This window comes from Sorex araneus, chromosome 10, assembly GCF_027595985.1.
Source record: "Sorex araneus isolate mSorAra2 chromosome 10, mSorAra2.pri, whole genome shotgun sequence".
Taxonomy (NCBI): Eukaryota; Metazoa; Chordata; class Mammalia; order Eulipotyphla; family Soricidae; genus Sorex; species Sorex araneus.
In genome coordinates, this window is record NC_073311.1 from 46,870,374 (window position 1) to 47,158,731 (window position 288,358).

Consider the following 288,358-nt stretch of genomic DNA (forward strand, 5'->3'; position numbering starts at 1 on the left):
GAGAATTCCAGGGTTTTCAGAGTGAGGGTGCTATGGCATGGATAAGAAATGGGGGCAGGTAGAAGGTGGTGAAAAATCTTGCAAAGGATATTGACTCACAAGCAACAGAGTCAGTTGAGGTATAGATGAAAAATTCAAGGATGTTTACTTGCTTGATAAGTCACTCAAACTGTAGTAAGGAACCCTAGGGGGAAAAGTGAGAGAAGTTATGGTGAGCCACAGAGAGATAATTCAATAGCTCAAAGAGAAGAATGAAGGAAACAGGGAGCCGCATGACAGTGATAGCAGAGAAAAGAAAATTAAGATCGAGAACCGTTTCTGAGGAAGAATCAACAAGACTCAAGCCCTGTGGGAGATGGAGTTTAAGAGAGGGAAGTCTGAGATCAAATCCAGAATAGTAAAATGGTGGAATAATTAGCCTGAATTAAAAATACTATAGGAAGACAAGATTTGGGTAGGAGGAGAAAGCTAAACAGCTCAGCTTGAATCAGCAACTGGCACTGAGGCACAAATGTTTAGGATAGGGCTGGACCGTCACAAGAATCAGTACCAACATGATCATATAATTAGCTGTTGCTGTTTTTTTAATCTTTGCATTTGTGGTGTTCCGTAAGAATACAGCTGGCTTGTAACTAGCATCATTTCACTCAACATCTTGAGTTATCAAGTCAATGGGGTTATAAAGCAATTAGAATTGATTTGGGAAAGATCATTTGAGGATCTTTCAGGTTATGTGTTTCTGCTTCAAGTTTCCATTTTCAAGAATCTATTGATAACATTAAGTGAAGACTTACCACATACCAGTCCTGTGTCTTTCAAAAGACAAGACTAGCACTTGTCCTCATTCCTGGAGCAGGGATACCTCATCTTCAAGACAATGAACTCTTCAGACAAAAGCTTGATTGAGAGAGGGTCATGATCTGCTATCTGAATAATTGAAAAGTTGTCTCCAGTGTTCAAAGGGAGATTTAGGATAGAATTAACTACCAACAGCTGGAAGCCGGCTAGGCAAGTGAGTAAAATGGAATTCTTTAAGATTTAATATTATAGAGTAGACAACAGCAGACATCTACAAAGGGTCATTACCTTCACTTGGATCAAGTTCATGTAGAGGTCACGGTGTCCTTCAGTTTAGCTTGGCAGAGGATAGCCACATCTCCTAGACTCCCATTTACTCCAAACTGCTCATTGATTTCTTCACTCATGTCATGGTTTAAACATCTCAGTTCAAAATCTCTTGGCAAGAGGTGATAACATCAACCTAACTTTTTGGTTAAACTCAAGAACTTGGGGATTAGTGAGCTCTGGCATCAAGCCTTGGCTTTGCCACTTATTGAATGAATGATCAGATTTATTTTCTGTGACTGGGTCTCATTTTCTGTAACACTGACTTGGTAATAGTGCCTATTTTAGAGATTTGTAATGATTGAGTGACTTTAATATGTGAACTCCTTAGGAGAATTCCTGGCATTGAGGAATAACCCAGTAAGTAGGAACTTTATTTCTGGATTTTGAAGTTCAGGAATTGCAAACATAGAAAATAAGTTTTCTATTTTGGAGCAGGTCCTACATAATTCAAAACCTCCAATAATTCCCCTCGTATTCACCAGTTTCTACATATTCCTTAACTTCCTTGGCTTGTATGTCTTGGAGACTATTTTCCCTCAAACAGCCCATTTTAGAAAGTGCTCTAGACCATGTCCTGCTCATGCAAGGGAAAACTATTTTTCTTAGCTTTAAAAATAATAGCAAGTTATCTCATACAAGTACAGAATAAATATTTATTACCTGGGATGATTACAACAAGCTAAAACAATTTCATTGATTCTTAAATTGAATTTCCACCATTTTTCCTTGTAGAAAATATTACATAATTTGAAGTATTTATAGAGGCAAGAATTAGTTACCAAGGCCTTCTTTGGATGTCAATGATACCTTTATGTCTAAAGATTTACCCCCTGGGGCTAGGGTCATTGTTTAGTGGTAAAACACTTGCCTTGCATGTGAAAAGCCCTGATTTTGATCTTTGGCACTGCCATCAATTAATAGAAGTATCATTTAGCAGGTACGGCATTTGCCTTGCACACGGCCAGTCTGGGTTTGATTCCTCCATCCCTCTCAGAGAGCCTGGCAGGCCACCAAGAGTATCCCGCCTGCACAGCAAAGCCTGGAAAGCTACCTATTGCGTCCTATACGATATGCCAAAAACCTAACAAAAAGTCTCACAATGGAGACACTACTGGTGCCCACTAGAGCAAATCGATGAGCAACAGGATGATAGTGTGATACAGTGTGATACAATGTGATAATTTCCTGTGATAATATAGATAAATGGATGTAAATGGGTACATATATACCCACTCTACCTTATCAACTTCCTATTTTTTGTTTGTTTGGGGGCCACACTTGCTGTACTTAGGGCTTACCCCTGACTCTGTACCCAGTGATCATTTCCATATGGGATGCCAGGGATCAAACCTACGTCAACCATGTGCAAGGCAAGAGCTCTACCTATGCTCTCTCTTCAGACTTCACCTTCCTGTTAAGCAAATAAGTGACTTTGTTTTAATAAAAGATTAAGTCTCAGTGGATTTAACAGTGGAATGTTGCACCTGATTAAAATGTTGCATTGGCATTTGAACCTGTGGGAAGGTGAATCTTGATTCCTGTCAAGTGTTGTCCTTAGATGGGCTTTTGGTGGCTGGAGATTTTACTGCAAATTGAAGGTATATTGGATGCCTTCTCACAGACGCCCTTCTCAAATCTTAAGCACCTTGTATTGTTGTGGTAGACTGCAAAAAACATAAACTGAGAGTTCATAGAAGTGACAATAGAGGCATTCACTCCTCCCACCCCACTCACCCTCTCGTTCTCTTAGAAGCCAGCATTTGTTTTCAGGAAGCAGGAGACACAGCAAAAATAAATTCATGAATGAGGATAACTGCATTCAATGGCAAAATGAGCAGCAGGCTGTTTTTAAACATTAATTCAGTTACTCAGGTCACAGCCCTGACATCAGCAACAAGAGTGCAAGCAGTTCTCTGAAAGCCACTCACAGCTGTTAGAGTTCATTCCAACCCCTCCCAGAACATTCCAATCACAGGACATAGTCCCCAGATACTGCCTGATGAGTATGGTCCTGCTATTCGTCGTCCCTGGAGGAAAGAGCTTGATTGCATTCAATGACAATGCGGTCACCGAGCTGTTTTAAGTGAAACATTTTCTCATTGAGGGACTATTTGTTGTTCATGGCTTTTTAACTTATAAATATCTCTATGGCCCATTGAAAAGAAACCTATGCATTTTTTTTTCTCTCTCACTATCATTTTATTAAAGAACTGGTATTTACAATACAATTAATCATGCTTTTCATGGATACATCTTTCCATATTTCCAATGTCATTCCAACACCAGAGAATCTGCTTTCTAGCACCAGTGTCCCAAGGACCCTTCCCACACACCCTATCCCCATGTAAATCTAGTAAACAACAAAACCTTTAGTTTTTATTGCTTTGGTAATGTTTTTTCCATATTATGTTTCTTTTTTTTTTAATTTATTTATTTTTAATTAGAGAATCACCGTGAGGGTACAGTTACAGATTTATACACTTTTGTGCTTATACTTCCCTCATACAAAGTTTGGGAACCCATCCCTTCACCAGTGCCCATTCTCCGCCACCCGTAAACCCAGTGTCCCTCCCACCCTCCCCAATCCCATCTCCCCCCCACCCCACCCTGCCACTGTGGCAAGGCATTCCTTTCTGTTTTCTCTCTCTAATTAGCTGTTGTGGTTTGCAATAAAGGTGTTGAGTGGCCGCTGTGCTCAGTCTCTAGCCCTCATTCAGCCCGCAACTCCCTTCCCCCACATGGCCTTCGACTGCAATGTAGTTGGTGATCGCTTCTCTGAGTTGACCTTTCCCCGGAACGTGAGGCTAGCCTCGAAGCCATGGAGTCAACCTCCTGGTACTTATTTCTACAGTTCTTGGGTGTTAGTCTCCCACTCTGTTATTCTATATACCATAGATGAGTGCAATCTTTCTATGTCTGTCTCTCTCTTTCTGACTCATTTCACTCAGCATGAAACTTTTCATGCCCATCCACTTAACTACAAAATTCTTGATCTCCTTTTTTCTAACAGCTGCATAGTATTCCATTGTATAGATGTACCAAAGTTTCCTCAATCAGTCATCCGTTCTGGGGCATTCGGGTTTTTTCCAGATTCTGGCTATTGTAAACAGTGCTGCGATGAACATACATGTGCAGATGTTGTTTCGATTGTACTTTTTTGCCTCTCTGGGATATATTCCCAGCAGTGGTATTGCTGGGTCAAATGGGAATTCAATATCTAATTTTTTGAGAGTCGTCCAAATTGTTTTCCAGAAGGGCTGAACCAGTCGGCATTCCCACCAGCAGTGAAGAAGGGTCCCTTTCTCCCCACATCCTCTCCAACAGCGGTTGCTTTTGTTCTTTTGGATGTGTGCTAGTCTCTGTGGTGTGAGGTGGTATCTCATGGTTGTTTTGATCTGCATCTCTCTGATGATTAGTGATGCAGAGCACTTTTTCATGTGCCTTTTGGCCATTCGTATTTCTTCCTTGGTAAAGTTTCTGTTCATTTCTTTGCCCCATTTTTTGATGGGGTTGGATGTTTTCTTCTTGTAGAGCTCAACCAGTGCTTTATATACCATTGATATCAACCCCTTATCTGATGGGTATTGTGTAAATATCCTTTCCCATTCTGTGGATAGTCTTTGTATTCTGGTCACTGTATCTCTTGCGGTGCAGAAGCTTTTTAGTTTAATGTAGTCCCATTTGTTGATCTCTGTTTTTACTAGATTGCTTAGTTCCGTGTCACCTTTGAAGATACCTTTATCTTCAATATCGTGGAGGGTTTCGCCGACCTTGTCTTCAATGTACCTTATGGTTTGTGGTCTAATGTTGAGGTCTTTAATCCATTTTGATCTGACTTTTGTGCATGGTGTCAGGTCAAGGTCTAAACCCATTTTTTTGCATGTGGTTGTCCAGTTGTGCCAGCACCATTTGTTAAAGAGGCTTTCCTTGCTCCACTTCACTTCTCTTGCTCCCTTATCAAAGATTAGATGGTCATACATTTGGGGTTGTGTGTAGGGATATTCCACCCTGTTCCATTGGTCTACGGCTCTGCCTTTGTTCCAGTACCATGCTGTTTTAATTGTTACTGCTTTGTAGTAAAGTTTGAGGTTGGGGATAAAACCTATGCATTTTTTGTTTGCCTGTTTCTTTGCTTTGCTTTGTGTGTGTGTGTGTGTGTGTGTGTGTGTGTAGGTATATACACATATTCCTGTATAATATAGAATAAATGTATACCATATATAATATATTAATACATAATATAGACATGTGTGTCTATATTATATATTTTATATATGTTTATGTCACTTGTCACTTGTCATCCTGTTGCTCATTGATTTGCTCAAGTGGGCACCAGTAATGTCTCCATTCGTCCCTGTCACGTGCTAGTGTAGCCCAGTGGTGTCTGCTCACTCCAGGAACATGAAGAGTCTTAAATCGTTTGTTCAGGGTCTTGACAAAGAAGTCTGACCATCTTGTAGGTGGGCGGCCACGCATTCTTTTGACGTCCAGTGGAATCCAGATGGTAACAGCTCTAGTCCAGCGGTCGTCTCCAAATCACATTATGTGTCTGGCCCATCTGATTTTTGATGCCTTGGCAAATGAGACATTGTCCCTGGGTCTCGATCGTTGATGGAGGTCAGAACTCCGGATTCCTTCTCTCACTTGAATGAAGCGTGATATTCCAAGCATAGCTCTTTCGATTCCTCTTTGAGACACTGAATAGCGTTCTTATCCTGCTTTCGTAAGGCCCAGGTCTCTGAGGCATATGTTAGTGCAGGAAGAACAGTGGAGTCGAAAAGATGTGCCTGGAGCCAGAGGTTCTTCATCCTCTTAACAACTTCTTTGATGCTCTTGAAGACATTCCCCACCACTCTCTTCCTCTTGCACAGATCAGGTGCAGGTCATTTTTCATGTTGAGTTCTCGACCTAGGTACATATGTATGCATATATATTATATATTTTGTTCCAGGGATAACCTGGAACAAAATTAGAAAATTGAAGGGCCAGAAATATAGTTCGGCTTGTGTGTGATAGAGTTATGTGTGAGGCCCCAGGCTCCCTCCCCAACACTGACACACGTGAAAAGAATCTGACTTGAGGCCAGAAAGATAGCACAAAGATAGGGCATGTTCCTTGCATGCAGTGGACCCAGCATCTCATATGGTCCTCCAGGAATAATTCCTGGGTGCAGAGCCAGGAATTGAGCCAAAAAGAAAATAGAAAAGAAATGAAAAAATATATGTAATTATCTATCTATAAGGAAATCGAGAAAGTACATCTTTGGAGCTTTCTCTTTTTCTTTGGTTCTTTGCCATTTTAATGGCCTAGATCTATTGTTTCTAATATCCAAGGCACTGACTGATTAACCGAGAGAATTTTAGGGCATGGCATCCTCTTCTGGAGCTATAGCAGTGTCCACACAACGAAGAGTTTCTCCTCTCTATCTCTCATGGACTATCCTGTCATTTAATCTTTTCTTTGAACTCCTTGTCTTAGAATAGTGAGTTTATGACCTCCACAAGTCACTTTTCCTTCTCTGATGCAAGGCAGACATTGCTAATCGACCAGAGATCTCCTTTTGACTAAGCAGGCTCAGCCTAGTATCTCCTTCCCAACATCATGAAGCAGCTAATGGATGTGCAGCCCAAATAGGGTATAGGGTATCCTCTGCTATATAGTTCCAAAATAGTTAATGTTTGGGGAACTATTCAACCCCACACTGACATCAAATTGAGATTATATCTGACTAGTCTTTTACTAACTTTACAATGATGATGATGCAATGATAACCAATACTTTTTATGTTTGGTGAATGCTTCCTTGTAAAGCTGATCTGGTGTTTCATTACGCAAATAAAGATATTAGTGCTAAAGTTGAGAGAGGGCTCTGGCTTCCACAGACCTTACTTTTTGGTAATTCTTCCATGTCTAAGAGCATCCCTGTGCATTATGTCCTGAGCCAAATGGACAAGAGAGGATTAACAGAATCTAGGTTCTGTTACCTGGTGTGGGGAAAATCAGGAAAGTAAATACGCAACTGTCTGAATGAAGCTTATCTCTCTGTTGCTGTTGTCAGTTTATAGTAGGTAATCTGAATGTTTGTATTGGGGAAAATATTTGAAGGAAAACAGTTGGAGATATCAAATACTATGAGATAAAAAAAAAGACCCTTAAGGTTAGTTTGTCCTATAAACAAAAGAGTAATTATAAAGGATCCTTTAAGACAAGACTCTACATAAAATAGAGAGGGAGAGAAGGGTAGAAGAGGAGAGGAGAGGAGAAGAAAGGAGAGGAGTGGAGGGGGAGAGGGGAGAAGGAAGGGGAGCATATGGGAGGGGAGAGTGAGGAAAAGAAGGAGAGGGGAGGGGAGAAAATAGTCCTCAGCAGTCTATTATTGTCAAAATGTGCTTTTAGAAATGGACTGTAAGCAGGGTGACAACATGATTTATTGTGAAAACCAGGACACATTGAAGAGTGAAAGGGCACTATTAATAATTGCAGTGGGACAACAGGTGTAATCTAGGCACATGATCACCAGAGCTGCTGCAGAAACTTCTGAGCGTGTCAATCAGAAGACAGAAAATGACCGAACTATGTTTGCGAGAGGGCAAAAGGTTATGAGCACACAACCTCTTCCTTTCTATAGAGGTACAAAAGGCATAAAGGCAAGGCTCAGATAAAGACACAATGAAGAACATTTAAAAAGAGTCATTTTGCTATTGATGTGTAATTCATAACATAATTTTGTTTCAAAGTAGGGTTGAATTGCAAGAAAACATTTTCTTCAAAAAATAAGTTTTAGGGGTTGAAAGCTAATACAGTGGATTAAACACTTGTCTGGCACATGGCCGAGCCAGGTATAATCTCCAGCACCACATATGGCCTCCTGAGCACTGCCAGGAATGATCCCTGAGCCAGAGCAGGGAGAAAGCCCTGAGTCCAGCTAGGTGTACTCCCAACACAGCAACAAAAACAAAAGTGTTTATCTGGGGGCCGGAGCGATAGCACAGCGGGTAGGGCGTTTGCCTTGCACGCGGCCGACCCGGGTTCGATCCCCGGCATCCCATATGGTCCCCCAAGCACCGCCAGGAGTAATTCCTGAGTGCAAAGCCAGGAGTAACCCCTGAGCATCGCTGGGTGTGACCCAAAAAGCAAAAAAAATAAAATAAAATAAAATAAAAATTTAATAACGTAAAAAAAAAAGTGTTTATCTTCTTAGAAGAGAGTGAGTCTTGAGGAATAGGGAATCTCACCTTCAGGGTTGTAGCCATAGTATAGCATGTTGGGGGTTTGCCTTGCACAAGGCTCACCCAGTTCTATCCCCTGAACCTTATACGGTTCCCCAAGCCCACCAGGAGTGACCCTTGAGCACAGAGACAAGAGTAAGCCCTAGGTACCAAAGGTGTGGCCACAAAAGATTAAAAAGCAACTCACTTTCATAGTTTTGCAAGACAGCATTGATGTTTTAACAATGAGGAGTTTTTGTCTGGGTCCAAGTAAGAAGTCACATTTCTACCCCATTTCTTTGACATGGCAGAATGTTGCCACAAATTTGCACCCTCTCAGATTTCCTGGAGGAAGGCACGGGCGCTTGAGCACATTATTTAATCTCACACAGTTCTGACGACTCAGCAGCTTTGCCATTTGACAAACAGAAAACAGGACTCGGGATTACTTGCCCCCTACGACCTCCTAAAGAGGGCTTGAGGTTTCCCCTAACCTGGGTGCTTTCCCCCCACATTGCCCTGGATAAAGGCATGGAGCAAAAGCAGCAAAACACACAACTCCTTTATGAGTCCTCCAGATCACTATTGGACACCTGCTTCTTGCTATGCAACGTTTCTTGTGCTCAGGGGAAAACAGTGAACCCAAGTTAGTGACCAGCATTTCAGTGGGGAAAGCAGAAAGGCAATCCTAGTAGGGGTGGAACATGGGCAAAGGTGTGAAGAGCTGAATTCTTGACACTGTTGAACATGAAGAGCAGCAATCTGACCGGGGAGATGTGACTTTTGAGAAACTGGGAAAAAGAACCAGTGGCCAAAGCACGGAAGATTCCCTGTTGGGACTTTGGCTTCCAAAATATGTTGGGCCAGGGAAGAAATGACATGATCTTATTGCCATCTGGGTGAGGCTTGGTTCAGAGAGGATGCAGAAAGGCCGGAGAGGGCCTCCCACAGTCTCCCCAGTCAGAGGTGATGGTTCAGACCCGCACACAGAGTGGAAGTGGAAAGATGGAAGAAAGAAGGAGAGGGTCTGACAGCCACAATTAAACAAGGGTTTTCCCACGTGAGGCTAGTTTTGGTGGCAGTAGAAGGACAGAAGGGCAGATGTGGCGTGAAACCAGGAATGTCAGCTTGGGAGCAAGGGGACAGGTGGCCAAGGAAGTGAGAGAGGTTGTGCTTCCCTTCCAGTGGAGGGATTTGGTATCCTTAATAAGAGACAGTTAGGTCCAAACAATCTCTCAGGGCATCCTTTGGGAAGTTTTGAATAAAAGAGAAAAGCATTCCATTTTCCTTTGGGGAAGTTCCCTGACGGTGTTTGGGATAGATTAGGGAAAGGGATGAGAAGAAACCTGGAAAGTAGCTCCACAGTTAAGATGCTGAATTAGGTAAAAGTTTATGAAGGGTTGAGGCAGAGGCAGAGGGAATAAAAGAGGAGAGGCTAGTTGAGAAAAGCTCAGAAGTAGCAGGATGATTTAAAAAAAAAAAAAAACCTTAGTAATTGCAAGAAAAGAAAGAACATGTTAACTTTTTTTTTTTGCTTTTGGGGTCACACCCAGCAATGCACAGGGGTTACTCCTGGCTCTGCACCCAGGAATTACTTCTGGAGGTGCTCAGGGGACCATATGGGATGCTGGGAATCGAACCTGGGTCGGCCACATGAAAGGCAAATGCCCTACCCGCTGTGCTATTGCTCCAGCCCCCAGAAAGAACATATTAAAATGATTGAGTTTTCCTGAAGATGCTGAAGTCTGATAGGTACAAAATTCTCACCAACTCTCATCCTTTCTGAAAGGACTAGTCTGTGCAGATTCATCAACAACTGAAATCATTTTTTCCACAGGAAAATAAACAGTTTTAAAAGAGAGATATGGGTTTGAACCCATAAGCTATCTGGCTGTAGGTGGTGATATTATATCAGGATGACCTTCCTTGTTGAATAAAATCACCAACTAGGAACTTTTGAATTAAAGAGAATCAACATTCCACTTAATTCGACGGGTGATTTTATACCTTCCTAAACATTTCTCTAACTGGGTGCTCTTCAAGTGAGGGTCCCATGGGCCCTTGTGGGCCCTCAGGATATTCCAAAGGAGGCCACAAATGAAAATTGTATAAAAGGAGGTGGGTCATAACACAAGTCCAGAGGGTCAACCAACAAGGCAGGGGGCACCACAGGAAAGAAACAAGGTCAGAAAGTTGAAAAACACTTTTTAGACAATTCTACCCACATCTTGTTTTCAGTATTTTTCAGATGATCAAGAATGTGTTTTGTGTCCAAACCAGTAAGATCTTGTTCTTGTAGGCTCCATTTGGAGAAGACACGCTAATGAGGGTGTGTGGGGGTCAATCCCAGGAAATGTTCTCCTGTTTGCCAGCTGTTTGGTCAGACTTTTTTACCTTAGGGAAATGCAGACACTTTTTTTGTCTTTTCTGACCCTCACAAATCTTTTTTTCTTTTTTTTTTTTTATTGAATCACCATGAGATAATTACAAAACTTTCATGTTTGAATTTTAGTCTTATAATGATCAAACACCCATCCCTCCACCAGTGCACATTGTCCATCACCAATGTCCCCAGTATACCCCCTGTTTTTCCAACCTTCCTCCTGCTTTCATGGCAGTTTCTCCCATACTCTCTCTATACTTTTGAGCATTATGGTTTGCAATGCAGATACTGAGAGGATATCACGTTTGGTCCTTTATCTACTTTCAGCACACATCTCCCATCCCGAATGATTCCTCCATCCATCATTGACTTAGAGATTCTCTCTCTATCCCAGCTGCCTTCTCCCCCAGCTCATGAGACAGGCTTCCAGCTATGGAGCAATCTTCCTTGCCCTCGTGTCTACTGTCCTTGGGTGTCAGTCTCATATTAGGTTGTTTTATATTCCACAAATGAATGCCGTCATTCTATGTCTGTCCCCCTCTTTCTGACCTCACAATTCTTTAAGACCAATGCAGGACTGTTAGGATTTCCAGTATTTAAGAATCAGAAGAAAACTGGAGGGTTAGCTCTGTGGGGCAGCAAAAGCTCTGACCACATTTCTTTCTTTTCTTCAGAATCAATTATATTTGAGGTCAATCTATCCTACCTGGGAGTTTGGGGGACCCATGTAATAAGTAATACCCTGGGTACCTTGGGAGAATTGGTAACCCAGGTGAATGTCTTTAATCTCTCTCTCCATATATATACATATATATTACATTATAATATATATATATTTCTTTATTGACATGTTGGGCCATCATGCTAATGTACTTTATGCACTTTACCTAGACATATCTGTCATATCTATGTGTCTATAAAAAGAAGCCCATTTAAAATAACTATCTCTTGGATTCTCTTTTAAGATATTAAGCTCAGCTGTGGCCTTGCCTTTCATCTTATGAAATTCATTCTAACTCTTAAGCGGATCATGTCATTTTGCACATCAGTGAATAAGCCTCACAACTCCCATGTCAACCCCCAGCAAAGGTCCTTGAGGTTAGAACTTGATGGTTAAACACAAAAGGGCCCAATGCCCCAAGATTCCACAGATGCCTATTGAATTACCAGGATGCCCACAGAATGCAAGTACCTTAACAAAAGAGGTTTTTCCTCCCAACATTCCCCCGCCCACCTCCCATACAACTAACAGAAAAATCCCCCAAAACTTCAAACAGTGCACCTGGTTATAATCTTTCTTGCTTGAACTAAATTGCTATCTGAAATAGCATAGAATTGGAGTTTAGGGTAGAAGAATCTTCCTGCTAATAATGAATTAAGATGCCATAAAGTGATTTTATGTTGTCTAATTTTTCCATTCCGAGCAGCCAATATCTTATACTCATCTTTGGTTGCACAAAATATGTTTCTCATACAAGAGATTTATTCCTAATTAGGTCCAGGGACTTATGGACTTATTTTCTTTTTTTTTTTCTTTCTTTTTTTTTTTTTTTTTTTTTTTGCTTTTTGGGTCACACTCAGCGATGCTCAGGGGTTACTCCTGGCTTTGCACTCATGAATTACTCCTGGCGGTGCTTGGGGGACTATATGGGATGCCGGGGATCGAACCCTGGTCGGCCGCGTGCAAGGCAAACGCCCTACCCGCTGTGCTATCGCTCTGGCCCCGAGGGACTTATTTTCATAAATGTTCTTGCTACAAAAGCAGATAAAGAAGTTTCAAGGTTTTTCGGGGTTTGTTTTTGTTTTGTTTTATAGAGCGGTTGGGCCACACCCAGCTGTGCTGAGGGTTTATACCTAACTCTGTGCTTAGGAATTACTCCTAGCGGGTTTAGTGCACCATATGTGATATCAGGGATTAAATCAAGATTGGCTGCATGCAAGGCAAGTGACCTACCCACTGTACTATTAATCTGCCCTCCCAAGCCCAGTGTTTTAATTGTCCATTATTTCGATTAAATTCTCATGTTTATGATTTTTTTTATGCAATGTCTGTCTCACTATTTAAATTGTAAAAGGGGCTCTATCTGATTTTGGTCACATCCTAGCCTCAGCAAGGGCTGACAGAGAGCAGGTGTTTCATAAATCTTTGTTCTTTATTTAATGGATAAAATACGAAGACTGTAGATGATTCTTGAAATACCGGCACTAATATCCTGCCACCAGATGGTTAAAAATGAATAAACAAAAAAAGGGTGTGTAATCATGGAGCAGCTAAGGAAATCCTGGGGGCTCTCTCGCTGCCTGCACTCAGTGGTCCTGCACCACTTCCTCGCCCTGGATGGCTGATGCCATGGGTGGGCGAAGGAGGAAACGAGGACCACCAGGCTGGTTGGCGATCTGTTGCCGTTTATTCCCTTCTCCCCAGGAGCCTGTGTCAGTCTCACTAAGCTCCCCATTCTAGTCTCACACTGCCCCTCATCTCTGTCTCCTCCTGTCCCCAATGCGAGTCTCCCTGCGCTCCCTCTCTCAGCCTGGTCTCTCTCTAGTCTCTCCCCATCTCTCCCCATTGGGGGAAGCCACCACACCTAGGTCCAGTCAACATAGGAAAGCCCTTCTGCTCCAGGGCAAAATGCCACTGAGGGGTGTTTCTCCTCTCCTTAGTCCAATAAATGAGTTAACATCTAAATTCTGCTTCTTAATATTAGTTACTTTGTATGGACACAAGAAGAGACATATTAAGCTTGCAGGGTGGCTCTCCTGGGAACATCTCGCTATAGATCTCAGACTATAGTGCTCAGGCCAGATTAATCTTTCCTAATCCTAGCAGGGTCCTAATCCAGCTGTTACCTTTTGGATCATGACAGAATTTGTCCATGACCAAGCTCTTAACTTATAGTTAAGTATTATGGCACTTTGGCCTGGCCCATTTTGATGTCAAGATAGCTCACGGCTTGCCCTGGGTCCATCCAGTCCCTCATCGGGACTCTGCTTTTGGGGTGCTAGGAAGTAAGGGCAAATGAGGCTTACGCTGAGAGAATAGAGGCCCAGGAGTGAATATTATTCGGAGTCAATTAACTCCCAAGTTACAAAAGCATAGCATTAACTGTCTTCTTGTGTCTATACAAAAAGGATACGGCTCTGAATTAATTATGCAAAAGACTTAAGGAGAAGAGAAAAGCAATATTTACAAGTTAACAGAGTGATTACGAGATAAAGGTAATTGACCAGCTGGGGAAGCAGAGCACAAGGAAAGAGGTTACAAATAAACACAGAGGAATGAGAGCACTGTGATGGGAGTAACCCAATAAGCCTAAGGTCCCCGTGGCAAGGCAGAAAGGACAAACCAATATTATCCTACATCAGGGGATTAAGATGAAAAAGTAACTTGAATAGGTGATGGTTGCTTTACTATGCAAATGAAAGAGTTTGCACCAAGGCAGGGCCATGTACTAACTCAGAGAAAACTCACAGAAACAACTTCCCAAACCAGGATGTGATAGAGGAAGACAACCGCTCTATAATCCACAACAGTTGTAGATGGTGGCCATACCACCATATCACCTGCTCTTGAGTCACAGTTGAAATAATGAAGGAAGTTCCAAGTCCAAGCCAGCCACATCTAATGAACATATGACTTTACCAGTTCCTTGTTATTAGCTGAGTAGCAAATACAACATTCTACATTTGGGTTCTGGAATATTCCTTGTTTTGGAGAAGGATCTTATAGATATTTTTTTCCTTCACAATGGATGAGAAAAAAAATTTTCCATGACAGCAAAAAAAAAAATGCCTCAAGGGTCTTTTGCAAGAGAGTTATCTCAACACTCTGTATTCTATAAAGTTTTAAATGTCAAGGATTAGATAAGATATCAGAATTGGTTATGAAATTAAACCAATGCAAACTTTCATTACTTGGAATTTAATTGATTGCCAGTGCATGATCATTTTCTTAACTATTGAAGACAGTCATTAATGATATATCATTGGTACATCTCTAATACTGCATCCAAATATTTTAAAATATCATAAATAACTATTTTTATGAAAGTTAAAACAAATAGTAAGTGCATTAGGAACTCACTGACCAGTCACTTGTATCACTTGTCATCCTTTTTATCTTCAATTTGCTCGAGTGGGCACCAGTAACGTCTCCATTCATCCCTATCACGTGCTAATGTAGCCCAATGGTTTCTGCTCGCTCCAGGAACACGAAGAGCCTCAAACAGTTTGTTCAGGGTTTTGATGAAGAAGTCTGACTATCTTGTAGGTGGGCGGCCAATATCTCTCAAAAAGTAAAAGGAAGTTTTCAACTTTGGGATTAAAAATGCTTATTAGTGACACATCCAGAACTACTAAAAATGACGTCCAAAGTACCTTCATTTAAAAAGAATAGACAAATATTTGAGTAAACACTCATATGTTTCTTGTGAATTTTTTAACAAAAATATGATATAATGTCATAACTTTTGCTCTTCAATTTCCTTTTTATTAGTCACTAATCATTTAAAGGTAACTCCACAAATCAAAATTTTGTTTAGTATATTCTAAATTTGCATATAAAATAATTAAAAGAAACTAATTAGAGGTATAACTTACATAGAGAACACTTACAAAAAGTACCCCTGTTAAGAAGACCAAACTCTATCATTAATTTTGAAATATTGCATAATAGTCATTCACTTAGAAAATGAGACAAATCTTTGATGTATATTTTGCAACATAGATAAAAATATATATGAGGATATAAGATGTATAATTTTGAGGGTCAAATGTATTTGTAAAATAATTGTCACAATCAAGATAATATACCTATCTCCTCACAAGTTCTAGTGGGGTGACTCATATAAACTATTCATGCTGTCATACCCAGTTGCACTAACATATGCCTCAGAGACCTGGGCCCTACACAAACAGGATGAGAACACTATATGTGTATCCCAAAGAGGAATTGAGAGAGCTATGCTTGGAGTATCACGTTTCACTCAAGTGAGAGAAGGAATCTGGAGTTCCGACCTCCGTCAATGATCAAGAATCAGGGACACTGTCTTGTTTGCCAAGGCATCGAAAATAAGATGGGCCGGACATGTAATGCGATTCAGAGACGGTCTCTGGACTAGAGCTATAACCGACTGGATTCCATGGGATGTCAAAAGACCATGTGGCCGCCCACCTACAAGATGGTCAGACTTCTTCATCAAAACCCTGAATGAACGGTTTGAGGCTCTTCCTGTTCCTGGATCGAGCAGATATCATTGGGCTACACTAGTACTCGACAGGGACAAAGGGAGGCGTTACTGGCGCCCGCTCGAACAAATCAAAGATCAACGGGATGACAAGTGATACAAGTGATACTCAAGGTAAGATAAGGTTGAAATCGCTTTCAAGCATTCCATTATGAAATCAATGGTCACTACGTAAGATTCACTTCTCTCCGATTGAAGGCAGAAATTCAGAGGCCAAGCCAAGACATGCAGGCTCATTGAAAAGTTCTTTATTTCTCTTGGCCACTAACAGTTCATTGACCTAAGCAGCCTGAATGGCAAAGCCTCATGTCCAAGCATGGGAAAAATTCTGTACTCGTTCTAGTGAGATGCCCTGACTAATTACACCCCTAATTACATCAAGGACATGCATGTATTCTTGTCTTAAAATTGATAAAATTAATAAATTAATATAATATTTGTGGAGTTCATGCCCAATTCAATCAGCTTAATCAATGGCTGAAAAGATAGCAGTACTCTTACATTATTTAAAAATGAATAAATAAATAATAAAATAAAAAATTTAGTGATATTTGCCCTAATTTGATCCATATATATGCTATTTTTTTTGTGAAGACCTGCAAATATTGATTAGACATGTGCAGTAAATGTTGCTTAAATAGACTTTTCTCTTTGTATGTATACAGTCCTTTCATGGATAATGTATTACATAATATAATTTCTTAAGTTGGAGGAAAAATTGAGGTATTTAATCCACAACAGTGGTAATATTAATGTTTTACATTGTAAGTGTACAAAATCCACTGCCAGAAATCCACTATTCCTTTACCACTGTCCCTAGATCCTTTCCCACATTGCCCTACCCACCCCTCTTAGCAGATTCTGTTCAGTAGGCTGAATCTCAGGGTTTGTTTTCATTGGCCATTGTCTGTTCTCTTTCCTTGTTTCTTTCTACTCGTAAGTGAGTGAGATCATCGGATATTTATCCTTCTTCTCTGACTCACTTTGCTTAACATGCCACACTTCAGTTTCATTCAACGTGCAGCAAAGGGAAAAATAATTCTGTTATAATAAGTAGGAAGCTAAAAACATAGAATTAGTATCCAGGAGGTAGGAATTCACATTAGGTAGTTGAAGACATACATGTGTCTGACAATATTAAAAAAAAAAGGGACAGGGTTGAATGAAAAGACTGAAGCAGAAATCATAGGATATGCTGCTATAGGGAGTAGGCGCAGGATAAGGAGAGGAACAAGGGTTAGGAGGCTGGAGGAGGATGAAACTGCAAAAAGAAGTGTCGGGAATCACCCCATTTGAACATCCCAAGGCCCTGAAAAAAATGTTAATGGATCTTGCCATGAGCATTTAGTGATTTATTCTCCCTACTCTCAACCATCCACTTTCTTTCTCAGATAAAGAAATTTGCTTAAAATGTCTGATTCCATTTAAGCAACAGTTTCCTATTATTAAAAAATAATATATGATAGCAGAGTGGTAGGGCATTTGCTTTGCACGAAGCTGACCCGGGTTTGATTCCTTTGCCCCTCTCGGAGAGCCTGGCAAACTACTGAGAGTATCATGCCTGCATGGCAGAACCTGGCAAGCTACCCATGGCACATTCAGTATGCCAAAAACAGTAGCAAGTCTCACAATGGAGACATTACTGGTGCCCGCTCAAGCAAATCTATGAACAACAGGATGGATGACAGTGACAATGACAGTGACAGTACCAAAGAGTACAGGTAAGGTGCTTGCTTTGCCAGAGGCTGACCCTGGTTCGAGTTTCTGGCACCATATATGGTCCTCCAGGAGTCATTCCTAAGCACCAAACCAGGAATAGGTCCTAGGCACTTCCGGTGTGCCTTGGCCCCCACCCCACAAATAATAATATAAATGGGTGAAAATAGAGTCAATTTCAGTTTTCTTTGAAGGCTTAAAAAACACATGAGAGAACTCCCAAGACCTTCTAAATACAAAAACAAGCACAAGTGTCTGCCTATATTCAATATATGCTTACTCTGAAGAGTCTTAGCTATCATGTATAAACGTATTGTAGGGTCAGTCTTATGAATTCATGCACGTGTGCTCATTTTCTGTGACTCATCATTACATGAGCTCTGGGAGGACCGGGACACAGCTGTACAGAATCCTCCACAATGAAACCATGCCATGCATGACACAAATGGCTGTTTCAATACTTGGGCTTTTCATGGCCATTGAGAATATTGAAGGAATTTCCTTGAGGTTTATCTCGGGGAACTTTTAAGTGTTATTCACCACATCTTCATCTGGGTATGGATTCTAATGGTGTCTAAACTCAGGGTTAGGTATGCTCTGTGTGTGTGTGTTTGTGTGTGTATAGTAGTAGTAGTACTGATAGTAGTAGTAGTAATACCTCTATAGGAAATTGAACATGAGAGGTTATTATTTGTGGAAAGAGCTATTTACTTCTTGAGCATCTATTGAGGAGACAAAGAAAATCTATTTAAAATTTCTGACATGGTGTACCATGCCAGTTTTCAAGACACAGCCTCTAATTTTCACTGTTCAGTCTATTAAGGGGTACCATCTTCCATGTGGATCCAGGCTGCTCCCCATATAATCTTCGTAAATAGTATGAATTCATAATAGTATGTATTAAGAATAGTAGTATTCATAATAACCTGAATATTGCTCCCCAAGACTCTTCATAAATCAACCCAAGCTCTTTCTCAGCTTTTTCTCTCATCCTTCCTCTCCTCAGAACTGACTGTTCACGACAAAGGCATCTCTCTCTTCTCATGTCTTTCCCCTCTTAATTTTCTATACCTCTTGTCAGTCAATCCCACTCATCTGTCATGTATCAGAAAGGAAATATTTCTTCTGGGAACATCATCAACTTTTACTACAGTTAGACTGAAGTTACACATGCCTTTGGCTTCTCTCCATTAATCAAGCTCCTGGAAGTTGTAGATTACTGATATCTTTCCCCAGGACAGACCTAGTCTCAAGTCAGGCTCAGACAAACACATCAGGTATGATAAATGAATACCTGATGTGTAAGCACCCATCTTTGGAGAGATTATACTTCACCACAGAGATTGGATAAACTGAAAGGTCTACACTTGAGTGAAGAGATGAGAGGAAGCTGGTGGAGAAGAGATTTAAACTAATCTCTGAAGTATTTTATGATGGAGACAAAGAAAGTAAGGTGGAAAATAACCAGGTCACTAAGAGATCTCATTTATTTTCTGAGCTTGTAAAAGAAAAGATTTTTTGAGGTCCAAGGGAGATAGATCTGGTGTTAGAACATGTGCTCAGTATGTTTAAGGCCCTGGTTTTAACTCCCCTGCTTGCACTATGAACACGTCCCAGTTGTGATGCTTTGGACCCTCCAGCATCACAAGGAGTTGGTCCTTATAAGAAACTTTAAAAACTTTTGATAGCCATCTGACTTCTGAAATGGCAGGATATGTGACAGAAATTCCAACTATGACAAGGATTCCAAATCTTGAGAAGCCTCACGATATTTGCAGGAGCAATGGTTATGTAAGTGTGGTTTCACTCTAGAGACTTGGAAAAAAATGAAATTCTCAGCCTCTGTCCTTAAGTTCCTGCTGAAGGCCAGTGTTTAGGCTAACGCTCAGCTACTAGTGTTTTCACTGGCCCTCCTGTTGATTCTGGTCTGTGCTAGAGTTTGAGAGGTCCTGTGAGATGCTTGGACTCTCCCTCTGAGCCAAAGCCATTGCTGCAGGGTTTGTTGGAAGGTGGAGCATCTTCTCTAAATCCCCTGAGGGATACTGTCCTTTGGGCTCAATTTCCCCAGATAAATAACATACTGGCTTCTGTAACAGATGTCTGATTCCAGAAAAGTCTGAACACAAAATTTAGCCCCAGTTCATAATGTTTGCTTTAACCCATTGCACCCCAAGCTTCTCACTGGAATACTCTCCCCACCACCCACTTGCAATCTCTCTGACTAGATGCTTTCAAGAGAAAAGGGTAGATGTTCTCTCAGAAATGGTTGGTTTGTTTGGGGACAGATTCACGCACCATTGCTTTTTGCCAATCATATCCCTGAGAAATCAGTAATCCCAATACTGTTGTCCACTCTTATTCAGAGAAAAGATCATCTGTCCACAACTTACACATGGATGTCAACTCTTCACCCATTCTCACGGAGACCTAATATCTGGGATTAGCAAGAAGATGCTATGCGACATCTTTTTTTTTTTTATCAAGTTGCCCATTTTCCTTAAGGGTCATCTTGATTTGCCTATGCAGTGGTCTTTCAATTCTTAAATAATCCAGGCCCATTTTCCATCTCCTGCTTCTGCCCTCTTCCTTCCATTTTATCCTTCATCATAAAACTCTTTTAAAGACATTGACTAAAATGCTTTCTTTTCAGCAGTTCGACTTTAGGGGGGAGAAACTCCAAATCAATAATAGTGAATTTTTTTTATTGAAATATTGAATGTAATCAAAGTAAAGTGAAAGTAAAGTGAAATTTACCAGTTACACATGCGGGGTGGGGGGCTGGGGAGGTAGGGGGAAGGGGGGAGGTATATTATGATTCTTGGTGGTGGAATATGTGCACTGGTGAAGGGACGGGTGTTTGAGCATTGATAACTGAGACTTAAACCTGAAAGCTTTGTAACTTTCCACATGGTGAACTAATAAAAGAAAAAAAATAATAAAAAAAATAAAGACATTGACTAGGTATATTATCCCATGAGATTGGACACCATTTCTAATTTGCTCACTACTGTATGTCTATGTTCTAGAGCAAAACCTAGTTCATATAAGCAAAGCCTAGATCAGCTATTCCATGGCTGAAGAAGGATATAGTTTTATCATGCAAGTCATAGAAATTTCCTCTTAATTAGGCACAGGGCTTGTTGTTGTTGTTAAAAACAGACACATTCAATGATTAGTTGTTGACACTGCTGCACTTACTATTTCCCTCTAACTGGACTGCCCTGACTTTACCTATCTAAAAAAAATCCATTTTTTTTAAGAGTCAAGTCACTGACACAGTGTAGAACTCCTCAAGCTGTGTGTCTCACAATGGCAGGGAATGGTACCAAAGTTAACTGTAATGTAAGTGGTGTCCCTGGAGTTATGCAGTAATAGGACCTCCTTTGCCTTACGTGTCTCCATGACAAAGAAACTTATCCGGGCATTGAATGGGATTTTTACAAGAGCAGCAACTTTAATCTCACTGAATGTCTAGAACAGTATCTGCCACCGTGGTTAAATCATTGTTTGAAAGGGTCAGGGATATACCACCATTCCCTTGCCTCGCATATGTGAGACTTGGGTTCAGCCCCCAGCATCCCCCACCCCAAAAGAATGAATACAAGAAAGAACTCTAGCCATAAATAATCATTTGTTCTTTATGTTTTCTAATGTATCCTTGCTTCTAGGTTAGCAATATTTTTGTGCAGAGTAATACTCATAAATTCACTTATGATTATGACCCAGTAATTCTGAACCTTGATTGTTCTTTTCTTTACTGGAATGTGACAGTTTTAGAAAGCCTGTAATTATAAGATTGAAAACCGTGTGCCACATCTATACACAGGTGGATCAACTCTCTACTGAAATTTTTGAAAACTGTGCACACCCCTCTTTTTATGTGGCCTGGAAATTTTGCCTTAGGGTGTGGTACATGAAGTCTATGCCACAGACTGTGGTTTTTCAGAAGTACTGATTTGTGAGTATGGTTCTGGAAACTTGGATCAGAAGCATGCATAAGCTCTAATGAAGGACAGTTATACTCCAAGTCTACTAGTCCACCCCAAACCTTAGGCACAAAACCAAGTTTTATTAGACTCGTAGGACAGGGTGGGGCCCCATGTTCTGAAGAGTTGAGGGAAAGTAAAGTCTGTGCCACAAAACTGTATAACCAGACCTTGAGAGCCACCTGGGATACATGCTTTCATATTCTGAGGTTATAGATGGGATTATAGATGTATCTGAGTCAGTAATTCTTCTTCCTATGCTGCAATGTCCAAAAATTTAGACATTTTCTGGACACGTGTCACTCTGAAATCTGTTTTCTCTTGGGCTAAAATAGTGGTCAAGCAATTGTTTACTGTAGACCTTAGAGTAGGTGTCAGTAAACTGTGACCCTTCGTCCAAATCAGGCCTGCGTTGTTTTTTATAAGTAAAGCTTTATTGGAACACAGTGATGCCCCTTTTTAACATGTTGTCAATAGTTGCTTTTGATCTATAATTATGTACTCAATCTATTTAATTTCTACAATGGCAGGGAGGCAAGTGCCTTGCTGGGCCATACTAATTAAGGAATAAAAAATGGGATACAGAACAGGAAAAATAAAATATTTCCCTGGTGAGGGTGGGTTGGTGGATTACCTGTTCTTTGACATTCACATTGGTGTCTTTGAGAACTACAAATTAGTTTTCATTGCTTAATTTTGTAAGATGAAAATACATAAAGCAAGAAGCTACACAAAAATAATTAATGTGTATACATTAATTTTTATTTTAATTTCAAGTATATATGTAGAGAAAACTTGACCCTTTACACACAATCAAAAGTATACCAAGGGATTTTCACATCTTCACATTTAGTCTATTGTATTACTTTTCTAGACAAAATGCCATGCACTGGGTGGTATATTTTATGCTTTGGTTGGTTCTGGATATGAAACCTGGGGACTCAACCATGCGAAGTATGTATTGTACCAATTAGTTACAGCCCTGACTGTATCAGATAGTTTCAACATCAGAAGCTTATTTTATTTTCTCAGTCCTAGAGACTAGAAGTCAGCAGAACTGGTTTCCCTTTTCGCTTTTCTCTGTCACTTGCAGACGACCACCTTCTCCCTATGACCTCACATGATTTCTGTGTGTCTCAACTTCCTCTTCTTGCAATAACACCATCAGCTTGAAGCGGGCCTGTCCTTATGGCTGCTTCTTTATTACCTCGTTTAGGATCCTCTCTCTAAACACAGTCAATTCTGATCTGGCTGGGAGTTAGAACTCACGTAAGACTTTAGGGCAGACATAATTCAGTTCATTCCACTCACCTATTTTTTTATCTACTTTTTTCCCCTCTGGAATCTATAGTATTCAAACTTTTACATACATGGTTACTGCCACATCACTGACCAACCTTCCCATCCTCCCACAAAAGTTAATGTGGTCCATCTTACTGGTTAGACAGAAATTCTTGTCTCCCCTGTTTTCTGCATTAGAGAAATTTAAATTCTTCCCTTGGTTAAAGGCTGACTGTTTCTTCCATTTCAAGCCTTCAACTGTGTTTTCAAGTTTTGGTTTCTTCCCAAAATCACTTTACACTTTGAATTTATTATTTACATTTTTAATGGGGATAAAGGTGAAGGGGACCACTTTATTAAATATTTAATCATAGGGCGTTATAATATGATAGGTCTAAGAAAACATAGTCCTATATAGACATATACATCTATATATACTGCATATATATCCATGCCAGTTATATATAGATTTATATGTAGATATATATCTGTATATATAATAGACATAGTCATAAGACTCCATGGAATATTAAAAATGGCTTTCTAAATAATGTTCAGTGATCCTGAAACTGTATACAATACTGTTAAAAAGAAAAAAACAAGTAACAAAATAAAATTTGTTCACTCTTTTATTAGAGTTTTTGAACATCTACTATATCCCACCATTGTCTTCGGGCTTGGAAGGTTTCTTCTGACAGGTCTGCTGTGAATCTAAGGGGTGCTCCTTTGTATATGATCTCCTTCTTTGATCTTGCTGCTTGCAGTATTGTATCTCTATCCATAGCATCCATCATTCTGACTATGATATGCCTTGAGGATTTTTTATTTGGGTCCCTTTTAGCTGGTACCCTTCGGACTCCTTGGATCTGGATGTCCATATTTTCTAGCTCTGGGAATTTCTTAGCAATGATGTCTTTAATTGTGTTTTTTTCATTAAGATTGGTCCCCTGTGGTTATGGTACTCCAATGATTCTTATGTTGTTTCTCTTGAGGTCATCCCTTAGGACTCTAATTCGATCTAGAGCCATTTTGAGGTCTTTTGCCTTTATTTGTTGTTGCCTATATGCTTTCTGTAGCTCGTCTTGAAGATCACTGATTCTTCTTAGGCAGCAGTCATTCTACTGTTAAGGGCTCCTACTGAGTTTTTTATTTCATCTAATTTCATCTACCGCTTCTTTTAATTTTGTCACTTCTGTTCATAGCTTCGAAATTTGACTCTTAACATATAGTGACTAAGATGACCAGGGTATTCTTCAGAGGGATAGATTCTATCGATTATGGCCAGAGCACAATGCATTGAGTGGGAAAAATACCACCGCTCCAGAAGGAGGCCACGCCCCCTTTTGAGGATATGCCCCCTTACGTGTAGACACGCCCCTTACAACCTGGTAGAGATGGGAAGGGTCAGGCCCGCCCCAGGGAGACTGAGAGGCGTGAGACGGAGGGGTCTGGGGACTCCGGGGCCCCAGGCCATGGCCGCGGGTGAACATCTAATAAGTGCTAGGAAGTTCAAGGTTATATTAGTTTTACTCAGTGGCAAATGAAAAAAAAATCTGCTTCCTGGGAGCTTAAATTGCAACAGAAAGCAAATAGCTATAAATACAATGTCAGGTAGCCTGGTACATTGAAGAAAAAGAAAGCAGAGTGAGAAGGAAAGATTGACAAATGAAGCAAGCTAACTTTAGCTTGTTAGCTAGTATGGTTTCTTAAAGGAAATGACATTTAAGCAGCGAGATGAAGATGAGATGGGAGCTAGTCATTGGAAAACAGAGGAAGAGCATTCCACGAAGAGAGGAGAGCAAGTGCAAAGGCCACGAGGCACAAACATGCCTGGAGTATTTGGAGAATCTCAAGGGAGCTAGTGGAATGGCTGGAGTGGAATGACATAGACTCATGTACTGGGAACATCATAATTTTAACGCTTAGAAATAAAAATCAAATGTAAGGAATAAAAGATTAGAAGAATAAATTACAGGCTTATTATATTCTGCTCATCCTCATTATATGACTTTGATTATCAACAGTATTTTTAATTTTCTATTGCATGGCATTGCATTTCAAAAAGAGAAACATTAAATTTCTTACATCAGACTTTCCATAGGCTAAGTTTCCTCTTCCCTGGAAAACTCTTGCAGAGACATGCTGGGACATCTCAACTCAGAGTGTGTATTGCTCCAGGGGAGAGAAGCCCCCTCCCTGAATCACAATGTGCCAATGCTCGAGACAACCAGATTAGCCCCTGATTTACAGTAAAGGTGTTAGTATTTCCTCTCTGTGGTATCTCTGCTGTCAGTAAGTGCTATATATACTGAGACTAATTGATAATACAGAGCGAAACCAACGTCAAATCTAATGAAATATCATTGTGCCCATGAACTCATCCTTTGGGAGCTGATATTCACATAGTTACCATGCACAGTCCCTGTAGAGAATTGCCATAATCAATCATGCTCATTGATTGTTGCTTGCTTTGTATCAAATCGATTAGATAAACCAGGGCTCACTCACCATGCTCAGGAGAGATTTTCCTGGAGCTCTGACCCAGAACTTGTCTTCTGTTACCACATTTAGTTCTCCTACAGGTTAGACAATTCACATCTCTGTCTACCCTGTGAGTCCTGGTGGATTGATAATGACCCTTTCATTACTCACATGTAAGGAAATGAAGAGATTGTTACTTAGGACTCTCTGTTTCATAAAGAGGGGTTTGTGTGTGATGTATAGTGCTCTAGAGTGAGATTTGAACACGTGGTAGAAGTAAGATGAGGGGTTGCAACAAGGAGGGAAAGAAAAAGATACCTTGAGCATGGACAGCTCCCGTTCCTCTTCCTGAGGATATACCTGACCAAGGAGCATCAAGGTGACAGATCAGCTTACACTGGCAAAGACGTTTTAACTTCAATTTTATGGTTGAATTACGTATGCTGACAATATCAGTATATGCCATTATTAAGAATGGCATCTTTGGTAAGACCAAAACAATCATCTAGCAGAAGTAAGGAGATTATTTTGAGGTTGAATACCTAAAAGAGAGTCCTTCAGAATATAAGTAGAACATTACTTTGACAACTAACCTCAAAGATTTGTATTCTGTAGTCCCAATGCCAAAATTCATAGGTGATGAATGAAAAAAGGTCAAAGAAACACTCTCTAATGACATTAATTTGGGCTTTACCAGGCAAGTCAAATTAAATCTTGTAGCTTTCCTACAGAATTTATCAAATACTGGAGCATATTATTTTCACTCAATTGCTTTTACGTGACTTGTGTCAGGTGATAATATAGACTTCTCTTTATGCAGAAAATGACATATGTTCTTTTTCAATATCAGGTATTTTATGTTTCACAGATTTTTTTTTATATAAGAAAGCTGGAATTTTCCAGACTGCTTATTAGTCTTACCAATTACTTGTTTGGTCAATGAATGAGTAGATAAGGAGATGGAATGGAGCAGAGTGGAGTGGAGTGGAGTGGGATGGGATGGGATGGGATGGGATGGGATGGGATGGGATGGGATGGGATGGGATGGGATGGGATGGGATGGTAGGAGATGGAATGGGATGGGATGGGATGGGATGGGATGGGATGGGATGGGATGGGATGGGATGGGATGGGATGGGATGGGATGGTAGGAGATGGAATGGATGGGATGGGATGGGATGGTAGGAGATGGAATGGATGGGATGGGATGGGATGGGATGGGATGGGATGGTAGGAGATGGAATGGGATGAATGGAATGGGAATGGGGTGAGATGGGGTGGGATGGGATGGGATGAAATGGAATAAAAAGTGTAGCAGTGAATTGTCCTCAAAGAGATTTTCTGTTTCCCCTTCAGATCTATTTTTATTATTGTGTGATTATGGTCCATTTCCTGTTATTATTGCACTTAATATTGTCAGAGGAAGCCAATTCACTTTAATAGTAGCCTGAGAAAAACATAATTAGGAAGAGAATCAGCTACCAAAGGAAACATGTATATGATGCTTTTCATTCCAATGTCCAGTACTCAGATAAAAACACACAGAGAAAGGAGGGTTCTCCACACCCTCTCCAAACATCCTGCCAGCCCAGGGAGAACTTCAGTCATTCCAAGGAAAAATAGTCAAGGGGAAAAAAAGAGCAAGATGATTTGCCAAGATGTTCACTGCTCCTATTTTTATATTGGAGAAGGAAAGAGAAAAGGAGATAGTGAAGGCAGAAAGACTTCTGCCTGGAAAAAGCAGTGTGGAGTGCTGGAACTGTACTCGGAGATGGGCTGGGGGAGGAATGGCTCGCTATTTTCCCTGACATCTTTCAGCACGCTCAGGACCTCTCCTGCATCATTCTCAGGTGGATGGAGAGTCTCTGAGGATTTGAAGGTCCATCATCTTCATGCCCGAGCTTGGTCTTCCTTTCTCTCTCTCCTTCTCTTTTGCCTCACTGACAAAATAATTTCCTCCTCGTTTTGTCTTATGTCCTTGATCTCACAGGATTGCTATTTTCTGGACAGACCTACAAGGTGCAGAAAGGTAGAGAAGAAAAAAAGAGGGGCAGAAAACTAGCAGATGAGGCTTCCACTTCTGGGTGAAATCTTATTTGATCTTTTCACCTACTTGATTTACGTAATAGCTACAGTGATGGTATGTAGTAGTAGGGATCGTTCTTACTCTCATTCTGTAGATCTCAAGGCTGAGAAAGGTTTAAGTACTGGTCTAAGTCTACAAGCTTGGAAAGTGATGGAAGCAAGGTTTAAGGACATAGAGTTCTGCTGACTTATATGTCAACCTGGGGCCAGAAAAACCATGCAGTGACTGAGGCACTTGCCTTATATGAAGTTGATCACAGTTTTATTCCCAATACTATATACAATCCCTTGAGCACTGCTAGGAAGCACAGAGCCAGGAGGAAGTCCTGAGTACTGCTGTGTGTGCACAACAGCCCTTGAACCACAGTTCTTGTGTTTGTCATTTTATTTATTTACATCATATACTTGCTCCTGATGGGCTGGAGCGATAGCACAGTGGTAGGGCATTTTCCTTGAATGCAGCTAACTCGGGTTTGATTCCTCAGCTCCTCTTGGAGAGCCTGGCAAGCTACTGAGAGTATCTCGCCCTCACAGCAGAGCCTGGCAAGCTCCCCGTGGCGTATTTAATATGCCAAAAACAGTAACAAATCTCACAATGGAGACGTTACTGGTACTCACTCGAGCAAATCGATGAGCAATGGGATGACAGTGATACAGTGATACTTGCTCCAGTGATTATTCCTGTTAAAACAGGATTACTTAAAAGATTATTCTTGTTCAGCCCCCTTATTCCTTATAATTTATTCTTCACATACTGTCTATAAAGATCGTATCAATAAGAACTAGGATCAATTGTCAGAAAGACTCAAAATAAATGGCTAGAGGCAGCCACTGGTGGGGGGCGGGGGTGGATCTCTACCATAAAGTCCTCATCAACCGCAACATCTTCCAACTAATGACTATGGCATTCCATAGTGCCAGGCCACTCCACGGCATCGTCCAGTGGTGCTGCTAGAGCTCTACTCATCACATCTCCATTCCAAGCAGAGAAAAGCAGGTAGGATAAAGAAGAAAAAGGCCAAAAGGAACAAATGACCTGCCGTTTGGTCTGATTTTTCAAAGATGCACTTATTTCCCACCTGATAGACTTGTTTCAATGGCTCTGCCTACCTGGAGAGGCAGGGCAGAGAGGTTAGCCACTGGCAAATGATACACAGTTTTGTCTGAATAACCCATTTGAAGCATAACTCAGATCATGTCACTGCTTAAAAGCATGGGAAGACTTCTCACCTACTCTGGCTAGAAGTCCAAGACTTTGCCATGTTACAAAAGGCCTCTATGTTGAACCTTTCCTATCTCTCTAACTGCATTTCCTTCCTCTCTCTGCTTCATTCACTCACTCTGTTACTTTCATGCTGAGCCCCTTGCTTGGCTCATCACGCAAGCACCTTTCCACCTAAAAGTTCTCTGAGCCAAAGTCTCGGGTGTCTGCTAACATTGGGTCTTGAGCTCTACAGATCTCCACTCAAATCTTCCCTCATCTGAGCCCATCCTAGAGAGAAGAGCATTTCCCCACTCTGATGATTTCCTCATCTTGATTTATTTCTGTTCTGCTTACTCCCACCTGCTATAGTCTACACTTGTTCAGATTTGCTTCTTGTCTCCTTTCTCCTGTTAGAACAGAAACTCAATGAAATCAGCTGCTTCCTCTGTTTAACTCTCTGCTTCCTAAGCACAGAACCAGGTCCAGCAGAGGCTGCCAATTAAGATGAGCTAAAGACACACCTCCTGATTAAAGAGATTCCAGCTCCCAAAATTTTGGAGATGATGAACTAAGAGGCCTCCCACCTCAGAGGGCTTTGAAAATAGCAAAAGACAAATATAAACTAGTATTGGGCTATTCTTCAACATCCTCAACTTGTCAACGCACCCTGTTCACTGTGAAGAATAATGCAAATGCTGTTGGTCATTACTATTTAGAAGTGAGGCACAGCGTGGGGTAGGATTTCCAGTCATTTCTTCCCCAGGCACTAGGACTATTTATCCCAAGTCCATGTCTTGCTTGCTTTTCATTTCCAACGAACCTGGCTTTGCTGCACATAGTTCTCTAATATATCACTTTGATGGTTTGTTTCACCATAAGTAGCATGGAATTGAAGTCGGAGACTGTATCAGGCTGATTTCAGGTCTCCATTTCTTCCTTTGTGCCAGCACAGTGGGGGAGCGTTGTCAAGCTGTGCTTGGCCAACTCAAATGAGGAGACCAGATGGCCAGAAAGAAAGGAATGTGAGTCCAGGTTTAGGAGGAGAAAGGCAGGGGAGCAAAACTCCTGCCTAGTTTTTGACCCAGAGAGATCAGAGCAGTGGGTATGGGGCCCCGCATTACTAAATGACCAGATTCTCCTGCAAAGACTTGCAAGCTTTGTGTTCCTTCTCATGTTAATCTGCTACAACTTTCTGCCAAAAGACTTCCAAGTCATTTTGCAGTGCTGGGGGTATGGATTAGACAGAGCTTTTCATTTTCAGGGGTGGAGAAATCGATTTACAACTTAAATACAACACAAAGGAAAAGTGAAACAGGAGGGAGAGAAGGCAATTTGAGTTTTTGCTTGGAAAAGGAATTTTGAGGAAGGAAAGAAAACACATTCCAAAAGCAGAGAAGAAACACTGAAAGGAAACAGAGAAGGGATGTAATTGGCCATAGTTAGGATTTCTACAAGCCCAAACTGAAAGCACAAGGGGTGCAAACACCTGGCCACCCTTGCCCCTTGAATTAAGACGTGGCATCCTGGGTTGTCTGGCACTGACGCAGGGTTAGGAGGCAAGAGAGAGAAATGCAGGCAGCTGGAGATGGCAGGGGTCCAGATAGGAAACAGACTGAGTGTGAACAAGTGTCTTCGTGGTAGGGACAGATGGAAAAAGAGACATTAGAGAAATACCGTGGGGGAAGGAAGAGCCTGGCGCCTCACTGTGCTCAGAGAAAGCATCTCATTGCCTTGGCCTTCTCTGCAGGCCTCGCTTTTAATGTGTTTCTTGCTGGGTTGGGAATAAACTGGCTGGGTCTCTGCAAAATGACCTCCAAGTTGTAACGTTTCCCCAAGGGCCTCCACTGGATATGCCATCCTGAAGTGCCCGCCTGGTGAGTCTGGCTGAACTTGTCTGCTTTTCATTGCAATTGTCTGTGGCATGCCAGCATGATTTAATAACCATGTGGCATGTCTATCACTGGGATTCTATGCCCCTTCCCTATCGGCTCTCTTGTGTGAATATGACACCGAACTTGGCATCCTGGGTATGATTCCTGTCCACCCTGTGAGGCAGCTGAGCCTCAGTGTTCAGGGTACCTCTGCCAGTAAATGGAAAACTTGGGACCAAAACCTGGATTTCTGTCTCCTGTCATGTCTTCTGTCTGTCATCTCGTTGTTTATGTGGGTTTGTTTCCATCATTGGTTGTGAGCTCTCTGCCAGCAGAAGAATGAAATGCATGCACACCAATCCCCCACTTCTTACTTGGGACCCATCCTTTCAAAAATAAGAGACAGGTCAGATAAACGAGTCTATGTAATAAGGCTCTCACAAGAGTATAAGGAACTAGAGGTTCAAACATGTTCATACATCCTCAGGGTGTTGTTGGAAGCTTCTGGAAGCAGATGTCTGGGGATTTGAAGAGACTCTGAAAACTGACTCACTGACTTGGCTCCGAGGCTATCCAGATACTAAGAGGTATATAAGTGGAGGTCTCAATTTGGGCCAAAAGATCCATTTGAGGAAAGGGATTTGCGATTGATATTTAAATGGTTTTAAGGAAGCAAAAAAATATTTTTTCAGCAGCTTTAAATAACTTTCCACAAGTGATTTCTCTGCCTAGATAAGGACATTTTTCAGACTCCTTGTAGCCAGGGTCTAGGTAAAGAGAGATGTCTGGAAAACTTTATCCTGATTCTCATTTGTTTTCCCTTTCACAACACAGTGTGGCCTGTATCAGACTTTGAATGACTTGGCTTTTGGAAATGCAAAGACCATCTGGGACAGACAAATGGCCACATGCGGGGATGCTATATAGAGAAGGAGGAAATGGAAGACTAAGACAGAGGCAAGGGGTTTTGTTTGGGGGCCACCCTATTCCTTGCCCTGAACATGTTCATATTATAGGGGCAGAAAGTATCAGTCAGTGAACAGATACCGCACAAGACCCACCTTGGCATGACCCAGTGACCTTATTATCTGGTAAAAACATTCAGAACTCTGGAAAGTTATCTCCCTCCCAAGGAGTACAGTCTTATGGGTTTGACAACCAAGTGCCTTGTGTGTTTCTGGACATGGTTAATCTCATGTCAGACAACACCAATCCCTTGTGCCTGAATCTGAGCATTGAGCAAGACCAGAGCTGGTGGCTGTTCAACCAAGAAGACAGTGGTTCTCTGAAGAGAGTGCCCAGGATTGTCCATTCTATGGCTTCTACTTTTCTGGTTTTTCTTTCAGTTCTCTCAGACGTTTCTTCCTTTTCCTCTAGTCTCCTCTTTTTATCTGGGCATTTGTCTTTGTTTCCTGCTATCAAAGAACTCCTAATGGATGCATAAGTAAAATCACGAAAACTTTCTTCAGTCAGGTTGTCTCAGCCTCTTGCCCATCTCTCAGCCCACCTGCCTCGGACATTACCTTAGAGGACACTGACTGACCCAGGAGCCAGGGTTTTCAAAAGCAGAATGGTCAGAACAGGTGATCGGAACAGTCCACTTGATATGGTGGGATACCAGCTTCTGTTTCAGAGAGTTACTAATAAGGAATTGCCTCTTGACCTCTATGATCATCCACAAATATAATGTTCATTACAAGACTGATTTGGGTCTCAGTAGTAAATGTATACACCATGTGCTCAAGACTATTTCTAGTTCTAGCACAGAACTTCTATTTCTATTTCTTCGTCTCAAAATATAGAGCAGTAAGATTATTCCAAAGGGTATATTCCATTTATATTCTACACAATTACATATCTATCCTGAAAACATAGGGCAATGAACGGTATGACAATATCTGCAAAATGAGAAAGTTCTTTACTAGAAACTTTGCTTGTTATATCTACCATGTGGAAGGAGGTTCTTTGACAGTTATTTGAAGGATTCCCATGAAGATATTGATAATGCTTTACTAGAGAATTAAAAGATAGAAATAAAGGATAATTCCACAGCTTTGGAACTGCAGAAAACTCTACTGCAATCTAGACCAAGGTTGAACCCAAGGGCAATTTCAGAAGTCAGAGGAGCTGAACATGAATGGACAGAGAAAGTCTTCAGATTCAGGTGACTTTGAGTTCACATTCATTTATCTATTTCCTTTGGGTCCAATTCCAGAATGTCTGACTTTGAAATTTGTGACTTAATCAGCATATCATGTCTCTGTTGGGCATAAGTTGGATATGATTGACATGCATAAATGTATGCATAAAGTGTAGTAGAAAGGGGGAAGATATGCAGTGAAGATAGAAAATAGTGAAAAAAAGAATCGCTATTTTTTTAATGGAGGATGGGAGAGATTCAGTCTATGCCTAGCTACTCATTTTAGTGTCAATTCAATGTCACTCTTTCCTGTTTTTCTTCATTTACCTCTACTTCTGTTCATATTGGAAGAGAGCTGCTTTTATAGTGCTAACTTTTGTAACTTCATGTAGATTATAGACTGCATCAGTGAAAGGTCAATCAAGGATAGAGAACAAAAATGGAGACTGTGAGGGGTTCGTTATGGGAATTAGACTTTCACAAGTATGAGAGAAATAGAGGAAAATGAATCTGTGAAATGAGGGATGAGGATAGAGAAAGAGACACTTAGAAGTTCCGACGGAGCATAGAGGCAGGGAAATAAGCTGGCACTGGCGAGGAGACAAATACCAAAAGGAGAACTCTTCTTAGAGCTCATGGGAGAAGAATGACCTTGTCCTTTTAAATCTCTGAGCCCTTAGCTAGGACTTACTCCACAGGTCAGCAATCAGGGATATGCATTGGCAGGCCAGAGTCATAGTACAGAGGGCAGGGCTTGCATGCCTGCACCTGACCCAGGTTCAATCCCTGGCATCCCGCATGGTCTCTTGAGCCCTCTAGAAGGGATCCCTGAGCATAGAGCCAAGAGTAAGTCCTGTGCACAGCTTGAAAACTAAAAAGGAAAAAAAACAAAAGATTGCTCGAAGCAGAGCCAAGAAGATTGAAGACAAGCTCAGATTCACTGAGGCCCTCTTCTTCTCTCTGGTACCACATCTCAACATTTGATGTGTCTCTGCCGAGAGTAATGGCCACCACCTTACCACCCTTACTCAGACTTAAACATTCCTCTTTAACTGGAACCATGTGGATTAGGAAGAAGGAGAGAATGGGATAATGAGGAAGCTGAGATAGTAGGCTTAATGAAGTTGATAGTGGAATTGTTCAAAAGTGTGCCATCCTTATCAACTCTCTCTATATTTTTTTATTTAACTGTACTTAACTTGCAAAAAGAAAGACCATGGAGGAATTGTGCATGCCCCTTATGGGATGCCACTTATCTTTCATATAAATAAAAATATATTTTTGTTCATATATACTTTGTCTTTGGACTGGAGCGATAGCACAGCGGGTAGGGCATTTGCCTTGCACGCTGCTAACCCAGATTCGATTCCTCCGTCCCTCTCAGAAAGCCCGGCAAGCTACTGAGAGAATTCTGCCCGCACAGCAGAGCCTGGCAAGCTACCTGTGGCGTATTCAATATGCCAAAAACAGTAACAACAGGTTTCACAATGGAGACGTTACTGGTGCCCGCTCGAGCAAATCGATGAACAGTACTACAGTGCTATACTTTGTCTTTGGATTAAATTCACTTTTGAAACTAGCTTAGTCATTCTACTCCCTTATATCATAGCTTAAACATCAATTATAAAATTTAACACAGTTATAACATCTCACGGTATTTAATCAAAGCATTTTCTCTTTTTCCATAAGAGGAAAAAGAAAGAAAAGGTACACATACATATGCACACCACTAACATGTCTAAGAAAGAGAGGTTTCTAACTGCTTTCATGATTACTCCTACAACAGTTCTTCCATAATTGCTTTGCTTTCAGGAAACCCCTAAGCTTGTCACATTGCACTTTAGCAAAATTGTCTAACTCTAATTATACCAGTAGAATGAGAGGTGTTGTTCCACACTGATTTTTATCTTAGGACTTGGCACATTAAGAGATCTCCCAAGATTGCCTGAATGTCCCAGACATATGCTTCCCTGCCCTCTGGGTGAAGTAGTGATTCAACTTCCCCTTGACAGACATGACCAATCAACCTGAGTAGTACAGTAATCCTCTTTTTTGCTTCTTGGCTTCTAAGCATTTAGACTTCAAAGCAAGGAGGTGGAAGACTTCGTTTATAGTTATTTGGAATTATTGTTAGTTCCAGGTAGAAATTCCACATCAGAAACATTCAAAATATGCTCATGCCTTTGCAAAGCTGCAGGTTTATTCTTAGGTCCCTCAGAGATATGAATTTGGAGTCCACTATACACACATACACACACACACAAACACACATACATGTGCCACTCAAAAACCAAAAAAAAAAAAAACTATGGAAATGGGAAAGAGGTAGAAGGCAGAGAAGAAGAAGCAGGGGAAAAGAAGCAGATGAAGGAGGAAATGCAGAGAAGAGATAATATCACTGCTGCTTCTTGTTCTTTATATATATATATATTTAATATGAGGGATCTGGTTAAGAGCAATGATATGTAACAAGCAATACAAAAACAAATTATTTTAGTTCTGCATTAGGGGCAGGGTTTGGGGTTCAGGATGGAAACATCTGAAATATGGTGGTGGGAAGGTGTAATGGTGGTGGGATTGGTGTTCAAATATTAAATGTAATCAAATATTGTGAACAACTTTATAAAAATAAAATAAAAGGATCAATGAGATAATCTAATTGTTGTGACCAAGAACTGCTTCAACTCAGAAATGGAAAATAATTATGGGAACAAAAAAAAAAAACACTAACAAAACCCCCAAATAAACCCAAAGAAAAGCCAGAGTACCTGTCTTTCAATCTGTGCATAACTTTTAAACTTTAATCATAAGTCTTAAAACAAAAAGAAATTACTTTTTGACAAAATATTGCACACTTACTTCAATGCAGAAATTAGTAAAGTGGGGCAAAAACTTGGATTGTCTGGTTTCAGCCTGTTAATCAAGGGAAACCAATAAGGAAATTTATTCAAACATATGCTACACATAATTCCTACTGGTCTTCTGTTACCAAGGATAGAATTGTGATTAGGTTTACTAGTAAGAATGGAAAACATCAATAACATCTGTCATCTGATACTTTTTCTGCTTTGCTGATAGCTACTAACGTGGCCTTGAAATTGAGACGAAAATTTCTGTGGTATGATGGGAAGTCAGAATACAGGCTGGATGATCTGTGGTAGGATTGTCCTATTTAGTGGAAAATCACTAAGATGACAGGAAAGTCTACAAAGCAATGAAAATATGATGTCTATCCCCCCCCTCCATACACTACACTACCATCATCTCATTCACTCAGTCATTCATCCAATAAATATTTACTAGATACTATAGCAGATGTTGTGCTGTCTGCCAATATGTTTTTGGTCTTACTATTTTGGTGCTCCCCTCTGCATAACTTCGTTAATAGTATCTGTATCTCTTTAAAGAGACGTCTCCAAAGTTCTCTGCCTGTGCTTACTCCCAGGTAAAGTGAGGAGGAGCTAATTCTTCCTGAGAGTAGCACTCCACCAATGATTGATGAGAGTTTGTTGCAATAAACACTTAGCTCTCCCAATCCTGTGGAATAATACCAAGGTATATTTCTGCGTGATTTACCAGGCTCTCCATAAGAAGTGAACTCCAGTGGTCCACAGTTGTTGGTTTTTTTTTTTAAAAAAAAAACTAATGCCATCCTATATCTAGGTTTCCTTCCCTGTACACTCCCTCAGACTTGTACTAGTTTTTCCTACATCTTCCTCCAAAACAAACTACTTCCACTCATATCCTGATTTTATAGTCTGCTTTCAGAAAAACCTTACACCCGCTATGTGCCAGGCATTGTGGAAAGATTCATGAGTGGGAATTTGGTAGATAAGATTCTGACATCTGCAACATGTCAATAAGAAGACATTTGACGGGCGTTTGAAAGTCCAGAATTCTAACATCTCACTTAATGGAATTAGGGTAAGATGCAAACTTGTAAAACATTTCAAATAAGGCTGTACATATAATATCAATGAAGTAACTACTAGTTAACATGCTTGTTATTTTTCTGAGCTCAAGAATTAGATATCTAGCAACCTTTATAAAGATAAGACCCCACTAGAACAGGCAGTGTGTCAAACTTTTAGTGGCTCTTAAGTCTTAGAAAGAATATAAATTTATCAGGTAAGTCTTAATAACTATTCTAGACCTTGAAGGAATGTAGGAATGAGATATTAATAAAGCAAGAAAAGTTTTAAAGGTGGCCATGAGAGAGAGAGAAAAAGAGAGAGAGAGAGAGAGAGAGAGAGAGGGAGGGAGTGAGAGAGAGAGATGATTGACAGGGCGTCAGAGTGGGGAACAGAGGAGGTGGGGCTGGAAGTGGGAGACATTGTCCATCCAGGAGAATAGGTCTGGACTCTGAACTGGGTGGTGCAACTAATTCTAGGACAGGTGAATTCAGCCTTTTGCGAGTCTAAGATCTTCATTAGAAAAGTACAGAGCTGCAATCATAACCTAGACTGTCCTCATTGCTTTATTCACTTATCATTTTGAATCATTTGTTCAATACATAATTATTTAAATTGGAATTTTGAGGGATGTCAAAGAAGTCCCAGTGGGAGTATTTATATGTGTCAATCAATGTGCTTAAAAAATATCCTTGATGCTTTGGTAGAACACGGGCATGGGTCAGAAGTCTAAAATGGTTCCTTCCACTCTGATCTAAAAGATGGACAACTGAGCTAAATTTTGACAAGTGGTTGACCTTGTGACCCAAGTTCCCCTTCTCTCCACCCCATTGCCTCCCTGGTGTCTGGAGTTTGAGCAGAACCTCACTTGGGTTTGTCCACTGTGAAGTGAGCATCATGATACCGAGCCACTGAGTACACCTGGATGGGGAACATACTCAGCAGCCATTTGAGTTCATTCCTCTAGTATGAAGAGAGCAACACGTGAACCACTTCTCAGCGTGAGGACTGACAGACTTGTTAGCAAACATCTCAGACAGCAGAGCTGCTGCTCGGGTCCCAAGGACCTCCTGACACTGGGTGGGCAGAGAACACCAACAGGAGGGCAGGGACAATGAGGAAAGAAGATAGTCCAGATCCAAATCTGAGCTTTATCTTTCATGGATTGTGTGACTCTGGGAAAATTCCTGGAATCCAAGAGCACCAGTTTCTTTATCCACCTATTACAGGTGATAATATTACTAGTTCTCACCTCCTAGCTTCGTAATAGTGAAATAGAGTGACTTAAGTTCCTGACAGGTCATAACCACTCAATAGATGCAGCTATTATTTGGAAGAGATTTATGGTAGAGGGAGAAATTATGTCAAGTTTCTGATTTCTATAGCTTCACGGCCATGATTCAGCTTTCCCCAGGAGCAACAGGATAGGGTGTGGATGTGGTTAATGCTTTTAACTTGGGGGACATTGAGTCCTGACTCACAGATTGTAGACATGTGTCTTGCCCACAAGTCCTAGAAATTTACCTCCATGAGCTAAAACTTAGTTCCTGAGCACATTTGTAACTTTTCGTCTGAGAATGTAGTCTGTTCTGCATTCCTGGCTGGCTGAGTGTACTCACAACTTATGGTAGATGAGAGTTAAATATCCAGTTCCTTTATCCACGTGTTGGGGCATGATTCTGGGGCATTTCTACAATTAATCCCATAGTCACTAGAGGGACTGGACTCTGGCAGTAACTAGCTGAACAACACACCCTTTATTCACTTTCTTTTCTTTCTCTCTCTCTCTCTCATTTCCCCCTTTTCTTAACCAGTAAGTTCTTGGATCACTTCCTAAATAAGTGGCTCAGCATGGAAATTGTTCATTTAAACTCCATTTCTGAGGGAACCCAAATGGAGACCTCCTAGACAGATACCCTTAAACAGGTTCAGCACAGGCCAAATGAAGTGCAAGGTCATACCTATGTGCAATCACAGCGGTCTAGACAGCCAGCTCAGGTCCAAGCAAACTTTTGCTTGCCTGAATTATTTGGGTTGGCTTGCCCAGGCAGCACTGGACGGCCTCCAAGATTCTTCCAGCCCCCGCTTCCCTTTCGTCTCGGAGACTTCATCTCCAAAGCTGGCAGATCTCAGATGGGAATAGCACAGAGTTCTGTGAAGACTGACTATGGAGCAATCCAATGCTCAGGCATGGGGTGGAAACATAGATTTGCTCTTTTACTGAAGCTGAAACACCCAATTCCTCCCACCTCCTCTGAGTCCAGAGATGAGGCTCCAAGTGTGTTTTCTCTAGACTCAATGCACAATGCAAAGTGAACTATTAACAAAGTCGTGGAGCTATGCAGGGAAACAGGAGCAAGTTGCATGTGTGGGAGTGTTCAGAACAGGCTCCCCCTATCTTGACAGGAGTTCATATATAATCCAGTACTTCTCCCTCACCTCTTGCCCAACTTTTCTTAAGTTGTACCCGGGTTGGTAGTGGGAAAAGCAAGGTTTAAAGAGAATAGCTTTCAGCCCAAGATCATCTGGCTACTTAACAAGGAAGATGAAACTTGATCCAGATTTCTCTGATCCCAAATATATATTTCTTACCCACTGCACTAGACAGCCTGACTTATACTAATCATGAACTGTGGTCCTACCAGCCTTCCTCATTACCGATGGGCATCGAATATTTGTAGCATGCCAGACAGATACAAAGACGAACAGAATGTGGATCTCGCACTAGGATATTTCCCTTTTGTCCCTTGAGTTGAATATAGATTTAACTGTGCTCCAAGCTTCTTTCACCAGTTTTCTTAGACCACGACTTTGTGCTGGATGTCTCCCATCATCCAAGAACTGATTCCCCTATCAAACCCCCACTGGTGGTGCCACAGTCTCTCTGCCTTCATGGATTAGAGTAGCCTTCAAAAATCTGAGCTTTGCCATGTCCCCTGAGAGGCAGAATCTGATGTTGCTTTTCTATGGGATATAGATGGAGCAAAGGGAGATAGATAGAACTGGGAGATCAGAATCTGGGCCTGGCCTTGCCACCTTCTTTGAGACACACTTCTCCTCCCCTTTGAGGTCCTCAAACTCTGCTCCGTAAATGGGAAGCCAGGAGGTTGGATTTTCGTGGGTCTTTCAGAAGAACCTTTTTATTCATGATTTATTATATTCCTGCTGTATGCCAGACACAGTGTAAGTACCAGAGAGTGGCAAACTCTAAGTTTCTGCTCAGCTATTATGTTTAATGGAGGTTGAGAGGAAACAAGGCATATGTGAAATTTCAGATGGTATCATTGAGAAAAAGGAAAGGAATTGCATAAGAATCTAGCAGACAGTAGCTATATTTCACAAGTTGGCCAAGGAAGCAATCCCATGGGGTGATAAATGAAAGGAGGCTCCTGTGAAGTCAGGCAGAGAACCATGTGGATACTGGAATGGAACACTTCAGGCAGGAGGAAGAATTGGTTCAAAGGTCCTGAGGAGGAGGTTGACTCCATGGCTTGGAGGCTGACCTCTCATTCTGGGCAACTCAGAGAAGGGAACACCAAGTAAAATGTGGTCGGAGGTCATGCGGGGGAGGGGTGACGCGTGCCGAATGTAGACTAGAAACTGAACACAATGGCCGCTCAACACCTTTATTGCAAACCACAACACCTAATCAGAGAGAGAGAACAAAAGGGAATACCCTGCCATAGTGGCAGTGTGGGGTGGGGGGAGACGGGACTGGGGAGGGTGGGAGGGATGCTGGGTTTACTGGTGGTAGAGAATGGGCACTGGTGAAGGGATGGGTTCTCGAACTTTGTATGGGGAAAACATGAGCACAAAAGTGTATAAATCTGTAACTGTACCCTCACGGTGATTCCCTAATTAAAAATAAATAAATTATATAAAAAAAGGTCCTGAGGAAAAGACAGCCTGGACTAGCTTGGAGGGCTGGGAAAGAGGTTGTCAAAAGGGGAGGCAGGAAAGGACATTTTAGCACTGAATGGACAAATGCTCTGGTCAACCCATAAAGACTACTGATAGTCACTCAGAGGTTTGTAGAAGAGGACTATAACTTGTACATTAAATTAGGGTAACTAAGCTAATAGATTGTCAAGGGGGGAAGAGGCCCCGGTGAGGAGACATGTGAAAAACCCAGGTGAGAGCCGAAGGGAAGCTAGACTGAGAGTGGAGAACAAATGAGCAATGACTCAAAGGGGGAAGTAACAATGAGTGACCTTAACTGCTGATAAATGACATGCGGGGTGTGAGAAAGCTTACATCCCAAAGAGCTAAAAAAAAATTTCTGTTATTTATGGCTGTTTAGACTCCTGTTGTGTAGGGAGGTCAGGAAACTGGTGAAAACATCTCTTCACTCCCACGCGGTGATGCAGGGTAAAGCAATTGTTTTAGGAGTCTAGAGATCAGACACGCTTCCTATGCTAGAGACGTGAATGAGTCATCAGCAAAAAGTGGGTTCGGGGGGAGCCACTGAAGGAGCAAGAGGCTGGGAGGACCCATAAACACCTGACAAGAGAAAGGATGGAGACCCCAGAGAAGGAACAAAGGAACAGCGTGGGTGCATGGGAATCTGAAGGAAACCACACAACCTAGGTTCCTTCAATTCCTCTATGATAATTTCTGTTCAGTTTCTAATCAGAAACACTGCTCATACCTTCATGTTTTGTGGGATCTATGCCTTTCCCCCACCCCACCATGGACTCTTCACTTTCTAAAGACTCAAGACTATGGTAAAATTCCCTAAATATTGCCTGGGTCAACAGGGGAATGTTCTTGGTCCCCACTGCAATCACAGAATTAAAGGTGGGAAATTTGCCTGCACTTAGGATGGATGGTGATGAATCCCAACAGAGAGATATAGATGGCATCTAATAAGAAGCTTTCTGCACAAATAATGTTTGGGAAGCCTTCTACTTCCATTCCATAGGTAAAGGGATTTAGAAGTTGACGCTCCTGCCTTTACAATAAGAAAAAAGCTAAGCCAATGAAAAAATTAGTGACTTTTTTCTTAGAGGTCAAAGAGCTGAGGTTGCTGGAAAAAACACCAGACTGAATCTAGAGAATTCTGGGGGGAAGCATGAAGACAGCAGGGAAAACAAATCAAAGACTTGGGAGGGATTTGAAGCCTATGGCACCATTAGCTGTAGAGGATATCACACAAAGACTCAAAAGGAAGCCTTGTGGCCATGCATCCGACACTGAGGGCTTACTGATCTTAGTTCTTGACACAAACATACTCAACTTCTTATGAAAGATTACAAGGCACACTTAAAGGCAAGGAAAAATATAGCCAGAAGAATCACAGAATCATCAGCATCAGAGTCCTAGAGAACAGGGATTTTTAAACTTCAGTTCAATAGCCAAGAGCAACATCAGCAATGCTAAGTCATGTAGATAGTGCAATTCCTTGATGGAACATGATGGAAATAGTACTGAGCTGTGTGTTCTTCCTCTCCAAAGCACCTAGCTCTAGCCTAACTTGAAAAGCAACACCCATTACCAGACTGAGAGACATCTACAAAAGAGCCTATCAAGTCCACTTCAGACCCATGAAGGTGATTAAAAACAAGAAAAGTCTGGGTGACTCACAGTCAGGAGGAACCTAATGAGACTTGACTGTGAAATCAATCATGCATGATGCCCCAGATGATCCTGGAACAGCAAAAGGACATGAGACTAAAAATAAGAAGATCAGAGAGCCTGGATATCACTCAAAGTGGTTAAATATATGCCTAGCATATGAGAGACCCCGAGTTTGGGATTCTATACCACATTGTATCCCTCCCCAGCCATTAGGATATAGCCCTAGTGGATTCTAGCACCATGGGGTGTGGTCTATATATAAAAAAATAAGAATATGGGACTGGAGAGATAGTAAAGTGGAGAAGGTGCTTGTCTTGCATGTTTTTGATCCAGGTTTAATCCCTGGGACCACATATGTTTCCCGGAGCAGCACCAGGAGTGATCCCAAAACACAGAGCTGGGAGTAAACCCTGAACACCAACAACTGTAGCCCCCAAACAAACAAAAAAGAGTAACAATGAAGTATTGATGTAAGTTAATAATAATTCAAAAATGAATAATGTCATGTAGATAATGGTTTGTTTTTAATTGTACCATTGTTTGTTCACTGTGTTAAGCTTCAAAACCCCAGAAAATTGTGATAATTGAAAATGTAGTCCTTACTATTTGCTTTTTTGTTTTTTAATTGACTTCTCATTGTTTTACAATATGATGGAATTTCAGGAGTTTAGCTTCAGACTTCTATTTAAGGTCTTACCTTTTACTAATTGAGTGAGTGTAAGCTAGTACTTCTTTTTATTTCTGAATCCTGGTTTTCTTATCTCTAAAATAGAGACAAAAATAAAAGTAAGAACATGTGTTCAAAGCTGTCATAAGGATCAAATGAATAGATATTTGTGTATTTCTCACAGTCTTAACAGTGTATAACAGTACCGCATTTAAAGATGCTAAGTGAATAAGTTAAAGAAATCATATAAAATGAGCAGCTTTGTGAAGATGCAGGATTTAGATATATGATAAGTTAGTTTATATACCACATGCTTTTCCATTAAAAAAGCAATCACAACGCCTCATGATTTTCCTGAGCATTTATTTAATACTGCTCAAGCAAATGTTAGGTTCCTGATTTTGTGTTTATCACTTTAAGAGCATTAAATGCACTTACTCGTTAATAGCTCACAGCTTCCATTACCTTCCCTTATATCATTATCATCATCATTCCGTTGATCGTCGATTTTCTTGAGCCATCTCAGTACCATCTCCATTCATCCTAGCCCTGAGATTTTAGAAGCCTCTCTTTACTCGTTCTTCCCAAGGATGCCACATTGGAGGCTCTTTCAGAATCAGGGGAATGAGACCCAGCATTGTTACTGGTTTTGGCATATGAATACACCACGTGGAGCTTGCCAGGCTCTCCCATGTGAGCAGGAAACTCTCAGTAGCTTGCCAGACTCTCCAAAGGGGCAGAATTAGGCTATACACCACAAGCTTTTGGAAGCTTGGTCTTATAGTCTCTGGATGTTGGCCCTCAGTGGGTGCAGTTTCCCTTATATAATCATCAATAATTTCGGCTCTCTGCCCATACCTAGCTTACTGTTCTGTCCCCTCAACATGAACTGCTCCCAAATGCTCCACCATTTCCTGGTAGAAGGGATCCCTAAAGCTGAGCTACTGAAGGAATCATATTTCAGCTTCATTCTGTTGGGAAAAAAAAAAACAGTGAAAAACTGCAGTGGCACTTTTCCGAGGAAAGTTTTTTCCAGACTCTGGAGTCTTTGTCTATCCTCTCACCCTCCAGGAATGAAGTGTCATCCCTTGGGAAGTTGTTCTCTTCACCTTGTGATGATGTGTGGGGCTCAGAAAGTCAGAGGTGAAGAAGTGGCCAGGGGGGCTGCCTCCAGCCCCAGCCCCTCTTCCTGACAAGTCTACAGCTATTGGGGAGGGTCCTTCCCACCCCCATGCTCCTGTCTGAGCCTCAGCAGACTCTCGTCTGTCCTGTGTCCTAGTTGATTGTCCTAAGTTGAAGACTTAGCTCGACGTCTGGCAAGAAGTTGAGATGTTTATGGTGGCTAAAGTTATCGAGAGGGAAAATGAAAGTTCCTACACAATAATGAGATCAGACTATTGGGTGTCTCATATCCTGGATCCAAATAAAGACGCCAAGGAAAAGATCAGAAAAAAATCCCCAACAATGGTGGCACTGTTCCGATACATGACAGTTAGCCATGGTGACTTAGAGTCAGTCAGTGTCTGTTCAAATGTGTGAGATTTTATATTTTAAAGAATCAGTCTCCTGTGTTGTCAGACCTGATACTTCCAATATAGGGAAGTTGAAAAGATTCCCATTTTCATTCATTCCCTATTACACTGTTGTTTACTTCTTTTCCTATGTCTGATTCAACAAAGAGTCAAAAATTGTAATGAACCCTATTCTACTTGAAGGAAGAACACTGCTATGCCCAGAAAAATGTGGTAGGCTAAATTAGTGGTAGGGTCATCTTAATTTTACTTTCTAATTTGTTCAATCTACCCCCATTTCAACATTCGTTATCTCAGGCTCAGCATCTACTTTTGCGATATCAATGAAATCCCTTCCTTAGCATTGTGTTTATCTCACTCCCAACAAGATGTTTTATTTTATTTTATTTTATTTTAATTTTTTCATGAAGCAAGATGATTTTGTATTTGTACCTACTTTTAGAAAAATGAAAGGGGCATATAAAAAAAACATAGTATGAGACTAACACCCAAAGACAGTAGAAATGAAGGCCAAGAAAACTGGTCCATGGTTGGAAACTTGCCACAAGCGGAGATGGGGAAGTGCAGTTAGGAGAGAGAGGGGACCACTATGACAATGATAGTTGGAAATGATCACTCTGGACAAGAACTGAGTGCTGAAAGGAGGTAAAGTGATATACATGATAACATTTCAATACCAGTATTGCAAACCACAATGCGGAGGGGGATGGGGAGGCAGAAAGGAAATTAGAGACATTGGTGGTAGGAAATGTACACTGGTAAAGGGATGGGTACTTTGTATGACTGAAACCCAATCATGAACAACTTTGTAATCGCAACTGTGTACCTTATGGCGACTCAATAAAAAAATGGGGGACAAAAGAAAGATACAATGGGAGAGAAAGAGAGCAAGTACATGTTCAAGAGAGAACACAGACTTCTCCAGAGAGGAAAAAAGCAAGAAAAGAAGACACAGGTACAACCAAGCAAGATACATATTCCAGAGAGAACATGGGCTTAGAGAGCAAGCCAGCCAACAGGACATTTTGAAGATACATAAGAAACATATACTCGTATTTTAGTTTTGCAATATGGCGTTTGAATAATATGAAAAGATTGATAGTACTGACAGGTCCTTTTCTTCTTCTGAGTGAGGCAATTGGAACAGCAAGAGGTCCTAGACCACAGCTGTCGTATGAGAACAGGAGAGATGGTGGGAAGAAGGAGGAGGAGGTGGAGGGTCTAACTCCTGAATAAAGTCCTAGGGTCAGAGTAAATAAAAACTTTTGAAGGAATAAGTTTCAGAGAAAGATATGATCAAAGGAAGGACTGGGGGCTGCACTGGTGGGAGTGGGATTCTCTGTGTCCTCTGATGTAACTTCTTTTATGTCCTCAGAACATAAAAACACAAAAAAAAACTTTGTTTCTTTAGAAATGTAGACATGACTCCATAGTTCAAATGTAAAGAAAACCTGTATTTCTTACTCACTTTTTTGTGTTTTGTGGAGAAGATTTTTCTTGGAGGGGGAGGCGGGAATATTGAAAACACTCAGTTACAGTAAAGGAATGGCATGGAGCAATCAGAAACAAAAACAAAAACAGCAAAATCAGGAAGAATATAGAGTCAAAGAAGTTAGACACAAGGCCAATCTCCTTGTCCCTGGCTGAAGTTTTCTGTGGTTGTCTTATGTCTTTCCCCCATGGGGCTATAGTCGGAGTTTGAATCATCACACACACACACACACACACACACACACACCACCACCACCACCACCACCACCACCACCACCACGACCACACCAACATAAAATCTTAATTCCAAGAAACATTGCCTTGAAGGTAGATGCTGCTTCATCTTGGTTATACTGCTCTCCCCCTGTCTGTATTCACTGGAAACTTCTCCTTTCTCCTCCTCCCAACTGATGTAGGTGTTCTTTCTATCAGCTCCCACCTTATCTCAAGTATGTGAGCTTTCGTTGTACCATAATACCACTGTATAGCTGCACATTGGTATATCTGTCTCACTGACATGACCACACATTCTTTAAAGTCGGGTATAGCTTTATTTCCAAAGTACTTCTGGGACTTAATGAAGGACTAAGAATTTAGCCTGGAATTTGATGACTACGTTTATTTCTATGACTTGTAATTCTTCTACAGAGAAACAATCCCCTTTATCCCTCCCCCCCCACACACACACAATCAAAGAAAACAAATCCGCTGCTGAGAGAAGAATAAAAATTCTCATTGACTCTCTAAAAATTCCCTAAAACAAGACTTACAGTTCCCAAGTTCTTAATATCAGTCTTTGCCACATTTTCTGGGTTTGGCCGTTTTACCTTCTATGGCCAATAGAAAAGTGGGAAACAATATTAAAATAAATACTTGAAAAGTACTTGAACATTGGATTTGTCAACTTGGGAGGAACCTGCTTGCCGTAATTTGAAGAAGCTCAAGCAAGTAGGTTGGGGAGTCAAGGGTAGAACTGAAACCCTGTAGGATACTGAGTGCCCACCACCATCAGCTGGTAGCCATGTGAATGAGACATTCATACCTCACAGCTTCTTAGTATTTCGATGACATGACCACAAGCAAACAAGCCACATGGCCCATCTGTATAATTGTGAGATGCAATAAATGGTTCTAAAACAATAATCTTTTTGTGTTTGTTACACATAAACAGAAACCAAAGCATCTCTCTGGTCACTGTTTATGGTTAAGCTGCTTCTAGCTCATCAGTCTGAGCATCTGTATTTGCATTTGTCCTCTCAACATCGTTTATAAATGTCTCTAAAAATTCACTTTCACATTGAGTTAGGTAGATATCACCTAATGAAGTCTCTGGAAGGCAGACACAAAGAGGGTATTTTGCATGTACAATTTTTTTTTAATTTGCTGTAAGGTAGACAAGAGTCACAACCGTTGGTACAATTCTAGAGTTGAAACTGATTAGATAGCAGAATTCTAATATCAAAATCAAAGGTATAAAAAATCAATTTTTTAAATATGAAAATTGTTTTCTCTCAATATGAGGTTAAGTCCTTGTCTAAGAATTTACTAAGCTGTCAGCTGCTAGTTGAGCCTTCGTGTGCTATTGTTTTTGTTTGTTGAGTTGAGTTGGTTTTTATGTTACTTCCCCATCTAATTTGGATGCTTTTATCGGAATTTCAGCATTGAGGAAGTAGGAGGTGTCATACAGCTGTAAATTATTCTTGATATCAGCATCTGAGAAAAGGAAGGAAGCAGAGGTGGACAGAGGTGGAGAAACTGAACTATGATACCGGTCCAGTGACAGGCATGGCTGTCTGCCCTGGAAGATCTCAAGATGGAACGAGACAACTTCTCGAGACAATTTCCAAGTTGTCTCGAGTTGGCTCACGATGGTCAGATCTATACCACATGGAGCAAATCCTTGGATGAAAGCCAGCTTCGGAAGGGGCTGATCTTGAGTGAAGCTGCTCTTGCCGTGGAAGCCGTCATCAACTCCAGGCTCTGTGCCAGCTGCTATAACCCATACCTATGGGAAACCAGTTCTTCAGTTAAAAGCATAATGTTCACTCTAGTAAGCAAAACAAATATTCCCACTTAAAAGATGAGGAATAGGGGCACAGACAAATCACTTTCTCAAGGATATACAGCTTGCTGGTGAGAAATTAAAGAAAAACTCCAAAGCAAACACTGACTCTGCTCTAATTATCTCTTATAGACGGATGACTCATTCTTACGTGGATTGTCTTTTGAGAGGTCTTTTAACAACTTCTCTAAAGCAGGAGTCTGAATTTTCTTTTTTTTTTCACTTTTAAGCTACTTGTCTTTTATTCTAAACTCACTATCTTCACAGTCACTCTTGACTAAACATTCCATGTCTCTCTTAAAATCTCTGCATAACAGATCCTTGATTCAAACAGGTTTGAACTATATGGACCCACTTATAGGTAAATATATTTTTTTCTATCCATGGATTCTACCTGTGGTAATTCAACCAACTACAGATGTCCATTGGTTGAATCCACAGCTGCAACCCAAGTACAAGAAGGAATAAATGTAAGTGTTACATGGTCTGAGTCCCTAATCCTTGGGTTGCTCAAAGTCAACCATAACTATGGAATGCCATAGTCCATGAGAAAATGTAAAATCTCTTTTAACAAGGAGCAAACACACATCATACTGTTTTTGTTTTCTTGGTTTTTGATTTTAGGACCACATGTGGCAGTGCTTAGGGATTATATATTATTATATAATAATATATAAATTATTATATATTTCTTGGTTTTTGATTTTAGGACCACATGTGGCAGTGCTTAGGGATTATATTATTTATATAAATAAACCTCTGGCTCTGCTCCAAAGGTTTATTTCTGACTGGCTCAGGGACCATTTGGGGTGCCAGGTATTGAAACCAGGTGGGCCACGTGTGAGGCAGGAACCCTACATGTTGTACTATAGCCCCCATATTACATATTTTTGGAAACTAGGTTATGACTTGGAAGTGTCCATGTGAAAACCAATTCAATGCATATCTACATTGAGATTACCATAAATACATTTCAAACAGTCTTCTGGGGAGAGATATAGATTCAGCTGGTGAAGAAGAGGGGATTTTTTTCTGAGAAGAGAGGCAAAGGAAGCAAACTATTCAGAAAGTGGCCCTTATGTGACTACAATTTACTCTCCTTGTTTTTCTTCTCTAGCCCAGTTTATACCAATTTGTATCATGTGTTTTTTGGGAAAAAAGAATACTGCAGAAAGCATAAGCTCAAAAATTGCATTCCAATGGGCTAGAGAGGTATTCCATTGGGTAGGGTGCTTGCTTTGCACACCGCCAATCCAGGTTTAATCCCCAGCATCCCACCCATATGGTCCCTGAACATTTCCAGGAGTGATCCCTGAGCAGAGCTAGGAGTAACCCCTGAAAATCACCAAGCATAGCACACACACACACACACACACACACACACACACACACACACACACACACACCACGCTTAAAAAAATTATGTTCCAAACACTCCTGCTTATAATGACACAAAGCAGCTACATATATTTTGATTAGCCAAAGGCCTCCAGAAAAAAGAACTAATTCTATCTCTATATAGCTATCTCTGTACCTATATTATATATGTCTATATCTATATATGCATAGCGATAGCACAGTGGGTAGGGCATTTGCTCTGCATGTGGCCGACCTGGGTTCGATTCCTCTATCCCTCTCGGAGAGCCCAGCAAGCTACCGAGAGTATCCCGCCCGCACAGCAGAGCCTGGCAAGCTACCCGTGGCATATTCGATATGCCAAAAACAGTAACAACAAGTTTCACAATGGAGACATTACTGGTGCCTACTCAAGCAAATCGATGAACAACAGTGCTACAGTGCTACCTATATATATCATATATATAGATATGATATGCATATATAACTATCCATATATAGAGAGTTATGTATGCATATCATATATCTATATATGTGATATATATAAATATATATAGATATATATCTATATATCCATATATACAGAGATGACATATCTACACAATAGTGTGGTATGGTATAGTGTAGATATATTATGAGGAATTAGCTTTTGCAATTATGAAGCTTTGAAAGTCTACAGTCTGTAAGCTTGAAACATGGAAAGCTGGTGAAATAGTTCAGTCTAAATCCAAAGGCCTGATAACCAGGGGAGATGGTTTAAATCCCAGTCCCAGGGAGGGGAGGGGACTAGATACCAGTGTTCAGCTCAAGCTTTTATTCAAAAGGCAAGGGGGATTGCCTTTCACTCTAAACAGATTTCTATCAGAATGGCTGATGGTCACTCATTTGGGGGAGGAAAATCTACTGAGAGCATTGATTAAAATTCTAATCCCATCCAGAATCATCTGCACAAGACATACCCAGGTATACTTTTAGGCGAGTATCTGGTATCTTAATGATTTAAATGATTTAAATGTACATATGCACATGAGAGGAACAATTTCCAGTTTCATCTGAGCTGAATCTGTGTTAGACTGTACGTGCATATGTACAGATATGTGTCCATGTCGCTCCGTGGAGCACATGTTTTCTTCATACTCTATTTTATGTAAGCGCTCTTCAAAAACACTCAGTGAGCAACTTCTATGATCTAAGATCTGCCTGAATCTTAGTGAACAAAGCAAATATAATGCCTGCTCAAAGTTTATGTCACACAAGTTACAAAACGTCTAAGCCCTTGTAGACAATTTAAAACAGTGAGAAAATGAATGATCAAAGCAATAAAGAGAGATATAAAAGTAATCTTTTACTGGATTTGTTTGGTTTTGTTTTGTTTTTTGGGTCACACCCAGCGATGCACAGGGGTTATCCCTGCCTCGAGCACTCAGGAATTACTCCTAGTGGTGCTCGGGGAATCATATGGGATGCTGAGAATTGAACCTGGGTTGGCCGCATGAAAGGCAAAAGCCCTACCCACTGTGCTATCACTTTAACCCCTTACTAGATTTTTTTATTCCTTACACTCTATACCTTCATTATGTAATTTTGTTCTGCTTTGATTGTTAGCTATTAGTTTTAAAATTTTAGACAGACAGTTAGCCTGCTAGGTGACTGAATGTTATAAATCTCACCACCCACAAATAAAGATCCTGATTTCCCAGTTTTCCTACAACTTCCCCAAACAACAACAAAAGCAACATTTCATATTCAGAAGAGCAGTTTAAAAAAATTTAATTCCTTTCATACGTAAAGCTATGCACATCAACTATAAATATTTAACAAGAACCAAGCTCTATCCAACTCATTAAATATTCTTTTATTTTTATTGTGAAATCTTAGATAGGCAAAAGGATATCAATAACTTTGTTTCCTGCCCTTGAGTTCTGAGTCCTTTCAACACCCTTTCAGTCTTTTTCTTTTGGAAGGTTTCTGTATCTTCCGGTGATAGGAACTTGAGCACGAGATGTAACTGGAGCAAGTCGAGTATGAATGCCGCTAGCCAGCTCGGAGCTCTTGCTCCGTGCTGGTTACTGTACAAAGGGTGACTTCATCTTGTCAATCTTTCTCGAACCTTGGATGAGGAAGGACATAGCCAGAAATGACTTGGTGTTAGTGGTTTCAGGGAGAGGCAGTGGGGAGAACCAGACTGCAGAGGTGAAAGATCAAGTGTGCAGGCAGCACATTTTTGAAATTCAACTGTGATGAAAGGAAAAACTAGGAATGTTCCATCCTTGGAATTGAGGGCTCTTAAGCATTTCTGCAGGAGCAAGACGCTGAGCGATTTCGACATGAATAACAATTGACATGAAGTGATGGGTTGGAAAAGTCAAGGAAGATATAGCTTTAGACAGGAGGTGGAGGGGGGAAATCTATTTTGTTTTGTTTTGTGTTGTTGGCTGAATGAGAAGGAGAAAGGAGTGGGTACAAATGACAATGATTTGGAGAAATATAATCAGAGCTCAAGTCCTCTTCTCAAGTTTCTGTGTTCGTTGGCTCAGAAATCCTAAAAAGATACTGGGACACAGAGGGGTCCTTCCACTACTCCTTCTTCACAATCCTCCAACCCGCAACCCGCTCCCCTCCACTCAACTGCAGCCAATTGTGTATGCAGGAGGAAGCTGAACCCTGGGCAGACTGGGGCCTTGGGCTCCAGGCAGAGTCCTAGGCAAATGACAAGGACATTGGGGTGTATGCATTGCCTTCCAGCTATAACATTCCCACCCCGTCTCAAGGAAGAGTTCTGTCTGTGCCCATAGAGTGCAGAGAGCTTTATATTTTCTGGGATTTTTAATATTTATCATAAAATATTAAAGATTTTCTAAATATTAAATATTAAAGAAATTCTAGATTTTCAGAGGTAATATGTAAACGCATCAAGATCTTTCTGACACCAGGACTCGCTCTTGTTCCTTAGTTTATTCATTAGATAAATAAATAAATTATAGATTAAGTTTCTTTTTTCTTCAGAGCCCCCAAAGCCTTTCTAATTGAAAAAAAAACCAGGAAATAGCTCATTGTTTCTTAAAAGCGAAGCCCTAACACTTACTTACAGGAAGTTTCTTCCATTCCAGTTAGCAGTACTGATTTATAAAGCCTGCTGCGGGCTTTCCTCAAAGGGACAGAAAGAAAAAAAAACCCACAGTATGTACTTGCAGCACTCTATGGCAGCCCCTTGCTGATACCAGAGGCATTTTAATAAAATCAGCATGGAAATGCAGGTTTAGTTATACTGACTCCAACTGATAATTAGGTGCAAAAGTTTGACAACCCCTGAAAAAAATGATCGGCATGACTACATGTGGTTTGGAATCTAGATTACAAATTCTGGGGCGATGAGGGGTGGAGAAATCAGTTCTTTCAAGTGAAATGAGAACCTTTGCTGGGGGGCACAGGCCACCTCTGGGGCCCCAGAAGCACGGCTTCGGAGCAGCTGGAACCACTTAGAGGGGCCTGGTGTTCCCACAAAGAGAACAATGACTTCTCCCAGGGGTCTTGATGACTCTCAAAGTGGTGCCACATAGCCCTGCCCTTAAGAAACTACACCTTTGCCTAAATTATACCCTCCACTTCTAAGACTTATATTCCCCAGGGTAGTTTGCACCCAAAGATTTGCATCCAAAGTTTGTGGTTTCTGTTGTTTCTTTTTTTTTTGCTTTTTGGGTCACACCTGGCGATGCACAGGGGTTACTCCTGGCTCCACACTCAGGAATCACTCCTGGCGGTGCTCGGGGGACCATATGGAATGCTGGGAATCGAACCGGGCCGGCTGCATGCAAGGCAAAATGCCTTACCCGCTGTGCTATCGCTCCAGCCCCCTGCTGTTGTTTTTTTTATGCTTTGTTTTTATTACAACTGATGTCCACAACTAAAACAAATGTTCATTTTGAGAGAAGGAGGCCTTTTTTGGCTACACCCACCAATGCTCTTATCATACTCCTGGCTCTGTGCTCAGGGATCACTCCTGGTGGTGCCTTGGGGACCATATGTGGTACCTGGGATGAAAGCTGGTTTGAACAGATGCAAGGCAAGTTCATTCATTATCAGTTGCACTATCTCTCTGGTCCTGAGACAGGTGACACTAATGACAGGTATTTTCTAAGGCATAGGATCATTTCTAAAATCATATAGCATATTTGGATTGGAGAAAGTTGGTTTCAAGTTTCTAGGCAACATTGTCTGAAAATTTAGCCATCTATAGGTATTGTTAAAATGTAAAAAGTTAAAAAAAATAATAAAATTAAAAGGTATAAGAACAAAGGACTAGGAGTGGCTTGAGCACCTTTGACTCCAGATTTTCCTGGTGAAGGCAGGTTTCATCTGAGCACCCAGACCTCACTCATGTCTCCTTCTCTAACCACCCAGGGTTCACTAAATTGACTCATCTCCTGGAGCACTACAGAACCCCATCCATACAGTGAGATTATGTAGAGTATGACTTTAGGGGCTATTTGGGGGTGATGTCCAAAGTGACATGGTCAAAAGCTACATAAAGGTAAATGGTTCTTTTCAAATTTTCCCAGGTCAGCATAGTTCTGCAAGTCTACATGATGACACTATGTATTTCAGAGAGAAGGATATCTTCCTGAAGACCTATATTGTCATTTGAGGAATTGTTTAATAGCTTTATGAATGACAAGATTATTATCCCTCTTTGAAGTTGTGCAATGTACTGTTGACAAAACTGGAAGCAGCGATTCTGCCTGTCATTAGGAGCATCTCATCTCCATAAAAAATTCTTAGGGCGCACCTTTCTCATCTCCATAGTCCATTCTCTCTCTCTTTCTCCCTCTCCCTATTTCCTCCCTTAATCTCCTTCAGATTCCTTCTGTTCTTGGTTTTTTAACTCCCTTTCATCTGGGGTCACTTAGACTCCAAAATAATTCTAACTTGAATATGCAGAATTATTTATTCCTTAACTATATTTTATTTGCACTAGTATTGAGTATTATGTTCTATGCTTTTGCAAAATAACATATTTTTAAGACTTTTTTTTTCTTTTTGGGTCACACCCGGCGATGCACAGGGGTCACTCCTGGCTCTGCACTCAGGAATTTCCCCTGGCGATGCTCAGGGGACCATATGGGATGCTGGGAATCGAACCCGGGTCGGCTGCATGCAAGGCAAATGCCCTACCCGCTGTGCTATCGCTCCAGCCCCACTTTTAAGACTTTTATACAGGAAAGAGAACTTTAAATGCAACTTTATTTAACATTCAATACAGAACTTTAAATACAGCTTTATTTAACATTCAATTTAGTTTCTCTTACCTACCCCATCCTCTGACTCAAGGGCTACCCCTCTACCTGAAATGGCCCACTCATTTTGCTACTCATTCTCTAGAGAGTCCAGCTTTCTGCTCTTATATTAACTTTCTTTCCTTTCTTTAACGTTAAAGTTTTAAAAAGGGAGTTGGCTAGTGTCTGTTACAAATCTCATAGCATCTCCTATCTCTACAATCAAAATCTTTATATTTGATCATGACATATAGTGGATTCCCATTAAGAATTTTCCAATGGAATATTTATGATAGAACGCAGGCAGTCTATTTCTTTTTATATATTACATAGTGGCTTACAAACAGAATTTTTGGTATGTGCTGAGCAAAGTGTTCAGCTGACAGAAATGCTTAAAAGATGGTTATTAAATGACAATCCATCAGCTAAATGGCTTGTTTTCTACCTAACCCAGCAGGAACCATGGAGTTGATCTTCCGAAGTTAAAGAGAAATTTTTCAGAAGTACAGGATCATTTTAGTTTTCTAGGTTTTCAGAACTGATTAATTTATTCATGGGATGAAATTATTCACACTAAAACCAAGTCTATAGTGTTTTCCTTCTTTGGACACATAACACTGGGAAAAGAATTTGAAGAATATTATTTTCAAGATTATTTTTATATATCTCCCCATCAGAATTCTATGAAATAGATATTTCCTGTCCCTGCCCTTCACCACTCCTACAAATAAGGAGACTAAAATTCAAAGAGATCTAGACATCCAATAAATGATGGGATAAAAATTTGATCGCAAAACTACTAATGCTAGATCTTCGACATTTTCTGCTACATTACAGGTTCTGAAACAGCACATCAGAGTCCAGAGTTCTCTTTCCAGTGTAAATGTCTTAAAAGTATGTTATTTTGCAAAAGCATAAAAAACGTTACTCACTACTGACACAAGACTTCAATTTAGAATCCAGACCATCAAGTGTGCACATGATATACTTTGAACAAGGACTCATAAAAACACAAAGTTGGAATTATCTCTAAGGACTTGAGCTAAGTAGGTGGGATCTAGAATGTTGGCTAAGAGCTTCATGGGAGTAGAAACTGAAAGATCGAGGGCTTGTAAGGAATAACACACATTTTTTTAAAATGTTGGATTAGAAATAGAAAAATGGAACTGATGCAATCGTGCAGCAGGTAGAGCATTTGCCTTGCATGCAGCTGACAGGAGTTCTATCCGTAGAGCCAGGAGTAAGCCCTGAGATCCATTGGGTGTGCTCTGTACCCCAAAAAAAGAAAATAGAAGAATGGTAGAAAGTTGTTTTTTTTTAAAAAAGAAGAAGGTAAAATTGGTAGATTATTTTTTGAACCATGGAATCTTAGACCTAAGAGGAATGAGATAAAGCAATTTTCTTTGAAAGAAAAATAAGCATTTTGAGTCACAATTAAAATCAGTTTCATAGTTTATGTGGTACAGTGCGAAATGATCATGCAGGACCCTTGCTCACTTTCAAGGTGGCAGTGACAGATCATTAAGCAACGACCCTTCAAAATGAATAGTTCCATATAAAATGCACACATATTCATGAAGTTCCTTGTCTACAATATTAGTGACACCAAAACTTTACATTTGCATGGCATTTTGCAGTTGATGCAGTATTTTCACAGATAACTAAATTGATGTGCATAGTAATTCAGTTAAGTGAATAAGAGTTGTTTTACTTTCAAAAGATTTTCCCCAGAACAAATGTAGCAACCATAGGATTCTGTTTCTTAATATCCATTTTAATTTACAAAACTATTTTCAAAGGGTAACTTTACACCTTGGGCTGGAGCCATAGCACAGCCATTGGGCGTTCACCTTTCACGCGGCCAACCCGAGTTCGATTCCTCCGCCCCTCTTGGAGAGCTCGGCAAGCTACCGAGAGTATCTAGCCCGCGCGGCAGAGCCTGGCAAGCTACCCGTGCATATTGGATATGCCAAAAACAGTAACAATAAGTCTCTCAATGAGAGAGGTTACTGGTGCCCGCTCGAACAAATCGATGAGCAACGGGATAACAGTGACAGTGACAACGTTACACCTTAACATACATGCCAGACTATACCTACCACCATAAATAGACTACTGTTCACCGAGTCCAATTTTCCTCCCATCTTCCCTGCCCTTTCCCTTGGGAAACCACTATTCTGTTTTCAGATTCTAAGGGCTGTTTTGTTGAGTTTTGTTAGTTTTTGTGATTCGTTTCTTTATAATTCACATGAGTTAAAATTATCTAATAATTTTCTGTCACTTGCTGATTTATGTCTCTTATCATAATAACCCCAAATTCCACCTGTGTTGAAGGTTGACATTCTGATTTAGTAAAATAAGTCTATGCTTTTTGCATTACTGATGTTCAACACCACAGTTTGTTACCAGTTTCTATTTAAATAGGAAACAGTTAACTACATTTGCATAAGAATATGCATCCAGCTAACTCATTGTGCCTACCCTGAGCTGAGGTGTTTTCTAAGCTTTTCAGACTTCAAATTTGAACTTCGTGATAACAGTGAAATGGAGTTTGTTATTCACAGTGTACTCATAAGCATGCTGAGAATCAGAGAAGTCATGTTAAATATTTAAGGTCACGGATCAGTTCGTGAAAGAAATGGGATTAGAATATTATTTTCCAGCCCTTTCTGTGGTGCTCCTTTGCCTAGGGAGATTGCTTACATTTCTCACGTGCTGGAGCACACGCCTAGCATGCAAGAGGATGTCCTGACTTCAATCTCTAGCACAGTAGTCCTGACTACAATCTCTTTCTCAGCACGACTGGGTGTGATGCTGGTGAGGCCCAGCACTATAGGGGCCAAGCACTGAATTGTCAGGACTGCATCGTCCGAACGAACATCACTGGGAATGGCCCCAAGCCCTCTGAGCACTGCTTGGAAGACCCCCTCAAAAATACCAAGAATGGGCTAGTCAGAGATCAGTCACGGGATAGGGAATAAGGCATTTGTTTTGCAGGAGGCTGGTCCAGAGTCCATCCCCAACTCTGCTTGGAGGTTGCTCCTGGCGATTGTTGGGGGAGCCCTTTGGTACAGGGAATCACACTTGGGACTTCAGCATGCGACCAGTGCTCCTGGCCCTCACACTTGGCTTAGTCTTCACTTAGCTCGGCAGCACTCAGCAGAGGGGAGTGAGGCTGGCCAGGAGCCTGTGGCAGGAAGGGAGGAAGGAGATCTCCACTGAGTGGGCTCCTTCCTCTGACATGATAGAGTAGCAGCCGAACAATTTTTATTTAGCTTCAAGTGTCTTTAACCTTGTTTCTATTATTACAGTGTTTCCTCAGGAGCTGTGTACGTTATGGTTTCTGTTTTTATGATGAGGAGTGTGAGTTCTTGCGCTGGAGATCGTCTTACCTATTCCATAGGTTGCCGTTCATTGTCACAGAAAGCTAAAATGATCACGTAGCAACAAGTACCACACATCACAGCTCAATTTAGTATCATGAGAATGAAACGTCAAACACACTAGAAGAAAAATTTTTGGAAGACGAATCTAATAAAGGATAGTTATTCAAAAATCTGTGGAGAGCTTGCAAAAATCAGCCTTAAGAGAAATGATTGAAAAATGAACGCAAGATATCTTCCCATATTCTTCCCCAGAGATGGCAGAGAAGCAGATGAAAAGGTGTTTGCTTTCCATTATTTCTCATCAGAGAAATGCACAGTGAACCAATGAAGTATGGTCTCACGCCTGTGGGCTTGGTCTAGATGACTTCCAGTGCTGACGGTCACTGAGGGTCCCAGCCAACAGAACTCTCGACTGCTGCAGCTGACAGTGGTGGCCACTTTGGAAGGCACTTTGGCATTGTTCTTTAAAATTAAATATACTCTTGCCTGCCTGCACAGAAAAAGCCTGGCAAACTCCCTGCAGCATATTCAATATGCCAAATGCAGTAACAATAACAGGTCTCATTCCCCTGACCCTAAAAGAATCTCCCATCATTGAGAAAAATAAGTAAGGAGAGGCTGCTAAAATCTCAGGCTGGGACAAATGGAAACGTTACTGGTGCCCACTCGAGCAAATGATGAACAACGGGATGACAGTGATACAGTGATGTACAATTAAAATGACCTGTCAAGGAAATTCAAGCCAAAGAGAAAGTAAACCATAATTCTCCCCTTTTTACATCTTTTTCTTTTCACCTTCAGCTTCTAGTTTCTAGAGTAACACTGTAGCACTGTGGTCCTGTTGGTCATCGATTTGCTCAAGAGGACACCAGTAATGTCTTCATTGTGGGACTTGTTGCTACTGATTTTTGGCATATCGAACACACCATGGGGAGCTTGCCAGGCTCTGCCGTGTGGGCGGGATACTCTCAGTAGCTTGCCAGGCTCTCTGAGAGGGGCAGAGGAACTGAACCTGGGTCAGCCGTGTGCAAGGCAAATGCCCTACCTGCTGTGCTATTGCTCCAGTGGGCTGGAGTTTCTACAGTACAAAGTAAAAATATTTAAAGATGAAAAGGGCCTACACTTGAAGAGGATTTATAGTAGGTGAGTTAAAAGTAAATTAATTAACCAGGTCCTATCCTCAGGGCAGAACACTGGATTCCTACTGGATACGCATGAGCTCTTCCATACATCAGTTTCCTTTCCTATTGGATGAACTCATGGGACCGTTTAGGCCACACCACACGTAGGCATCATGGCCATTTCAAGGACTGAAAAGTTCTCCTTGATATATATTGGTGGTAGGGATGGGAAAAAGGAGATTTAAGTCACACCCGGTGACTATTTCTGTCTCTAGGCTCAGGCCTAACCTCTGACTGCCCAAGGTACCATATGTGTTACTGGAGATTTAAACTGGAGTGAGCTGCCTGCAAGGCGTACTATCTCTTACCTCCTGTACTATCTCTCGGTTTCTGTTATGAAACTCTCAGTGACCCCAGAAGTCCCGTTTTGGTCATCAAAAGATTTTGAAAGCAAATTGACTGCTGAATCACCACTTTTGGCACAGATCTATGGCAATGCCATTAACTATATGTGAGCAAAAAGGTATTTATGTATAAATCAATGAGTTTTTTTAACACCTTTTACCTTAACGTCATTGCCCTAAAATACATTATCCACTCCTTATAATAGTATAGTTCCACACCTGATTTTCACTCTTAGTACCTGTAGTAAACAGATCAATTATATGAACACTGGCCAGTGTCTGGTAGTCTCAAAAGTGCCATGCACATGCCATTTAATTGAGCATTACAAACAAGGGTATCACAAAGAACTGACAGACTTAGAAGCAGAACTTATATAATTTCTAGGCCTTTCTATGATATATGAGTTTGGTGGGGGGGAAGTGGTTGAATACAAAAATAATAAGCAGATGACTGCCTTTGTTGTTAAGCTGGATCCTGGCTGTCAGGGATATTTAAATGGGGGTAATGTTTAGGCTGATTATCTTTAGCTAAAAATGATACAGAAAAAAAGCAGAACCCACCAGGAATAACCACAAATCTCATGTTGAAATAACAATACAAAATTTGAGAATTTTTCTGTTTGAAAATAAGACCTTAGGAGATGCGATCTTCAACCTGAGTAACAAAACTGCTTTACGTCCAAAACATGGAGGGCATGAGTTTTCCTTAGAGAAGGAGTCTGCAGAGGCACCAAGTTTTCACCAAATATATCACCCATTGTGGCATACTTGGGGTGAAAAGGATGAACTCTAGCATGGGAAGAAACACCTGTGGCAAGAACGTTCTCCAGGGTAAGAGAGCCGAACTCTGTATACCTCATTCCTCAATTATGAATTGAAGAGGATAACAGTGTCTATTCCTGCATATCTTGTGGGTGTTTTCCAGGAGTAAATGAAATAATTGTGTGAAAAAGCATCGACTTGGAAGACATGCTTATTAAGCACTTAGCTATTTGTTATTCTGGAAGACTCTCAAAAACAAAACATTAAGATGCCACCTGGAGTCAAAAGAGGGGTGAAATAGAATCAGCCAAGAAATGTCCCAAATTTAAGGCAGCTAAAGCCTATAAAGTCATCCCAATTTGCCCATTAACCCTGTGAAGGTGGTTGAAAGGGTCTGAGTTTCAGAAGCAGTTGACTCGTACTGGGAAAATAGCTGAATTTCTAAGAAGAAAAAAGATACTCCAGAAGCAGAGGGAGAGAATTGCTGGAAGCTGATAGGGGTATGTGGTAGAAAGTAACAAATCTCCCATTCCAAACTGCTTCAAACTAAAAGTGAGCTCAGAAAGTCAGAATTAATGGAGACTGGGAGTTAATATGAGTAACATCTTGAATGTTACATGTTGAAATATTTTACTTGCTTCCATTGCTGATCGGGTGGGTGTTGGGGGGAACCACTATCAGTGTATGGAGTGAGTGGGGAAAAGACCCAGTAGGGAAGTGACTGGAAGAGAAGGGGGCAAATAAAGAATTCCTAAAATATCTCAAGTGAAAGGGACGTGGCAGTGCCTGGGAGTTAGAACAGTGCAGAAGGATTCCAGGTAGGACATTCATGCCTTGGGAGCAAAGTGGATGGAATTTGCCAATGATCACCAAGTTGGAGGACTAACGCCAAGGAGAAAGATCTAGTGCCATTTCCCCAAACTGAGAAGCCAAAAGAGAAAACTTGTGTTTTTAAAAGGTGCAGAAAAGCATTAACTCAGCAACAGGCTGACCTAGGGGTCACCCCTGGTTTGTGTAAGAATGGCAATCTCCCAAGTGACCTTGGTTAAGAAGAAGACAGCACCCAGAGAGACTCAGGGTGGAGGGAAATGGAATCTGTATGTGACTAATTTCAAGAGTCTCCACTTCCACATTTAGCTAAATTTCCCTTTGGTTGGGCTCACAGTTGCACCAGTCATGATTTCTATTGAGGTTGATTCCATTTTTTTTTCTATTAAAGGATTTTCAATACTGGCAGCTGCAAATCATGTAGGCACAGTTGACCAGTTACCCCTTCATTGGCAAAAGCAGTGAAACAAATGTACTCTTCCCATGCTACATGGGCACACAATGACTAGAGACTGGAACTTTTGTATGTGTACCCAAATAAGAGAACTTATTCACTGAAAAACAAAGGAAAATCGACTAGAAAATTGATCTCGAAAGGGATGAAAATATGAAAACAGTCAATGCCACAAGCAGGAAGCTACAATTAGATTCCTGGACAAAGAGGGAAAGCGAGGAGTCAATTGACAGTGACTGAGCTCCTTTTATGTGTCAAAAGCACCACAAGTGGAGAACATAGCACCCCTCCGCCCTTGCTCTTAGTACTGTGAGAGACACATTTAGTACAGAAACAATTCCAAGAGGGTTTGCTAAGTTTTAAAGGGGAGAGGAGTATATTTTTATTTGGATGCACCACCTTGAGATTGGGCCCCCAGGCTCAGGAGTCCCATTTTGGGGTAAAAAAAAAAAAGTAAAATACCAAGAAGTCAAGTAAATTGTTGAAGGCCAGATGGTGTGATTATTAAGGCTTGATTTCCATTTCAGAATTCAAGTGGCAGAAGCCAAATTCAAATTAGTCAAAGAAAGAGACAAATCCAGTGGCTTCTATGATGCAAAAGTACATGGCTGATGGGGCTGGAGCAATAGCACAGCGGGTAGGGCATTTGCCTTGGCATGCAGACAACCCGGGTTCGATTCCCAGCATCCCATATGGTCCTCTGAGCACTGCCAGGGATAATTCCTGAGCGTAGAGCCAGGAGTAACCCCTGTGCATTGCCAGGTGTGACCCCAAATTAAAAAAAAATAGTACATGGCTGAGAGTCAGGGCTGACTCACGTAGATTCAGAGGGCCCTTCTGTTTCCTGACGTGTCTCTACTTTATTCTGTGTTGCTTCACATTCTCCTCCGTGGGGAAAGAAGGTGCCTCTCAGAAGTCTGAGTCTTTCAAAATCCTTTCACCATAGAGCCCACGCATGTTGACTCTCAGAAACGTTTTGCTTAGCCTCTAATTGGTTGACTTGAACTAATCACGGTCAGGCAAGATAGCATGTGTGGATGGCCTGGGTCTTGTTGTGGTGAGACAAGTGCTGCCATTGATCGACATCCTCACCAACATCAAGGTCAGCGTGGAGAGTCATGTCTCTGAGTGCCATTTCCCCCTAGGAAGGGAATGAACACACCCCCGAGTTCATCACAGACACTAGAAAGCTGCAGAGCTGAGCTGAAAGTCCAGACTGCATTCCAAAGTCTGCGCTTTTTCACCCTAAAGAGTGTCCTGGCTCCAGATGAATGAGAACAGGAAAAAGATAAGATGACGGGGCAACCAAGAGAAGGCAGGAATCAGGGGGGAGGCCAACACCTGAAGAACAAATGAGAAGAGGAAGCCAGAAAATTGCAGCAGTGAGTGTGTGGGAAAAATTAAAGCAAAGATAAGAGGTGGGGGGAGGGGAATACTAAAGGTCCATCCTGCGGCCTTCAGCCCTCTCCTCTGGAATCCTTACTAGAAGCTGAGTTATTTTTGTTGTTGGTGGTGTTGTTCAGAAAGCCTTTTCCTTCTCTCTTATTAAGAAGCTGAGAACCAAATGGCCTATTACTCTTTTCAGAGGCTACTTTGGCGTCTCACAACAATACACATTTGACTGGGCCTTCTCCCATTCATTTCCCTTCTCAAAGACACTGAGAGGTAGAACATTTCCTTCACCCCACTTCCCTCCTCCCCCACTACCAATTAGGACTGTAGAGACCCATAGGGATTGCCACAGTGGCTTGATTTTAACTGCAGACACCTAAGCCACCCGGTGCTGCTGATGGATTCTGCCCTATTAGACCCCGTTGGCCCTTCTTCCTATTTATCAAGCTCATTTGCAGTATGACAGATTCAGAAGTCCAAGTAGACCCAGAGCTCAATTTGCCACCACCCTGGTACGCAGCTGTTCGGAGGCTGGGATAGTGTGGGTGCAATCAGGGATAGTGGATAATCTGTTCTCACAGAGCTGACAGTTGGGATAGAGAAAGCAGAAAATAGACATGGAGGCCACAGAGTAACATGACACAATCCTGGCCAAAAGAATAACATAAGAAAGGTCACAAAAGAGATCCCTGTGTTCTGGTGTTCAGAAAAGAAGAAGAGAGGGGAAAGAGGAGGGCCAGGCCGCTGATGATCTTTCATATCCTAATTTGCCTATGAATGGTTCTCCTGAAGCCGTCATTTGCATAAGGGCAAGTAAGGTAATTTGGGCATGTGCTATCTGATCAGTCATCTCCCTATCACCCACACCCTCATTTTTACATGCAACCAAATAGGTTGTTTCGATCAAATGACCTCATAGGGTGTCACCAATCAGAGAGCAGAAACAACCAAGGGACAGGAATATATAATGTTGATAAATCTAAGATCACTGCATAAGAGGGACGGAAAGCTAAAGATAGGTGCCTATGAAAGAAGAGGTGCTGTCCAGAATACAGAGACTTCAGCCAGCAAGGTTAGACCTACCCGAGCTGTTAAATAAAAAGCAGTACTTCCCCCTTATTCCCAATGTTCCCTCCAGGGAGAAGGAATACAAATGGTAGGAAATGTCTGGCTACTCTTCCCCACTTCACCTATTCACTCTGCCTTGGAGAGGTGGGGGAATGTGGAGAGGGGCTCCACGAGAGACTATTACAGTGCATACATTTCTCAAAACCACCTTTATGACTTTCAGAAGTTTTAGTGCCAATTGAGATGTGGATGCTCTATAGGTTGAATTATTCCACCCATATCAATTCATGTATTGCAAGCACTAATGCTCGGGACCTGAAAATGTGGCTGTATTTGATTCTTTCAAGGAAGGCTGGAGTTAAATGAGGTCACTCTGTGCGAGCAGGGGAGGTGGGCCCTGAGCTGGTATTTATGGCATCTTTGTAGGAGGATGAGTCAGGACACAGGCACAAACAAAAGCAACACCATGTAACAATCCACGTAGGAGAAGATAGCCACCTATAAACCTAGGAGAGAAGCTTCAGAAGAGAGTAACCCGCTAGACACTTTGATCTTGGACTTCCAACCTTCTCTTGAAGAGAACATTTTCATGTGTTTTGAAGGCACAAGTCTGTGGTATTTGTTACAGCAGTTATAGCAAGCCCATACACTATCAGCGTTAGACCCCGTGTGCTGAGAAAGCTCAGATTGCATCCCTTCATCCCAGCCTTTATGGGGGAGATGGTTTCAATCCAGCAATTTCTTCATTGACTCAATAACAAGCTAAGGGTTGGCCTTCATTTACCTTTCTATTTTTTTTTAATTTTGTTCAGATGTAAAGGAGTAGGTCTCCTTCATATTTATTACCTCTCCTCAAAGAACTCCACAATAGGCTGTAATTATCAAGACAAGCAAAATTATACTTTGTAACAGATAATCTCTACATCTCAGTGGCTTAACCGAACCTCTAGGATTTCCAGCCTTCACATTCTGTCCTCAGCTTGCCCAGTTGGAACTTGGATCCTACATGTCCAGCACAGCTCAGCTAGGAGACAGCTTAGTCTAGTCACTCGGTCACCCAGAGATCCCATGTCATTACAAGGATCTGTGGTCACCGCGGTGGGAGGAAATGAAAGTGATGACTGCACATTGGTGCTTAAGCCTCCTGCCAGAAATAGCACACATCATCTCCAATCATATTTCATCATCCAGTGCAACATCAGAGAGGACAGGGAAGTGTAACTCTATCCTACCTCCAGAGGAAAGCAATCTGGGAATATTTGGGATCAGCTTTAATGACCACCATATGGATACTCATCTCTGCCTCTGGGGGATTCTAGTGAGGAGTCAGAGGTTGTCCTTCTACCTCTGTGTCCATGAGAAGGTCCTCAGATAAACAGGTCATGCCCAAGACATGATTCCAGACACAGGCAGTATTTGGAACTTTGTAGGATGTGAGTTATATCTGACTTCCCACCCCCTAGAAGTCATAGAAATCCCCTGCCAAGCCATTGTCAAGACATAAACATAAAAAAATTCCAGTCTCAAAATAGGGATAAATGAAGGAAGAGGTCTTCGGGTTTGAAAAATAAAAGATAAAAAAACTTTATTTTTTTTAGGTCACACCCAGCGATGGTCAGGGGTTATTCCTGGCACTGCACTCAGGAATTATTCCTGGTGGTGCTCTGGGGACCATATGGGATGCTGGGGATTGAGCCCACGTCGACCACATGCAAGGCAAACACCCTACCTGCTATACTATGGCTCTGGCCTCTCTTTTGTGTGTGGGGGGGAGGGGGAGGGCAGGGGGGGAAGCACACCCAGTGGTGCTTAGGGCCTACTCCTGGTTCTGTGTTCAGGAATCACCCTTGAGGTCACCCAGGGAACAATATGTGGTGAAGAATCAAACTTGAGTTAGCCACAAGCAATGCAAGCCTGAAGTTTTACCCCTCAGGCCCCCATAGGTTCCAATTTAAATGATCCCAAAGTGAGTCATGGCATGATCAGGGATAACGAGGGAGCTTAGAGCAAGGCAATTTCAATACATTTAGTTTAATGACAAAGAACCGGAGCCTAATGACTACAAAGATCGCTTTCTTATATCAGGACTTTTGATGGGGAAAGAAAAAGGTTCCTTTCTTCTTTACTATCCCGATCACAACTTCTTTCTTTCCTTCACAGACTAGCGACCACAGCTCTTCCAGTTTATCTGTCTTGGTTGGGGAGACGCAGAAGTATACAAAGGGAACAGAGGATTAAGAGAGAATTAGAAAAAACGAAGCTAAAAGAGCATTTACAGGTGTGATGCAATGAAGGGAAAATCAAATCTCAGAAAAGAAGGGACCCTCCCCGCCACTCCCCTAGCCCCCCACCCGGGGATTGGCCAAACCCGGCGAGACACACTCAGCCACTGGGAAGCATTCACCATTCCAGTTGGCAGGGAGGCTGATGTACATTCCGAGCCGCGTTATTATTACTGCTCATATTTATAGGACCATTTCTAAAACTAGTAGCCTCCGGGTCAGCAGACCCATTTGAGAATGAAGGCAGGAAATGAACTTGTAAGCATCATCAGAACTGTCCGCTTCCTCTTCCTCTTTCACACTGACAACATGGGTTTAGGAAGGATGGGAAAGCACTTAGCTCGGGGTGGTGATTAGGGGCTCCAGATGTTACCTCACCTGCTCCGAGTCTGCAGCTGAGACTTGAAAATTTGTTTCATCTAAATCCTTAAGCTGGTTTCAAGCATGGGTCCCAGAAGCAAAATTGCATGCCATAAAAATAACCCCTGGATGCAATTCCCGGGCTCAAAGGCCTAGGCTGCAGGACTGAGCTGTTTTCGGAGGCTGGAACTGCTTCTGCTTTGGGGCTGCCCCAGATTTTCAGAAATGGCTGGGAAGCGGTGAGAGGTTTCAGAGATTTGCTCTGGTAGCTTATCTCCTTTCTCTGCTGTGTCTTATGAGGAAGGATAGGTGGAGTGGTTTCCCACGGTTCTGGGAATTGGGGTTGTGGCAGAGCTTGGGCTTACTTCTGCTGGATAGGCTTTCGGCAGGAAGAATGACAGGCCTGCAGGGGATGCTACTACTCCTTTTCCATGTTCTAGAAGCAGACATATATGTGCAACTTAGGAAGGAAGTTGACAGGATGTTTGTTCCTTGGGGTGACAGGTGTTCATGTCCTGCACAGCTGTATTCTGCAAAGTACGTCAAGAAGGGGTGTATGTGTGTGTGTGTCTGTGTCTCTGTGTGTGTATGTGTCCTCATATGTTTTATCTGAGGACATTTTGTTGTAACTTTGACCTCACTTTGTTCCTGTGTCCAAATGGATTATCTAGACTCCCAAACCCCAGCTGCTGGAGATTCCCACATTTCCTTTAGTCTAGGAAGCAGCAAACACAGAATATCCCAAATCTATTGCAAACATTCAGACAGCCAGATGTGTGAGACAGCCAGTTTTACTGCCCTATCTCTAGGTTGCTCTCATTAGCAGGAAAAAAAAAAAGGCAGTCTTTTAGAGCAGATGTGGATTGCTTCATTCAGAACATCTCGAGTTCAAGGTCTCCCTGAAAGCCTTGCCAGCTTTCCACATTAGGAGATGTGGTTTTATCCTGCCACCATAGACTAGATTCCAAGCTCTGCCACTTCATAGGCATGTGACCTTATCTAGGTTCCATTTGCCCTTTTTCTCCCATCTGAAAATGAGAACAAAGAGTCCTGCATTTATGGCTGAGTTGCTGTAGGGCAATATAAAAAAGTTCGATACTTTGCCCTTCATTCAGTGAATGGCCTTGCTTCCGTCTGTCTTCCATATGTGAGAACCTGAGTCCTGGGCTGGGGATCAGCAGGCAAGGACGTAAGCTGAGAGTTGTATCTCTGGGACGACTGAAACACAATTCAGGACACTTGGTCTTCAATGAAGATCAAGATCAACCCCAAAGGGCCAGGAGGGAGAGAGAAGCAAGTTATTGTGCAAAGGGTTAGACAAAGGAAATCAAGTTTGAGCAAAGAGACTCCAAGTGGTCAGCAGGAAACCAGACCTGTAGACTCTACCCTAACTCTCAAAAGTATAGTAGGATGGCTTCTGCAGAGGAAGACTCCAGGAGGAAAGAACTATAGGTAGTTTGGACCGTGACATAGATTGTTGATACTGTTCCTTCCCAGGTCCATCTGTAGGAATTTAACAAAAATGCTTCAGAAAAGGTGGCCCTGAATGGAGCAAAATTTCTCTTTAGCTTGCCACAAAAATACAGGACTTCTCTTGGAGAACTCACTCAAGAAAAGAACACTTCCTGAGCTGTCATCTTTCTATTTCACCTAGCTTGCTACTTTTGCAGTATTTACAGCATCTAAGAAGACATGACAATTTGTCAGGATGCCCTCTGCTGAGTCTACAGTACCACTCTCCTTCTGGGAAATTGCACAGTAATGCTCAATCACTCATGGAAGATAAAAATTACTGTCTAGATTACAGAGGGACCCCAAAAAGCTTGGTGGACATATCTTCATCAGTTTTACAACTTGAAGATGCACTACACATGCATCTACAAACGATCATGATTGTTGTTCCCTTTCTTATCTCCTTTACTCAAATGCCTTGGTTATTGTCAGACTCCGTAGCTCTTGGTCTTTCACTTGGGCATTAACTCCAAGGACAACTACAAGAGCCCAGTGCCAGGTTCAAAGTGGATATTTGAATGTAGTCCAGCAGCTGACTTATCCCCCTACAAGAGAGCACAGCTATTTCTGAGGCAGCTAGGAGTAGATCCAACTATTTTTGAGTCTAATGATGATGTCACACTTTTGGAGGAATGGGGGTTGGGTCACAGTCAGCAGTGCTTAGGGGTCACTCCTGGAGAAGCTCAGGGCACCATATGCAGTGCTGGAGATTGAACTAGTCTCAACTATATGCCAGGTAAGCATATTATCTTCTGTCCCACCTCTCTGGATTAATATCATACTTTTAAATTTTATTTTATTAATTTATTTTTTCTTTTTGGGTCACACCTGGCGATGCTCAGGGGTTACTCCTGGCTCTGCACTCAGAAATTTCTCCTGGCGATGCTCAGGGGACCATACGAGATACTGAGAATCAAACCTGGGTTGGCTACGTGCAAGGCAAACACCCTACCCACTGTGCTATCTCTCCAGCCCCTCATATCATATCTTTAATAAAGCATAAATGAACCTCTTTGACCCTCCTTTGTGACTGGACAATTCCCAAGCCATAGTCCTCCCTTGAACAAATGAGGGATTCTCAAATTTAGTGCGTCTATGAGTACCAACTGAATAGAGAACACCATCCTTTCTCACCAGCCCTTCTTGTGGGAAACACCCCCATGCCCACCCCTGCTTTTCACTCTACTTGAGGTAGCTGTCACTAAAGGGTTTTCTTGCTACCTAGCTTTCCTGCCTTCTGGAATCCTGTTCAATTCAACCAGTAGGAAGTATCAGCAGTAGGAGGGAGGAGAGTGAGGGTGGGGAGGGTGATAATGCCTTAATTTAATCACCCCTTCTGGCCCTCCAAAGGAAAACATAGCCGTAATTTACTAGAAAAAACTGTGAGCCCCTTATAGAAAGCAGAACTTTTTTGCAGTCTCATCTTCTGCCCCTTCTCATGCTGGCCACTAACTCACTAATGCCACCCACTTGCAACCCCAGGCCACCCAGAGTCTGTTTGAGTCTTGGCCCAGGTCTAGGCAAGCCCATCAGATTCTGCCCCTGGGGCTCTACACTGAGCTGTAAGTTCACTGGACTTCCTTGGGTCAAATGGAAGAAATGCAGCCAGCAGCAAAGATGAGCTTATGGACCTGCAAAGTCAAAGTCAAAACTGGATCCACCGGGAGATGAGTCAGTAGGTGGAAGTAAAAAGCAGGATTCAAAAGATCGTGGGAGGCAAATTGAATCCAACAGAAGCCATGAAATATGAGTGTGGGGTGGGGGGTGGGGGGCGGCCAGAGGCTTCTGACTCTTGGTGGAGAGCAGCCCTAGAGGACTGAGGAACAGCGAGGAAGGGTGTGCTGCAGAGGGAGGGGTCGCATAGTAACCAGTTCCTGGGGGAAAGGGCTAAATCAGTAGTTCCCAAATGGTCCTCTGTGGGGCTTGGAACCGAGTTGTGTTCCCAGTCTCAGGAGTGGGGGCTCATGGAACATGAACACAATTACTCCTAGAGAGATACTGTGATTCTCTTGGTTTCTAAATTATCCAAGTATACTTCTCTCCTGCCAGAGTGGGGGTGGGGTGGGTTTGGAGTGTGTGTGGGGAGAGGATTTGAGGGTTTATCACTCTGATGTTCAAATCTCAGCACTTCAAATCCTTATGGGCCTCAGTCATAGGACTGCCTTCTCTTTTGTTATTATTGTTGTTGTTGTTGTTGTGTGTGTGTTTATTAGAACTCTATTTTACCCCTTCCTTTCACTGATGTTGTTATTGTGAAGAGCAGGGGGTTGTGTCATTGGTTGTCATGCACAAAAACTCTACACACTATGCTTTTTCACTAAGGATCATATTGGCATTGATGGCAGAATTTTACTCTGTGTGTGTGTGTGTGTGTGTGTGTGTGTGTGTGGTAGGGGCGGTGCCAGGGATTGAACTTAAATTGAGGCCTAATTCCTTTGAGGTAGACTTCCTTCCACTGACATTTTTTTTTTTTGGTTCCCTCAGAGCTATCTCTATCAAACCACTCACTAATCCTGAGCACGCTGTTTCCTTCCCAGCTGCCCCAACTGACCTCAGTAGCACTCTTGTCACTCCCCCCTCCCTGGGAACTGGCTTTCTGCATTAAAGCCCCCGCTGCTGGGAAGTGTCTTTCAGTATATTGCAAATGGAGAGTCCTGGAATCTCTGACTTTTGAATAAAGAACAAAGACTTACTTCAAAATGGCATCCCCTTTCTGCTGGCCATAGCCTCATCGACAGCCCGGGGATTTGCATTACATGATCATCTGCAGGTCCAGAGTCTTCCAGAAGTTGGCCTCATGAAGCGCGATGAGTCCCCTCACCCCAGACGGGATTTATGGTGGGGATTTCCCCAGTTCTCTCCATCCCCCTGTTGCAGAACATTTTGAGTGCCTTGGGCCCAAGCCCATTCAGGCGAAAGTGATTTATAGTCTGCTTCAATCAACCCCCTCTGTAAGACCCTACAAGCCTCCCGAGAGCCAGGAGAAACATTAAACATTAAACATTTTGTGGGGAGAAAAGAAGTAAAGTAGAGCTCTGTGGGCATTAGCTCTCCTAGGTGAGGCGGACAGGAAGGGTATCAATTTGGATTATATTGGAAGCTCTCTCCACATGCTTGCATCTAAAGAGTTTTCCAGAGATTGTTCTTTGCCTTAAAAACATGTAGTAGGTAGGGGATATGGTGCCGCCAGAAGGTCAATCTGTACCTGCAGGGCGAGTGCATCAGCAGCCTGATGGTGCCTTCGGTCTCCCTAATACTCCAAAATTGCCACTGTGCCTTTGGCAGGACCCCAACAACTTGCGACCAAATTTACCAAGAAATTGAATGGCCAAAAGTTAGATATGTGGAAGCCACGCCTACGAACCACCTGTATCTCAGCTTTACAAGCTCATTTTTTGGCCTTATTTCAGAGACCCGTAGATAATCTCAAAAGAGATCAAAAGCCTCACTTAATCTCAGACCCACTCATGGCTGGACATACTGGCACAAATCAGAGGGGAGCAGGTTGGCCTGGTGACCAGCCCAAGCAGAGTGACTGGCAGCCACTTGCTTCCACAATCCAAAATTGCTGCCATACTCCCGGCCTGACTCCATCTCAGGATGGATCTCACTGAGACGAAATCTGCTGAAAATTCTAATATGCAAGTTTAGTGATTGAAATCTCTAGGCTTTCTCAGGGTCGGGATGGGCTACCTCCTCCCACCTCCCTGTACTTCCAGAAGCCTTGGCAGTCATATCCACACCCCAAAGCTGCCGCCCAGTTGAAAAGCTAACCAATCTTACTGTCCCGATAAAAATACCAAATGCCCTGAACAAACACCATGACCTCTTGGCACCTGTATTGCAAACCATATTGCACAAAAGGAAAAGGAGGGAGAGAGGAATAAGGAAAGTGTCTCCCATAGAGGGAGGCTGGGGGTGGGTAGTGGGGGGTTGGGGGATGGTAGAAGGGAAACAGGAGACATTTGTGGTGTAAAATGTACACTGGTGGAGGGATGGGTGCTGGATTATTGTACGACTGAAACCCAGTTATGAACAGCTTTGTAATGGTCTATCTCACTGACATCCAATTAAAAAGAATTTTTTAAAGTGTAGTAGGCATAGATTGTCATTTACTCTTCCCATATAATATATTTGTTCACTGGTCCTGGGATTCAGTTCCTTCTGGTAATAAGAAGTTTTCCAAAGACTATTATCATATCAATCCACCCTCTGAAGGTGGAAGACATAGCAAATCATGAGTGACTTCCTGACATGACTGCCCCATAGGTATGTTCTATGGCACACAAATCCATACAGTCCACTGTGGCAGATTTGAAGGGATAGGTTCGTGGGATATCCCTGGTTTGTTACTTGCCTCTGCCCTTACTCATTCTGTTATGTAAAAATGACCTATTTAGCAACACCATTATTCAAAACATCACCCCCAATCAGGAACTATCCACAAAGAGTGGTGTGCAATTATCTTATTTTGAGCCTATTGATTCTATCTTCTCAGTAAGATGGTCTTTCTTCCTGGGCATATACATAGAATTCTATTTTTGTATATGTTGTCTAGTGACATACCTGCCCATTTCTCCAGTGCGCAGCTGCCAGGAAATTTTCTGGATGAGGAGAATGGAGTCAAACTTTGACTTTTGGTGTTGTACATTGTTCAGTGGTTGGAGCCATCAACAATGACAAAAACATTCTTTTGTCCTCAGAGCAGCCTCCCTTTCTAAAAATAGTGTTTCCCTTTTCTGGGGATAGATAACCTAATTGCTGTTGGAATGGTTGTAAGAGGGAATGAGTGGACTTTAGAGGAAGGCAGGCTGGGATAGAATTCCACTTGTCAGTGGCCCAAGTCCTATAGTCTATTACCCGTTTTTAAATTGTCTTAAGAACAGAGATTACAAACAGAAAGACATGGATCAATGAAGAGGAGATAACACAGGTAATATGGTCCCGGACGAGTCAGAAGCTTTTGTTGAATTTAAACAGAGTGAACAGAGTTAATCCTGGAACATTTCAACTCCAAGTTTTCTTCATTATTTTACTCTGATGAGTTACTACCCAGCCCAATCAAATTGACAGCAAATGGTCTTTGGTTACTTATTCCTCCAACTGTCTTTTTTTCCCCTCTCTCTTTCAAAAATGTAATAACACATCTGGGATCTATTATATGGTGGCATATATTTCGGTATATGTTTCTGCTAATGCTTTAGTAAACAGAGACCACATGAATGTTGACTGCTCAAATACAGTAGCCACTAGTCTGCCTCAAGCAAAGCTCAATATGAAGTTAAACATTGCAGGATTAAAAAAGAAAAGCGAGTCCATCAAAAGTGGGAGCGTAGGCCAAACTGTATCTGGATCCCTTTTTATAGTTATACTTCTAAGGGGAAAGCTTTCACAGTATATATGTATAAGATATATGTGTACATATCTTAAATATATATATTTATATACATAGATATTTAAGATATATATATTTGACATATATATATCTGTCACTGTCATCCTGTTGCTCATCGATTTGTTCAAGCGGGCTCCAGTAATGTCTCTCATTGTGAGACTTATTGTTACTGTTTTTGGCGTATCCAATATGCCACGGGTAGCTTGCCAGGCTCTGCCATGTGGGCGAGATACTCTCGGTAGCTTGCCGGGCTCTCTGAGAGGGGTGGAGGTCAGCCACGTGAAAGGCAAACACCTTACCCGCCTTACCGCTATCTTAAATGTGGGCTAGAGCGATAGCCCAGCAGGTAAGGTGTTTGCCTTGCACGCGGCCGACCTGGATTTGATTCCTCTGCCCCTCTTGGAGAGCCTGGCAAGCTACTGAGAATGTCTCACCCATATGTTAGAGCCTGGCAAGCTACCTGTGACATATTCGATATGCCAAAAACAGTGACAACAAGTCTCACAATGGAGACGTTACTGGTGCCCAACTGAGCAAATCGATGAGCAACAGGATGACAGTGACAGTGATACAGTGATCTTAAATGTGAGTTACCAGTTACCAGTTAAGAACACCTTTAGGCTTTTAATATCAGTACACTTAGATAATGCTGGATAAACACCCAGTATTTTGTTATTGTTTTAATATTTTCTTAAACAAAAGCCTTGGTTCACAGCAAACATCTCTGTGAGTCTCTTGGTCTTTTCCTCATGGTTAGGTGATGGTTACAGTGGCACCAGCCATCAAATCCACACCAAACTGAAGAGCAGGAAGTAAGGTGGTAGGAGTAGGCACATGTTATGTGTGTTCTTTTTATTAGAAACATAATACCTTTCCTAGAAGCACCAATGAAATTCACTATGCGTTAGTTGAAAGGAGCCTAGAAAGATATTCTTTTACTTATTCAAATATCTGTCTTGAGGCAGAAAAGAGGGGGAGAAGGCAATGGGTACTAGACTTGCCATCATTAGTACTTGTTTTCATGAGTCATTATAGGCTGAGATCTCCCCATTTGCAAGATCCTATACAGACTATGGAGGAAATAAAAACCTTAGAATCAGACACACTAAAGATCAGGTCCTGGGCCTGAGACTTTCTAAGTGGGATGTCCCTGGACATATCAAGTTCTTCCTCTGAACCTCTATTTTCTCACTCCTATTAATATTGATGTTTTGTGCTGATTGCACAGAAGCACTATTCGAGTGAACGGTGGTAGCACGCTGATAAGCTCAGGAGGAATGTAAGAGCCTGTTCTTACTTTGCGGGAATGTCAGTCTCACTGGTTCAGGATTTGTGGGTCTTTCTTCTTCTTTCCTTTCCCTTGGGCCATTATTTCATAGCATCAACCCTAGGATATGACCTCACTGCGTCATGTTCAATCTTATATCTTCAGTGCCCAGTATACCGTATTCAGGAAATGTTTAATGGAAGAATGAATTTCCCAAGAAGCCTGAATTAGTTGGGGGAAGGGAAGTTGGAGTTTTATTTACCTCTTCAACAAAGACCATTCCAGGGAATTATGGAACCTCTTTTTAAGGATCAATAAGCAGGGGCTGGAGACACAATATGGGAACCAGGGACACATTTTTTGCATCCACAGGGACTGGACCCTGACATACATGATTCCCCCAAGCACTGCTAGGGTGGCCCAGTGGCTCCAGCTCTGTTTGGCCCAAGCATTGGAACCACCCACTCTGATTGTCTGAGTATTGCCAGAAATGGTCCTTGGACCCCTAGAACGTTGCTTGGGAATCCCCATTAAAAAAAATAAATAGGCAAGAAACTCTAAAAAGTTGGTAGTTGTAAAAATAGTTTACTTTTATATTCTCAACTTCCCTCAAAGCTGCTAGATATAAGAAGCAAGAAGCCCTGGCTGCATTTTCAAAAACAATAAGGGAATATTCTCAAATCTAAAAGAAATGGTGGTGGGGAAATGGCAATAACTTACAGATTTCATTACCTCTAGCTCAGTGCCAGAAGGGCAAAGGAAGCCCGAGGACAAGGAAAGTGGTCACGTTCAGGAGCAGAACAAGAGTCCTCTGGCAAGCAGGGCAGCTACAGCTAAAACTGCATAAATGTGGCCCAGGGGAAAGGGTTCGCTTGAGGACTGAAAAGTAGAGGGCAGTCTTGTGGCTGATCACGCAATGAACAGCCAATTCTCAGCTTTCAGAAGAAGGTCCCCAGGTAAGGAAAAGACAGAATTAAATATAGTAGGTTAGAGGGTACAGGGATGAAGCCAAAGCAGGTTCGGATAATAGAAGAGGAAAAAGGAAACAATTAGGAAATTTCAGAAAGAAAACCCTAATAGCCTTCAAACTACATGAAAACCACAGAGCAATGGCTCTGCGAAGTAATAATGTTATCTGGAGAAAGCCAATTGCTTTTTAATTTTTTTTCAATTGAAGTAACGTGGTGTACAATGGTTTCCATGCTTGTGCTTTTGGCATATAAATACGTTGCACCACCACCACCACCACCAAAGTGTCCATACTCTCCACCTCTGTTCCTAAGGTCCCTTCTGAAAAAACCCATTCCTTTTCCTTTCACCCCTCCACCTCCAAACCTTGCTTAGTAACCCCAGTTCTGTTGTAAGAGGTCAAGGGTTTGTTTTCATTGGACATTTTCCTTCCCCTTGCTTTGTTTCTTTACATACTGCATACAGATGAGATCATCTGGTTTTCGTTCGTCCTTCCCTCTGACTTATTTTGCTGAACAAAACATCATTTACTTCCATCCAAGTTGTACTGCAAGGCAAGATTTCTTCTTTTCTTATAGCAAGTAGTATTCCATTATGTATATATACCACAATTTCTTTATCTGCTGTTGGGTATTTGGATTACTTCCAGAGCTTGACTATGATACTAAGGGTGCAATGAGCATTGGTGTGCCTTTATGTTTTCAAATTTGTGTTCTTATAATCTTGGTGTGTAAACCATTTTTAAGAGAAAGGAGATATGGCATGTCCTTATGGCAAATGAAAATTTGCCAGAAAGATATGGATGGGGATGAGATGAAAACTGTATAATAATGAACAGACATAGAAGAAATAATATACAAGATGAAAGAACACAAGTATTCCTCGTTAGGAAAAACGACAGAACGAGAAATAAAGAACTCAAAATAGTACAACAAATCACATCGGAAGTAAAAACTATGAGGAGGACAAAACAAATCAAGACAACAAATCATACTGTAAGGGAAATGAAAGAGGAGTAGAGAAAATTTCATTGTGTTGGCTTCACATCAGGGATAACCCCAAGCACAGGAGCATTTATTAGCACCATGCTCTAATACAGGAGCTGGAATGCAGACAAGCTATTACAAGCAGTTCTTTCCACCTTCAGACTCGGACCAAGCCCATGTACCTTCATTGTGGAACACTCTGGGTCTCCTTTTGTATCCCTTTTCTACCCTCTTCCCAGAGTTCAGATGCACACGGGTGGTGTTCCCTGAAAATGAGCTGTTGTAGTCACAGCAAAAGGACTTTATCAAGCTTGAGATTTTCCTTTTCCACTGGTCAAAAAAATGGGACAAGAAGTTTTCATCAAGCCCTTTGGACCCTGCTGCGGAGCGAGCATGATGGAAGAGCCCAAGGAAGCGCCCTTGGACTCCAAACAGCCCACTGAACTAATTCCGGCATGGGACCAGAGACCCCACGGTGCGCTGAAACAGTGGGAGCCGGGCATCCCCCAATTCTTTTAACCTCTCTCTCTCTCCACACCTCCCCCCTGAGCACAGCGCAGGATCCGCGGTTTTCCTGAGCGCAAAATGGAGACGGCGATCCAGCTGAAACGGGAGGCGCGCGCGCTTGCGGGAGGCCCCAGGGGGCGGGGGCGGCGACCCCCGCCCACAGCAGATAGATATTTAAACCCACCTCCCCCACGTGCGCTTCCCTTTGGACCCTGCTGCGGAGTGAGCATGATGGAAGAGCCCAAGGAAGCGCTCTTGGACTCCAAACAGCCCACTGAACTAATTCCGGCATGGGACCAGAGACCCCACGGTGCGCTGAAACAGTGGGAGCCGGGCATCCCCCAATTCTTTTAACCTCTCTCTCTCTCCACACCTCCCCCCTGAGCACAGCGCAGGATCCGCGGTTTTCCTGAGCGCAAAATGGAGACGCCGAGCCTCTCTCTAGGCTTCTCCATCTTATGAGCACCATAAAAGGGTAAAAGTTTGTAGTGATGTTATTTCTGGTTGTACTTTCCCTGGACTTTATACAGAAACCCAAAACCCATGACCTAATGTCATCTTAGCATCAGCAATATGTAATATGTCCCTTTTTAATGGGTCGGACTTTTGTGGGAGATCCTAACAAGAATAGTAAGTCTGTTGCTGAAATATTGAAGGCAATCAAAGTGGTAGCCATCTCTCTAGACTGAACTAAGCTATATCCCCACGCCGGCTGAGAAGAAATATCCTTCTTTCTCGGGAAGAAACGCGGCGTGGTGTCAAACATAGTGTGATGTCCATTAAGCAAACAGACCTGGTGGCGTGGGAATGGGATATAAGGGGAAAAATTATGTACATGGAACAGTGGGACGCTGGTGGAATCTCGAGCCGGAGCCGATACCAGCGCAAGCCCTTCGGTTCCAGAAATTGCTTGCAGAAACTCTACTAGTCTATCAACTAAGCCAGAACCCCACGCCTGCCGATGACGGGAAATAACCATCCTTCTCGGTTTTTTTTTTTCCCTTGTCAGGCAGCATGGCGATTACCAAACAGGCGTGAACTCGGTGGCGCGGGGCAAGGGGGAAAAAGAAAAGTTATGTAACAAACAGCGGGACTTAATATCTCTATATTCTTAGCAGTGGAGAACTATCAAATGCCTCCTTGGCAATAGGACTGCTTTCCTTTTTTGGGGGAAACCCCAACAACGGTAGTGAGTTGTGTGTTGAAACATGGAATGTAATCGAGATAAGGCATAAACGAAGTGGAACTTATCATGTACAAGGGTGGGGACTGGGGAGGTGGGAGGGGGTGGCAGGTATACTGGGGGGGTTGGTGATGGGAGATGGGCACTGGTAAAGGGAAGGGTGTTTGAGAATTGTATAACCGACATAATCCTGAGAACTATGTAACCCTCCACATGGTGATTCAATAAAATTATTTAAAAAAAAAAAAAGAAGTTTTCATCAAGATTTTAAAAGTTCAGGGCCAAGAGAAAGTGTAGAGATGAAGATGCATATTATGCTTGTTGCCAAACCTAGTTTGATCCCTGGAAACATATAGAGCCCCCTGAGCACCATCAGGAGTTGTCTCTGACCACAAAACTAGGAAGAGTCTCTGAGCACCAATATAAAACCAGACAAAAAATAGATTTAAAACAAGTGTTTAGGACTGGAGAGATAGTACTGGAGAGATATTTGCCTTGCACTCGGCCAACCCAGATTTGGTCCCCATCACCCCATATGGTCATCGGAGCCTCTCCAGGAGTTATCCCTGAGTGTAGAGCCAAGAATAATATCTGAGCACCATTGGGTGTGGCCCAAAGACCAAACGGGGGGGGGGGGAATGAAATGAAATGCGAGACTGAAACTCAGCACTTGCTGGTATGAGGCCCTGGATTTAATGCCATTTGTCCCCATTTTTTAGTCTCCAGTGAATTAATGGGTTTAAGTAATGACCTCATTGACATTGACTGGTACCATATGGCCCCCACTTCACTACCTATTAAAAAAATAAATATTCAAGCCTATTGAATACGTTTAATAATTATGAGCTTATAATTTTCCACTGAATCACCCTATGATTAAAAATAACAAAGTTGTTTATGTTTAGCTTTCAGTCATATAATGTTCTAACACCCATCCCTTCACCAGTGTACATTTCCTTATACCATTGACTCCAGTTTCCCTCAGAGTTATAATTTTTAAAAAAGATAAAATTGGTCCATTTTAGAGGGTGTTGAAGAACAAGTCATCATCTTGAAAACTAGTAAATAAAGTAAGTCAAACATTTATTCTAACTTTGAAGTGAAAGTTAGGCAACTCGATAACCAAATAGTTGGAAGAAACATATTTTCAAAAATTCCTTCAGCTAAAGTGTAAAATGAGATAGAAGTATAATGTTCCTATTTTTTAGTCTCCAGTGAATTAATGGATTGAAGCAACAGCCTAATTGACTGTTGACAACATACACAAAGAGACAACCAGACATATGACCTAGTAGCATGCTACTTCCTACGGTCTTGCCAAAATGACTGAGTCAAAATTGTGGAAGTTTCTTGATCCAACTTCTGTGTGCAGATCATACAGAGCACGGAGGAACACAGAACAGCACCATGTATGCATAGTAAAAAAGATCCAGACAGTGGGAAATATTATAGGCTAAACCACTGAGGATCTTTAACAGACAGATTATATGCAAAAGAAAGAGGCGGATGGAAAACGAGGAAACTGCAAACACATTTTTAAAGTATCAAAATTTTAATAGTGAGCCAAAATACACTATAGAACTAAGACTCTCCACTTGAGAAGCCAAATCATGGGTGCGATAAAGAAATTATTTCTCTAAAGTCAAGATAGGGGCTGGAGCGCTAGCACAGCTGGTAGGGCGTTTACCTTGCACGAGGCCAACCCAGGTTTGATTCCCAGCATCCCACATGTTCCCTTAAGCATCTCCAGGGGTAATTCCTGAGTGAAGAGCCAGGAGTGACCCCTGTGCATCGCCGGGTGTGACCCAAAAAGAAAAAAAAAGTCAAGATAGTGTTTCTCTCTGGAGAGAGAAAACATTTATTTTTTTTGGTTTTTGGGTCACACCTGGCGATGCATAGGGGTTATTCCTGGCTCATGTACTCAGGAATTACTCCTGGCAGTGCTCGGGAGACCATATTGGAAGCTGGGAATCAAACCCGGGTTGGCCGCGTGCAAGGCAAACGCCCTACCCGCTGTGCTATTACTCTAGCCTGAGAGAAAACATTTTTGATACACGGGAAAATTTTTTATTTCTGTATCTGAGTGACTGTTAGTATTCTAAGCTTTATTGATTTGTGTGTGTGTGTATGGGAGGAATGTATGATTTTCTGTGTCTGTGCTTTATTCTACAATAAACGTTTTTTTAAACCTGCTTAATTTCAGAACAGGCTCTCGATCCCATCCTCTAAACAGTGAATTACATGTACTTATGTGTAAAAGTAAATGTACATAATGTTAAAGAGTAGTGAGGAAGTAGGAATATATTTTAGATTAATTTATATTTTTATAAGTACTTTTAATAGAACCCATTCCACAAAATCCTTTCCTTTCTTTATAAAACTCTTTCAGAAGATTCTGTGCACAATTTTTCTAGACTTGGCCAAACTAAATAGCTAGAAAGTGTTTCCTTTTCAAAGTTCAAAGAACATGCTATTCTCTATACAATGTTAAAAAAGATACATTAGGTTTCTAGCTCTCTATAATCTTTCTTCTATTTTATAAAGGTATATAATTCCGTGCATATATGTATAAAAGCAACATAAAACTATAATGTAGATGTGGAAGCAACATTTAATATGGGAGCTTCCATCAAAAATATTTTTATAAGATAAAAAAGTTTCGTCAAAAATTAAAATAGATCGAAGCATTTTATTTTCTATTTCAGCTACAATTTCAAAGTCAGAAAGTACACCCAATATGGCAATTTTAGCCCAATGAACTTTCTGACTTCTGAAAGGGGATTCCAGGCCCTTCTAAGTCTTTTGAAGTCCATTTTGCTTTGTCTTCAGATATCTTGACATAATCAACCCATTGATACCTCGTGCTGTCTTGTGAATGTGAGCTTTTGCTCTCCAGTCCCTGTTAGGGTTGGAGACAGGGAAAGGTTCAGATCCCTTTGACACTGGGGCGGCTAGGCAGGAAGTTCTCAAATGTGCCGCGATGTGAACTTTGAGCTGAACCGTTGCTCAGTGGGATGCTCGTCCTTTCAATCTCCATCAGCTCAGGTCTTCAAAGACTTGGGGGCATCTGTACTCAGTGACCCGCATGGCTCTCCTGACACATCTCTTTCCCATGGGGTGGTGAGAGCAGGGGCTGGGTAGAAATGCCTGACACACCTTCATTTCTCAAACTGGAACCATAACATATGTGAGACCCACCAAAAAGTAACACATTTCCCGGCCCCTTCCCAGTTCCATCAATCATGGAGAGAACATCGGCTTAATCTGCTTTAAGTAGCTTGGTTTCCCTTAGTGGTTAGCACTAATTATGATAATAATGCTGCCACACAATGTGAATAGTGATTTTGTTTAATTGTTACAACAACCCCGTTTATTATCCAATTTTACAGATGAGGGCACCAAGTGAATTCACCCAAGATCACATAATGTAATCTGTGAGAGAGTTGGGATTTGAACTCAGGCAGCTCTGAGTCTTGAGTCTATAGCTATATAGAGCACTACTGATAATAGCTATCACTTGTGGAACTCTTCTACTACTCCAAGCTTTACAAACACTTCACCTAATGATAGATTTATACACACATAGACACAGTCCAAGACATGGAGTCATGGGTAGAGACAGAGCCATAAACATTTTGTCAATGTAATCACACACGTAGACACAGCATAGTGATAGGTATTGTCACAGACAGTCATTGACATAGACAAAGACATAGACACAGGCCTAAAGATATAGATATAGTTAAGGACATAAACACATGAAATCCCAACAATTACATGCCAGCCTCTAGACACACAGACTGAGTTTAATTTCTACTCCACAGTTCATCAACTATGTAATCTTGAGTAAAGAATTTTACAATCCCATGCATTAATCTTTTCATCCACAAACATCCCTCACAGGAGGGGACTAGAGCAATATCACAGTGGGTAGGACATTTGCCTTGCACGCGGCCGACCCAGGTTTGATTCCAAGCATCCCATATGGTCCCCTGAGCATCACCTGGAGTAATTCCTGAGTGCATGAGTCAGGAGTAACCTCTGTGCATTACTGGGTGTGACCCCCAAAAAAATCCCTCATAAGAATCATGATAAATTTAAATATATGTAAGTGTGTAACTTAATTCCAGAGACAGGATAGGTTCTCACTAAGTTAGATATCACTAATACTACATACTACTATATATAAAATATGATGCTATATAATAATATTGCTGTTATAATCTATGGTCATAGATGGCCTACTTTCAAGTTGGAAAACGTGGTTAAAAAGAGTATTGTTCTCAATATTTACCAGGGTCAAAAAAATCACACACAAAAATTTCTGCTGAGCTGACTCATTTTCCCCAAGGAGATCAATACTTGAGATATAAACCACCAAAGTATATTGATGAGGCTATAATTGAAAATAAAAAGCAGAGGATGATAGACCACCCATGCTGCATCCAGAGCGAGACAGGCTTCAGACAGAGAACACTCGGCATTCAATTTCCATTGCCATAGAGGATGCTCTCCATCGGAGGAAACTGAGGGCCAGCTGACAGTCTCTAATCGAAACCCTCACATTACCGGTCTTTCATGTCACAGACTCTATTCCTATGATGAACTCAGTTTCTGTATGTGTGGATGTTGAACAAGAATTTAGTATCCAAATCCCATTTGATGTTGGCCTGGAGCGGTAGGGCGTTTGTTAGTATCCAAATCCCATTTGATGTTGGCACAGCGGTAGGGCGTTTGTCTTGCACACGGCAGGCCCAGGTTAGATTCCTCCGTCCCTCTCAGAGAGCCCGGCATGCTACCGAGAGTATCTAGCCCACATGGCAGAGCCTGGCAAGCTACCCGTGGCATATTTGATATGCCAAAAACAGTGACAACAAGTCTCATGATGGAGATGTTACTGGTGCCCGCTCAAGCAATCCATGAGCAACGGGATGACAGTGACAGTGATCCCATTTGATATTGAAACAATGCATTCCAGTACAGAAGATATATGGGGGAAAAATGATAGGTAGAACATACTGGTACTTCAAATCAGGTTTTGTGTTATGTATTATATAAGCATTAAGTCTTTTGATCCTCATGAATCCACTTGGTAGTATTAGATAAATCTTATCCATGGAGCTAGAGAATAAACAGGTGTTTTCACACTAGATTTCTGCACCTTCAAGCCACATGATATTAATGCCCATGTTCTAAGCCACCCTCATTTATGTGTAAACTCTCATATGTGTTGTTTTATCTTCCTTTATCACCATCCACACTCTACTTAAGTAATTACAAGCCAGAGAAGTTCTTTCCTTCATGACAACTACTGGAAAAATAGGCTTGTGTCCATTCTCTCTTCAGTGAGTAATCAGAGTGATTGATATAGAGCTTCAACGGAGTTGGGATCTATGAATATGATCTTCCTATCTCACTGGGTAATGATGTTTTGAGAGTCACTTCAGAATAATACTGTTTCTTTTGCTGATTCTAACATTTAGCACAGTGCCTGCCACATAGTAGAATCTCAATATGTACTTGTAGGAACATAAACAACTGGTTGGATGATTGAATACATACATAAAGGAATGTCTCAAGGGACTTAGCTCTTTTGTGTAAAGTAACTGCTAAGCCCCACGTCCTTGATAACTAAGAAATGATCCAGTTGATACAGCACACAGCACAATGTCTAATGAATGGTTGGAGCTGAGTAAGTATTACTGAATGGAAAATTAAATATAAAGTTCAAATCTTAGGCAACATAAATCACCTGGAGATAAGCTTAAACACCATTTTATCTTTCAATTCTGAAATAGGTCACAAATGAAGTCAGATTAGCAGGGTTCCAGGGACCCAGTTATGTCACATGATGTCTGAGCAGTGTTTTGTTGGCATCACTGAAAGAGGTTACAGACTGGGGCCTTTTGTCATCACATTCCCTGCTGGGGATGTGAAGAAATCCTTCAGTCTATCTCGAGTTGGGATTCTGTCTTGTTGCGTACTAAGAATAATTCTTCTTGGGACTTTAACAAATTAAGAAATTTTTGAATATCAAAAGAAGCCAAAAGAAAATGAAAAGATAGCCTGTGGCAGAGTAGAAAGCACTAAAAATAATGTAAGGGATTAACATTCAAAACATGTAAATTACAAACTCGATAGCAAGGAAAATAAATTTTTAGAAATAGATTAGACATTTAGCCAAATAACATATGAATAGTCAAAAGATCTATGAAAAGGTGCTCAAAATCACTAATCAATAGGAAAATGCAGATCAAAACCATAATGAGATCACTTTAGTTGACTAGTAAAGTGATAAAAGATAAGCAATAGAACCGGAGGGGTAGTATAGCAGGGGGGGCACTTGCCTTGTGGATGACTGGCCTGGGTTATGATCCCTCGTACCACATATGGCTTCCTGATCTCCACCAAGAGTGATACCTGAGAGCAAAGACAGCAGAAAACTCTGACTACAGCCTGGTGTGGGCCCCAAAACAAAATAAATAAGAAAATGAAAGGAAAAGCAGCAACAAGTACTGACAAAGATAAGGTTAAAGAGAAACCCTGTGCAGAGTTGGTGGGATGGCAAATAGCATAGTCACTGTGGAATTCCTCAAAAATTAAAAATAGAACTATCATATGATCCAACAACTCAAATTCTGGGTGTATATACAAAAAGAAATAAAAACACCATCTCAAAGAGATAGCTGTATGCCCATGTTTTATAGCAGCATTACTTTACAACAGGTAAGTCACAAAACAACCTAAATGTCCACTCACAGATTAATGGATAAAGAAGTCATGGTAACTACCATAAACAATGGTATATCATTCAGTCATAAAAAGAAGAAAATCCTGCCATTTCTAACAACATAAGTGGACTTTGAGGGCTATATGCTAAACAAAATGAGTTGGACAGTCAAGAACACATTCTGTTTGATCTCATGTATATGTGGAATGGAAAACTAAACAAAACAAAAAAACAATGCAAGGAGAAGATCCTGGACTGGAGAGAGTGTACAGAAGGTAAGACGCTTGCCTTGAGTATGGCTGGAGAGTACTGCATATAGTTCCCCAAGTACAGAGGCAGGAGTAAGTCCTGAGGAAAGGAAGGATGGAAGGAAGAAAAGGAAGGATGGAAGGAAGGAAGGAAGGAAGGAAGGAAGGAAGGAAGGAAGGAAGGAAGGAAGGAAGGAAGGAAGGAAGGAAGGAAGGAAGGAAGGAAGGAAGGAAGGAGGGAGGGAGGGAGGGAGGGAGGGAGGGGAGAGGGAAGGAAGGAGGAAAGAAAGATCATATTTATTATTTTCTGTGTGGAGAGGGGATTGGGTGAAGGTGATCAAAGGTACAAACTTTCAATCTTCAGCTAATGTTGGTGATGATTCTACTCTATTCCATTTTAATCCTGAAGAAGGGAATTTTGGTCAGATTTACTGCTATCAACTCATCCTTTCAAAGGCTCATCATCAGCTGTTTCACCTCATAATTTCCTGCCTTGAGAAATATAAACTGAAACTTTCATTTTTCTCCCGGGTTAAGCTACCTAGCCAAGTTTTCCTGAATGTTTTAAGACTTTTCTTGCCTTTTTTTAACATCTAAAATCATATTTATACATTCATTTTTCTCCTATGAAAAATATGAAGTAAAAATTATATTAAAAATATAATAATGGTCTCCCTAGACCCTCTGCCCAAGAACTCTACAGTTGGGATAAGCTCTTTGTGCTAGCAAGCCTTCTGGGAAATTCTTATGCAGACTCAAGCTTGAGAACTACTGAGTTCCCACATCTGGTTTCAACTGATCTAAGTTTTTGTCTCAGAGCCACCGTTGCCTGAATGAGTTCAGTTTAATCCCAATAACAGGCCGAGGCTGGAGTAATGGGAGAGCTACTGCTAATCTTTTTTTCCCCTGTTCAATTTGCTTACATAAGTCCCCATCCAAAAAGGAAATAGTCCCCCCAACCTTTTTGAAGGGACTGTTGTTTTGTGGTAAAAGGAATGCTTAGCTAACTTTAGGATGATGGCTCCAGTTATGGACAGGAAGTCTTGAGGAAAGGGAAAACATTGACTTGAATTTTTAAAAGTCATATTCCTTTATTTATTTTTCTTTAGAAAAGAAAAGGAAAATATTAACAGAAGAGAAAATGCCATTAACAATCCTTACTGACTGAAATCCCTTGTTGAGAAAAGGAACCATTTGTGGAATGGTAAGGAAGTCATTTGTGGAATCCCCCAGCATGAAGGAGTCTGGGAGGCTTCAGGGTTTTACTTTGAATTGAGAATCTGCAGGGCATGTTGACTTGCGGAAGAAGCAGAGCATCTGGTGGCTGGGGGACACTGAGTCTCCATCATGTTCCTCATCCCTTACCTACTTCGTGCTGCTTATGGTGGACTACCTCAGACTCGTTCTCTCAGAGTATCATCCTGGTAATGAAGTACATCAGGCTTTATGGTTTACAGAGGGTTTCTGCCTTCCCGATCTCATTTGTAGCAAACAAGGCAGACTATAGTGCCTCAGTTCCACACATGAGAACGCCAAGTCTTACATAGGAGGAACGTGGGCCTCTCAGCTGAATAAATATTAGGAGCCTTCGCAGTTGTAGATATTTTACCTTACCAAATCCTTGATGTGTCAAGTGCTGTTTTCCACTTTACAGCTCAGGAATCTGAAAGCATAAGAAGTAGAAGTGGCTTACCTGAAAGTGAGAGTAGGGGAACTATTCCCACACACCTGGTTCTTGACGGAGGACAGGAATGAGTCCTCTAACGGTCCAGAAACATCCTATGGAATGTCTCTAACAAATGGAATCATTCAAAATGATTGCTTCCTTAAAACTCAATTGTTGTCCTAAGAAGTGGAGATCTCAGATCTTCCACTATGTAGTTATGTCAATGGGGAGCTGGTTGAGGGGTAGAGAATCAGTAGAGATTTTCCCGAGTGTCTGGATTTCCTTTCTGATCTCTTTCATATTTCTTTTCCAAGACTGTTATTTAAACCTTCTTGGCATCTTGAAAAATCCCAGCCCCAGTTCCTACTGAGAAAGGAGAAGGGGTTTGAAGTGTAAAGTGTTGTCTTTCCTTTGGGCACTAAAAGGTCACCTGACCATCTCTATTGCACGCTGAGTCTCCCGTGGGTGACCTCGGAAGTGGCTGCTGAGCCTAGGGAGAAGTGACAAGGTGTCACGGGGGTGACACCTTGAAACTGAAGTCTGTTTCTGCATTAGCAACATGGCCCAAACTCCAGGCCATCTCTTTAAACCCATGAAATTAAACTGCCACATGCTGTTGTCTGAATGACTCTTACTCCCTGTCAGATCTGACCCTCATAACTCTTCGGAATAGAGGTGAGAGTCTATTTCCTTCTGCCTAGAGGCATTTACTGGCATCCCACTGCCTTCAGGATGAAACCCAAACTGGAGTGCCAATGAGACGTTTTAAATTTTACGAGCAGCTAGAAATCTACTACTTAATTGTCATAGGTCACTCTTTCTCCCGTTCAGGGCTTTTGAAAACAACTGCCTTCTGAACCATGATAATAATGATGATGACGACAACAAAAAAGTGGGAAAGGAAAGAATCAGTCAAATAAAGCAACAATACCCTAGCAGAAACCTGAAAATAAAATGACTTTTACTACCAAAATTTGGCTTTGGGGTTGCAAAGAAAAAAAAAATGACATATATTTCTATCAAGTGCCTGACATGGAGAAGGGTTCAACAACTTGAGACTGGAGAAGAAGTAAATAGATGATTATTGAACTGGAATTTTTCTCATTCCTCCCAACCCGATGGCAAGTTTAACTTCACAGAGGTAATATGCATACTTCCCAACCTGAAATGTAGAGACAGTCTGGTGATCTGTGAGGAGGCAAATGGGAGGAGGCTACATAAAGAGGGGGGGACATGTGTGCAGGGACAGTGCCTCAGCCAGAAGCACATATGTGACATTGCTGAGTCTCCGACAGAGCTTTGCTATGAGGTTGTGGCACGGGGGAGTGAAGCTCTGGTGAAGGATCTGGAAGAAGCATTAAGGCTTTATTAGCTTAACTACTTTAGCAGAATCTAGATTACATCCAGCCCTGAAAGTTTCCAACAGCAAACCTGCAGGGCCTGTTCAAAAGCTCAAGGCTTACCTTTCCTTAGGTCAGGAAGGAGCTGTGCCTGTTCAAGCCAGAACCAGAAAACAGCCATGCAGATTTTGGACATTTGTTTTTTTATAGATGTTTTTCTATGCCTTTCTGCTATGGAGAAATCCAGTCACACTGCAGAGTAAGGTCAGATCCACCCCTCAGGGAGGTTCATTCTGATTTAGTGGTGGTCTTATCTTAAAGGAGCTCCAAGGTCCAATTAAGAACCATGTTGGACTAGATTTAACTTGTGCAGTAATTTAACTTTGCCAACGTGTCTGGCTTCACTAAGCCTCTAACTTCTCATCTATAATGTGAGATGTAGAACTAAACCAACATTGGATTTCTCTGTATTGGGAAATAACATTTCGTCTTTTAAAATATCAAGTGACACTTCAAGAAAAAAAAAAGCATGCGAGCTGGGACAGTTTGACCTTGCAATCCCAGCCCTTCCATGAAATAAGTAACCTCCAAGACCTCATTTTATAGGTCCAAATGTCAGTTTGATTACATTAGTATGGAAATAGTAACAAGTCTGTCACGAGGATTTGGGTAAAGATTTCAAGAGATGATGGAGGACAACCAACTGGCACAGAGGTTTTTTTAATGATTTAATTAATTTAATAAAATATGCAGGCTGAAGCGATAGCACAGTGGGTAGGGCATTTGCCTTGCATACTGCCGACCCTGGGCTTGATTCCTCCCGAGAGCCCGGCAAGCTACCAAGAGTATCTCGCCCGCACGGTGGAGCCTGGCAAGCTACCTGTGGCGTATTCGATATGCCCAAAATGGTAAGAACAAGTCTCACAATGGATATGTTACTGGTGCCTGCTCAAGCAAATCGATGAGCAATGGGATGACAGTGGTACAGTGAATAAAATACATACTGTAGCACTGTAGCATTGTCGTCCCGTTGTCCATTGATTTGCTCAAGCGGGCACCAGTAATATCTCCATTGTGAGACTTGTTGTTACTGTTTTGGGCATATCGAATATGCACGGGTAGCTTGCCAGGCTCTGCTGTGTGCGAGCGGGATACTCTCGGTAGCATGCTGGGCTCTCCAAGAGGGATGGAGGAATCGAACCTGGGTCAGCTGCATGCAAGGCAAACGACCTACCCGCTGTGCTATAGCTCCAGTCCAATCAAATATGCATTAACAAATATTTTTGAGCCTATCCTATGGACCAAATACTGAGCTAGGCTCTGGAAATTAGGCACCACTCGAACCCTCATAGAGTAAACAGATAGAAATCACATTCATGGTTTTATTACTGTCATAGAAAATAGGTCCTAAGGAGGAAAGCACACAGCCATGTTTCTTAATGCTAGTTTAGTAAACGGGGAACATTACCATGGTGGTCCCAGTAGTCTAGATCAGACAACCTAGGAGTTCAGTGGGCAGTTCCCCCTTCACAGGCTTGTGAGGTTACACTCCACGGTCATGATGTCTTTCAGTATTCCATCATGAAGCAACATATGACTGTGACAGGATGCTGTGACACAAACAAAATAGAGCCTAATTCTCATCCTGACACCTCTTTTCATCCAAACGGGTTTCCCCCAGCCCCAAAGCCACCCAAATCCACCGAATGTTTCCTCTGAGCCCATTTCATGGCTCACCAGGGAGAATGCATTTCCCTCACCCCCAACAATACTTTCTACTAGCTTAAGGTAGGGAAGTTAGCTGATTCTATGTGAAAATGGTGCATAAAAAAATGTCAGACCACAGCCGAGACTAGAGGCAAATCTTGGAACCAATGTTGTCAGTCTTGTTTTGTTTTCTTTTTCATAAGCCTGCCTTACTGCCTGTGTCTACTCAGGTAGACTTGATTTATCAACACATCCTGCTACAGTCATCATTTACAGAGCTGCCTACCTGCAAAGAATGAGGGCTTTCTGCCCAGTCTGACACCCACCTGGCGCCAGGTAGATGTTGGCGCCCAAGGAGAGCTAGTTATCTGACCCTGGATGTCCAAGGGCCAAGAAATGGGCGAAATCCCCCTCCAGCTACCCGGGAGCTCATCTTTGTTAAACAAGGTTTGGCATCAAAGAGAAACTTGGACAATAGCTATGCAAAATTTTTCTCCTTTGAAAACAGAAGCATCATAGAGTTGCCTGTCTATTCACATGATGTGAGTTGAATGTCTTGTCCCTCTTTCAAACCCATCACTTCTTCTGTACAGCTCTCATCACAGACTCAGCACAAACCGTTCTAGTTTATATTTGGATTATTGCAGTAACATGCTAATGAGTCTCTCTCTTAGTCTTGTTCCAAGTGCTTTTTAATTCAGCTGGCCTATTGTTTCTTAATTTAAAATATGATATTCTGTTGCCTCTTAAAGTATTTGATGACATCCCACTGCCTTCAGGATTAAATTAAAAAAAAATCTTCCACGTGCTATTTGTGGCATAAACTGTGGATTGCTCACTCCCAAATCCTTTTTCTCCTCTTCCATCCTAACAGAATACAAATTAAAGGCTAACCACAATGTTCCCAAATCAAAGGGATAAACTGTGATTGTTTCAGGTCAACCCTAATGATTTCATTCCTTTTGGGACTAAGGTTGGGCATGTGACTCAGTTGTGGTCAATGAGATGTAATAGAAAATCTATTGGAAAGATCTTTTATGGAAAGATCTTTTTCTTCTTGATAAAAGAGAAGTGTGTGATACGATGACCCTTTTACTGTGTGATATGTGGGCCTGTGGCAATCATCTGTGACTGAGAGATACTAAGATAAGTAGCTCATTCCAGTTTGCCAGATACTTGGTACAACAAGTTTTAGTACCACAAGTCCCATATCCTAGAAAATCAGGATAGCTAAACCAGTTGATCATCCTAGGAACCGGCCCTGGAATTCTGAGAAGACAGAACAGAATGAAGTGAAAGCCTTTATGACTATCACTGAACTACTGGACTGACTATTCCCAAGTCCTCTGTACATTGTCATTTTGGAAACTTTCATCTGAGAGCATTTTAACTTAATACAACACTCAAGGTGTTGCATACAACACTCAAGGCCTAGCCTCCCTTTCAGTTAGGATCTTCCACCATTCCTGCCTTCCCTCAAATGGTGCTTTACTCACTCTTCCCCGAGTTATTGTGAATATAAACACTTTTATGTCTTTTTTAATGCAATTTCCTTTATCCAAAATTCCTCTCATTGCTGAACATTCCTTAAGCTTCCTCCAATACCCAACTTACCTTATTCCCTCTGTTGTGAAGTTTTTTTCTCTCCCTGACTCCTGTCTCCACACTCAATAGATTTTAACAAGCAAAGAAACTCTTAGTCTGTCTTTCCTCTTATACTTTGATTACTTCAAAAGAAGGAATTATATCTTATTCATTGTGTATCTACAATGAGATAAACTCTTAACCTGGGACCTGCAGCCTTATTTATAGTGAGGATGGTCATGCTTCTGTTACATGGAATGAATATATTTGTTTTGAAAAAGTTTCATGGAAACTTGAAGGTGTTGCCCTCCTTTTTCTGTGGGCTCTGCCATCCAACTTCAGTCTGGTGCTCTGAATGAAGTTTGGATAACATGAATGTGAGCTAAATATGTACAATAAATACTCACTGCTATGACTCAATCTGCAAGAAGTATAAGATTGTCTTTGAGTAATCATGACAAAGAGAGCTTGATCAGGGCTCCCTTTCCATAGTACATAGTTGTAAAGTTTCTAGGAAGTGACTTGATTTCTTAGCTGACTACTGTGAAGTCCTATATCCACTGAAATGATGCATCACTTCCCATTGCAAGTTAAACTTTTTATCTCTGTCTGCATTGACCTTAGAGGCCTCAAGCTGAAGATGGCAGCGTCCAAAGCTGAAAGGAATTTTAATTCACACAATTAAAAAACTTGTTGGGTTTTGTTTGAACAAGACATCAACAATTATTGTGTAGGGAGACTACAATGTGGGCAGCAATGTCCAGAGCATTTAGCCTAACTTGTTATATATAGTGGTCTAAAGAAAAGAAACATCATTTTCTCACATGCTAGAAAATCTTCATTGCTATGTAATGAAGATTTTAAAATCTCAGAAAATTCTTGTGCATTTACTTTGCCGTCGTCAGTTCTTTGCTTTTCATCTTGCCTCACAGTCACAAGATGGATATTGCTATATCAGGCTTTAGATATTCACACAAGCAGGGAGAAGAGACCCCATAAAGGGTACTTTGTGATTTTTAGTTTTTTCATTTAAATTGACATTTATTAGTTTTGTTTGTGAAAAAAATTTTTGATTTTATACCCTGGGAAAAAATTATTTGAGTTTTTTATTCTTTGTGAAATGATCATAATATATATAGTTGTCATCTATCTTCATACAAAGTAATTATTTAAGGATTTAATCTCTTAACCTTCTTCACCCATCTTCCCTGTCCCTCAACCCTTCCTCCCCCTTAGAACACATTTCTCTCTTCTCTGTATCTGAGTTTGTTTATTTTGTTCATTTGTTACATTTTTTTCTTTTAAAAAATTTCCCCTATAAATGAAACCATATGGTATTTGTCTTTCTGTATGAATTATTTCTTAACTTGATTTCCTTAAGGTTCAATCACACTGTTTCAAATGAGAGATCTCATTCTTTTAGGTCTTTGTTTGTATTTTGTTTGGGTCCACACTCAGTGGTGCTCAGGGCTTACTCCTGGCTCTGTGCTCAGGGATTAATCACGGTGTAGAACCATATGGGACACTAGGAATAAAACCTGGGTCAGCTACATGCAAGGCAAGCACCCTACCTATTATACTATCACTCCAGCCCAGATCTCATTCTTTTAGATTTAGGAGTACTCCCCTGGGTGTGTATAGATATATCCCACATCTTCTTTATCCCTTCATTCATTACTGAACACTTAGGGTATTTCTATATCTTGCCTACTATGAACAGAGGGATACATCTTTGGCTAATTATATATAATAGGACCTGCTGGATTATATGGTTTTATTTGTTGGTTCACGTGGTTCATCAAGGTCTATTTTGAGATTTCTGAGGAACCCCCATATTCTTTTCCATGGTGGGTGTATCAGTTTGCATTTTCCCACACTGTCCTAAAACATACTTGATTGCTGCTGTTCTAATAGGGGTGAGGTGGTAGCTGATTATAGCTTTTCATTTGCATTTCCCTGATGGCCAGTGAGGTCAACGTCTCTTTAGGTGTCTGTCACCCATGTTTACATCTTCTCAGATGTTGTGATTTTGATTCCAGTGGGCGGTTCTAGTTAACTACCCTTGCTGTGTCATTTGCCAAAATCAGGTCATGTTGTCATCCCTATGGCAACAGAGACTGGTAAAAGGACGACTTATCATTTGCAGTTTCTCTCCATAAAAACATCAAGGAAGAGAGCTGCAGGGAAAGACTACAGCTGTCTATGATAGCTTCCCCCGCCTCCCAATTCTTGATCATTTTGTTTACAAAACTTAGCTGTATTTTTCTTGTAAGAAATTATGTCAACAAAATAAGATTTATTCACCAATATTTAAGTGGTATTGTTTTTTTGTTTCCATTTTGTTGTTGTTGTTTTTTTGGGGGGCCACATCTGACACTACTCAGGGCTTAGTCCTGTCTCTGTGTTCAGGAATTACTTCTGCCAATCTCAGGGACATATGGGGTTCCAGGGATTGAATCCAGACCAGCCACATTTAAGGCAAGTATTCTCCCTATGTACTATCTCTCTAGCCCCAGGGGTGGTTTTAAGTTATCAATTCAGAACACAGCTGGGTTCATTGTACTAATGTTTTATAAGATAAATTCAACCACGCCAATTCCATGTGACAGGTCACAGGAACCCTCACCTTATACATCAAAGCAAGGCCATAAGACTATGTTAAGTCTTCAGGTTCTTTATACCTGGAGCAGTACATTAACAACTTATTTTCCCTTCTGGGCCTCACTGTGCTCATTTATAAAATAAATGTTTGGGGTGTCGAGGTATCTTTTATCTCAACCTATGGTCCTAAAATTCCTTGGAAAGATGCCTCCTCCGTGAAGATTTTCTTGATTCCCAGCAGCCAAGTGACAATTCCATCTTCTAGGCTCCCTCTAGATACTTAATTATAGCACTTACCTGCCCAACCCTCTCTGGTTTCCAGTCACATTTTAAGCACTTGGAGGAGTACACATTTCTTTTGTTCCTAGTACTGTCTATCACAGTGATTCCCAAGCAGTAACTGCTGAAAATGAGAAAACGAATCAATCAATTCTACAATATACAATACATAGGCCTAACATATTTGGAGGGGCTCGAAAGCATGCCGAGCATCCTGCTGGTTTTAATCCTGAGCAACACTGGGAATAGTCCTGAAGGTCACAACCTCTATCCCGCCCTTGCGTTGGTGATGGATGGCCAGGAAAGGCCCCAGGGCCTCCTGAGCACTTCTTGGAGACTGCCCTCCAAGACATAAGTTAAAATAAATTAAATAAAATACGGGGGGAAAAACATAGTAACAATAATGGTTTTCCAGTATTTCTCTAACCAATTGTCCACCCTTTCTCCCCTGCCGCCCCCTCCTCCCAAACATAAGAGAAAGAGGAAGAAAATGAAGGGAAGCGGGAAGAATGATTGATTGCCATGGATGTGACAGTCTGGAAACCAAATCGCACTAGCTTCTCCCCTCCTCAAGACCCCACAGGCACCTCTATGGTGCCTGTAGAATTCCTGAAGTATAGTCAGGAACTCAGAGAAGGAAGAGAGCTGAGGCGAGGTGTCAGCAGATAGCAGTCTAAGCATGAGCTTGATTTAACTTTAATTGTCAAGTTATTGCTCTTGGTCTATAAAATAATAAGAATGGCAGATGGTAATACTATCGTTACTATCCCCATTCTCCACTTCCCAAGCCCCCAGCTCATTCCTGACCTTTCTTTCAGTTCTTGAGAAGCATTCCCGGCACTTTGTGCTAATTCTCATTGCTGGGGCTGACGCTTTCTGTGAAGATGAACCAGCTCCTTTGGACTAAGTAGATGATCCTCAAGTTCTTGCTCAGCTTGAACATTCTCTCATTTAATCTTTTTAAAAGTTCGTTTCTGAACTGATATTAGTCTTCGATTATCAATGACAAATCAAGTCAAGCCCTGAAAGTGTGTCTGGAGATGTCCTCCTCTTCAAAAACTCTATTGGGAATGGTAAATATAAGGCAAACAAAATTACTGTATTATGCAATTTGAAACTGGTCTTAATTTTTTCTCTCTTTTCAAAGATATTTTTTTAATTCTTTTATTGATTCACCATGTGGAAAGTTACAAAGCTTTCAGGAAAGATATTTTTATCGAATCACAGTGAGATGCACAATGACAAAGTTTTTCATGACTGGGTTTCAGTTGTATATTGTTGTTCCAACATGCATACCTTTAGCCATGTACATTGCCCACCACCAATGTCCCCACTTTTCCTCCTGCCCCTCCCCGCCCCATCTGCTTCTATAGCGGCTCTTTTCTTCTCTCTCTCTCTCTCTCTCTCTCTCTCTCTCTCTCTCTCTCTCTCTCTCTCTCACTCACACACACACCACACATTGTCTCTTTCTTCCTCTTTCCTTTTGGTCATTTTGATTTGTAATAGAGATACTGAAAGTTATTATATATATCCCTTTACTTGCTTTCAATACTCAGCTCTTGCCCAGAGTCATCATTTCTAACTACCATTGTCACACTACTCCCTTCTCTATCCTTTCTTCCCTTTGCCCCCCTCACACTTATATCAAGCTTCCAACCACTGACTAGTCCTCCTGGCCCCTACTTTTCCTGGCCTTGGATATTAGTCCCACACTACTTTTTAAAAATATAGCACAAATGAATATAGTCATTCTATAGCTGTCCCTCTCCGTCTGACTCATTTCACTCAGCATAAAACTCCCTATGTCCATCCATTTACAAGCAAATTTCATGACCTCATTTTTCCTAAAAGCTGCATAGTATTCCATTTTGTAGATGTGCCATCGTTTCTTCATCTGGCCTTTAGCCTGACACACTGGCCTTTATAGTTGTGAGACTGATGCCTTAACAATATGGGTATTAAAAGATGACAGCTTTCCTTTGGATCGTCCAGTTTAAAGGTCCTGGGAGGAAACAGCCACTTGGCTGGAAGTTTTTACAAAAAGAAAAAGAAAATTTTGTCAGTGGTTTTTAAAGTCACACAGGAAATACCAGGGCAACACAGATATGATTCAAATCTCCATAGGCCCAGCCTCCAATAGCTGGGAGTGGGTGATTTCCACGGGACCCCCAACCTGGAGCAAGGCTGAGGACAGTAACTCTGAGCCTGCAGAGATGGTAGATGAGTGGTTGTAGGCCACACTCACCTCCCAGAGAAGATTTTATTTGATTTGTGCAGTATTTATAAAATGTTTAACCTCAAGCTGTCTTCAAAACCTTGAAATTTTCTGTGAAGATGAAACCTTCCATTTTTTTCTTAATAAGGAAAAGTATGGGGGCCAGAGTAATAGCACAGTACACAGGCTGCTTGCCTTGCATGTACAGCTGACTGGGTTTGATCCCAGGATCCCATGTGGTCCCCCATGCACTGCCAGGAGTGATTCCTAAGTGCAGAGCCAGGAGTAACTACTGAGAATCTCCAGGTGTGGCCCCAAAACCAAACAAAACGAAATGAAGAGTTTGGAAGTGCCATCTGTTAGGGAAAGTATGTCTGAAACTGACATTAGAGTAACTGAGTGAGAGTGTCTAAATCTTATTATTCTTTCTAAAGAGTAAAGGTTTACTCAAATAATCAAAAGAAATACCAATTTTGATATTTAATTATATTATCAAGTCCAGCCTCATTCAAAGGTGGCCTCTTGGGCATTTCCTCATGATTTGAGCTACCTCAGTCCCAAGCAGGGCCCCAACCCAATTTTCTGCAGAGCTGTGAGCTGGTGGTGTGGAGACACAGCCCTCAACTTCAAAAAGGATTCTCTTCTCCATCCTGAAATATTCCTTGTCTTCACCAGACCCTTGCCATTCACTTTTTTTACCCACCTGGGCCTGTGTCTTCATTTGGGGGTTTTGTCATTTTTGAACTTTGCCACCGAAACCCAGATTTGGGCTTTTATAAGGAAAAGTAAATTGTTAACTCTCTGAAAGGAATTTAAGTGGAATTTCAGCTTTTCTTTGGTGAAGCAAGGTAAGTTTTATTGAAACTTATTTATAAAGATGTGAGGGAAAAGAAAGAGAGAAATACATGTTTGAGAGAGAACACAGGCTAGAGGAGTAATTCAAGGTTTTAAAAGAAGGAGATACTCACTATAGTATTCAAGAGAGAGAGAGAGAGCAGAACCACCCTCCATAGAAGGGAAACCATTGAGGATTGGATTTAGTTTTGAAGATGCTCTTTGAGCCCCTTCTGAAAAGGTCCAGTTCTGCAAACATTGGTAGCCAGAGCTGAGTAAGACATGTTCAAGAGGGAGTTTGCAGGAAGGAGCCTGAAAACTAAGAGGAAAAAAATTGGCACATGATTTCAATGTTGAATCCAAAGCAATCTGACCACTTCATCCAAACAGGAAGAAAAATCGCAGTGCACAGTAGACTTGAAAACTAATCAGCACTTATTCCAGGAAAGAAATGTTGTTCATTTGTTCAGTGCCATGTGGCTCGAAGTACACTCTTGCATACATTCTCTTGGTCCACCTTTATAACTATAGTAGTAGAACCACATGGTATACCATTAAGCCAATCACACTCCATAAGCAATAAGAAAGTGGGACCTTTATCCAAGCGCAGACATTCCTTGGCGTTTACTCTTGGAATCTTATCTCAGATCATGAAACTGAAGCAGAGCTCTCAGGATCATTATCCACAACCTTCCTTCCTCCTGCTCTCCCATCAGGCGATCCCACTGATAATTGGCCAAAGCAGGAGCAGGCCAGACGACATTCCATCAGCCTCACTTACATCTTCTTTCCCCAACAAAAGCCATATTCTTCTTCTTTGAAAGGATGGACAGGTGGTCTCCAGCTTCCCCAGCTCAGCTCCTCGTAGACCTGAATCCTGCTATTAAGCTGACTGTTCGTCTCCAGACAAAATAATTGACTTAACCTTTCCCCCAAATGACAAATACCCTCTTGAGTATCAAACACCCTTTTCATATAAGTGGAGAATTCCAGAGTGCCCACTTAACAAACTTTCTTTAAAAGCTCCTCTATTGCAAAGCAGTGGAGCTTTTAGCAAGCTGGCTCTTCAAGTAGCCCATTAGTGTCCTGAAAGACTCAGCAAGAAATACGATGAGACCTCTGACCTCAGGTCTGAAGGAGTGCTTTGAAGAGAAGAGAATGCCGGGGCTGGAAGACAAGGCCGTCTGTCCTCTCATCGGCAGCGATCCCAGCTGCCTCTTGAGAGCCAGGGTCTTAAGACTCGACTCAAGGACCCCTTTAAGCCCTCGGACTGTACCTCTTATTCCACCACTGGCTGTGATTCTAGGAAAGAGTCCTCGTTTACTATAACTCTTGGGCCACAGACACCTGCTTCATCTCCACCAAAGGTGTTCACGAAGAGTTTAAGCTAGTAAAACGCAACCTATTTTTCAATCTTGCTTATTGATAGTAAAATCTCACCAGACAGGTTCCTTTCCCTTCCACGGGAAAGGGAATCAGCACTGCTGTGTAACTGGATTGTCATGGTGAAACTGACATGAAATGGGGTCTACGAAGAGCTTTCAGAAACGGGGACGAGGACCTGTCTGATGTTGCACCGGAGTAGTAAGTTTTCTACACAAGTCTTCACGAGGTGTTCTCCTGGGTAAGTGTCCCCGTGGGGATTAGGAAGACAACTTACACTTGGCCCAAATTAGTCACAATAGACATGGGCAGACTGAGGAAATGATCACAGACTTTCCGACACTGCTCTAGTCTGTCTTTGAGTGCTGGCCGTCTCAGACATCAGCCACCGTGCCTACCAGTTCTAATGTGAAAACTTGCTGGGCGCAGGGCCCATGGTTCCTCACAATGGTCCATAGACGAAGACATAATGAAAAGCTTCACCCAGGGGCCCATTTCTCATGTGGCTGCTCATCCGTAAAGGGTGCATGCAGAGAACTTCAGTTTGCACTTCCTTCTCTCAAGCCTTCTCTGTGCTCCTTGGAGTCTGACATCTGAACCAGAGATGGCTTGGTTATTTTTGGTTTTTTAATTGCTTGATTTGGAACGGGGTCTTTCCTTTTGTGAAATATTCAGAGAAGGACCCCATATGAATTTGGGATAAATCATTTCTAATTGTTCAAGTCATTTTTAATTGGTAAACCAATCCAGATATAAATATGCAGCTCTTGGCAAACAGAAATAGAGAAAGAAGAATCTACTTTTGTTTGTAGATAATAGGCTGGTTGCATTTTTGATTCTTTGGAGTTACTAATTTGTTTTCTCTTAGTGGCACCGAGAATCGGACTCAGGTCTCACACAGATGAGACATGTGCTCTGTGACTGAGCCATAGCCTCCGCCTGAGCCCCATGTTTAATCTTCCTTCATGTGACATCAGAATTGCTCCCACAGAGTTGAGTTTCCATCCTATGGGACTTGGTTTGTTTAAAAGAATGAAGAGGAAGAGAGGGTGTGTCTAAGTCCCAAGGGATGTTGTGTGTTTCAATGATCCCTTTGAGTTCTAACATTGCCAGGTGGAGGACACACCTGAGTACCTAAGTGATTGGTAAATCACAGGAATGTTGGAGATACATGTGGAACAAAGCCACTCCAGGTGAGCAGCCTCCTCACCTTAGACAGACATGTGAGAGAGTCCAGCCAAAATCAACCAGCTCCCACAACCACTCCCAGGTACATGAGCTATAATAATAAACAACTGTTATTTACAGCCACTAGGTTTTAGGTGGACTTGTCACATACCATTGCTAATTTAAGCATTCCCCCTGTGAAAAATCCCTGCCGGATTCAAAAGATTCATCAGCCTAAAATAAACTTGCTGTTAAAAAAGAAGATGCTTTATTAAATACATTTGTCTTCTCCTCTTACAGAAAATTAACTCAGAGGTCTTAGAGAATATAAACAGGAATTAAAGAAAAAGTCGACCACCCTTTAATCATGACAAAATCAACTTCCGCCAAATGTTTGGGTGTTTGTAGTTTTTAAACAACAAAATAGTTTTGCAACTAAGTTTAAATATGATAAATCACAAAAGAAAATGTCAATAGATTTGAGCAAACAAACATGGAATTTGCATATTTAAAGGGAATACTATAAGCACAGTTAGGAAGAGGGAAAAATATTTGTATTTTGTGTGTGTGTGACAAAAGTCTTCATGATAAAATATTTATCTCTTAGGAGCATAGAGTGTGTACACTGATAAGAATATCTGATGTTAAATACTCATCTAAAGAACTGACAAAGGGTCTGGAATGATAGTACAGGGGGTAGGGCATTTGCCTTGCACAAGGCTGACCTGGATTTGATTCTGAGCATTCCATATGGTCCCCTGAGCACTGCTAGGAATAATTCTTGAGTGCAAAACCAGGAGTAATCCTTGTGCATTGCCAGGTGTGACCCAAAAAGAAAAAAAGAAAAATCCAAAACCAAAAAGTTTTTTTTAAAAGAAATGACAAAAAGAAACATAAATCTGTGAATATCACATGAGGAAGTGTCCAACCAGTAAAAATGACACTAAAAATCACTTTCCTTATGATATTAGAAAACAAAATTTAAATCATGCATGCTAAGAATGGGCCACAGGCCATGAAAAATAGTAATATATCTTATTGGTTAATTAGAATTCAAACCATAGGAAAATAAATATGACTTCTGAGCTTTAAAATATTGCATGTTTTGGTCCCATCAATTTCACTTGTGGGGGATTTTCCCTAAATGCATAACCCAAAATATAGTAAAAGTTCTCTGCAAAATTGGCCAACAGTAAGGCAATCTTTGAGTAAGTTACCCTATATATAAATGCTAGAATACAGTCGAATATAGTCAAATGCAGCTTCTAAGCAGAAAATGGAGATATTTTAATTTAATGGTAAGTACTCACATTTTAAGTAAAAATTCTATTTGCAGTGTATTTAACATTGAACACAATAAAAATATTGAAGTCAATATACCAAGTCTTTACATAACAATTTGTTTTGTTTCTGTTGATTCAGTAATACTAAGTCGCTTGTATTCATCTTTGTGTTCAATCCAACTCCAAAACATTATCCACTGAGTGAAGACCTCAAGCTTGCCTCTTGAGAAACTTCTTGAGAAGTATGGTTCTTGCTGTGTGGTCAGGAACAGTTGGGGAAAGGAAGAACAAACTACATGTTTCTTCATCCATGATGCATTGAGCACCTCACCTTAGATTATTTCCCTGGAAAGCTGACCCTGGATTGAGTCTCAGCTATTTGGTACAGAATTCTCCAACAACAGAACCTATGATAAACTTTGCATGTTAGGATTTACAGAGTGTGGTCTTGGAAGGAGAGTAATCAGGGTAGAGTAGGGGAAGGAAGGTAAGCAAGGATTTGGTCCTGGCAGAGAGGGAGATCAGAGACTGACTGATGGTTCTGCCTCCCTACTTTTCACCACCCCTCTCTGATACCCTTCCTCCATTGTGGATGTCTCTCCCTTTGTTACATCCACTCTCTGGAGAAGAAGGTGGCCTAACAAGTCAGCAGTGGAGGAGAGGGTGAAGAGGTTCAGGGAGGAACTTGCCTTCATAATACTGTACTTCCCTCTAACTTCTCCATTGCATGTTTATTGAACTTGGCTTTTGGAATATGGAGCACAGTCAGAGCTGAATTCTCTTTGTCCCTTGACTTCCACCATCTTCTGTCATGTCTCTCTGACCCAGAGTGTGAGAATGAGGACATACCATTAGAAGCCAAGCAGGGACAAAGCGTTGCTTTGAGTTAAAAGTGGACTTTGCTCTCCACCCAGGGCTCCTAATACAAAATCTGTGGCTCATGAGTCAGGATGTGCAGCCCAGTTGAGTGTCCTGACTTACTCTTCAGCTCCAGGCATGGGTTTTCTAAGGCTATGAACCCACAGCTTGGACCATCTCCTCAGGAATGTGACAGAAACCACATTAGCTAAACAGAGAGGACAGGGAAATTTTCTTGCCAAAAGCATACAAGGAATAGAAAAAAAATAGTGATTCAGATCGAATAATCCTGTCACTGAGTTTTCCAGCCTTGTGTTATCTCTTCCAGGAACCACTAATCTGTAAATATTTATTAAGCACCAAAAGTAGGCACCAGGGATGTATGTTAGTGGTAGCATGTGTACCTCATCTCTACCAGGCTCTGGGTTCCATCCCTAGCAATGACCCCCCAAAAATTTAAAAGAGAAAGAAGGACCCAAATTAGGAGATCATCTTCTAAGTCAATCATTCTTAAGTGATGCTGAAATCATAAATGGACACAGGATTCGAAGGATAGTAAGTTCCTGACTGAGGAAGTAGAGAATATTGATTAGATACTCAACAGATACTCAACAGATACTCAACAGCCCAAACCACTGATGGTATTTCCTTAAAACTTGGAATATACCTTAAACCAAATAAAGAATCTTTCATAATTCTATAGACAAGTGCATCTGAGATGGAACAGTATAAGACATAGTATAAGGATTATCCTGGGAAGGTGTCTATCCACTTTTTAAACTCAAAACATTTTTAATGTATGCCACAGCCCTTCTATGTAAGGTAGCCCTTATTCTCCAACTGAAGGAGTTCAGCTCATTCAGAGGGTTCATTTCACCAAGAAAACATGTCAGCAGTTAGATTGAAAACTACAAGAACTGTCATACTTCAGAGTCTAACCAGCAATCATTCCATGTTTACTAAATGATCGTAATATTGAATGACTATAAGAAAATATTGTTTTTCTTCTATAGCATCTCTATCAGAATATTCTTCAATGTCTTGCTTGTTCTGCAATGTTACACTCACTCCTCTTGTTTTAATCTTTCCTTCTGTGTGCTCTAAACTACTGTGTCCATCTATTATTTTGGGTCTTGAATTCTTATTTTTTTTCTTTTTGGGTCACACCCGGTGATGCACAGGGCTTACTCCTAGCTTTGCACTCAGGAATTACTCCTAGTGGTGCTCAGGGGACCATATGGGATGCTGGGACTCGAACCTGGGTTAGCCGCATGCAAGACAAACACCCTACCTGCTGTGCTTCCGCTCCAGCCCCAGGACAGACAATATTTTTTATAGCCAAGGCTATACAATTACTGCAACATTAATGATAATGATGATGCTTTTTATTGATTCTGTGTTCTAAGGTATTGTCTTAAATGCATTTCTTGCATATTCTCTTAAATTTTCTGACAATTACATATGTAAAATATTATCATTGGCCATTATTTCTCCAGTATGGAAACTGATGTTCAGAAAAAGTTTGGTGACTTACCTGAGGTCAGTAACTAGTCAGCAAAAACAGAGAGAGGCTAGTCAGCTATGGAGCAAAAATTTGAATCTGAGTCCAGATAATTCCAGGGCTCAAGTCTCTAACTGCTATCTTATATGACGTCTCCAGCAACATCATTTGCTGAAATCTTAGTACATGAACATGGTGCTTAATGCTTAATCTAAGTGATACTGTATATAACATTCAATAAAACACAAACAGAGGGAAAATCTGAATTTTGGGTGCAGAAAGCAACAAAAAGAGGAACTATCATAAAAGTATCAGCTACGAGGGAACTTCCGAAGTCACCAGTGGAAGAGGTAAACACAGTATCCAGGGATGCTGGATCAGTCTGCAATGTGAGGCACAGAGTGGATCCGGGTGAGTCGTTTGGAATGAGGACCGAGAACCCTCTAATGTGTTGGAACCCACCAATGTGAATGATGATTGGGTAGATATGGAGGCAAGGTAGATGTATTCAAAGCAACATATTGCCTCATGACTAATAATACTTTCCGCTTTTGACTCCACCCCTCAGAGTCTCTCATTTCTGGGTTGTCTGGATACCACACACCTTGACCTTAGAATTTCACTTACATAAAGTCAAGGTTGACAGCAGCATTAACATATGTAGAACCAACACTGGTTTGGAGTCCAGAGACGCTAAGTTCCTTTCCTGGTTCAGACTCTTACCAGCTGTGACATGAATTTAATTCACCTCTCTGACTGTGGTTTATTCTCTAGTCCGTGGAGAAAGCAACACCTACCCCTAGGGTAATTGAGGGACCAAACGGGTTTCCTAATGGAAAGCGTTGAGCCAAACGCGTACATAGAAAGAATTTAATAAACATTAATGTCTCTACCTGTTCTTTTATAACTTTCTTCTTGTTGCTGTCCTTCTATTGTTTCATATACTTTATTCTGCTTCTAGGCATTGATTATGTCTTTTGCTGTCTTCCTTTCTTCCTCTACTCATTCACACATGCGTGTATGCAACATTCACACTGTCTTATGCAAAATTTACCTAGTTAACATAATGGCTTAGATCAGTTGGTAAAAATAATGAATACAAAGAGATCATTTTTAAAAAAACGATCCTTCCCAAGCAAACTAAGTGCTGAGCTATGTCAAATTCAGTTTAAGCACCAGAAAAATGTGTGCTAGGAAAGGCTACTGCATATATGACATTGCCAAATATTGGATCAGCATGTAGAATAATTTTAAAAAAACTATTCCCAGGATATATTTTATTTCCCTTGGTTATTGAATGTATTGCTTTAACCTCCACCCCTGGCATCAATCACTCCTGCCTTGTGCACAGTTTGGAGGGGTAACTGGTTCAGTACATTTCATAGTTCAGCCGTCAAGTGGCTAAATTAAAAAATGACTTTTCAATTATAAGAGAAGCTCATGTTCACTTCCAAAATATATCTTAATAAAAAAATAAGAAAAATCATAATGCCTCTAAAAGATATGTAATCCAACCTTCTCAAGGTGCTCATTTGTTAACCCTTTTCTCTAAACCCTTCAAGATATTCTAAGTGTGTCGGGGTGGGGGTGGGGGGGTGGGAGATATTATACATGCTGGAAAGAGACATATTGTGTAATAGGGGTTTGTCTTTCATCCCCTCAAATTTAATTTTGGGTTTCATCAATCTCTATTTATCAAAAAGAAGAAGAAAGGCGAATTTTCCAATTAAAGTGAAATCAAGCATGGTCGTGTTTGTATTACTTGGCTCGAGCTGTGTCAGCAAGTGTTTGTTCTCATGCAGAGAGGAAGGCATGTGTGTTTCTCAGGTGTGTTTCCAATGGAAAACACTGATTCCTGAACCTCCTGGTACACTTTGACATTTTTCGCCCTCTCACCCCCACTCCGGCACTGGCTTCTTTCTTGGCCTTCTAAGAGTTTCAAGGGCATTAGCAGTGTCGCCTCAAAGAGACATCGGGTCTGCAGAGATTCTGGCTCTCCGACTGTGTTTTCCGCAGGCCCTCAGACTGCCATGCTCTACAGATGGCCCTTGGGAGAGCGGGGGGAAGGAATGGTGTACCGTGCAGAAGGAGTCATGCCAAGGACATCTCATTCTGCCGATAATCAAATCCCATCAAATGGCAAATTCCCCAGTTCAACAGTCTGAATAGGATGGTACTTTATAAAGAACTCCAGCTGGTTAAATTTAGAGCCTGAAAAAAAAAAAAAAGATTCCAGCCTAATAATGCGTTCTGGCCCTGCGCCACCCCATCTTTCAGATGAGGGAACTGGATGAGTTTCCATTCATTTAGAAGCTGCCTCTTGGTGCTGATTCAGAGGCCAGCCACCAAGTGCTTCCCTCCAGTTCGCCTGGGCAGGACCTGGTCACTTAATGAGCTGAGCAGCTTCCGTTGTGTTCTCTGGCTCGTCCAGTTGCCTCGTGCTTGTGGATGCGTTCTCAAAGACTTATTGTGCAAGAAACATCACTATTTTTTGTAAATGGCTTGGCCTCTTGGGTCAGCAGCCTGGCATTTGTTCCCCTGATCTCAGCACATCCATGCACTCCTGGTTTTGTTTGTAAATTGCTTGCAAAACAAAAAGTTCTCCGAAAAGTACCCCCTTCCTCTGCAATTTGTTAATGCTAACAAGGCATGTCCGTAGGCCACATTCACCTACTCTCTTAGTAGGTATTTCCAGGGCCTTTTGTGGTGTCTTCCTAGTGACCCCAAGTCCTTTAATTGCCTGGAGCACATGGCTAGTGCCAGATGCCTTGATGGTTGAGTTTGTCCACAAGTGAAGTCAGCAAAATATTTCAGAAGTGCCTTCTATGGGCAACACACACAGCCAGGCACCTGTAATATAGGGATATAGGAAATACCTCCAACCCATCAATGAAAAAGCTGAGCAAGCCCTCCTCACCTCCCTCCAGGCTGACCCCATGAGCCTCCCTGTAGTCCTCCTTAGATTATACTATTTTCTGACCACCTGTCAGAAACTAGTCACTCAAGAGTCCCAAGTCTCCCCACATCCCGGCAGGTAGATATCATCAGTTCTATTTTATAGATGGACAAATAAATTAGGGGCTTGGGGTAAGAACTGTGGCCAAGATATGTCAGGGACAGATAAATTAGGGGAACTGACCCCAGGGCTCGCTCTTCCCTCCACTACAGCATATCACCTCCCAGACAGGAAGAGAACACGAACCTCAAGGTGTTGGGAGGTGGGCAGCAATGGAGCATTTGGGCTCACCTAGTAGAGGAGGCAAGGCTAATTTTTTTCTCTTGGCACCTCCCCACCTTGCCTCTGTACTTAACCTCTATCTAAGGGGTCAGCAGACTATTGACCGCATCTTTACCGCATACCGAAGAGAAGGTTGATCAAGGTCCTGTCCTCCAGAAGTACCGTCCAACCAGGTCCTTCTGTGATTCCCAGGTGGGTGCTGGGAAGAGCTCCCTGGCCCGCCTGAAAACATCTGCGACTTCACCTCTCATGTTTGGTACCATACGATGTTTACTGAGGTTGGGAGGAGACAGAACAGAGCTAGGTGGAATGTCCTGGAAGGGAGGAACTGGCAGAGGGGAGAATGAACAAAGTACACATTTGTCTCATCTAATTTTAATACGATGATCTATTTGAAGTATGTGGGAAGCACTTGAATGCAGCCACTGCACACCCAGAATCCCGAAGGAAAATGCAGATGTTCAAAGCTGACCTCAGTTCCTGATGCCAGTGGCTTGAAGCTGCCATGTGTGCCTTGGTGATGGGTCCTGTCTTGGTAAGTGTAATAATAGCCCCATCCTCAGAGGCCTCTGTGAATATTCCCTGAGAGGAGAAATGGAACAACGCTGCACACTTTGGGCCCAGAGAATACGTTTGACTAATTTTACTATTTACTATTGTTGCTGGTGGTGATATTTCCAAACAAAACAGTTTAAAGAATGTGGGGGATTTCGGAGCAGCAAGGGAGCTAGTCCTTTTCCAGACATGTAAGGTCCTGGAAGCCGGCTGGGGATAGGATAGAATGTGCAGCTGAAATGAAAGCCATTTATCCCTTTTCTGTCCACATGGTCCCCACTTTTCCTTAGCCTCTATTCATTTCCCTGGTGCCTCCACTACCTGAATAAGGGGACCAGAGACAGCGATGATGAAGGGGACAGTTTGCTGGGATACCTGCTTGAATGTAGGAAGTTTATGGGAAGTGAAGACCCTACAGGTTGAGACTGGGCTGGAGAGATAATACTACCTCCAGGATAGAAGATAGAGTATAGAGCTCTATTCCTGCATGTGGTTGTCTAGGGTTCAACCCCCAGCACTAGATATGGCCCCTTGAACCCTGCCGGGAGTGATCCCTGAGTGCAGAGATAGGAGTATGCCTGAGCCCTGTGGTCCCCAAGCAAACAACAACAACAACAACAACAAAACCCTGTAGGTTGAACCTTCAAATTTACATGATGGTTCAGTTTTGTTAACTCTATGGTACTCCCTCGTCGGTTGCTCATGAGCTATCAGGCTGTGCCATCGTAAGGAGACTTCCCTGCTGCTCTCTGGAGGAGAGCATAAGGAAGGCTGAGTATGAAGACTGTCCATCTCTCAGTCCCACGGGTCTTTTTGGTTTCTCCCTCCTCCTTCACAGGGAACACAGCGAGGAGCATCAGATCAGCTTGCTCCTTCTTCCAATTTTGCTCAGCTGCGATGAAAATAAACTCCCACATCCCCATGTTTGATCAATTTACCTTCATCCTTTAATCGAATGAACTTCAGCCCTGCAATCAGAAAGAAAAACATTTTGCTAAGTGTTTCATTTCTCCAGTGATTCATTTAGCAGTGGGCTCAAAGCTGACATGATGGGAAAGAGGGATTTAGGGCTGAAATAATTTTTATGACCACATCACAAGAGACTGGAATGGCTTTTAAGGTACATCGTACTTTAATCACAAGCACACACGAAGCGTACATTGCTGAAACACTTAGGAGAAGCTTGAAATGGAATGCTTGAATCATAATTCCATTATCAAGAAAGGCAGGGCCTTTTCAGTTCATAATTCTTCCTGTGTTGTGGATTAGTCTGATAATCTTGGAAGAGAAATGTTTTAGAAAGAAAGTAAGCATAGGCACGTAGAGAAGTGTTCAGACCAACAGACACCAAGCATGCTTAAGTTAGGAGTCTCTCTTTCTTTAGTTAGTCAAAATTGGAGAGTAGACATGCTCAGCAATGGAAAACAAATTATCAAATGCTTCCTTTCCAGCAGGTCCGACTCTGGGCGGGGGGGGGACTCCAAACAATAATAGTGAGTTTTTATGTTTGTCTGTAATCAAAGTAAAGAGAAAGTTAAGTGAAATTTATCAACTACACAGGCGGGGTGGGGGGCTGGGAGGGTGAGGTTTACTGTGGTTCTTGGTGGTGGAATATGTGCACTGGTGAAGGGATGGGTGTTTGAGCATTATGTAACTGAGACTTAAACCTGAAAGCTTTGTATCTTTCAACATGGTGATTCAATAAAAAAAATTTTTTTAAAGATTCTTAATAAAAATAGAACATTTGAAATAATGAAAAAAAATATTGGAGAGTAGAACTTTTAGAAAGATTCCAGAAACAGAGAAGTACCTGTGGTATTTCCGGGGGAGTGATGCTGCTTTTGACTGTGTCTTTTGGTTTCCTGTTGTTCCAGGAAAGGAGGGAATAAAGTTCTCAACATGGTACCCACTGTTTGGGGGCCAGCCTCTCTCCAACTAGCTGCCACTTCTCTAATCCAGAACAACAGGAAGGAACAGACAAAGAGATGTGGTTCAGAAAAAAAAGGCAGCAAGAGGAATAGGGCATTTGTGAAGAGGGTATTTTACAGATGCAGTAGTAATATGGTTGGGGAAATCTGAGTTTTGAAACCAAACTACAATATCAAAAGGATCTAACTTCAAGGGTTGAATCTGTCACTTCTCAGTGGAGTGATCCTGCCTGAGTCAGTTACTAAACCTATCTCATCTACATTTTCTAAATCACAAAACAAGAAAGGAAAATACCTGATGTGCTGTATTCTTGGATAATTCATAAGATAATTTATATGAAGAGTTTAGGATCTTAAATATAATAGGCATGTGATAAATATTAGCTTTCCTGTGCCCTCTAGGGCGCCAACCTCTTAGAAGGTGAGAAAATAGAATAAAGCAGTTTGTGTCTCTTAAATCAAATCTAGTTTCTCAATTCTAACACCCCTCAGGGTGGATCATTGTGCACAGAATAAAGCCTCAACTTCCTGGGGTAAAACATCCTAGCTCTGCATGAGGTTTGTCAGATTTCAGGTTGGCATAATTAGTTAACACCTCTTCTATTACTGCATCTGGGTTCCTTATACTCCATTACCACCAGATCATTCTACCCACTTCCTTCTCCATTGATTTGTATGTTCTCCACAGCATGAGATACTTGTCTCTCATAAAAATCCCCTTATTCTTCCCTAATCTGCTGGGAAGAAGAAATACCAAGTACAGAATAACTGGACCTTATTTGAGAGTGGTTAGGGAAAGATTTTTCAACAAATAGCTTACTATAAGCACAGATATGATCAATTCTGCTGGTAGGATAGGGACAGAAGATAGATCAATAAAGAAAGTATCAATTGACTTGACTATAAAAGTTAGGGAGAAGGCTGAACATCAGTGGCAACAAAAGCAATACAAAGGGCAGTATTTTGAAGGGACAAATGCTCTAAATCTTACTCTGTAGCTAGAAACAAATAGAGTAGGGTAGAACAAAGAGTTGGAAATGGCTGGAAAGTAGAATATGGGAAAGCCATTTCAACACATTTATTATGGTACAGATCTCTGCCTATAGATTTACATTTTTAGGCAATTCTTTTACCTCTTTAAAGTTTTGGTTGGCTCTTCTATAGAGTGAAGGTAAAACTAGCACCTAGCTATAGGATGTGCAAGGATAAAATTAAGTGATCCTTGTAATATTCTTCCAGACTCTGGTAGCAGAGGATATGTTGAGCATTAATAATTCTGTTTACTTTTTAAGTCTAGTGAAAATGCCAATTCCTATTCTGCTCTTCTGCTATACCAAGTAAACTCTTACTCCTTAGTCATCTCTGCTTTTACAGAACTTTAACAAACCTTGAGTTAACATTTGTTTTCACAGGCTCCTGCATGACTCCCTGTGGTTCATATTATTAGTGCTCTGTAGGATAACATTGGGTTTGTCCTTTCAGCCTTGCTTCAGGGAACTTAGTTTACCTTAAAGCAATGTCCTTTCTGTATGGACACAGGAAGACAGTAAATATTATGCTTTGAAACTTGGGAGCTGATTGACTCCAATAATATTTACTCCTGGGCATCTGCTTTCTCAACTCAGTTGCCCTTAGTTCCTAACACCCCAAAAGCAGGGTCCCAACAAGGGACAGAATGGACCCAGGGCAAGCTGTGAGCTACCCTGGCATCAAAATGGGCCAGGCCAAAGCACCACAATACTCAACTGCAAGTTGAGAGGATTGTCATAGACAAATGCTGTCATGATCCAAAAATAATGATGAGACTAGGACCCTGCTGGGGTTAGGAGGACTAACCTGACCTGAAGACTGTGGTCTAGAAAATATAGTGAATGTCCTCAGGAAGAACCAAACTTTAAGTTTGATATATCTCTTACTGTGCTCATACAGAATGACATTACTAGAAATATTAGAAGTAGATTTACTACAACCATTTAAGTGGATTACTAGCTGAGGAAAACAAAAAGCCACACACCCTCATTGGGATCCTGCCCTTAAGCGGATCTCCTAGTATTCTGGAGTAATCTCCTTAGATGAGATTTTGTTAATCTTCTAGAGGAATGGTCTTAGCCCTCTTTGTTGATTTGTTAATATTCAGCTCACCTTTGTGTCACCACCTTATGTGATTGCTATATAAACTAAGACTGTAAGAGAAGCAGAGAGAGAGAGAAGACACAGGAGGGAGAAGACACAGAAACAAGAAAGAAGACACAGAATGGGGAGAAGACACAGAAGCAAAGGGAGAAGACACAGAAATGGAGAGAAGACACAGAAGCGGGAGAAGACACAGAAGCAGAGTACAAAGAGAAAGAGAATCAGGGAGTCATTGGAGCCAGAAGCAGGGGAAAGAAAGAGCACAAAGCGAGTGAGAAGTGAGAGCAATGGGGCTCCAGAGACCGAAGCAGAAGGGCTCCAGAGAGAGGAGATCGGAAGAAGAGAGTTCAGAAGAGACCAGAGGAGAGACTACAGAGACAGACAGAGATACAGAGACAGACAGAAGAGAGCACAGCAGCACACACAGAAGCAGAGCACAAGGAGGAGCCATCCCGATCTGGTCCATACATAGCAGCTCAAGAGTACCGAATGTGAAAGGCAAGAGAGAGAGAGAGAGAGAGAGAGAGAGAGAGAGCGTCACCCCAAGAGCCCACAAACAACATACACACACATCAGCCCTTTCCGCGCTCAACATGCTCAACAATGCTCAACATGTTCTCTGCTGCCGGAGTCTGAAAGAATATGAGAATATGACAAGGATCACTTTTGCATGACTCGCCGTGGACCATCAGTGGCATCCCATAGAGTACAAAGGGCAATGCTTTGGACAAGGTGATTGCAGACTGATAGTTGACTGAGTGAATAGATCCTTCAATTAAACTGAAATAATTTTGATATTGAAATATCAGAGCCATTATCAGTACACAGACCCAGTATTTCTCAACCTTTTCCCAACTGTAACCATTTCCAACTTTATTTCCTTCCTGTGTCCCTCTATCCTAGGAGTTGACCCTCTAATCTTACATCTTCAACCCCCATTTATGTTATTTTCACATATGTGTCTCCCTCACCTCAAATATCTTTTTTTTTCTCTTTATTTTTATTTTTTTTTATTGAATCACCAAGTGGAGGGTTACAAAGTTCTCAGGATTATGTCAGTTATACAATATTCAAACACCCTTCCCTTCACCAGTGCCCATCTTCCATCACCAACCCCCCCAGTATATCTGCCGCCCCCTCCCACCTCCCTAGTCCCCACCCTTGTACGTGATAAGTTTCACTTCATTTACGCTTATCTCGATTACATTCCATGTTTCAACACACAACTCACTACCGTTGCTGGGGTTTCCCCCCAAAAAGAAAAAGACAGTCCTATTGCCAATGAGGCATTTGATAGTTCTCCAATACTAAGAATATAGAGATATTAAGTCCTGCTGTTTGTTACATAACTTTTCTTTTTCCCCCTTGCCCCGCTCCACCGAGTTCACGCCTGTTTAGTAATCGCCACGCTGTCTGACAAAGGGAAAAAAACCGAAGAGGATGGTTATTTCCCGTCATCAGCCGGCGTGGGGCTCTGGCTTAGTTGATAGTCTAGTAGAGTGTCTGCAAGCAGTTTCTGGAACCAAAGGTCTTGCGCTGATATCGGCTCCGGCTCGAGATACCACCAGCGTCCCGCTGGTCCATGTACCTAATTTTTCCCCTTATTTCCCATTCCCACGCCACCAGGTCTGTTTGCTTAATGGACATCACACTATGTTTGACACCACGCCGCGTTTCTTCCCGAGAAAGAAGGATATTTCTTCTCAGCCGGCTTGGGGATATAGCTTAGTTCAGTCTAGAGAGATGGCTACCATTTTGATTGCCTTCAATATTTCAACAAAATACTTACTATTCTTGTTAGGATCACCCACAAAAGTCCGACCCATTAAGAAGGAACCATTACATATTGCTGATACTAAGATGACATTAGGTCGCGCGGCCGCAGCAGCGGCCGCGCAGTTTTGGGTTTCTGTCTAAAGTCCAGGGAAAAAGTTGAAGGAGAGAGAGAGAGATTTCTGCACGGGGGACCTGGCGGAAACTCTCAAGTCACATACTGCAGGTTGCTGGTGGGCTGCTGGTGTCGCAAGCAGCTCCCTCCTCTTCGTCAGTCATTCTGGGGGTGCGGGTGCAGAGAAATGGGAAAGCCCACGTGGCTGCACTCTCTTTAAGTGTCCGATGTGGGCGGAGACCGGTACTTCCCCGCCCTCGATCCCCCGCCAGCCGCGCCGCGCATTTGGGTGCGTCTCTCCATTTTGTGCTCAGAGAAGTGGGGTAGATGCTGTGCTGTGCCCAGGAGACATTGAGGGAAAGAGAGAGAGATTAAAGAAAAAAAAAAAAAGAGAAACGCCGGGCCCCCGCTCGGGGGACCTGGCGGAAACTCTCAAGTAACATACTGCAGGTTGCTGGTGGGCTGCTGGTGTCGCAAGCAGCTCCCTCCTCTTCGTCAGTCATTCTGGGGGTGCGGGTGCGGAGAAAATCACCTCAAATATCTTGAGCCTTCCTGTGAGAAACTCTGTTCTAACCCAGCATTTTTCAAACATTTTATATAAAACCCCTGGAAAGATTAAGATTTTTTATGAGGACTTTGCAATATAGTTCAAAAGGACAAGTTTCATGAAACAATAATTATCTTTGCTACCACATCATACCCCCAATTTATTTCTTGGCAGGGACACCCCACGCAGTGCTCCAGGCTTACTCCTTGCTCTGTGCTCAAGAGCCACTTTTTCTAGGGCCCTGAGACTATATGAGGTGCCAGGGATCAAACCCTAGTTAGTCACCACATGCTACAAAAGTTTCCTACACCCATTGTACTATCACTCTGGTCCCTAACCTATCCATTTTTAATGAGCATTTTTAGTTTTTAATTAATACAGCTATTATTAAATAATTCAGAAAATTTCCATATATACCTCAAGTGAGCATGAGGTGAACTCTCAGCCTCCAGGGTATCTTTCATTACAAGCCCTCTAAGTTGACAAACCAAGAAAGTAAATATGTAAATATTAACCTGTGTGCAGATATATACCTATAAATATTTCTATGTATGGTCTGTGTCATATATGTATCTATATTAAACTGAACTTTAGTTAATACTGATGCTGTCCACTAGAACCTAATCCCACATCCATCATTCGAGCATTCTCCCCTTACTCTGGTATAACGTCCCAATTATGAGAAAGATATCCTAGCATGTGGCATCTACACAATTGCTTGAGTTTCGTATGCACATGTAGAAGCTTTGGGAACGTTGACCATATGAGTAGATAACTCAACTTTTGGGTAGAGCACAAATGTACAGTATGAATGTACAGTTCATTGTGCTTTTAGTCTCACAGACCCACTCAGTTTACTTAGTACATTTCCCCCATTCTCCTCTCTGTAGCTTTTTCAAACATTTCCTACTGGAACTTGCCACAAAGTTCTTGTCATGGTTCTTTTCCCCAAGTTTCCAGTTCCAACCTATACCCTGTCTTTGTCCCCTGCATCCATGGTGTCTCTCCTTCAGCAGCTTCCGGAGACATAAAAGCTGGGAGGTCCATGTTTGGGTCCTTTTCTAAACTTGCGTCATAATTTGGTAAGCAGAAAAATAATCCTCCAAAGATGGCCACGTCTTATTCTCCAGAATCTGTGAATATTCACAACCTACAGCCAGAAAGAATTTGCAGGTGTGATTTGGTTTATAGACCTAGAGCTGTGGAAACTATTTTAGACCGTCCAGATGGTCTCAATGTAACCAAGGCCCCACCTGCTTCTCTGACTGAGAAGAGAGCGCTGAGGAGAGAGGAATGTTAGAGACGTCTGAAGTGTGAGGAGGACTCGATGCAGTGTTGCTGGCTTTCAAGAAAGAAGGTAAATTCTCTGGAAACTGAGAAAGACTGCCTTGACCAGCAGCCAGCTGGGAACTGGGGAAATCTCTGTCCTGAAACAAAAAGACTTGATTCTGTCAGCAGCCTGACTGAGTCTGGAGGATCCTCCATCTAAAGCCTTCAGGAAGGCGTGCGCCCTGCCAACACTGTGATCTCTCCCTGACAAGACTCAATCCTGAGGAACCAGCCAGGACTGCCGGGACCCTGGCCCACAAAACTGAGAGATAATAAATCTGTGCTGTTTAAGCTGCTGACATTATGGTAAATTGTTATGGCAGCAACAAAAGCACTTGTTCAGATTTTTAAAATGTCTAGGTTAGAAATATCTTTTTCTCTGTATTTCAGAGAAAATGTTCTAGCATCTTCTAGCATCTAGTGCTGCCGTTCAGAATTTCAGTACAAGGGCTGAATATGTAGCTCAGAGGCAAAACACTTCTCTGACATGTTGTGAGGTCATGGATTCAATCTCCAGTACCCGCCCCCCACACACACACGCCACACACCCCACATACACACAATTGTAATGCCAGTCTCATTTCTCATCTGTAATGTGACATGTTTTTCCTTTAAATTTTCTCCATCTCCTCATCCTGTTCCGAAATTTCACAATGACTTTCCTTAAGTCTTCAATTCATACCGTAAGATGGCAGACTTTAGGTAGAGTTTTCTAATTCGTGATGGCAATTTTTTGATCTGGGATTTTCTGCACTGTTCTAGTTATTTGATGATGTTTGATTGCTCTAAGTTGAGCTTAGTTGGAATCATCTATGTTCCATGTTGGCCTCACCCTCATCCTTCTCCCAGGTAGCCAGGGTTAGCAGTACTTAACAGTGAGCTCAAGAAAGAGAATGAGGGATACAGAGCTTCTTGAGGCCTACACTCAAAATTTATGCCCACTCTGTTGGATGAATCCAGCTTAACTCAGGGACTAAAGAAGCAGATTTTACCTTTTTGATAGGTGATCACGTTAGCACGTTTCAAAGATTGTTTCTACATTATTTCCTTTAAAATATTTCTATTTTCTGTTTATCTTTTGGACCCTTTTAGTGGACCACTGAACCTCTGGGATTGATAGAATCAGATAAAATCAGTCCCTTACCTTTCTACTTCTGTCTTACATCTTGAATATCTTTTTTACATTTCTTAGAAGATATGTTCAACTTTATTTATTTATGTATTTATTTATTTATTTATTTTTGCTTTTTGGGTCACACCCAGCAGTACACAGGGGTTATTCCTGGCTCTGCACTCAGGAATTACTCCTGGCAGTGCTGGGGGACATATGGGATGCTGGGAATCGAACCTGGGTCGGCCGTGTGCAAGGCAAACTCCCTACCCGCTATGTTATCTCTCCAGCACCAATATATGTTCAACTTTAACTTCCAACTTTCCTATTGATTCTTTCAGCTGTCATTATTTAACAGTTACAAAGAGTTTTTTCTTTCTTATTCTCTGAAAGGTTTTTTTTTTGCTATGAATGCATAATTTTCATCTTTTCTCTTGCACAGACCAGTTTCTCCAAACCAAACCTGCCACGGAAATTTTACACATACAGTTTTCTCTGGTTTCTCCCTTCTCACTACCTGCTCCGTTCCTGCTCACCCTGAAGATCTGCATGGACCTGCCATGTCATCAGGGATGCCTGTCTCCCCCGAGCCCTTGGAAGAAACTCTTACAACAGTCAGCACTTCTTGTGACCACTCTTTATCCAAATACACATTAAAGGCCTATTTCATCTCTTCTCAGTAAGCTTCACGGGGACAAGCCCTTCTCTGTGTTGCTTGCCCTAATTTCCTAAGCACAGACATAATGCTTCATGATACCACCAACTCAGTGACTGAATGAATAAATGAATGAACATTGCACGAACAAAATCTCCCCCATTCATCTATGTTTTTTAGGGGCACTAGTGGAAAGACCGTCAGTGCTCATGTGTGAATGTTGTTTCGGAGTCTGCTTTCTGCCTCCGCCATCAACCTCACCAGGCCTCCTGGACACTGAAAGGCTGTCTCATCCCAGTGGTGCCTCCCCGCCCTCATCCCTAAGAGATCTGTGAGCCAAAGGCTGCAGACATTCTTCAAACAGCCCCAGTTCACAGGGAAAGTCTTATTTAGGGAGGATTCGGGGTTGGCATGCCCCCAAGACAGAAATCCTTTAGGAAAATATTCAAGCTGGGGAAGGGGGCTGTGGCGGCGGAATGAGGAAGCTGAGCCTCATCGCCAGAGAACATTCCAGGGCCCTGGCACAGCTGGTGCCTCTCCAAGCGTCCAAGTATCTCAGGAGTGACTGAGAGTGAGAACTTCCTATTGACAGACTTCATTCTTCCGGGCACCAACATAATGTTCCCTACATGCTAAATATAAAATAAAAATATGATCCTTAATCACCATGATGAATTGGAGAAGTATTCAAGGCTCATGGCTGTTTGACTCAGAGCTCGACGGCTCACTCAGAACAAAACAAAACAAAACAGCACATCAAAGCTGGTGTCTGTGGAAACTGTGCATGCATTCCCTTCTCTTTTTCTAGAGTAAGAAGCAACTCTTTAGATCCAATCAGTACGTAAGCAGAATTAGAAGTCATGTGTTCTCTGAAACTGAGCTAAAACATCTTTATAATAATGGGCTATTGGCACCGAGTGGACCTGTCATTATAGATCCAAGGAAACTGAGTCTGGGTGAGGTCATATTAAAAAAAAAAAACTTGCTGAAGTTCCCAGAGCTAGTGTGTTAGAGAACTGAGAGTCAAATTGAGGCACCGGAGAACGTGTGCTAATACACATTAGCTAAGTGGATGCATTTCCACTTTCTTCCTGGAAAGCTTAAAATCCCAGGAGACTGAGGAAGAAAACCACTTCTCAGGTCACTGGGGAGCTGGGCGTGCAAAGTTACTTTGGGAAGTGCATCATGGAGATGGTAATCATCTCCAGGGACAGACAAGACTTAGGATTCTACCTCAGTGGTGGAACCTGGAGAGAGACGGTCTCAGAGCAGATGGGTCAAAAAGTCACCTGGGCTAATTCACTGATTCCTACAGACCAAAATGGGTGGCATGTTTTGTGGGGATTATTAGGGGAATGGAGCTATAGCACAGCGGCGTTTGCCTTGCATTTGGCCGACCCGGGTTCGATTCCTCCACCCCTCTCTGAGAGCCCGGCAAGTACCGAGAGTATCCCGCCTGCACAGCAGAGCCTGGCAAGCTACCCATGGCGTATTCAGTATGCCAAAAACAGCAACAACAAGTCCCCAAAGGGAGACGTTACTGGTGCCTACTCGAGCAAATTGATGAGCAACGGGATGACAGTGACAGTGATACCTGTTAGGAGACAGGGCGGGTGGGGGAAGAGAGCTGGTGGGAGCAGGTACTCACCCACAACATTGCTCCATGGGCCTCTGAGGTGGTTCACAAGAAAGGTGAGAAGCAAATGGGAGACTAGATAGTCTCAAGTGGTGGCCTGGGAGGCACTGGGGACAGATGGCACAGGGGGATGGAGGGCAAAGTGGCAGGAGGGGACAGGTCTCTATTGTCCTGGACCCTTTCCCTCAGGAGAGGTCTTCCTCACAGAACACAAGTGACGCCATTGGTCTGGAACAAAGGCAGCAGCTGAAACCTCCTCCCTTGGACCTGAGATGGTGGTGAAGCTCCTCACTGAAGTCTCCTACTCCTATAGGAGACATGCATTTGCCTCTGGGAACAGCTGGGAGCAACTGAGAGCAGGAGAACTCAGCCTGTTTGATTTCTTGATTCCTTAAGGCCAATGTGGGTGACGTGTCTTGTGGGGATTGTCAGAAGCCTAGAGGTGAGAAGTCCAAAAGCAAGATGTCAACAAGGTTGGTTTCTCCCAGAGTCTTAGAGAAATGTTTGTGCTGCCTCTCTCCCAGCTACAGTGGAGCCCCCCGTGCTTGACTTGTGGCCCCATCCCTCCGTCTCTGCTGCCTTTCCTGCCTAGTTTTCCTCCCTTGTGTGTGTCCCTGTGTTCCTGTATCTCTTTTCTCTCTTATAAAGGCACCGTCGTTGGTTGGGGTGGAGGTGTCAGCTTAACTAATCACATCTGCAAAGATTTAGGAGGGGGCAGGATTTGTGCCACACCTAGTTGTGTTCAGGGTTTGCTCCTGACGGTGCTCAGGCATCACTCCTGGTGGTGCTCCGGGATCAGAGGCGGTTCAGGGCACTCAAACCAGGTTCATAGCCAATAGATGGGCCTTAATCCCCATTTCTCTGAACCTCCCTAGAACTTGCTCTATAAAGATGGTATGTTCAAATATGGTTTTCTTCTAAGTCCCAAATAGACATGAATCAGAGGAGGGGTGTCACTATTAAACTCAGGCAAGAAAACAGAAAACTCCTTCTTCCTACATGAACCACACACTATGGAGTCCCCAGGAAAAAGGGACAGGACTGAAGAAGAGGTCCCTCTCCCCTGGGTAGTACACTCTGAGAGAGACCGAGACGGGGCCAGCGCCAAAGAACCAACCTAGGAGCTCAGGAGAGATGAACAGTCAGACTAGGGCGGGGAGGGGGGCAGGTGGAGACGTAGTCATCATTAACTGAATATTTGTGAGTCTCCCAAACTCCGATGTCAATGATTTGGGGAGGGGGAGGGGGTACATTGGGCAGTGCTCAGGAATCACTCCTAGAAGGTCCAGAGAACCACATGTGATGTAGGGATCAAATCTGGGTTGGACCCGTGCAAGGCAAGCACCCTACCTGCTGTAAGAGCTCTCCAGCCACCTGATGTCAAAGTTTTAAATCCCCATTCCGATAGAAATTCAGAGACAGAGGGAAGTTGACACTGGTGGCAGGTTCCGCAATGGAACATTGTATGTCCAAAATCCAACGATGAATAATTAACTCCTGGTGATTGAATAAAATGAAATTGGGGAAAAAATAAAGTTTTAAGAAAAGAACTCTAATCCACATTTTAAAAATAAGAAATTTAGAAATGTAAATCTAAGTAAGAAATTTTGAGTAAGTGGGATCTAACCAGCAGGCCTGACCTGATAGGATTGGTTGAAAGCTTTCAAAGAGGCACTGGGGCTGGAGAACTAGTGTAGTGGGTAGGGCTTTCTGTGTGGTCAACACAGGTTCAATCCCCAGGACTCCATATGGCACCCTGAGCCTGCCAGGAATCACTCCACATATGGTCCCTTGAGCATTGCTGGGTATGGCCCCCAAACAAAACAAAAATAAATATTTTTTTAAGGAGAGGCATTAAAAAGCTCTCTCTCTCTCTCCCTCCCTCTCTCTCTCTCTCTCTCTCTCTCTCTCTCTCTCTCTCTCTCTCTCTCTCTCTCACACACACACACACACACACACACACACACACACACACACACACACATACACACACTAGTTCTGTCCCACCCCACAGGCACCAATAAAAGGCCATAAGAGCACGCAGAGAAGGAAGCCATCTGTCAGCCTGGGAGAGGTTTCACCAGCCTCCGTCCCCCTGGCGTTAGCTTCCAGTTTCCAGAACCCAGAACCATGAGACGTGCGCTTTATCTGTTGGATCTGTGACTCCTCTGGGCTGTTTGGAAAAGGCGGCCCCCACAGAGCCAAAGAGCAGCCTTCGGAACACAGCCTCCAAGGCCTGCTGAGAACTGACATGGAGCAGGAACAGAGGAACCCCACCATCCTCTGGGGCCCACGAAGTGGGATCCCCGAAAGGGGGAACCTGGAGCTTGAGGCTCAGAGAATAACTAACAGGATAAACAAAACTCAGACCCAGCTTCACTCCTGATGGATGGGATCAGCCTCTACTACCGCCCAAGTTTCACGCTGCTGGGGATGGAGCCTACATCCTGGCCGACCACTCCGACGTTCCCTGCTGCTGGGCAGAAGCAGTTCAAGATGCCTAGACAGTGGTGCAGAGGGAGGGGGCAGTAGGATGACATTCCTGCAGCCCCACCAAATCCCCAGACTCTCTGCTAGACTGGGGGGAAACTTCTCCTGCTGACTGCAGCTTTGACGGCCCCCCACTCAGACACTCCTGGAACCCCCTTTACGCGGCAAATGAAAACCAGGAATCTCTAGCCCCGTCGGGGAATCTCTGGCAGTCGGGAGAAAACAAAGCCCACCTCCTTTCTGTTTGTCCTTTCTCCAGCATTTTTTGATATATCTCCAATTTACTCAAATCTCTTCAGGCTCACAGCTTCAGACTTCCGGCCCCAGGCGAACCCTTCAGCACTGCCCTGCATGAATTACGGGTGATTTATAGAGATCCCGCTCAGAATCTCAAGAGCAGGCTCTGCAGGGATGGCCGAGGCCTCACGTCATGTGAAAGTTGTCTAAGGAATTCGCCTGCCGACGTCCTGTTCGGCCAGTGCCTGCGCCCACCACATTTTCTGTTTCTAGCGAGTTTCCTAGCAAAGGACTGAGTTCTTCGCAGAAGCAGGGCTCTTTCCAGCAGCCCTGGACCCGTGCCTCCTGTTTTTCCTCCTCTATGACACATCTGGGGCAGGTGATAGGTGTGGCTCTCAGGCCCTGTCACAGTATTGACTAGAAGTTACCTGGATTGGCTTGGAGGCAAGGGATGCATGTCCTGTAAAGTCTCTCCTTTCTTCAGCAGGAAAACCATAGCTCAGACTATAGCTGAAACACTGTATTCTGACTGAAACACCAGCCCTGAGACTCCTTGCCCTGGTGACATCAGTTTTATTATTAGATTAATAGACAAACCAGCATATAAATTATTATTATTATTATTATTATTATTATTATTTTGCTCTTTTGGTTACACTCAGTGATGCACAGGGGTTACTCCTGGCTTTGCACTCAGGAATTACTCTTGGCAGTACTCGGGGGGCCATATGGGATGCTGGGACTCAAACCTGGGTCGGCCGCGTGCAAGGCAAATGCCCTACATGCTGTACTCTCCACTCTAGCCCCTATAAATTATCGACAACTAGGCCTGGCACACAGATAGATGATAAATTGTTCACTTCTTTGGCCACCTAAACTTCCAGTCCTTCCTTTTGAAAAACCTACTTCTTCTGTTGTTTGTTTGTTTGTTTATTTGTTTAGAAGGTGCAGCTGGCTGTGATCAGGTCTAACTCTAGGATCTGTGCTCAGAGACTGCCCCAGGCCTATTTCTCAGGCCTTGGAAGAACATTTCTTTCATAGGTCAAGACCCGCAGACTAGGTCAGGTACTGAGTTCTCATTTCACTCATTTTTTCTGAGTCCCGTAGCAGTTTTGTGAGGAACATACTTTAAGAGGGTTTTATTCACTGGCCTTTATTCCTAGGCCATGAATGAGGACATTGCTTCTGATCACAAAATGAAACACAGAATGCATGTTGTTGAGAGCATGGACATACAGGCATACTATCCTGGTGAAAGAGCCAAGATCGTCACTGACTGTGGGAAGTTACTAGGGAAGTTACTTGACCTCTCTGTGCCTCCATTTTTCCCCATCTTCTCTTTGGGGAAGAGAAAGAGCTGTAAGGATTATATTATTGTATGTGTGGTGGGTGTTCAGTATGCTGTTTTATGGTATTTATAATTTTAATGAAGTGTGTAGTGCAATAAATTTTTTATAAATAAAATCTGTAACTGACCATATTTCATAGTCTGTGAAGAATGTGTAACATTGTATGATAATGTTAAAGAAAAGAAGTAACAGAATAATATTGCATCATAATATTACAAAAAAGAAGTAACAGAATAATTCTTGGTGGGGATAATGAGGAAAGTGTTCAACAACATTAAACTTGATTGAAAAAGACATGGTTTTCAGTACCCATTCCTACCTAATTTTACCCAACACTGGCATATTCTTCTTTCCTCCAATTCTCCCTTTCCTCACACAGGAATTGCAGGCAATGGGTACCCCCTCCCTAGATAGTGCAACACCAAAGAGCTTGCATCTCAGAAAGAATCCATCATTACCTGGGAATGCAGGAGGTATTTCTTACATTGATACTCAACTCACTTGCATTTTCCCAAAAACATACATTCAATTCATCAGAGTCAAACTAGGGCAAGTATTTGAAAAAGAAGCAGCAACCAGCCACTGCGAATCCAGTAGCTGGTGCTTGACTCATAAGGGGTGATGTGGAACTTGACAATTGATCAATATCTTTTTTTTGTTTTGCTTTTTGGGTCACACCCGGCTATGCACAGGGGTCACTCCTGGTTCATGCACTCAGGAATCACCCCTGGCGGTGCTCGGGGGACCATATGGGATGCTGGGATTCGAACCCGGGTCGGCCTCGTGCAAGGCAAATGCCCTACCCGCTGTGCTATTGCTCCAGCCCCCTGATCAATATCTTTTAACACCAGTGGTCCAGCTTCTAGTTGAAGACAGTAGGAGGATCTCACACTCTTGGTCTTCGACAATCTCCCCCAAAGAACCCTTCCAACTAAGAACAAGGTTCTCTGTAAGCCAGTGTTGCCCACTGGACCTAAGAAGATGTGTTGGTAGCTGGCATCAAGGAAAAAGTAGTCAGTACCTAGAAGATGCCACCAAGAGGGGGCATAAGGGAAGTGGAAGGCATGTCTCAGGTGTAACACACAGAGATAAAAACATGGAGTTAGCATGTACCAGAGGTGGTGGGAGATCGATCAGGCTGTTCTTGTTGGTTTTGCCATTGTCCTTTCCCACCCACAACTCACACAGAGTCAGCAGCCTGGATTCCATCCTGGGCATAAGAGTAGAGTCTGCACAGAAACTGGCATACATCAAAAGAACAATTACAACCAATTCTGGAGCAGATGCGGGGAGAAAGGGACCCTCATTCATTGTTGGTGGGAATGCCGACTGGTCCAGTCTTTTTGAAAACCAATATGGACATTCCTCCAAAAACTAGGATTGAGCACCTATATGACCTAGCAATATCACTTCTGGGAATATATCCAAGAGATGCAAAAAAAATACAGTAGAAATGACATCTGCACTTGTGTGTTTATTGCAGCACTGTTTACAATAGTCAGAATCTGGAAAAAACCCAAGGGTCTGAGAACAGATGAGTGGTTAAAGAAACTTTGGTACATCTACACAATGGAATGTTATGCAGCTGTTAGAAAAAATGAAATCATGAAATTTGCATGTAAGTGGATAGACATGGAGAGTATAATGATATGTGAAATTAGCCAGAGAGATTGGGACAGACATAGAATAACTGCACCCATTTGTGGAATATAAGGTAACATAACAGGAGATTAACACCGAAGGACAGTAGAGATAAGGACCAGCAGGATAACACCATGGCTTGGAAGCTGGCCTCACGTGTGGGGGAAAAGGCAGCTGGGGTAGAGAAGGGACCACTAGGTAAATGATGGTTGGAGGGATCGCTCAGGATGGGAGATGCGTGTTGAAAGTAGACCATGGACCAAACATGATGCCACTTAGTACCTGAATTGCAAACCATAACACCCAAAATGAGAGAGAGAGAGAGAGAGAGAGAGAGAGAGAGTAAAAGGGAATGTGCCTGCCACAGAGGCAAGGGGCTGAAAGGGGTGGGAGTGGCAGGAAGGATACTGGGAACATTGGTGGTGGAGAATGAGCACTAGTGGAGGGACGGATGCTTTATCATTGCTTGACTAAAACATAATCATGAAAGTTTGTAACTCTGTAATTGTATTTCACAGTGATTCAATAATGTAAGTAAGTAAATAAATAAATAAATAAGAGTAGGATCTGGCAGCTCAAAGGGAATCCCTTTTGATGCTCGTATTGAGCACTTGAGCCTGCCAGTGAGCTCTGGCCCCAGCAAGTGAGCCCTCAATAGACGAGGATGCCGATACTATTCCAGATTGTTCCACCAGAATTAGAAAGTAGGGACTCCTGGGAGTGAATGAAGGAATGAAGGAATGACAAAGGAGTTCGATTTGGGAGAATGAGCACCATTGGCCACAGGGGAGAGAAACAAGCACTTCTGGCAGCAGAAACAACCTGTGTGAAGCCACTGAGTTAGGGAAGGCCCTGGCCTTCTCAGGGGGCAGGGTTGGGGGGAGGTGAGATGTGGTGGTAGATGTCAGAGCAGGCGGCAGTGAGAACAGCTGTGGGGGGATGGAAGGACGAGCTATTCTTAGGAAGACAAACTTCACTGTGTAAAAATGATTAAAGATTTTACGTAATGAAGAGTAGCACACTAAAGAGAATATTTTTTTATGAAAGCTTTTCCAGAACAAACTTGGGAAGAATACATGCATTATTCGTAGTCTCAATTTTTCTCATATTGAAAAGAGGGATATAAACCTTGACATACGTTTGGAGAAGCTGTAGACTAAGGTATGCACAACTATGTGATCTTCAAAAAATATCCCACAGAGTAAAAGCTATTATTATCAACACCATCATCCTTTAAAAAAAAAGTGAGAAAGATGATTCTCAGAAAGTTAAGGGACTTGCTTAGTCACACAGCAACAAAGTTACACAACTGGAATTTGAACTCCGGTGTCTGGCTCTGGGCTTCTGTTCTTAACCAAGTTACTTCACCATGAATTTTTCAGTGGCAACTGCCTCAAGATTATTGTGAAAAAGAAGGCAAAAATACTACGCTCTTGGGATAGTATCTAAAGTCAGAAAGACACGATAGCAAATAGGGAGCTTGCTTTGAACATGGTGAACTGGGTTCCATTTCTGGTACCCTGTAACTCATAGGAATGATTCCTCAGCACAGAGCCAGGAATAAGCCCTGGGTTCTGCCATGTGTGGCCCCAAGACCAAAACCAAGACAGCATTTAATATGAAGCTATAGCTAGTAACATATTTACTATCATTATTGCCATTACTATAAGCTGTAAAATGGGGATATTAGTATATTTACATACATTATTGAATTTTTATAATCACATGTAATTGTTAACAAATATTGAATATATTTATGTATTATACATATAATTGTTACTGTTTTTGGCATGTCAAATACACCACAGGTAGTTTGCCAGGCTCTGCCGTGCAAGATTCTGCATCGCTCTCTTCAGGGAGCTTTGTTTGATAGTCTCTGGATCTTGGCCATTGTTGAGATTACATGGCTTCTGACCCTGAATGCCACAGGGATGAATGGAGATGTTACTGGTGCCCACTCGAGCAAATTGATGAACAACAGGAGGACAGTGATACAGTGATACATATAATTAACTGGTACGATCACAATGAAGGACAAATGACCTAACAAAGGTTACTAAGTTCAAAACTAAGGACTTTAGAGTCTCAGAGCTTCTTCTTTTTCATAGCTATTTCCATGCTCTTATTAATGCTATCCTTATTCTATCATTATTGCTACCAATAGCATCGACCATTATGGATCAGGAACCTCTCCTACATCCCCCCCCTTTTTTTTTTACCTGAATTACATTTTTAATGACTCTAAACATAGTCACATTCTGAGGGGGTGGGGTCAGGAATTCAACATGTGAATTCAGGGAACACAAAAATAAATTCATGACAACCTCCTAGTAAAATTATCTGTGATAGATATGGCGAGAGCCTAAAGGGGGGTTGGAGAGAGAGAGAGAGAGAGAGAGAGAGAGAGAGAGAGAGAGAGAGAGAGAGAGAGAGAGGGAGGGAGGGAGGGAGAGAGAGGAGAGATATTTATTACTTCTTGCAAATTTTTTTCTGAACACTTCTCCTCACCCACAAACCTGTCTTTCCAAAGTGCCCAGCAACCTTTTGGTGTCCATCAACCTTCCATTTGGCAAAGGGGAGAAGCTGAGTCGGTCCTGTTCTTTGACTTTGACCCTGGACATGAGTTACTCTGGCATTGTCTGAATTCCTTTCTCCTCTGGCTCTGCTAGTACATGAAGACAGAAACTGAGAGAAACATGTTGAAATTGGAGCAGAGTGAAAACAGAAGAAGACAAAAGGAAAAGTAACTTTTCTGCCTCATCCAAAGGCGTGGAGACCTCCCAGGATGCACCCAGGTCCTTCCGGTCCCTGGCAAGGAAGATCCCTCAGCAGAGCAGCCAATGAAGGCAGAGAAGACTCTGGGAAAAGGCATGCAGGGTTATGGTGGGTGGTGAGAAGTGACAGAGAAGTTCTCTTCCTGTGACATTGTCATGGAGTATGATCTCACAGCACTGCCTGTCCCTCAGGATAAAGAGACTTTGCCACTCTTAGGGGGTTGTAGGTACTAAATGACTGAGGAAGGAGCGTGCTCCTTCTGACGTGCAAAGGTGAAATAGAGATGACAGGCACCAGATATCTCTGAGGCTTCCCAGAGGCCCTTCTGTGGCTGGCCACCTCAGCCACACTGTGCCTGAGGACTTCTCACAGCATTTGCGTGACCTGAGAGATCACCTTCAGCTAGAAGCTAAGGAGCTGGGGTGAGGCATTGGCATGCAAACATCAGCTGGGACACCCTTCACTTCAGGGAAAATCTCTAACTGCTTTGAAATGTCTCTGCTGGAGCTAGAAGAACATGAACATCAAATACAGAGGCCTTAGTTGAAGGTCCTGAATTACTGCTCCAAAGTGAGAATTGGACAAATTTCTTGATTCTCCGGAGAACCTCCCTTAGAAGGCACTTATTGTAGCACTGAGTACAATAGCTAAGACATGGAATCAAGTTAGGTGTTCAACCATAGGTGAGTGGATTATGGTGTGGTATATACACAGTGTGCAATCACAGATAACTGCAAGGAATAACAAAATCAGGCAATTCACCGAACTTGGATGGACCTAGAGGATCTCAGGTTAAGTAAAGTAAGTAAGTCAGAAGAAGGACAAACACAGGATGGTTTCACTTGTCTGTGGAATATAGAATCACTGAATGAGGGAATGCAAAGTATTAAAGCGGGGAATAACTCAATCACCCTTGACTCCAGAATATAGGAAGGAGGAAAGAGAGGGGAAAAAATTGGGGTGAGTAACAAGAAGAGGACAGGAAGTCATGTCAGGGTCAAGGGCCTTGGGCACATTGGTTGGGTAGAGGAATGGTAGAACTATAGATCCAAACCACAGAGTCAACAACACTGAAAACAGAAGATCAAAACCACAACCATCAAACTTTAAGATGTGGCATTCAAGGAGAGGCAGAGCCGGGGCAAAATGCGACCTGGGACACTGGTGGATAGAAATTGACCTTGATGGAGTGAACAGGGCTGGAACATAGTATGCCTAAAACTCAACTATGGTTATGAGCTACCAGAGGCAAAAGACTAAATATTTTTATGATTGAGAAACATAAGCTCATATAAAAATATGAAAAATTCAGATAACCAAAATAAGCAGAAATTCATAGCTCCCCAAATCAGAAGTGGTTCCACTTTACGGGTGGACATGTTTTCGCTAGTCTCTCACTAATGAACAATGTGGAGTGTTTCTCATCATGGAATCATGAACAATACTCTCCCCAGGTTTTCTTTTGCTCACTTTTTTAAAAAAATGAATCACCGTGAGGTACAGTTATAGACTTACAAACTTTCGTGCTTATGTTTCAGTCATACATTGATCGAGTACCCATCCCTCCACCAGTGCCCGTTCTCCACCACCAATGTTCCCAGTATCCCTCCCACCACCCCCACCCCACCACCCTGCCTCTGTGGCAGGCACATTCCCTTTTACTCTCTCTCTTCTTTGGGGTGTTGTGGTTTGCAATGCAGTATTAAGTGGCCATCATGTTCGGTTTATAGTCTACTTTCAGCACACATCTCCCATCCCAAGCGTGGTCTCCAAGCACCCTTTATTTGGCGGTCCCTTCTCTATCAGTCTTCTGCTCACTTTCTATTGAGAACATTTTTTCTGAGGAAATGTTTCTAGGTGCTCTTTGACAAGGTTCTTTGGCATCCACTGTATATTAGCACAGTCTATTAAATCACTTTCTAATTGTTGAGTATTTGTACTTGCTTCAGTTTTTAGCGATAGCACAGCAGGATAGGATGCTTGCCTTTCATGCACTCGACCCCAGTTCTATTCCTCTGCCCCTCTCGGACAGTCCGGCAAGCTACCGAGAGTTTCTCGCCCACACGGCAGAACCTGGCAAGCTACCCGTGGAGTATTCGATATGCCAAAAACAGTAACAACAAGTCTCACAATGGAGATGTTACTGGTGCCCACTCCAGCAAATCGATGAGCAACGGGATGACAGTGATACAGTGAAAAATTAACAGGAGGTCAGGGGAGTCTCAGGAATACTGGTAATATGGGAGAGTACTATAGTTTTATATCCAAAGCACAACTCAACAACTCTGAAAACAAGAGATCCAAACCATAACTGGCAAATTTTCTTTTCCTTCCTTCCTTCCTTCCTTCCTTCCTTCCTTCCTTCCTTCCTTCCTTCCTTCCTTCCTTCCTTCCTTCCTTCCTTTCTTCCTCCCTCCCTTCTTTCCTTCCTCCCTCCCTCCCTCCCTCTCTCCCTCCCTCCCTCTCTCCCTCCCTCCGTCCGTCCCTCCCTCCCTCCCTTCCTTCCTTCCATCTTTCCTTCCTCCCTCCCTCCCTCCCTCCCTCCCTCCCTCCCTCCCTTCCTTCCTTCCTTCCTTCCTTCTTTCCTTCCTTCCTTCCTTCCTTCCTTCCTACCTTCCTTCCTTCCTTCCTTCCTTCCTTCCTTCCTTCCTTCATTTCCTCCTTCCTTCCTTTTTTGTTTTTGATTTTTGATTTTTGGCTCACACCCCACGGTTCTCAGGGCTAACTCCTGGCTCTGTGCTTAGGAATCATTCCTGTTGATGCTTGAGGGGACCACAGGAAGTGGTGGGAATCAAACCAGAGTCCTCTTTAAGCAAGTCAAGTGCCCTAACCCTTCTGCTATCATGTTGGTCCAGTAGAGTTTCATTCCTGAGTGTAGAGCCTTGGGTCACCCTGCAACTATATAGACTTTGTCAAAGGGCTTTGGTTGAACTCAGAATGGAAGGTGCCTGTAAGAGAACAGAGCAGAGGGGAGAAAGGGGATGAGGAAGGGGAGAAGAAGGAGTTCATTACTCCCATCATCCCTAAGCCACGTGGAAACCTTCTCCAAACAGCTCCTCTCTTGAGTTCTGCAAACCACGGCCCCTGCCCTCACAGACTCAACCAGGCTGCCTCTCAGCTGCTGCTCCAGGCCCTGCTCCTTCCCTGGGCCCTTCCCACATCCTGCCCGAACTTTGTAAGTACTTTTAAAAGAAATCTGTGCTGTCCTTTTTTTTTTCAGTTCAGTCACTCAAATTACCCAGTTTGAGATGCTATTTCCTGACGGGATCCTGACAGATAAACATGATAGTGGACATTTTGTACCTAAATCTGTGCACTCAATTTCCCTCCCAGAAATTCCAGAAACATTCCAGAGAAGGGATCGACAGACAAAACCATGCTGCTGGCACTTCATTTATATTGTCTAGTTGCTTTCCAAAAAAAAATGACTGTGCCAAATTAAGCTTTTCCTACCATTGTTTAAGAGTATTAAATATTATCATTCTGAATCTCCAGAAAGTTGGTAAGCCAAAAGCATTTGTGTTCACTTACAGCACATTGATTACCAGAGAGTATAAACTTCTGCATATTTTAATTCTTTATTTTTATTAATGACCATGTCTAATTCCACCTTCTACTTCTAATATCTACATAACTATAATAATAATTAAATTGAAATTATTATTATAAATACTGATTTTGGCAACCAGATGAATAGTTGAACTGTTTAAAAACCCCCAAAACAAGACATACCACAACATGAAAAAAAAATTTAATAGCATCTGTTAAGGAAGAAAGTTCGGAGTCATATTCTCAGTTTAGGTTTAGGTATTTTCAGTTGATGGCATTGTGATACTATTTTAAACTAATGAACTACTATAAACTATTTGAACATAATGGTTACCAATAGTTATTGAATTCCAGGGACCAGAGTGATAGTACAGCGGGTACTTGTATCTTCTCTCATCAGATTATTTTTTTGTTTGTGAGTTGGTTGGGAGTCACAATTGAAGGGCTTCAAGGCTTGCTTCTGGCTTTGTACTCAAGGATAATTCTTGGCACGCTCAGGGGATCATATACAATGCCCTGGAGTGAACAGGGTTCAGGCAAGTGCTTAAGTCCTTGGACTATCTCTCTGGCTCTCTCACCTAACTCTTAATTTATGATCTTGTTGATTAATATGTTCAAGAACATTGAACTATTTCTGGACACCATCTCTGAAGCCCAACTCTCCTTACGTGTTATTAGCACCAAGCTTGCTCCCCCAACAGTTTTCATCGAATAACACGAACTCCCACATGACACGGTAACAACTCCAACCTTCGGTTTCAAAGTTAAGCAAAAATGGAAATGTTGAAATTCCACTCACTATACAAGCTGTTCTTGGATATTCCCAATTCCCAATTATAAACACTCGGGGCTTGGGAGATTTGCTGAACACCCAATAACACTGGAGTCTCTTGCCACTGAGAGAAAAGTGTTGGAGATTCATACCCTAGAGGAAAGAGCCACATAAAAGTCCTCCTAACTTCTCTTTGTGAGTTTTATTTCAGAATAAAGAGAATTTCTGGAACACAGCGTGGAGAGTGTTGAGGTCGGGAAGTCAAACGTCTCCTGAGATGTATCTCTTGAGAGTAGCCGCGTGGTCAGGCACGTCTGACTCCGGGGCCCCTCGACCGCGTTCTCTCTCCGAGTTCTTCCTTTCCAAATAGAACATTTTCTCCCCAAATTCTCAGTCTTTGCAGTTTCCATTTTTAGCATGTCAGTCTCACTTTCTTTATTTTACCACTCCCTCCTTTTTCCACTTGGAGGGACAGTAGCAAGAATGCAACCAGTTCTCTCTAGGGTTTGGTCTGGCAGAAGCAAAAAAAAAAAAAAAAAGCGGTAGTTTTGCAGAAGAACCAAATACTATTTCTGGGCTCTGCGGCTTTGCACAGATTTTTTTCACTTCTGTAAGAGGTTGTGTTTTATGTATTACAGGCTTCGATTTCTGCTTGTTGCAGTGGGCAGCCAAGCCTCTGTTTTAATTTCATATGACTTTGGCCAGTAATGATGGGCCTGGAAGATGAAATAGAACTTCGAGACAATTCTCCTTTCCATTTCTGCTAAAAATTTCCTTTTGTTGCTTTTCAGAAAGAGCGAAATGTTAAAAACAAAATGAAAGACTCTCCCGCTGGCCGCCGTTTAGTCTCTGCTGATCGCATCATATTCTTCCTATCTATCGTTCAGACCATCAGCCCATACACACCCAGCTGATGGCAACACTTCACCCACCCAGATGCTGGCTTCTCCAGATGTGCAGCCTTCTCTGTCCCCCGGCAGGCCCACCTGGGCTCCGAGAATGGATGTATGTGAGGTCAAGCTGCTCTCCCACAAATCATGCAGGTAAATCAAAGATACGAGTCTCTCTGCAGCCACCGGCTGCTCTAAACACCGCTCTCTACCCTATCAGGCCTGCAGATCACTCAGGCTCCGGGTTCCCAGAGGAAGGAGAAGAGACCATTTGTCCATGCAAATGTCTGTGATACATGTTAAGTGGCTTGTGAGAGAGCCACTCACTTATTGAATGAAACATGAAACGGAAAACATGTGCAGCGAGTGGAGGGCCCCCAAAGGCTCTCTTGCTTCTTCCCAGGAAATGGAGTGATGAAGGATGGAGCAAACACGTGGATCCAGGCAGCCCACAGGCTGTGGTGTTCCACAATGCAAAAAGCATCTGTTGGGTGGAAATTCTGGGCATTGGGACTGGAATTTACGGAGACAGATTGACTTCTCGTCTCTAGCGGGGATTCCATTTCTACAGCAATGGGAATAGATTTTTCCATTAAGCAAGAAGGAAACATTTCTCATTCAATTATATGTTCATTGATGCATTTGATGCCCATTTACTGGCTGTCAATGTCAATGTAGGGGGCTGAGGACTGAAAGACGAATAAGGCGTGTATTCTGGTTTCCAGAGATTGGCTCTCTAATGGGATGGAAAAGAGAGAAAGGAATATCTGCAATACGTGAGAGTCAGTGTGACTAGAGAAATGTACAGAGGATCTGGGAGGGAACCAGGGAAGTGCAGATCTAAATCAAGCATGCTGCATTCTTGCCGCCTCGGACCATCCAAGATTCCCTTTCCAATCCTCTTAATAATATCAAAGAGAACATTTTATTTTGGGTACCCAGCGCACTCCCACCCATATGCCTGCATGCTCTGGTTCTTGATTCAGAGTCTGAATCTTTGGTTCAGAGTCCTACCAGTGAAGAGGATTTACTGTACTGGAGGTGATTGGGGGCAGAAGCTCAGTCTATCTTTTTTACAAAAGTTTTTGAGAGAGTCAATTCTCTTCCAATGAATGGCCATGTTGCCCTGGAATTTTTTGGTTATTGAAGGCAACTTGTCCTTGAGTAATAATATCCCACAGAGTGAGACAATAGAAATGACAGGTTAGGTGCTGAGCTGGTACTAACATTCATATGCCAATGGTGAGTGTTCTTGTTTCTTTAAACTCATGGATGGAGTTCTTCAATTGTTTCACCCCAAAAAACAGAGGAAGGGAGAGAGTATTAATATATTGTATTAATACTGTACTATATTAATAACATAATATTATTAATAGTATATATTAATAATAGTATCTAATGTTGAGTGCTTATTGTATGTTAACAACCCTACTCAACATTTTATATGTATGATTTTATTTAATCTTTACACTGATTGCTAGAGGTAAGTTATTTTATCTTCATCTTAAAGATTCGAGAATTGTAAAACAAAAACTTGTTCAAAGCCATCTAGAATATTCTTAATATTGTTGGGAGGACAAATCGGTAGGAACTGGAACGTCTCCATGAGACTAAACAACACAAAGGGTGCTGGAGACATTAGAGATGGTCTCTCTGCTCTTTACTAATGATTGAAAAGGTTAGTTTGAAGTGGATTTAAATATGCATAAGTGAGTGAACACATTTGTGTGAATAACATTATGAAATAGGCACAAATCATGACCACTATAGTTTAACAGAAATCTTTAGAAGTACCAAAAAATAAAACTTTTTATAATTCATATTTCTTTTTTTTCTAAAATGGGTAAGTAATTTTTATTTATTTTTTCAAATGTTTGTTAGGTTGAATAATTAAATCCCATTGAACTATGTCTTTAAAAAAATTTTTTTTATTAGTGAATCATAGTGGGAGTACCCTTACAGACTTACAAAATTTCATGCTTGCATTCAGTCATACAATGATCGAGTGCCCATCCTTCCACCAGTGCCCATTTCCCACCACCAATGGTCCCAGCACCCCTCCCATGACCCCCATCCCATTACCACCCCTCCACCCCACCCTGCCTCTGTGGTAGGGCATTCCTTTTTGTTCTCTTTCTTCTTTTGGATGTTGTGGTTTTCAGTAGAGGTATTTAGTGGCTATCATATTCGGTCTATAGTCTACTTTCAGCCCGCCTCTCCCATCCCAAGCAAGCCCTCCTAGAACCCTTTACTTGGTGATCCCTTCTCTAGCTGAACTGCCTTTTCCCCCAGTATTCAAGGCCAGCTTCTAAGCTGTGGAGTAATCCTCCTGGTACTTATCTCTGCTGTTCTTGGGTGGTAGTCTCCTATTCTGTTACTTTATATTCCACAAATGAGTGCAATCTTCCTATGTCTGTCCCTCTCTTTCTGACTCATTCGACTTAACGTGATGCTTTCATGTTGCTCCACCTATATGCAAATTTCATGACCATCTTTTCTAACAGCTGCAGAGTACTCCATTGTGTAGATGCACCTAAGTTTCTTTAACTAGTCATCTGTTCTCGGGTACTCGGGTTTTTCCAGATTCTGTCTACTGTAAACAGTGCTACAATGAACATGTAGATGCAGATGTTATTTCTACTATACTTTTTTGCATCTCCTGGATATATTCCCAGAAGTGGTATTGTTGGGTCAAATGGGAGCTCAATTTCTAATTTTTTGAGAAGCACCATACTATTTTCTAAAAGGGCTGAGCCACTCGGCTTTCCCACCAACAGTCTATGTGTGGTTGACTTCTATCTTCAGTGCATCGTGGTCTGCAAAGGTAGTTGGTACAATTTCTATCTTCCTGATTCTATTGAGGTATGTTTTGTGACCCAGCACATGGTCTATTTTGGAAAATGTTCCATGTGCACTGGAAAAAAATGTGCGTTCTTTCTTTTTGGGATGCAAAGTCCTATATAGATCTATTAGCCCTCTCTCTTTCTGTCTCTTCCTTCAAAGCCAGTGTTTCCTTACCGAGTTTTAATCTTGTAGATCTATCCAGAGGTGATAGGGCAGTGCTGAAGTCTCCAACTGCTACTGTGTTGTTAGCAATGTCCTTGTTAATATCTGTTAGCCTTTTTTTTTTTTTCAGTATTTAGCTGGTCCCTCATTAGGTACGTACACGTTTAGGAGTGTGATTTCTTCCTGCTGTACATATCCCTTGACTAGTAAAAATTAGCCTTAACTGTCCCTTCTATATTTTTCAACCTAGAATCTATGTTGTTGGATACTAGTATGGCCACCCCAGCTTTTTTAAGGGAGTTGTTTGCTTGCAGGATTGTTTTCCATCCTTTGACTTTGAGTCTGTGTTTGCTCTGACTGTTTAGATGTGCTTCTTTCTCTTTTTTTATATTTTTTTTTCAAGTGAGTCACCATGAGAACAGTTACAGTGCTTTTATGATCAAGTCTCAGTCATACTATGCTCAAACACCCGTCCCATCACCAGTGCACATGTTCCACCACCAATAACCCCAGCATACCCCCCTCATACTCCCCCTCTGCCTGTGTGGCAGATGATTTTCACTTTACTCTTTCCTTACTTTGATTATGTTCAATTTTCAACAGGAAACTCACTATCATTATTTGGAGTTTTTCCGAAACAGTCAGACCTATCAGAATGGAGTCATTAGATTGTAGGTTTTCTATTGTTGGTAACAAAAATCATATGATGTTTCACGGTCGCGAAAGTGGCCGCCCAGATTTGGAATTCTGGTATTAAGACCAGAGGTATTTCTGCCAGCAGCCACTGCATTCCAAGATTGGTTTCTGTGGCTCTGGGATCATGGCTGTTCAGGAGCGGAGGAGCTGTACGTGGGCGACCACTTGGGGTCTCATTTGGGCAGGAGGCAGGGCCGGTTCTGCCTCCCCCATCGCAAGATTCCCCATGCATCCCATCCTGTCACTGCAAACTCCTACCTCTCTGCCCAATTGGTTCTGAACGGTGGCGGTTGCCATGCTGTCCAGGGGGGAAAAGGAGAAGGGACAGAGACCCTTCCCCTCCCGGAGCTGCACGGGGCCATAGCCTAGTTCAGAGTCCAGGAGTATATCTGCCAGCAGCCGCTGCGTTTCTGACAGTGGTTTCTGTGCCTCTGGGATAATGGACGCTCAGGGGTGGCGGAGCCATTCCTGAGCATATTTTTTGTATATTAGGAAAAGTCATGTGGCCACTGACACGGCTTATGCGGCTGTGCAATTTGGAGATGTCCCAGTCCCGAATACCGGAGCCGTGTTAATAGAAGCTCAGTGTCGCCGGGGCTCCATCTGGAGAAGGCGGCAGATGTGTTTCTTGTAGGCAACAGAATGTTGGGTTTAGTTTCTGAATCCATTTTGCCACTCTGTCTCCAACTAGTGCATTTGGACCATTGATGTTGAAGGAGATTATTGTCAACGGTTTTGTGCCTTCTTTCTGTAGGGGGTTGTTGTGCTTGTAGGGTTTTTTCTTGTCTTACAGTAGCCCCTTTAGTCCTTCTTTTGAGCTTGGTTTTGAGTCTATGAAGTTCCTGAGCTGTTGTTTGCCCATGAAATAGTGTATCATTCCTTCAAGTTTGAGTGAGAGTTTAGCTGGATGAAGTATTCTTGGTGAGGTGTTGATTTCATTGAGTTTTTTCACTATATCCCACCATTGTCTTTGAGTTTGGACGGTTTCCTCTGATAGGTCTGCTGTATATCTAAGGGGCGCTCCTGTGTATGTGATTTACTTCTTTGACCTTGCTGCTTGCAGTATTATGTCTCTATCTGTGGCATCTATCATTCTGACTACGATATGTCTTGGAGTCTTTTTACTAGTTTCTCTTTTAGCTGACAGTCTTCGGGCTCCTTGGATCTGGATGCCCGCATTCTCCAGCTCTGGGAACTTTTCAGCAATTTTTTTTTTAATTTTTTATTGAGTCACCATGTGGAAAGTTACAAAGTTTTCAGGTTTAAAACTCAGTTATACAATGCTCGAATACCCACTGCTTCACCAGTGCTCATATTCCACCACCAAGAATCCCAGTATAGCTCCACCCCGCCCCCTCACAACCCTAACCCCCCCACGCCCCTAGCCCCACCACCCTAAGCCCCCCCCCCGCCTGTGTGACTAATAAATTTCACTTTACTTTCACTTTGATTGCATACAATATTTCAACAAAACTCACTATTATTGTTTGGAGATTCTCTCCCCTAAAGTCAGACCTGCTGAAAAGGAAGCATTAGATAATTTGCTTTCCATTTCAGCAATATTTTTAACTGTGGCTTTTTCATTGGGTTTGTCTCCCTGTCCTTCTGGTACTCCAATTATTCTAAAGTTGTTCCTCTTGAAATCATCCCATAGGTCTCTGATTCACCTAAGAGCTATTTTGAGGTCTTTTCCCATTGCTTGTTGTTGCCTGTAAGCTTCCTGCAGCTCATCTTCAAGCTCACTGTTTCTGTCTTCGGCTGTGCCCATTCTACTATTGAGGGCACCCACTGAGTTTTAAATTTCATCTACAGAATCCTTCATTTGTGACACTTCGCTTTGTGACTTTTTTATTTCTCTTCTCATTTCTTCCTTTATTTTCTCAGCTATCCATTTTATTGTTTCTTTCATGTCCTCCTTTAATTTCCTGGATGTCTATTGAGCCATTTCTTTGAGTTCATTGAACATCTTCAATATTTCATCTCTGAATTCTTTATCAGAGAGATCATATTTGTGGGTAATGCTTGTTGAAGCCCCTGGACCCTTTTCATCATCTTCTCCTTGTGGTGGGGATTTTTGTTGTTTCTTCATGTTTTGTAGTAGTGTGGTGGTGGAACCTTCCAGTTCACTATCAGTATTACCCTCTTCCTCTTAGGTGCTCCTCAGCGGCTTAGATGAGGTCTCTAGTGAAGCTTTTGAGGATGTGTTTTTTTTTATATTGGACTTGTAGAGCTTCTAGTGATGCCACTATTGTGGTGCAATTGGAATGCGCTACTGAACTACTGCCCTAATGTGTTTGAGATGGCCCGGATAATCTCCATAGAATTAGGTGATGGAAATAAAGATGTGAATTCCAAGTGCCAGGAGAGGGGAAAATAACTGCGGCTGTGTAAGCACCTGCCCTCCCCAAAATAGGCCCCGCCCACTTCCGCAGAGGCCACACCCACTAATATGTGGGTGGGGTGTCAGATGGGGGGGCAGAAACCCGGGAAACAGAGAAAACCTGGAGTGGCGCTGGAGGGTGGCTCAGGGCTGGATGGGATGGTGCTTAGGGCAAGTTTTTATAATTCATATTTCTTAAATAATAACATTTGTTCAGTCAGTAATCTCAGAAATAAGGCAGACATTGGTAGCTTCAATAGCTCAGCCATATCATTGGAGGTAAAGTTCTTTGTTCATTGGTGTTCCATAGTTGCCCTCTGGTATATTTAAGTCTGAATTTATTTCTGTATATATTTCCTAAAAGGATATTTTCAAGTTTAATGAATTGACTCTAGAGAACTGATACCCAACATATCAAGAGTCATAGAACTTCACTACATGAATAAAGCCAGCCTATCAAAACCTCAATTTCCTAGTTTAAAAATAAAGAGCTATGAAAACAGGATGAATCATAAGCTCAAATCACAGTTGTCCCACGTCCAGTATCATCATCCATATCATAGATGGCATAAACATAGCCTGTGCCTCATTACAATGTGATGACTTAATTGGGTAATATCTGAAATAGCTAGTGAGACAATAATCTCCTTGTGTATGTCTCCCATTTCCAGCTATAAGCTCTGACCACAGAACTAGAGAATAGAACAGATCTATGTTTAGTGCTGTTCAGGTGGAGCAGCTAAACAGAGTTTCCTTAGTTTCCTTCCATTGGCTGCATGTGTTGTGTACAGCAAGAAGGCCTGACAGGGTTAATAGAGGGCTTCGAGATAGCATTTGTCTGGAAATGCATATTGCAGGGCTACCTTGATTCCTGCCTGGAGACAACCTGGGTGGGGTCAAAACACTGGTGTGGCCTCCCACTAGAGTTGCATTCTTGAGCAGCAGAAAGCCAGAGACAGCAGTGAGCACCTCTGCACAGGATATTCTGCTGTTTCTATGTATTTAAAAAAAGGCCATGATCCATCTCTGAAGAGAGTGCTTGCCCATCTAGTAAAACAAGCAGACACCAAAACTTCTCATTGTTGTAATGTACCTAGTGATAAGATGACAGAATCCACATGGGACATCATGGGAGAAGAGAAGAAGTGAACTCTATACAACCTTGGTTTTTCACATAAGTCTTGAGAGGAGATAAAGTCAAAGCTAGATCTTGGGGCTGTCTAAGAGATAATCACAGAACAAAACAGATCTCATTTTAGGAAGGACAGACCTTGTGAGATAAGGGAAGGTACAGAACTGATAGAGTATGTATATAGATCTGCAAGAAGTTGGTCATGCAAGAAATTTCCCTGGGGAGGAACCAAAGAGTTCTCTATTTTATCTAGTTTTCCAGTGTTGATACTCCTGGTTGGTTCAAGGACCACACTTTGAGAACCACTGCCATGGAGGATATGACTTCAGAAAGGAAGGAATATGGCCGTTATTACACTTCTACTAGTGTAGCTAAGTTCAGGGTAATACTCTGTCTCATGTGACAGCATCATATCTTTAAATGCACCACGGCCTTTCAAAAAAAAAATAACATGCTGGACCTTTTACTGTGTGGTGTGTTATTTTAATTGATTTCCATATATTGAACCATCCTTGCATCCCTCAGAAAAATCCCACTTAGTCATGGTGTATGATTTTTTTGGATATGTTTTTGGGTTCAGTTTGCAAAAATTTTGTTGAGGATTTTTTGTTTCAATGTTCATTGAAGAGATTAGTCTCAAGTTTTCTGCTTTTTAAAAAAATGTCTCTCTCTGCTTTGTATATCAGTGTAATGGTAGCTTTGTGAAAGGTGTTAGGAAGGATTCCAGCTTCTTTGATATTATGGAAGTGCTATGATATTAAGGATCAATGGCAGTAAGTCCTCTGTGAAGATTCATTAAAACTCACCAGTAAATCCATATGGACCAGAACTCTTTTTGGCTGGGGATATTCTTAATTACCAATTCAATTCCCTTACTTATAATTGGCCTGTTCAGGCCTTTTATTACCTCTTCATTCTATTTAAGGAGATTACATGTTTCTAAGAATCTATTCATTTCTTCTAGGTTCTCCAATTTGACTGATTAGAGTTTTTAGTAACATCTAATAATGTCTTGGCTCTCTGAGGATTCTGTTGTAATTTCTCCCCTCACTATCCTGATCCTATTTATTTGAGTACTTCTCTTTTTTTCCTTGTGAATCTAGCCAAAGCTTTGTCTATTTTATTTATTTATTCTTTTGACGCACCAGCTTCTGATTTCCTCATTTTTTGGTGTGTGTTGTGTTCTTGGTTTCTATATCATTTCTGCTCTAATTTTTATTATATCCTACTTTCTGCTGGCCTTTGAATTCATTTGTTATTGATTTTCCAGATGTTTGAGATGTACATTTAGGTTGTTGATTTTATTTTTTTATTCTTTCCTAAGGTAGGAAATAGTATTTCTATGAATTTCCCTCTAAGCATAGCTTTTTTTGTGTCTCATAGATTTTTTTCTTTTTGGGTCACACCCAGTGATGCACAGGGGTTATTCTTGGCTCATGCACTCAGGAATTACTCCTGGGGATGCTCAGGAAACCATATGGGATACTGGGAATCAAACTGGGGTTTGCCACATGCAAGGCAAATGCCCTACCACTGTGCTATCGCTCCAGCCCCAGATTTTTATAATTTATTATCATTAGTCTCACATAATTTTTTATATTTCTTCCTTGATTTTCTCTTTTATCCAGCTGTTATTTAATAGCGTGTTTTACAGTCTCCAGGTGTTAGAGTTTCTCCACATCGTCTTTTTATGATTAATTTCTGTCTCGGTGACATTATGGTCTGATAGGATACTCAGTATGATTTTTGTGTTTGTGAATTTATGTAGGTTTGTCTTATGCTCTAGTATGTGATCTATCCTCAAGAATGTTCCATGTGCACTAGAGAAGAATGTGTATTCAGCATATGAGGCCTTGTCTGTTAATTCACCACATCACTCTCCGTTTTGCTTCCCAAATAGTGTTTGCTTTTTGGGTGTCTGTTTCTATTTCCTGTTTTTATCTTCAGCCCATATACATTTTTTAAAATTTGGGATTACTAACCATTTTTTGTTGGTTTATAACACAAATATAATTATCTTTATATGTTCTAGATGTCAATCCCTTGTTAACTTTTTATGATGCAAACACCTAACAATCAATGATATCATCTGATGTCTTTATCTCCATTGTCTTCACACACAACGAGACATAAGACAAGAAACCTGTGCACCATCTGACTGTGTATTTAAACTATTTCCATACCATACTTATGGTATTTATGGTTAAGAAATGTGACTCAGAGATGGAAAATTTATAGGCTGAGGGCCGTTACATCTCCCTCTTAATCCCATGTCTTGAGATAATGATGTCTAAGTATACTTTATCCCACTGAATCCAAGCAGCATGAACTTTTTGGGGGGGTTATCAGTGTTTCAGTTGCTTCAAGCAATTAACCAATAAGCATATATACTAGAATCTACCCATTATCAATAATTATTCTAATTGGAAAATGAGCATGGATCTCATATCCTTGTGGTTACTTTTAAGAGATACTGGGTCACTATCTTTTGCTTTTCTCCGCCCTCTATAATAAGATTAAACCCAGTTTCAGGGATTGGAGAGATTTTACACATGTAGCACACTTGCCCTGCATGCAGCTGACCTGGGTTCAATTTTTGACATCAATATGTTTCTCACGTCCTATTAGGAGTGATCTCTGAACACAGAGCCAGAAATAAACCCTGAACACAGCCAGAAATGGCCCCAAACCCAACAAACAAGCAAAAATTTGACCTAATTACAAGTTAGCAACTCTGTAAGGAGTGCTAGAAGAATTGGTATAGCATCTTGAAAAATAGCCTCTAACCACAAGCAAAACAGAGGAGGATGACATGAGAAGGGGAATATAAAAAAATCATACAGGAAAAAATAAAATGAAAAAATAGATAGGGAAAATGACAATGAGGACATAGTGAGAATGTCAAGCATATTCAATTAATGTCCCAGTGTGGCCAAACCTCCTCCTTCACATAATAAAAAGGTAGGAAAATGTTTATTCATGAAACTGTCAACTATGGCTGAGTTATTCTGCTTATGCATGTGTTTCCTTCTGTATGTTTTGTACTTTCTAACTTTCTATAATTAATGTATAATACTTTTATCACTAGAAATTAATAAACCACAAGAACATTACAATGGCAACCACAGTGTGAAAAATAACATAATTCTGTCTTTAGCTGGGCACATAGTTAAAGATTTTCTTAGACTAAGAAGAATGTTAAACTTAATAGCTTCCAAAACCTAAAAACTTTGTGTTCAGCACAGATTCTCTTTTGCTACCAAACTTCACTCTTTGAGAACACAATGTACTCGTCAGCTTCCATATGAGACAATTCAATCATCACTGGGACTCTTGTTCAAACATTAAATTTGAACTTGGGATGCTTTCACATTCCTTTCCTTTCTTTTCTTTTTCTTTTTCTTTGGAGGAGAGGAGGGCACCCGTGATGCTTATTCCTAGGTCTGTGCTCAGAGATCACTCGTGATGATGACCGGGGAATTTTTGGTGCTAGAGATTGAACTGGGGTCTGCTGCACATAAAGCAACTGCCTTACCTCCGGCACTGTCTCTACAGCCTCTTCACATTCCTCTTCACATTGACGCAGCCAAGGAGACTAGAAGATTCCTTTCAGCATCACCAGCTAGTGCTCCAGACAGAAGAGAGAGGAGAGAAACTCCTGGGTCCCCAGCTGCATGCTTCCAGCCAGAACCATGATGCCACCACTGAAATGGAGGCCCCAGCCACCCCCTAAGGTCAAGGTCCCAAAGCGAGTGTTGCTGAAGCACTGGTAGGTATATTTCAGTCAAGCAAATTTAAATTCTTTGTTTGCAACATAAGAGAAGTCTATAGAATCTCTTGATGTTACAAACAAATTACCATCTTTCCCTTCAATGAATTCCAGGTTCCAGAGGTCAAAACCAGGCATTATACCTCAAGTGCTTGGTCAACAAACTCTGGCAGAAAGCACATGACAGTGGCCTCCATGTGATAAAGACTGGAATAAAGATTTGTGCTCTCTCTCTCTTTCCCTCTTTCCCTCTCTCTTTCCCTCTCTCTTTCTCCCTCTCTCTCCCTCTCCCTCTCTCCCTCTCTCTCTGTCTCTCTCTCCCTCTCCCTCTCTCTCCCTCTCCCTCTCTGTCTCTCTCTGTCTCTCTCTGTCTCTCCTTCTCTCTCTCTCTCTCTCTCTCTCTCTCTCTCTCTCTCTCTCTCTCTCTCTCTCTCTCTCTCCCCTCCCCTTGTTTTTTTCGGGTCATACCCAAAGGCCAAATGCCAAATGCAATGCTCAGAGGTTACTCATGGCTCTGCACTCTGGAATCACTCCTAGCAGTGCTCAGGGAACCGTACAGGATGCCAAGAATCAAACCTGGGTCAGCCGCTTACGAGGTTAATGCACTCTCCTCTGTACTGTTGCTCTGGCCCCAGACATGTGGGTTCTGAGTTTCTACTGTCTGTCTACCATGAAAAAACAACAGAAAAATCACAGCTCACCAGAGCCATGCCCTGTGAGACTCTTGCTTCTTCTCACTACTGCATGGTTCTTCCCCCCCTTCTAATCTAGCTTAAAAAGATAAACTATGACTTTCAAAACACATGAATGTCCCAGCCTGAGGATTTGTAGTATGTGTTTGGCCCTCTGACTTGACTTGGAAAGATGTGTCAGTGTGTGATAACTGCAATAAGCCACGTCCCCTGGGTACAAAGGAAAATCTTGAGTTTAAATTTCGGACCGTGAAGCTGATGAAGATTGCTTGGGCTTGGGGACACCGACAGAAGCTCTGTCTTCAGCTGTAACTATGTAAGGGAATAGGAAGTTGGGCAGGGCTGAAAGTGATAACTTCCCTGAAGAATGTTGGGAAACTCCCTAACAGTGCACAGCTCTGAGATACTCAGTGTGAGAGGTCAAACTCCACCAAAGGTCAGCTGGGCATTTGTCCTGGGCTGGACAGGGTGCAGACGAACAGCCTAGGCAAAAAAACTTTTTAAAAAGACAGATGGGAGGAGGTGTGGCTCTGGAACCCAGGAAAGGAAACCCATCCCAGTGGCCTCCCATCCGGAAGACCGGTCCAGCCCACCTCAAAGATGGCACTGGACTTTGAGTAGGGTGTTAAGAGCCAAATCCTAAATGTCTTTAACCTCCTGCAATTCTGTTGTACAGCGAAAACATGTGGATTTTGTTCACAGTGAGGTGGCATCAGAAGGATCTCCTAGGTCATCTGCTGGTGTATCTATCCAATAGCCTTGTGCCCTGTTTCAACACCACCACAGATGACACACTCACTGACTAACTTGGAACCCTGATTATATATATATGTACCGGGTGTATGAGGTGTTTTCTGTTCTTTGATGTTTCATGAAGAATCTTTCCAGGTAATACAAGAAAGTTATCTTGTATCTCTTTCCTCTCTGATTTTAGGTAACACAATCATACTGTCTACTGTCCAAATGATGTTTGAGACTGAACAGGGACATCCTTCCTACTAAAGTTACTTATGCTGATGAAACAAGGCTGACTTAAGGTTACCCCAACCTTAGGTTTATCCCAGGAATGACTAGAGCAATTTTAGCTTAAAAGGAACTCACATATAAAGGCATTGAACTAGAGTTTTCTCTCCCTCTAGAAGGAATAATAGAAGTGAATGTCTTCAGTGGAAGGAAAATTGAACTAAGAACATGAAATAGTCATGTGACTCAAGACATAATCAAGAGTGGTTAGTTGTCTTCTATGATCTAATGTCAGGTGCCGATACCCAACAAAAAAGGCAAATGGTAACATTCCGAAATGTAAAATGTCTGTCTGAAGCCACATGGATCGCAAAACATAAATCATGGTTAAATTTATTATACTAAAGTCCTGAAAAATTTCAAATGTTTCATGAGTTGGTATAACTTGGCAATGGAGGATGCCAGGTTTTGTCTGCCATCTGGAGCTGTGCTGGCTACATCAAAATCTGGTAGGAAGAACATTAAAAATGAGGTAGTTTAGATGTAGTTTAGGTCTGATGAGATCCTAAACTATAACCACCAAACTTTGGAATGTTAGGGGAAAGTTTACACCGGTTTATGATTGATGTTGGAATAGTGAATGCCTAAGACTCATCATTTAATAAGTTTGTAAATTATGGATCTTTAATTAATTTTTTATAAAATAAATAAAGGTTTCTCTTAACTTTAAAATATTTAAATACTTTAAAAAATTGGTCCTGGTCCTCATCTGAGAATTTCTAGAAAGGCCTATATCTAGCATTAATCTACTGGAAAATTCTGGAAGCTATTCTAGAGATGAGCCATTCCGAGGATCCACCAAAAAATAGTCAAGAAAACCAACTTTGATGCCATCATGTATCAACCATCTCCACTGAATAGTGAATCGTGAGTGAATGTACAGATAGATTATGGATAATATATCAGTAAATAGGTTAAATAAAGAAAAACATAAGATAGTCATTTAAACCCCAAATTTGTGGAGTCAGAAAAACCTCTCTTTCTATCACAAAGGATGAAGGATGGTATGAAAATATCTGTGACTTCACTGGAAGTGAGATGAGGAAATTTGTCTGCTCAGCAGATACAAGTATGAGAGATTCTTCACTGTATTTCCCTCCGCCCCCCCCCCCAAAAAGTGGCATGATAGCATAAAAGTTAAGTAGTTTTATGATCAAAAGCAAATCTGGTTTTCCTAGCTGTGTGACTTATAATTTCAATATCTTGGTGTCTAAAGTCCATACAGTGAAAATGATCATACCTATTGTGTATGGCTGATATTGTATTTAAATAAGGTATACTAAGCACTTGCCCCAAGACTAGGCCATAGCTAACAGTTGATAAATAGTCATTATAAAGACCACATGAGAATGACAGTGATGCCAAAGGCAATAATGATGAGGCAGAAAAAGCAAGAAAAGCTTGCTATGTTATTTTTTGCCACTGAAGACACAGAAAGACTGACGGCCATCACATCCGGTGCTCTCCATTCCTTCACAATGCCAGGTCTCAAGTACAATATGAAGACTCATATCTAAAAACAAATATTCCTTGGTGGAGGAGAATGGGCACTGGTGGAGGGATGTAAACGAAATGCAAACATGAAAGTTCATAAGTTTGTAACTGTACCTCATGGTGATTCACTAATAAAAATTTGAAAAATAATAAAATAAAAAATATTCCTTCCAAAATGAATCCGCTGTAGCCTTATTTCACTCAAATATGCTTGTTGTTTGTTTGTTTTGCTTGGCAAGGGTTTTTTTGTTTTGTTTCGGGGGAGTCACACCCAGCAGAACTCAGGGCTTATTCCTGATTCTATGTTCACTCCTGGCAGTGTTTGGGGGACCACATACTGTGTCAGGGATCACAGCGGAGTTAGACACATATCAGGCAAGCTCCTGAACCCCTGTAATATCTCTCCAGCTCTCACATGTGCTTTTGAAAGCAGTGCCTGGGCATTGGTCCACACCCTGACTTTCTCCTGGGACCACTCTAGGCGCTGCTGTTCATCTTGACCTGAGACCCTAAAGCCAAATGCATCATTACAGAAAAAAAAAATAATCTAACCCATATAGAAAAAAAAAGCAACAAGGACATTTCAGTAGTAAGATGCTGAGCCTGTCCATTCATCCCCCTGGCTTTTGTGCACTGGCCGTGCTCAGCCTGCACTCGCATCCTCACTCACGCAGAGAAGATGTGGATCAGAAGGCAGATGGTCAGAGAGATCGAGGGGGTTCGTGCAACTTCAGACCACCGGGGAGTGAGGCGGGGCTGTGGACGATGAGGAGGCTGCAACATTGCCTCTCTCTGCAACAGCTTTCCCTCCGCCAAGGAGGTCTGCAGAGATTGTAATGAGAACATCTTGGCCGAGGCCATGATTCAGTGTCCAAAACTGGGCCTGGCCCTTCGCTTTGGGAGAATTTCACAGTTTTTCACATTATTCCCAAACACCACTCCTCCATTTAAGAGTGTCACTCAGGATTTATTACAGAAACGGGCCAAAGACCTCAATTCATTTTTCCTAGGAGGTCAGAGTCTCAGGGAAAGCAGCAGTAGTGATGGGGACAGCCAGGAGAAGGGAGAGGGGGCAGCTCTACAGAGATTAGACAGAAGGCTCCTATGCAGGACACCTCGGCTCTGCTCACAGAACCTAAGTGCAGAGTCCTGAGGAAGAGCTAAGACTGAATCTCAGTGGAAGGATGGTTGGATGGGAGTGCAACTTTCTAGAGCTTGCTGGGCAGTCACAGTTCTGCATATGCAGTTGCATAGCCTGACCACTGCAACACTCCACAGGGTCCCATTCGTAGAGAGCAGGGAAAGGAAGAAGGTTTTCCATCAAAGATCCAAATAATTAACATGTTTTGCTCTTGTGGGCCACCTGGTCTCTGTTATAACTCAGGTGGTTCAAATAAAGTACAGGAAAAAAACTATATTTTTATTTGCTATAAATCTTGTAACATGATTTATAGTGTGAAAGCAGCTATAAATGAATGGGTATGGTTGCTTCCCTGAAATGTTCTTTCCAAAGCAGCAGAACAGACTGGATGGTACTGTGAATGGCAATCCCTAAAGTTGCAGTGCAATAGTCTTTACCCAGCAGGACCAACAAGGGAGTTCTGTTTTAAAATAGTATGGCAAACCAGAACAAGAGATTTCAAGCATGTTGGGCCATATATGCTCAGTAAGACACATATTCGATGTCATCATCAAGTGCCACAACACCAAGCTGAATTTTACTAAGCAGGCTATATTCTGCACCATATTACACACTCTTGTAGTCTCAAAAAAAAGTACTGGGGGCAATCAATAATTACAGAATTACTAACTTAGTAATCTTTTCATTGTTTTCCACCCCTGGATTCCTGGACTTGGCTCGTGAGACTTAAGTTTTCATTTTTGCCAATGTTTTATTATGAAAATCACCTCATTAGAAAATTTACATCTAGAAATACTGAACTAATCAAAATTATTTCAGAGTGACATTATAGGAGAAATATAAAACAATTCATGTCTTAAATATAGCATAGTTGGGGCTAGAGTGACAGCACAGCGGGTAGGGCATTTTGCCTTCCACGCGGCCAACCCAGGTTTGATTCCCAGCATCCCATATAGTCCCCCAGCATCGCCAGGAGTAATTCCTGAGTGCATCACCGGGTGCATCGACCCAAAAAGCTAAAAAAAAAAAAAAAAAAAAAAAAAAAAGCAGCAAACTAGAACCTCTACCTCACCTTTATTTTTTTTTCTTTATATTTTTTTTTAATTAACTCACCATGTGGAAAGTTACAGTTTCCAGGCTTATGTCTCGGTTATATAATGCTCGAACACCTGTCCCTTCACCAGTGCCCATATTCCAACACCAAAAATCCCAGTATACCTCCCACCCCCTCACCCCCACCCCCGCCTGCGTAGCTGATAAATTTTACTTCATTTTCCTTTACCTTGATTACATTCCATATTTCAACATAATATTCACTATTGTTGTTGGAGTTTCCCCTCAAAAAAACAGCCCTGCTGACAAGGAAGCATTTGATAGTTTTCCATTGCTGTCTACCTCACCTTTAAACACGTAGGAAATCAAAAGCACATTGAACCAAAAAACAAAAACAAACAAAAAAAAAAAGGCGTAGTTACCAACAGTGAAACCTGGGATGATTTTCGGTGGTTCAGTGGTGTACATTGTGAGACTCCCTTTAGTTCTTACAATATACAATTTATCTCCATGTATAATGTTACTATTAAAATAAATTTTCTATACAATTTATAAAATATAAATATTATAAAATATACAATTTATCTCCATGTATAATGTTACTATTAAAATAAATTTTCTTTATCAAATACAATTAAAGTCCTTTCTATTATTTTAAATAAATGTATTTAGGTTCAATTTTTTAAGTAAAATAGTAAACAAATGACATGTTATATATAATTGTGGCAAATGTGTAGAAGTAGTAAGTGAGTAAGGTATGGAAGTATGGAGATAATGTCTGAGCAAGTATAATGTAATCTCTCATGAAATGACCCAGTAGAGACATGAGCTGAACATATAATTTACTGCTGATTTCCCAGAAGGTAAAATTTTATTGGCCCAAAATAGTTTCACAGTAATAGTAAGTACTTGTGATGGATGGATGATAGGGGATAGATAAGTATAGATAAGTATATATATACACATACATGCAGATATATACTTAATTTATATATATGCTCATCCAAATAGTAATGGATGAATAATGAATAAATGAAAAAATGAAAATGGATTGAAAAGTGGGTGGATAAACCAATGAGGAAATGGAAATGGGTGGTGGATCATGTGGATGTATTAATAACAGATGAATTAATAATAGATGTACATGTGGATAATGGATGGGATAGATGAATAAATCAATTCCTGGATAATGTTTGATGGATGAATGAATAAATGGGTAAGTGGATGGTGGATGGATGAGTAAATTGATAGATGGATTAATGCATGGATGGATAGAGAGATGATTGTATGGGCAGGTAAATGAATGGATGAAGAATAAATGCATTATGGATGATGGTAGGCATATCAATAATAAATGGCTGAATATTGAGTGTACAGATAGATAATGGATGATGGATGAACAGATAGATTAAATAGATGGGTGAATGGAGAAAAGTACAAGATAATTAAACCCCAAACTTTTGAGGTCAGAAGAACCTAGTTTTATGTCACAAAGGATGAAGTGTGGCATGAAATGTGTCAGTGACTTCAACCGAAAGTGGGATGAAGAAGCAGACATTTCTCCTCTGATGTGTCATCTGGGCGCTAAACTCTTCTCCCCTGCCATAGTCAGCACTGAGCAATGGAAACAGTAGGCTAAAACAGGAAACACGACGCTCAGGCTAGCTCTGTTGCTCACATCCAAATGCCATTCCGGATGTAGGCACTTGCAGTAAATACCTAGTGAAGTGAGCGTGACTGGAAGTATGCAGCACTCGGAACGTGTGAAGTGCTGACTCACACGAGTCTGAGTTTCGAGCCATTTGCTGATGAAAAAAGGCACCTTCAGGGCAAAGCCCACAAGGACAGAGAGCCCCCGGAACCAGCAGCAACCACGGGTCCGTAAGTCAAGGAGACACAAGTGCCTTAGTTGCCCCTTAACTCCCCTCAGAGACCAAATTCCAAAGGAGGCGACTTTTGCCGTGGTCCAGGCAGACTCGTAACTTACCTAACACAGGGCAGTCCTTGTGAGCCCAGTAGCCTCTGCTTCTCCTACAGAAACATAGTTTTGACAAAAGTGACTTGATCCGCTTATTTGGCTGTGGTGCACAGACCCTCTGTGTTGCCTGACTGTTTGGGCTGAAGGACTTCATGTAATACCACTTTGATCTTCTCCCTCTCCACAGCGCAGAAAAGAAGCCTGACTCACTCCAGCAGGAGTCAGAGATCTGGTGACCGCTACTGGCAAAGAGGCCCTGTCGGGTGTCAGCTGAGGTCCAGCCTCCGCATGCAAGTCCCGACTCCACTGCTCTCTGTGCCTCAGACCTGTGAAATAAGGGTAATATCTACAGAACTATCATGAAGACTAAGGAAGAGCATATAGGCAAAGCATTTAAAAATATACAAATATAACGTATGTACGTATTTACAAAAATAAAGGAAGAAAATGTGGCTGTTCCCTGGGAGAGGGGTCAGTGTGGATAAAGGCAAAGAATTTAGAACTATCTCTGACACATAATTAATGGTCCCTAATCTCACTTTAATGTCCTGGAAGGGAAACTGATTTCATCTTTATTTGCTGAAACAGTGGGGAGACTCCGTGGGAAGGGATTTGGTGAAAAAAGAGGGTCCCTGTTTACCTTTGCTAAGAAAGGGCACCCAATTCCTAGTGAAGAAGAAATCCAGAGGTTAAAGGTGTACTGACATCTGGGAAGAAATATTGTCACTAGCTTCTTCTGAAGCCAGGACAGTCTCTCACCTCTGTGGAAGTCGAAGACTTGACCTGCACACAAAACTATATTTGCTTACCTCTAGGACCTGTGAGTGAGTGAATTGAATGGCTTTATGAAGCCTGGAGCAAAGTTTCCCCAAAGGCGTGGGGTGTTTCCTGAAAAAAAAAAAAATAAGGAAGTTGAAGAGAAGGTGAGTGGGAGCTTGAGATGAAGGAGAGAAATGACTGAAGGAAAAAGGAATGGTTAACAATAAAAGGATGGAGAGCTGAGGAAGGAAGGAAGGAAGGAAGGAAGGAAGGAAGGAAGGAAGGAAGGAAGGAAGGAAGGAAGGAAGGAAGGAAGGAAGGAAGGAAGGAAGGAAGGAAGGAAGGGAGGGAGGAAGGAAGGAAGGAAGGGAGGAAGGGAGGGAGGGAGGGAGGGAGGGAGGGAGGGAGGGAGGGAGGGAGGGAGGGAGGGAGGGAGGGAGGGAGGAACAGACAGAAGAGGAAAATTAGCCACTTTGAGGACACAGTAGTGATGAAAATAAATACCATCCCTACTATCATGGAGGGCTGGAGCGATAGCACAGCGGGTAGGGTGTTTTGCCTTGCACACGGCCGACCTGGGTTTGATTCCTTCGCCCCTCTCAGAGAGCCTGGCAAGATACCGAGAGTATCTCGCCCACACAGCAGAGCCTGGCAAGCTACCCGTGGCGTATTTGATATGCCAAAAAAAAAAAAAAAGTTACAAGTCTCACAATGGAGATATTACTGGTGCCTGCTTGAGCAAATTGATGAGCAACGGGATGACAGTGGTACTCTCATAGAACTCAAAATATGGCAAGAGGAGCTAAACAATGAACAGAAAAGCAGCGACGTTCATCTATACGGAAAGGAGCTGGGGAAGGGGGTGAGCGAGGGGGCAGGTGGAAATTCAGATGTTTCCTAACAGCATGAGAAGAAGCTCCCAGAGGAGGGAGCAGAAGGGTGTGAGGAGAAAGGTCATCATGAAGGCCTTTCAGGACAGTGAGACTCTGGTGTCCTGGGCCAGGGAGGAGGGAGAGAGGACAGCACAGACAGGACATGGAGGAGGGGACTTGAGTCCAAGCATCTTTATTTACAAGGGTCTCAGAAATTGACTTGGGCCTTTGTGCCCATGTAGGCCCTCTGCATGGTAATGGCTGAGCGGCCTGCTTTGAAAACTCTTGTTAAGGTTCTATTTTCCTGTCTTCAACATGGTCCCTAAGGTCTCATGGGCTGACAGCCATGTCCGAAGCATGGCCAGAGATCAAGGATCCTGCTAAGGGCAAACACTTATTCAGAGGAAGAGAGACTGACACTCATGTAAAAGCCACGAGGCCACTTTGTAGACACGGGGTGCCAGCCTTCTGCACTGTAATTCTGGGGATGGGTCAAGAGGAGGAGGAGGTGGGAAGGGAATCAGGCCTTGCAGTTCAGTCAGAGGGCAACACCTGGAGGAAATCCCAACTGCCAGGGATGCGGAGATAATACAGGGGTTGAAGCACTTGCCTTGTAGAGGGTTGACCTTGGCTCTCTTTGTGACTGACATCACTTCAGGTCCCCTAAGCATCATCCCGAGTGACCCCTGAGCACAGAGCCAGGAGCAAGTCTTGAGAACAGCCAAAAATATCCCTGTGTCCTACTGAGTCTAGCCACAATCTGCCATTCTCCGCACATTCCCCACTCTCCGTACACACACACACACACACACACACACACACACACACACACACACAAATCCCAAAGTATCCCAGTTACAGCAAACATGGTGCCCAAGGAGAGTGGCCCTCACTCAGGGACCGTGTCCCCACCAACGCATTCCTCTACCCACCCCTCACCTGTCCCAGGCCTCTCAGGAAAGTCGACCTGTCCATCGGTCAATATTGACTCTGTCTGCTGCCCTCCGTGGGAGATGGGGAAACTGTTTTCACTGCCAAACTCGTGTTTATACAAAGGATTTGGAGGCTTTCTCCCAGCCATGGAAAATCAATCACCCCCTGTAACCTGTGCCCTTAATGAGGCGGCGGCTTCTCTCCCCCCATCCATCAGGGATGACAGTTCATGGCTTGTCAACGGGTAAGAATTCAAGTTACAAAGGATTTTACCTTGAAACCTGGGAGACAGATGCTAAAAGTATAACTCACAGTGAGAGAGGGAGACCGATGCAGGGGATTTCCAGGACAGAGTCGGGGGTAGGAGGCTCCATCTGGGACCCCTTCCAAGGAGACCCACAGATGCTGAGCCTCTCGTGGAAGCACTCCCGGGCCTTTTGAATGCCCAGGAGCTGTGAGCAGGCATGTCCTCCGCACAGGGGGCTCTGCTACCGCGGGGCTGGAAGAAATGGGGATTGAAGTGGTGGTAACTGAGCACAGCTCTGGGGACCTGTGTTCCTCAGGGGGGAGCAATGCTCCAGTCAGTGTCCCTGGAGTTCTGGGAGTGCCTGTCACACAGTTGGAACATACTGTGACACGTGGGAGAGATGTCCTGCAAAGTCATTTGCTGGGCCCTGGGAGCAAAAGCAAATCTGATCACTGCTTTATTCCTTAAAAAGAGTGCTTGGGGGGCTGGAGCAGGAGCACAGCGGGTAGGGCATTTGCCTTGCCCGGGTGGCTGACCCGGGTTCGATTCCCAGTATCCCATATGGTCCCCTAAGCACCGCCAGGGTTAATTCCTGAGTGCAGAGCCAGGAGTGACCCCTGTGCATCGCCAGGTGTGACCCAAAAAGAAAAAAAAAGAGTGCTTGGATGGAGATCTAGTCAGAAGATAGAATAGAGAGGCATACGGCAAATGTGGTACTTGCCTTGCATACAGCCAACCTGGGTTCTATCCCTGACATCCTATGTGGGTTCCTGAGCCCGCTGAAAGTAATTCCTGGATAAAGAGCCATGAGTAACTCCTGAGAACTCCTGATATTGTCTGGTGTGATGCAAGAAGCCAAAAAAAAAAAAAAAGAGAAGAAAATAGAACTACCATATGGCCCAGCAATAACAATTCTTGCTATCTATTTCCAAAGCACAAAAGCATTGATTCAAAAGGATAGAAGCACATCTATGTCCAACACTGCACTTAGTACAATAGCCAGGCTATGAAAACAAACCGGAAACCCAACTACAGATGAACAACAGGTCAAGAAGTGGTAGTATATATATGCACAGTGGAATGCATGCAGCTCTAGGATGCAACTCATGCAATTTGTGACAACACAGATAGAATTAGAGGACATCGTTTGAGTGAAGTCAGTCAGAAGGAAAGGGACAGAGAATGATCTCTCTCATATGTGGGACTTCAAGACACACAACACGGGAACAACACAGGGCCAAAAGCAACAAAATGGGATAACTGACCCTCACAACTTAGGTGGGTAGGGTAGGCACGGAGCCAGGGTGTTGAGAGGGAGGAGTTAGGTGGGGTCCTTGGGAAAGGGAGGTGGGTACACTGGTAAAATGTGTGCCCTTGGAATTACGGGCATGAGAAAACATTATTCACAGTATTGAAGACCACAGAATGTCGATCAATTTTTTTTTGCGATTTTTATACATTTTATTTTCATAAAGTAGTTCACAATAGTTCATTACAGATAATATTCAAACACCCACCCTAGCGAGCATCTTCCCACCACAATAAGAGGGAAGTGTGTGAAGGTTGTTGTATTTCATTCTGGGGCCATTTAACAAGTATATAAGAGAATACAAGCAAGGATATTAGAACCAAACAAATATTTGTGCTATTTTAGGTACATCAGTGGGCTAGAGTATGAGAGCTCCAGGAAATACTGCATTGCTCTCTTCCGGGAGCTTTATTTTATAATCTCTGGATCTTGGCCATTAATGAGATTACATGGCGCCAGGGGTAGTTTATGGGTGTGACTGCCAAGATACCAGAAAACAGGGGAGCTGGATGGAGGAGGCCCAGTACTGATCCAAGCAGGTTTGGAGATCTCAGCCACAGGTCCCGCATACCTGGGTTCCTCTGCTGGTTCCTTCATGGGTGAGGCTTATCTGCGCATATGGAGAGTGGCCTTGAGCATGGTTGCAGCTGGGTTCTGGAGGTTTTCGGCTGCTAGGGTTCTGCTTAAGGCGGGGAGGGAAACTCAATCCACCCCCCTCCAAGGTGCCCTGGTGAAGACAGCCTGGCACAGGATTCTGCCTCTCGATCAACTTTTAAAACAGTTTTTTTTCAGAGCCTTTGGGTGACCCAAAGCCAACCCAAGAGACAGGAAGTAGGTCACAGCTGAGACAGAGCCTCGGCAGCGGGTTTGGGTGTGGGTGGCCCCTCACAGGGCAGCCCAGACCTGCTGACCACTGCCAGCAGTGTCCAGTGGACACAGAGAGTCAATCCAGGGCTGTGGACACGTGCAAAACCCAATCTGCTGGGGACCACCTTTGGAGGGGCTCAAACTCCTCCAGAGAAGGATAGGGGAATCCAAGGAGGGGGGAACAAAGGAGAGAAAGCAGCGGGAGGTAGAGGAGGGGGGAGGAGGAGGAGGGAGAGATAAGAGACTCATTAGCCTTTAAATGAGGCCTTTCCTGTCTACCAGAATGAGTTGCACAGACGCAGAGTTCAGTTTCTTGACCCAACAAATTCCACCAACTCAACCCTGTGTTGACGGATCTTTAAAACTCTCCAGTAACTGGGACCCACACCAGGGCTGTCCTCTCATAAATCTCACTCAGGTTGTTCCTGGACTGTGCCTATAGTGAAGTGACTGTGGAAGCTGCTCAATAAGTCTGGTACGCATTATGATGGCCACTGCTGTCTTATTCCCATTTTGCAGATCAGGAAACTGAGGCTTGAGTCTCTCAACTGAAATCTGGGCTCACATCCTTCTGAATCCCATTGAGCTGTCACCTGGCAGGGCCTCTCAGAGAGGTACAGTGACCCCTCCCTCCTCCTCACCCCACTGTTCTCTAGCAAGCCCCACTGGGAGAGGAACCCACTCAGGCATCCCATCAGTCCTTTTCCTGAGAGTGAAACTGCCATTTGCATCCCTTCGTTGATGCAGAGAGTCTCTTGCCCACACGCCTTGCTGTCTTCTCCGGGGCCCCTCGGAGGGGATGGGCTCCAGCTTCCCTCCCCACCCCGAGCAGAGCTCCCGGCGGCCAAGATCACCGGAACCTAGCTACAGCCATGCTGGAGGCCCCTCATCACACGTTCGGACAGGCCTCATGCATGAAGGTACCGGCAGAGGAACCCAGGTGTGTGTAATCCTATCAACGGCCAACATCCAGAGACAGACTTAAAAGCAAGCTCTCAGAAGCACGCGGCCGCAAGAGCAGCCCCACGATATCTTGTAGCCTACTTCTCCCTCTGGGAGAAACTGGCAATCTTCTGAGAGTTTCCTTCCCCCATGGGACAGCCTTGCAAAGCGTCCCATGGTGTATTCATATGCAAAATCCAGTAACAAGCTGGATCTCATTCCTCTGACCCTGAAGAGCCCCCAGTGGAACATCGTTTGGAGGGCTGAGTCGAGATAGACTTCTAAGATCTCAGGGAAAGGACGAAATGAGATGTTACTGAGGCCGCCGAGAAATCAGTGATTAACAGGATTTCATGATCGTGATCGTTGATGCAGTAACAAATCACCACGAAGTTGGTGCTTAGAAAAATACCTCTCTTCTTCTAGAGGCAAGAAACCCCAACTGAACCTAGTGGGTGCACATAAAAGAGATGACAGGGCTTTTCCTCCTGAGACTCTATGAGAGAATCTGGTCCTCACCTCTTCCAGCTCCCAGGGACCACCTGTATTCCTGGGCTCGCAGCCACATCCTCCTGCTTCCAACAGCACCTCTCTGCCAATTCTATCTCTCTCACTCCCTCTTACAAGGACCCTGATAATCACATTCAGTCCACTACTTAGACTAATTTCCCATCTCAGATCCTTAACTTCACTGCAGATACAAAGTTCCCTTTACCCTACAAGACAATAGTCACAAAATCTGACGATTAGCATACAGGCTTGATGGGGCAAGGCAGGGGTAGGAGGAATGCATTATCCAAATGCCTATGCACAGCTCTCCTGCCCCCCCTTGCCCTACTACAATGAGCTTTCTGGGCCTTTTTTCATTTCTTCACTCAACAAACTTGAATTGCATTATTCTATCTAGACTCCAGATACTGTGTCTAGGGCCAAGGGGGAGCTGGAACTGTGTACCTGAGAGGACCTTGTTCTCTCACCTTGTTCGTTATCTTCTTGTCTGACCCCTTCCCCCATGCTTAGCATTTAAGAGGTTGCCAACATGTAGTTTTGAAAGGGTGTGAGTGGAGTTGTGGCAATGGGGGTGAGGGGGTGAAGTCACCCCTGATTGTTCTCAGGGCTCACTCCTGGCTCTGTGCTCAGCATCTCTCCTGTGGTGCTCAGGTGACCGTTTGCAGTACAGGGGATAGAACAGGCAAGGCAAGCTCTGTACTCCCGAACTACCTCTCCAGTTCTATTAAGATGTGTTTTTTTTTATCTTATTGAATCACTGTGAGATAGTTACAAGCTTTCATGTTTGGGTTACAAATCTCACAATGATCAAACACCCATCCCTCCACCAGTGCACATTCCCCACCACCAATATCCCGGGTATACCCCCCTTTCCCACATTCTCCCTGCCTCTAAGGCAGACAATATTCCCCATACTCTCTCTCTCTACTTTTGGGCATTATAGCTTGCAACACAGACACTGAGAGGTCATCATGTTTGGTCCATTATCTACTTTCAGATAGGCTCAAAGTTATTATTAAGATGTGTTGCATGCGACGCTCCACGCTGGCTACAGTCCGTGCATAGGCACTATCTTCTCACAAATGGAGAATCAGAGAGATTTCTCACTTCCCTGGGTTGCACAACTCGTGAGTGAAGGCCAAGATCTGAACCTGGGTCTTCAGATTACTGGGGGGGCCTGGCTCATGACCACTGCCGAAACAACATCCCAAACAGCTATCAGAAAAAAGAAAACAAAGCTGGTGAGGTAACGAAGGAGAGAGAGAGGAGAGAGAGAGAGAGAGAGAGAGAGAGAGAGAGAGAGAGAGCCTGCTCTGCATGGGGCTGACCCGGGTTCCATTCCCAACACCTCATATGGCCCCCGCAAGCACAGCCAGGAGTGATCCCTAAGCACAGAACCAGGAATAAGCCCTGAGCACCACCAACTTTGTCCCAGTACTTCCCCCCAAATAATCTGAAAACAGAAGACAGGGGCACTTAGAGCTGTGAGTTCATCCTGAATGTCATGAATCCTTTCATGAAAGAGGCAGGAAGGAAGTGTTCTAGGCAGAGGACTCACCATAGGATTGCTCATAAGACATGACAGATGTCTCCACGGAAACCCCCCAGAGAGAGCCCTCTCACAGGGAACGAGAGTGGCTAATAGTCTGCTCAGACTGCCATAACACAATCCTGCAGGCCAGGCAGCATAAACAACAGAAATGCATCCCTCGGGATTCCCAAAGCCCGGTCTTGATGCTGGGAGGGTTGGTGTCTCCTGAGGCCTCCGTTCATGGTTTGTGCTCCATTGACCATTGCTCTGTGTCTTTTCCAGTAGACACCAGGTCGTACTGGAGTGGGAGTTCTGCCCTAAAGCCTCCTGTCAACTTCATCATCTCTTTATAACTGTCTTGAGCACCTGGGGGCTAAGAAAGGTAATGGTATGCACTAAATCCATAACAGTCAATCAACAATGATAGGGAGATGGTTTGATGGAAGGAACATTGGAGTAGATGCAACATAGGTGTGGGGAGGATCATGGGCACGTTGCTAGTGGGCAGGATGCAGTGACTTTGTATATCAATACTTGAAACTTGAACACTCTGTGACCTAAGTTAAGATGACAAAATTAATTAACTGTCAAAAACTTGTCTCCAAGTACAATCTGATTCTGAGGTCTTGGGGGTCCAAGCTTCAACATAGAAGTCTGTGGAAGAGGTAGAGGTGTAATCAATGTAGCCAAAAGAGAGAATCTAGAAGGATGCAACTGATATAACCTAGCGCTGCGAGTGACATCCCACTTTGGTGGAACTTTCTTCTCCAGAAGCAGGCACTAAGTCCAGTTCATACCCAAGTATTTCAGAGGGATGAAAGGTAACCTTTTGAGAAGAGGAGTACCAATGTGTTGACCATCTTGGGAAAGATAAGGGGCAGATGGATTATGGATTTATAGGTTGTGGGGGCATGTGGGCCCACCCTGAAAGCCAGGTAAACTGAGTTCAGATATTCTCTGTGACAAGGAGAAAAGGAGAGAGTCTGTCATCAGTGAGCTGGTGCCTCTTAGTACAGACAGTAACTCCTGGAGATTGTCACTTACAGTTGACTTACCATGCCAATTTTATGATTAAACCAAATACAAACATGAAAGTTCATAAGTTTGTAACTGTACCTTACAGTGATTTACTAATAAATTTTTTTTTAAATTGGCAACTGCTGGATGTCCCATGCTGGTCATGGATGGGTTGTTAGTAGACCATCTTCTTCAGCTTACCCAGAAGAGAGGAACACCAGACCAAGAGAGCAGACAGTAGAAGGGCTGTTAGCAGGGATGTTGGCTTGGGTGTGTGTGGGAGACTGGGGGTGCCTCCTCTTTTAGAGGGGTTGGCCAAAAACCAACTTCCTCTGGCTTAAGGCTAAGGTAGACTTGTTTGCCACGTGTCTCCCCTGCCTTGAACCATGGTAGAGCTTGAGCATCATATGATTCTCCTGCACGGTCCCATTTCTTTCTATTTTTTACATCATTTGTGGCTTGGGGGAAAGGTGTTATCACAGATATTGCTCCAGATTCAGGAGATTTTTCCCTTTGAGAAGTCAAGTTAATATTGCGATATTTTTAAACTCATTTGCACAAGAGGAGAAACATTCCAAATAAAAGTTTTTCTCAAAAGACCTATGTCCAAAACATAAAAATAACTTGAGTGGTATTTTTTAAAGGCTAGTTAAATTATGTAATGACATTAGTCCTGCCAGATAATTCTACAAGTACCCAAATCTATCCCTTTTATCTTGATGATTCTGTTATGTATGATTATTTAAGCTTTATAAACATGTTTTGGTCCCAAAAGGCAGTGAGTTGTTTTTGAAATAATCCAGCTAGCCCACTCCCTTTAAAATTGCTATGTTAGTATCCCACAGCATCCTTATTAACTAGTTTAAACACTTTCTAGCTGTTTCATATATATATATATATATATATATATATATATATGTGTGTGTGTGTGTGTGTATAGCTAATAGTTTTTATTGCCACCACTAATTATTATAGCATTTCACCATAACCAGTGTTCATTTGCTCCAGCAGCCTGACAGAACTTCAATACATAAAGCACCAAAGATGCTTCATTCCACAATAGGTCCAGCTCAGGGTCATCGATTCAAGAATGAAGAGAAGTGAACAATAAATCCAAGATCCTCTGAGTGGATATGCTGTCACCTACAGGGTCATCGGTCACACAGACACAGCTGCCAGGGGCCTCTGAGAAGCAGGCACTTGCCAATCTTCCTGAGGCCAGCACCAAGGCAAGGCCCCACCAACAGAGGCTGAATGCAGAGGCCAGCGGGCTGGAGGCAGAGCTAAACATGGAAGGTTAGAGCGAAACCATCGCTTTGTCTCTTCTTGCAAACTGCTGAGTACGTTGTGACTTTGATTCTGCTGAAAGTTGGGTGTGTGGGGTGTGTGCATGATTCCTTTGGTAGCCCTGGCTCTACGAAGGGGCTTGCCTGTCATACCGGTGAGGGGAACCAAGTGTGTGCTACCCCCAGAAGCTTTAGAGAACAAGGCTGCATCCTCTGGGTGCACCAGTTTCACAGCCCCTCTCATCCCCGCATCCTCAGGCCTGCCCTCTGTTTCCAAGCTCTGCTTCTGTCTTCTTTGTCTGGGTCCAGCTGGCTAAACTATGCCCTGGCCTGTCCATCATGTTTAACCCTAGGGGTTAAACCTCTGACCTGTGCTTCTAGAGGCCACAGCACAGCAGCTGTCCTTTTACTAAGCCCCCAAGGATCCCAGACCGGGGTCTGTGTCTCAAGACTAGCACAAGTATCTTTCCCATGAGATCAGAAAGGAGCACGTTGGTCTTCTTGGGTCTCTGGAGAAACAGAGGAGGGGGTGGGGGGAGACAGGGAAAGAAGACAGGGAGGGAGGAAGAAGAGAGGGTCAAGAACGAAAGGAGGAGGAAGAAGAGAGAGAAAGAAAGGTGGCGGAAGGAGAGAGGGAGAGAAGATCGCAGAACGGGGAGGAGGAAAGAAGGGTAAAGGCGGGAGAGAGGGAAAGGGTGACAGGGAGAGATTGGAGAGAGAATGAGGGAAGAGGAGGAAGACAGATAAAGAGAGATGAGAGGAAGAGAGAGAAAAGAGACAGGTAGAGAGAGAGGAATCGGTTCACAAGGTTATGGAGGAATGGTCAGTCAACACTCCGTGTTGGAGAGCGAGAATAGTTAGTGAAATTCTTGAAATAAAAGAGAACCCTTGTAACACCAAGTAAAATGTGGTTGGAGATCCCGCCTGGGAAGGGAGATTCGTGCTGAAAGTAGACTAGAGACTGAACACAATGGCCACTCAATACCCCTATTGCAAACCACAACATCCAATTGGAGAGAGAGAACAAAAGGGAATGCCCTGCCACAGAGGCAGGGAGGGGTAGGGAGGAGATGGGATTGGGGTGTGGGAGGGATACTGGGTTTATTGGTGGTGGAGAATGGACACCAGTGGAGGGATGTGTTTGCGAACATTGTATGAGGGTAAAACAAGCTCGAAAATGTGTGAATCTGTATCTCTACCCTCATGATGATTCACTAATTAAAGAATAAAATAAATTTTAAAAAAAGAGAGAACCCTTGTGTCCTTAATCCCGATATATTCAAGAAATGCACAGGTCCTTCAGGGCTGAGCACTAGGATAAGTCATGCACCACGAGCCAAGCCACAGGGACTATCCAAAGGCCACACAGCCCCGCACCCACTCCACTATTGGAAAACACAACAGCCCTGCCCACACCTGCCATCTTGTCGGCAGAGAAATGGCCCGGGATCACCTCTCCAAAAACACATGCTGTCGCCGAATCTTCCCAGGAAGACAAGAAATCTGGGCTGAGAACTCTGGGACCTTCTTGAAATGGGGGTCAGAAGATTCCCCTTTCTTCCAGAAGGCACTGCAGCCTGCATCCATACCTGGCCCAACTCCACAACTGAGTCTCATTAAACTGCCAAGCCACCATGTTTTCCCCAAATCTACAACTCTTGGACCTCACTACCATGTAAGTGGCATAGTACTATCAGTCCAATAGGATACAGCAAATCTGATGGGAAAGTTGCATAGGAGCCCACCAGTATCAGTGAAGCTAAACAATAGCACAGAAGGCTCAACTAGTAGGAGCCAGCACAGCAGATCTTCAGACATTAGTAACGTTGTGAGATATAACCACTATCATAGATTGACTCTTATTGATCTAAGTTTTCATATTTCCACTAGCCTTTGTGTTGTAACAAACAAGAGAAAGCTATTTGTGTGTGTGTGTGTGTGTGTGTGTGCCAGCAAGGGGTCAGGGTGGGGTGGTGGATGGGAAATTGGGAACATTGGTGGAGGGAAGGGTACACCAGTGATGAGACTGGTGTTAAAGCATTTAAGGCCTGAAACAACTATATTGTGGACGACTTGGCAAATCACAGTCTTATAATAATTTTTAAATTAGGATGAATATGGAGATAGCTCGCAGAAATAAAGCCCATACTTTACACCCAGAGCCCATCTGGAGCAACTTCCCAAGCACTGAGCTAGAAGCAGACCCCTGGCACTGGGTGTGGTCCACAAAACAAGACAACAAAAACCAACTTGAGGAACAGAAAGGATGGATAATTTCTCAACTCCTCCTATTAACAAATGTGCTATAAAATTCATCATCATCATCATCATCATCATCCCGCTGATCATCAAATTTCTCAAGTGGTCTCAATAACGTCTCCATTCATCCTAGCCCTGAGATCCTAGAAGCCTCTCTTTACTCCTCCTTTCCAATGGTGCCGCATTGGAGCCTCTTTCAGGGTCAGGAGAATGAGACCCATCATTGTTACTGGTTTTGGCATATAAATATGCCATGGGAAGTTTGTGAGGCTCTCCCATGGGGGCAGGAAACTCTTCGTAGCTTGCCAGGTTCTCCCATAGGGAGAAAGAGGTTATAAGATGTTCTGGGAGCTTGGTTTTATAGTCTCTGGATGTTGGCCATTAGTGGGATTACACGTACCAGGGGCAGTCCCTGGGTGTGACTGCCTAGCTACTGGAAAATGGGGAATCTGGGCAGAAGAGGCCCAGTCCTGATCTGAGCAGGCTTGGAAGTCTCAGCCCCGGGTCCCACACACCTGATTTCCTCTGCTGGTTTCTTCATGCATGAGGCTCGTCCGAACGTGTGGAGAGGGGCCTTGAGCATGGCTGTGGCTAGGCTCCGGAGGTCTTCGGCCGAGGGAGCTCTGGTGGGGCCAGGGAGGGAAACTGAAGCTCATCCCCTCCAAGGGGCCCTGGGGAAGACAGTCAGGCGTGGGGGCAAGAGACTCTCTAATTAGTGATGTGCTATATAATTAGAAGTTAAAAAGCTACAGTATCAGAAACTGATAAGTATGGCAGGATAGGGTATTGTCAGAATGAATGTTTACTTGAGAGAAATAGTGGATTTAAGGTAATAGTTTAAGTAAACCACAGCTAGAGTCTCTCCTGTGTACCATATACATATCTGTTAATGGTAATTTTAGTTTTACAAAACCTACAGGCTCTGCCCTTATATGATCAGAAATTACAGATGACGGTCTAGTTAGCATTCCTGAAACTGGTACACTCTGCCTTGTGTAATGTGTATGTGCAGTCATTTTTGATATAAGGCATAGCTCCTATCTCTCTCTGAGGAAACCAAATCCCAGGAAGGCCAAGAGACCAAAGTTAGACTATAGAACTATTCAGCAAGTCTCCTCACTCCAAATCCTGGTTTTCCTTTCATTCTACCCCATCTTCTGGCCTATAGTGAATTTATATGATATACACACTGGAGTGATAGCACAGCAGGTAGGGCGTTTGCCTTGCACGTGGCCGACCTGAATTCGATTCCTCTGTCCCTCTTGGAGAGCCCGGCAAGCTACTGAGTATCCCACCTGCACGGCAATGCCTGGCAAGCTACCCATAGCATATTTGATATGCCAAAAACAGTAACAACAAGTCTCACAATGGAGCCCTTACTGGTGCCCACTCGAGCTAATCGATGAACAATGGGACGACAGTGCTACATAATAGTTATCCACATATTAATTTCATCTAAGTGAAACTGATTCTTCTTATTTAGAGAAGTCCACTCCTCAGTGTCAGAGAAATAGCTCCATGGGCTGAGGGCATATTTTCTTCTTAGAGGTCAGGTCCACTTCTTGGCAATGTTTGGGTCCCTCAAGCATCACTGAGATTGATCCCACTCCCACTCCCCGGCACAGTTAGCCCTCCCATAGCAGAGAAGGGTTGGAACCTCTGCCTCTTCCATTTCCTTACTCCCCAGGCCCCCAAAACATGTTTATGGTTTAGATCAGTGCCACCAAAATGACTGGTCTCTGAATGGGTGAGTCTGCTCTCTTGAGGGAGCTAAGACTGTCCAAGGACTCTGAGAGGTGGCCAAAGGCTTGATTCCCTGAAATCACTGGGAAAAGACCCCAATGGCCCTAAAGGCAACAGCAGGACTTTGCTTTCTACCAGAACAGAAAACTCAGGCTCTTCTCATTAAGGTAATTTTTTAAAAATCTTCTTGCTGGGCAGTTCTTTTCCCTGTATCGATTCTGTGTGTCTCTGTGTGTCTTAACTCTTTTAAGTGTTACAACTGCCTCTGCTACAGCATCGTGGTGATTTTGGACTCGTTATAGCTATTTACATTTTTTAATATTATACATGAATTTGTAGGGTTTTCATGAAAAGTTTAACGTATTTCTTGTCTGAAATATTCTCTTTTTTAAAAAATTTATTTATCTATTTATTTATTTTAAAATTTTTATTAGTGAATCACTGTGAGGTACAATTACAAACGTATGAACTTTCATGTTTACATTTCAATCATACAGTGGTCAGTGATCGTTTACATCCTTCCACCAGTACCCATTCTCCTCCACCAATGTTCCCAGTATCCCTCCCACCAACCCCACCCAAACCCCTACCACCCCACCCTGACTCTGCATCAGGGCATGCCCTTTTGTTCTCCTGTTGGATGTTGTAGTTTTCAATAGAGGTATTGAGTGGCCATCATGTTCGGCCTATAGTCTACTTTCAGCACACATCTTTCAACCCAAGTGGATCCTCCCAACATTCTCTACTTGGTGTTCCCTTCTCTATCTCAGCTGCCTTTTCCCCCAGCATGTGAGGCCAGTTTCCAAGCTGTGGGGCAGACCTCCTAGTTCTTATCTCTACTACTCTTGGGTGTTAGTCTCCCATTCTGCTTCTTCAGATGAGTGCTATCTTTCTATGTCTGTCTCTCTCTTTCTGACTCATTTCACTCAAAATATTCTCTTTTGCTTGTTTTTATTTTTGTTTGGGGGCCACACCCAGTGGTACTCAGCAGGCACTACTGGCTCTGTACTCAGGAAGTCATTCCTGGTGATTCCCCAGGGACCATATGGGATGCCCAGGATCCAACCCAGGTCAGCTGTGTGCAAGGCAAGTATCTGACCCGCTCTATTATCTCTCTAGCCCTGAAATAGTCTTAATTCTTCTAATTTACTATAGCAGAATCACAGAAATTGTTTTCTGCCAACTTTTTTCTGGGGTATAACTTACAATTAAATACATTCCTTTTAGGTGTACAGTTAAATGAGTGTTGATGAATATGAAAGTTTCCTCATTGACCTTTTTACTCTCAGTCTCCCTTACCCCTGAAAACATACAATCACCAATATGCTCTATATCACTATCTATTCTATTCCTTTTTCTTAAATTTCAAATAAATGGAATCTTACAACTTAAAACAAAAAGAAAAAAAGGCCACATGGTGATGGTGGAACCACGATGTCTTTCAGGCATCTTAAGCCTGACTGGAACATCTTGGGGACCATAGTGCCAAGCATAAACAAACCCCTACACTGTCATTTTCTCAATAACGTTGGCAAATGAGCTCAACTCTGCTGCTTGGGTATATCCTGGGGCTAATAATACCCACATCAAAGGGTTGCATAGGATTTCATGAGATAATATGCAAATACAGAGAGAGCGGCATGGAGGGGACTCAGGAGTCTAACTTCAATTTCCAGTCCCTCTGTTTACCTGCCCTGAAGTAAACTGTTGGCTTTCTTGCAACTCGGAGCCCTGACCTGGAAACTGGGGCTTACAATAACACCGACCTCTTGGATTGTCCTAACACATGTACCCTGCTTCATTCAGGAGATCCTGAAACAGAGTCAGGCTCAAAAGATATCAGCTATTATCACAGAAACCTTCAGCTATGGCCCCTAACATGGCATGGGCTTTGCATGAATGGCAGATAATAGTTAAACAGATGGTCAGTGAAGAACAGGAAATCCATTAAGAATATCAGCAACAAGGTGAGACTGGGGTCAAGAGCTCAGCTTGGCAACTAGGGAATTTTACAGAAGCAAAGACCAGCACCGTGTGTTCCAACAAGGGGTGAGGACAACAAAGTCAATGCCTTGAAAGTGATTTAAAATATGTCTGGGTCTGCTCCTCCAAATAAATGACACTTTGAAACTTTCCCACAAGCTTGGGACCCTGGTCAAAAGGCAACTCTGGCCCTGATTTTGCAAGGCTGGTCTCTGAAGATAGGGGACAAGCTTTTTACTTATGACAATGAGGTCAGACACTGCTTCTCTCCACCATGAAGAGACAGATAGACATGGGGTAGCACTGTAGCACTGTCATCCCGTTGCTCATCGATTTGCTCGAGCGGGCACCAGTAACGTCTCATTGTGAGACTTTTTGTTACTGTTTTTGGCATATTGAATATACCACAGGTAGCTTGCCAGGCTCTGCCGTGTGGGCAGGATATTCTCGGTAGCTTGCCGGGCTCTCCAAAAGAAATGGAGGAATCCAACCTGGGTCGGCCACATGCAAGGCAAACGCCCTACCCACTGTGCTATCGCTCCAGCCCAGACATGGGGTAACCCTAATGAATTTGTGGCTTTAAATTTTAAGGAACTTTTATGGGATTTAGAGGGAAAGCAGGTCTTTCTGAAGTCTGACTCACTTGCACCTGTTGCAAGTCAACTTCTTTTGTTTCTATGTACTTTTGTCTCTGAGTCTGATGTTGACATTCCGGAGGCTGCTGAGCTGAGTGACACCCCCACCTCTACCTCCAAGGAAGCTTAGGGAAGGCAATGATGGAAAAACAGAAGAGGATTCCAATAGTCACATCCAGCCAGGAGGAACTGGATCTGCTCTGCACCTGTAACTAATGTTGAAAACATTAGGTTTCCCCTACATATCTTTATCTATACCACCCCCAAGGTACTGGGGGTCTTGGGGTCATTTCCACTTCCATCAGTGCTCTGCCTGGCAGTGTGGACAGAGACAAGTGTGACAGTTTTGGTGCTTAGCTCTGTGGTGTTTGGAGAGGACAGGCAGCTCTAGAATCTCAGTCTCACACATGCCAGGCACACGCTCTACTACTTAAGTCCTCTCCTGGACCAACTGTAAAAGCTTCACTGAGGAGTGTTGCATAAAATCTGTACTGATTTAGATGAGTTAAGGACCGCCCCAGGTGGCTGAGTTAGAGGCCACCACAATACAAGGTCACAGGCCAATGGGCAGTGGAGATAGTGGTTAGGAGTACGTGGGAAACATGAGATTCAATATCTGACATCAAATGAATCCCAAGACATCACAGGGTGTAGACCTGGAGACCCCAAAAACTTCCAGGGCGGTCTCATAATCCCTAGCATAATAGGACCCTAGTAATATCACAGTCATAGACCCTCACTTTGTGAGTCATCAGCATGGTTGACCAAGTGTCACTGCAAGTGGCTCCAAACTCCATGAGCAATGGGATGACAGTGGCTCCAAACTCCATGAACACTACTTGGAGTCCCCCAATTGATAGATATTAGTCTTCTTACTGTCTCCTGAACTCTGCTCCTATACCTTTCAAGTATTTGAGAGAGACAGACAGACAGACAGACAGAGAATTAGAACAATGAGTCTATGGTGGTTATTTAACCTACATCTTTTAGATTCTGGATCTGAACTCTTGAGCATACCACAAAACCATTCCTCACCAACTGTTTTATTTAATTCATTTATTCGGGCTTTAGACAAATACATACCTGGTCTTGCATGTTCTATGTGACAGGGACTTGGCAGAGATTGGAACGCCTCATGGAGTTTACATTTGGGAGGCAGTGGTTGTAGGAAACAAGAAAATATACAAAGAGGATCTATAATGTGTCACATGGTGATGGATTTAGGGAGGCAGAAGAAAGCAGCAGGGATGGAGTGGGGGAGGGAGTGGTTGTGGGGCAAGGGAGTCTGAGAGTGGGGTGGATGTTTCAAAGCTGACGAATAGGCTTGTCTTGAACAGAGACTTGGAGGAAGCGGTGAGTGAGGGACCTTGCAGGTGTTCAAAGAGAATTGCGTTACAGGTATTGAGAACAGCAAGCGGCTTGGCCATGGGGAGGAAGTCAGGGGTCTGTTCTAAGGACACCAGGTGTGACTGGGATCCAGGTGAGTGGTCCTCCACATAGGGTCCTTAGAAGGACATAGGAATGAGTTAGAAAAGTACTCACGTTCATGCCATACTCCTGTAGAAATCAAAACTCTGGTGTGGAGCCCAGCAGAGTGTGTGTGTGTGTGTGTGTGTGTGTGTGTGTGTGTGTGCGTGTGTATTTTAATATAGAAATAATTGAATATTTTCAAAATTTTACAGATAGTATCCAGAGAGGATGGGGCCCAGGAGGCTGTGGGAAGTCTAGGTGAGAGAGGGCCAAGAGATGCTTGTAAACCTTTATCTTTTCCTCTGAGGTGGGGGTGGGGGCAGGGAAAACCATCTGGGTTTTGAACTGAAATGACACTTTTCCACTGTGGGGTACCCTAACAATCCAGTTTTTAAAGTGGAGGAACTCTCACTCCTACTCCCTTGTACTCCCATTTCCACTTCTCCGCTTTATTTTTCTAGATTTTGCTTCTTTCCCCAAATTTAATGGTCTTTGTGGAATTATTCCCTGTCTCCTCTGTAAGCTTTCTAAGGACTCGAGTCTTTGTTTTAGTCACTCATAGACAGACCTTCCCCGCCTTGTCCCCTCTCCCCCCAGCACCTAGAACAGCTTCTGGCTCACTCTCAGCAGGGCTGCAAACATTTTCAGAATTAAGACAATACCTAGAAATTTAAAAAATTAAGCTAGGACCCACCTCCCATAGCCACCACCACCCAGAGACTCACCCACCAAGCCCTGCACTTCAGATGCACGACCTAAATCTCCAAGGACATGCAAGCTAAGCAGCTGCTATTCATGGATACACGAATCCCCCCAGTTGTAAACTCGCTGGTGTCCTCGGGCCTGGGGCAGCCAAGTCCCCACCCTGCCAAAGCCCCTGCAGCTGCACCCACACCCCACAGCTGCCTCCCCCAGCAGCCTATGGCCTAACTATTCGGTTTCATTCAGGATCTCTGCAGACTCATGCCAGTTCTACAGATCCTGAAGTTTCTGGGCCACGAAGCCACGTGACACCCCCAAATTCCACAGCACTAAAATTCCAGCAGGAGCACACCAAATCAGATGAGACAGAGACATAGATAACAACTAAATTCAACACACAACAACCATAACACAGAAGGGTCAACTAGGAACAAAAACCTTAGTAAATCCTCAAAGACTTAACAACCCCACAGGGAGCTATAACTGATGTATTTTGGATAATTCTTTTAGCAATTTGGTTGTAACAAGCAATATAAAACTAATTATAACGTGCCTGCTAAGGGGATAGGCTTGGGGTGTGGTTGGGACAAAGGGGATACCAGTGACTCAGGTGGTGGGATTGGTGCTGGAACCTCAAAAGCCCCCAACAACTGTGTTACGGACCACTTTGTCAACCATGGTGTTTAAATAAAAATAAAATAAAACAAAGCTTTACTTTTTAATTATCCCAGTTTTCATTTTAAATTGCTTGCTCTAGCTCACGGGGGTAGGCAAGGTAAAGTGAGGGTAAGAGTAGAGATTAGGAAGGACAGAAGTCGTGGAATCTGTGACAAGGCACCAGCATGATGGACCAGGGTTTGGGGGAGAAGCTGGCTTGATTATGTGGCCGAATATGGGGTCATGTGTCTCAGACAGGCTGGCTGAACAGACATTCAGATCACAGCCATTTGAAACATACACTGTTTAGGTATAGCGCGGGAGGGTAACTTTTGAAGATAAATCATCTTCTTATTTTAAGAATAAAAAATAAACTTCTAATATTTGGTTATTTTAAAAGAATTTCCTGTGCACGTGCAAAATACCCAGGCTTTATTCACTTTTAAGACAGGCAGAGTCTATTATTACAGCCTTGGTGTTTAACTTACCATCAAAGGGAACAGGCCAAGAAGGCCAGATCTCAAGTTCAAGAATGTTAAACACTATTCACAATATATCCCAAACTGAAAATGCTTTATTTCATATGGAATGGCATGCTTCACAAAGGACAGGCTCTTCCAGAAATTGAATGGGGATGTGTGTGTAGTTGGGGGGACACATGGCAGGGAGCACGGGGGGGGGGGGGGTTGGGGGAGGGGGGAGGTGGTCATTGGTCTGACATCCCAAAGGTAGTAGAACATTTAAGAGGCACATAAACACTAAGGGGTCTATAGCATGACTTCTAAGCTTAGAGCTGCCTTATATTTTTCTTCTTTCTTTTTTTTTTAACTGAACTACCATGAGATATAGCTGCAAGCTTTCATGTTTGAGTTACAATCATACAATGATCAAACACCCATCCCTCCACCAGTGTACATTCCCCATCACCAATGTCCCCAGTATACCCCTCCTTTTCTACCCTCCCCTGCCTCCATGGCAGATGATTTTCCCCATACTCTCTCACTATTTTGAGTCATTATGGTTTACAATATAGATACTGAGACTTTATCATGTTCAGTCCTTTATCTACTTTCAGCACACATCTCCCATCCTGAATGATTCTTCCAACCACCATTGTCCTAGTGATCCCTTCTCTATTCCAGTTGACTTCTCCCCCAGCTCATGAGACAGGCTTCCAACTAGGGGGGCAATATTCCTGGCCCTTGCCTCTACTGTCGTTGGGTGTTAGTCTCGTATTATGCTATTTTATATTTCACAAATGAGTGCTGCCTTAGATTTTCTGTGTGGCCTCAGACCAGTTACTCAACTACTTTAGGACTGTGCCTTCACCTTATTGTCACTGATTGGAGAGCCCAGCACTTTACAGCAGATCAGAGCACAGAACTTTAGGCCCACCACTATAGCAAGGAAGGATGCGAGGGGTTTTCAGCCACCTCAACCTCCAATGGGAAGACTGAGTCATTTTCTAGGAAATGGTTTTGTTCTTGGAAGAATTTTTCAGATGAAATAGAGGAGGGATCACTAAGAAAATGATGGCTGAAGGAATCATTCGGGATGGGAGATGTGTGCCGAAAGTAGATAATGGACCAAACATGACAACTGCTCAGTGTCTGTGTTGCAAGACATAATGCCCAAAAGTAGAGAGAGAGTATGGGGAATATTGTCTGCCATAGAGGCAGGGGGAGGTTGGGAAAGGGGGTTATACCCGGCATATTGGTGGTGGGGAATGTGCATTGGTGGAGGGATGGGTGTTTGATTATTGTGTGAGTGTAACCCAAACATGAAAGTTTGCAATTATCTCATGGTGATTCAATCAAATTTTAAAAAACTAAACTAAAATAAAATAAAATATTTTTTAATTTTAAAAAACTAAATAAATAAAATTTAAAAAATAATATTTCAGAGACCCCTTTTGGTTCTGGGAGTGTGGGATGGAGGAGCAGAGCCCCCACTCTGGAGGGAAGACTCTGAGGGACAGTTTCTTGGCTTAGAAGAGGCCTCCTCTCCCCTACTCCTGCCAATTTTGCAGAAGGGCAAAAAAAAGTAGACTGCCGGGTGGAGTAGATGGGAGGGACTAAGCCTTCGCTTTGAGGGTTGCTCAACCAGACCTCCTCGGATGGGTGGAGGAGGACTGGACTGAGGTCAGCGGGCAAGAAAGCATCCACCCAAGAGCCTGGAAAGAGGAAACAGCCCGCATCGGTTCTTATCAGAGAGTCAGTATCAGCCGTCACTGACATTCAAACTGCCTAAGAGTCCAAGAGACATATCACATAGACTCATGGATTCTTCTTAATCCCCTGGTTCTACCTGATTTCCCGGGGGAAGCAATGCAGACCCCACCACCCAGGACTCCTACCATGGATTCCCCTGGGTTATTATCCCACAACTTTCCTCAGGTATAGGCAACGTGTCTGGATTCAGATACTCAAATACCCGATGGTACAGCCCACATCTTGCCTTCACTTGCTTTCTGTTACTCATTCCAACATCAATTCTCTTTCTTATGCAATTAAATAATTCTACCCGAGTCTCATCAGTTTTTTCTTTTTCCTTCTTTTCTTTTTTTAGCTTTGGAGGTTCTGGTCTACCTCCTGGCTGACTCTTCTATTGAATCTTTTTAGCCTGATGACCTCATAGGCACATCCTTCCAGGTCCCTGTCTACCGACACACTTCTGCTGCCCCCAAACTTCTCTTGGGATATTGCCCATTAGCAGCAAGTAGCTTTCCATGCCTTTCTGAATCAAGTCTAGGCAACTGGCTCCTGTCTGATATTTGGTGAACCTGCTCAGATCCATGCAACCAACATGTTTGCTGTGACCCCGTGGGAAACCCTCACAGTCCAGTACCTGTGACTCCCTTCTTTCCCCCATTTCTGTTCAACTGCCATGTGTAAGTATATTAATGCCAACCATGCCATGCTGTTATCAAAACCCAGGGCATTTGATTCAACACATCCTCCTGCCCTGGAGGGAGAGCCCTCAATCCTAGCTGATTCTTTGTAGGGTGGGCAAGGAGTCTCAGTGATATAGTTTATCCAAACTCCAATGAGAACTTTTTGAACAAGGAGACATGGCAAAAATTTTAGCAAGGGGCGTGGGGGGTGGGGGTGCAGTGAGTAGCCAGAGCAAAAGAAATGGCCTCTAGGGGTCAGAATCAGCCAAACTGCTGACCAGTGAAATCTCAATTGGCAACAAGGTCCAGTCCCTATTTCAAAGGAGAAATTAAATCCAGGCTTTCTGGAGGGAGCCCAGCCCTTCAGCAGAAGGGAGGTGATGCCTGTAACCAGGGCAACATGCAAACAACCAGCTCCTTCGGGCTCCTGCTCTCCTCCCCAGTGGCCCAGGCCAAGCAGACCTCCTACACCCATATATCTCAGGGAGGGGTGTCAGAACAGAGGCAGGCATGTTATCATTCTCTGAGAGAGTCCAAAAAGTTTAGGACGATCCCACCAAAGAAAAGAAGGCGGAGGGGAGAGGAGGCAGGGCAGGGGTGTGTGTGTGGAGAGATGAAGAAAAAATAATAATAAATTTATAGGATGAATGTAACAAGCTGCCCCAGACCAAGGTCATGAAGACCCTTTCAGAAGGAATAGAAGTTCACAATAAAGTCATAAGTTTCCCCTGGTATGTTGAGTGCTGCTGTGGATAGAGTAATTTCCAGGAGGGACTAGGGAGCAAGAGGAGCCCAGTGGGCATCAGGGCTGGCAGGGTGAAGGATGGTCCTGGTCAGAGAATGTGGCACTGGGTTTGGGCTTCCAACAGTGTCTGTCCCCGAAATACTTGCTCAGTGCATGCACAAACATAGTTCATGCCAGAATGGATTTTGGATTCTGAGGCTGTTTCTGGCTGTCCTGTTCCACCCTGTGCCAAATTCCCAGAAGAGAGTGATTCCATTTATGTTCATTAACACATTAATATGTTAGTAGATGTATGTCAGTATAATTCCTCTTATGTTAATTATATATACCAGCATATAAACATAGTCAGAGACCAATATGGTAAAATCCACAGCTGGCACTCAGTGAAAGGTCAGCTGATATGGAGAAGTAGCAACTATGAGGCCTGAGAGGGATCTCAGGATGCATGGAACCAAACAGAGTACTGATGCTGATGCGAGAATCAGCAGGTAAGAGCACTAACAAAGAGTCCAGTGGTATTGCATATGTATTTTAATTGTCCTCCACTGTGTGTCCCACTGGGGCAGGGAAGACCCAAAAAGATCATAAAGTAGGGGGTGGGCAGAGAGAAAGTGCAGTGACTGACCAGGGTTCAATCCCTGGCACTGGTTACCACGTATTTTCCCCCCAGCCCTACCAGGAATGATCCCTGAGCACAGAGCCAGAGGTGAGCCCTGAGCACTGCCAGATGAGGCCCAAAATACAAAGCAAACAAAACAAAAATGCAAAAGCTACAAACCTTGAGTGTGACATGAGTAAGCTCCAGACACCTAAGATATAAGCATCACTACTGTACCGAATAATGATGCATTAAATACTTGGGATTCACTACAGATTCCCAGTATTGCTACCACACACACACACAAAAAAAAATCAGAATCATAAGGATGGGAGTTGAGGGTTATGCTAATGAGCCTGACAGTGGGAGCCAGGTATACCTGGGTACATTCAGAACAGCCTTTAAGCACGTGACTGCCAACAAAGAAATGAAAAAGATTGATTAAAATAAACCATGCAAAACAAAGACTTAAATGAAACTTCTAGAGTAGAAGAGTACCTGAGATATGCGTCTCGGTGGTGTTAAATCTGGAGATAGTGTGTTGCCAAGGACTTCAGGTTGGGGCTCAAGAAAGGTAGTTGGTCTTCATTTATTCCGGCAGCCCCGTCTGGAAGGTACTTAGGTCCTGGTGCACCTGGATGTGAAAAACAGATTTGTGTGCATGTCTTCTCAGTTACCCTCCCCCCCGGAACACACACACACACACACACACAGACACACACACACCAGCCAACTTTATGCATTTTTATAAGAAGCTTTGACTCTAGTCCATCTTTAATACCTAGACTCTTTCTAGAAGCAGCCACAGAGTAAATATGTCGGCCTTGCCAGCCAGCTAGTCCATTTTAGCTATTTATTTCTGTTGGCCTCAGATATAGTACAGGGGTTAAGATGCTTGCCTCCCCAGCATTGCACATAGTCCCCTGAGCACTGTCAGGAGTTATGCCTGAGCACAGAGCCATGAGTAGCCCCGGAGCACCTCTGGGTGTGGCTCAAACCCCTCACCCTCCATCTCCTCCCCTATAAAACTACTCAGCTCTACTATAGTAGCACAAAAACAATCGTAAGAAATATAAATGAGGGGCTGGAGAGGTGGTACAGTGGATAGGTTTCTTGCACATGGTCAATGTGGATTTAAGTCATTGCACCTCCAGAAAAATATTCCTGAACAATATATGGTCCCCTGAGATCCATGAGGAGTGAGCCCTGAGCACAGAGCTAAGAGTAAGCCTTCGGTACCATCGGCTGTGACCCAAAAGCCAAAAACAAAAGGAGAGAGAGGGAGAGGATATAAGCGAACAGGTAAGGCTGTAGTTAGAGGACAGTAATGTGCTTTAGCGGTAGAGTACCTGCCTTCCACATGTAATATCCAAGATTAAATTCCCTCAGTTTTAGAAAGAAAAGAGGTGAGGAACTATTTAGAAGAACAACTGATCTACCCAAATTGGCCCATGGATTGTCAAATACCCATCCTATACTAAAAATATCAGGACGTATATAAATATTTCTATCAGAATAATATATAAAATATCACTTCATCTAAATCTCCAAATGTAGTCTTTCCAAAATAAAATAAAACTTCATAATATTTCGCTGTTAAGATAGGTCATATATCATGGAAATGTGCTTCCGAAGTTTACACTTCCAGTTGAAGAATTATTTCTAGAAGTTTCTTTCTACATATAAAAACCTTTAACAGGAGTCAAGCAAAGGCATGCACATAACTAAAAAGTTAACCTTTGGAGCCTCTGACCCTTAACCCTTTTTTGGAGATTGCAACTCAGCATCTGTGACTGGCCTTTGTTCTTAGGTATGCTTTAAATGTAGCTCAGTAAAGCCACAATTACAGTTCCCAAATGAGCATTATCATCATTGCTTTTGAAAGGGGGTGTTTGAGAGCCCAGGGAAGGGCTCTGGAAATGAACAGAGAATGCAACAAATAGCAATCTGGCTGTCCCTGCCCAGGGAGGGGACCACTCAGAAAGCTGGTGACACAACTCAGCCTGCATCACTTGCCTGGAAAGCTCTGGAGTGTTCTCGAAATAATGGGACCCCTTTCTATCATCCAAGCCTTGATGTTAAAAGATAAAAGTGGCTGTTGCTACTTGTCTGGCAGAAACTGTTACTCTGAACCTCAGCTTCCTTTCAGCCATTAGTTTAGTGAGATATGACATATTAATTTGACAGTGAAATGCCACTCACATAATAGAGAAAGCAATTTTCACTTTGGTGTAAGGAATGAATAACATTTTCTGTAATATCTAATCGTAAGGTCTATCCCAATTCTAAGACCCTATCCCATTTTCAGATTCATAACTAAAATGATCCCAAATGCAAGGGAAGTTTTATCTCAGGCCCAAAGGCTCAAAGGACATCATCAGTCATCTGTTTTGGAATAGTCAAAAACAAAGAACTCCTACACAGGCATGGAATGTTACTATTAGTAGAATAATAGAATATTTTGTTTATATCTAGACAGAACACATGAAGAAGGCTTTAGTTTAGGGATTTCCACTGTAAACTGTTTTGTAAGTTTTTAGTAAGCTCATGGAGTCAGGGACATGTTTGGCTATATTTCACCAAAGCTAGCTAGCAATCACTTAAACACACAATGCTTTGTTTTTATTTCAGATGACAAAACTTACAAAATGGCTCACAATCCAGGAAAATATGCCTCAGTTTAGTGACATCACTATGGGCTAAAAAATCTTTCTTTCTTTCCTCTTAGTCAACTTTACCATGAGGTGAGTTAGCTGCTCACCTCATGGTTACAGTTTGGCTGCTATAGATCCAGACACCACATCCTCATTCCAAATAAAAAGGAGCCTAAGGGGAAAGTTTGCAATGGTTTTATTTTTTAATGAGCTAAGAAAAAAACTTTAATCAGTTAAGACACCCCTTGCACCCTCCAAATTTCTATGCAGTTTTCTTTGCATTTCACAAAATATTTATATCTATTATATTAACCTTCATAGTAAAGAAACAATGAAAGTAAATATGTTGACGTCCCTTCTTTGGTAATAGCAAATGGCCAGGAAGAAAGTAGATATCTGATGAGCCAATCAATTTATCCATCACGTGCAATTATATATGTTCATATGTATCTATTTGATACTCTCTATTATTTTTCAATATAAATAATACTTTTTTAAAGAGCAATTTTCTTTTCCCATTTTTGTTATTTGTTTGGAGGGGCCGCACAACTAGTGGTACTCAGGGGTTAATAATTCCTGGCAGGGTTGCGGGAACTATATGGGGTGTTACCTGGGAGACCGAACCCAGGTAGGTCATCTGTGTGCAAGGAAAGCACCTTACCCACTGTTCTATCTCTGTGGCTCTAAAAGGAATCTATAAGTTTATTTGTTGTATAGCTTTAGTGTTATTAGAATTGTAGCTTATAACCTAATTGCAATATTGCTATTTATAACACCCTTCGTTTACAACCTCCTTTCGATGCACTGTCGTGGCAGGAGTTGGCAAACCACGGTCATGGGTCACATCAGACTCGGCTCTGCTATTGTTGGCAAAGTTTTAGGGAAACACACCCCGAGCCCCTTCACTTCCCACCGCCCATAGCCTCTCCTGTGCTGTTCCACTAGAGCTGAGTAGTTGGAGCTGACTCTGGGGTCCCCTGTGAGATCTCTCAGCAAGTCATCTACAGAAAGAGTTTAAGGTTCCTCTTAAAGGTACCTTTAAGAATGAAAGGAGGGGCTGGAGCGATAGCACAGCAGGTAGGGCGTTTGCCTTGCACTCGGCCAACCCAGGTTCGATTCCCAGCATCCCATATAGTCCCCTGAGCACCGTCAGGGGTAATTCCTGAGTGCAGAGCCAGGAGTAACCCCTGAGCATCGCTGGGTGTGACCCAAAAAGCAAAAAAAAAAAAAGCAAAAAAAAGAATGAAAGGAATATTTTTATTTCGGTTCTTGTTGTATCTGGGTAGAGTGAGCTAGGCTATGCCTAGTTGTGCTCAGGGCTTCCTCCTGGTTCTGTGCTAAAGAATCACTCCTGGTGGTGATGCAGAGGAGTGGGGAGCAGAGCAGGGTGGCATATGCAGGGCCAAGAATAAAACTGAGTCAGCCATGTACAAGGCAAGTGCTTTAATTCCTATAATCCTGTAGTCTCTCTCTCCATCTAGAGAGGAATATTGTGTGGGGGTGGAGGAGTTGGGGGAGGGGACACATACCTGTGGTGCTCAGAAATTACTCCTGGCTCTGTGCTCATAGATCACTCCAAGTGGTACTCAGGGGACTTTACGTGGTGCTAGGATCAAAGCAGAATTAGCTGCATGCAAGAAAAGCACCTTACTTCCTGTACTATGTCCCTGGGCCTCTAGATAAATATTTTTAATAAAAATATCTTCCGTTTTGGGCTGGAGCAGTAGTACAGCAGGTAGGGAGTTTGCCTTGCACGCGGCTGACTCGGGTTCGATTCCTCCGCCCCTCTCGGAGAGTCTGGCAAGCTACCGAGAGTATCTTGCCCACGCGGCAGAGCCTGGCAAGCTACCCGCGGTGTATTCGATATGCCAAAAACAGTAACAACAAGTTTCACAGTGAAGATGTTACTGGTGCCCGCTCGAGCAAATTGATGAGCAATGGGATGACAGTGACACAGTGATCTTCCGTTCCTGGTCCGGCATTGCCACCTGAATAACTGAGCTGGCTCTGGTCTCTCCTACACCAAGCCATAGGTTTTCCTTTATTTTAAATGTACCTTCTTCATTCCCCACTAAAAATAAGACATTCTATATAAATCATCTACAAAAGAAACATTTATCAAAATACTCATTCTTTCATATTTGATTTTTCATAAGATCTGGCAGTGAATCATCTTGATCTAAGAGGGTTTTGCTGACAAAGAGCTCCTAAGGAAAAAATATATATCACCTAAATCAGGGCAAGTAGGACATGTCCAGTGAAGCTCTAGAGAGCTCACTGGAAGCTAATTCCATTTCTCTCCAACACCTTTCTTTAAGAGCAAGACACATCCATGCTCACGCCTGAGCCCAATTCATTCCAACAGCCTCTGGGGCTTAATTAATGAGCACCTTTCCCTAATGGAACAGTTAATCTTGCCAGTATTAATTGTGGCTTATCTCAAGTTCCAACTTTGGATAAAAAAGATCCTATCCAAAAGTCTTGGATGTAAATCTCCAAAATGCCAAGTGCTTTTGCAATTGCCCAAGGTAAAAGCTGAGGAGAGTCCAAGCTCCTTGGCCCCTCTCACGTGCCTCTTGCCTGCCCTAGTTTCTGAGCTGCTGACCGCATGGCAGGCATTGCCATGGGTCAGCAGCTGTGGCCAGCTTGGCTGCCATGCTGCTAATTATATAAGCTATACTTACCTAGAAAGTGCGGGTAAATTGCTCAAGAATCTGAGTACTTGGATTACCAATGTAATTCTTAAAGTAGCCTTAAATGTGTGTGCCTCTGTGTGTGTGTTTCTCTCTCTCTCTCTCTCTCTGTCTCTCTCTCCTAGTTTCTGCCTTCCCCCACAAAAAATAATGCAAATGCATGTCAAAATTTTTTCTATCAAATAAAGAAAACAAAATTTTTTTCTAGCTTGCCAGTTTTGTATTGACTTATAGTAGCTCATGACATGTCATCTGTAGGAGAGGCATCCGAGGTCAAACCTCACTGAGTTGATGGGAAAACTGAAAGGTTAAGGAGAATTTTTCAAGCTTCCAGAGATAAGTGATGGAGAAAGGTTTGGGGTACTCCTTCGTATCATCAGACAATAAACACAGGGACTTTGTTGTGAGGATGGAGTTAAATAGTGGACAGAAAACTCTTAGAACAATGCCCAGGGCTCAGTAAGTATTGCGCTGGTATCACTAAGTATGGACTATTATCAAAGATGCCAGGAGCCAGAGAATAGTCAGCAGGATCTGTGGTCTGGGGGAAAGAAAAGTTGATTTCATATATGACACTCTCATGTGTGGCATGGTGATTATAGCTGACAAGTCTATATCATATCATTGAAATTCTCTAAGAAAATAGAATTTAGCTGGCCTCACTAAATAAAAGGTTTTATATGTATAGCACAGACTCCTGTCCCTTAGTCTGCTAAAACTAATCATCTGAGATCTCCTCCTGTGCTTCTCTCCCCTGAACACGGCCACACACAGCGGTGCTCAGGAGTTATTCCTGGATCTAGACTCAGGAAATACTCCTGGCCGTGTTCAAGGGGCCATATGGGATACAGGGGATTGAACTGGTTGGTCACATGCAAAGCAAGCACTCTCCTTACTGTACTACCGCTCCAGCCCCTGTTTCTAACTGGTCCCATCTCATCTCTGTTCTCTGGTTCCTTGTTTTGTTCTTTCCTCCATGAATAACAGAAAAGTGATAGTCACATACTAAAAGATAAAAAAAAGAACAGAATCCAAATCAGATCTGTCTGATTCTAAGTTCATACTCTTAACTACTAGGATGTCCCTACATTTTGTCTTTATCAACTCTCTCTCCCTCTCAGAGAGCCCTGCAAGCTACCGAGAGTATCCCACCCGCACGACAGAGCCTGGCAAGCTACCCGTGGCATATTCAATATGCCAAAAACAGTAACAACAAATCTCACAATGGAGAGACTTTCTTACTGGTGCCCACTAGAGCAAACTGATGAACAATGAACGACAGTGCTACAGTGCTACAGTATAAACTCTAGGATCCTTTTCCTAGAATATTGCCCATACATTCTGAATTGGATTCACTCATAAAACTTCTTCAATTCAATCTTCTTGAAGCCTTTCTATTTCTGTCTTCTAATTCCTTGGAACTTTTCACCTAGCCCTCCGTGTTCAACCCAACATTCCCCAAATGGAACACATGCTATCTTTGAACCTCATTCATTTATGCACATAATCTAGAAAATATTTATTGAGTGCTTAATCTATTTGAATTATTAGGGACACATGATTATTGGGGAGGAGGAGGAGGAATAAGAGGACATTAAATGCCTCTTCCATCTTTTCTGGTTTTAATTTTCTTTGATACCTTTCCCCAAACTCCATCACAAGATAAAATCAGTATTATATAAAAACAATGGTCTTCAGCAGGCATGAGGTTAGGTGCAAACCTAAGCTTCAAAACAGTCCAAGAAAAATACCAACTCCATGAGATTGAAAAGATTGATGGAAGGTGACACTTCATCAGTGGTTGTCAACATGGATATGCCCAGGAGATAGCTGGAAGTGTCTGGACACAGTTTTTGGTTGTGACAGGCAATATTATTTTACTTTAGTGGGTAGAAGCCAGAGATAGAGATAAACATCCTTCAATATACAGGACAGCCCCTACAACAAAGAACATTTTAACCCCAAATGCCAATAGTGTTGAGTTTGAGAAACCCTGCTTTATCATAATCATTCCAAACCCACAAGGTTGATGTAGAAACAAATGAACAACCCACTCCTGCTAAGTGTGAGTCCCCCTCCCTCCCTCCTCCTACAGCTCAGAATACCAACACATTCTCATATTTTGGAGTTTGCTGGGAAACCTAAGGCCCGGCCTTCCTGCCCCAGGAGAATCACAAAGCAAATTTTCTCACTTCAAAGGAGGCATTCTGTTCTCTGTGCAGTGACAGAGATTAAATAGGTGCTTATCATCCTAGCATATGTTGGGAAACTAAGGCCTTTCTTCTTGTTTTAAGAACATGGAAGCCACAAAAAGATCATATAGCAACTATAATGGCAACCAGATTTCTCTCAGCACTGTGTAAAAACCAAGCTTTGGGCTTTTGCCTGCAGGAAAATCTGTGAGAAGATTAAGCCCAGGTACAGGGAGCCATGGGCCTCTGACACTGGTTCTTAAAGTTAGACACCTTACACCAATTTCTCTTCCTATGGCGTAATTAATTAGTTAATTAATTAGGACTTGCCAAATGCGGAAACTATGAACATGTCATCAGTCATTTTTAATTAGTCTAAACTGAGTTTTACACTCCTGTGCTTCTCAATATGGCAGCTACTAACCTCACGGATGGCTATTTAGATCAACATTATTATAATGTCTAAAAAAATGAAAAATTCAGTTCCTTAATCACACGAGTCACATCTTCACTGTTCTGTTGCTTCTATGGTTAGTGTCAACTATATTGGACAATGTAATTATGGAATATCTTCAGCATCACACAACATTACACAAACAGTGTTGGACAAAATATTGTTTGGAATCTTTGTTTCTTGAGTAGCAAGCGGGTAGCAGAAGTACTGATTTTTTTCCTTTTCCAGAACCACTGGGAAGATACCAACAAAGGCTAACAGAGTATAGATGCCTCATAAAATACAAAAGTGTGTGCACATGTCAGATATGAAAAGAGTTCCAGAGCATTTCCTATAGCAAAGAGGGTCAACCTTACTTTGTCGCAGAGAAATGAGAAGTTATCTCCAGTTCTTTTATATCCTGTTGAGAAATTATTGTTTGTGATGAATTACTTTAAGGTGGGATAGGTCTTATTGTTTTAGGGTTTTACCCAGTTGGGTTGAAGGCTTACTACTGGCTCTGTGCTCAGAGATCACTCCTGGCAGGGCTTGAGGGACCATGCTTGGTGCTGGTCCAGTTTGGATGCATGCGATGCAGGCACCTTATCCACTGTACTGTCTCTCCAACACTTAGGATGCCACGGGTATCCTTCCCCGTGTTTTCATTACTAAAGTCTGTTGTACAAATCCCCTGGCCCATTCAAAGAGTTTTGCCAGTCATGAATTTTTCCCTTTGCCTATTTAGGAAGTTTTTATTATCATTTTGCATTTTTTCTTTCCAAAAAGTCAGCTTGACTTCTTCAGTCCTGATGGGGCATTTGAAGAGATTCAATCTAGGGGTTTGAAGGCATCTGAATTTTTCTTATTGGGGATCAACAAAACCTTCAAAATCAAATACCAGGGATAATTCCCAAAAAGCCCTGTGCAGTCTTTGGTGTTGGCTCCGCTGTCAGCTTGGACATCCTCCACCGAAAAAGTGAATCTCTGTTTTCACTTAGGCTTGTCCTGATCTGTTATAAGTCATAACTCGATGAAAACTTTCTAAGGCATTAAGAGCGTGCATGTCAAGTAATTGGCTAAATTATGTCTGAGAGGGCTCAAAGCATGCCAAGGGGGCAGCTCAAGCACTCAAGAAGGTGTCATTGGAGCCTGGAAGGTTAAACCATTCCCAGGCCTCTCATGGGCCCTTGTTTTCCTGGTAATAATAGAACAACAATACTTGGCATTTGCATGGCACTCTTCAGGCTTTTGGGGGTCAAGAGGTCTTACCCACATCTATTATTGAGCCATGTCACTAATTTTTTTTGTGTGTGTAAGAAAGCACTATACACTCCCCAAATGGATTCCTGAGACCAAACAGGTCAAGAGAAAAACTTAGGTGTGGTCTTGTCCTTCTGCCCATCAAATCATGATGGTGAACACAGCAGAGGAAAGTCTGTTTTCCTGTAGGAAAGGGAAGGAGACAGGCAATAACAAGTGAACAGAATAAATATATGAAATGAGGTGAAAAACCATAGCAAAGGAAATGGAAAAAGACTGCTAGGGATGTCATGAAGGGTGAAACAAAGTGATGTTTCAGCGGGCACGTGACAGGAGTGATAGAAGAGAGTACTCCCAGGCTGGGGAGAGATGCCCATTACAAAGACCCTGGAGAAAAAGCCTGTCCAGTGTCACTGAAACAGAGCAGAGTAGAAGTCAGTGAGCTCCAGTGACAGGGTAGGAGGCCAAACTCACTGGAGACAGAGTCACAGAGATGACATGGGAACAGGCATTCTAAGGCCTCCGCTGAACTCCCCTCTGTAAGACAAGGAACCTGCTTAGAGAATGTTGCGTATAAGAGTGACACAAATTCAACACGAACAGCTTTGTAATGCTTTATCTCATGGTGATTCAATAAAGTAAAATATTAAAAACAAAGAGAAAAAAGACTGACACAATCTGACTTACATAATTAGAGGATTTTTTTTTTTGCACATTCTGTTGAGAGTAGATCAGGTGAGGCAAAGGCACTGCAGGAATAAATATCGTTGAGGATTAACCAGCCACAGTCTGACCCCTATTATCCATTTGAAGTTCATCACCTTTGTCTCTGGAAGAACTTATGTTCCTACTGAATCACTGCTGTTCCCCACCATGGGGACCATCCCATAGTCTTCAGTGAGCTGGACCATTGGACCATGATCTCCAACACAATGAATTGTACTGCCAATTCTGTTCCACCCACAGTCTCATAAAATCACAGCCCATTCATGTCGGGAGGAATCTGGATAATTACTTGCTCAATTGTCTACTTTTAGAAAAGTCTAAGTAATAATCAGAAAAGAAGCGACCCCATTCTGTTAACCCCATGAAAATTACTTCTTCAAATATCCATCTCATCTCTTCCCAGTAACATGCCTTTCTTTGAACCTCTTCATCACCACCCCCAGAAGAAACAACTCTGCCACCCTTCTTTGTAAAATTTTTTTAACATTTTATTTAAATTTTTTGTTGTTGTTTTGAGGGCACACCCATGATGCTCAGGGGTTACTCCTGGCTCTACATTCAGGAATTACTCCTGGGGGAAGGAAGCACAGGGGACCGTATAAATGTGGAGCTTAAACATGAGTTGGTCGTGCACAAGGCAAACTCTCTAACTGCTGCACTAGCATTCTGGCCCCCCTCCCAGAATTCGCACTTTTCTGTGCAAATTATTTATTCCTAGGTCTGAGTTGCAAGAGAGATTTTAGCAGGGCAGGGGGATATGGCAAGGAAGGGTTCTCCCAGCTCTCCATGAAAATGAGGTGGCAGCAAAAATGTTTACGTGTCTCTGATAGACCCAAGAGAACCAGGCTAAGCTGGTTCTCTAAATTCTGGTAGCTGCAGCTTCGCTGAGCTCTTACAAAAGCCCCTTCCAGGGAATTCACCAGGCCAAGATCACAGGGCCTCAAAAACATCAAGTTCACTTAAGAAACCCTTGTCTGTCAAGACAAGAACTGGCCGGCCGGAAGGAATCTAACCAGCAAGTGGGTTGCTCTGAATCTACGTGGCCTACGTCCAGTTCTCAAGCTCAGGTCAAAGCAGACCATTTCTGTGGGTGCAAGAGAGTATCCTCAGGTTCTCTGGGCTTGGAGGACAAGTTATCAGTTTAGCAATGCATGGAGGGCAAACAGGAAGTTTCTCAGCACTACAAGCCAGGTAGAACTCAGTGTCCAGACCAGCCTGTTCTGGTTGTTCTATACAGCAGGTTGAGTAACTACTGTTAAGTTTGATGCATAAATGACTTGAGTTGAAAAGTTACATAACAGTTAATTTTTTTCTGATCAAATTTTTTAAATGTCCCCTTATACAAGATCACTTCTTTTGAAATTATACGTAGTCTGTGTATGACCCACATGATGTTTCATCAAAAGAGTTAATGTATTAATAGATTGATTCCACCCTTTTCTTTGGCTTTCTTGAACCTCTTTTCCTAGAACTTCTCTGGGTCCAATCCTTGAACATCATAGTGCTCTCTTGATTATTTTAGAGCATCCATTTCTCATTTAATTCTAAACTATCTCTTAAGAACATTAATGAATGTTTTTTTAAAATATATATTTCCATATTCCTCATGTTCATTGCTCCTCTTTGTTGCTTTTCCTCTTTATTTTGTAGTATTTGTATTTTATGTTGGGGCATCTCCCGGTTTCTGCTCATTCTTCTAACTTCTTCTGAATTAAAGGGAGGAACAAAAAACTTTGATTGGAAGCTCTCAGCCTGTCAACATCGCCTATTCCAGAGAGGGTTTTAGGAAAATCTCATTGTTCATTTTCTTTCAGTATTTTATTTTCTTGGAAAGAGTTAGAGTCATTGAAAAGTTTACCAACTTTTTGCCTGGAGGATAAAGTTCTTGACAAGGTTCTTTAGTCAAAAGGAGGAAAAAATTTGGAGATCTCAACATAGAGCATAAATTACACAAAGAATGATTGGTTCCTTGCTTTGACTTCCTACTCCTGCAAAATTTAATGGTCAAGTCCCCACTTATCAGCCTCCCAAGCAATCATTCAAGGACCCACTTTCCTTCCATGTTCTGGCTCCTCACATCTCAGGGATTGTTCTATTTGACTTCTGTATGTGCCAACGGGGAGAGGAATGTGCATGTGAGGCTATTCCAGAGCAAGTCTGAAAGTGACGTATCTCATTGTTTGTTGTGTCCTTTTTGCATTGTGGGCTTCGTCATGGACCCTGTCAATCTGCAAAGGAAGCTGAAAAGTTAGTTTGTGCACAGATTTGGTAAACGCATAGCAACCCTACCATAAAGAATCAGGCATAACTCAATACCTCTATTGCAAAACACAACACCCAAAAGGAGAGAGAGAACAAAAGGGCATGCCCTGCCACAGAGGCAGGATGGAAGGGTGTGGGGGAAGGGATACTAGGATCACTGGTGGTGGAGAATGGGCACTGGTGGAGGGATGGGTACTCTATCATTGTATGACTGAAACGCAAACACAAAAGTTTGCAAGTATGTAACTGTAAAAAAAAAAATCAGGCATAATCCTTTTCTTCCATAAAATTCCACTTCTTAACCTAGAAAATAGTGGTATTGAGCCTTATTACTTGCCTCACCATACAATGGTGAGGATCATATTTGTGAAATGCTTGGGCTACTCCCAGGCACACAGAACCTACCGGTGATGGCTGCTGCTCTTACTGTTGTTATGGGTTTTTTTGTTAGCTTTTTGGGTCATACCTGGCGATGCTCAGGAGTTACTCCTGGCTCTGCACTGGGGAATTACTCATGGCGGTGTTCAGGGGACCATATGGGATGCTGGGAATCGAACCCAGGTCGGCTGCGTGCAAGGCAAACACCCTACCCGCTGTGCTATTGCTCCAGCCCCTTATGTTTTTCTTATCTTTCATGAGTTCATTTTATCAAAAGTGGAGATCCACTGAGATATTGTCTCTTTGCTCTTTTGAGGAAATGTAAAAAGCAGATGACAGCCTATGGGAGAATAAGGAGTTTGGGGTAGACTTGCATACTTAACATCACATCCATTTCATTTATATGCCAAATATTTTCTGCACATCTACTATGTATAAAGCATAGTTCTGACATTAAGTAAGATTCCCTGCCCATGAGCTTACCACAGTCTGACTGAGAATCAAAAGCCTAACTTTGTCACTCTTGGGAAACTTTGGGCCAGTTTCCAAAGGAAATTTGGGAGATATTCCAGAGGATAAAATGATCTGAAGTGATTTTCCATCTCAGTGGTCAAAACTTGGATTAGTCAAGGTAATCAATCACCTCCATGTTGCTAAACCCAGTGGTTCCTTCCGAGTCTTTATCTTACTTGACTTGCATCTAATCATGACCTCATCCTTGAAAGAGAGTTTTCCTGTGGCTTCCAGAACAACACACTCCTGGTTTTTCTCTTGACTGTCTGCTCTTTCATGATCTCTTATATTTGTGCATCTTCATTGCCTGGGACTCTGTCACTGTCCCTCTTCTTTATATCAACGCTCTCCCTAATGATCTCATATAAAGTTACAGTTTTCAGTATTATCTATATATTGAAGACTACAAATTATATATTCATTTACAGCTCTCCTGACTCCAGATTCAGATATTCAATTGCTTAACTTTTGTAGCTGGATGACTCTTAAAATTTTAAATTGGCTTCCCACTTCAACTGCTCTTCTTCCTACACTGTTTCCCATCTCATTAATTAACATCATTCCATTGTCTGTCACAAACCCAAGAGGTACTCTGAATCTTCTCTTTCAGACCTCATTCAATCCATCAATCACTGTCACTGTCACTGTCACTTCATCCCATTGTTCATTGATTTGCTCGAGGGGGCACCAATAACATCTCCATTTTGAGACTCCTTGTTACTGTTCTTGGCATATCACACTGGACACGGGGAGTTTGCCAGGTTCTGCTATGTAGGCGAGATGTTCTCGGTAGCTTGCCAGGCTTTCCAAGAGGGGCAGAGGAACTGAACCTGGGTTGGCCGTGTGCAAGGCAAACGCCCTACCCACTGTGCTATCGCTCCAGCTCATATTTATTTCAAAATATATATTTCATATTAGGCCAGAGCTTAAATATGTCTTATGAAATTACCACCACCCTGGCCCAAATTCCCATCATTTTTCATGTGGATTAAGGCACAAGTATCCTGATTTCTCTGCCCACTTTTTTGTGACAGCCCTTACCACCATGTGCCATCTGTCACTAGAATTTAGAATTTAAATGGCAAGAAGATTAGAGGGTTTTTGTTTGTTGAGTGCACTGCTGTGTCTCCAGTTAACTAGACCACTGACTTGCATTTAGAAAGTATTTAATATGCTAGAGTAAATAGTTCGTGTGGACACTGTTTTCAATATACCCAGTGCAATTTAGAATTGGCCTTCCCATCAGGAAAGAGACTCAGAAGCAAGGTTAACATGATGTGAAGGCCTCTTCACTTTCCTTTCAGTTAAAATGCTAGCCAGAGCAGGAGCTAGGGCCAGCCCCAGGGAGTGAAATGGTGTTCCAGAGAGAAGAGCACAGGTTAAGCTGTTTGGGTCTAGTAGAAATGGGACTTTGTATGAGGTTTAGAAAAATCACAGATACTGACTTTTCTTCCTCTGGGACTTACCCATGAGCAAAGTTACAGACTTGTACTCTAGAACCCCTGGCACATCATTTACTAAATTGAAAAATCATCTTACTCTTGCAGTAGACGCTGCTGCTAGTCCTTTTAGCTTCCAATCACTTAGAGTGACTAAATTATTCTGAATTTCGCAGGACTGTCCTGATTTTAATACTGCAAGGTCTGCATCAAGGGAAAGCCCTTAGCTCTGAATAAACCAAGATGGCTGGTGACAAGATACTTAGTCCAGCACCTGTCACTTACAATCTGGAGATTTTGAATGGAATTGGTTGTATTATGGTCATCTATTCTTGTGTCCATTCCCATGCCAGTGTCTAGCATAGGGCATAAAACAAAATATGTTCGAGAGGATCCTAGTTTTAGCTGATTTTAGCAAAGGCCATTTCTATGGGCAATGCTTATGGATGCTCACTGACATCTCCCTTCTTAGGCTGGCGCGTCCATCTCCAGATGTCCTGACTGTTAGCCCTGTATAAATAAACTCATATTAGCCTCTGAGCTTTCCTTGTGAACAATTTCAGGGATGCTTGCCTCCTTCCCAGCGGGTCACTTGGAGGTGATACCGGAAACTGACATTAACACACAACTCAGAAGACAGGGGGAGAGTACAGGGATGAAGATTCATGCCTTGCATGTGGCTGACTCGTGTTTGACCACCCAGTTCCACTTGGCCCCTCAAACATTGCAGGGCACTCAAGAATAGAAGAATAGTAGAAATAAATACCAGGAGGTTGACCCCATGGCTTGGAAGCTGGCCTCAAATTCTGGGGAGAGGGCAACTCAGAGAAGGGATCACCAAGTATAATGCCGTCAGAGGCCATGCGGGGGAAGGGTGATGCGGGCTGAATGTAGACTAGAAACTGAACACAGTGGCCACTCAACACCTCTATTGCGAACCACAACACCTAATTAGAGAGAGAGAGAACAAAAGGAAATGCCCTGCCACAGTGGCAGGGTAGGGTGGGGGGAGATGGGATTGGGGAGGGTAGGAGGGATGCTGGGTTTACCGGTGGTGGAGAATGGGCACTGGTGAAGGGATGGGTTCTCAAACTTTGTATGGGGGAAACATGAGCACAAAAATGTATAAATCTGTAACTGTACCCTCACGATGATTCACTAATTAAAAATAAATAAATTTTAAAAATTAAAAAATAATGAAAAAAAAACATTGCAGGGCACTGCCCTGTATTACCAGTTCCAGGTAATATCTGCCACCCAAGGGCCTGAGGAACACCACATTCTCAGTGGCTCACATTTAAACCTCTATTCTTGTTGGCTGAGAATTGTTCAAGAGAGGATCCAAACAAACAAAACTAAAACTCATCCTACTTTAAAGATGAGACAGCAGTGTAGCATCATTCATACACTAGAACTCCCAGAGGGATTCATCCGAGACTAGACTTTAGTCCAGCTTCTAGCAAGACTAGTCTCTGCTGAATCTTTATCTCCGTGAAGTTTCATCTCTCACCTACAGATTTTTCCTAAGAGATCTCTTTCCATAAATCACTTGCGAAAGAATCTCCATCGTAAATGTTTTAAATAATTCAAACATAAAACAGTAGTTCCTGGAAGCCACCAATAAGGATCCTGGAGTAGGATCATTGCAGCTGGAAATGAGGACCCCATCGATCTGGAGAGCGAAAAGTGACAGTCCTGGTGTGCTGGAACACAGCAGGGTGAAGATTTCTCTTTCCCAGCTGGAGTGGCAGTACAACAGGTAAAGCACTTGCCTTGCATATCATCTAGGTTCCATTGCTCGTACCACATATGGTACCCTGAATATCATTCACTGAGAAGATCCCTGAGCACAGTTCCAGGAGTAAACTCTGAACACTTTGTGGAGGGGTCCAAAGACAAAAAAAAAATATTTTCCCCCTTAAATAGAACACAGGTATGAGAAAATCTGTGCAAGAGATCTTTACAGGGGAAATTGTGTGCCCCTGATATGGAAAAGAAAAAGAAAGTCTTAGGTAAAGATTGATGGTTCACTAATTCAAAGTCAAATGTGACTTTTTTTAAGTTAAGTTAATGTGGATTATAACAGCTTCCATATTATTGGGGTTTTGTTTATTTTTTGGGGGGGAGGGCTATCCCTGGCGAGGCTCAGGAATTAATAGTGTCAGTGCTAAGGGGAATGTATGAGATGCTAAGAATCAAACCATGGTTGGCCACATTCAAGGTAAGTTCCCTACCCTCTGTATTATCTCTCAGGTTCCTCCATATCATTGTTTTATACTTGCGATGCTGCTTCACCACGACTACCATCAACATCTCAATAACCACTGTCTCAATCTCTTCTCCCCACTACCTCAGTCTATTCTCACCACCCCTCTGTGCAGCCTCAGTGTGCTGTTCTGCTGGCCCTATCTCAGAATTTGGTTCCATTGAGGACTAATTCCTTGCTTTGTTTCTTTAAATTCCTCATGAGTGAGACGGCATTTCCCTTTTTCTTTCTGAATCCCTTCTCTTAGCATGACACCATCCCATTCCTTCCAGGTTACAGCAAATGGCAAGATCTTATCTTTTCTCATAGCTGAATAGTCTTCCATTGTGTATATATGTACCACACTTTCTTTATCCTAAATGTGCAGTTTAATGAGCTCCTCCAGCTGTATTTGTAGAGACCCTCATTCTGATCTAAAGAGCCAGTTGAGCCAACACCCAGATAGAAGACTGATTGCAAGAGAATAGAACTTAAGAGAAGGTTAAAGTCTAATCCCCAGAAAGTCTTCTAATGTCGAGGTTAGACAACCACTGTCATTTGTCACCATCTTCCAGTTGTTCTTCAATTTGCTTGAGTGGGCACCAGGAACGTCTCCATTTCGAGACTTGTTACTGTTTTTGGCATATTGAATATGCCAAGGGTAGCTTGCTAGGCTCTGCCGTGCAGGCTAGATACTCTTGGTAGCTTGTTTGGCTCTCCAACAGGGACAGTGGAATCAAACCCAGGTTGGCCACGTGCAAAGCAAATGCCCTACCCACTGTGCTGTCTCTTCAGTCCTTTGAGAGAGAAAAAGTGGGAACATTAAATCCTGAGATGAGAATAGCCTAGTAGATGAAGTTGGGAATCTTGCCCCTTTTTCTCGAATACTCTGGCCACAGAAATACGCCAATCCCCCAGGTAAGAAGAAACTTCTGAAGTCTTCTGTCCCCATAAAATCCTCCTTGGTGTTTGCACAATAGCCTCATATGAGCTAAGTGCTTTATAAGACTGTGCTTGTCCTTCTCAGGGTCTGGATCCAGTTCCCCTACTGATAACACCAATCCCATCGAGTCAAACCTCAACTTTATCTGACTAAGGAAGTTCTGGGTCTGCTAAGTCTGCTAAGGCTCATGACTTAAGGTTCATGACTTCAACTGAATAACAGACACTGATTAAAAATGCCAGTAGGTATAGAGACAGAATGGCATAAATAGATCATGAAGGTGTTAGATTAAGGAAATCAACATGCAAAATTGGAAGTTTTTCAGAGTCGTGATATGATCTATTACTCAAATTCCCAAATGTTGTTGAATTATACTCATTACTGTTCAGACAACTTCCGGGGACCGGTGTGATATATTGTTGAAATAGTTTTTAAAAACTGCCAACTATTTTTTTCAGTCTGTTCTTTTTTCATGTTTGTTCAAACAAACCAAGTTTGTTCACTTTGCTCAGGGTTTTTTTTTCATGTTTGTTCAAACATGAACAGTTTTGTTCATGTTTCTTGGGAGGTCCCATAGGCCATTCTCATTACTAAGGTAATTAGAAATTAAAATATTTAGGAGTAACAGCATTGTCCAGAAGCTCAGGAATGGCTATCTTTTCCAGAGTGAGCTGGTTTATGGTGGAATTTCCTACTAGCAAGCAGATGGTAGAAGTCAGGAGACAGGGCTTGGCTTCAGAAATCATGTAAACAAAACTACAGAAATGGTCATTCAAATTGGAATGGCAGCCAGTAATCACCAACCGTCAAGGATATATGATGATAACTAATAAAACACCATGTTTCTCCAGACAAGATAGACAGCCAGCAAGGGGATTGTGCAATATATAGTGGTTGTTGTTTTCTTTTTTTAAAAAAAAAATCAGGACTGAATAAGCAGAAGCCTGAGGCCAACCACTTTAATGAAAAGCACAATCTCTTACCTAGTTGCCCGACCCAGCCAATTTTCAGAACCAGATTCCATCCACGGAAAGAAAACCTGGATCTCCAAGAAGAAAGTTTCTCAATACAGATAAAGTGTTAAAAATGATTATTCCAGATTTTTCTCAAAAGGGCCTACAGCTATTTACACAGTAAATGTATACTAAATAAAGAGAAATATCAAGTTCTCTCAAGAGATCTTTATGTAAGTTGTGAGTTTTCACTAATACCCAGGCTTACCAAAGATTATCCTGTTAGAGTTATTAAAATTGCCATGTGTGGAGGTCAGGTAATTTGTGGAGCCCTAGCACTTGCTTTTAATCTTAAAATAAATCTACTAGGTTCATAGACCCATTTCTTAGCACTAATCTATCATCACTCCAGTTCCCAAATACAGAGTCAAATCAACATACTGGCAAACATTCATCTTGCCTTGTGGTATATTGTGTCTGACTGGGCAGAGGAAAAAGTGAAAGAGAGAATGAAAATCTCTGAATTATTCCTAATCCCTATTCAATTCAGCAAATCAAAGCCTACATTGTATGCTAATGGCAAAGGTGTATCTCCATTTAATTTACCAGTCCAGGTTCTGAAAAAAACTGAATGAGTTCTTGCAAGATGTGCATGCTGATTAAACAAAATGAAAGTTTCTGTATAGTTTGTGACTGCTGAGTTGAATAATTTGCTTTCTTTTTAAATAACCATCAAAAGGAGATTCAGAAATATTTATTTCTAAGAAAGGGGCAACAATATAAAGCCATAATTTCCCCTTAGGGATCAGTGGGTTCCAAAATTCTGTCACAATGTAGTCTGTACTACATGGTCATGTATTGATAATATACTAATTAAATTTGATGACCAAGAAGTGGCAAATGCTCTTAAGGTCTTGGTAAACTTCAGAGGATGATAGAGACAACAAGAGATGCCTGTAAAAATGAAGAATTTAGGAAGCCATTTAGTCTGGGATATGACTTGGCATCCTCTCAGTAAATATATAGTTATGTATAATGTATTATACTTATACAGCTATATTATATATGCATATAAATATTAATGATATAATTATATATTATATATTATACCTAACTATACTAAGAAAATGTATATCTCTTGGTAGATCTTTTTGGGTTTTAGAGGCATCATCATTTGTTCTAGAAAATAATCTTCTGACCTATTTAATGGTTGGTTGCTACAAGAAAGGTCTCTGCAGCAGGATGTAACAGATAAGTAACTGTGATGATTGGGCCCTGTGGTATAATAAATCTCCTGTATAGATCTGTTGGTAGAAATAGGGGCCTTGGAGAGTCTTCAGCAACACCAATACAAAGCCACAGCTCTGACTGCAGAATTCTAGACTCTGATCCATACCATATGCAACAGAATTCTACACCATTCAGAAAGCGGGTCCGCAATAGTGTCCCTGGGGAAAAGACTGGCACATCAAGTAACTGTGAGCAGAGAACTACCCGGCATGAGTAGGGCACTGTCAGACCCCCCAAGTCAGAAGAATATGTGATCCCAGAAGCAAACCACTATTGAGGTAGAAGTAATACTTTCAATTTTTTTTTTTTTTTTTTTTGCTTTTTGGGTCACACCTGGCGATGCACAGGGGTTACTCCTGGCTCTGCACTCAGGAATTACCCCTGGCCGTGCTCAGGGGACCATATGGGATGCTGGGATTTGAACCCGGGTCGGCCGCGTGCAAGGCAAACGCCCTACCCGCTGTGCTATCTCTCCAGCCCCAATACTTTCAATTTTTGACTGAAGCAAGGTCAGAGGACAGAACGGCTGTAAGCAGACATCCCAGTTATTGTTGTTCAGGTACTCCACCTCAGCTCATCTCTCGTGGAAGCACGTGACTGATTCTAGTATCAGGCTTCCATTATAGGCTTATGCACCACTCTATGGAGATTGGAGAGAGTATTTGCCATCACAGCAAAAACAGCTAAAAACCTAAATAATAAAACTTCAAATAAATTTGTAAATTCTTTAAAGAAATTTAAACTAACTTCCTTACTAGCTGGTCGCTCAAATCTTATAATACAATTAGTTAGGTTTGTGTCCCTCTAAGATAGGTGTTCTAAGTGTATTTGACCAAGGGGTTCTTTCTTCCTAAGAATCTCTCATGGGTTGGAATTTTATAGCATAATAAGGCTATACAGTCTAGTGTTCACAATATTTATGGAGTTGATGCATCTGTGAATATATAAATGGTTCCACAGAACAACTTCATATACTCATTGGACACATCTAAAAGTCCAAAGCATTATTCCAATAGCTACATCCTAGGAGGAAAAATGAGGAAAACATTGATCTAGTAATGAAAAAATAAATTTGCCAACAGACGAGCCAAACCACAAACTCAAACAATTCAAGAGAAAGGAGCATTTGATATTTCGGCAACTCATTCAACCTCCTCCACACCAACAAAGCTTGCAAAAGCATGACATCAAGAAAAATGACTTTGGGGAAATTCATGGAGCAATGTATAGAAAAGGGAAGGAAATCAATAATGAAATCGGTCCAATTTAAACAGCCCAAGTCCAGACCACGGGGTAAAAAAACTGACTTTAACTTAACATTCAATACTGAAACTACATCCCTAAAATTTATTTAGCATTCCAGCAGATAAAGAGCAATAAGCAATTGCTTCAAATGCATTACATTATCATCAGAGTTATGTGTTGTGGATCCAAAGTTGGGCACAAGACAATTTAACAGCACACAGTAAGCTTTGTCCTTCCATCAGCTCCCTGTAAGATTCTACCACAACATCAACAGAAAGGCTCCAGCCCTCATAATAGGGAATTTCTCTTCAATCAGTCGGCAAATTACAACAAGGAATATATCCAACACTAGCACTAATACCCCAAAAACGACATCCATTTTTCAACAGTGAATGCTTTGCCTCAGGCGTGCGTTCGGGAACAATATCTACTCTGTTTCTTGGGAAGATCGTGTCCCTCCCTCTGTGCTTCAAATATCAGTTGTGAGACATCTTGACTCAGACTTGAAAGCGCCCATTGCTTCCGATCTAGTGCCACTGTTAGCCAGATGCAGATTCATCCCATGCTCAGGCTACGACAGGGGCTCATTAGTCTCCTTTCTACCTCTCCAGCCATCACCTGTTCAAAACTCACCATGAAGTGTGCTGCTATGCAGAGCCCAGCTCCTTGGCCATGACTGATGATCCATGTGACAGGAGCCAAGTTCAGATCTAGAGTCAAAGAGTTCTCAGTTCTAATCTCACAAGGTCCTTCTCTAGCCAAGTCCTCCTGGGAAAGTAACTTTATCTCCTTGGGTCCCAGATGCCTCATCTGAATACGGGAATAAGCTTTGGTTATTGTAGGACTCTGTATACATCCTATGAGAATATATGTACGTAATTGGTGCCAAGTCTTACACAGAAAAATCACTCTATGAAAGGCAGCTGCTTAGCCATTTATATTCGCCACTGCCACACTACTACCTGTAGCCCAGTTTACAATCTAGGATATTTTTGAAAAAGACTGAAGGTATCATCTAGTCCAGAGATGGCACTTCACTGCTTTATCTTGCGTGCTTAAATGTAGAGGTCACCTAGGATTCTAGACCAGGATTCATCCCAGAGTTTATTTTGTTTGGTTTGTTCGTTTTATTAGTCTATGTCAGGGACAAAATGAGTGGCAGTAAGTAAGGCAATGCATTGCACAACTGATCAGGAGTACACACACTCACGCACGCACATGCACTGCAGACTTACTACCACCATCATCTTTTTGAAGTTTCAGAAACTTATCCCAAAGTCACATTTGCGCAAGAACTACTTTTATTTCCTTTACATTTCAATGAATTTTTCTAGTAATAGAGAGAGGGATGGTGCTGACGGGAAAGGGGGTTTTACCCACTTCCACCTTCAAAAGATGCTATATTGTTCAGCTATGTAAAGCAAAGGATTCAGCATATGTAACAATGTGATTTATCATTAAAGCATGGTGTTCTGTGAGATAAATGAAACAAAGTGAGACCTAAATATGTCTTTTACTTAAATCAAAGCTGCACTCACAAATCAACAGTGAGATCTCACGACACACCCTTTTGTTTGAACTACAAACAAAAGGGGAAAAATCTATAACATCAACTGCTGGCAAAGATGTGGAGCAATAGGGATTCTCATTCCCTGCTGGTGGGAATCAGAATAGTAGAGAAGTTTTACATAAATTGAACATAGTCTTCCCATATGATTCCACAATCACACGCCCAGGAGGAATGTGAGATGACTTTTCCATCCAAGACTTCCAAAGTCACTGCACACACAATTATAGGGAAAGTATCCTCCAAAATAAAAGAAAGGATTTCAGGAGAGTCTAAAGGTGAAGATCAGGATAGTGTTAAAGCTCTAAGACAATACCAGTTCTTTTTGAGTTTCAGAATGGATATTTCATGGGCTTCCTATGAGAAGTTGGTTCTACTTAACTCCAGACATTTCTACACGAACCAGATGCTATCATCATTAGTGTGAGAGACAACAGTTGAAGACTTTCAGCAAGGGACTCACAGGATCAGAATTGTATTTCAGGAAGCTGGAAGCGAATTGGAGTGAGGAAAGTGGGAAGGTAGGGAGGTCAAGGGGGAAGGCTAGGAGGTTCCTGGAAAAGTCGAGGCAAATATTAATGGTCTGGCTCCGAGTGTGCTAATGGCAATGAGAGGAAGTAAATTATTCTGAGAGACATAGAAAAGGAAGAAAGACCCAGACTTGATCCAGTTAAAAGACACACACAAGGGGCTTACATTTGAACTGTGTGTGTGTTCCTATACTCTGTAACAGTGCTTCCCAATCTTTTTCTGACTGTGGCTCTATTCAATCCTGTTTCCTTCCTGCGGCCCCCTTGTCCTACCAGTTGACCCCCGTATCGTGTGCCATCCATGGCTCTCTATAGACAGGATCTGTACTAATGGCCCCTTTGGAATATTCTGGGGGCCCCTGTGGAGAAATGTTAGTCTGCAGGATCAGCAGGGTGGTCTAGAATTTGACTAGTTGCTCCCTTTTAGCAACAAGGTCTGCTTCCAAGGCCAGCTGAGGATGGGCCGTTCCTTGAACCCTCTACATAAATCTGCACCGGAGAAAAACAAGAGGCCAGACAAGAAGATGCATGTCTAAGGGAAAAGAAAAAACATGTTTGGTCCTATTAGGGTTGTGGTGGGGGAAGGAATGTTCTGGAGCAATCTGCCCCGAGGTGAGGCTGGGTGTGTGAGGCTGCCAGCATTTCTGCAGGGAGATGTGAATGGGGGTTATCAGCTGTCCTTGAAACAAAGACAGGGAGTTTGCTGGCAGTCCAGGAGCCAAAACCAGCCAAAGTGTGTGGGGGGGTGTGAGTATGTGTGGTGTGTGTACGTGTCCCAGAAGAAACACCAGGCTGACTGTCTACAGTTTGCTTCAGAGAACAAGTGATCTTGGCAGAGCTACCTCTGAACGCGGATAACACAAAGCTGACACCTTGAATGCCCTTCTGAGCTTCAGGGTGGGGGTTGGCATTTTCATGGTACTACTTCCTTCTTTCACCTCAGGCAGATGGACTTCACATTTATCCCAAATAAATGCTTCCTCCACAGAAGAAATCTCCTCACCCAACCAGGGCACACAGCTTCCCTCCCATGCACTCATTCCCTAGGTCAATGCCTTTTCAAGTTTGGGTTCTTTGCCAAGGCTGATTTACACCAGGGCTTATATCTAAGTATATTCCTCTTCAACAAGCTCCTCCCATAAATGATTCTCCTAGACTGTGTCAATTGTCCAGAGCTGAACCCAAAATGGTAGAAGCTCAGAGCCATCTCTCCAGAGGTGCTTTGGCATTTGACTCTGTTTCACATATTTAATAATAGTTAGAGAATCCAATAACTTATTTCACTTCTGCAGGCCTTGGTAATAATGGTGGTCAAAGCATTGCAACAGGGTGGTTTGAATTGAGTTCTGGCTCTTTCACTGGCCTTGAGCCTCTGAATTGTTCTCTCTTCTTTAATTGGGGATAATAACTGAAAGGAGGCACTAAAAGTATCCCCATTTCCCCGGTGGAGAAAACTGAGATACAAAGAGACAAGGTAATTGTTTCCAGATAAAGCAATTAATAAATAGCATAGTTTCAACTTAAACCCAGGCATCAAGGCCCTTCTCTTTATTGCCTACATTCAGTGTACTGATCCGTTAAAGCTACTTATCTAGTCCATGCACAGCACAAATACCAGCAGTTCTTACTTACCAGGTGAGAGTTGGACAGAGGTGAGTGGGACTCTAACCCATGTATTTCAGAGCCAATTGCTTGCATCTATGAAGGAATGACTCAGCAACTAAGAACATTTGGAAACAGAAATGATATTCAGAATAAGAAGCCAAACAGAAATATAATGGACAGGTGGCATAAAGTCTCTTTCATCTTGTTCAATATTGCTCAGAAATCAAGACAGCAAGAGTTATGAAAAACATGAAAAGTGGGTTTCAGAGAGACTTCCCTTGCTCTACCAACAATAGACCTAAAGTAAGTCGACTAAAATTTTTAGTTTTCACTTTTGCAAAACAGAGTTGTTAATTTGTAGGGGTTTGGGAAGCTAGAACAAAAGGTCTGGCAAATGGTAGCTACCCTACTATCAGCACCACCATCTGTAAGTAGCCCTCCTGACTGAATGATGTAGGCCACCTGAAATCAGTGCTCTAATATCTTCCCTTGTAAGTGACTCTAACGATCATGTTATTGTGTTAGGCTGTGTGTCACTGTCTATTAATATAACTTGCCCAGGGTTAAGGTATATTAATAGGATAAGGGCAAATAAGGACTCAGAGACAGAAGGGGCCTAGATATCCACAACTAAGATAACCCACTCTAGAAATAAGTATTAAGGCATGGAAGAGATTAGAGGGAGGAGAGAGAGGGTTGAGGTGAACCCGAGAAGGTTCACAGTGAGGAGGGTAGAAAAGAAGAGTCAGTGAGAAAAACTCTGGGAGATACATGAAGGCCAGAACTGGCCAAAATGAGACAAAGACAAATGATGGAGCATGATCACCTCCTTCAGCAATTCTTCCCAGGCGCTGCCCACCCTACCAGAATGCTGGTGCGTCAAGCAGAGGCAGGGACTGCAGTCAATAAAAGGCAATTTGTCTCAGAATTGACAGCTCTGGGCTGTCTCAGAAAGGGAAGAGCAGATTCTGCAGGAGATCCGAAGTGAAACTGAACTGGAAATAGGAAATTAGTGGAGCCTCCATCTCATAAGAGCTTTAGACACCCACCTCAGAGCCACAAGATAGAAGTCAAAGGGTGGGTCCCCTGGAAAATAGTACCCGGGAATCACAGGATTCACACTTTCTCCCAACTCATGCAGTAATTTTTAGGTCTCAGGGAATTAAAAAAAAACAAAACATGATATGTACAGTTTCTGCTACATTAGCATAATAAAAATTTGAAGATATTTACATTCCAATAATTACTTATCAATGTTCCTTTGAACAGAGAATGATTTTTCTATCTCTCTTTATGCTAACTAATTATCCTAATCTCCTGTGGTTCTTTCCTCCTCATAGATAATATCAATTCAAATACCGGTCAGAAGTGTAGAAGAAACATTAATTCTCTCCCTCCCACTTTTTTACACTTCCAATTTAATTCATTTTACTTGATGCAAGTAAGACTAAAAATATTACATTTCTACATTACAAGATGTTAATGAGTTATTACAGTGTAAGATAGGTTGGTGGTATATGGCATATGCAATAATAGGTTTCTTTTCCTTTATGAAACCAAAAATTACTTTTTAAGACAAACTTAATCATGGGCAATTATACCTAGCCTACACTTATTAAAATTAATCTCTTCTCTTTTATAAATCTTTGAATCTCATGACAACATATTTTGGTTTAAATAATTGGCTTATGACAAAATGGAATATAATTTTTCCAAAGATAGATCTGATAGATTTACTTCATATAAGGATCGTAAATTATCTTAGTTAATGTTATTCAGTAATAAAGCAACCGAAATCTTAAATCAAAGCAGAAGCTGGAAAGATAGTACAGGAGTTAAAGCACTTATCTTGCATGTAGCTGACTCTGGTTCAATCCCTAGTACCACATACAGTCCCCCAAGCACCACCAAGAGTGATTTCTGAGTGCAGAACCGGGAGTAACCCCTGAGCATCACTGGGTGTGACCTAAAAAGCCAACAAAAATAAAAAGATAAGAAAACTTTGAGTAAATCTGACCAACTTATTTCTTGGTCACCCAAGATCATTGTCGTTAACTTTTCAATTCAAATACAAATGAAGAATCCCTCCCCTCTGCTAAGCCACCACATTTATGTATTGGACACTGTGAAATCAACCACTGATAGCCCACAATTAATACAGCCACAAATATAGTCCCATGAAGAGGCTCTGTTTCAGATGCAGAGACACACTAAAAAGAAATGAGTTTTCTTGTTTCAGACAGTTGGGGTGGTGGGAATGGACACTAGTATAAGTAAAAGTTTTCCTTTATAAGTGCTGATGTGACTTACTGTAGGATAACATTGGTTTTGTCCTTTTAGCCTTGCCACAGGGAACTTAGTTTACCTTAAAGCAATGTCCTTTCTGTATGGACACAGGAAGACAGTTAGTAACTGGGCGGGCAGGTCAGCCTGGTCCCTGCCGAAGCAGAGACCTCAGCAGCTGCTTGCTCCCACAATCCAAAATTGCTGCCATGCCCCTGGTCTGACTCTACCATCTTAGGGTGCATCTCACCAAGACATAATCTGCTGAAAATTCTGGTATGCAGGTTTTGTGACTGAAATCTCCAGGCTATCTCAGGGTTGAGATGGGCTACCTCCCCTTACCTTCCTGTACTTCCAGAGGCCTTAGCAGTTATATCCACACCCCAAAGCTTCCACCAACTTGAAAAGCTACTTCAGCCTCACCATCCTGATAAAAGTACCGAATGCCCTGAACAAACACCATGACCTCTTAGCACCTGTATCGCAAACCATAATGCACAAAAGGAAATGGAGAGAGAGAGCAAGAAAAAAAGTGCCTCCCATAGAGGGAGGCTGGGGGTAGAGGTGCGATATTAGGGGAATGATGGCAAAGAAACAGGGGACATTGGTGATGGGAAATGTACACTGGTGGAGGGATGGGTGCTGGATCATTGTATGACTGAAACTCAATTATGAACAGCTTTGTAATAGTCTATCTCACAGATATTCAATTTAAAAAAAAATTTAAAGTAATGTGGAGTTCATGCCCAATTCAATCAGCTTGACCAAATACTGCTAAATAAATAGCAATACTCTTACATTAAAAGAAAAAAATCATCAGCATCTTTAGTTGTCAATAGGCTGTAAACTGTACACAAAAGTCATGTGTTTCTGAAATTAACACTGCATTGTACAATTGTCTGTCACATTCCCAGCATGGTGGAACAGAACAGCATAACTTGTAAATTCGCTAATATATAACTCTCATCCAGAGAGAGACTTCCATTGTGGGCCACCTGCTACAGTGAAATGACTCAGAAGATTACCACTCTTCACTGTTACCCTTATCAGAGTTTTCCTCTGATATAAGTTTTAATACTGATAGGATAAAAAAATTCACAGAGAGGAACAAACATGGAAGAGGAGCTTGGAAATGTTCAAAAGACACAATGCCATGTGGAGTCACCCTAATGCTGTAAAACCAGGACAATATAGAATTGATTCAGGAATTGACAAATGTACTAATGGAATAGAACTGAAAACCCAGAAATAGATATAAAGACATTTGGAAGTTTGGTGTATGATAATATGGCCTCTCAAATAATGGGTACAAAATTACATTTTCAAGGTAAAATTGCCAGGAATTAAGTAGTTAGAAGGTTGTATTAAATCAAGAATATTAGAAGACCCTTTGGATCCGGCTGCGGAGCGAGCATGATGGAAGAGCCCAAGGGAGCGCCCTTGGACTCCAGGCAGCCCACTGAACTAATTCCGGCATGGGACCAGAGACCCCACGGTGCGCTGAAACAGTGGGAACCGGGCATCCCCCAATTCTTTTAACCTGTCTCTCTCTCTCAACTCCTCCCTCCTGAGCACAGCGCAGGATCCGCGGTTTTCCTGAGCGCAAAATGGAGCCGGCGATCCAGCTGAAACAGGACGCTTTCGCGCGCTTGCGGGAGACCCCAGGGGGCGGGGGCGGCGACCCCCCGCCCACCGCAGATAGATATTTAAACCCACCTCCCCCACGTGTGCTTCCCTTTGGATCCGGCTGCGGAGCGAGCATGATGGAAGAGCCTAAGGGAGCGCCCTTGGACTCCAGGCAGCCCACTGAACTAATTCCGGCATGGGACCAGAGACCCCACGGTGCGCTGAAACAGTGGGAACCGGGCATCCCCCAATTCTTTTAACCTCTCTCTCTCTCTCAACTCCTCCCTCCTGAGCACAGCGCAGGACTTCTCCATCTTATGAGCACCATAAAAGGGTAAAAGTTTGTAGTGATGTTATTTCTGGTTGTACTTTCCCTGGACTTTATACAGAAACCCAAAACCGCGCGGCCGCGACCTAATGTCATCTTAGCATCAGCAATATGTAATGGTTCGCTTTTAATGGGTTGGACTTTTGTGGGAGATCCTAACAAGAATAGTAAGTCTGTTGCTGAAATATTGAAGGCAATCAAAGTGGTAGCCATCTCTCTAGACTGAACTAAGCTATATCCCCACGCCAGCTGAGAAGAAATTTTCTTCTTTCTCGGGAAGAAACGCGGCGTGGTGTCAAACATAGTGTGATGTCCATTAAGCAAACAGACCTGGTGGCTTGGGAATGGGATATAAGGGGAAAAATTATGTACATGGAACAGTGGGACGCTGGTGGAATCTCGAGCCGGAGCCGATACCAGCGCAAGCCCTTCGGTTCCAGAAACTGCTTGCAGACACTCTACTACTATCAACTAAGCCAGAGCCCCACGCCTGCCGATGACGGGAAATAACCATCCTTTTTGGTTTTTTTTTCCCTTGTCAGGCAGCGTGGCGATTACTAAACAGGCGTGAACTCGGTGGCGCGGGGCAAGGGGGAAAAAGAAAAGTTATGTAACAAACAGCGGGACTTAATATCTCTATATTCTTAGTAGTGGAGAACTATCAAATGCCTCCTTGGCAATAGGACTGCTTTTCTTTTTTGGGGGAAACCCCAACAACGGTAGTGAGTTGTGTGTTGAAACATAGAATGTAATCGAGATAAGGCATAAACGAAGTGAAACTTATCAAGTACAAGGGTGGGGACTGGGGAGGTGAGAGGGGGCGGCAGGTATACTGGGGGGGTTGGTGATGGAGGATGGGCACTGGTGAAGGGAAGGGTGTTTGAGAATTGTATAACCGACATAATCCTGAGAACTATGTAACCCTCCACATGGTGATTCAATAAAATTTAAAAAAAAAAGAATATTAGAATAAATCCTCAAAATGAGATAAGTATCTTCAGAGGTTTCATGAGCCTGATGCCAGATGAAGCTGGGATGTAAAACGTGCTGCTGGGAGGATTTTCACAGGAACAGCACATCAGAGGAAGTCCTTCCTTCTGCTTTCTGAAGTCTTCTCTGAAGCCTGCTGGTAAAGAAGAAAATATTGTGTGAAAAATTCCAGCACCAGAGAAAGTTATCAGAAGGAGGGTTGGGCCTGAGCACTGAGTACTTAGTGAGTTTGCACTGTCCTATAACTCTATCCAGAGGAAACAGGAAGAACCAGAGAAGATAAAGGCAGAGCTCGAAGTGCCAAATCTTGCTTCGTAATAGAAAGTCAAAACAATTGCCAAAGTGCTAAGTGAAGAAGAGCAGTATCAGTGTAACATCACATCACTGTATCCCGTTGCTCATAGATTTGCTTGAGCAGGCACCAGTAACATCTCCATTGTGAGACTTGTTGTTACTGTTTTTTGGCATATCGAATTCTCCACGGTAGCTTACCAGGCTCTGCCATGCGGGCGGGATACTCTCAGTAGCTTGCTGGCTCTTCGAGAGGGGCGGAGGAATCGATCCCAGGTTGACCACATGCAAGGCAAACACCCTACCCGCTGTGCTATCGCTCCAGTCCACCAGGTAACACTTAGAAAAATAATTGGAAACAGTCTAAAAGGGGTTTCAGTTAATAATCAACTCTGCGAACTTGGGTGCAAACTGAGAACAGTGGGAACAGATGGACTGGAGATGACAAAGATGTACGGGTGAGGGGTCTTGAGTACTTACACTGGTGGTGGTGTAAGGTACATTAAGACCGTAAATGGCAATGCCATGGCAAACACACTACCTACATTTTATAATAAATAAATGTATAATTGAGGTTTGGGTAGGAAAAAGTACAGGAGGGTGGCTATGATGTAACAGAGCTAGTTGGATTTCTATAAATAAATAATTTAAAACTATTACTTTTTATTTTTTATTTATTTTTCAATTTATTTTTTTTTACTGAATCGCCATGTGGAAAGTTACAAAGCTTTCAGGCTTAAGTCTCAGTTATACAATGCTCGAACACCCATCCCTTCACCAGTGCACATATTCCACCACCAAGAACCAGAGTTCTTGGTAATAGTTTACCAGAGTAAACCTCCCCCCGCCCCCTCACCCCACCCAGTCCCCCACCCCGCCTGTGTAGCTGATAAATTGCACTTTACTTTCTCTTTGCTTTGATTGCATTCAATATTTTAACAAAAAACCCCAAACAATAAACTATTACTTTTTGAGGTTGGCATTTTATTCCAATAGCATTGAAGAGTGTCCTAAGAAATAAGAGTGTTGGCTGTTATTGAAGAGAGGGAATAAGTTTTCGCTAACCATAATACTTCGTGTGTATTTTCTATACAGACAGGAACCAGTCAACAGGTGGGGCTGGCCTGATTCCAGTAGGTATGATCATCCAGAAGAACAGGAAGTGTTTGGGCAGGAATGGGGATGGTTCCTGACAAGTGCAGAATGACATTCGTTGAGAGGGAAGTAGGGTACATGCCTAAATATGGCTGTTAACAAGGAAGTTGAGGGACATGATGTCAGAATGTATTCAACTAGTCTCCCGACATCCAGTCTCTCCAAGCCTGTCCACTCTAGCTTTGGGTGACTTCATCTCACCATTACAAGCTGCTAATCATGCCTCCCCTCAATAAGTAACATGTATTATCCCAGAATGATCTACGGCACACCCATGTTCAATCAATGTTATTTCCTCTTGCCCATTCCCTTTTTCATTGGAAATCTCTTCTCTCGTCACCATACAATCACTCTCCTATGTCAAGAACTCATCATGTTTTGATCCTTCCAAGAAAATTCCTCCTTCCAATTCCACAGATGGCATCAACCCTTCAAACATGGGCCAAGCAGGAGCTTCAATGTCATCGCCAAATTTTTCTCCTATTCTTACTCTCCATACTTCAACACTAGCTTAACTCATGCTCATACTTTCTTAACCTTTCTCTCTTCTGACCGCCTCTCATTTGACTTACCTGGTTATCCAAAGAGACTTCTTAGACTTGTCCAACCACCAGTTTGCACTGGTGCTAATACAGTTTCTCACTCCCACTGTTATGCATTGAAATGTATCCCACCCTTATTCTCCCCCAATAAAATGTCCCTATACTTATAACTCTGACTATATTTTGAAATAGGGTTTTTGCAGATGATGAAACAAAAGAGGAGGTCATCAGGGAAGTTTCTAATCCACTATGATTTCATGTTTATAAAAGGGACCGTTTGGACTGGTGAGATTGGAGTCATGTCCACAGTCCAAAACCATGTGAAGATAATGGTGGAAACAGGGATGATACATATAACAAGCACCAAAGGATACTAGCAAACCATTTGAAGCTAGGAGATGGTCATTGAGAACCCCACCCCCCTTTCCTTTAGAAGAAATCAGCACTGCTGACATGTTGATATCTGATGTCTAACTTCTAGAACCGTGGAATTTATTTCTGTTGTTTCAGTCACCCTAACACACTAATCCAGTCTCCAGGCCTTTTTTGCTAATGATCATGTTTGATCACACCCATCTCTGCTTAAAATGTCACAAGAATGAAAATCACAGGTTCACTTTTACTGAGCACCTGCGACACCCAGTATTTCATTTCTGCTGTATCTAATTCTGATAACATTGACCATTCCAGATTTTCAATGGAAGAAAATGGGCAGAAGAATATAAAATTTGCATGTTCCGCTATAATGCCCAAAAGTAGAGAGAGAGTATGGAGAATATTGTCTGCCTTAGAGGCAGGGGGAGGGTGGGCAAGGGGGGTTATACCCGGGATGTTGGTGGTGGGGAATGTGCACTGGTGGAGGGATGGGTGTTTGGGCATTGTGAGATTGTAACCCAAACATGAAAGCTTGTAACTATCTCACGGTGATTCAATAAAATTTTAAAAATTTTAAAAAAAATGGCATGTTCACCAAGGCAGGACAAAAAGTTAAGTTTTGGTTTTTTGGAGTCGCAAAGTTAAGCTAGCAATGTATGTTCCAAAATAACAGGACTTAACAAACTCTTTCTGTAAAAGACCAGACATGATATTTGGGGCTCTGTAGGAATAATGATCTCTGCCATGGCTGTTCAGTTCTATTATTGTAGCATGGCTGGATATGACCATGTTCCAATAAAACTTTATTCAACAAACAAATGGATAATCAGAGTCGACCTCAAACTATATAGTATGCAGCTTTTTTTTATGTAGAATTCTGAATGAAATAGTGACCTATAGTCACAATGTGTCCACTTTATGTTGCTGGATCTGATCGTTTAAGTTCCTGCTGCTATCAGTACACTTGAAAGGTAATAAATTGGCAAGGTCACTCAAAGAGTGAAAAGTCAGGGTGCAAATTCAGGCATTGTTCCCCAGCTCTGATCTTCTCCATTGTCCATAGGGACTTCTTGCTTTCCTGACCATGTCCACCCTACTTCCTTCACCCTCTGCTTCCTTCCCTCAATAAACCCTTTTTTCCTGGACGTTCCTTCACTGTTGGTGGGAATGCCGACTGGTCCAGCCTTTCTGGAAAACAATATGGACAGTCCTTCAAAAACTAGAAATTGAGCTTCCACATGACCCCGCAATACCACTTCTGGGAATATATCCCGAGGATGCAAAAGAGCACAGTAGAAGTGATATCTGTACCTATATATTCATTACAGCACTGTTCACAATAGCCAAAATATGGAAACAATGTGAATACCCTAAAACAGATGACTGGTTAAAGAAACTTTGGTACATCTACACAATGGAATACTATGCAGTTGTTAGGAGAGATGAAGTCATGAAATTTTCTTATAAATGGATAAACATGGAGAGTATCATGCTAAGTGAAATGAGTCAGAAAGAGAGGGACAGACATAGAGGGACTGCACTCATTTGTGGAGTATAGGGTAGCATCACATGAGGCTGACAGCCAAGGACCGTAGATAAAAGGGCCAGGGGGATTGCCCCATAGCTGGAAGCCTTCGTCATGAGCGGGGGGGGAGAAGGTAAATGGAAGAGAGAAGGGATCACTAAGAAAATGATGGCTGGAGGAACAAGTTAAGATGGGAGATGCATGCTGAAGGTAGATAATGGACCAAACACGATGACCTCTCAGTGTCTGTGTTGCAAGCCATAATGCCCAAAAGTAGAGAGAGAGTATGGGGAATATTGTCTGCCTTAGAGGCAGGAGGAGGGTGGGAAAGGGTCGATGTACCTGGGATGTTGGTGGTGGGGAATGTGCACTAGTGGAGAGGTGGGTGTTTGATCATTGTGAGATTGTAACCCAAACATGAAAGCTCATAACTATCTCACAATGATTCAATAAAATTTTTAATTTTTTTTAAAAAGCCCTTTTTTCTTCTTTCAGGAACTCCATAGTTAAGAGGGGAAATGAAGGAAGGAGACTGGACCAATCTGCTCTCCTACTTTGGAATCTGCACTGTACCAAGGTCAAAGGTCTGAGTTTCCCAGAGCCCTCAGTTTTAGGGGCTGGGGACAGTAGAGGTGGGAGGCAGTACCTGCCTCCCTCACCCAGCTGTTGTGAAAATCCAGAGAGATTAAACACAGCAGCCAAAACAAAAGTAGCCAGGGTGCTTGTTGGCAAATTGCCTGGTATGCTTTAAAAGCGCTTCTATTGTTCAATTATTTAATTCAGTTGCAACTACTTGCCTCCCAAGAAGCATGACCTCCTTTATTTTACAAAAAGAACCCCAGTTTTATTTGGGACAACAGCTCAAGATTCCCATATAATACAACTCAAACCAAGGGCACCTCAGCAGAAGCCTATAGGGATGACTGCCCCAGAAAGCGTTGGTTATTCTGATGTAAATAAGTGTCCCCTTTCCTTGGTTGCTTCCTTCTTGATTCCTGGAATAAAGTTGAAGAGGCAGAATAGCCATCTCCAACTTCAGCAAACACAGGAATGGAAGCTCTCTTACTTTCTTTTTTTTGTTTTTGTTTTTTTGGGTCACACCTGGAGATGCACAGGGGTTACTCCTGGCTCATGCACTCAGGAATCACTCCTGGTGGTGCTCGGGGAACCATATGGGATGCTGGGATTCGAACTCGGGTTGGCCGCGTGCAAGGCAAACGCCCTACCCTCTGTGCTATCGCTCCAACCCTTAATTTCTATTTAATATGTGGTATTGGGAATTGAACCCAGGCCTCATGCATACAAGACATGCACTCTGCACATCTGAGCTACATGCTCAGCCTTAAAAATATTTATATACTGGCCTGGAGCGATAGTACAGCGGGTAGGGTGTTTGCCTTACATTTGGTCGACCCAGATTCAATCCCCACCATCCCATATGGTACCCCAAGCAATTCCAGGAGTAATTCCTGAGTGCAGAGCCAGGAGTAAACCCTGAACATTGCCAGTGTGGTTCAAAAAGACCTTATATATAATATGCATATATTTATATATTCAAATACTTTAAATGTTTTTAGTCAAAAAGTCACACAACTGTCACTCCTAGACTACATTGAGGGGAGGGACAGCAACAGGAATCCAAGCTAGAGCCTCACACATGCAAGGCAAGTGCTCTACCCTTAGTCCCTGAGTCACATCTCTAGCCCCCAGAATGGAGCTTCTTTACAAGGGTGGTGAAAGGGAAAAAAAGCAGAAGAATCTTCAGACTCTTCTGAGCAGTGCAAACATGATCTCCTTCTTTATCCTCCCTTCAGCCAAAAAAAACTTGGTCAGGGGAGAAAAAAGAGTTACCTCAATTCTTTAGCAAGCCATTGTAGTTGGCTTCTAATACCCATGAATTTTAGTCATATTAAGAGAAAAACCTGACAAGCACACAGAACACTCCTTAGCAAAAAAGATTTTTAATGAATCAAAAACACATGATTGTTTTGATAGTAAGTGAGAAGTGCTAATTATACAGGGTAGGGGTAGTGGTCCTGGGGAAAACTGTATTTCTAGCTTCCATGCATCCACTGATCAAGTACTTGCTTTGGGTCCTAAGTTCTCTTTGCAACTTCACAGCTGACATGCTCAGGCATGCTTGGCCATGATGCTGCCCAGGAGGATTTGAATCCAGATCTAGATAATGTGGGTTTGTGTTCTTTCTCTTAGACCAACCTGCTTTCATCATGAAGTGCCCAGTGGGCACTTGGAGCAGACCAGTGGAAAATTCAAGAAATATGAATAAAATCTTGGCCCATGACCATCAAGCTGTATGAATACGGATCATTCTGTCCTCTGTGTCAGTGCCCCTGTTTGTAAGAAGGGTGACAATAGTCCCATTGTCCTGGGCTTGTAGTCCACAGGATATGGCAATGTCACTTGTTAGGAGAGTGCTAGCAAAAGTGTCCAAATTAGTGTTCATCCGTGTTATTGTCAGTCTCATCTTCCCAAGTTCTGCAGAAACCTATGACAAGATCAGGTGGGCCAAGAATGGGTGGGCCCTGGGTGGAAAACATGAGGAGGAAGAGCCCAGGTGAGCTGGTCTTGCAGCGTGAGTTTTTCTGTTTTTATTTTTTAACTTCAGAGACCATGAGGGACAGAGGAGGGCACTTCTCACCGTCTTTACCTGCAGTGTCCCGGGACCAGCCCCTGCCAAGGCCTCAAAAATACCACCGAGATTTCTCTTCCTCCCTTGATGTTCTGATAATTTGCTGACTGCACTGTCATTCCCAGCCAGGGGAGTGTCCCCGGGAGCCCGAAGGCTCACCCCTTAATCCCACACAGGTGTCAGACAATGCCAGGTTGGGCGGGGAACATTGCGCTCCTGTCTGGCTTCGGGCCGGCCACACCTCAGCACCCGGAGCAGCAGCGGGGAGTTGGCCAAGTGTGCGGCGGGGGTGGATTGAAGTCTGAGATGCTAATCTGCACAACTGAGGGTTCCCAGCTGCCTTAGCATGCACGTGGGCACAAGGAATCTAGAGTCAGTTCCATCAGGGAGCAGGGAGTGGGATCTCAGGGCACTAAACGCAGGCATGTTAGATGCTGACCTTGACAAAACTGGCCTGGCATATCCCACAGATGCCCTGGGCCACTCGATAGCCCTTGTGGGGACAAATGGAGCAGAAAATCACTGTCTACAGCAGGATCTTTGCGATCAGAGCACAGTGTGAGTGCCAGATCTTAGGCTGATTAATTGTGCAGTTTGAACACCATTACTTAAGCTCGCTTAGAGACCGTTTTCTCATCTGAAAGTGGGAAACAGTAGCCCCTGCTGTCATAATGAGGATCCGAGGAGATGATTTAACAGAGCTTTCAACGCTGGCTTTGGAAAATTTCTAATGCTGAATTAATATTAGTCATGATAATCATATCAGTATGTAGTCGACACACAATGAAAGCTGCAAAAGCTTCTCAATAATCAATGAAAAAAGGCACTCGCTAAAATGCTAGATTGTGTCTCTGTAGGTTTTATTGTTTCTATAAAAGTATAAAAGGAACAAGCACAGTATTGCTTTAGAATAACATGTCCAGATATTTTAGTATATATTTTATTAGTGCCTAGTATCCATGTATACTGTTTACTGTTCTGAATAAATAAAAGTTTGCAATATAGTCCAACTTTCCAAGAGTTTTTAATCTAATGGGGAGTCAATATAAAAAGACAGTGCAAGGAATATAAAGGAATTTATATAAAATAAGGAATGTAGCAAAATGCTAATGTGGATGCCAGTGATAACAATCTTAGGATCATTCATTAAAGTACTATCCAGGCAATCTGGAATAGCTATGGTCTGGCTAGCTTCCCCCCAAGGGATCTGATACTAAAACTTGCAGTTGATAAGGAAATATGTCAGACAACCCTTATTTTGCACTATATGTGCCAGATCCTGGGCCATGCACTGAACATACTTTCTCTTTAATGCACACAGAAGCTCTGTTACTCTCCCCATTTTAAGTTTGAGTAAGTGGAGTACAGACAAGTGAAATAATAAACCTCAGATGACACAACTTGCAATGTTGGATGCAAGCTCATTCCAGAAACTCCTCTTCACTATTATGATACTTCTGCTTTAAGAAAGAAGGAAACCCAAGGGCATTCATTGTATGTTATTGATAGTAGATGCTTTGACAAATAACCCCCAATACTTGGTAGCCTCACACAAAGAAGTTAGTCTTCCGTTCATGAGTATTCAATGCAGAGGTACAGAGAAAATCCCCAGGGTTCCTTAGGACCATAGTGTCCTCTTATCACACAAGGGTGGGATGCTCCAGCCAGCTCTGGAAGTGGCACACCTCATTTCTACCAACATGTAGTGTTTGGTCACAGATTTCCTAACTCTAAGACTGCTGGGAAATAGTCATGGATATTGGGAGCACTTGCCACACAGGCAAGCCTCAAACCTTCCAGTGCAAATAGAACAGATTCAGTGTCAGAGGTCAACCCAGATACACAGCTGTGGGGTCTAGAATCAAGAGAATCAATCTAGTACTCGGTCCCAGTTCTACAAAAGATCCAAAAGACCCGGGAAGGGCAGTTACAAGCAAAGGGGAATAGCAGTCTGAAACAGAAATTTCCTAGTAGCAAATAAGGGCTCAGTAACCCCATAAGCAAAGAATCTCTTCCTACACATTCCCCAGGACAGAAGCAAAAACTGGCCAGCTATAGAAAGAACTCTGCCGGTGAGTCAGTGAAACTGAGGCCCTAGGCCAGAGCTTTGGCAACACATCAGAGGCCTGCAAAGGTGCATTCACCACAAAATAGTCCAGAACACAGGTGGATTCAGGATGAAACTCAGTCTTGGGGGTGGGAAGGGGCCAGGGTGCCAGACCACGGAGCCTAGATGAGGTTCTCTGAGTCACTGAGAGATAGAGAGTGGTGAAGGGGATGGACAGGGAATTAAAGAGAGCTCTCCCCGGCAGCATCCCGCACTCTGCACTCCACAAAAGCTTGTGGCTGGCTCACTGCAGGTGCTAATCAGAACAGCCTGGAGTAGCAGCAAGATTAGGAGACTGTCACATTCCACTCAAAGCAGTCAGAACTTATCCTCATCCCATTGTCCACATCCTGGTTAACTGCCCCCATCCACTAAGCTGCCTGAGTCAGAACTGGAGATCCTTGCTGTTTCCTTCCTCAATCACCAAGCACCGTGGGTCCAAGCGGTCTATCTCCACATTCCTGTCATCCCAAGTACCTTTCCTCACCTGAGCCAACAGATTTGCAATGTGGCTCCACTTCTATCTCCTCCGGTGCTTCTATTTTTTCAACACATGGTTATGGAGCTTTGCAACAGAAACTAAGAAATTTGCCTTCCCAATTCCTGTCTCCCCTTCCTTTATGTCTGAATTCCAATATATTCAGGAAAATAACAGAGCACGGGTCAAAACCTCACCTTCCCAGGCACCTTTGCAACTCTCAGTAACCCTGAGCCTTAGTTCCGGCCGAGAAGTAGCAGATAACTCAGGGGTGGGTTGCTTCCCTGGAGTGGTTAAAGAAAGGCTCCTAACTAAAGATCTTGTTTCCATTTCCATTCACCACATCCCCTCCTGCATGCTGAGGGCATGGAGGAGGTGATGGATGCAGCCCGTTTATGACCCAGAGCAAGACTTGAGCCAATGATGCAGCTGGATCAGGAAGTGGGAGGGGCCAGTCCCTGTGGCAGGAAGTGCAAGTGGCCATTCCCTGGTGAAATCCGCAAGTACCTTGGGCTACTGACTTCTGCATAGTTTATTGGGTGAACATACTTGCCTCCTTTCGATAAGGAAACAAAATACCACCTGCTCTGTGACTTAAAACATTACTCTACGTTTATCTTCTAAGAGTTTTAAGGGCATAGTGAGTGTCATGGAGCTAATCACGGTGTGCGTTGAGCTAGCTATTTCTGTGGACACTAAAGGAGAAAGCCATTTCCTTGCCCTTTTTAGCTTCTTGAGGCTACCTGTGTGCCTCAACTCATATTTCCCCTGCAAAGTGCCCCGACTGAGGCTGGAGTGATAGCACAGAGGGTAGGGCATTTGCCTTGCACATGGCCTACCCGGGTTCGAGTCCCAGGATCCCGTATGGTCCCCTGAGCATGGCCAGGAGTAATTCTTGAGTATAGAGCCAGGAGTAACCTCTTGCACATGGCCGATCCAGGTTCGATTCCCAGGATCCCATATGGTCCCCTGAGCATGGCCAGGAGTAATTCCTGACTGTAGAGCCAGGAGTAAACCCTGTGCATCACCGGGTGTGACCCGAAAACCAAAAAAAAAAAAAAAAAGTGCTCCACTTCAGTCTCTGTCCATCTCATTTTCTCCCCAATCCTTGCTTTACAAGAGTACCTCTTTAAGGATCTAAATTAGTATGTTAGAACACAGCAGGAACCTCAGGAACTTCAGGGCCATCCAAGATAACCTCCCACACCACAAGGTCCTTCCAGCAATTCTATTGAAAAACTCCCTCTGCCTGGGAAAGTGACAACTTTATAGACTCCAGGGATCAGTTAAAGACATCTCTGAGGATCACTATTCAATCTATTACAGCAAGAAAAACAAGACCTTGCTTTTGTCACCTACCATTTTATAAATGGATGTTACTCCCAGATAATAGATTCTAGCACTTTCTAGAACTCAGCAATGTGCTTGGGGTCAGAAAGAACCCAGGCTGCTGAGTCCCTGCAGCGGAGAGTGTGCCCGACTGTGTTAGCAAGGACGGGCTTGCTGATTTGGTAGCCTGGGGACACTGGGAACTGTGAAGGACAAGTCACAGTTCATCTCACTGTCTCCTCACAGTGGGCATCTCACTGTCTCCTCATATCCACACACCAGGGTTCTTCAACCCATTGTGAGGCTCACAAAATACTGGCTGAATAGATGAAATTATAAATTTGACCACAAGAGTCTGGTCACGAATCTGTTAAAAAGAGAGAAGCTGAAGTTTGTTCTAAGCATTACTGAACTGGAGCGTAGAAACTACTGATCAAGTAATGCTCTGTCCTAGCAGCCCCCAAATGAGGTTCCATGGAACATGGGCCCAGTGAAAACGATAGGGGCTGGGTAACAGGTGGGGGCTGCAGCATACCATCATTGCTGGCCTCTTTCAAACGATTGAAATGCTTGTTCATGAAGAAACCCATATAACTTCAACTCAATGTTTCCCAGATTTTTCTATCAGTGACCTTCATTCCATGGCAAACATATTAGTCTCCCATGGAACACCAATAGGAAAACTCTGGTCCGCCTGTCCCAGGACTGCTTTGAGAAACTTGCCAGAGGATCTGACAAACTGTATATGAGTGCTGCAATTGCTAGGGAAAGTTGAACCCAAACAGTGGTGCCAATTTTCTTCTCAAAGAAGGGGCTGCAGTATTTATCACTAACTCCCAAAGACTTGGTGGCTCATTCCAGTGACCCAAGTGTGCAGTCCATGAGCTCAGAGGTATGGTGAATCAACAGGACCACCCAATGGCGACTTCCCTGAGCACCCTTGGGTAATCATGTTCATAATTGAACCCTTGCCTCTGAGGAAGAGACTTATGATCCTCTCTCCTCTTCAGATGTCCTTCAGTATCATCACCTCCTCGGTTCCTGCCAGGTCACAGAAATAATGGCATTTTTGCTTTGGCATTACCTGTCTGAGGACTGGATGTGGATAGCAGCCAGCTATCACTGCTGGCGATCAGACATGCCAGGTGATTTAGGAGGATTCCAGAGTTGGCATCTAGCCTCCTATCCACAGATGTGACTTGTCAAGCCAGGTGGTTACAGTATATAAACCCCACTGAGCTGCCCAAATAGTGAACGTGAACCTCGTGTCCCCAAAACCTGGAGCTTGAGCTTGCCTCTGAATTGGCTTTAATTTATGGCTCTTTCAGAGATGCCTATGTTCGAGTTTCAGTCCATGATCTCAGAGGCAGTCACAAACCCTTGCTCAGTTGAACCAGTTGGTTTCGGGAATCAAAGATCCCAGAGATTGAAGTGTCACCTGTGTTTTGTAGGCAAATATCTACTTAATCATGACTCCATTGCCTGGGGAGAGAAACCTAACCTATGCATGTGCTCCAAAGGAATTTGGGTTCCTGGTTGGCAATTAATACCCTACGTTTCCAAATGGGGCATGTTTAGGCATTTGACACATCACTCTGCGGATCTAAGAACAAGACAAAGGGTAGTTTCGTGCCAGAGAAGGATGGCGGAGAGGCTGAGGACACCCAATGTACTCTCGTCTAAAAATATATCCCATGGGGGCTGGAGTGATAGCACAGCGGGTAGGGCGTTTGCCTTGCACATGGCCGACCCGGGTTCGATTCCCAGCATCCCATATGGTCCCCTGAGCACAGCCAAGGGTAATACCTGAGTGCAGAGCCAGGAGTGACCTCTGAGCATTGCTGGGTGTGACCCAAAAAGCAAAAAAAAAAAAAAAAAAAAAATCTCCCAACTGCCACTCCTATCTCACTGCCTTAATCACTAAAAATACCACCACCATCACTGGCCAGGCCCTTTCCCCTAAGATGTGAGCAAGCCCAGCATGTTCACCAGGAATGAGAATTCCTCCTGGGACTATAGAACCCAGGAAAGCCAGATGGAAGGCAAAGAGAGTTCAGGCATGGGATGGGATGTAGCTTATCCAAAGTACAGTCCTTGATCTCAGGGATCGAAAAGAACATGAAACTTGTCCTCAGGATTTCTCTAACTCTCATCCTACTTAGAAACACGCTAGAATTCTGCTTTCCAACACAATCCCTCCACCACTTTTGGAATCCCTAGAGGACCTCTGGGGTATCGATGTGGCCTTGGTTTCCTTAACCTTGACAGTTTCCTGAAACATCTCCTTACACTTTGCTCCCATCATCTTTTACAATCAAGAGCCTCTTTGTGCTTGATCCCTTGGCCACTGATGCTTATATAGTTTATTCCACATCACCGCCCCCTGCCATTTTTGACAGTGTCCTGTCCCCTGAAATAAACTCTATATCTCTACTTAGTTCTGAAGATAAATTCTAACCTTAATGCTTCTTGGTTGCCCAGAGAGCTCCCCCTATTGTCTCTTTATGCTAGTCTGATCCTCGTGTTTTTATTATTTAATACACACCATAGCAAGCACATGGGGTAGATGATCTCTATGTAAGACATCCCTTATATCCCTGCTGTTTGCCCAAGACACTGGGTCAAAATGCTAAGGTTTAAGAATGCACATTTTCTCTCTGATTTTATGACCTGTTGAACTTATTACAAGCCCTCAGGTCTACTTAAGCATTCCCTCTCCCAAAGAAATCTCTTCTCCTGGGGGTCTCAAGTGATAGCACAGTGGGTAGGGCATTTGCCTTTCGCTCGGCCAATGCGGGTTCAATTCCCAGCATCCCATACGGTCCCCTGAGCACCGCCATGGGTAATTCCTGAGTGCAGAGCCAGGAGTGACCCCTGTGCATTGCCAGGTGTGATGAAGAAAGAAAGAAAGAAAGAAAGAAAGAAAGAAAGAAAGAAAGAAAGAAAGAAAGAAAGAAAGAAAGAAAGAAAGAAAGAAAGAAAGAAAGAAAGAAAGAAAGAAAGAAAGAAAGAAAGAAAGAAAGAAAGAAAGAAAGAAAGAAAGAAAGAAAGAAAGAAAGAAAGAAAGAAAGAAAGGAATCTCTTATCCTTGTTCTCAAACAAGATGTATTCACCTGCAAGGATCAGAAACGGATCGAAGACAAGTTTTAATTAACTAGAACAATACTAGGGAGGACATTGACATAGCACTTCCACCTCCAATAACATCTGTCACTCCTCATTTTGTATCCGCCCCAACTTCAATGCCTATCAGGGTTATCAATGTTGCCAGCAAACCAGTGTCAGTCATCAAGAAATCATGATCACACTAGCTAGAACTCTGAGGGTTCCCAGTGACAGACCCAAGCAGAAGCAGAAATCTACTTAATGAGATATCCAAGAAAAGGTCCAGGCCATGCAGTTTTAAGAACCCAAATCTGCTCTCCTGTTCTCCTCTCTCCTTGCCCTTGTACTAACTTCTTTCCCAAATATACCCCATCCAAGGAGAGACAAAGTTGATCAGTGAGACTTGTCAGCTCCAAGTTTACAATATGCATAGCAGGAAAGAGAATACAAGCATTTTCATTCAACAATTCCAGAGTAAATGTCCTGGTGACATCCTGATCGCCTCAGTTTGAGTAACATCTTTTCTCTGACCCCCTCATTGAGATCAGAGAATGTGCTCTATGGCTGACAGAGTTGAGATCATAGGCCCATCACGGTAGGAGAATATTGGCTTCAACTGAACTTCATGGACTCATGTCTCAGAGAGCAGAAAACTACTGTCAGAAAAACAAAGGGAAAGGAGAATGCCAAGAAAGCTAAAGAAATAGAAACCAACTCAAATCCACCTAAAATCTCATTCTGAGATCTGACATCTTCCGTGGTTTCTTCTAGTTTGCTCAGTAATTGTGGGAGGGAAAAACATATCTGCAAGCCTGGAGCGAAGCTCCATGTACAAAGACTCCATGTACAAAGCTTAGTTCTGGGGATCACAAAGAACAAAATAGAAGTAACTGTGAACTCCAACTCAAGTGACCTTAGCCAAGTCTCCTGCTCTGTGTGAGCCACTGATCCTTGTTCGTGAGCAGACTGGCCCAAATCCTTCCTGATCCCAAGGTTCCATTATTGCCTGATGAAGGAACATCAGCAGACATCACTAGAACCTGCTTTGCATGCTTTTCTTCTCAACTGTGCCCAGAAGTGAACATTTTAGCAGCTAAAATAAGTTGCTATCTTCCTTGAAAATTGATACCAATCGTGGTATCCTGGGGATAAAGACGCTGCAGAGGAGGAGAATGGAACTCTGGCTACCGAGCATTGGAGCTCCGACTGCAGGCACATTTGGAGTCAGTGTCTTCCCTTGGACAGCTGTTCCCTTGTAAAAGCTATTGAGTTGCTCTTTATGCATAAATCACCATGGGGTTGAGTTTTTCTATCACTTAACATAAAAACAATCCTAAGTGAAAGAAACAGAATCACCTTCCTGAGCACTGTCTAGAGAAGAGTGATCAGATCTTTGTTATTTAGTAAGCACACTCAACTGCCTTGAAATGTGTGTCCTCAGTCTGGACTTGGTATGTTAGCACCTATGGTACATACATAAGGAAATAAGCAGCACCAAATGTGGATGATGGCAGATATCCTGTCTTTAGAGTCACAGATTAGTGATTATTGATCAGAGCCTGCTCTCCTTTCCCCAAAGAGAAAATATATTTAAAATCATAGTCTATTTCTCAGAAAGATACAGGTGACTAATCCCTCCCCCAAGAAATCAGAGAAGCCAATGTTGGAAGAAACATATAATTTGCACAGTTGCAGCTTGCAGCTTCTACTAACACTAATGTGCCGATCAGCTGCCAAAGAACATATCAAGCTCTAAGCTTAAAAAAGGGAGGCTTACGAAGTCCTGAAGGGAGAAGGAAGTAGGGATAGAGAAGGGACCACTATGACAATAATAACTGGAAATGAACACTTGGGATAAGAACTGCAAGGTGAAAAGGTATAGTCGAAATGACATCTGTACTTGAAAGTTCATTGAAGCACTGTTTACAATAGCCAGAATCTGGAAAAAAAAATGCCCAAGAACAAATGACTGGTTAAAGAAACTTTGGTACATCTACACAATGGAATACTATGCAGCTGTCAGGAAAGATGAAGTCATGAACTTTGTATATAAGTAGATCAATGTGGATAGTATCATGCTAAGTGAAATGAGTCAGAAAGAGAGAGACAGACATAGAAGAATTGCACTCATCTGTGGAATGTAAAACAACAGAATGAAAGAGTAACACCCAAGAATAGTAGAAATAAGTACTAGGTTTGCTCCATGGTTGGAAGCCGGCCTCACATGCTGGGGGAAAAGGCAGCTGGGATAGAGAAGGAAACCCCAAGTAAAGTGTGGTGGGAGGACCCGCTCGGATGGGATAGGCGTGCTGAAAACAGACTATAGACTGAACACGATGGCCACCCAATACCTCCACTGCAAACCACAACACCCAAAAGGAGAGAGAGAGAATTAAAGGAACGCCCTGCCACAGAGGGGGGAGGGTCGTAATGGGGGGTGAGAGGAATGCTGGGATCATCCATGGAGAACGAGCACTGGTGGAGGGATGGATACTCAAGCAGTGCATGACTGAAACACAAGCACAAAAATATGTAAATCTGTATCTACCCTCATGGTGATTCATTAATAAAAAAATAATTAAAATAAATTAATAAATATGCCATGTGTATAAAGTTAAAAAAAATAAAAAGAACTGCATGCTGAAGGTAGGTAAAAGACAAACATGATGACCTCTCAGTACTTATATTGCAAAACATAATGCCCAAAAGGAAAGGGGGAGGGGAAGAAAAGTGGCTGCGGTAAAGGCAGGTGTGGGGGAGCTTGGGGTGGGGGGTTGGAAGGAGGGAAACTGGGAGCATTGGTGGTGGGAAATGTACAATGGTAGAGCGATAGATGTTGGAACATTGTATGACTGAAACCTAATCATGAACAGCTTTGAAATTGTATCCGATGGTGATTCAATTTAAAAAATTAATATAGAGAAAAAGGGGGAGGCTTACATGGGTTTCTGTGAATTACTCATCTTTCAGGTAAGCATTTGATTTCAATAATTCCCTCAGTACAATGGTGAGCTCTGATAAAACATTTGAATAGACTTACCCTAAGGGAAGTTTGACTAAATAACTGGACCTTTCGTGAAATTGTGAATCCCAAATCTTCCAAGTGCACAATGAAAATCTTGTACACAGCTTCTTAGATGAGAAAAAAAATTTCAAAAGTCTTGAAATAGTGAAGACCTTGGACATATTCCTCTTGGGAGTTGGAACTTGGCTTACCTGGGGATTTGGTTTATCTGAACCAAGGTTTGGATTATCTAATCCAAATCCTAACATCAGAGCCAGAGCCTCTTTCCTCTGCTCGATTATCCTTAGGTAGTCCCTGGAACAAGTTCAAAAGTCAGAATAATTACTTTTTCCCCCTATTCCTTCTAGAAGAAATTCTAAAGAGTAGGGGTGGGGAAGATCTAATCCCATAAAATGCATGAGACCTCACCACACCCACTACCAAAGACCTCGTTACCAACCCTCATATCCAGACAACACCTTCTCCCGACCACCTTCCTCTCTATGAAGTCTGAAATTGGAGTCTAAGAGGGTTTGGGGGTCCTGTTTTGTTTGTTTTGTTTCTTTATATGTTACACAAGTGTGAAATTATACTGTGTTTCTCTTACTCTTCCTGACATTTCATTAAGCACAATCCCCTCAAATTTCATCTATAGTGTTGTAGATGGAAAGATTTCATTTTTTTTTGCGGCGTGGTGTCAAACATAGTGTGATGTCCATTAAGCAAACAGACCTGGTGGCGTGGGAATGGGATATAAGGGGAAAAATTATGTACATGGACCAGCGGGACGCTGGTGGTATCTCGAGCCGGAGCCGATATCAGCGCAAGACCTTTGGTTCCAGAAACTGCTTGCAGACACTCTACTAGACTATCAACTAAGCCAGAGCCCCACGCCGGCTGATGACGGGAAATAACCATCCTCTTCGGTTTTTTTTTCCCTTTGTCAGACAGCGTGGTGATTACTAAACAGGCGTGAACTCGGTGGCGCTGGGCAAGGGAGAAAAAGAAAAGTTATGTAACAAACAGCGGGACTTAATATCTCTATATTCTTAGCAATGGAGAACTATCAAATGCCTCCTTGGCAATAGGACTGTTTTTTTCTTTTTTGGGGGAAACCCCAGCAACAGTAGTGAGTTGTGTGTTGAAACATGGAATGTAATCGAGATAAGCATAAATGAAGTGAAACTTAACACGTACAAGGGTGGGGACTGGGGAGGTGGGAGGGGGCGGCAGATATACTGGGGGGGTTGGTGATGGAAGATGGGCACTGGTGAAGGGAAGGGTGTTTGAGTATTGTATAACTGACATAATCCTGAGAACTTTGTAACCCTCCACTTGGTGATTCAATAAAAAAATTTTTTAAAAAAAGAAAGATTTCATTTTTTTTAAGCTGAGATATATTCTAGCATATATATAAACCATGTCTTCTTTAGCCATTCATCTGTTGATGGGTACTTGGGTTGTTCCCAACCACTAATTTTTGAAAATTATGCTGTGACAAACATAGGAATGCATAAATCTTTTCAAATTAGTATTTTCAGATTCTCCAGATATATACTTTGAACGTGAGTAGTTCAGTTGATTGGTTCTGTTTTTTTTGTTGTTGTTGTTGGTTTTGAGAGAGAGAGACCTCTAGACCTCTTTTATAGTGTCTGTACCAGTTTAAGAGTGTTGTGAAGCATCACCTCTCTCTACATAAATGTTTTTCTCAGTGCAAAGATAAATTACATGCTGTTAGCATTTATAAAATCAATTTCAAGCAATTAAAGGAATTCATGAATTCACGTAACTGAATGGTTCAGTGATTTAGGCAAAGTTTGATCCAGCACTCATATTTTAAGATCGATTTCTTTTGCTAAAAAAATATTAAGGCACCATAATTTATAAAGTTATTCATAGTTAAGTTTTATACATATAATATTCCAACACCAGTCCCATCACCAGAGTCAACTTCTCTCCAATGTGCCAGATTCCCTCACACCCCTTAGCCTGCCTCCTTGACAGGTATATTTTTTTGCTTGATTGACGTAGTTTGGATCTTATTTCTATTTTTGTTGGTTCTATGGCTCAGATATAAAGATACCACAAATATAAAGATATACAACAGCTCTGCACCACCTATGTGTCTAAGGTCCCTGCCTCCTGCCCCAGCTACCTCTCTTCCACCTCTTACTCTTCATTTCTTTCCTTGGTTTCTTTCCTTCCCTGTGCTTCTCAATTCTATAATCTAGGGTACGCTAGGTATCACCCCTTTGAAACTTTGAAGTCCCTTGACCTGTTATTTTATATACCACAGATGAGATCATCCTGCATTTATTTTTCTTCTTCTAACTTACTTTGCTTAACATGATACCCTCCAGTCCCATCCAAGTTGCAGTGAATTGCATGATTTTATCCTTCCTTGAAGCTACATCATATTCCACTGAGTCCATATACCACACACCTCATTATGCCTTCATCTGTCATTGGACACCTAGGTTGATTTAATATTCTACCTATTGTGCTAACTGGTGCAATAAATAATGGTGTGCATATGTCCTTTTGAATGAATATTTTTGTCTCATAAGGGTAAATACCAGAATTGGAATTTCTACATAACACGGCAACTTTGCTTTCATTTTTCTGCTAAATCTCCAGGTAACATTCTGACCAGCAATGGATGAGAAGTCCTTTTTCACCACATTCCTACCAATAGAGATTGCTCTCAGTATTTTTTATATGTGCCATTCTCACTAGTGTGAGATGATATCTAATTGTTGTCTTGGCTTGGATTTCCTTATAATAAATAATGATGAACTCTTTTTTGTGTGCCTATTGACCATTGATATGTCTGACAGGCCCAAGGCACAGTCTATCCTCGGAATGAGGGAGAATTCCAGGCTCACCTGACTGATGAAGTTGGGCTATAGTAGACAAAGGAAAACGGATAGTGGGAGGGAAACCTCAAGAGTGCATCATAGGACTGGAGAAACAATGCAGCGGGTAAGGTGCTTGCCTTGCACACAATCAACCTGGGTTCGATCCTTTGTACCCCATACGGTCTCCCACATCCCACTAAGTTATTCCTGAGCTCAGAGCCAGTAAGCCCTGAGCACTGAAAGGTGTGGTCCCAAAGCCAAATTTTATCAATGAAACAATGGAAAAGCAGAGAGGTGACCTTACTGACTCAGAAACACACAGGGGAACTTAGTGGGGGGAGGAGGAGGAACTAAACCTAACCCTAAAAACCATTCCCTTAAAGAGACCTGTTCTTGCCTTACAATATTAAACATACCCCTCCCCCAGTGGAAACAGTACATGTGTCACCGATACTTCTAAAGGTAGGACCACCTTGGGAAGGTGGAGAAATGTGGGAAATGTCATTTACTTGCAGGACCATTCCATTATTTGGGATCAGACTTATTGATTTTTCAAGCACAAATAAGAAAAAAAAATCTCAAAGCAGAGACCAACTCAGCTAGTTCATCAGACAGTAAAACACAGTCACCAACAGCAGTGACACAGGAGAAAGTGACCCTGGGGCTGCCTCCATTTGAGGGAGGAAGCTGCAGTGCTGAGCTTTCCAGTGTCTGCCTTTCATTGGGATTCTAGATGAAGAACGTAGTCCATGGATCAAGCAGGTGACTGACATACAAGGCTTCAAGTCCTGGCATTACCATTACTTGGTAACTGGGGCCAAGGCAGTACTTCCCCACTCCACTTCTTCTTGCTTTATTTATGGAACTTTTAATAACACATAATGAATTGATCTCTTATCCCTTCCTCCGCATTTAACTCCATCCTAGAACTGAGCCACTTCCCATTTGGAATCATGTTTTTCCAATACTCTGTGCCAGCAAAGCTTTGATGGATAAGATGAGGTGAGGGAAAAGATGGACACTGATCCTTTCCTGGGAGTTTCCCCTCAGCCACATTGAAGATTCATGTCCCCCTCCCAACCACCCAAAATCTCTAGTTAATAGAAAAGGTGATTCTGTAACCAAAAGTGATAATAGGGAAGGAAAGGAGAGAGCTAGGAGGACGGAATGGGACCTCTACATGGAGCGGGATGAAGGGTACTTGAAGCTGGGCCCACTTCCTGAATGTCTCTTGCCAATGTGAGTCAGACCCTGGTCAGGAGGACTGAGGCCTTCATTCAGCAGGAGAAATGAGAAGGAGACCGCAGATTCTGGCCTTGTTTTTTCTGGCTGGCAGTCAGGTTTGGGCACTGAGGAAAGACTACTGATTATTTCTGGAAGGGCATCTTTGATCTGTCCCCTTTCTACGATGGCAGTTAATAACTTGGATTTCAGGTTCTGAACTCAAATTCCAGCTCTGAAACGTGTCAGGTTGTTCAACTGAGTTACCTTCACACATCTCCAAGTTACAGGATTCAAACTCTTCCCTGAAGCTTGATGTTTCCTTTTTCCCCTTCGAACATAGTCTTGACAAGCCACTTCCCCTAGAAAGTGCCACCTGAGCTTGCTCTAACCAAACGCAATACTGTAGCCTGTGCTCTTCTATTTCTCACTGTACAGGCGTGGAAATGATGAGAGAGAAAACAGAGCCTCCCGCACAGATGGAAGTTTTCCAAATCACAAGTTGTCCACAGTCCAGAGAGGCATGGATCAGGAGGAAGCAATTCACCAGAGGGCAAGGAGTTTCATAAGATTTTCTTAGAGATGGGCAAGGAGGGAGAAAACCCAGCAATGAGAGGTGTGGCATTCAGGAAAGGAATTTTTACCAACATTTTTTCCATCACTATGATTCAGATGAAAAGAAAAAGCTGATCTAGAAGCAGGATTTCAAACTCAGCAACAGCAGGGAAAAAGCCACCAGTTCTCCAGGGACTAGCTGGCACCTGAAAAAACATCTACCGAGGCATGCGGCACACCAAAGTTTATTTCTCTGGTTGTCTTTCATCCCTGGAGACAGTCCTGTGGTCAGAGAGAAGGTTACTCATATCCAGGATGCAGGTCATAATCACCCTCATCGCTGGGATTGTTTGGTTCCAGTGAGATTGTATGTGGGTAGGACTCCTGGAACAATGCAAGGTACACAGGGCACCCTTGGGAGAGGGTGGCAGTTGTTATCACCTCAAGAGCAATCAACTTGCTTTCTTTAGATTGACAGTTTCATTAGAACCTCTTTCCAAGGTGGAAAAATCTGAGAACAGCTCAAACTACAAATGCTTCCCTCCCATATTTGTCATTAGTATTTTCAGGACACAGAGCAAAAAATAATAATGCTCTCATGTTCTCTGTCTTATCACCATGGAACTTGGATTTTTTTGATGCCACAAAAGCCCTCTGTGTCAAGACAGCCAGCCAATTCTGCAGAAGGGAAGAAAGAAAACTCAGTTTTTCCATCTGTCTTCCAAGAGTAGCCGTGGTCACTTTCCAGAGATCCCCGAGTCTCCATTAGCATTAGACCCTCTAGCAAGGTGATTTTCAGACATCGCTTTAGAGGTGCATTGCCTTTTTGTGGGTTCAATGTTGTTGTGAGCACGTTCTAGTTTCTTTCTGCCATTTGTCACACACCTGGTCCCATTGTGTCCTCCCTCCGAGCTGTCATCGTGTGGTTTTCAGCAATTGCCAACTGCTTTTTACATATGAGCCCAAGAAAAACATCATTAGGAAGGGTAAGCCCATGGCCAAATCCATTGCTTAATGGTCTGCAAAGCCAAACAGAAATAAATTGGAGGTATCTGAGCCCAAGGCCTCTCCACTAGCAAGGAAAGTGAAACCTGACTCTTTAAACATGAAAAATGGTCAAGCTGCTATTGCCTCGTTGCAAAATGTTTTCCCCAAATAAAATAATTTATGGCAATGCACTGCTTCTCTTCAGGTCTTCTTGCAAGTGTGCTCTAAAGAGGAAGACCATTTCTCAACAAGGCAGTAAGTTTCTCAGTTTTCATTAAAATTCTTGTTCCCCATAGAACAGTCTCCTGAGGAACCAGGTCTATTTCTTTTCTTTCCTCTTTTCTTTCCTTTTTTCTTTCCTTTTCTTTTCTTTCCTTTCCTTTTCTTTTCTTCCCTTTTCTTTTCTTTTCTTTTCTTTTCTCTTCTTTTTGTTACACCCAGAGATGCACAGGGGCTACTCCTGGCTCTGCAATCATGCAATCAAATTCCTCATGGCAGTGCTCAGGGAACCATATGGGATGCTGGGAATCGAACCTGGGTCAATCACGTGCAAGGCAAATTCCTACCCGCTGTACTATCGCTCCAGCATAGTACTATCGCTCCAGCATAGTATTTCTTAATAGAGCTGCAAAACTAAAAAGAAGGCAGTCTATTGTCAGTTTCCTGGGGACAGCTTTACCCCCTTACCCTACAAGCACTCTTCTTGGCCCTCCTCAATACTCAGTCATCTTCTATAATATCCTATAATACTCAGTCATCTCCTATAATCACCTACCCCTCTCCTCACTTCTTCTCCACACTCAGATTTACTATCAAGAAGTCAATGACACAGAGAAAGACAATTTACCCAAAGGGAAAAATGCAGGCTGACACAAATCATCCCAGCAACATAAAGCAGAGATTATCAATGTGGAGTAAATGAAGGGTGAACCAAGAATTTTACACTTGGGAAAGCTGTCCCTCAAATTCGAAGGCAAGAGCTAAGATAAAAAAGTACCAAAAATTAGAGACTGCAGCTTAATGGGCTTTTTGGAAATGATTAAAAAGCCTTGCCTATGAAATCCAGTCAACCAAAAGATGAATTAAAATGAAGAACCCAGACAAAGGGGGAAACATTTAATAAATTTTTTAAAAAGAATAAGTGATGAACATTAGAATTCAAAATATAAAGTTAAAACTCTTTTGCCATAATATTTTGAAATTTTTAATAGTGTAAAAATAATTTTAAATATTTTATTATTTTAGATGATAGGTAAAGTATACAAGTTCTCATTTCCAGGGATGCCATATTATGGCGTTTATAGATGTGTGGTACTGGTAGAAGAAGAGGAGCTAAGAGCTCATTTTTCTTGTGTACTCATACCTTCAGACAATGCACTAAGCACAAGATCCGGATTATCACATTGTTTCTGTATTACAAATGACAAAGCCAAAGTTTCCGAAGTTCTTACTGAATTACTGAATTACTCCAACACTGCAGAGCTGGAAAGGGAGACAGATTCAATGACCCTTGCTCTCCCCTTCACACTGCACCTGTCTCTGCACTAGACTGAGGGCTCCTTGGAGGTAGAGCCTTGTCTTTCTCATCCTATAAACACACAGTGTGTTCTAGAGGGAAATGACTCAGGAACTGGTGGGGGGACGTGGGGAGGGGGGAGGCGGGGCTTGGGAAAACACACACCTGTATTGTAGCATGAGCCCTTGAGTTTGGTTCCCAGAACCTCCCACAGGTACCAGGTGTGTTACTAGTGACTCTGTTGTCTGGGTCCTGTGATGCTACATCAGAACATGCCATCACTGGTACACTGTCAGGTATGTATAAGCACTGCCACTGAAGTATGGCACGACTACCAATACTGGCAATAAAACCCACCAGCAGTGAAATCTATTAGCAATAAAACCCGTCCAACGTAGAAACCCAATATACAGATGAGCTAGCAGGTGAACAGCTGTGTTGGAAGAGGGCTCAGCTTCCATGCCTAGAAGTTACCAGAGCATGCTAAGGCTCTAAGCGTTTTCCTGCACATAGACTGACTCTCTGAGTAGACATACTTCCTCCAGCTTAGAGATGAAGAATGGAGTCAGAAAGGGGAAACTCCCAAGCAGGGTGGTCCAGGAAGGTCCTCTTTAACTAGGATGGCTATTAATTCAGCAAGGGGAGGAGGCATCTGAGCCACATACTCTCTCCGTGCATCCAGGGCAATGTGTTTGCCAAGCCTGCCCAGGAGAGAATTCTGACTTCCCAAGGTTCCTTGCCAAACCTGATAGTAGCTTCGAAAGCCTGTCATAACAAAGCACCACAAACCGAATGGCTTAGTACAGCAGAAGCTCAGTCTTTCATAGTTGAGGGGGTCATCAGGGACTCGGATCAGGATGTCAAGATGGCTGCAAGAGGTTATCATGTTGGGTCCTTTATCTACTTTCAGCATACATCTCCTATCTCAAGTGATTCCTGCAACCATCATTGTCTTAGTGATCCCTTCTCTATTCCAGCTGCCTTCCCCCCCCCCAGCTCATGAGGCAGGCTTCCAACTATGGAGCAATATTCCTGGCCCTTGTGTCTACTCCACAAATGAGTGCAGTCATTTTATGTCTGTCCCTCTCTTTCTGACTCATTTCACTTAGCATGACACTCTGCATGTCCATCCACTTATAAGAAAATTTCATGACTTCATCTCTCCTAACAGCTGCATAGTATTCTATTGTGTAGATATACCAAAGTTTCTTTAGCCTATCGTCTGTTCTCAGACACTCGGGTTGTTTCCAGACTCTGGCTATTGTGAACAGTGCAGATGTCATTTCTACCGTGTGTTTTTTTTTCTTTTGCATCCCCAGGATATATTCCCAGAAGTGGTATTGTGGGGTCATATGGAAGCTCAATTTCTAGTTTTTGAAGGACTGTCCATATTGTTTTCCAAGAAGGCTGAACATCATAGAATTGTACCCGCAAATCTTACACTGCCTGCAAAGTCCTGGCAGGGTGAGTAGGGTACTCTAGAGAGGAAAGCCTAGAGCTTCCCAGAGAAGACTCTGGGAAGTGGAGGTGCTCCTGGAAGAGGCCACTTCCTTCCTTGCTTTTGTTCTTGCCCCACAATCACCTCGGGAAGGAATTCTTTCTGAAGTCATTTCAAAAGTTGATGAAGCGTGTGAACTAAGAAGTTTACCGGCCATTCGCTACACTCAGAGATACTCTGATTTCAGAGCTAGATGTGGAAGCCCAAATCAAAAGCATCCTGGAGCATCTTCAGTTTATGTCCAGTTCACGTAAAAGAACATGAAAAAGCAACTTTCTTGGCAAAGAGACCTGCAGGCTACAGCTGAAGGAATGTCATTGCTGAGTGATGCAATGGAAGTTTCAGAGAAAGCCCCAAAATAAGCTTCCACAAACAAGACCTCTGCTGGATTTGTGAACTGGAATGAGGTCATTCGCCATGAGATAGCACCAGAGCCCTAGATGGTTACAGGTCTGAGCACAGGGAAACGGAGAGGATTCTTTGGTTTAAGTGTGTTTCCACTCTATATTTTGGCCTTTTACATCTAAGACCCCATGCTTCTTGGCACTAACATAGACCAGGTACAAGCATTTGCAATAAGACCACAAGTTTTATTGGCATCAGATAGACCTAAATTTCTCTCCCCAAGCTCCCACCTAAGAACAATATAACTTTACACAAGTTTCACTGAGCTATTAATACTATGACCGGATGAGATTGTTTATTATTTAATTAAATAATAAACTCACAAAGAGACTTACCACAATATTATACATAGTACAAATTTAACATATTTGGCTATTATTTTTATTATTTTTGCTAATCTGGGTCATAAGATAAGGAATAAAAATATGTATCCAGCAGTTTCCCTCCCCCCAAAATTAATTCTGTATGCAAGAGTTGAAGATTTGATGTTATGTGTTCTTTTCAATATCATAGCCCTGCCATTCTTGTGTCTAAATGGAGAATAATATAAACTGCTCACACTGTCTGAAGTACTTACGTCCTACCAGGGACTATCCCAAGTGCTTCTCTGCAGCCAGAAACCAAGGACTCAGATTATCAGCTCCACTTCGTAAAAAAAGAAAATGGAGCACAGAGAAACTAAAACATTGACCTAGATCACCAGTCTTGTCATGGTCGAGCTAGGATTCGAAGTAAGTCGGTCTGGCACAAGAATCTTCCAACTTCACCCTCTTGAATCAATGCAATAGGATTCTGCATTGATCCACTTCTAAGAAGAGAAAGAAAAGTAATAGGAAGATGGGGGTTGGAGCTTCAGATACTCTGGTGGTATGCAAGAATGGTACAGCCATACATCCAAAACACAGACTCAACAACACTGAAAACATGAGATCTAAGCTGCAACCACCAGAACCTGGTAATGTGCCTGTCAAGATAAAAGGGAGTCGGGGAGAGGAGGGACGTGGTGGTGGAAATACAAGAACACTGGCGGATGCAAGTTGACACTGGGATTGGTGTTGAAATATTATATCAATAACTTTGTAAATCATGGTATTCAATTAAATTTTTTAAAATCTTTTTAAAAGGAGAAAAAAAATAGATTCACTTCTAGGGATTTCAAGGGTCCTCCTGAGGAAGTTTTAACTGACAATTTAACCTGCCAGAACCCCTTTGTCTCAAACTGATTGATTTCTATCACTGAGGTTCAAAAATGTATGTAGGTTGCCTGATTTTCTACAGCTACTATGAAGACCCCCAGAAAGCTCCACTGGAGTCAAGCTTCCCTGAAAATTCCAAGGAGAGAATTTCAAGTTTCTGACGGCTCTTCCTGAATGTTCGTGATTGCTTCTTAATCAGCTAGTCGGTTTAGGGTCTGGGTGCCAGTAATTTTACTAATTCTGCAGTGATTTTGCATGCCTACTAACTCTGCAAGGGCTGAGCCCAGTCTCAGGAAGATGGGCTGAGAACCCACTAGTATTCCCGGGAGAGAGCATGGGAGATGTTGGGCACTGGTTAGTCTTCAGGATACCAGGGGAAGATTCTGGAGCATGAATAAGAACAAAGGCTGTTCTTAAATCCCAAACGACATTCATCACAGTCAAGGAGGAACTGAGATGGGTGGATTACACTCTGAGTTGAGAGAGTGATGTTGCGTAGTACACAGGCTGGTTGGCACAGACTTTCCGGAACCTCAGCCTTGAAAGAACTTTGGGGAAGAGATTTCCTTAGGAGAAAAGATTGATATGTGAAGGAAAAGAGAAAAGTGACTCTCCTGAAATCTATTTATGAAACTATATCACTGGCAACCCACTTAGAACCTACTTCTCCCTCTGGGAGAAACTGGCAATCTTCTGAGAGTTTCCTGCCCACATGGGACAGCCTTGCAAGCTTCCCATGGTGTATTCATATGCAAAATCCAGTAACAAGCTGGATCTCATTCCCCTGACCCTGAAGAGCCCCCAGTGCAACATCGTTAGGAGGGCTGAGTCGAGATAGCCTTCTAAGATCTCAGGGAAAGGACTAAATGAGAGGTTACTGAGCCCGCCCGAGAAATCGGTAATTAATGGGATTTTCGTGTGATTTCGTGTGATATCACTGGTATCAGGCATGGTGTAAACAGATAGCCTTGTTCATCTGGTGGCGGTTATCAGATTAATTTTAGCAAGCATGCTGCAGTGATAGGGCTTATGTGAAGCAATAGCAGTCAGTATAAAATACTCACTTAAAAAATGTGGTCGGAGGTCCTGTGGGGGAAGGGTGATACGGGCCGAATATAGACTAGAGACTGAACACAATGGCCACTCAACACCTTTATTGCAAACCACAACACCTAATCAGAGAGAGAGAACAAAAGGGAAGACCCTGCCATAGTGGCAGTGTGGGGTGGGGGGAGACGGGACTGGGGAGGGGGGGAGGGATGTTGGGTTTACTGGTGGTGGAGAATGGGCACTGGTGAAGGGATGGGTTATCGAACTTTGTATGGGGGAAACATGAGCACAAAAATGTATAAATCTGTAACTGTACCCTCACGTTGACTCTCTAATTAAAAATAAACTAATAAAATAAAAAAAAACTAAAAAAAATACTCACTTAAAATCTATTAAAAATATATAAGATTCAGCCCAGAGCTCTGCTGGGGGCAGAGGGAACAGTTGAATGAGTTAGGAAACCAGTGACTCATGCAAATAGAGGCTCTGAAACTGAGACAGCTACTTGTCTTTGTAAAGACAAGCTTACAAAGTTCTTGGGGAAAGTTCTACACATGTAAGAAAAGTATCTCTTGTTATCCGATCAATGATATCAAAAACCCAATCACTACAGAGAGTGCACATGGAAATCTACCTTTTCCTCTCCATGGTTTTCTGCCGGTGCAGCAAAGAGGAACCTCAGGCTTCTTGGAAGGGTTGAGAAGAAGCTCTCACCTATCCTTCCACTTTTCATTTCCTCCTCTGAAGATGATGCATCTAATCCAGGGGACTGGGAAAGCTTCAAAACCACAACTTTCACTTCCTTTCCAGTTCTTGACTTTGTCAAAGTGGCCTGCCCGGCTTCTTCCCGAAAGCTCATTGCTATATATGTGCATATGCTCTGCTTCTCCATCTACTTAGAAACCTAAGAAGCTTTTCCAGCTATGAACTCCTAGGTGAGATTCACCCCAGTGAATCCAGAGACTTTGGAGACCCACAACTCTGCAGGTCCCATCAAGTCTTACTAGTAATAAAACAGACGAATCAATACCAGTTAGTTTCCACTCCATGAACTGAAGAATGTTTGGGCATTTCAGAAAGACCAAGAAAATACCCTCAACAATAACTTTGTCAAAGCCGAACAGCTGGAAACTGTGTGGATTTGAAATCTGAATCTAGAGTCTGAGCTTTTAACAACTACTCCACGTTGACAAAAAAAGGAGGTGAGTCAGGTCACAGAGAGCCCTGTGGGATGTGGAAGGCTTGAGTTTTATCACAAGGGCTGCAAGGAGACACATAAGTGTTTCATGCATTGGGATTCTACCATCACCAATGACTTTGTCCCAGACCTCCATGGGGAAGACTTAGTGTGGGAACTTCTTCCCAAAGGAAAAAAAAATTGAGAAAACAGTGTTGTTGCTCTTTGAAAGCTATTATTGACTTGTGAGGCTGAGTAATAGAAAGGGTTATTATTGTTGTTTTTACTTAAAGGAGAAGGATCCAAGCAGGTGGGTCTATTTGTTTGTTTGTTTGTTTGTTTGTTTTGCTTTGGTAATTCCTCATTCTTGAGAGGTCTGGAAGGTTGGGTAGCAATCTAAGAATATGTGGATGCCATCTTGCCTTGCAAATGTGCTCCTTGGAGGTAGAATTCATTGGTATGATGATTCTTCTCTCACACTGGGCTCTGAGTGAAGCCCTAGAACATAGTTTGATCCTCATCATCATGAATAATTTCCATATTATTTCTGTTCTTCTTGTAATATCCTAGTTATTTGACACAGACTCCTGAAATAATTTCCTAACAAGCCCCTGACGTATGTTCTATTTTACAGATGATGGCACTGAAGTAGGAAAGCATAAGCAACCAATCCAAGGTAAAGTAAGTAGAATTGAATTTGAGCCTGTGTCTCTTTGATACCAGGTTTCAAGCTTGGAACCACAAGCGACACTATGTCACATGGAGGTGCTCACTGATGGTCTCAAGACAACGAGAAGTCACTCTTTGTACAGAATTGGGGACATTACTTATTGAATATGAGGGTTATGAGGATCACTTTGATAATAAGTTTAACTACCCGGGTGGAGACATGTGATGGGAAGGAAAATAAAAACCTCAAGTGTTCATTTCTATTAGTAGGATCATGTGGTAATACATAAAGATTGAAAGTGTTATCGATGATAACACTGGAGCCCCAGGAGTGGCCCTGCGGCCTGACTGCGGCCGGTGGGCGATCCATGTGGTGGGTGGGGGCGGTGGTCGCGACCCCTTCCAGGAACCCCTTTGCCCCGCAGAGGCCGGAGCGGCGTGGCGAGGCCCCCTCCTGTGGGCCTCACGGATTCTGCCCCTTTCTTCTTGCTGAGAGCTCGGAGTCACTGATCCCGGGGGGTTTTTTCTAGTGGGACGGGAACAAGTCCAAGGAGGTCCTCGCTCGTGCCAGGTACGTGGGCGGTGGGACCCCCCGCTTCGCAGAGCTCATCCCAGTGGAGCTCCTCCAAGCACGACTCAGAGTTCTGTCGTTAATCGCGACGGGCGTGAGTTTGAAGGGTAAACCTGGATGCACACAGCCCCAAAGAGTTCCAAGAGAGGAAATAATGAAGCAAAGTTTCTTCCCCATCACATGGGGAACAATTCCAGCTTCATGACTAAAGGGCAGAGGATGTGGCTCAGCCATAAAGCACATGCCTTGCATGCATGACACCTGGATTGATCCTGGGCAAAGCACATGCATACACACACACACACACACACACACACACACACACACACACTACTCAAGTCGCAGCTCATTTGGAATAGTGTAGAAACATCAAATTAGAAATCTGACATATTAAATAGATAGACACACAGATATTTTAACATTTTATCCTTGTGCAAAAAATGTGATCAAAAGATAAATGATTTAATACAATTCACTGTCTGTGGAATGTATGTTATGCATCAGACATTGGATAAAAATGTTTCTTCTATGGATGTTGCCCTAAAAGGCCTACAGAGTTCTCTAAAGGTGGGACTTTTAGAAACAATTTTACCACCATGTCCAAGTGAATGTGTGTGACATGAGCATGTTTATTGGAGCACAGAACCTGACTATTTATTTCCATTCACAACTTAAGCAACTGTTTTCCCACAAAAGGAATATTTGCATTTATCCTTGAAGAATCTGAAAAGTCATAATATCAGAGAAGATATTTTGGAGAGAATATGCATAGTCAGAAAGGGAAAAGGTATAATTAATATATATTAATATATAGTATATTGTAATTAATACATATATAACTTTGTGTATATTTTGTTTGGGGAGGATAGAGGAGACAGAAAGAGGCATTGCTATGTAAATTGACAAGATCATGATGTTCTTAGCATGCCAAGATAAAGAGTTTAGACTTTATTCCATGGGTTAGGCAGAATCATGGGTTATTATGTTTCCAAAGCAATGATGATCAGCAGTTGGGGATGCATTTTTGGAAGTACAAACTGATGTCAATGTGAAGGGTGGACTGGAGGAGAGAAATTGCTAGACGCAACTTGGAGTCTTATTAAGATTCCAAGTTATTGAATAGCAATGACCTAAATTCCTTCCTTGGAGGGAAAGTAAAGAATCATGGTGCTGGACAAATATGCCTGGGATTGAACAGGCAAGATTTGCTGACCAACTGATTGTGAAGGTAGATAATGGTCTCTAAGTGTTTGTGAAAGGGTAGATGGATATGAATCAGTAGGGAAACCCCGGGATAAATATAGGTGGAGGAAAAGATGGTATCCATTGTGTTTGAGGCACAGTAGAACAGACACAAAATAGAAAAGTATGTAGGAAACAATAGTCTGGATCTCTGCAGAGTGAGCTAGAAACATGAGTCATCAGCATTTAGAGGGAGTTGAAGTTTTAGGAGAAACGAACTGTTCCAAGAGAAGACCAGCATTGCTAGAAAAGAGAGGACAGAACCTTGGGACAATTCGTATTTGCAGTATTCAGAGAAGAAGAAGCGTAGATTAAGGGAAATAGATTAAGATAGGATAACTCAAAAGATGGAGAAATAAAAAGACAACAGTGAAGAAAGGGTCAAAGGTGTCCCAGAATCCATGTCAAATACCTGAGAGATTAGATTCAAACAATCCCCTTAAAATTCTTGTTAAAATGCATGGTTGGTTTTGTGGTTCTAGGACGTAACCTAAGACCGCACTTACAGTAAGCTACTAAGTGATGCCTTTAGTCCTTGTTCATGGACCACATTTCCTATTAGCAAGGGACCAGACTGAAGACAGACAAACTTATAGACTGTCAATTAGAGAGCACCAAGGATGGGGAAAGAGTTGGCTGGAGTGGAGGACATGTAAAGAAGGCCACAGATAGCACGGTCAAATAACAGATTTGAAGAGTGACCAGGCACAGGGGCAAAGCCTTTCAGCCGGGAAAAATAAGGAGAGGGAGGAAGGGAAAAGGCAGCCAATAATTATTCTAGGTTGTGTTAGATTCAGGAGAGCATGGTAGAAGATAGTCAATCCATGTCTTCTTAACTTCAAAAGCATCTCTTAAACAAAAAGGAAACAGGAATATTGGACAAAGAAACAGCTCAATTTTTGAGGAGAGAATTTCAAAGATAATGTCCTTTATTTTCTCAGACAAATGAGAACTATAATTATCTGCTGAGAACGAAGACGTGAATTAGCGTGGGAGGGGAGGAGAGAACATTAATGATTTGCAATAGCCCCTGCTAAGATTGAAGAAAAGACAGAATGCTGATAAGAAAAATGCAAGACAAGCCACTGAAAGTAAAAATCATGAATAAAAAAATAAAGGTTGACTCATAATAATCCTGTTTTCATAATAATCCATTGCACATGTATTATTCAATTATACAACTATTTACTACACATTGCACATCTATTAATATGCAAGAATCCATCATAGGCCCCTAGGATCAGAGAATTTTAGAGTTGGTAGGAGACAGAGAATACCAAAAAAGCCTAGGTAAAATGGGATCTACCCATCCAACACTCAGATACATTTGATGGTTTCTAGAGAGAGAAATAGAGGCGTTAGAGGACCATGTAGTCACATCTTTTTCAAAAGGAACTAAAAATAGGGTTTTTATTGGAAATCACCAGATTTTGTTGTTGATGACTAGGTGACAATGTAATCTAAGACTAAAAAAATGGCCTGCCATTGTAGATATATGGCTGTCAAAACTTCTGTCTATCTACGCAGATGAGGGCCTTTCTAGTGGTATGTGAGTTTAAACTAGGGCTGAGTGCCTGAGAGATAGTACAGCAAATAAGGCACTTGTCTTGCACACAGCTGACCTTGGTTTGATCCTTGGCACCCCATATAGTCCCCTGAGTCGAACAGGGATGAACCTTCGTGCAAAGCCAGAGGTAAGTCCTGAGCGTGCCAGGTATGGCCTTAAGACCAAAACAAATAAAGTAGAGCTGAAAAGAAAAGAGACAGCAGGAGAGATGCACTTTGGCAAGCACTGCCAAGGTGGTGCTACCAGACTTTTAAACTAGACGCAAAGTAGGAATATTTTTCTTAAGAACTAGGACATTCAATATTGTTCCCATGTCAATTCTCCTGGTTTAATGCTATGCAATCCTGATTAAATCCTAGTGGACATTTTTAAACATATATGCATTTCAACAAGCTGAGAAAAATATGTATAGAAAGACCAAAAAAAAATTAAAATTGCCAAAACAATTTCAAAGAAGAACAAAGTTAAAATAATCTGATTTCAAAAGTTATAAAAAAGATAGGGTAATCAAGACAAGGATATTGGCAAAAAGTTAAACACATAGATCAACAGAAGAGAATAAAGAATCTAGAAATAAACCCATACAAAAATGAGCAATTGATTTTTGGCAAAGTTGCAAAAGCAGTTCATAAGAAAATGCAATCCTTTAAATAAGTAGGGCTAGAACTACTAGATGTTTGTGCACAAAAATAAAAGAAAAGTCATGGACCTTAACTTACAACTCATATTTAAAAAAAGCTAAACATGAACTCTAGACAGTACAAAAAGTCAAACTTTAAGAAGCAAATCTTAGTAATCTTGGGTTAGACAGCATTTTTAGAAACAGCCCGAAAAGCACGATATATTTAAAGCATTGATATAATAAACTTAATCAAAGCCAAAACTTTTATTCTATAAAAGTATTGCTAAAACATAAGAAGAAACGTTAAAGATTTGGAGAAAAATGTTTGCAAATCATGTTTCTAAAAATGGAGTTGGACTCAGAATATATTAGAAAAAAAAGACAAACTAAAAATGCAGCAGTAAGAAAAACAAACATCTCAATAAAATTGAACAAAAGATTAAAGCAGAAACTTTTCTGGGAAAGATACACATATACAGATAATAAATAAGCACATGAAAAGGTTCTCAGCATTATTAGTCACTAGAGGAATGCAACTTAAAACCACAGTAAGATATCAATACATACCTATGAAAATGTTTCATTCTGCTTCAACTGACAATAGCAAGTATTGACATGGAGTCAGAGCGGTTCCAACTCTCATAACTGCAGGTAAGACTGTAAAATGAAGCGGCCATTTTGGGAAAATGACGTGCACTCAACCACGTGCCAAAATTCATTCCTAGGCATTTACCCAAGAAAAATAAAGCATATCTAAACCAAAACCTGTAAGAGAATGTTTATAGTAACTTTATTCATAATTGCCAGAAATTGGAAGCAACTCAAAAGTCTTTCAACTGACTGATGGGTAAATAAATATATACATTGGATTACAATGTGCAATTAAATGGCATGGACTATTGATATTCACAACATCAATGAATCTCAAACACGTTGTGCTAAGTGAAGGAAACTAGACTCAAAAAATGTTTTGATTCCATTCAGGTGACCTCCTGTAAAAGCTAGGTGGATGGGTAGGCATCCCCTACAGGTTTCAAGGATCTCTGGAGTGAGGGTGGAGAAAGGTGGGGTTATCCTCAAAAGGAGTAGCAGAAAGGAATTTGGAGAGGTACTGGAACTCTTCTTTATCTTACAGGGAGGTAGTTAATAGGACTCAAGGGATTTTCAAAACTTAGGGAGCTATAAGTGGAACTCCACACCAGACTGTTTTCACTCAGGGCGCCCCAGAGTGGGGCAGGTGAGAACCTTCCCCATCCCAAGGGACCCAGCCCCGACAGCCGACCTCCACTACCCAACCACCACCACGCTCCAGGCCACTTTCACATTATAAGACACTTCCTACCCATTTTCCATAATTACCACACCATATTTTATGGAGTTCAGACAGTAGGCAACAAATCAGATATATATACATATATATATATATATATATATATATATTCACACATATCTCTCAGAGAGCCTGGCAAGCTACCGAGAGTATCCCGCCCGCACGGGCAGAGCCTGGCAAGCTACCCGTAGCATATTCAATATGCCAAAAACAGTAACAATAGGTCTCATTCCCCTGACCCTGAAAAAATCCTCCAATTGTTGGGAAATTCGAGTAAGGAAAGGCTGCTAAAATCTCAGGGCTGGGAGGAACAGAGACGTTACTGGCGCCCACTCGAGTAAATCAACAAACAACGGGATAATAGTGATTATATTATATAATAGTGATTACAATAGTGATACAGTGATACAGTGATAGAGCTATAACCCTCTCACAATGTCATTGTTGCATAGAGTGTAAAACAAATGGAAAACTATAGCTGGACCCAACCTATTATTCCAGTTTATTTTTCTTCATTCTCTCTACATTTTTAGCCCTTTGCAAGAGTCTTTTTTAACATCTCATGGATTTTTATACCTTGATTTTTTTTACTCGTATACTCTCTGGTGAAAAGTCTTCTCCATTGCCACTGCTTCTTAACCCAACCAATGGAAAGATTTACTATGATATTCAAACGCTGCATTAAACATCAACTCTTGGATGCATTCCCCCCGTCACCTGATTTCTACTATATGATTTTTCCCCCATGAACTTGGGAATCTAAGGAAACTCATCTCAACTATGCCCCCGATCGAGGTCAAGTTCCTTACTCTCTCTGTGAATCAGTTCCCTTGTCTGTAAAAAAAATTTACATATGTCTTATCTCAGAGGATTATTGGGTTCATTGAAATAAAGTATAGAGTGCTGAGCAGCATATCAGACACAAAACAAAATGTAGAGATAAGATGGTGATGACGCTGATGGTGGAGATGCTGCTGCTGATGAAGATGATAGTGATGGTAACAATGGTGATGCTGAGACTGGTGAACGGGATGGTCAAGAAGGTGATAAGTGATGATGATGACTGTGGTGATCATGACTGTGCTAAGAATAATGGCATAATAAAATTAGTTGCCTGGGTAATTTAGATTATCATTCATTTATTTTAATTTTCATATTTTTATAAGAGCACCAACATTGTTACTTATGCTCCATGTACAGACTAGAGCGCTAGAATCCCTCCACTTTCATAATTCCTCACACGCACACCCTCACCTAATTCCCTAAAGGCTTCAGATCACAGTTCTATTGACTGTACCTCAGGATTATTTCCACTGTGGATTGTCTAATCATTTACTTTGTTCTATACTCTTAAAATGAATGAGAGCATCTTGTGTTTTTCTTTCTGTTTTTACTTAGCATGATTTACTCTAATTTCACTCAAATAACAGCAAACTGCATATCCTCATGGTTCAGTAGTATTGTTTTGTATATATACCACAATTTCTCTAACCACTCATCTGTTGTTGGGGGCTTGAGTGATTTCCAGATTTTTGATATTGTGAATAATGCTGCATGATCATAGGTGTGCATATGTTTTTTAATTAATGTTTTTAGGTAATGTTTTTGTGTTCTTGGGGTTGATGTCCAGGAGTGGAATTGCAGGGTCATATGGAAGCTCCATTATGAATTTTTTGAGAAGTCTATAAACTTTTATCCAAAGAGGCTAAACAAGAGTGAAGAGGGTTACTCTTCTGCTACATCCCCACCAACACTTACTGTTTCTGGACTTTTGCATATAGACCATTCTTGTTTATCACTGTATCACTGTCATCCCATTGCTCATCGATTTGTTCGAGTGGGCACCAGTAACATCTCTCATTGAGAGACTTATTGTTACTGTTTTTGGCATATCCAATACACACGGGTAGCTTGCCAGGCTCTGCTGCTCTGGCTCGATACTCTCGGTAGCTTGCTGGGCTCTCCGAGAGGGGCGGAGGAATCGAACTCGGGTCGTTGAAAGGCGAACGCCCAAGGGCTGTGCTATCGCTTCCTGAACGCACCCAATTCTTGCTTATATGAGATAATAATTCTTTGCCATTTTGTTTTGCATTTTCCTGCTAATTACTGATGATGAAAAGTTTTTCATTTAATGTTGGCTACCTTTCTGTCTTCCTTGAGGAATTGTCTGTCCATCTCCTCTCTCCATTTTTTTGATGGGGTGGGGTATTTCGTTGTCGTTGAACTCTGAAAGTGCTCCATATATCTTGGCTATTAGGCCTTTGTCTAATGTATGATGTAGAGAAATGTCCTCCAAACCGGTAGAGTATCTTTTTATTTTAGTCTTCATTCCTTTCACAGTGCAAACTTGAACTCTTTTGTTTTAAATTAGGAGTCACTACCGTTAGTTCTTAGCCAGTCATGGTTTGGTAATCAAGGACCTGGCAATTTGAGATTTGAGGACCCCAGAGCTATGCCCAGCTATGATCAGAGGCCCCCTAAGGTCCAAGGGTCTCAGTAGTTCTAGGATAAAACTTGGTCTTGCACCTGCTAGGCATATGCTCTACCACTTGATCTAGCTCGTTGGCTTAAGAAAGAACCTTTTCATGTTCCCTGAGGCTTTGCACAAATTGTGTATGAGTAACGTGTGTGCAATGAAAGTGTGACTTCGTACTGACAAGTGACTTCACTCTTGAATTGCTGCCAAAATAGTTCAAGGTTTCAGTTCAAGGGATGTAAGAAGGAAAGAAGAAGAAAGATGTGAAAGGGGGACCAGATGTGCTGGGTCTTGCAGCCACGGTAAAGAGACTGGGCAAGATGGAGCATGTCATGCAGGAGAATGGCAGGATCACACCTGCATTTTAAGATTTTTGCTTTGTCTTAAATAAATTGGAGGGGGCAGTGTAAAGACACAGGCACCAGTCAGAGTTCTTTTGCCTGTGTATCCTCACTCATCCAGGTGAGGAAGGGCAGGGCTCAGGATGAGGCACCAATCGTGGAGCTGTTAAAGGGTAGACAAAAGAACGTCAATTTTAAGAATCAATTTAATGAAATTATAAATGGCTGATTATGTAACAATGGAAGCAAGAACTCTCTAGAATAGCTACATGTCTAAAATATCTAAGCTACTGGTCAAATATTGAACCAATTGCTATTAAAGATAGTATTCAGTTGGAGATACCTATTAAATATAGGGTATAGTGGAGAAATCAGGTACCAACGTAAATAGGAATCTGGATTGCAGAAACACCAAGTTCTGATGACTTTTATCTCTGGTCTATTTTCTATTTTGTCCTTTCTTCCCTTCTTCACTGCCATCACTGAGACTTTGAATTACATTTGTCTGGACTACATAAATAGTTCCGCCCACAGAGAATTCCCAGTCTTTATGAGCCTCTATTTTTACATTAGTAAATGGAGATGATAGCAGTGCTACTAAGTACTATAAAAATATGGAATAGAATGTGAAACATCAACCCTACCCAATACAGTAACTGGTAGCTAATAGGTGCTCCGTTTACGGTGTCATATTACTTGGATCTTCATTTTGGTGTCTCAGTTTGAGGTGGAAACAAAGGACTTAAAGTCATTTTGGTAGTAATGACTACAAAAACAAACGTATGATCAAGATGCAGTGCTGTGGTGTGGTTTTGAGTGTGATTGACACAACGACTGACTGCATCTGTGCTCTCAGTTCCATTTTGCCCCCACTTAGCTATTTGATTGGGACAACATCCTCTCTCTGCACCTCAGTTCCCCTTGTCAGCATAATAATAACACTGCCCAGTGATGACCCCACACAAAAGCAATCCTTATTCCAACTAAGAAATGATTTTTCACAAATAAGCAACAGAAAAGAGGGCAGATTTGAAAGTACAATCATGGTGAGGCCCAAGTGTACTTCCATGAATCAAAGATGAAACACCCTCTAAAGAACCTCCTTTCCTGTTCTTCTTTCTGGGAGAAGAAATGCATTGCCTTCATGGGAGAGGTGAAAAATGCAGAGTCCTAGAATTGCTAACTACATATTTGTGGGCACTCTTTTCTAGCCTCCTGACCGTATTTAAATAGAGTTTCCATATATAAATCAGTATATCACTTTCAAGGCACGGGAGACAGAATAATGGTCATCTAAGATGACTACAGGCAAACTCCCAGACTCTGTGACTATGTTACTTTTATGGCAAAAGGGAATTAGGTTTCAGAACCTCTTAAGGCTGCTCATCAATTAGCTTGAAAGTTGGGAGCTGGTCCTCCATTATCCATTGTGCTCAGTGTAATCATAGAGTCGGTAAAAAGAGGGAGGAGAAGATGAAAGAGGAGAGATGGGGTAGATGTGGGTATGGAAGAACAAAGAGCACAACTGCACACTGTGAAGATCCAGAAAGGGGTTGCAAGTCAAAGAGAGTGCTTGGTTTTTATAAGCTGGAAAGAAAGCAAAGGAATGGTCTCTGCTCAGAATTTCTAGAGGGAACGAATCCTTCTCTGCCTGTGGCCTCATCTCAGGGAGGCTGGGTGGGACTGCCATCTGTGTGGTTTGAACTAATGAGCTTTCAAGTTACGTCATGGGAAAATGAGCAGAGTTTAATAAATATAAAGTGGTTATCATAGTTTTGAGTACTTAGTAAAAGTTGAATAGCCTATTTCTATTTGATAATGATGGTAATGAAGAGGAAAATGTAGAGGAGGAAAAGTGGAGGTAGAGATAGAAACAGGAGGAAAAAGAGGAGAGGGCAAGAAGAAGGGGAAGAATTGGTGAACTAACAATTCTAAGGAGATGGTTTAGGGATTAGGGTGTAGGTCTGACACATACAGGGACCTGGCATGGCCCCCCAACACCACCGCATGTTGCCCTGGTCGCCCCCTGAGTCCTGCTTGGGAAGTCAAGACAAAACAAAAGATTTTTAATTCCACCCTACCACATCTTATTTTTTGCAAGTCACATCACTCAAAGCCATGCCTCTACCTCTGACACTATATTATAAATTAGAGATCACCATCATCATCATCCCATTGATTGTCAAATTTTTTGAGCAGTCTCAGTAACGTCTCCATTTGTCCTAGCCCCGAGATTTTAGTAGCCTCTCTTTACTCCTCCTTTCCAATGGTGCCACATTGGAGGCTCTTTCAGGGTCAGGGAATGAGACCCATCATTGTTTTTAGCATATAAATACGCCATAGGGAGTTTGCAAGGCTCTCCCATAGGGGCAGGAAACTCTCAGTAGCTTTCCAGGTTCTCCCAGAGGGAGAACGAGGTTATAAGATATCTTCTGGGAGCTTGGTTTTATAGTCTCTGGATGTTGGCCTTTGGTGGAATTACACAGCGCCGGAGGCAGTCCCTGGGTGTGACCACCTAGCTACTGGAAAATGGGGAATCTAAGCAGAAGAGGCCCAGTCCCGATCCGAGCAGGCATGGAGGTCACAGCCCCAGGTCCCACACACCTGGGTTCCTCTGCCAGTTTCTTCATGCATGAGGCTCATCCGAACATGTGGAGAGGGGCCTTGAGCATGGCTGTTGACTAGGCTCCAGAGGTCTTTGGCCATGTGAGCTCTGCTCAGGGCAGGGAGGGAAACTGGAGCCCACCCCCTCCGAGGGGCCCCAGGGAAGAGAGCCAGGCACAGTATTAGAGTTACCAAGTGAAAAAAAGAATACTCTGACTCTGGGGAGTTTGTGGTCTTTGGAAGTGCCATCTTACAAACCAGCCCTTTCAAATCAAGGTGACAAGTTTTAACCAAGAAGGCAACCTAAGGGGTTTTGCTTTCTGCCACTGCTCCTCGTATTTCCCCAGAATTGCTATCGGGAAAGTTATATTGACCTGGATGAGGATTAATCCTACCGACCTTCCCCAAAATGTTAAGCAAAAGAAAATAGCTGTGAGGGTTTTTTTGTTGTTGTTGTTTTGCTAGGATTGATATTTGTGTTTCTCCTAGGGATTCAAAGCTGAGTAGGAGGGCCAAGGAAATCTAAACTCAGAGCTGAGGCAATGAGGCAGACTTGAACCTTGTTCCAACAGGGCAATAAAGAGGACCAGGAAAGACAAAGAATGAGCAATATGGGTCAGGATATAGAATACTTTGTTTCAACTATTTACGTATGTATTTTTCAGACACATGCAACACGAGTCCTCTCCCATGTGAGACACACTTAACCACATCTCTAATCTCCATATTTATTTTTAAAATGTATTGTAACCCCCCCTTCCCCATACAAGGTCTAAGGAATACATTAAAATAGAACTTAGTGTAAAATATGTGCACAGAGTAGAGTGAGTCAGAACTATGCAGAAAGAAAATAGACCCAGTTGGGTTGCTCATAAACCATCCATGGTTTGTAGTGACTTGATATACCTTATAAGGCAGAATTTTCTAAGAGCACACATGTAAACCCACTATAGGTGCACATGCCCTTACATACACACACATACACACCACCACCTCTGCTTCTACTCCCTCCCACATGTCTGAAATTTACTTACCATCATAAGAGAGGAGAGGAGGAAGCAAAGATTGAAGCGTGCCTTACAGCTCTTTGTGATCATTCATTCAATGAACCAACAATCATTAAGCAGCCAGACATCCTGGGTCACCTAGAAACAGACAGATACACAAGAGACACTGTCTGCCTGCAAAGAGTTCTCCACGTATTGGGAAGGACAAGAAAGTCAGTTATCATACCATCAAGGCTGTGAGAAAAATAGCTGTAATCACAGGCTCTCTACGAGCTCAGAACAAAGATATGCAACAGCCAGAACAGGCCAGAGAAGTTCCACAAGGAAGGTGGCCTTAGCCTGTTCTTGAAGATTAAGCATCATACCATAAGCTTAGTACCATAAGCATTGTTGGATCCCCTGTGATAGACCCAACTGCAAGAAAAAAAAATCACATGACTTAAAAAATATCCAAGGTAAAACTAGGGTTTGATTTCCTTTACATCCCTAATTTCCACCTATTAGTTATAAGACCTATTGTATCCATTAGTTCCCGCTTTCTCCTACTACCACTGTGAGTCACATCTGACGCCTTTAAATACACATACAACACATCCAGCTATAACAGTAAAGGAGGTTTATAAAGTGACTAACACTTAGCACCACCCACCAAGCTAATGACTCTCACTGACACATATGGCTGGGAAAAGGAAAGATCCAGCTGAGGATGAATCCAACCTCTGCAGCTTCATAGTTGTACAAACATGTGCAAATTCTTTTGCAGTCTTTCTGTATCTATGAAATGAGTACTGTGAAGAAAAGTCATGGCAAGGGATACCATAAGAATTCCATATTATCATTTCCAAAGGTTTGTTAAGAATGCCATGAAAAATTCTTTTATGACCTAGAGTTACAGAGGTCGACTGACAAACTAGAGTCCTAGTCTCATTTCTGCCCACTACAGCATAAATACATGCTGTATTTAGGTTTATTATAGAAGAAGGAAGGATATTAGGACCCAACTACTTCCTAGAATTGCAGTAGGAAACTGGTCCGTGAGTGGTAGCGGCTGTCTTCCTGGCCTTCGGGTGAAATGTCTGACATTCATCTTGACTTTCCCAGGGCAGAATATGAGGTGGTGCATGAACCCACCAGAAAGAAAGGCGTTGGTTAGGTAGCTCCAATTGCAGCTCTGCCTCTACCTGTCACAAAGGGTTAAATATCTCATTCAAGTTCACCCATCCTCTATATTTCAGTGTCCCATCTACAAATGAGGAGGCCAACCAAGATGGACTCTACAGCCCTTCCCTACTCCTAATTCTCTAAGAGTACTGAGAGCATCACACATGTGCCATTAGAGACAGAGACAGAATAGCCATGATCCTGTGTATCCTCAAGGAACTCGCTGCCTGATGGGCATAAGTGAAAACACATACAGGACAATGAAAATAAACCACAGGAAAGAGCCTGAGGTCAGGGTAAAGTGGAGAGGAGGCGTCGTGAAAACCAGGTGTCACCTTGGGTACGGAGAAGAGCAACGTGTGATGGGGATGGACTGAGTTTCCAACAGGAAATAGATTCGAGATCTCTTTTCTGCTTAAGTAAAGGGCGTGGCAGTGGAAAAATGGGCAGGTAACCCCACCCCAAGCCATTTTTCTTCATTTAATAAATGTGTGCTGAGAACCTATATATGATTCCTATATGGAAAAGTATAAAGCCTTTGTCCCTTAGTCTACTGGACAAATACCAGGTTCCCTACTAAGGGAATCTCAATTCCAGGCCTGTTGTATGCCCATAGGACAAAGGCAATGTCACTCTGTCGAAGCCTTCCCAAGTCCCCTATCATGCTCCCCTAGACCTTGAACTTACTTCTTAGTGAATTACTTCTCACATTTGTCTGTTGACTTACAGACAAGTACTACTATTATGAGCTTCTCTTTGAAGACTGGGCACATGTTTTTTTCCCTTTATCCCTAGAATCTACAACAAGCTTAGAAACCAAATGCTTGTGACCGGGAGAAAGAAAAAGAAAATACAATAGCATGATCCAATTCTCTCTTATCTTCCAACACTTCTTCTATCAAAACAACTTTAACTTGGGTCATTTATCATCTCTTCTTTTCAAAGAGCTGTTTTAAGTCTTTCAGTTAATTTCCTGTAAATTGTCACATGTGTCAGGATAACAAATTAGGTTCGAAAATAAGAAATAGGAGCAAATGTTTACACGAGAAAAAGCTTATAGGAACACTAGAAATGTGCAGAACTTAAAGGTGGGAAGAGTCGAGGGTCTTGGCACAGTTTTTGGTAGAGAAATGAAACCAAGAATTGAAATAATGGTGAGTTAGATGACAGGTGTGAAGTCTGGAGAGACTTAAAGTGGTAAAGAGGTCATGTTAAGTGAGGCTCTTAAGAAGTATTACTGAGGATCTGAAGTGATAGATAGTGGGTAAAGCAGCTGCCTTTCATGTGACAGACCTGAGGTCAATCCCCAGCATCCCATTTGGTGCCCTGAGCACTGCCTCAAATGATTCCTGAGTGTAGAGCCAGGAGTAACCTCTGAACATAGACAGGTGTAGCTCAACCCCCCCCAAATAAAGAAGTATTACTAAAATCTATGGATTGCATCTCCTTTAAATGTTCTTTAACAGATGTCAGTTGAGATTACATATTTTAAGAACTGTTGATTGTTAAACTGTGCATCATTAGTGATGAGACCATGCAAAACTTAGGCCATGGGACTCTCAATATATCACTGAATAATATATTTTTAGAGAATTAGAATGTCAATGAGCCCTGTGTACATTTAGATGTGTTTTATGAGAACCACTGATGTTTGTTCCAAACTGTTACTCTCTGTCATTGGAAGCAAGTAAAGAAGTTTCTCAAGATACTAAAAATGGACTTAGTATATAATCTAGCCATTCCACTTCTAGTATCTTTACAAAGAGTATGAAAACACTAATTTGGAAGAATGTCAGCTTGCCTGTTTGCTGTAGTGTCGTTTACATTAGTCATGGATATGGACGTAATACAAGTGTCCAATATTGAAAGCGTGGATTTTAAAAAGTGGTGGTATGTATTCACATGGCATAGTACTCAGATCTAAGAAAAGACAAAATATTGCCATTTGCAGCAACAAAGTTTGTTTGTTTCAGGGGAGGATACATGTTAAGCAAAATAAAGTAGAGAAAGAAGACAAGTACTGGATCGTCTCATTCATTTGGGGGATGCAAAGAAAAAGAGGAAAGGAACAGACAAAACCAATCCTTCGATTTAAATCACAAAATCAAGCCAAGGAGAAAGATCAGGAGGATTAAAGGGCTAAAAGTGTAGAGGCAGTCCAACAGGTAAGGGAACAAGTGCAAAAAAAAAGCACTCCTGAAACTAACAAAAATTATACAAAGCAAAGTTACATCAAATTTTTAAAATGAGGGAAATAAAGACCTTGACCTTGCATATAAAATATATTTATTATAGTGGTTATTTCAAAATATGTGCAATTATCAATTCATTAATATAATGAAATACATATAGGTGTCTAATATTTATATTAAAAGTAACATACTAAAGAAAGAACTTAAGTTATGAAACCAAATTCCCAGAGTTCTTGTGTCTAGCAGCTGAATGAGTCAAGCAAGTTAGTTTAGTTCACTTTCCTGAGTTTCTATTTCATCATCCACTTGCTAGGATGAACATGTAGATTATATGAGTCCAAACAGGCAAGACTCTAAGAACCAACCCTTTCAAACAGTAAGTTATTTATAAATGTTCATTTTTATTATTTATGCATGGTTTTCATCAGCATCTCACTAATATGCTACCTTAATATACAAGCCCCTGATAGTTTCACATTCTTCGCTCAAGTCACTCTTGGTCCCCTAGACCGATATTAACCATCCCTGTGGGCCTGCCTCAAACCTCATTTCCTCAATAGTTTGAACATGCTTCCCCTTAGAAGCAAGTTCATTGATTTTCATTTTTTAATTGATTTCTTTATTTAATAACAATATTATGTGGTTTCCAGGTAGACCTACACAGCTCCATATGCATGTAACTGTCACCAGTTCGACCAGCTAAGCTCTAGACCATTCTGCCACCAAAAAAGATACCATGTCCCCTCCTCCCGCCTCAGGCACTCTTCCCTTCTAGAAATCACCCTGGTTTTCACCATGTCTAGAAATTAGTTGCATTTTGCTTATTAATTTGTTAGTGGCGTTTTTGAAATAGTTCACTGGGATTTATCTTTTCTGTTGAGTATTGTTCTCCATGCTTCACTGAGACTAAGCATGTCTTTAACAGCAAGTGAATCAGACTTTCGGAGTTCCTCTATCCAGTCCCCAAGTGAATGAACACATACTGAGTCAAGAAGAACATTCTTGGACAAGCATTGGGTGAATCAATTAACTCGCTTCTCATTAACCTCTAGCTCATTTTCACCAAACCTGCTGCCAAATCCAAGAAGTGACCACACTATTCCCCAGAAGTGTAACATGCAATGACTTTGAATGTTGTGTGCTTATGATCGGAATGACTGTTCATCTGAAATGTTCTTAGCTGGATGGCTCTCTTAGCTGGAAAGCAGACCTTTCCGAGCCTGAGCATCCGTGTGGCCTCTGAGACAGGGCCTAGATTTAGAAGGTCGAAACGTGTCCTTGAGCTCTCTCCTGGAGGCCACGATGGGAAGGTCGTTTGCCTTCTTCGAGTCTTACTTTTCTGAACTTGAAAACAAGAATCCTAAAATGTTGGCCACTTCGGTCTTGGTGCTGAGACTGAAAGCTCTAACGTGTGGGAAAGGTCTTTGAAATGCTAAATAAACCAGCTTAGCAATTGTTCCCATTCTCTCCAATATAAGAGCCCACCCAAGAGAAGGGGCTTGGCGAAGAGGCACAGGCCACTGACCTCACAGCCTGTGTTTGGACAGATTCTCATTCACAGGGAGCTTGGGAGCCCGCAGGAATGACAGCACCGGGGTGGTGGGTGTGCGGCCGAAGGGTGGGCGAGAGAGGAACAGTTGGCAACGAAGAAAGAAACATCGAAGTTTTCGCTAATAGCAAGCAAGGGTCCTGGCTTCCGAGCACATAAGTAAACAGTGAAGCGTGTGACCTGAGACCAGCTGGGGGACCCCCAGAACAAAAGCAGTGAACAATGCAGCTTTCAACTCTGCTGCTTTCTGGGGCTCACTCAGGCCTGCGCTGCTGCAAACAAAGGAGTCGGGGTCCTGCTTGGAAACCCAGCTCCCAGGCAAACAGCAGCCCACCCGGACCAAGCCCGAAGACAGCAGCCTGATGCTGAGGGCCTTCGTTGCTTTGTTTTGAATTAATTAGTCTTTTACTCACCCATCTGAGTCTCCAAGAAATCTCTTTGGCCAGCTTTTCAAAACCCAGCTCCCCTTTCCATGGACCACATAAGTGAATACATCACATCTGAAGGGGTTGGGGGGGGGGGGGACGGGTTGGCTCGCTGCCTTGGCCATGTGGTCAAATAGGCCTTTGAAGAGCTCCTTAAAAAAAAAAAAAGAAAAATACAAGTGTTTATTGAATGACTGCTATTCATTCAACAAACATGTAACAAGTGCTTACTGCACGCCTAGGCTGGAGGGTTGGCGTTAGAGACACAAAGAAGAATGAAACCCAAACGCAGAAGGAGGGTGTGGGGAACATGGGTGGGAGGTCAGAGGTCAACACAAGTTAACACAGTGCCCGCTGGAAACTGCTAACTCTGCACGCCGCAAGCGGATGTCTGGTGAGCTCCAGGAGGAAGAACACTTCTCCCAGGCACGACCAGGAAAGACCTGACCTCACAGCGGCCTAGGAGGGCAGAATGTCTCAGACTTGCCTCCCTACCAGCCTGCCCTGTTCAAAGAAGGGCTGACCGTGGAGAACAGACCTAGGTGCCAGGCCCTGCTCAGGCCCTTTTTCTCTAATTCACAGAGCTCTGAAGATTATAATGGGACTCGACAGTTGGGCTTAGCACATGGGGGTAGAATCTGAGAGTGACCCTTCGACATGCAAGCTGGGGTAGCGCCATCCCCTCGGCAGATGCCACACAGAACATGGACCTCCCAGTCTCTTCTCTAGTCTTTCTGCCTGTCTTTTTTGCCATGATTCCAGCTGCTGCTGTGACTTCTGCTAGTGACGCAGTGATGCTAGTGATGCCAGTGGCCAGGGGAGGGGATAGCTGGATTTCACATCATCTCTAGGCTCTTTCCTCCCAACCTTATGCTTTCCAGGAAAATGGCGGCGGCCACTCACTCACTTTGTAGGTAGGAGGTACTGGGAACTTCCGAGAGTATTTGGTTCTCCCCAGTCATTCTCCACACGGAGACACAAGCCCAAAGGAGGCAACATCTGTCCCAGAACATACAGTACATGGATGTAGAACCTGCCCCCAGAGCCTGATGCCTGCTCACAGGTCCACAACTTTCCCCACAGAGTCACTATGCTCACCCCAACTCCTGGCCAGGAGGAGAAGGAAGGGTTAGTTAAGGGATCCCTTCTGGCCCCTCAGCTGGGCTCAGCCCATTTTACCTGGTCTTCTGATCATAGGGTCATACTCAGGCTTTGGGTAGGCACTAGTTTCTGAGTGGACACGTTTTCCACTCACAGAGTGAAATAAAATACAGCTTTATAAATTATAATTTTAGCCTTATAATTTTTATAAATTATACATATCATAATATATATAATATATTCTATAGTATAAGCTTTATAATTTTTAATTCCATCAAACATATATACAAATTTAAAGATATGCAAACTTGACACTCATATAGAAATAAAATATTAGCAGAAGAGCAGCTTTACAGTTGGTAGGATACTTTCCCTTGCATACAGCCGACCCTGGTTCACTCCCTGGCACCTCACATAGTACCCAGAGCCTGCCATGTGTGATTCCCAAGCACAGAGCTAGGAGTAAACCCTGAGCATCACCCAGTATGGCCCCCCCAAAAAGCAAACTAATCCCAGCTTGAATCCTCATATGCCCAAGATTCAGAAACTTCTATGACTTCTTCAGTGGGAAAGCATGGAATAAGAGAACTGACCTAATGAGGTCATAGCTTATGGTGCCGCTGTATAGGCAGCCATCCTGGATATACATATTGATAATGAGTATACATTATAGTACATAGCATTGTCCTTCTAAAGATCTGTACTGTGTAGGGGCAAATATAAAACCCTGCAGCCTGCTTCCAGAGCCTACACTCCTGACGTTGGTGCTCTGCAGTCAACCTCCCATCTCTGAGGCTCTCTGCCTCTCCCACCCAAAACATGAGCATTTCTACCTAATCCTTCAGAACTCAGCGCCATTCTGAACACAGTGAGCCTTTGAAAGCACTTCCCTGTGCCTTACACGTGGCCAGCCCTGGCTCAGTCTCCAGCACTGCACTTCCAGAGGCCATTTTCGAGCACAGAGCCAGGAAGAGCCCATGAGCAACGCAAACCCATGACTTCCACCCGAAACAGAAAGTTCTTCCCAGAATTGTTGCTCTAAAACCTCTGCAGCTGGAGGGTGAGGTCCCAGAGGGTCTAGCAAAGGACAACACCAAAGGTCGGAACAGAGGGGTCCGGGATGTGTTGGGCTTGGGAGAGAAAAAGACGCAATCCCTTATCAACCTGTGTTTCCCAAGCCCTAGCTTGTGGCATTCTGGAGGCTTGGTGTGAGGGCAGGCAGGAATTTGGGGAGCAGAGGCTCCAGTTCGTCGTGACCCCATGCACACGATGCTTCTACTCTGGGCGCAGACCTGCCCTGGGGTGCACTTTTGTGGCTCAGAGGGCAGGGTTTGGACTTTAGATAATAATTGCATAGATTTGCTTAGTAAACACAGGGCAGCTGTAAGATAATTATATGTTCTTATGGAGATGGGGCTCAGTAATTACTTTCAGTGGCCCCAAAGTATTATTTAACACATATTCTGGCTTATAAGACAGAAATAATGATGAATTTGCTTGGTAATTACACAGCCATTACCCACTACATATCCTGCCAGTAGCTGATCCTTAGCCCGTCATTAGGGCTCTAGCAGTCGCTTTGGTAAATAATAAGTTCTTCTTGTTGGTCTCTAGGCACAGAAAGCATTATTAAAATACCGTTAGGGACATTTCTCCAAAGGACAAATACACCAGCCTATGTGAGAAGCCAATTTCCCTGGGGATAAATATTTTACTTTTAATCTTTCTGACAGGAGCAATTGAAAGGAATTTGTTCTAATCCAAGCATTCACTGTGCTGCCATCTCTTTAATGAAACTGAGCAAAAGAGCTTTCTATTCTGGAATCGCCAGCATCCCCATTTGAGAAGTGTCACTCCTTTCATTTAGTTCATGAGGGTTCCCGCTTCTCTCTCTTCTTTCTTATATTCCTCAGTAACACTATTTTATGAAAGAAGTGAGAAAGAAAGAAAGAAAGAAAGAAAGAAAGAAAGAAAGAAAGAAAGAAAGAAAGAAAGAAAGAAAGAAAGAAAGAAAGAAAGAAAGAAAGAAAGAGAGAGAGAGAGAAAGAAAGAAAGAGAGAGAGAAAGAGAGAGAGAGAGAAAGAAAGAGAGAAAGAAAGAAAGAAAGAAAGAAAGAAAGAAAGAAAGAAAGAAAGAAAGAAAGAAAGAAAGAAAGAAAGAAAGAAAGAAAGAAAGAAAGAAAGAAAGAAAGAAAGAAAGAAAGAAAGAAAGAAAGAAAGAAAGAGAGAAAGAAAGAGAGAAAGGAAGGAAGGAAGGAAGGAAGGAAGGAAGGAAGGAAGGAAGGAAGGAAGGAAGGAAGGAAGGAAGGAAGGAAGGAAGGAAGGAAGGAAGGAAGGAAGGAAGGAAGAGAAAAATAGAAAGAGAAGAGAAAAATGAAGAAATAAAAAGCAAAGCCAAGAAACGAAGAGGAAAGGAGAGGAAAAAGTAAAGAAGCCAAGCAAAGGGAGTTAGACAGACCTGGCCTGGCTTGGCAAATGAGAAAGGAATCATTGACATTTGCAGGAAGGTTGTTCTTTAACTCCCCCAAAGAGTTATGCCCAGTTTAGGAGGAGCCACGGATCTGGCACCATCAGTCTGTGGTGGGCTGGGTCAGCACACTGGGTGCCAGGGCAAACCATGTCCTTTAGAAGGATGACGATGGCAGGGAAGATCTGGCACTCTGGGAGAGGGGGCACCTGGCTCTCAGACCCCTCCTGGCAGAGGAATATACACATGCCAGCAAGAGAGAACCAGTCTCAGAATCAGCTTCAGCCTTGAAAAGGACTTTTAAGAAAACTTCCTTCCTTATTCAGTCAGTAATTCCTAGGACCAGGGTGCAGCTCTCATTGGCCTTAGCTCAGCCTCTTGTAGCAGAAGACATTGACTCTTTCTCATCAATCAAATTTAAAGGATTTAAGGAAGTTGGTCAACCATGATGGCTGTAGGGCAGGATAGGGTGTGGGCCCTCTGGAGCAAAGAACCCTCATTACCATTCCACTCAAGCCCATCTCATTTCTGGAAGGAACGATTCGGCACCAACTATGAACTCAATTCCAGATCTCAACTGCCAAAGCCAGTGACCAGTTCCAGAGTACTGTGTTTTGTTTTGCTTTGTTTTGTTTTGTTTTGTTTTTAATGAACTCCAGGACTCTGAATTTGGCTTTGGAATTGACTTTAGTTTGCAGAGAAGCCAGTGGGGAGTAGTTGGGGAAAACTTAGCGGGTACGATTAGAGAAACTGAGTTCAAATCCCAGCTTTGCCCCATTCGGGCTGGGCAATCTCTGACCACCACTCGCCTCTCTGAGTTTTGGTTTCTTCATTTATACAAGAATCAGAAGAGACTGAGTTTCAGTAGGTCAGAAGTCGTGCCTCTATTATTCACTGCTGAATCCAGTCCAATAATTGACACTTTTCAAATCTCTAACAAATGCTTTTAATGAATAATCTGAGGAAAACACATCACACATTTAATTGAATAAATTAACTCACTTTTACATAGTTAAGAAAAGATAATTTTTTTAAAAAATTCTTAAATAATCCAAAAGATTTAGCTTAATAATCCACTCAATGCAGTGTTCTCATAATGATACTGAAATCAAAGAGGTAGTTTTATTACTCCTGATTGTCCAAATATTGCCATAATGAATGCATAAAGGGAGATGCTTTAATAGTGCACTTTAAAATATGTACTTTAATTAAATATACAAACTTCTATATCCACATTATGTATTTTTCAAGTATTACTATATTTGATTGTAATTATGAAACCCCTTAAACATTTTGTTGGAGATGCTTTATCAAAGTTTCCAAGGAGATGTTGATTATACCAAACTTTTTACTTAGACTTAACCTTAAGACTGTTGCTCTATAACATTTGGGTTATCTCACAGGGTCATTGTGTGTGAGCAAGGAATGTCAGTATTGTAAACCAGAGATACTTGATTTAAAAAAAAAAAAGCTATTCTCTAGCTTGCTGTTCTCTTGGTGTGACTATTTAGCTGTGTGAAGGTCAAGAGATCTGATTACAACCCAGACCTCTTGACGCCCAGGCCCCAGTCATCTGTAGCTTCACCTAACACAAAGATTTTGTTTGATTGTTAGTTTCTCAGCAAAGGGTTTGAGTACACATAGGGTAGGATAAGAAAAATAGAGGGCTTGGAGCCCTGGCCACCAAAAGCACAGTGATGGAAATGAGAACTGAAGAGCTGACCCAAAGTGTCACAAATCTTTGGATCCTTTCTGAACTTGGAGGCAACTAGTTGACAGCATGAGACCCGAACACCCAAACATAATTGACTCATAGTCTTTTTCTCCAGAACCCATTTCTTCCCTCTCCTAAACTGCCTGTTAACTATTGCCACTTTTCCCCCTCATTCATCTCAAGGCACCATGCTTTGCTTCCAATCTTTACTGAGTTTCAGATGAGGAAGGGAAATACATATGATGTCTACTTCTGACAGCCTACCCACAACCTACCCATGTCCTAGATTATCATAAGCAGTCTTTCAATCTCAATGGGAGAAGGAGAGGAGATAAGTACTATATCGTATTCAACTCTATAATGAAAAGAGGAATATGGAAGGGGGTTTCCAGGAAAATGAGAGTTTGAGAAAGGCCTGAGAATGTACTTGAACTTGAGAAAAGGGCTATGGATCATGTGTCTGTTGGTTTTCCCTGTTCCACATTTGTTCATTCTTATTCTGTAATGGGATCCTCATATCCTTTGGGGGAAAGACCCTGTTCTCTGGCTTCACCGGTATACAGAAACCCACACATCTCAAAAATAATGGAAATCCCATCCCCTCGGCTTCAGTGATTAATATATAAGTGGATGTGTATGTCCCAAGATGAGTAAATCAGGCCCTTCCCATAGATTATGAGAAAGGAGACAACCTCTGTGTATACAATAGTAAACCAGGTAGACATACCCAGCCTGGACCTGTCAAGTGCCAGGACCTCCTGTGCCTACCTCAAACTGAAGCCAATATGGAAGGAAACATAGTCTAGACATGAGAAAGCAGACTACGATCAAGTCCTGGAAAAATCATTTGAATCCTGGATCCAGGGGTGCCTGACTTTGAAGTCAAATGGTCCGGGATATTAAGTTATATGACTCAATAAATGTATTTTTATGCTTAGAGCAAATTGAATTGGACTTCTACTAATTGCAGTGAAAAGAGTCACTTCTCCTAATTGCAATGAAGAGAGTCCTAACGAATTAAGCCACGATCACGTATGGAATTAGTAATACAGACACGGAGAACGATATGAGCAAAGGCCTGGAGACAGGGTTGAAACTCTCCTAGTCTTCAAGAAACACAGAAGGACCCAAGTGGGAACTGGCAGAAAAATCCAGGTATGCGGGAACCTGTGATTGATATCTCCAAGCCCGCTCAGATGGGACTGGTCCTCCTCTCCCCAGTTCCTCAGTTTTCAAGTAGCTTGGCAGTCACACCCACAAACTGCCCCCTGCACCATGTAATCTCATCAACAGCCAAGATCCAGAGACTTTGAACTGAAGCTCCTGGAAGAGAACGACACAGAATTTCCTGCAGCGGCCATGTGACCTCTTATACTGTAGACCACTTAGGTAGCAAAAGTAGCACACGCTTGTTTGGTTTTAAGATATTTGCTCATATTCTCTTATATACGGGCTTAAATGGCTCCAGAATGAAATTCAACAACCTCCACACACTTCCCTCTTATTGTGATGGGAAGGTGCTCAGTGGTGGTAATGATGTTTGAGTATTATCTGGAATGAACTATTGCGAACTACTCTATGTAAATAAAATATATAATTTTTTTTTTTTAAAAAAAGAAAGAAACACAGAAGGGACACTGTCTGGAGGGGAGTGGAAGTGTAGAAGTGGCAATTTATAGAACACAAAGTGATAGGAAGAGGGATTTTGCGCTTCCATTTGGACTTCAGAGAACCAAGACGCAGAGCTGACGGGTAGCAAATGCATGCCCGGACCCCAAAGCATGTCATGCATTGGCTGGTCCTGTTTCTGCTCGCCTCATTCAGGGAAATCCCTACCACAGGCCAGATGCTGCACATCTGTGGTTAGCATTGTTCCTTTCAAGAATAACACAGACTCCTCTCCAGGCAAGTCACACGTTTTCATTAGCTGTGGTCAGGAGGCCAAGCTGCTCTCTCAGATGAGCTTCAACTGACAGGCTGCCCTAGGCATGCCTTTCAGGGGCGCTGATTCATCTCTGCTGTCGGCTGGCTGGTGCAGGGCGGGGGGGTGTGCACCTGTGTCCCGGGCTGACTTCAGAGAGAGGAGACACAAGAGACCACACAGGGCTCCAGCTGCCTCGGCAGACAGCAGACTGTGGAGCACTGCAAATGCAGCTACGCCCGGCGGGCAGTCAGTGGCGGGGTTCAGTTCCTGAGAACCCCCCGTGGGGACTCTTCCTCTGCACTCTGGCCATGGTGATGGCAGGGGTTGATGAGAAACAAATGACATCTGGGTTGGATTTGGTCCCTTCTTAGCCATCCACATGCCACGTTCTTCCAACACTGCAGAAGGCAAGTCACTCCAGAGAGGCTTTGATGACAGAGCCCCGAAAAGAGGCGGAGTGTGATTTTGTTGTACCCACTCTTCACTTTTTCACTTCTTGTGATAATTTGCCGGGCTCCCTGAGAGGGGCAGAGGAATCAAACCCGGATCAGCTGCGTGCAAGGCTACCGAGAGTATCTCGCCCGCACGGCAGAGCTTGGCAAGCTATCAGTCGTGTATTTGACATGCCAAAAACTGTAACAACAAGTTCACAATGGAGACGTTACTAGTGCCAGCTCGAACAAATCAATGAGCAACAGGATGACAATGACAGTGACAGTGATAATTTGACTATGTGCACTGGGGTGGAGGCTAGGGGATGGAGAAGAAGAGAGAAGGAGAGATAAGGAGGAAGAGAGAAAGAGATGAGTCTGGAGAACAATAGAATTCATGGGATTCTCTTTCCCTCCACTCACTAGATAGGAACTTCTGAGTAACCATGAGTGGGGGCAGAAAATCAGTGTTTCATTCCCCATGTCCTTGGTCCCTGTGGTCCATTGCCTAAATTTCCTACCTTGCCGTATATAATTGCCCCAAGGACTAGAGCTAGCTGCTCCCCTGAAGAAGACCAAATTTAAGAAGTTTAATTCAACAGAGGTGACTGACTTGTCCAGGCTGGATGCAGTCTGCCCTGGGGAGCTCTCTAATGATAAGGAGTAAATGGAGGCTCCAGGATCTTATTCCTGAATGCAGCCAAATTAGGCAGGAGATGAAGCAGCTGCATGTCTCTCGGAGTCTCCCGGAATCCGAGCCTGAGATGGGCAGAAAGGGGGCGAAGGACTTTGGGAGTGGCTGGCCTTGGAATCACACCTGTGGGAGAGAGAGAGGCAAGGCTGCAAGGGGGGTGGAGGGAGAGGGTGAGCTGTATTGCAGAGCACACACAGGGACCCATTAGCCCCGACGCTGCAGCCAGATGCCTCCCTGAGCTGGAATGAGGTAGTTAGGCTCATGGCCGTCATGCTCAGGGATGCACACCTTGGTTGATGCTTGGATGCGGATACTCTTGAGCAGCATTGCTGGCAACGGAGAAATATTGTATCACAGGGCTCCTAGGGGCCCCTGGGTGGCGTCTCCCACCATCAGTCACAAGAAACCTAGAGCAGAGAGAGGCAAACCCGAGGTAAATCTTTTTAGTGTGGGAGGTGCCGGCTGGCTGTCATCGGGACTCTCTTCTGCGGCTGCAGCTCAGAAGTATCCAGAGCCTTCTATAAATAAATGAGTGTGACCCATGAAACTGGCCTCCCAAAGGCAGGCGGTAAACAAGATTCAGCCAAGAAGTTGTGGGACACAGCAGAAATGCACCATATGCACTTCTGTGTTCATTGCAGTATGATATAGAGAATGATTGTACTCGTTTGTGGGATATTTAAAATAGTATGAGACTAATATCCAAGGCAAAGAAAATCAAGGGCCAGGAGGACTGATCAATGGTTGGAAGCTTGGCACAAGTGTGTGTGTGGCAGGGAAAGGGGCAAGGAGAGGGAGGAGGGAGTTAGGATAGAGAAGGAATCCATATGACCATAATAGTTAAACATGATCACTCTGGACAAGAACTGAGTGTTGAAAGTAGGTAAAGAAATATACATGATAAACTTTCAGTATGTGCATTGCAAACTATAATGTCCAAAAGAAAAGAGAGGTAGAGAGAGAGAGAGAAAGAGAGAGAGGGAGGGAGGGAGGGAGGGAGGGAGGGAGGGAGGGAGGGAGGGAGGGAGGGAGGGAGGGAGGGAGGGAGGGGGGAGGGAGGAAGGGAGGGAGGAGAAAAGTGCCTGCCATAGAAGCAATGGGATGGTGGTAGGAGAGAAAATGGGGACATTGGTGGTGGGAAATGTACACTGGTGAAGGAATAAGTGTTAGAACATTTGTATCATTAAAGTCTATCATGAACGACTTTGAAATTGTGTATCTCACTGTGATTCAATTATAAAAAGAAGCCGTGGTATATACACACAATGGAAAACTATGCTTATGTTCTAAGAAAGAATAAAATCATGCAATTTTCAGCAACATGGACGGAACTAAAAGATACATTCTGAAGTTAGTCAGAATGAAAGGGACAGGTACAAACTGATATCTCCCTCCCTTCCTCTCCCTCCACCCCCCGTCCCTCATATCTGGGACTTAAACATACACAGTGAGATAGCAACAGAGATCCAAAGGCAACAGAGTGGAGTAACTGATCCATTATGATCCACACACACACAATTAAGTTGAGTGGGGGATGGAGGGAGGGAGCCAGTCTGGGTCTCCTGGGGTTGGGAGATGAGTCCCCTGGTGAGGGATGTGGTGTTGAAATTATGTGCATGAGAAATCATTATTGCAAACTAAAATAATATAATAATAATAATAAATTAGAAAAAAAAAAGTATTTGGCCTTGGGCCCCAGTGTGTGCCCTTGGACTAGAAGATGACAGGAGTGTCTGGGACAAACCCGGAAGGGACAGGAATCCCTGAGGGCTAATCTCAGTCAATGACCCTAATATAAATACAAAAGGCCAGGAAATAGGGGACTTTCTGTGAGTTCCAGTTCCCGGAGAAAATGAATGAAAATGGCAAACACACAACCAAGCTGCCACAGAGCAGATCTTGTGTCCAAAGCCATTTTATCACGTGACACAATCCTAGAATCCGTGACACATGCCAACAGAGCTACAATTAAATAAAGCCTACCTCAGCCTTCACTTCAGAGGAGAAAGGCCCTCCAAGGCCCCTTACAGCTCCTGTGGCCTCCCTGGCCACCTCACTGAGCAGGTCTCCACAGTGACGCTGAGGAGACACACGGCCCCAGGTGTGTCCAGGGACGCGTTTCTGCCACTTACCCGTTCAGGGAGCGGCCATATTGCCTTTGGACTCCTAAATTTCTCCAATTCTCAGATAAAAGCAAACCCTCTCTAGGTATGTCTGTGAGGATGAAAGTGCCACAATGTTTACCAAGCCCGAAACAGGTGGACACCGTCCCTATACCAGAGTCACAAAGATCATCTTCTGGATTCAGAGCTAAAGGACACACGAATGCTAGGAGTGACCTGATGTCACTGCCACGTCTCTGGGCCAAACATTTACCCTCAACAAGTATGTCATTGGCAGAGGGAACCTGCCGCAGCTCAAGTGGATGAGGTAAGAGTTTTCCTATCTCCTGTCATTAAAAAAAAAAAAAATAGAAAAATGAGATATTGTGTTGGTTATCTACCACCACATAACTCAGCGATGTAAAGCAGCAATTGAATGGCCCCCAGCTTGGTGAGTTGGCCAGGTGGTTCTTCTGCTGGTTTCACTTGGCCGCACTCACGTAGCTTGTTACTTGTGACTTGGCTCTGGGCTGAGCACAGCTGAAACAGCTGGGAAAGAGAGCTGTTTCATGAGAACGAGCACAAGCATGCAACCAGTCTTCTGTATGCGTTGGGATGGCTGGGGTTCCACTGGCCTCCACAAGATACTTGACCCAATCCAGCCTCATTGTGGAAAGGAATCACACAAGGGTATGAGCACCAGGAGGAGAAAACTCATTCGGAGCCATCCTTTTAATTAGCTACTACAGCTTTTGCATTTTATTTTCAAGATTGTACTAAAGTAACATGGATTTATAGCATAATAAGCATTACAAATAACGTAACATATGCCATGTTATATAACAAATGATGCAATGTTATGATTATGGGATTCAGGTGCAAAGCACTATAAATCAGCACCTGTAGATGCTACATTACGTTCGTGCTCACTGCTAAAAGTCTGGTTTCCATCTTTCTTCATAAACAGACCCCTCGTATCATATTTACCGTCCTCCTCCCTCTTCCCTCTTGGAAGCCCCTATTTCACTCTTAAAATTTAAGAACTTGTTTTGTCTTTGTTTTATTATTAGTTTTTGCTATCTTCTAGATATGACTGAAATAATATGAATATATTGTATAAATATAATAATATAATATAAAGAAATAATAAATGACTCTCCATCTAACATTTCACTTAGCAAAATAGTCTCTAATGTGTATGTGAGAAAAAGAGATAGAAAGAAAGAAAAAGAGAGAGAGAGAGAGAGAAGAAAATGCTTGCCATAGAAAAAGGGGGGAGGAAGTGGGGGAAATTGGGGACATTGGTGATGGGAAATGTGCACTGGTGAAAGAACAGGTGTTGGAACATTATATGACTGAAACCCAATCACAAACAACTTTGTAACTGTGTATCTCACTGTGATTCAATTAAATTAATTAATTAATTAGATAAATAAAAATTTAAAATACCCTCTACTATTGCAATAACATCTGTTATTACAATGAAGTACACATATGTTTTATATGTAGAAAATAGTATTTGATCCACAGATACTTCTCTTTCTTTCCCCCTCCCGCCACTTCTTGTTTGGGGCCCACATAAGTTGTGTTCAGGGCCTAGTTCTGCCCATGAGCATGGTGCTGGGAGTGGGTATAGGGAATGGGGTTGCCCACATGGTTCTTAGGGCATGGTTGAGCCTATGCCTCCGACATACAGAACACGTATTTTAGCCTTTTGAATTCTCTCCGTGGTCCCTGAACCCATAAACATTAAATGCTCTTAAGAAAGCTGCTAAAAAGTGAACCATGGGGAAGTGCCTGGTAAACTTGCACAAAAGTACATTTATCTGACATTCCACCCAGAACACCATCATGGCTTTTATCTCACAGCTTTAGATTGCTCTGATTCACATCTCACTGGTCAGAAGCCAGGCACACGACCCCAGCATAATTACAAAGGCATCTGAGAAACGTAATCCCAGAACAGGAAAATGGTTCAGATCTCACAGAGAATCTTTCTCTCCTCTCTCTCTATCACACACACTCTCTCCCCATCCCTCTCTCCCTTCCTCCCTCTCTCCTCTCTCTCCATCTCTCTTTACCACTCCATCCCTCTCTCCCTTCCATTCCTCTCTCCCTCCCTCCCCTCTCTCCATCTCTCATCTCTCTCCTCTCTTTCTCCCTCTCTCATCTTCTCATCTCTCTCCTCTCCCTCTCCCTCTCCCTCTCTCCCTCCCTCCCTCCCTCTCTCTCTGTCTGTCTCTTTCTCTCTCTCTCATCACATCTGATTGTGCTCAGGGGTTACTCCTGGCTTACTCTGAGCAATGCCAGCACCTTACCTGCCTTATCTGCCGTATACTGCCGTACTATCTCCCCCTCACACAGAATCTTAATAGACAGATACTAACAGACAGGTATTGCATCTGTCTCCACAGAGTCCGCCACACTTTGGAGGCTCACTGTGGTATTCTCCTTTGCCTTTGGTGTTACTGGCTGACAAGGAGCTGCTGATGAGGGAAGGTAGAATCTGTGGAGACTTGATTATTGACCAGACCTGGAGAAGGAACAACCAAGCCAAGTGTTATACCAAATACCCAAGATTCTGAACATGGGTCCCCCCGTTATCTGACTATATCAGAGGGTGATATGGTCCTGTGTGTTGCTTATCTTTAGTTACCTTCTGAAAAGACGATGTAAGGAAAGGATTGGCCATACTGTTTTTCTAGTGAGTAGCATCTCCCAACTCAGTCATTCTGCCTCAACACCAGATGTCTCTTTTCATTACTTAAATAAAGGTCTCGCTTCTTGGACACTGGGGGTAATCCCTACATCTCACCAGAAATATTCTGCATAGATTTCCCATCCCCATACTTTCCCCCTTTATCCCTGGTCCCACAGTCCTTTCCCTGTAAGTCCTTTCCTTGCATGGTACATCTGCACTGATTTTTGACCAGGTATACCTCCCTTCCTTCAAGAAAGGATCGAGGAAGTCCTCACAAATGATGGAATTGGAAAGTAGGAAGGAGGGCAAATCCATGAAGGCATTATGATAGTAGAGCAAGCTAATAAGAATCAGGAGCAGACAAAAAGTATTTAATAGGCAAGCCCAACAGAAATTGATCTTCATAACTACCCTGGACTGTCTTGTCAGTTTTTCAGGACCAGTGCAAAATGAAAATGTGGGAGTCCAGTTCAAAACCCAAAGGACAATATTTAAAACAAAAATTGGGGGAGAGCATACCTGGCCATTTTCAGGGCTTACTCCTGGCTGTGCACTCAAGAATCACTCCTGGCAAGCTCAGGAGACCATATTGGGTGCTGAGGGTTGACTCTAAGTCAGGTGTGATGAGACAATCACCCTACAGACTGTATTATTGCTCCACCTTCTCTCATCACTTTCCATGGTGTTTTTTAATTTGTTATTCAAGTTATTCTAAGTAAGATAAACTTAAATTTTTATTCTTAGCATAAATTTTATCATTTGTCTTTTATTATTTAATGTCTATTTTAAGTGCAAATATAAAAGTATTTAACTCATGTTTGGAGTAGTACAAAATGCACAATTCTATTTTCATAGGTCCTACATGCATATATATTTTTTCTTAACAGATGAGTGGGTGGACTGAGCAAAAATAACTTGCAACACATGAACATTCTACTAAGACTAATAAATAGGGACAAGATAAAAGGGGAAAAAATGTGGGTTGTCTCCATGCTTTTTTTTCAGATTCTAAAGTTTGCTTTTAACCTAAGTAAGAATATGATAGGATACATGGTTGACTATTTCATAGACCACCATCATCTTTTCACAACTAACATTCTGGTTCAAATGGAGAACATTTGGAGTTATCAATGACCCCACTTCACCAATGGTAGACATAACACACTTGCTTTGGTCTCACTTACCTTGTAGTCTCACTGAACGCTTCTGTGTTCTAAGACAAAAAGGAATTTGTGCTTGGGGTATATCAGAAACACTATAACTAACTTGGCTCTGAAGCATGAAAGACAAGATTATGAGGCATAGTTCTGCTTGCACATAAAGTCCATTGTCCAATCAAACTACAAAACTCAAAGTCAAAGGTAAAATTATGAAGAATTTCAGATAATTATAGCAGAGCGTTAAACCAAGGCTTCAGGACTCTTTGCGTTCTCTTAGCCATTAAGAATTTTTGTAGGTGCCTCCAACCAAACACATCTGAAACCAATATCCTGGTCTATTTACTATCACCACCACCAAATAGTTTATTCATCTCCCCAATCTCAACAAGCCATTCTACCCTCTAGCTGAAATCACATATTTTGTGAATCTTGCTCTCTCCCTTGCCCCTAATTTCTTCCCTCCATCACATCCAACTGATGGCCAAGTTCTGTTGTTTATAATCTCTCAAACATTTCCCCAATCTGTCTATTTTTATCGCCACTACTCCATCAACTCTTTTCTAGATAACTCTAATAACCTTTCATTAGTCTCCCGCTTCTTCTTTTGGCCCTGGGAATTCATTCTCCACATAGTTTTCAGAGTAATGAATCTAAAGTGAAACTGTCTCCATTTCACTCTTGGAACTGAAATAACTTTCTTAACAAATTCTTTCTGACCCTTCAGTTATGACCAAAATGTTTCTTCCTAAGAAAGGCCTTTCTGAAACATCTAATGCAAAGGAGACCTTTCCAATGCTAATCCATTCTATCTCTCTTGGAGACAATATTCTCTTCCTTCCCCACACTTAGCCACCTCTTGAAGTTGGACATTTGTAGATATTTATTGAGCTAGAGCTCAATATCAAAGGAATTAAAGATTCTGTTCCATCACTATTATATACCCAGCAACTTGTGCAGGTTTTGATCCTTACTGGATACTTATATTTTTAAAAAGGAATGAATAAATGGATTCATGAAGTGAAAGAGAACAAAGAATTTAGGTTAACTCCCATCACGGGGAGCTAGTGGTGCTCAGAAGAAACTCACAGAGGGAGGAACACTTCGAAGAGGGAAATAATTAATTTGGAAGGAGAATGATCTGATGCAGGTGGAACGGCATTGCAAGTTATTAGACATAAGCATGAATAGTAAATTCTGGTAGAAACTAAGGAAATCAAATCATCACTTTAAAAGTGAACAGGGGGACCAGAGACATATAGCACAGCAAGTAAGGCTCTTGCCTTGCATGCAGCTGACACAGCTTTAATCCCTGCAACCTCATATGGACTCCTGAGCACCATCAACAGTGATCCCTGAGCACTATAACAATATCATTAACGTTGTCTAATTCTGCTGGTAGAGCATGATAACACGACAAGTAAATGATAGTATCTAATGTTCGTCTAATGCTGGATTAGGGAAAGACAGTCAGGGAGACTACCCGGAAGTGTTGGTCCTTGACAGGCTGACAGATTCAGGAGGGAGGCAGAGAAATTGGAAAGGGGCTTAGGGAAAAAGAAGTAGCAGGAACAAAAGCCAGGCGGAAGCTTAAACTAAGTTGAATTGGCATGTGACGTAATTTTTTGAGAACAGTCTGAGGATTTGGGACCCTGCTCCCATTGTCTTCCGGCCTCACAGGGGTGAGGAGCCACAATCACCTGGCCATTTACAGCGTGGTTTACAGGGTCAAGCTGTGACACCGAAGGGACATCATTTTATTAGAAGCTGTGAGACTATTTACCAAATTTTCTAGAGCAGGGTTTTGCCCAACCTTGGATCTGTGGGTCAGCCAGTATTTACCAAGCAACATGTAAATTATAGTAAAAGAGACTTGCCAGAATCCATTGTAGGAAGGAAGGGTGAATATTGCCATGTGAAACTTTGCTTCCAACACCTTCACACTAGTACTTGGGTCACAGGCAAGAATACTTTATTTTCTTTTTATCTTCTTTTTGTTTTTGTTTTTGAGCCACACCTGGCTACGCTCCTGGCTCTGCACTCAGGATCACTGTTAGCAGTGCTCAGAGGACTGTATGGGATGCTGGGGATCAAACTCTGGGTCAGCCAAATGCAAGGCAAATGTCTTACCGGCTGAAGAACTGCTTCATCCCCAGTCAATCATCCCCAGGGATATTTCTCAGAGGAGCCTGACTCAGATATACTCCAGGGAAAATGACTTTATGAGAGTGAATACCTTGGAGGTAAGGGCTAATTGGAAGCTTTCTTAAGATATGATATGCAGATAAACTAGAATCTTCCAATTTGGGGTCTTTGAGTTTTTTTTAATTGACTCACCACGAGATAGTTACAAAGCTTTCATGTTTGTGTTTCAGTCATAAAAAGATCAAATACCCATCCCTTCACCCATGCACATTTTCCACCACCAAAACCCCCAGTATCCCCCCACACACACACAACCCTTCCCCTGCCTGTGTGGCAGAAAATATCCACAATACTCTCTCTCCACTTTGATTACATTCAATACTTCATCACTAGTCCTACCATTATTATTTAAATTTTCCTGCCACCACTCAAACTTGCCAAAAAGGCAATGCTAGACAATTTGTTTTGTATTGCTTATTATGAGTAGCATATAATGTCATTGTGGTCGCGTGCATCTGGAATTCTAAAATTTTAATAATTAAGGTCCAGAGAGATCTCTGCAGCCAGCTGCTTGGTTCTGAGATTCGTGTGTGTGTCTCTGAATCATAACCTTTAATGATCTTAATAAGTAGCCGGGGGCAGTTGGTGGGCATCATCTCAGGCTCCCATTGGGGCGAGGGGAGGGGGACGAGAGAGGCAGATTCCTCCCCTATCCCGTGAGATCTGGCATTTGCCATTACTGCTCCTGCATACCTGGGCTTTTCATTGAGTTCTGGAACATGGCAGCCACCAGGATTCCTAGGGCACAGGCAAAGGGACAGTACCTGCTCCCGTATGGAGTAGCCCGGCCAAAGTGACCTATTGCAAAGTTCGGAGGCATCTCTGCAGCGGGCTGCTCGATTCTGAGATTCATTTGTGTGGTGGGTCTTTGGGTTTTTAAAGGCATGTCAAACTACATCACGCTAATTAGTGAGACTGTTCCTTACTGTCCACTCCATCGGTCTCATCTTCCTTCTATCCGTGGCCAGAGTAGATCCATCCACGTAGATTGACAAAATCCCAAACAAAACAGGCTGCCATGTGATCCTGGTGCTCAGAGCAGGCAAAACTACGCCGCTCATCAAACTTAAGGTGGATTCCGGGATGGATGGACCACACTTGGAGAAGCTTGGACTCCGAGATACAGATGTCCAGACCTCCCTCCCATCCGTGCCTGGAAGAGCCTAAAGAGCTCGGGAAGAGCCAGTCACTGCTCAGCCAACTCCGAAAATTCCCAGGGTCCCAGCTGCCAGGTCAAGATCCTCAGAGCCAAGAGCTCCTGCTCTTCCCCACCCCTGGAGAGCCACAGCGTCTGGGTCAGTGCAGAGGCCGCTGAGCAAACACCCAGTGGGCCTCCAGGCCCCGCCTGGCTCGTTTCACTGTGGGAGGTTAGTTTCCTTTCCTCGTCCCTGTCTTCTCATTAGATCATCCGGCTGCTTCCTACAGCCGCCTGCTGGGTGACTGCTCAGGGAGATCGGCCTCTCGGCCCCCAGCCAGAACGCTGTGAGGGAGGACTCCTCCCTCTGCAGCAAGCACTCGGTGGGATGCCCTTGCTGGCCTCCAGACCCTCAGGACAACGGAGTGGATCCGAGGGTTTGTGCGCCACTTCCCCTTTCGGGAACCTAAGGCGGTGGTCCAAGCTAACTGCTCCTGGCTGCAGTCTGGGGGGGGGGGGGCTCTGATGGGGGTGGGGGGGCAGAAGGAGAGGCCAGGGCTCAGAGAGGCAAATTGCTGACCCAGCGATACCTTCTGCGGTCTTGGCTCTTGACCCACACACAACTTTCCCGGTAATCCTTTTGTTGCCACACCTTCAAACCACCCAGCAAGAAAAGGGGGAAGCCGTCTCTCTCTCCGGGAAGCCCTCGGGTCCTTCCACAGAATTTTTGTGGAACGCAGAGAGCGAAGGTGACTCAAGTGTTTAGCCTGTGGGAGTTGATGTGCATATGAGGTCTCAAGAAGGTCGGGCTAGGCTTCGGGCTCCACACTGAGGCATACAAGGGCTCACGAAAGTCCAGGCCGGCTTCCAAGTCCACACAGAGGGAGTCAGTCGAAGCAGGCAGCACGTGCTCAGGGCAGCTGAGCCCAGGGGAGTCTGAGGTGAGACACGGGTCCAGAGGAGTGAGGAGGAAGAGGTTTAAGAGATGGCGTCGAATGTGCTGTTGGGGTGTCCAAGCATAGGATGGACTGGTCTCAAGGGGGAGGCTCATTCGGACAGAAGCTCCAGCATGAGGCAGTTCTCCAGCATAAAGAGTTTCTTCCCCAACCACTCCCTGGAGGGGAATATAAACAGCATCCGGTCACCTCATGATTCCCTTTGTGACTAAAGCTGAGGAGGGAAATGACCATGGGCTCACCTCAGGCTCTGCCTGGACCATCCATCTAGAAGCCTGGGAGCAGCCCGCAACTGGTGTCCCTCATCACAGCCGCTCCAGAAGTGGAAAATGCAACTGAGCAACATCTCCTCCTCCCCAAGAGAACAAAACGGTCTTCATGTGCTCCTCTCCTTCCTCCTCAGGCCTCCCCCCTTTAGTCTCTCCCAGAGATAACTAGGTGGGCTCCGTGTGTGGTTCAGTTGCTGCAGGTAAGTCTTCCTGACAGAAACACAAAGGTCCTTGAAGAGAGGAGAGGAAGGAGCAGAAAGTAGAGAAAACCTCCGAGGTGTGACAAGAATCCAGGGAATGAAGGACCAGCTAGACTCACAGTTTGATTTCACCACCTCCTCAGCCTGCCAGCTCCTAACGGATGGGGCAGTTTGATTTGTGCCTTTCTCACATTAAACCTGCACAGCCTCAAACCACGGCTTCTGCCTACACCTAATTTCATCTGAAGTTGACTGTCAGGGCTCGGCAAGTTGGAAAGAATGGAATACTAAAGAATAGAGGCTGGAGAGACACTATCGCAGGCAGGACATTTGCTTTGCACATAATCAACCCGTGTTCTATCCCCAGCATCACATATGGGCCCTTGAGCACTGTCAGGAGTGAATCCTGAGCACAGAGCCAGCAGTACATCGTGAGCACAGCCAGGTATCAGTCAAACCCAAGAAATAAAGATAAGCATAGAGCAAGTTCAGTAAACAGGCTACCCAGAGGTCTTCCAGCCGCAATGGAAGGAACCCATCGAGGCCAAAACAACTGTTTCCTGCTGGTTGCTCAAACCGTGCATGGGGACCAATGTTCACAAAATTCCAGCAGCCATAGTTAGTTTCTCCTAATGTTCCTGCTAAGTTTGGCAACTTTTTTTTCAATCTCTAATGTCCTAGTCATGTCCACCCCTTATGATTCTTCTTGGGAGTGTCCTTTTGATTCAGAGGTTAAAAAGTGGAAAGAGGCTGGAGCTATAGCACATCGGGTAGGGCATTTGCCATGCAAACGGCCAACCCGGGTTCAATTCCCAGCATCCTCTATGGTCCCCTGAGCACCGCCAGGAGTAATTCCTGAGTGCAGAGCCAGGAATAACCCCTGTGCATCACCAGGTGTGACCCAAAAAGCAAAAAAAAAAAAAAAATGTGGAAAGAGAGTAGTGGCAAAATGGACCTCTTGAACAAAGAGGTCCATTGCTTAGTAGTATAGAAATGGGAGGCGGGGGAAATCCAGGGATAAGATGCCTAATTCCTCATCTTACAAAACTCAACAACAACAAAATCCAACAATGCCATACAGAAGTAGGATGAGGAGACAAACAGACACTTTCCCAAAGAAAACATACAGAAAAATTAAGTTATGGAATTTGCTCATACATGCACAGACATGAAGAGAATCATGCTGAGTGAAATCAGTCAGAGGAGAGGGACAGACAGAGAATGATTGCACTCATTTGTGGGATATTAATAAAAACACATAGTATGTGAACAATGCCCAAAGGCAGTAGAAACAAGGGCCAGGAGGACTGGTTCATGGTAGGAAGCTTACCACAAAGAGGGAGGGGGGAAAGCATTAGGACAGAGAAGGGACCACTATGACAATGATAGTTGAAATGATCACTCTGGACACAAACTGAGTGCTGAAAGGAGGTAAAGTGAGAAGTATGGTATCATTTCAGCAACAGTATTGCAAATCACACTACTAAACGGGGGGGGGGGGGAGAGAGAGAGAGAGAGAGAGAGAGGAGAAGTATCTGATAGAGGCAGATTGTGGGGGTGGGGTGGGGTGGGGGAGGCAGGTCAGAGGAAACTGGTGACATTGGTGGTGGGAAATGTGCACTGGTAAAGAGATAGGTGTTAAAACATTGCATTACTGAGACTCTCATAAACAACTTTGCAACTGTATCTCATGGTGATTCAATTTATTAAAACATAATTAAAATATTAGTAATGTTAACTTTCCAATTCTCTGTTAATAGGTAAAGAAGTAATAGGTTTTCTTAGATGATATCTCATGTATACATATAGAAATTAAGCTTATTTGTACATAAGATGACAAACAAAATTCTTAAAAATGATCACTAGTGGTCTGGAGAGATAGTACAGCAGGTAGGGAACTTACCTTGCACACAGCTGACCAAGGTTTGATTCCCAGCATCCCATATGGTCCCCCAAGGAGTGATTCCTGAGCACAGAGCCAGGAATCACCCCGAGCACTGCAGGTGTGGCACAAAAAAATATAATAATCACTAGTTTGGTTAATGATTGTCTCTATAGAACGTTTTCTGATATTGTTTTGTCTTACATGAAGAAAACCTGGAGGTCATAGTAATAGAGTTGAAATTGTTACTGTCTTTAGCAAAACTACCTAAGGCATTTTTAAATCATGCTTTGCATTTTTTAATGAACAGTAATCTACTAATAATATGCAATTTTTTCTCTTTCAGTTTTGCAATTCATACATTAAAAAGCCTAAAATTAAAAAATCATCAGGTCGGATCATCCTTACCTGCTTCTCTATTCAGAGGGCAGATAGAACATGATGAATGGAGTTTGCATGATTTGTGATTAATGTCTCTGCGTGGTTAGGGTGCACGCCACCCTAATAACTCCTATCTCATTCTTCCTGGGTCGGAGGGGGATGGGAATTATCCATTGACCTTGAGACAAGCAGTAGAAAAGGAAGTCAAACCTGCTCAAAGTAGGAAGTACAAATGCTAACTAAAATGCCCTTTGGCATTATAGGTCTTAGACCCTTTCAAAAATCAGGCTGCAGAATCTATAATAAGCTGCTGTAAAATGAATAATTTAAAGAGATGGCTTTAGGTGTTTTCTAAAAATGAGCATAATGCATCATGACCATTGGAACCAACAGTCAGAAAGAAGTTTACACGTTAACTGAGCTGATAAATGCTCCTGAGTATAATTTGTGCAGTCCAGGAATGATAGTAATAACTCTAACATATGAATTTATAGTGAGCAATGCTTGCTGTCTTGCATCTATAATATTTTGCTTAGTCCTCACTACAGCACATTGAAATCCACAGGATTTTCATTTGGACACAAAGAAACTGAGTTTCATTTTCCTAAAATTCAAAATTAAAATTTTGGGGACGGGGGTATTTTTTAAAATTAATGTTAGTTGTGTTAATACTAATAGTGTTAAATAATAAAAGGTTATGGAAGGGCCTAGAAAATCAAGTACACTCCTCCCCTCCCTTCACATTCATGCCTGACTTTCATTTTACAAGGGATGTTGAAAAGTGAGCTGAATAGATGTGGTTTCTCACTTCCAGATGATGCTAGTTGGATAAAGCGATGCCCATCTAACGAGTAGACACTTTCTCATCAGCAAAACGCCACATAGGGCATTGCTGACTCATAGTGAGCTTTGGTGCAAATTACAAAAAGCTACATTCTCTCTGAATTCATGCGATCTACACAGACACATCAATTGGTGTGCACATAGCGACTGGGCTTCCTCCTGGTTTGGAACTCAGGGAGCACTTCTGGTGGTGCATGGGAGGCCACAGGTAGAGCAGGGAATGGGGTCTGCATTGACCATATGCAAAGCAATTGCCTTGCCGCTGGCTCTCCCCTCTGCCTGGTGTACTTTCTCCACACATCCCTACACAGTCATTCCCTTAATTCTTCCTCAAATTCACCCTCTTAATCAGGCACACCTGAAATACATTACCCCAAAATCACAGCCCACTCTACCCAAAATTACCCCACAACCCAACACTTAGGACCTTCCTTACTCTACTCTGCTTTTTTAATTCATTCATTTAGTACAGTCATGTTCTCTAGAACAATAGAATATGAAAACGCTATTTTACTCTTGCAGGAAATGGGAGCTTCCCAGATTTGAGGTGATCAACTGTTTAAAGACTCACTTGGATACAGAATTAACGTAAGATGAGAGCAGGGGACCAATCTGAGTTGCAGTGATGATCAATTTTCCCCTGAGCCTAGCTTTGCTTCCTACTGCCCCTGTACCCCTACCCTGTCTGGACCCTGCCCAACTGGGAGACTGTTATGCTACAATTCACTGGACAATCATCGCAGATGTTGTAAACATTTTGTAAAAATAATAAAACCTGGGTATAACCACTAGGTAAATTATTTATTTATTGCTATTCAATTATGCTGTTTTACTGAAAAATAGTGCAACAATTTTGCAGTGGTAACTATTATGTGATGAAATACATTATACAGGAAAGTTGAATGGAAGTTCTTTGATTTAAAATTTACCCAAGCACTTTGGAACCAACACAACAATCTCTTTCATTTGCTAACAGTCTCTTCCATTTGCCCCAGAGAATCCAAGAAATGGGTTGACGTCATCTGGTTACTTACACCGTTCTGGGTGAAAACATTGTCTTGATCTCAACTACCAACCCACCGAATGCTTTGCTCCCCACCCAGTGCCCAAGTTCTCGGAGAGGACAGACAGATGCACACAGATCGAGCAGCCAACCACCCTAGCAGAGAATGAAGAGAGCAGAGCCAAGCACTGTGGGCAAAAGACAAAATGTTATTGGTGTTTCTTTGGGGTTTTTTTGTTTGTTTCTTTCTTTATGAAGTGTTGAACCCCGGGGCTCTCACTTTGGGGGCACAGATGCTACCGCTGCATCACAGCCCAATCATACAGAGCAAACTCCACCAGAGAGAAGTCACCCATTCTAATGCCCAGAGACAGAGCATTCATAGTCGGGAGCTGGAACTGCAGCCAGTCCACGCTCGTCCCCGCTTCCAGGCTGCTCTCCAGTCCTTCCTCTCTCCCCACCCCTCTCCCCACTTACAAGGACCAGGGTTGGATGCTATCCCTGTGGAAAAGGGCAAAGTGGAAATATAGAAACATCCCTAACACTTTGTCTCCCCTCCCCCATCTCATAGCTATCCCCCTGCCCGAACGACCCCCTAAAATATGGACAGCTTCCCCTGACCCCAATCTCCCTGATATGCTTCCCACGCCACTGTGCAAGGGGTCTCTCTCTGCTGTGGCCTCCCCAGTCCTCATCTGTCTGGAAAATTCTCGTCCATCCTTCACAGCCCAGCAGGATTCTTTTTTCTTCTATAAATATGGCCTCATATACCCTCAGCTGGGATACAGGCTCTCTTTGCTGCACCAGCTTGTCTTACTGACATTCAGCATGTCTTACTGAGCTGTGTTTGCCCTGGGCAGTTCCATTCTCTGGGCCCTGAGCAGAGGCAAAGACTTCTATGGTTCCTTTTTGATTTCTGATGTTGGTGTGGTGTTATGTATGTGTTGCCTGTACTCACGTGTGTCTTGTGTGCATGTGTATGTTTGTGTGTGTTGCTGCTGATGGAATCCCAGCCCGCATGTATGCACGATGTGTGTTCTATCTCTAAGCTGTGTTCCAGTCCTTACTGTACCCTTTTGCATCCTCAGCACTGAATCCTAAGGCCTAGCAGCTTTTAGGCCTCTATGCATGTTTTAGAGAGAATGATGGAAGAATTGAAAAAAAATTCCATGAATGGATGGATGAATATGAGTGAACTTAACACTTGAAAGACACAGGACAGAAGCCGCAAATGTCGCCAGCAGGAGGGAAGAAATGGAGTGTGAGGCCTTGGGAGAGAAGTGAGAGGGAACAACTGCAGCCCCAGGGTCCTCTGATTTTTCTGCTAGAAGAGGGGGTGCTGCTTCTTGGGATCCTTCAGATCCTCCAGAACAAGGGAAATAGACACTCAAAGGGGCAGAGCCCAACCCGAATGTTCTAGCAAGTGAACCAAGCATTTGAAACCAGGGTGCCTTACAGCCCCTGAAGTCTCATCACTTGTCTGAATGCCTCATCTGGAATAGGTCCAGGTACACCCAAAACTTGTCCCTTGAAGATCAAAACTCCACAGGACAAGTAAAAGCTAAAGAATAAAACAGCCTGGTGCACTTTGCTGGCATAGTTTTCTTTTTTTTTAAATTTATTTATTTTTAATTAGTGAATCACCGTGAGGGTACAGTTACAGATTTATACATTTTTGTGCTCATGTTTCCCTCATACAAAGTTCGAGGACCCATCCCTTCACCAGTGCCCATTCTCCACCACCAGTAAAACCAGCATCCCTCCCACCCTCCCCAATCCCATTTCCCCCCACCCCTGGCATATTTTTCTTTTTAAGGGACATTAATTCGAGACAGTATTTGAGAGTCTGAAAAGAAAGAAAACCCCCCAAGCTTCCAGTGGGTAGATTAAGATAGGCCTTGTCACCTTGTGGTCACCCATTGTCCTGGCACTGAGGGATAATAAGGAACCATTTGTGACTTTCTCAAGGAGAGGAAGCCACATTCCTAATCCTGACATTCCCTAGAGTTCTCCCCATCGCTGTACACACCCTCCTCCTGTCCCGATAACCCCTCGCCTTCCCCCACATGAGAGCAGCTGTGTTCTCACAATTGGAATGACAGGAGGTCTCTTCTTGTTGGGTGAAGAAGAAAATGTTCATCACTCACAAACTTAATGTATGGTTTCCTAGCAACTTCTTGTGTAACTATTGTGCAATAATATTTATTCTCCAGCTCGCTCCCTAAATCATATCCTCTCCCTGACCACCAAGGACTCCTCTCCTGCTATAACAGACCACACCAAAGAATGAGGAAAAACCGGAAATAGCTCCTTTGGAGAATACAAGTGAGCATACAAAGGTGAACACACAATTCTGCATATGTCATTAGAAGGATTCCTAAGAAAACTGCCCTTGGACCCCATTAATCATTCTGCCTGCACAGAGATACAATGCAATTTGTTTAATATCATATATCATCATATGCCAGAAAAAAAAACATGATTCTGGGTGATCATCTCTGCAAAATCTGATGAGTCCAATTGAAAGTGTCCCCTCTACCTCTCCCCGGTGCTGCCCATGGTTGTCCCAATGCATCAGTGACCCTGCCCAATCAGAGCTGAGGTGCCTGTCTCTCTCAGCACTTCCCTGGGCAGCAGACACTTAGAAAACGTGGACACTGTTGCCACCCTGAGAAAAATAGGGTCCAGATAAGGCACCTCTTTGGCCTTCCACAACTCCAGTACAAAGAGCACTAGATGTCTCACCTCACTCTGAAGCCACAGCCACCCCAGGGCCTTGGCCCTGACCATGTAGGAGAGGCTGAAGGCCAAAATCAAAAGCAGATGCAGAGTCTCCCTCCTCTCCCTGGCTCCTTTACACAATGCAGGTTGGACTTTAGTGCTTCATGAGGTTGAGTCCCAAAAATACCAACTTGTCTGTAGATAGTCTTGGGTCCTGAGTGACCTGGACACTATAAGTTGAAGTCTCCCTGACATAGCCCTTATAAAATTAAAAATAAATTCAACCACATAAGATATTGACAATTAGCTTGTGACATTTATGTGTGCCACCGACTGGCTTGGACCTTTGCTGCATATCCTTCTTGAGTTTTTTAAGGAGCGTGGGAAGGCGAGGGATGACATGTTTGTAGAACCACACCAAAGGTACCTGGTTCTGTACTCAGGAATCATTCTTGGTGGTGTTCATATGTGGTAGAGGCCATATGTGGTATCAGGGATGGAACCGGGATTGGCCATGTTCAAGGCAAGTGCCTTAACCCCTGTACTATCTCTCGGGTCCTTTTAGCCCCTTTCTTTAGACCTCTAAGGTGGAGCAAACCAAACCTTGGAAACACTTCTCTAAGATCTAACTCCCTGTTATCAGTTTCTTCCCAAAGTCAGTAGTATCGTATGGGGACTAAGAAGGCAGGCTGTAGGGATGCAGTGATCTGATTGGAAGCTCATCTCTGCCATAACCTGCTGTCTGACTTTGGGCAAGTTTCTTACCCTCCCTCCCTGTGCTTCCGTTTCTTCTTCTGTCAAAGGATATTATTTATGCTTAAAAGTATTTCTCATATGATTATCATGCTATAGAGGACACTTGGAACTGTTTCTGACAAAGAATAAATTGCACTCACTTGATGTTACAGAACTACTATTTCTTCCCACTTTTTAAATTAGGAAATTGAGAAACAGAGAGGCAGAAGTGCTGTCTCAAGATCACAGTCCTGTGCTTTATCTCTAATTCTCAATGCTCAGGACAGGGATCAGAGCCCTTGTGATGTGCCCCATCTTTCTTGAGTGCCAACTCTTTTGAAAATACCTGCCTTTCTCAAACCTACCTTTCTGCCTGCCGTGCTTCTGTGATAATGCTGTGCAAGGCAAATCCACATCTTACTATCAGAAGAGATCAGATAACCCCACACAGAAGACCAATCCAAAAAATTAACAGGCACACACCATTGAAAGATCGATATTCCTCCGCCGAGATGTGATCCCGGGGGCCGCACGCATGTGCGGCCTCTCCGCAGCTGTCCAAGCGTGAATCCAGACCCAGCAAAACCTCTTTCGGTGTGAGCAACTCCTCGCAGAAAGTCTCCAGCCTGAGAACTAAGCCTCGGCCCCGTGCCCGCCCAGGAGGGGAAAGGTATTTCTCTCTCGCCTCTTTCTCTCCGGGGATGAAGGGCGCGGTGGCCGCCATATTAAGACGACCACAGATGGGGTTTTCAAGCCTGCAATTATCTAATATCTGGAAGAAATCTCCCTGGACTTCTTGGTAAAGTACAGAAATTCAAAACCGCGCAACCTTATTTGTCTTCACAGTAGGTCTGAATCTAGTGGGGTACTCCTAACAACAATAGTGAGGTTTGTGTTGAAATATTGAATGTAACCAAAGTAAACAGAATGTAAAATGAAACTTATCGGTTACAAGGTAGGGGGTGGGGGGGCGGGATGGGAGGTGTACTGTGTGGTTTTTTTTTTTTTTTGGTGGTGGTATATGGGCACTGGTGAAGGGATGGTTGTTTCAGCATTGTATAACTAAGACCTAAGCCCGAAAGCATTGTAATCTTCCACACGGTGATTTAATAAAATAAAATAAAATAAAAATTTTAAGTAACACTTTCCAACTAAAATGTTACAGTATGTTACAATAGTCAATATTTTAGAACTGTGAATTATTCGAAGTAATATCCAAGTAGAGCAATTTAAAACTCTTATAAGATAAATATGGATCATGTAAATCTTACTATACAGATTTGTATAGTGACAGTATAATATCCAAACTACAAGGAAAAATCAAATGGCATGAGGACCATCTGAATCCATCAGAAAGTGATCAAGAAAGCATGCGATGCTAAGACAAACAAAAAATGCAAAATAAAATTTTCTGATAGTTCTTAAAAAAAAAAAAAGATCAATATTCCTAAGGGGTGAGCCTAAAGACTGTCCCTATTGAAGAAAACTGAAGAGACCCAACAATTATATTCAATACATAACCCTGCATTGAATTCAGGAGCAGAAAAGGGATGTTTGCTTCTTCTGCTGCTGTAAAGGATATTATTAGGGCAATTGACACAGTGTGAATTAAATGTCTGGGTTAGAAATGGCATTATAATTATGTAAATGACCTGGTTTCGATCACTTTGAATTTGATATCTCCCAAAGTGAGTGAAGCTGTCCCTTTGGGGGCACTGGAAAAAACTGGGGACATAGTGGTAGCCTCGGTGCAAATGGGAACATTTTCTGTTTGCTGATTTTAAGGAAGTATATTTCCAAGGATGGAGAAGAGGGGGTTGGGGGGCACTGAGTGACTTTCTTTTTTTAAGAGGGTGGTAAGCTAATAAACTTGGGATATTCTAAACAGATTTGACCTTGGTTCTTGGATCTCTGGGACTTCTCCTTAAACCTTTCAAGAAAAAAAAAAGAAATGAATGTGTAGACATTGAGAGAATGATGAAATAACAGTGGAAAGATGTTCACTTGCAAGAAACCTGGACGGAAAATAGCCAGGAATCTTCATGCCATCCTGCAACTTTTCTTTAGATCTGGAATTCCTCTCAAAATAAAATTTGGTTGGCAGGGGAGAAAACACAAAGAATCATGATCTTCTCATGATCCCAGATTTACCCTGAGACCCAATACAAGAAACAGAGTAAGTTTGTGGCCTTCCGGAAGCATGGTGTCCGTCCAGAAGCTTCCTTGTGGGTGTTCATTCATGCAGAAGGTGGATTTTCTTTTCCAAGAGAGAAATAAAATTCCTGAAATGTCCTCTGGGAACTTTAAGTGAAAAGAGATCCTTTTTATTTTTAATAGGAAGGCTCTGTTCTCTTAACCAAGAGAAACTCAAAACTCTTCACCCCTTTCCCCACTCCTAAAAAATGTCCATGGTTACACTCATCATTTGACACCCACTCACAAAACCCTTTTTTGTCTGCCAGACTCTCGCAGGCTTCTAAGGAATGTGGTGAATTTACTGTTGCTGAATGTGGCTCATTTGCGCAAAATTCCTCAACCTTTTTTTCCCCATCCTCACTGTCATCATCTGTGGCCTTTTCTCTCATAGGCCACTTGAAACCAGAACACAGGAGTGAGGGGAGGTGGCACGTCTCTCAGTGGGTCAACAAGCTTTAATTTGGTGACCATCGACTGCATGCTTCCAACAGGGGTGGAGGGGAGGGGGGAATGAGTGTCCTCTGCCCTGGCAAAGGGCTTGCTCTGGAGGGGAGAATGGGAGAGACTAATCAGAGCTGGGGGAAGGGTACCAAAGAAGGGGTGCAGCACGGAAGGTGAGCATGTAGATGAGTCCACTTACTACCCGAGTCAAGGGAAATCTTTTACCTGAAGGGTTATCTGATGGTCCATCAGCGAGAGTATGGTGAGGAGCAGGGAGGGAAAATAGCTTTCAGTCTTAAAACTAAGCACCCAGATTTTCTTTTCTTTTCTTATTTTTTTTTTTGCATCACACCCGGCAATGCACAGGTGTTCCTCCTGGTTCATGCACTCAGGACTTACTCCTGGTGGTGCTTAGGGTGCTGGAAATAAAACCCGGGTCAGCCACGTGCAAGGCAAACTCCCTACCCATTGTGCTATCACTCCAGCCCCGCATCCACATTCTCTTAGAGCCCAGCCAAACAGCACAGTTAATGAGGATGGAATAGTGCCACCTCCATGGAAAATCTGAGAAAAAGAGCATGGAGGATGCTCAGAATTCACACATCGTGTTAGCAGGCAGCTGGCATCTGATTTCTGGGTATATCCAGAAGAATGGACCCAGGATCTCAAGGGAATTCACACACTCAAGTGCACTGCATCGTTGTTGACAATAGGACATGAAGTAGGGCTATGTGTCCACCAGCGGACAGATACACAACACGTGGCCGCTACATATACACAACAGGACACTCAGCTTTAAAATGGAAATAAATCTTGTCCCATGCAACCACATCTATGAACCTGGGGACACTCTTAACAGAATATGCCAGTCACAAAAGGGCCACATGGAAGAAGACCTACTGGTGTTGGATTCCTAGAGACAGAAAGTAAAATGGTAGTCATCAGAGGTTGGGGAGAAGGGATGGGAATCACAGTTTTATGGGGGACAGTTTCACTTTTATAAGACAAATGTTCTGGAGACCAACATCATCCTCATTGAGTAGACTTACCACTGCTGAAAACAACCAGCATGACGTCATGTCAGGCTTTTGTCCTTTTTTTAAGCACAATAAAAATAAAACCACTAACCACTGAATTCTCATTTGAATCCATGCAATCCTTGTCAATCAAAGTTTGATGGGAACAGCAACACTATCCAGTGCCCTAATTGTCTCCTGTGTCCAACTGAGACATAAGAAAAGTGACTTCAGCTCTAACAGATTAAGACAGATATAACTAGCTTATATGGAATTTAGTAAGGCCCTCAGTATTCTTTTTTTTTTTTTTGCTTTTTTTTGGGGGGTCACACCTGGCGATGCACAGGGGTCACTCCTGGCTCATGCACTCAGGAATCACCCCTGGCGGTGCTCAGGGAACCATATGGGATGCTGGGATTTGAACCTGGGTTGGCCGAGTGCAAGGCAAACGCCCTACCCGCTGTGCTATCACTCCAGCCCCACCCTCAGTATCCTTAACCTTTCAAAACCTTCTCGACAGCTTGCTGTATCCCTAGTCTGTGAATCCTTACATTACAGCTAGGCAAATAGCCCATAGGACAAATCCAGCCAGTGTCCTATTATAGCTAATAATCTTTTACAGGAACACTGCCCCCTCCTTTCATTTCCATACTCTCTGTCTCTGCCTTACCCTTACAAAGGAAGAGTCACTCTCATAGGGAACCGATGGCTCATAGCCCTAAAATGTTTATTAAGTTAAGGACCAAAGAGACATAGAATAGGAGTTAAGGTGCTTGTCTTGCACACAGCTCGCCCCAGTTCCAATCCTTACACTGTAAATGGCCCTCAAGCTTTGCCAGGAGAGACCCCTGAGCACAGAGACCAAAGTAAGTCCTGAGCATGGTATGGTGTGGGCTAAACCACCCCCACAAAATAAAATGTTTACTAAGTTGGACAACCCTAAACACTACCCCTGTCTAGAAGAAGGATGCCAACCCTGCCAGAGATGATGTCCTGGCAAGAGTCCTCGGCTTTTCTGATTATGATTTGATATTAATCAACAATTTTGTTTTTCAGATAACTGGGTCCCACGTAGTCTCATATCATTATACTAGAAGTTTGCTTAATCAAACATATCCAGACAGATATTTGGTGGGAAAACAGGGAGGTCTTTATTTACACCTGCTGGCCAGACCAGGGACCATAGCTAGGCAAAGCACCTGAAGCTATCGGCCAGGGATGAGGGGTTCGAGAGTACTCAACAGAGAGCAGCTGTGAGGCTTGTGATTTATCTAGCAAGAGTCAGATAGTACAGTCATTGACATCAAGTACAGAAAAGACGTTAGGGGTACAGTAAGCACATAATAAGATAAGGAATTACAATCATAGTGACATCAGGGGAAGTTGGGCAAGGTCTTTTCCCTGAAATTAGGGGTCTTGTGGTTTTGCAGTTAACAGCGTATACAAGTTATGATTCACGCATTATAGTATCAAAACCTTCGTTTCTTGTCCAAATTAAAGCTTCTCTTTCATACCCAGACCTCACTCCCCTGCTCCCCTTAAGGCACTCTCCAGCTAGAAAGCCTCTGTGAAGAGGGAGACCCGGGAAACTTTTCCCATTCCTTGCTCTGGCCCCTCTCTCACTTGCAAAAGTTGTTTCTGCTCTCCCAGGCAGGGCGGAGTAGGAATCACCTCAAGATTCAGTTCAGTTAGAGTGTATTCACTGTCCCCTGGCCAGTAGATCTTCTTACCGTCTAATTCTCTCGTGTCTCCCATCTTGTGGAGTGGCCAAGAGAACGAAGAGAACTCTGGGGGTCTGAAAATTCTCTGCACAGGGACCTTCCTTCTCTCCCCCTCTTCTCTCCTCACCTTCTCTGGAATGCCAACTGGAGTGTGGCTCAGGTCACAGCATGGTCTGGAGTTGTCCCTAACATGGGTGTCCACAACCAGGGAGAATTATGGGAATCCTTTCTTCTTGCCTGGGGACATGTGACAGTGTCAAGAGACATTTTTGTTAGTCGCTCCTGAAGGTGATGTTGTGTCCAGAGGGTTGAAGAGCAGGATTGCTCTGAACATCCCTGAGGCATCCCTCCTGGAAGGATTGAATGGGCCAGGTGCCCCCTAGTATGGAGACAGAGGTGCCTGGGCCTGTGCTTCCCTGTATGTGGCAATGCAGGGACAGAGAGGGGACTGTGGGTCTGAGACTCAAAAACAGTAGTTAACTGTTGAGAAAAATGTGCCATCAGATACCCTTGGTTCTTGATGCACAGAGCCCAGAGGAAGGAGACAGGATTAATCCTAGATGCTCGGCCATGTTGTCTACACCTGATGTCTTGGCTTCTGTCTCTGTGCCTTTTTCACTGTGCTGACCTGCCAACCTCCCCTCATGTACCCAAGACAGTGCTCCACCCCCAGGGCATCACTTTTACCTCTGAGACCCAGGGGCAGAAAAGGATGATTCCTCCTTCCCTCCTTTATCCTCAACTATAGCCACTTCCCAGCCCCCAGCCAACCCTCTCCTCTCTCCAAGCCAGCCATGCCTCACCTGCCAACTCCCCAAGAGCAGGAGGGGAGGACCTCATGTAGCATCTCCCCCATCGTGACTCATCCCTGGACTTATCAAACCCGGGACCTCCCCAATCATGACTCAACCCCGGGCTTATCAAACCTGGGGCCAGGGGAATGGGAGGGTCATGAGAACCCTCCAATTTATAGCCAAGTCAGACAAACTGCATTGCCTGGGAATCCACACTTGTGTCTGGTGTCCGAAGGAAGGTCAGTCTTGTTGAACATTCGTCCCTTTTGCTGGGGGGGGGGGGGAGGCGATATGGCACTAACTCCATGTTTCTGTCTGGATGGCATCAGATTGGAGCCACCCGCCTGCCTAACTGGTGTTGAAATGCTCACAGATAATCTGGAGACCAGCAAGTCTTTATCCGCAGATGAGAAACGAACCTGAGACGCTTCGCAGAGCGGAACCGTGATTTTAGGTTCCGATTTGTGGGCTTCTGCAGTCTGTGCTCCTCATCCATGGTAACGGTGCAGCACATCGCTCGGGGGCCCACTATGTTTGTGGACATGTGCGTTACACCTGCCCCTGCACTGAGTCCACACCTGAAACCCCACCCCCATGTTGGCCAATGCACCCTGTAGTCGGAATCTTCTGGGGTATTTGGTAATGAGACATTTCCAGGTCCCTCCCTGAAAGATCTTGATTCAATATGTTTGGGTGGGGCGTGGGAATTGTTCTCTTTAACAAGGTCCTGATAATCAGGCAAGTTTAGCCAATATTGTGCTATGCTGTTTACCAGCCTTCTTATCCCACTGTATCTGCCTGCCCTAAATCCTGCCCTGCTGTGGCCCACTGCTGTCTGGGAACCTCACAGATTTCCCTGTAAAGGTTCTAAAAGAGCTGGCTATCGTCTTATGCAAGCTCTCCACTCTTGCCCAGTCGAATGTTCAGAAGAATTTTAATGAAAACAGCTCGGCGCGGTCAAAGCTAAATCCATCAATAGACTACACTCCCACTTCCTGCTCTTCCTCCTACATTCTCTCACTCAGCAGATAGCCCACCAACCATCCACCCAGAGAGAGCACAGCCAGGAATCTCTGGCACATCCTTGCTATTTCCTGAACCCCATTCCTTAGTGATTTCTTCCTCCTACATAATTCAGACCAGCCCCTCTTCTTTCCACCTAAATGAGATCCTGCTCCATCTTTCATGCAGACCAACAGACTGACAAGGCTCTCTGCCTTGTCTTCTGCCTGTCCCTGCCGCCCCATGGAGACAGAGTACACATCGCCCAAACAGTTGCGATTATATGCCCCAGTTCACACGCGTTTCTGTTGAAACTTGCTCCAAAGTATTCCCCTTCTCCTGAATGTCGGTATACCTTTGTGACTCTCTCCACCAGCAGTCTGTGCAGAAGTGACATTGGATGACTCATAATCCTAGAAAGTGGACTCAGAGGCCACTTTCCCCACCAGAGCACGCACTCATTACATGCATGGCCCCGACCATGCCTTTGGATAAGTGGCTCACTGCCTGTGATGCTGAGCTGGCAGGAAACCCAAAACTAGCACGCACAGAAGGGTGGTGGAGTGCACCCCCAAAACCACCATCTGATCACCCCCCAGCATCTGCAAGCCTGCCTTCCCTAACTCCAGCCACCCTCTGGCTGCAGCATTAGGAGAGAGCCCAAAATGTAATGAACCAACCAAGTCCTCCTAAAATTTCAGATAACCCGACCCCAAGCATAAGACTTTACAAAATAACACTATATGGTTCCCCGTGCACTGCCATGATGAAGGTGTCATTTCTGAGCATAGAGTCAGGAATAACCCCTGAGAATTAGTTGTGACCCAAAGACCCCAGCACCTCACACACAAAAAAAAAAAAGTTGCTTGTGCAATGGACAAATGTCAAATCCCATGAGCCTGGACATTCTGAGAGAAATGTGGGGTAGGTTACCAGTGGCCAGGCACACCTGGATAAAGGGGTAGAGACGGGCACTGGACAGATCTGGACTCCCATTCTGACCCCGTCACATACTACCTCTGCGGCTTTGGGCAGGTTTCTTAAGTGCTGTTAACCTGAATTGCCTCTTATGTAAAATCAAGGGGATGATAATATCTGTTTTGTTGAGGTGGGAAGGTTGATGGAAAGAATTCACATGAACCCTTCACCCCATCTGGGTGACATCATTATAGGTGACTGAGATTCACTGGGATCCAGAACACCCTTGTGGGCCCTTATGAAATAGTCGTTTGTTTCCCCCAAGACACTCCCAGTTTGATGATATTTGAAGATAGGACTTTCAGGGGGGTGATTAGTTCGAAAAGATGTTAGAGTGGCTCCCCCATCCAAAATGATTAGTATCTTTGAAAGAGACACACCCCCAGAGCTCCCCACCTTTTGAGGACACAGAGAGAATGCAGATGGCAGATCGGCCAAGAAAAGGGCCCTGCCCATACACCCATCTCACCAGACTTTACTCCAGAACTTCCCAGCCTCAGATAGTGAGAAAATAAAATCTGCTGGGTATGCTGCTCAGACTGCACCATTTTGCGGCAGTAGCCAGAGTGGATTAATCCACTTCCCTGCAGTAAATGTGACTGACCAGCAGATCCTGTATGCCGTCCGTTTGCCAGCATCACATCTCCAGTGTTCTTAGGAATGCTTCAAAAGAATCAATGTCCAGGAACTTTTTCCATTGTGTAGGTCTCCACAGGATCCAAACCAATGCTTTTGAACCTAAATGAGTACTGAAATGCATCAGTAGTCCGCTCAAACATTGGCACTCGGTAGCAGATTTCCTCTTCTCAATAGGGGACAACGTTCCAGGAACACTTGGAGCTGGATTCTAAGGGTCCTAATGAAGAAATGAACAAGTACACAGCACTCCCAGTGCTGGTTGGTTGCAAGCATCTTCGGAAGTGCAAGTTGCAAACAGACAGAGCACTTCTATCCCTCCTCTGAGATGGCTGCAGAGCAACGGATAATGTGTCCTCCCAACACTCAGGAAACAATCGACGTCAAAAAGACCTATTTTCTCTAAGTTGGGCAGCACTTGTTTTTCCTGTAGTGAGCACAAAACTTGGGCTGCCCAGGATCCCTTCTGTGTGGAGATGCACTGCTCCCCTCCCCCCACTGCTAGCTGGACACTGTCAATCCACCACCACCACTGTGGCAATCAAGTCCAAATACAGAGATGGGTCTGTGGTCTAGGATGGCCAGTCAGAATACAGCAAAAGAGATGATCTGAGTAATCAGTCTCCACGGAGACTCTCCTGCAAAAAAATCATCTGGGAAAATAACTTACTGCTCTGGGAGTTCTAAAACAAATGTCAAGTCCGAACTTTGAACAGTCCTCTTTCTCTACCACAGGGACTTAGCCCAGCAGAAAAAAAAATTCAATGAGGCCAATGCAGAGAAGGTAAAAGACTAAAGAGATGAAGAGAGTATGTTCTGGACCCTAGATGCAGTGCCACCTGTGGACCCTGATTTGGATTTCCCAGTCATGTAGGCTAACCAAGTTAATTTTTTCCTAATCATCTTTGACTTGGTCTTCATTTTCATGTCACTTCTATTTAAAAGGGTAATACTGCACTTCCCATGATATACAGTCTGGTGGCATGTTTTTTACTCCCTTGGGAGGTAATTCTTCTGCATTACCTCCCTACTCGAAAGTGACTCATCTCTCAGCTGCCGACTCTTCTGCCTGTCCATTTCTCAGCTGCCAAATGGCTGGGGTGGCAGC

At 42.7% G+C, this 288,358-nt stretch overlaps 1 non-coding gene across 1 annotated transcript; it reads left to right on the top strand.

Moving 5' to 3' along the window:
• The first annotated feature begins 273,168 nt into the window (after window positions 1-273,168).
• Window positions 273,169-273,303, top strand: LOC129399205 (U8 small nucleolar RNA). Its single transcript, XR_008626986.1, has one exon. It is a non-coding gene; the product is annotated as a U8 small nucleolar RNA (small nucleolar RNA).
• The last annotated feature ends 15,055 nt before the right edge of the window (window positions 273,304-288,358 follow it).